The following is a 288358-nucleotide window of genomic DNA, read 5'->3' on the forward strand; positions in this document are numbered from 1 at the left end:
TCATAAAGTACTTTATAAGTCTTTAACATTAAAAATATATCAAAAGTCGTTGCGAGTATAAGTTTATGACAGCGATAAAAGCAAATTATCTCCCAACCCCCGCGGATCCACCTGATCTCTCCGCTGATTTCCGTGGACGAGCATTAACAGTATGGTTGTGTTTGACCGTAAAACGATGACAAAGTTTAGCGCGGGTTATTGCCGGCTGTATGGTCCAAGGCATAAGAGAATCATTCATTTATTTATCTATATTTACTTTCCAAGCAATCCCGTGGACGCTCTCCAAAAAGACGGACACACAGACGAACAAACACATCAAAACTGTCACTAATAATAGACGTAATTAAGATGACGAAATCAAAAAAAAATATACAGGATGAAGTGCAATTTAAGTGTATAAAGGATGTATTTTTGATTCATTAAGTTCTTTGGACATATCATCTGTAATGACTCAATAGAACGTTTAGTGTTGCAAGAAAGTATAAGGCTAGCGATCTCTTGGACGCTTTCAAACGTGACGGACAGACACCATCAAAACTGTCACTAATAAGACAGTAAATGAAAGTTCTCCCTCCGCTAAACACATAGTTAGTCACATGGCGACAGCATCGGGGGCACCAGAATCAATCCGGACATGACCATGTCTCCTCCGTAAAGAGTGGATAAATGAGAAGAAGATGTATGTCAAGAATAGAATCACAAATAGTACAGTAAACTTAGCGTCCGCCGAAGACGTCTAAGACCACGGCAGAGTCCTTATCTGGCATAAGAGCAGTACGGAGAGGTCTGAGTCGGAGCTCCCCTGAAAATTATACAGATTAGACACCTTAAAAAAGGCTAAATGCCCTCTACACCCTGCTGCCTCGAACCCGCGCAATCTGCAAATATCATTCAGGTATATGGCGATTGCCGTATATCCTATATACCACATAGATATCATTGAGAGAGTTCTATGCTTTTCAATAGCCATCTATGAGATAAAATGACGATCACGAGACACTATATTGCCAACTGATTCGCATTGTTTGCTGCATATGCATATATCAGCGGGGCGGCGTGCGGTGCACTTTGTTGCACGACTACCACTGCAGGTGCGGAAGTGGTTAAATATTGGTCCACTTATTACTTTTTTTTTTCTTTATGGTCCCCGCTGTTGGGGACCTCTCGTTCCCCTATCTCGTGTGGGACAGGGACTTTTTATTTCTAGTAATTTATTCATATTTTTTATTATTATCATTCTTTTCTTTCATGTATCATCTTATCTGTCGTACTGTTTCTTTCATTCTACAATTTTCCCAGTCTTTCTCTTTCATTCCATTAGCCATACATCCATCTTCAACCACTACATTCTAGGTTTCCTTACTATTTTATTTTGCAACATTACATTTATTGTTCAAATATTGAATACGTATTTTCTTTGTAATTAATTATAAATTATACTATTTATTGCACTATTTTTGGTACTACTATATTCCTTTTATTTCTATATTTTAGTGTTTGTTTTATTTTTACCTATTGCATTTATTACCACCTTCCTGCAGTAGCTGAGGAAGCATTCTCTCTCCCCTTCGTCTTGCATGATGGCCGAGATATTCCTTTCCTCTATCTTTTTGCCCATCCGGCATTCGGAATCTGCGCGCAGTCTTCCGAACGCCCAGTTCACAGAAGCACGAGGGGTCCTTCTTGAGCTTGAACCTGTGAAGGTACTCAGAGAACCCCCCGTGACCCGTGAAGAGCTGGGCCAAGACCGTATCCGACACTGCGGATCACGCGATAGGCTGAAATGGCGTCCGGGAAAAATATCCTCGTCACTGAAGCCGTCGTTCCTTCCATATACCTCCTGTTCCATTCGTCGAGCGACTCCAGTCTCAGTTGTCGCTTGACGAATGAAACGGGGCATCTCTCATATTCAGGTCTTCTTTTGCTCTTTAGGGCCGCGTCCTTGGCCAACTGATCCGCCCTCTCATTCCCCTCCATCCCCGCGTGCGCTTTCACCCAGTATAGTCTTATATTCTTCCCATTTTCTCTCGCTTTCATAACATTCTCTTTCACTCTTAACGCCAAAGGATGGCCTCTTCTTACTTAGGATGGACTTCCGCAAGGTAACGCCTGTTTCCATTAAACATTAAATATGAAGGATCATAGGAAGAACGATAGATGAACGCGAAAATAAAAATATCACATGAAAAAATTATTAAATAAAAATAAAGTCACTGTCCCACAATAAATAGAACGAGGGATCACCATAGCGGAAGCCATTAAAAAAATTAGATAATAATTTAGTTAAATCAAGAAATGAAATATCATATTGCACCATACACTGCGAAGAAGGTGCACACAGTTGTTATGTCGGTTTGTTTATTGCGGCTTAGTTAGCGGTCACAGCAGTTTACGATCAGTGTAGGTTGATTTTAACTTGCGTTCCTCGTAAAGCGAAGTCGCACGTTCAAATCCTTATACGTAAGCACGTTCTTTAAACGAAAAGATTCACCGAGAGGACAATATTACATGTCTGCACATAAAATAACTAGTCAATTAATAATAAGAAAATAGACTAAAATAGAATAAGAAAAGTGTAGTAATGTATTAAAAAAATCTAACCAAAAAAAAAAAGAAAACTGTGATATAAAAAATAGGATAAGTAATAAATAATGTACCTAGCCACCTAAGATGATGGAAGGAAGGCGATGAAATCAAGAAGGAATGAAAGAACAAAATGAAAGATATTGTGAAGGTAAAAAGGTAAAAATAAAGATAAAATTTTGTAAAACTTATTTGTAAACAAAGACCCTGAACCCAACAAATTAGGGGTACGAGAGGCCTCCAATAGCGGAAGGCCTTAAAACAAAAAAAAATATATGTAACTTGTTTATAATTGTTTCTTAAAGTTTAAAACATTGGTAGCCTTTTAAGACGAATATACAATAGATTATAAATGAACTTTCAAAGTGGTTGTTTAACTGTGGGTTTTAAAACCAGGGAACGTTTGGAACGCAGGAAACTTTATTTTAAATTTAACAATTCATTTATTACATAGCTCAAATTGATACTAGCTTATATCATTTAAACCTAATCTCTATATTATTCTTATATAGAAAACAAATGATAACTTTTAATGATACTATGTCTAAAATATTATTAATTCAAGTAAGTTCACTATTTTAAAATTAAAATCAACAATATTTGATGTGTACATTATAATATAAATATTTTAAATGAGTTAAAAAATCAATTCTCATATTTTGATCAACTGACAACTCTTCAAATAACATTTATTTAATAACTAACTGTGCCTTCGACTTCTACCGCAAGGAATTGGACAAAAAATTACTTAGTTTTTTTTTTTTTCGTTAAGCCATAGTTACTCCTTATTATTTTACCAGCCAGTATAAGTCTCGTCTAAATTGGTCTTGATATTCTCTAAAATAGCAGGACTGATTATTAGTCGGAACAAATAGATAGATAGACAAAAATAAAATATTGTAATTTATCTATATGGATCATATATGTATATTTACATGTATGTAGTAAAAAGTAGTTATTTTAATTTTAAAAACAGACACTCCAATTTAATTATATATATACTTGTGACGTAGAGCTAGGGATTGTTTTTAGATATAATGGATATATTTAAAACAGGATATCGCAGATATAGTACAAATAAAATCTTATTCTGGAACTTTTTCAAAATCCTAAAAAAAATTATTCTTCTTTGTCGTTTGCTGTCAAATTACGTTTCTAATATATATATGTGTAAATAAAATATTAAATTTCGACATACTCAGTATTAATTTATAGTATGACTGAATTTAAACGCTACTCCTAGCGCCATCTGTCTGTAACTCGCGGAACTTTTGCGACGATTGCATCTCACGTGTATATGAGGCAACTATTAATTTTTATGCATCGCATTTTGTACAAGTTACGAATTTGGTATTATGTTACGAATGTATTGCTCACTTAAACTTAATATAATATTATTGCAATATTATACTATGTTAATAAAGTATGAATTAATAATATGCAATGTGATATCTAGATATACACTCCAGTTATTACGAGATGATGTTCATTTTGTTTTCAAAGACGTTTTAAATTGTGCAAATTATATATACCGCTAAACATTTTGAATACATTTGAAATTAGGCAAATAATTAAACTTGTAATATAATACAGAAGGTGAACTAGCAATAGAACGATTTCTCTGAGAAACACCGAAAATATATTTTTACAAAGATTTATCCAACACATTTATTAAAAAAACGATTATTTATTTCTTAAATACTGGTACGATTAAAATGGAATAATTATTACAGCATATAAATAGCAATAAAAAAATTAGGCGCCCAAAAAAAAATTTTAAGACACTTTTTTAATCTATTCTTATATTACATTTACATCGTCATTACAATCTAATAAGAATCAATGAGATTTATATAAATAATGTATTTTATTTTACCGTTGTGTTTTTTATCATTATTTAAAAAAAATAATATTACGTTTCTTTTATAATAAAAATTATTGTTACACGATGGATGTATGAGCCGATGGAAGTTGTGATACAGGCAATATCTTACCTGTCTTATTCGAAATGATGGGAGACAAGTCCTATAGCGCGCTTATTATATGGTCCCTAATACCTTAAGGTTTTGGAGTAAACACACGATCGGCAATCACAGCCTAGGACGTCCGTTTACAAGTTTGACCTTGGTCTGTATTAAAGGACAATAGGCAGGTCAAATGGCACAGATTAGATGGTTGCTAGTGTCTTGAAATGAATATCATGAATCTACAAGAAAGCATGGAACGTTTTCTTAAAAGTTTTATCTTGACCTTGGTCTTTATTAAGGTGGACGGAGGACACTGGATGCAGAGCACTTTCAAATGTTCTTATTAGATTCTCAAACACTCTGTGTTTGGCACTAATCGGTGTAACATAACTCCTGAAAATGCCCCGTGGAGGGGTGAAACACGTTTTGAGTAATTTGGCGGTGGCGTTTGTGTGATTCGCATTGTTTGCCGCATTTATCAGCGGGCTGGTGGGCGGTGCAATTTGTTGCACGACTACCACTGCATGTGCGGAAGTGGCTAAACATTGGTCCTTTTCTTACTTATTAGACAGTGTACCAAAAAAGTACTTCATACTAGAATATTGAAATCTTTTGCACATTTTGTTGTATACACGCGACGGTCTATTTAGAATGAGGTCCATTCTGTATATTGTAGTATAGGGTAGATTTTTACGGCACCAATTTAGGAGCCTCTTTCAACTTTTGTCATGGGTGGTCAGGGTTTTTATTTACAAGGTAATTTATGCATAATTTTAATTAATTTCTATGTAATAATTAACTTCTTTTGTCCTTCTCAATGTCTTTTTTCAATGTCATTGTTTCCTCTAAATTCTTTCACAATTTCTTTCATGCCTTTCCTCACTTTTCTTTCATACATTGCCTCACCTCCTACGCCTTCTTTCTACAGTTCTTCAATTATACATTTATTATTTTTATGATTCCTATAACAATTATTTTTTTTCTTAATTCTTTTGTTGCTTCTTACATCTTTCTCTTTTTTCCTTCTTATTTACTATACGACTTTTTACTATTTAATTTATTGCTTTCGTTGTTTATCCTATTACCTTTTTGCAGAACTTCTAAAAAGTCAAGCGACACTCCTCCTTTACTCGCCAGTTAAGTAATGTTTTACTCCTCTATTCTCTTAATAATATATAAAGTAGATTATAATTAGCGTAAACTGTTCATCATCCTTTCAGCTGTTCTCTGTTTCAGACTGGCCACTAAAACAGATTTCCAATAAGAACGGTTAAAAGTAGCATAAGCAAACATTCAAAAATCTTTATTCCAATTTCAAAATTAAAAATATAATTATTTAAGTACAAATTTACAAGCGGTTTTGAATCGACGATTATTTTAACATTATAGAGTAGAGTCGACCAGAAACTAAACAGTTGTTCTTTTAAATGAAATTTAACAATTTGGATATGTACATTATAATAAAAATCACGTAAATGAGTCAACAGAACAAGTTCCATACAAATCGATCAACTAAAACTCTTTGCTTTAGATTTATTTAATATTAACTGTAAACAGTTATTTTAACAAAATAAATACTTAGTTTATTTTTTTGTTGTTATTTAGTTTAAGAATTCTTATAAAATAAAAGTAACTGAAATCACACCTTATTACATAAGTTACATGCCAGTATAAATCACATCAAAATCGATGCAGTCATATCAGAGATTAGTCGGAACAAAAAGACAAATGTCATGGTATATTTATCGTATATATACACATATGCATGTAGTAAAAAACGGTTATATAAATATTACAAACAGATACACTAATTTTATTTATATGTATAGATTATATTTTAGTTACAGATTTACAATTAAGAAAATCCTCTTTTATCTTTCTATTATAATAAGGCTCACTTTGTATGTGAACATTCTACGGTGGACTTGCAGGTTCGTTGAATCCACTTTAGAACTAAATAGATGCTGTATTAAACCACTGTTTAAAGAACTTATGTTTGACCTTACAACTTAGTTAAATAAAAATGATCAAGGCTAAGCTCTTTCAGCTGTCTACCACCACAAACTCTATTAAACTGTAAAAACTAGCGGGCATAACATATAAAGGTAAGTTTATAATTTGAATATAAAGATTTGCTATGTAAATGTTATGTTACATACCGCTCGACATCTGATTTTATAAGCAATTACATTTTTATCTATTATTATTATTATTATACATTACCTTGTATAATCAAATTATTTTAATAATATTTGATACGATACAATTCTTTCTTATAGTTTCATAATTTTATTAAATCAATCTTATTTTTTTTATCACTCGAGCTCTGTTTTATTACTTACATTAGTACAAAACCAAAATCAAAAATATGTGAAGGCTTTCGACGTTTGCTATTGTCGCAAGTGATGTTAGGAAGTTCCGTTTCGCTGTGCATTCAACCTTCCATATACAGTTCAAACAAAACATATATCTTAGCAAAATATATAATAAAACTTTAGTTCATTATTAATCAGGCAAATGAAAGCTTTTTTAAAATTCGAACTCTGTATTAAAATAAATTATTATTTATTATCTATTTCTGAATAATTTGTAGTCAGATGTTACTGGCCTGTCGCATTATAATAGAAAAAAAAAAATTAACGTAACATATTTTAAATATCACTTTATGACTAAAAATATGCGTGGTTTGAAATTTTTTAGTTCATTCGTCCTTATATGTCAGCTGGTAGACATATAGTATATGTATGTATGTATATATATGTGTACATTACATAATAGCCGAAGCAATTAAATGTTCTAGCTTACCATTCCAACCGTTATTCCACGAAGCATTCGGTATAGACAAATAATAATTTAATTTTATAGTCTCCTTGCCGTACTGTGATGTTGTTGTACTATTATGCAAAGAGGTCGTTCGTTGAGTATTAAACTTGGTACTCTTCAAATGCCTCGCGACCTATGAACTTTATTCCTGTTGGTTCATGTCGCAATACTTGCTAAATCCGCCTGATTTGCGTACATTCTATATGGGGTTAATTCTTTGGTTGGTCAATGCATTTAATAAAGATCGAAATATGATGCGCCATTACTGAACGTATCTAACATGTTTTTGGATTTGAATAAACATTTCTATGCAGTCTACAAACTAGATAGTATATTGTATGTAGGCTTCGTTCTAATTTGTAAATATTTACGCGGTAATCATTGTGTAATTAGATAAGTTGTAAGCTCTTTGCTTGACAAAGTTCACTCATATATCATCACCATTTCAGCCACATGACATAATAAAATAATAAATTAAGCAAACGTATTAAAAATTTATAAAGAAATTAGCAAACTCATTATCAAGCGATGACGTAACCAAAGGAAAAAGAGATTTATTTTTAACTAAACATATTATGCTTTGCCTATATTCAAACTTTTTCTAGACAATTAATATAATATTTTATAGCCTACATTTATGAATTATTATTTGAAATAGCATAAATTTAATAGATTTTAAACATTATGCCTACACGAAGATAAAATTCTTTTATTCATCAATGGAACTTATAACAGAACTCTCATTGATCTTCAACTTATTATTATTTTTAATCTATTTTATATTTATTCTGCTTCGCAAGTTGCTATGGCAATGGAGAAGAAGAAGAAAGAAACTCCACAACAACACATCCTTTAATAGTTTAGCAAAACAGATATATACATATACACTTTATCAGATATAGCCTAATTGAAATAAAAATAATCAGGCGACATCACTGCCAAGGATTCTTGTCATTTGAATATTTCTTTATTGATTAATGTGCCTTTTTTGTTTAAATTTTATAAATAGTAGTCCGATAATGTTGTGCGGACAATTAATATAAATATGATTCTGTTTATTACAAATGAAACAGAGATTTTTGTCGAAACTTCGTTGCCTAGAAAATATACTATGGTTGTCTTTTGTTTTTTTTGTATTTTTTTGTAATTTTTGTAAACGTATGAAATAATATTATGAATATATTATGAGACCACTGTACGTATATTGGCCTCTTTTAACCGCTTTCTCAAGGTGTGATTTACGACCCATAGCTGTAAATTGCTTGGATGGTTCTCTTTTCAAAAAATATATGTTTTCAATATCAGCATCGCTACCCCAAAGCATCAATCCATAGGACATAATGCTGTGTAAATAAATAAAATAAACTATATGTACCAAATTATAGTCGCATTAGTGTTTTTAAAAAACATCTGATGTAAGTTTCACTGATATCACTATCATCATTTTGGTTACAACATATTTCCAATACAAAAAAAAAATCGAAAATTCTTATTAAATTAGACTAACATTGTCAACAACATCTTGATACATCAACAAAACAACAATCAATTGTACCGTCGGTGCGGTATTATTTACTCACAAACTGGCACCATCATGCCTTCGTCAACCGTTTAGTTAAAAAGTCTAAAAATATAGTACCTTTAACTGAGATTGGTTGGATCATCGTTGTTTCACTTCATAACCAAAGATATTTGCGAGTAGATATAATGTCCATGGCAGGTGGTTTGGCGATCGCAGCGTGGTATATACGCAGAGCGCGCTACTGCCGATCCTCTGGAAAAATGTTTCTGAGCAGTAATAATCCTGTATAATTAATTCACAAAATGTGCAATTCACGTAAGATTGTAGGAAATCAAACATGCGACCTACGAGTGCAAGTATCAGTTCTTTACAGCTTTGACATGTGTGAAATATGTATTGTGAAAGTGTGAAATATGTATTTCACTGTATCCCGGAGATGGAACCTGAGACTAAAAATCGCAAGTCTCAATCATCAACCGCTGAGCTACCACAGCTCTAGATTAGTAGGTAGCATTATTAAAAATCATTCCAGATTTTTTATTCACAATGATGTTAGTGTTGATAGCCGTAAGGCTGTTACAGATATATCAGGTCTATGGGCTTACAATTTTTTCGCCCTGCTCCTTAGAAATACTTTTAGCTAATTACACCTCTTAACGCGTCGGTGTAGTTCGTAGCCCTTGGTGTATTATCGTCGTTTCTGCCGTCGCTTGTTGTTTCTTCTTCGAGATTCGGTCATCTCTTCTTGAAGGGTTCTTCGTCTTCGTCGTTGACTACTTTTGAATCTTCTTTCAGTCGGTCCTCACGCTTGGGCATATCGAGACAGTTTTTTAGTGTCTTCCCAGATTAGTATCGAAAATCCTACGGAGATACAATAGTCACTGACTCGGACAAATGATGCCACTCGTATAACGATGATAAAGTTTTTAAAAGCAGAATAGTCAAAACCAAAACCTCTTTAGGTCAGATTTTTTTAGACACAGATTGATTTAGATTCGAACCACAACTATAAAAATGAAAGTAGGCTCAAACATAAATATATAACTATGACATATGAATGTCTAAATATTTAACTCAATCAAAAATTATTTATATTTGAATAAAAACTACTCCTTTATACGGAATATTATGTAAACGGAGTATTTTATATGTAGTCAAAATTCTTATTGGATTCTTAGTATTTCACTCACTGCAAAGCATGCCTCCCCAAAAAATTATCTATAGAAGAGTATATATCTATCTTCACATTAGGCAAGTAGGTTGGTGATCGCAATATGATATTGTAGTATGCAGCGGACGTTACTGCTCATCTTCTAGAAACTTGTTTTTGAACAGTGGTAATCCTATATAATACGTACTTATATATAAAATTAAATAAAAAATGAATACACATTCAAACTGAAGAAGGGTAACTTATAATAGGCGTCAGAGGAATTGGTTACATATGTTATGACAGAAGAATTGGTTACATATAAGTTTTAAAAGGGTAAATAACGTTATGTTAACAAAACAAGTAAAAGCGTTTTTAAAATTCAAACTACATATTAAAATATTTTTTTTTATCTGTCTATGCAGAATTTGTACTAATAGAAGTTACGGGCCTGTCGAATTCTAATAATAAAAAAATAATTATGTAACATGTTTCAAAGTGATCACTTGATACAGGGTGATTGTTTATTAATCGACTGATTTTTATACATGGTGTACACATTGATTGACAGCAAATGAGCTATTCATTCACCCTTTTAAAGGGTTTTACTTCAATAAACAATCATCCTATATGGATTATAATAGAATTAGTATTATTTTACAAAGTACCTTGCATCCCACTATGTGTTATGATGTTTCAAATTAATAAACAAATTTCACAATCGTATTAAAGTAAGTATAAGTAGATATAATTAGCTCGTACAGATGTTATAAGCGATCGCACCGATCACCGGTTAAGTGATGGAGAAACAAACATTCGACGCGCATTTATCGGGCATCCGTAATAAAATCTCGGCGACGGCATTAATTAGCAAGTAAATGGCATGTGTCACGGATCCCCCCCTAGTTGCTGTTGATCTACAAAACCCCCCACTTTAAAAGAGCAGTCAATGCCCCCCTGTAACGGTACAGGCGGGGCCTGTAAAAGACACGCCAATCACGACAGACGCAGCGCGCGCGCACCTCGATCATCTAAACGAATGATCTAGCGTTCGTGTCATTTCGCGGGCACCGGATTGGTCGGAGATAAAATATTTCGCCCGTTCCTCATTTTTCGGCGCAACGCGATCTAGTTTCTTAAGGTGATTTATTTCAATTTAACGCCTTATGTACGCGACTGTATTCATAATGAATTCGAACTTTGACCCACTTACGGTACATTTAAATTTTTAAAAAATCCAACAATAATAAATTTGAATTTTTATGTATGTCGTACGACATCGGGGCCTTGTTAAAATAATAATATAAAATACGAAGTCATCAATAAAGAAGCGAGAGGCACCTGCGAGGGACCCAAACAAATATATTACCGAGGACAAAATAGCGGCGAGCCATACGGTACGTTTTATGGTCGGACAGCGGATAGAGAAAGTAACGGTACATCGGACGCGACCTTCCCACCCGGTGTCCGCATGCCGACTGACAGATGAGCATGGCTTAACCTCTGATAATAAGAGCGAATGAGACAGCAATAGGTGGGGCGCATACGTTCGAGCAGGACGCGAGACGTGTCTTCTTCGGTGATCGTGAGGTGCAAGATGAGTGTACAGTCACACACGGGCCACATCCGAGTGAGCCTCGGGGACGGTTTGAAAAAGGAACCGCGCGATTCGCGTTGCGCGTACGCACGGTCGCGCGCGTTCGGTTTTTGAATTCGCATCGGGTTTTTGCAAAAAAATTCGAAATATTTTCACAATACCAAGACAAGTATAGTATAGTGGTAAAAGTGATTGAATAACAGTGTAACATAGAAACCATGGATAAATGCACGTAAAAGTTTAGTGGAAAACATTTATTTGTTTTGCGAAAAACATATTTTCGAAAAATTTCGCACCGAGCCGCAAGACTGAACTTTTATTAAAGTAAGTACTCTTATCTCTTTTTGTTAAAACTCTTGATCTCATTATACATACCATGCGCAATATTTTTTTTTACAAATTAATAAACCTTTAAAAAAAGTGAATTAAAAACTATAAAAAGAAAAACAAATTTTTTTGCAACATAAACTTGACATTATTAATAATTGTACAGTAAGATACGGTAATAAGTATACGATTTTATATATTAAAAAAAATATGTTAAAGGAATGTCATTTTTTTATTTATTTTATTCGACATATCGATAAAGGTCATAGATATTTATAACTGTCGTTGTCTTATCACTTCACACGATAGAGTGGGTAAGCCAAATAGGTTTTATTTGAAATTTAATAATAAACGAACCTTATCATTTACATTAAGTAATTAGTTATAGATAGGAAGCCTATAAATTTGTACATATAAAAGTTTTAAATCTATTTACAATCACTGCATATAAAGTGACACTTTGAAATATATTTTTTATTGAATACGATATGCCAATAGCTTATATCTAACTTATAACATTAAATAACTTAAACATGAAGTGATTCGAATTTTGAAAACGCCATTTCTCACAATAAAACCTTTTTTATTTATTATATATGAAAACATTCTGTTTTGGTGTGTTATACCATATATATGCTTACCACATATACACATTTACTGCTTTAAAGTTTTTAAATCTATTTAAAAACACCCTGTATAAGTCTGAGCTTTTGTAAAAGTTCTCCCGTAAATATACAATTATTGTTAGAGTTATCAACTTGCGAAAGATGTCACAGACAAATCTATGATTGATTATTAGAACATGTATATTGCAAAGTAAAATGTATTAGTCAGGTATGTTTTATTTTGCGTTGGCGGACTACGAATAACCCTATTGAATATTAATAAAGCTTAAATATAGAAAAATAGATGATTTTATATAAGCTCTAATTCGTTTGCACGTATAAAAATTTTAAATGGCTGGTTGCGTAGCTTTTTTCAGCAATCATACGGTACAATATGATCACTCTGAAATATGTTACATTTTTTTTTATAACAATGCGACAGCCTATTAACACCTGATAGTACAAATTATGCAAGGACAGATAGTAAATAATAATTAACTTTAGCAGACAGAAATGTATACATATATATACATCATTACGCCATTGATTATTTTTTAAATTATTGAGTTTTAGCAAGGTGTATCTTAAATAAAATTGACAGATAATAAGCTATGCATTCAAATCTTTAAGCATTTTAAACCTAATTCTATTCCATATATATATATATATATATAAATATATATATATATATATATATAATATCTATGGTAAATTATGTTGACATGAATCGCGGCATTTTTACGAAAAAATGTTATATATATGAAATTTTAAAAATGGTACCTCATTATTTTTAATTTGAAACTATTTCTATAGTTTCTTAGTGATTTAAATTTAATACATAATATTGGTTGGAATAAAAAATATATCATTAACCTTTTTGGATCATTCGCTGTGAACACTATTGTAAATTAAATTAAACGAAATACTTCAAATATATTTGTTATAGGATTTCAAACGCGTTTTGATCACAAAACAGCCCAAAACAAATTCTTACGAGCGATCAAATTTACAATATACTAATAATAATAGCAGACGAATTAACTTTAAAGTTTTTCGTCACATAGATTTTTATAATGTGTGCTTTTTTAGTAGTTTTTTTTTTAATGAAATTAATAAAGTAATTATAAAATAATTTAGATATATTACAATACGGTGTATTACATTACTGTGCACTTTTGCAGACAAAACAGTTATTATTTTTAAAGCCTTTTGAAGGTATAAAAAGCTTGTATTTATATCTATATTTGTTTAATTTTTCTCAGCCTATATATATTCAAAGATATAGGCTTCCTTCAAAGATATCGATGGTGGATATATCAATTCGCAGTTTTTTATAATAAGAGAACGCCGCTGCCAATTCTCTAGAAACATGTTTGTTATTACAATCTTATATAATTAATGCATAAAGTGTGATTTGTATAAGATTGTCTCTCAAGAATCGAATCCCTAAGATATCAAGTCTCTGTCCTTACTGCCGAGCAACCACCGCTCAGTTTAAATCGATTCTTTTATAATTCATATCAAAAGATTGCTTAAACGCAGGCATGGTATAGTTTTTCAATTGTCAAATTCGAGTACATATTTATTCTATATGTAGTTGTAACAATTATATTTCTATTTGTAGTTACGAATTATTAATGACATTTTACCATTTGTACAAAGAAGTCAAAACAAACTATGAGACTTATGTTATAAATATAATAATATAGTATATACATAATTAAAATTCATTATTATATCTTTATTAAAATCAACTCTAATTTTTTAAAATGATTTTACAACTGTCTCTATTCACGTAGATTTCTACTTTTGAAATTATCCAAAAGTCGTCATTAATAAGTAGAATGCGTTAAGATCACATATTTTACTTCCACGAGGCATTGACCCACCAACTGCCACTTGAAACGAGTAATTTTTCTCGCTACGTCGGTAACGGTTTTTGTGCGACCGAGCTGTCGGGGCAGAAAGGTTCTAGAGTGGCGACCAGCTGATAGACGTGGTGCCAGTACGCCCCGAGTACCACTCCATACACTTTACTACTTACTTTACACTTACACTCTGTGTTTGGCACTAATCGATGTAACATAACTCCTGAAGATGCCCCGTGGAGGGGTGAAACACGTGTTGAGTAATTTGGTGGTGGCGGTTGTGTGATTCGCATTGTTTGCCGCATACGCATTTATCAGCGGGCTGGCGGGCGGTGCATTTCATTGCACGACTACCACTGCATGTGCGGAAGTGGCTAAATATTGGTCCTTTTCTTACTTAGGATGGACTTCCGCGAGGTAACGCCTGATTCCATTAAATATACCACTCCATTGTCATCGTTGCAATGGCCGTCCATCGGTTGAAAAAAAGAAGAAATAAATTTAGCTCAATTATCCTTTGTTTGATTAATAATACATTAAATCAATGGAGTCTCCCGCAGCAAGGAATTTTAGATATATATATCTGATATATATATTTTGAGATAAAATTAACTAGTGAAATATGAATATTAATCCGACTTTTTGGTACATTTTAATATCGTGTCTACACAACGTAATAATTATGATAAGGATTAATACATATATTAATGCCGTGTTTATAAAAACAAAAGCGTATGTAAATATTGTTTTTTTCTGGTCAGTTAAAACTTTTATAGTTGACATAATTTTAGATTCAAATCACCTCTTTACGAAACTGACAAGACGTTATAGCAGGTTATGTAGCACGATCCACAACGATTTGACAAATTATAACAGTTTTTTTTACATTGTACGAAAATAATAAAATATATCGTAAAAACGGTAATTTACGACGCATCTAACGTCCACTGCCTGTTACGTGAAACGTGATAAAACCTTATTAAATATTTTATTATATCTCATACATACCTCTGATTTGCTTCATGTTTAATACTTTATACACTACTGTAACAATTTTATATTACCATTATTAGATTTAAAAAGTTATTGTGCTACACACAAAACCAGTTTCTGTTAGCAGACAGAACAGAAGAGAAGTACATTGCCTCACTGGTATGTAAAGAGGAATGTAGCCAGACCTTTTTGGAGTTCTGAAAAAAGGTAATAGGAAAAACAATGATAAGCAATAAAGAATAAATAAATAAAAAGAGCAAAAATAATGAAAGTAATAAGACATAAGAATATAAGACACTGTTAAGGAAATTAGAGTAAAGAATGAAGTACATTCAGAAAGACAAATGATGAGAAAGGAAGTTAGTTAAAATTATCTAATAGGAGTTGAAGGAAAATGTGGGGCTTCAACAACTCGTAGTTTAAAATGGAGAACAGGTCGCCGCTCATTGATATCTATAATTCTCCTTTAGCACAGGTACATATTAGAAATAATAATATAAAAACTCAAATGTTAACCGTGAATGTTTGAACGTACAGATGAGAGGCAAAAGCTCATGTCACCGGAAGTAACATCCAATAAGCTTACTCACACAATGGAACTTTTTCAAAGCGAATCAATAAATCAATCAATCGAGATGACTATGTCATTGTGTAAGTATGCAAGAGAGGAATATTAGATAGACTTGAGTTTAGAAAGATATCAAAGCCTGAATATAACCTTAAAGCACGTAGTTTTTCTTTAATTTTTTAACCAGATTCGCATTGTTAAGGTTTCTAGATACAAGTGGATACAAATTAGGATCAAAACGAACTTTTTGCTTTTCTTTTGTTCGATTTGCTTTTGTTCATAACGATCGCTATCTTCGGTTATTGTTTTTATATTTTCTTTCTTTGTAAACTACGGAGTTTTTCCGCCTATGGATGCCCACTGTAAGGCATAGGCCTTTCCAAAATATATCTATATGATTTATTATAGTCATCACGTTTGATAGGCAGATTATCGCAGTGCGGTATGCTACGCAAAGGCATCTGCTATATTTATGAGTTGTGACAATCTTATATAATTAATGCACAGTGTGAGATATTGTGTATCGAGAATAAAACCCGTGACCTACAATCGCAAGTCTACAATAGATAACTACAACAATATCGATATTTAAATTTAGTTGTAAGTTTTTGAATTACATGCATGTATATCATACGGTATATTATTCATATAGTACAGATAATACTGACATAGCATACATTTGATGTGTTTGAAACTGTGTATAGTTACATCGAAGGCGGTAAGCACGAAGGACGACTTTATTCGTGCAGGTGTGTAGTCTAATAAGTGAGGTGTAGTGTAAGTTATACAACCTGGACAACCCCGCGATACTGATACATTAGTAACACCGGAAAGTAATGTGTCATTCTTAAGTTAAATTCACACGACTACATTTTAACAAGTTTTTATTTACAATCAACAATATATTCACCTTCATTATCAACTACTTTTTGCCATCTAGTATAGAAATTTTGAATACCGGAGCGATATCAATCGTTTTTTCTGTAAAATATGTCGACAAAAACGACATTACTTTCCATTCCCCCTAATAGATGGAGCGTGTATATGTTCATAATTATTAAAATATATAGCTATAATTGTTAAAAATACAAATAAATATATAATGAAAAACTAGTTAAAATATTGACTATTGCTTTTCAACACTTGTACGAAAATGTATAGTAATTATATACAACATACATAAGTACCAGAAGCAAACGCATTTTAACTACGACTCTACTATAGAGAAATGTATACATTTTTACAATAGGCTTTCATATTATTTTCAAAAGGCTTCTTTTTCATTAGTATAAGTTAATATTATGTAAGCTAGTATAGTTCACCTACAGCTATAAGAGATATCGGAACCAGAAGACTGTGCCATGATAGAGTCATTGTTACATTTAAAAAAAATAAAAAAGGTTTTTACGCAAATAGTTACTACATAGAATACCAGACCCGATTGATAGAGAAAATAGAAGAGTAGAACATCACCTCACTGGTGTGTCACCTGACCTTTTTGAACTTCTGGAAAAACGAAATAAAATTTACACAACATCAAGAACAATAAAAATAATAAAGTATAAGTGATAAAATAGTTGTGATATTAGAAAAGAAAATTAAATGTGATATAGATATTAAAAAGTTAATAAGAATTAAGAATAAATAAATTATTAAACAAATGATAAAAATAATAAACTAAAAATTGTAGAACTCTAGAGGGAAGCAGAAGGAAGTGAGGCGATGTATGGAAGGAATTATAAAAAGGGATGTTGTAAAGGATATTTGAGAAAAATAATGAAAGGCGCTGAGAAGAAAGAACAATGATAAAGTAAATTAACTAAAATCATATGAAAATTGTTATGCAATTAAAAACCCTATCCTCCCATGATAAGAGATGAACGTAAGGCCCCAAAAACGGGACATCAAAATTAAAAAAAAAATGGTTATCGCACGTAAATGACCACAAAGATTGAAGTACACATTAAGAATTATGTGTTCCACTTTATGCTATTTCATTGTTCATTAAATATATGAAGATTTACATTATTTAAAAAAAAATGATATGCCGAGACACCTTCGCTTGTTCATCTGAGGAATTTAGATCTAAATAAGTAAACGGAATTTAACGTCGGAATTTGATTATCATTTGTTAGGTTTACGAAATGCAATTAACAATGAAATGTGAAATATTTCACGGTATTTAACATGAAACATGCAATCGTTTAACTGTCCTAACAAGAAAGAAAATTGCAAACTTTTATTACTACAGCTTATGTTAAAAGACAATTCCAAAACCTGTAAATACGATTTTAAACAACACTCACAAAGAGGTTTCAAATACCGCATAGAAATTACATAATACTGCGGTTCGACTTAAGTGATAGGCTGTAGCGATTTTAAAATATTTATATTTTTTTTAACAGTTCAATATAGTTCAAGACACATGCATTTCTTCTGTATATGAGCACTGTTTATCGTAACGAATGTTTGTGTTCTGTAATAGGCTTTAAGGTTATAAATTGAGGAGCACGCGCCGAAAAACGCAGCAAAGGGCGTCCACCTATATGGTGGAAACGCGTGAATTTGTTACGGTCTTATTGGATATCTTTTTGAAAGTCCAATGTCGAACATTGCAGATCTTACGCCTGTAATCAATACAATGATGATAATTACATACCAAATTCCTCACTAAGCATATATACGTTATTTGCGAATATTGACAATGGTATATAATACACGTACTACAAGTAAAACAAAAATTCAAGAATTTGGAATATTTTTTATAATTTTAAAAGTTAAATTTATTTAAAGAAATCGAAGCAGCGCAAAATATTTTTCTGCTTATATTACTTTTTAACGAAACAAATACTTTTCTCATTACACTGAATAAATTTACTAAACCGGTAATAAAATTTTAACTCATATGAGGTAGTACAGGATTTTTTAAAATTAGAATGTGTTTAATAATTAGATTTACGTTAAAGATACTTTGAAAAAATATGATTATAGTTAATTACATTAAATTAATTATAGGCCCCACCCACTGATTCCTAGTAGGCCTGGTAAGAACCAACCTACATCCGAAGCCTTCGGAGGACCCTAACAAGGTTGTCTGTCTGCATTATTAGTTGACTTTCTAGAATAGTGATTTATAGAAAAGGTTATAATAAGTGTCTATTAATATGGACACACTTTTACGAATTTAAAAAACCAAAATAGAAAATCAAAATTTTTCGTTCTATGTATCAAATATGTCTTCGTGATAAGTTTAAACAAAAATTTTGAAAAAAAATAATTAGCAGTGTTATAAATATTTAGAAATAGCTGCACCTTGTCCAAACAATAACAGCATATAAACCATATTCAAGAAAAATTTGATTAAAAATATATATTCATAACCCGCTTCAGCTTATGAATTGTACGCAACCAAACAGAACAAAGTAGAAAGTCAATGCGTGTAAGGTTTTTACAACGGGGTGCGCCTGCGGTCGACTGCGGAGACAAGTGATGGCGTTTTCACCTCTTCGCTTTTAATTGTCTAACCATTTACCTTTGTAGGTCGACAGCTCCATTTCATCTGACTGTTGCATGACCACTAGGTTTGAATGTATCAACTTGGGGACAAGCCTGCCTCAAGTTAGAATTTATGCTGGAACTGTCTTTTTACTCCTTGTTTTTTATTTCTCACTACTGTGGATAGTGACTCTTTTTGGAACGATTATCGTTTACCATGTTTCCCATCTGTGCTGGTCTTCGTCCATGTGTATTGCTTCGGCAAATATCGAGCTTGGTTTAGACCTGATTAGACCAGCGTACGGAGACCACGGCCTCGTGGTTGTCGTAACATATTCGCGGTGTGAAAAAGTTATTTTTCCCAAAAAAAAGACTGTGAAAATTTTCATTATTACTACAATCTAAACTATTATTCATATAAAATGACACTGTCGAAATTTTTTGAAAATCCAACTACGTAATAAAATTTCTCCTTCACAAGACTTAATATAACTGTTTATTTAATGTCAAAGACACAGATTTTTGTCGTAATCGACAGCAAAAAGAAACTAAAGATGCGTTTACACCTGAATATTTTTACAATAACGAGTAAAATTATTGAAGGAAAATATTATTCTAGATCCGATGAACGATAAAGAGTTGAATAAACATAGTAATAACAGTTTAAATTTTTATTCGCGCATCATATAAAGAAACAGTCACGTGTAAACGCATATGTCTGACAGTTTCTGCGTTTCGAATAGAATAAATATATTTTGAATAAAACTCCTTATAATATATGATTTGAAATAACAGCCGTCGTATTTTTTTATCTACATTTTATCACCGAGTAAATGCATACTACACTACAATACAACTAACCAACGAGTTAAGCTTTATATTTTCTTGTGTTAGTTTCTTTCCTTTGCGTACTATAATACCACACTGCGATTGCCAACTCGCCTGCCAAGCGTGGCGGTTATAATATATCTCCCTCTAGACATATTTGGAGGATGCTTATAGGGGACATTTTTTTATATAGCCCCCGTTATTGTGGGCCTCTCGTGCCCCTAACTTTTTGAGATCAGGGACTTCATAGTTCAATAATTTTTTTTCAGTCTTTTCTTTATTTCAGTCACAATATCTTTCATTCTTTACTTTTGTCCTTCACAATATCTTTCGTTTTGCTCTTTCATACCTTCTTTCTTTCCTCGCCTTTCTTCCATCATCTTCTTACTCTAAGGTGGCTAGGTAAATTTTATTTATTTTTATTCTTATAGGGGACATTTGAGCTGAAACTACTATTACTAGTCTAGTATTAGGTTTGTAATTTTTTTATAAATTAAAGCTTTTTAGAAACTTGAGTCTTAACATAGATATGATATGATATGAAAGTATGAAGATATGAAAGTTTTAGATCTAAATTTTTATCTAAATATTTTAATACTTTCAGATCATTTTATATGTACACTCTAATTATGTTATTATTATTATTAAACTTGTTTGTAATATTGAAAGGTCTAACATTAAGTTTAAGTAGTGACTTATCTAAAGATTCATATAAGTGGAGATTCCGAAGCGTTCAATCTAAACATATTCAATATAAGCACCGTATCGTCGGTCGTTGGGATGTTGCGGAGTTACTTTTGCTTTTAGTGAGAGGTCTGGGGGTCGAGACGCGAGACGAGGTACATTTGATACACAAAAATATTTATCTGAACACAACGGTATACCATGCCGGACTTATCTATTTTGATACTTGAATTGTGGATTAGATATTTCGTTTATGATCCGTTGATGTACATATTGGATTATATATTTAATATATCAGAGATTAACCCTTATAAATGTTTTAAAAATTAAAATAGGATGTAAGTTCAATATATTAGCGCAAACATACTAAATATTTACTCTTAAGGAACGATGGTTGAAGAAGAATCTATATTAATAGTTATTCTTATGTTATTCTCATAAGGTGTATGAAAGATCACTGTAATTAATCAAACTAATTATAAAAGATATAAAAGAAAGGATGGTATAAATAATTATTAAGCTCAAAGTATAAAATCGTTTACACTAATTTGCAATCACCCTGTATAAAACGAACACTGTGAAATATGTTCTACAATATAAACTGTGCACTCACATATAGCATTGAACTAACTTTTATAATCAGTAATCCGAATTTTGAAAACTGCCTTTCTTACATTAATATTATAACATTATTTATTTTTGAATAGGGTCTACCATATCACTACATATACTTATCAGTAAATAAATTATTAATTCACCCCTTTAAATCTTTTACACCTATATGCAGTCACCTTTTATATAAACACCGGAAAAACTACATGGTTAATAACATCTTTTCTGGTTATCTTGTCTGAGAACAGCCTTCGACTTTAGCTTTTATAAATATTTCTAAGTTATGCTCTTTCAAAGTTCTGTCTCTATTAATGACACAGAGCTTTAAATATCAAAGGACAATCAGTATAAATCCGTAAAACTCCCTCAACGATTTCAATGGGGAGATATACCATAATCGCAAAACAGGTAGCGGGTTGGCGATTTTAGTGTGGTATTATAGTACCCAGAGGACGAAGCTGCCCATTTGGAAACTTGTCTGTGAGTTGTGGCAATACCATATAACTAATTTACAAAGTGTGAATTATATATAAGATTGTATCCCGGGAATTGAACACACGACCTGCGATCGAAAGCTTATACCGCTGATCCACCACTGCTCAAGTATTTTATGATTAGAATAAGTAGTAAAAAGAAACTTATTTTCCTAATAAGTCTGTCTTAATTATTTTTTAAAAATACGATTGTAATTCTTAATCCTCTACCAATAGGCTACTATTGATTACTGACTTTTTGTCGAACTATGTAATAATGAAGACAAATAGGTGACATTTTAAAATGACCGAACCATCGATGATTATATTTAAGATAAAAATATGAAAAAATCAAGAAAGACAGCAATGTATGCTTGACGTAAATAATAGTAGCAAATGATATATCGTTAATTATATATTAGTATGCATTTTAATAACATATTTCTGCACTTTTATTGCTTCTACACACGCATGCGGTGGAACTTAAAGTCGTGAAAGGAATTTTTTAAAGGTGTGAACTGTGAATTCGTAACGTAATGTATTTGATTATTCTAAAAAAAAGATTTATTAGTTGAAATCTGAGAACCGATGGTTCTAAATCAAAAAAATAAGAAGAATAGGTCGATAATAAATTGTTTGCTTAACAAAATTTAATGTCTTTATTATATCGAACGATCAGGTTTCCATTAGACGTTTCTTGGTATATTTGACATGAATTAATAAATAAGATAAGGATTTTTTAAATCAAATTAGATAATGACGATCACTATTTTTCCTTTTTTTTTTGCTGTCCAAATAGCCAGTGTTTTCCACCCTTTATTGTGCCAAGTTACGTCCACGTATCTAAGATACATAACTTTTATACTTAAGCAAAAGGTTTAAACTAGTGTTGAGTTTAGGGCAATACGTTGCCTCTCTTAACAATCAAACTGCCTCCCTGTTGAGCGCAGGTCTTACGTTGGGAAAGACTGGTATAGATTGAGATCTCTTTTAAGGTCGTGAAGCTGGAAGGCTTCTGAGGGACCCACGCTCTGGCTACTACGTATGTAGTACTCTTCTACCAGATTCGGAGACCACCGAGTTTAAATTGCTATGGTGAATGCTTCATGAAGTGACAAGCTTTAATGGTCCTTACAAAGGGACCTTGGCCATCTATTGGCCTCTTGTTTAAGATACATAATTTTTATTTTAAAGCAAAATGGTTAAACTAGCGTTGAGTCCATTTTCGAATTGTTTGTCTTTACAATTAAATTTCCTCCCTGTGAATCGTGGATCTCAACTTGGGAAACACTGCTATAGATTGAGACCTCTTTTAAGGTAGTAAAACTCGGAGGCTCCTCTAGGGCTTCACTATTATTCTGGATTGTGAAACCGCTGAGCTTAAATTGCTTCGATGAATGTTCCATGAAGTGACATGCTTTAAGGGCCCCTAAAAATGGACCTCAGCTATCCATTTGGAACGAACTGGGTTACTTTTATTCGTCCATATCCTCACTCCTGAATGGTCTACCTAACTTAATTCCGCCCTAATCCATAGCATTGAAATCATTTACGTTATATACTTCTACGTATATGTTAAATCAATTTTTTACTATATTATTGTGTATAACGTTCATTCATGTGTAAAAAATAACATTGTACCACAATAATAAATAAGGTTTTTATACACGAATACGTATAGAATGGTTTAATAAATGACGTTAATTACCAACCGAAGGCAACGGGTCTCAGTCAGGTTTTAAACAGACCGCGAGCATTATGATGACATAAATAGGCTTCCAAGCAAACACGGGCACGATCCTTTCCTTGTACAGTTTCGTTTAAAACTATTTTACATACGCGTCGTTGATGGATAGACTTTTGTACGGCAATGCATTTTATATAATTTTAATTAAATTTTCAAAATAATAAATGATATTAGTTATAAAGTTGCAAAATATACAGGATGATTCATAATAATTGCATAAATTTTGCAAGGGTATTTGTATATATCATTTAATATATGATTTACCTTATCCAAAAATCAAATTTTTCAAAAATGGAATTACGATATATTAAAATTAATTATTGGTTATAGGTTTTAGACACTATGTAGCCTATTCACTTTAAGTAGAGCAAGCCAATCTGTTAAAATTTTTTGATCACTTTCTTATCTTCTCAGTTTCTGATTGTATCGCGTACAGAAATCCCGAATAAAGCATAGCTAGATCTCGAGGTGAAAATATGTAGGAAAGTGAAACAGACGACTCTTTTTCATGGGTGGCGAAAAATGCCGCTCCATACTCCTAAAGTTCTGTAAAGAAGTGGTGTGGTAGACCATCGCTAGAAAAAAAAAATAAGGACTAGAATAAAAAGTCGGGTAAGACAACAAGAATAAAAAATGTTATAAAATATCAAATCAACTATCGATATAATTTAATAAATAAATAAAAATCAATATTTGGAATAAAATTTTGTGAATTAAAAATTGTTAAAAAAGTAAACAAGAGAAAAAATATGCAGCAGTAAGAACCAAATTTAACAAGGAATGTAAATTAGGGAAATACAGAGATATGCGGAAGAAGATCAAAATGTGATGAATGAGTGAAAAAGACATTGTGAAGAATAAAAGGAGAAAGATATATAAAAAAACAGAGAGAATGAAAAATATGTGAATTGATGTTATCGGATTTTGACATGCCAGTAATTTCTCGGCGTAAAATCTCTAATAATAGAGTCTGGGGTCGTCATAATTATTACGTTAAGATATCAAGGACATTATTCTAATTAAGAATCTTTATTAATGTCCTTCAAATTTAAAAATTAAACTCGATATAATGTCTGTGAAGTTTCTTAACTAAAATAAATACTCATATTTTTACTTTCACATTTTGTTAAAAAAAAATTACAGTTTTTTTAGTAATTTTCTCAAGAAAAAAGGATGATCATTGATAATTCTTTAAATACTTCTTGTTTATTTGAAAGAAATCAAATTATTATGTATATCCCAAAAATATTATTTTATCTCTTGCAAAATAACTACGTTTATATACCTATATATTTACAGCACTTTGGATATTACATACAGAATTTATTTTCAAAGTATATTTCGCTTGTACTATGGGATTCATGTCATTTATATACGTAACAAATAAATTAAGGACTAAAATGATAAAAATCCAGTTAGTGTAAACTCTACTTTATAAAGCCTTGCAATCGGGTCTTGATGAACTCCATTTCGCACATACCCGTTCAATAGCGCCTCTTCTATAAAGGGGAACAGTTTACATATTCTGGACTAGTTCGAGTGAGCATACCGCAAAATCATTAAGCGACGACAGTTATAGCTGGAATAGATGATTAGTTAAGAGAAACTTGGTTAAGTAAAACTAATTTACGCATCCGTATCAGGGCCGTAACTTATGGTAAAAACGATAAATATCACCATTCACGCGTTGATGTCTTTTACTAGTAATTTTATTACACACGTCTGATTTTTAATTTTAAATAGGAAAATTAATTAAATTAATTGCATACCTTTTAAAGTTGAAGTAAAGAGTTTTTAGGTGATAATAAGGCTTGAAAATTATATGGTAAAACTACTGTATTAAGGATATATACGAAGAATTTCACATAAAATAAAATGCGTCGAAATTTTATGTCGACTCTTCTCAAATGTTTTATTTAGAACATTTTAGTTTAGTGTTAAATGATGCAATTATATGGGAGTTCAATTTTCAGGCTTTTATGACCTACATTAGTGGTCACTCTAAATAAAGTAAGAAGTTGATAGTCAACATCATGATTTCAGTCGATGGTTGTCGACGTAGGACTTTCTTTTAGATTTTCATTATTAATGACTAATTTAAGAAGTATATCTACCTCGAAATATCGGAATATGAAAATGCAACTAGAGCAAAGATAGATAGGACAAGAGAAAAATTCCAAGTTTTGGATGGACGCCACAACTTACGCTTTCAGGTTCGGTTTCTACTCCAAAACTTTAAAAATTTAGAGGTTATGTATTGAAAAGAAAATATTGTATAAGGAATAATCGCTTAAGTATATTTAACCTACCTAAACTACTTACCTAAACAAGTGTACTTTTTATCCCACGCTTGAAATATGTGTGACCTTACTACCTTTCATATCGTGACCGTCTTGAAATGTTAATGTTACATATACTCAGATAAAAAACTGTACCTATTTTGCATTAAAATATTCATCATAAAATGTATATATATATATTTATTCATGTTATTTATAACATTCATGCTTATTAAAATTTAATAAAAACATAAATTAACTTTTTTGTATAACACAAGGCGAAGCTTCCCGCAGAGACTGTCTGTTAATCAAGGAAACTTATAAACAGCCTTTGGTAAGTTTTTCCACATAGTTCAATTAATAAACCCAAGAACGGTAACCTTATAAAAAACGTGATAAAAACCGACGTATTTAATTAAACTAAGTTTTTAATAATAACATTGACAAATATCGCTTGATAGTACACATTTAAAGCGTCACAGAAATTTAGGTGACCAAGTGCTGGAAGTAATTATCATCGTTTTAACTTTAGTACGTCCAAAGCTGGACATACTTCGCCCTCTTAGTTTTCCAATTAGATTAGTAGGTATCGGACTGCATGTAGGGTCTACCGATAAAATAGTTCATAGTCACTACTATACAACCTTAAGGCCGCATCAGCTATATGTTTCGTTTGCCCAAACTTATTTTCAGTTATTAAGTAATCTCGTAAATTTATTAAGATGAGCCAGAGAACTGAGCCTTAAGATCGCCAGTCGTTTTGTTTCCTTAGATATAGTCTTTGTGCATTAGGTTTATGTGATTGCAACTGGAGTAAAAAGATTCTAGAAGATGGGCAACAGCGTTCTCTGCGTATATTATCACACTGCGATCGCCAACCTGTCTGCCAAGCGTGGTGATTATGGTATATTTTTGCATCTATAAGCTGAAACGACGTCAACGAGTCTACCAATATTTCAATCAAGAGGACGTATCTAGATATCAGTGCACTGAAGATGGAAATTGGCATATCATTCGATACATGATTTTATGGTGCTCTATAGAATAGAACCTTTGTGATATTTTGGTATAAAAAAGTTCATTTGATTTGTTAAAATATTCAAATATATTTATTTATAATAATCTGCGAAATAAGAAAATAAATTCACAGGAGTCCATTTAGAAATAAAATTACAGATACAATACAAAGGTTTCAAATTCATCTAATTCTGAAAGGAGTCAACTAAAAAATGTATTTTTTATCATTTTCGTAATTATATTAAATAAACAATCTTTGGGTTACGTATGTATAATAAAATTTCACAAACAATTTTAGATAGAGAGATTTCAAACGGACATAAAAAAATATTTATGATAAAAGTATATAATTCTTTTCAAGAATACTATACTAATGTTAGTGTGTGTAATTAAATATTGTTGATGCTTACTTAGGAAGCTAATTATTGTCAAGCAGTCTTTATAAAACAATATTTGTAAAGAGCAACTGTTGAGTTTCTCGCCGGCTTTCAGCAAAACTGCCTTCCGAGCCGATGGCAGTATCCTGTAGGAACAACAATAACGACATTTTAAGTTAGATGACGATTTGATAGTACTTTTAGAAGCCTTTTGAATAAAGAATGTCTTGATTTCGATAGAGTAGTAGTAGCTAGTAATTTATTCCCAAGCTTTATTGCCACTTAAAAAAATCTTAACAAAATAATAGTTTTTTTTACAAATATTTATTTAATAAGCTTTTAAGTTTACTACCTGATATTTCAGATAAATTCACAGTTTTAGCCCATGGACGCCCCCTGCAAGGCTAAGGCCGCCTCAAAGATATCTATAGGGTGATATACCATAATTGCCAGGCTTTGTAGGCGGGTTGGCTGAGAGCACGTTGCAAAACATATTTAATTCACAAATTGTCAATTATATAAAACTGTATTCCGGGAATCAAACTCGCGACCCATGTTCTTATATGGTACTATGTTATATAACCGTGCAGAGTTGAACAAAATATTACTTTATTAATGTATTAAATAAAACACTTAAATATATGTATAACATTATATGTTTATAAAAATATCATAAATTACTATACCACGTGTAATATAATTGAATAGTTCGTCAAAGGAAACACAATTTGAATTATAGAAATAAAATTAGTGTGTCATCTAAGATATATAAATTTTGAAGGAAAAGAATCAGGAAAATAAAGAAATAAAACATGTTGGCAGTTTTTATGCAACCTTATACTGAAGTAGCTTGCGACATTTTTCCGAGAAGGTGATCTAATTTTGCACGTGTTACTACATTGAGTCATACGTTGGTTTATTACCCAACCTATGATTCTAGAGTCATCCTATAAACGTTTCAATATTTATTACAAATTAATCGTTAATTATCGTTAATCTTTGACCAATGTGCGCTGCCGATGATGACACGTGAAACTAAGATGTGGTCACTTACAACGGGCCTCATAAGAAGCTTCAAGGTAACTCAGAGGGAAATGAGGAGGGTATTGCTTGGACTTTAGCTACGAGATCGATATTTATTATAAAAAAAAATAATCTTTGACCAATGTGCGCTGCCGGTGATGACACATGAAACTGTGATGTGGTAACTTACGACGGGCCTCATAAGAAGCCTCAAGGTCACTTAGGGGGAAATGAGGAGGGTTATGCTTGGACTTTTGCTGCTACATCGAATCATAAATGAGGAGATCCGCAAAAGAACCAAGATCACAGATCATAGCTAGAAGAATTACTCATCTCATGCAGCAGTTAATGGGGAACATTGCCTGTAAAACTAATGGCCATTGGCGCCAAAAGTTTCTCGAGTGGCGACCACGAACTGGACAGGCATGCCCCCCACGGTGGACCAATAACATAGCTAAGGCCCCGGGAAGTCGCTGGTTGTGAAGCCTCTGCCTATACCTATAAATAAGTCTAATAAAACATATGTTTTATGATACGTATATTGTCTATAATATGTCAATGTCTCATACACGCAGTTTTATTATTTCCGAGGTGTTTTACTGTGTAATAATTGAAATTCCTCCATGTCATCTATTTTTAATCTCAATAAGCAATCTTGTTCACGATATTTTCATGAATAAAACGGTAATCCCAACGAAACTAGCCGATGAATATCGAATTGTAGTAAGCCAGGTTGAAGAGGCATTAGGGGTCATAGAGAGCGTACAACAGATCGCCGCTGAACCTTTTGGTTTCTGCATGACTATAGACTAAACGTAACGGATAACGTCTTCCAAAGAGAACAGATGACCTTTTGAAGGTTGTATATAGCATATATGCTTATAATAAATAAGGTATAATACACATTACATTATAATACACAAACTAAATATGATATAGAAATAAATAAAAACATCAAACTGACTTAGATCCTAATACCTCAGAAAGAATCAAGAAACATAGATAGACAAAGAAATGAAAAGGATAAATAATCATAGGTCTAGTAAATGGTTCTTAACCATTTTCTTAACAATAAGTAGAGATTTATCACGTCTCATATTCAGTAAATCATTCTACAATCGAACGGCCTGTGTGGTAAAAAATTTGGAGATAAACGAAAAAGAATGCGCCGGCATTTTTAATTTCAGATTCTCTGATGAATATTTTATTTGAAACAATAGGATGTTTATTCGAGGATTTAACAATCGATATATTCGAATGTTACATTCAACATCTTAACGCCGACGTGCTCTAATTCCGTGAGCGGCGCATGCGCATCTCTCGCGTGCTAGCGCTCGCACGGACGCACGCCGTGACGCGCCGTGACACTGACGTGATCCGTCAGGGGTCGACGGATATCGTGACGTATGCACGACCCGGATCATCGCCTGACACGAACGAGTGAGGCACACACTAGCGATACGTTATGTGAATGCGCACCTACTTGCTCAGCACGTAACGATCTATGGGTACAAGTTCGCGGCACTGCCAAAATAGTTCTCGTGTGAAATGTTAAGTGAACTTTTAACTTACGTGCATGCGCATGCGCAACAGATACATACATAGAGTACAGATACATAGATAGAGACGAAAGACAAAAATTAGATGATGAATAGATTTATAGCTTACACACAACAGACACATAGACAAACAGGAGAGAATGTGTATGAGTGATAAAGACAGGTTTAGAAGAACAGATAGAGTTAGAGCAGGAGAATAAATATAGTACACAAGCGGACATATTCACATGTATACATCTATTTGCATCGATTACTCAATTTTAAAGAAATATATTATATTAGGGGGACCGGAAAGTAATGTCGTTTTTGTCGACATATTTTAACAGAAAGACCGAATGATTTTTACCGCTCCGGAATTGAAAATTTGTATACTAGATGGCAAAAGGTTGTTGATAACAAAAGTAAATATGTTATTGATTAGAAATAAAAACTCGTTAAAAATGTAATCGTATGAATTTAACTTAATAAAGCGACATTACTTTTCGGTCCCCCTAAAACTTGACACCTTGTATATATTTTATTATTAAGATAAATTTGTATAGAAATACATATAATACTTACATATTTTATTGTAAATATATACTAAAAATTATCTTATTACAAAATTAAAAATTACTCTACAATGTTATGTTAAATAAATAAAATAGTTAGTGTAGACTATGCCTAACTTGACTTAGTTTTTATTTGACTGAGAGCAATTAAAAATTACTTGTTTTTATAAAAAGACAAGTGATTAAGTTGCGGTCGGGACGCGGTCACTTCATTAAATTTGACTTTGATTCCTTCAAGTGTTTGAAACGAAACGCGTACGATCAAATGGAATTGGTTTATGAAACTAAATGTAATTAATTTGAATTTTTATACGTTGGTTAGAGTTCGTATTTTTAACAAGAATTTTTTACATTTATTGTTAGCTTATTAAGTAATATAGACTATTAAACTAGTTTTAAATATTTTATATTATTTAGTCTTTCTAAATTTAACTACAAGAAGTCCATTTCATATTTCTCTCCTATTTATTTACAATAATCCGGTTGACAACCTTCCAAAGTAATATACGCTAAGCTAGCTGTTCTGTGGTCATAATTACAGAAACATAACTAAGTTAGCCTTTTGGGAATTGTTAAATAAAAGATAGAAAAATTAAAAATGAAAATCCAGACTGAAATTAATTTACGAATTGTTATAATAATATATGACTGAATATACTTTAACGTTATATATTTATATATGTATGCTTTATCTATTCGTCAATCATGGTATCATAAATTCCCGCGAATGACTAAGTAAAACTCAAGTCTTGCATAAGCAACAATTCAACGTACCGTTCCAAGTAAAACACGTACACCGGGAAGGTATATTTTTCCTCAGTTTCACTTCATGCTTTCGTGGCATCCGACCAATGTGCGCGCAAACAAAATAATTCAACACAAAGAGTTTTACTGCACCGCAATTCGCACAAGCCGGGGAAACTTGACAATGCAATAGGTCCAGTCATAAAGTTGTTTCTATACAAACCGCTATGTTACTTTCCACGAAAGCTCGTAAAATAGCAAACCCGGGCGTTCCTCTATGACGACCTATGCCTGTTCGAACAACCCGCCGGAGTGACAAGATTTTTCGCGTGCGTCCATTACACAAGCGAAAGCGTAAGCGGGATATGGTTTTTTCACTAAAACTAAATATATATTCTACTTCTTTATGATTTTTGACTTTCTCCGTGATCGTCTTCTATCTCACTCTATCCTTAGTCGTTGTTTTGTAAGTAATTTTTCTTCTGGTACTTCCGACATCTTCATCTACACATTCTAGACTCCTCAATCTTAAATTTCTTTGAAGATATAATATATAAGGCGACTAATGTAATAACTTGTTTTATTTTTTATTAGATAGCGTAAATAGCTGTGGCGTTGCTAGCATAACTATGGCCAGGTCTTTGAGCGCGTAGAATAGGCAAACATATTATTTTTGATCCGAAAGATGAAACTATATATATATATATATATGTATATAAATATATATACCACTGCATATATATATATATAAATATACAGTGGGAAAGCCTCGTAGAACGCAGGTAGCTACTTGAACTTCGGGGATTCCCAGATTAATATTAATCTAATTGTAAATAAAGGCTTTAAGGCAAGCAAGTTCTAAGTATTCCACTTACAAGATAGGCCGCTTCAAGCCTTTCTTAGCTTGATTAAAAGAAAAGAGTATGCAATACAATGTAAATAATGAAAAAAGATGAATATAAGAACATGTGAAGGACGACAGAAGAGAACGCTTATAGTAAAATGTACTGAAAATTATTTGATACAAAAGTGCCTGTCATAGATTTAAAATAGGAGAGTGAGATAAAAAAAAACCTCTATCATCTTAGTTGTGAAAGTCCTATGACATATGATCGCAGTTATATATATCACTAGCTACAAACCTAAATCAACAAAGTCATTATCAACCAAATTCGTTAAATAACATAAGGAAATTTATCGTCAACTTGTTTATATCCATCTTCGTGAATTAATTCTAGATCTAACCGTGAAGAGAGACCACCACACAACATCAAGTTACAAAATTAATTGACAATCAAAGGTGGTCCATTTACCTAATATATTACGTTCGTAGCCGCAGGCAGTGAACTATTGAAACAACTTAGGAGTAAAAGAAATCTACGAATAAATCATATCTTTGTTTTATTAGAACCATTACGTTGTCATAATTATTCGTTTAAATATTAATAAATTAGTGTTATCAATATAAAACAGCGGTAGCTTTGTTTTACGAATTTCAGGTATCTGGTCATGTCACATTGAAAATTATACAGGTGATTGGAATACATAAACAAAAAAGAAGAAGTATATATCTTTTGCAATTTCTAAGGTTCTTTTTGTTTTATGTCGATAGATGCCCACTGTAATGCATAGACCTCAGCAACTTATCGAAACCTTCACTATGAGGTCCGTCCACCTAGTGGACTACATACCACACTGCGTCTACCGTCGATGACATTCCGAAATTTTTTCAAGAAATTTCGTTACCTATTGTTTATTCTTTTTTATATAGTTGTAATCGAATAACCGTTTGTCTTCCATCTCACCTGTTGGAAAGTGTAAAATGAATGAGTAAATGTGTTCGACTTTTGGGTATGTAAACAAAAATTACAATTCTAAAAAAATTACCAACAGCAAAATTAACATTAATTTATTCTGAGTTTTTTTTAGTTAAAAAGTTTCATCTTTCGGATCAAAAATAATATGTTTGCCTATTCTACGCGCTCAAAGACCTGGCCACACACACACACACACATATATATATATATATATATATATTGATCAAAGTTTCAACTTATTTTTGATCGTGAAAATTATTCGCAATTGCATTGAATAAACGATCACTATGGAGGCAAGACGACGATCTGTAATTTCGTTTAGCTGCTTCTGACTTTGCTGTTTGTTGTTTCCGACTAAATTGTTTTATGTTTCCGACTAAATTGTCCTTTGCATGGCTCATTTAGCGACTGTGGCATTGGTAATTAACATATATTTCATAACAAATAAATATCAAAAATCTTAACACTTTATCTCTCACTACATTGGCTAGTAAAGCAATACCTCTAGACAATAAGTGTAAAACTTTGGATTTTGTACAGATAAAAAATGTATTTAAATAAATAAATAAAATATTTTTGGAACTATATAAAATATTTTTTAACATTTTTTTATTTGAAATCGGAATATTATGTGACCTTAAAAATGTATACATTAATGATAATTTTTTTATGAGAATACTCAAGGTCACTAAGGTAGCAATAGAGAAGGCTATTCTTGGAGGTCAGCGTGCGAGATCTAAACAAAAATTAGGAGATCCACAGAAAAATCTGCTCCACTGAAGTGTCGATGTGTGCGGCAAATCGTATGTTCAACAGATGGCTGTTAGATCTGAAAGAGTTTTTTTGGTAGCCCGGTAGACGCGGCGTGGGTAGATCCCCCACTAGGTAGATCATGGATATAGTACAGCGCATGAATGGTCATCATTGCGATTTTTGGGAAGGCCTATGCCTTCTAGAGGAAAAAAAAGAAGAATTAAATTTTAATTGTAAATAAAAAGGGGAAACCCCCAAAATATAGGTTATCGAATACATATAGCAAAGTCGATAAAAATAATGTGAACATGACACCATACCCTTTATACCCTGTTTATCAACACTGCACGTTAGATTAAAGTTTTATCGTACTTTAGTATGAAACGGGAAAGGAACGGATTTGACCTATTGGTCATACATTTACATTATGGACATACGTTTGGTCTAAGTCATAAGCTTATTTATAAAATATAATTTCATAAATAAAATCAACGGATACCAGTGAACATGAGTCTCCCTTTATAGATTTAAAAAAGAACAGGTTGGAAGATGTCCACTACTGGGCAGCCTATGCCCAGTAGTGGACATCTTTTAGCTGAAAAATATAATTTGTGTTTACTACATCAATTTATTTCTTAATTGTAAAGCCTCACGTACGTCATATAAGTATACAGTTTTACAATAGTTTAGACTTTATATTTAAAAAAAAATTGATACGAATTCGTATTAAATGTGATTGCAGCGAATCGCTTATGACTTAGACAGAAAAACCTACCGCAATTCTGTAGCTAAGCTTGAGCTCTCTTTGTTAAAAACAATTAAGCAACTCTTAATTAGTTTCTGAACTGTTCAGCGAAGACTGAGACTTTAATAGGTTGCAATTGTGGGCATGGGAAATAACAACCGCATCTACATTTAAGACCACACGGATCACTGAAAGCTTCGTTCAGGAAGAGAGAAAATTTTAATACATTTAAACAGTAAATATGTCTTTTTTGTTTAAAATTTTGCACTAAATATTAGAAATAAATAAAACTTTGGTAAATTTCATTATGGCAATCATAGTATCTTGGAGAAAGAGATCACTTCCGGAATCTAAATCGGATGGGCAGCGTTCAGGAAGCTTTGAACGAAGAAGCGAAGGTCTTTGTCAAGTGTGTGCTGCCGATGTTAATTTATGGGTTCAAGACATGGTCACTTACAGTGGGTCTTATACGAAAGCCTTAGGTCACGCATCAAGCAAAGGAGAGATCGACGTCTTACACTTATCGATCCCTGGACTTCAGAACTACTCCAACTTTCTAATCCGATAGGTTCTTTCGGTTACTTTGTTCGTCTACTGATTTTCTCAATCCTGTTTTGATTTTGGAGAGACACTTCGAGAAGCCTTTCCATAAGTTATCGAGCCTTTTAACTATATCCACTCATTTATTTTATTTTTTATTTATTTATTACGACGTCTGACATCTCTATGATATAGCGCATAATACATAATTTTTGCCGCTGCAGATACTCACAATACTACAAGCGCTAACCACACAAAACCGGAGACCACATCACCTGCGACACTTCGCAGGATATCGTGTCATTTGCGATAGAACAAAACTACTGCTCACTACACCACAACACCCGTACTTAGGGCTGCATGCTTCCTAACCGCGAACAGCGTGGGCGAACCGAGTTTGGATCCTGATCCATCCTTGGCTTGCCTGTAGTCCACACTGCTGTCCCCAGCCGCATACACAACATCAACACACACAACTCTACTCGAGTAGAGCGGTTTACTAACGTCATTGTTCAACCGGAATGCGTCTGTCCAGTTTCTGTTTTATTTTTAAGTTCACGGACCCTTCGGCTCCGTGAACTCAGTTCTGATGAAGCTTTTAAAGCCTCCGGGCTAACAGCATCAACTTTAACCAAAACCAATCTTACATAATTTCTTGTATTCCTGACCTAATGAAATTTTCCTGTGTATTTAAATCCTATTGCATTTAATAAATAAAATACGATATTTGGTATATCTAAAGGCATACATAACTGTCATATGACAAGACCGAAGAAGCAAGTCGCAGTATGTGACTTGTCTTAATGGCTGTATTCAATTAGAAATGTCGCTATACGAGTATTTAAATATTCAAGAATTACACTAAGGGTGAGTTGAGACTCCTGTAATTCACTGTCTCACATCTAATGTAAGATCGTATATTTTGCAATTATCCTGTTACTTGTACCTTGTTAAAGTTGTTCATATGTTATTACGTTTAATTATATGTAATTATATGTTAAAATATTGTAACTTACGAATTATTATAATATAAATATTTGAAGATTTTGTCGGTACATATGGCACTAATGGATGCATTTATGTTTAATTATAAAAATCAAAAAACAATGTTATAAATTTTAAAACACAAACAATAGAAAATTATAAATTAAAATGTTTTTAACAATGATTTTAAATTTCAAAATCTAAATAAGCCATATTACTCTACGTAAAGTATTAATCTATTTACCCGAGAATTTAAAATACAAATTCTTAGACAGTACTTTTATAACTTAGATGTGCTTATATGATATCCAACCACTCAAAGTCGTAGTGTTGCCTAAGATTTTTAAATACAAAATCTTGGATCACGGTAGTTTTAACACTTGGATATACTTATATGATACGCTACCAGTCGAATTAGTAGTGTTACGTAAGATTTTGAAAAACAAAATATTGTGCCACAATACTCTTAATACTTGGATATACTTATATGATACCCCTCCACTCAAACTAGTAGCGTTACCCAAGATTTTGAAATACAAAATCCTTGACCACAGCACTTTGAACACTTGGATGTGTTTATATGACACCCAAACACTCAAATTTGTAGTGCAACTCAAGATTTTGAAATACAAAATCTCGTACCATAGTACTGTTAACAATTGGATGTGCTTACATGATACCCTACCAGTCAAATTAGTAATGTTACAAAAGATTTTGAAATATAAAATCTTGAACCACAGCACTTAACAATTGTATGTGCTTATATGATACCCAACCACTCAAATTTGTAGTTACTCAAGATTTTGAAATACAAAAACTTTGACTAACTTTAACCTGGAACTGTACTCTTAACACATTCATGAGAAGCGACTTTCCTTCTAGTCTGCCTAGAAAGGGGCCTACCTATGGGATATATTTCTTTATGATTGTTGAAAAACCTAAATCTGATTTTCATCACCAATTAGAACTTTAACGGTGTTCACTGTTGTACATTAGCCTCTCTATAGATCTCCAATAGAGCACGTAGGAAACAGTTTGCATCTAACGTCTTCCAACAAGGAAACCAGGACTTTAACCAGGTTGTTTGTCCACCATGTGCGTCCTCGCTGCGTTTGTTGGTCTGTGATCTCTGCTTCAAGATCTTATGGACTTGGTGAGCATTTGGTCTGAGAGTTTTGTGGCCTGCCCATTATCTCTTTATGTGACCAATAATCTGGACTATCACGTTTAATTGAATTGATAAAGAAAATGTCACGGTTTCGTCGTTTTTCATTATATCTAAACCAGTTGCCTCTTGTAATCACGTGTGCCATTGCATTAAATACGTTGATAACCTCCGTAGGCGAAGATTGCATAAACCAACTAATTACAATAATACCATACGCCCGTGTACACCGTCCTAATGAAGATTCATCCGACCTCGGTCACTTTATACTTTCTAACTAGTTAAGGGCAAGCACGGTGTGCATTTGTATGTAATTTATTTTATAATATGTGTGTCGTAATATTATCTTAAAATAAATATTTCAACACTGGGTTAATCTGCGAAACAGAAAGAAGAATGTTCAATAAATCATTTTGGTTAATGAAAAGTTGTATAAACTGTCCAGAATTCCTTTTTTTAAATTGCTGATTGTTGCCTATTTTAATACTTTCTAAATAAGATCGAACATTTCGTGTGAAAAGGGGTTCATGTAAAATATGTATTTGTATTGAATGTCGAGAATTTTTCTTAATTTTGCTAAAGCTTTTCTTATATTAAATCATATATCAAGCCATTAAACAATTAAAACTAGTTCTAAATATTTATTTATTAGTTTATGTATTAATGTCGTTGTCCAAATCTCTGCTGATGCTGTGAAACGTTGTTTATATATATAAACACAGATATATATATATATATACATATATACATGTATGTATTTATATGTATATATATATATATATGTATATATATATATATATATATATATAGACTCGTAAACTATTCATATGATAATGTAATAATCTTTAGTTGTGGTAAATGAGCCCTTCAAAGTTTTTAAGTTACTATGACCAATTTTAGTAAGATAGCGTCACTGTCATTTCAATGAATTTCATATATTGCCACTACAGTTCATGGTGATTTGAATTTAAACGAAAACAGAGAACTTATGATGACTAAAACATTTTGAAATTCCTTTCCGTCACACAAAATCAAAATAAAGACGTAAATAAAACCTCAATTAACTTCATACTCTGAGCATGCTTTTATTTTTGCAGCTAGTTTACATACCATATATTTTTAAAACTCGTACCATATACAAAAAAACAAAGTACAGTCGTGTACAAAGTTTTCTAACGATATATTTAAATTTTTCGAAGAATTAATTTAAAATTTAATTAGACAAGTAAGCGCTTACCCTTAAGGGTGTGACAGCTCGTCGTTCGACCTGCGACCCGGTGGTACCGGCTCTACGAATACCTTACGGCCGATCTAAAAATAACACATGTACAGTTTTCAACTAATTGTAAAGATCATACGGTATTACGGAACTTTACTAAGAATTCAAGAATTTTAATGTTATAACGCACGTTGAGAATAAATTGCTTCAATTATTGTATCAAAAATAAATATCCTTTATAGATGTCTTTGAGAGAGGCTTATGCCCTACAGTGGGCAAATATGGGCTGTATCGACGGCAGTTTTTAGTATTATAATTCATTCACCGTAACGTCTTACCTTAATATATATATATTTCGTTTAAATTTAAATCAGCATGAACTGCCACGGCAATATAGGGAATTTCATAGAATGTCAGAGGCGTCATCAGTTAAAAATTGGTCAGTCTAACTTAGAAACTTCGTAGGCTAATGCACCACAACTTTGTTAAAGGTTATGATCAAATGCATAGTTTTGCGGTTCCAGAAAGGACATACAGACAAACATTTATATATGTATGTATATATATATATATATATATATATATATATATATATATATATAGGTATTAGTATATTGCCTGTATAATGTTTCACAGCATCAGCAGACATAAGGACAACGGCGTGAATAAAATAGAGAGAGAAATGTAACATCTGAAGATATACTAGGATATATATATATATATATATATATATATATATATATATATATATATATATATATATATATATATATATATATATATATATATATATATATATATATATATATATATATATATTTGAGGACTAAGACTTGCATGGTCGTAGGTTCGATTCTCGGGATACAATCTTATATAGTTCACAAGTTGTACAATTATTACACAGGATTCTAATTACAAAGAAGGTTCTAGAGGACGGTCAGCATCGTCCTCTGCGTACCATAATACTACTTCGTGATCGCCAAACCGCCTTTCAAGCGTGGCGAAGTGTGAAAAAGATCCCCATAGATATTTTTTGTTGGGGGAATTCTATCTTGCGGTGAGCATTTATGACGTAATTCCTTGTAAAAAAATTCATTCACAGTATAGCGTATATACTGGTCTAAAGTCACACTACCCGTGGAAAATATATATATATATATATTGAATTTTTTCTTCTTCGTTATCTTCCTGCAGCCTTTTCCTTTTTATTTTAAAAAGTAATAATTTTTTTCGAGACGGAATTTTTTTAAAAGCGTAGGAACCATCCCTTGACAATTCCATAGTCGTGTCTCAAAGAATGTAACACCTATTAATATGCAGATTAAACTTCGCGTTGTGAACTAGTTCATTTAAATGTATATTTAAACCTAGTTCCGGCATAAAATGGACCTATTACATTTCCAGTTCTTATAAAACTAAAATTTAACAGCGCAACATAATATAATGGCAAATAAATTACATTTAAATTAGTCTAAAAAAAAAACAAAAATTAATGCCTAAAACACAAATTAACATATTTAGATCGTTATTACTTTTAAATTTCACAGTGAATTGCGAATAATGATTATTAATTTCGTTTTAAACTGTTCGCCCCAATAATCGTTAGTGATTTTATCTTAATATTAAATGTTTTTTATTTATAAAAACATTTTCGAGGCTTAATTGGGTGATGTTATCATTGTTGAAGCCTTAGGATGTTCACTCCTGGATATAGGTTTCCCCGATAGATTTTGAAAAGGAGTTTTTGTTTAATTACTCCCTGTTTGCGGGTCCCTCGTTATTCCCCTTCTTTTTGTGGGACAGGGAACTTACAATACCGATATAAGTATGTTTTCAGTATTTATGTTTTTTATCGTTTCTTTACATTAATCACAATTTATTTTTCACTTTTCTTAAACCCTTTACAATCAATAGAACAGGTTGAAGTAGCTTCTATCCAGCGTTTTCCAACAACCTTGAAAATGACGTCTCCTGTCCGTGGTCTCCCCTCCACTTACACAGCCTTAAGCAGTCCAGCCGCCATCTGCTGTTCATTCAACTTGATTCCTAGTGTAAAGTATGAATTATATAACATTGTAAAAAACTGGCATATACAGAGTGATTTATAACATACGCTGTGTGTGCTATAAACATTTTGCACCTATTACCAACCACCATGTATAAAGAGATCACTCCGAAATATGTAACATTGATTTATTTTTTCTATTGAAATGTGAAAGGTCAATTACGTTCAGCAATACAAAGCCTGCAGGGACATGAAGTAAACAATTATTATTTTTAATATGTACTTTATTATCATTACTTTATTTATTATTATCAAAAGCATTCATTTTTAATTTACAGCATATGGAACAATTAAATCACCCTTTTTATGCTTTTGCTAGTAATAATAATCATCCTGTTTATTACTTATTATAATTAATAATTTATATTTTAACAACATGCAAACCTTCCAAATAAAAATATAAACTGTATTTTTATTGTGTATTTTGACTCTTCTATTAGATTTCTAATAATATATATCTGTAACAAAGTTTTTTTTTTTGTAAAAACATTCCGAAATGTTTTTTCGTCTCCAATAATTAAATAAATCATTTATGGTACAAGATCAACGTACGTACTATATTTTAACAAACGATTTCTGATCTGCCATCAAAGAGATTTAAAACAAATTTGTAAAATTATGTTATTCTAAAAAGTATATTATTACATATTATTATTGTATAAAAGTATATTCTTGAATGAATACTATACTGATGTTAATGCGTCGAATTATATTTTATTTATCACTCAGGAAGCTAAATATTGATAAGCAGTCTTTGTAAAACTATATTTGTAAAGAGCAACTGTTGAGTTTCTCGTTGGCTCTTATAACTGACTTCTGAGCTGGTAGCTTGTTGATTGATAATGCGAAAGGTCTTGCAATAGCCTGTTTAAATAAAAAATGATTTTGACTGCTAAGATAGCACTAAAGATTTCTGTATGTTATCTTTTGATAATATTATTTCGACAAAAAATTTTATTCGAAAAAAGGAAAGCTATGTTATATTTTGCTATAATCTTTTCTCCTACGTGTTAAATGACGCGCGAGATAGTCCAAAATAATCGAGCCGTGAATAACCGTTGAACTATACGAAATAACTCGACCAAGTAAGAACTGTTTTCATTTTGTGCTTTCATACGTTTTAAATCCATAGTTTCGTATGCGGTAGGTATTAAATCATTATTAATGCTTTCGAATTATATCACTCATGCACATTTGAATGAACTTACCTTCTTATATAATAAAATATAAGGTTGATAATCGCTTGAAAATTGCGATGAAATTAGGTCATTCTAGATTCGTACTCGAACAAATCCGATTAAAGGTATACGATTTCGTAATTTGAATTTAAACTTTTGAATCCGCATATCGTATTTGAACGATGACTCGTCATTTTTTACATCGCTCCTATAATCATCGATAAATTTTCGTATATATTTAACTATTTATTATCCATTTATTTATTTATCTATAAAGGATCGTTAAGGGCGGTTAATTGTTAAAAAAACGCATACGAAGTCAGTACAGAACGGACAGTCATGGAGCGCTGGTATATATATATACCTTCTGTGAAAAGGTGATATTGCAGAAGGAGGCTGCAGAGAGAGAGAGAAAGAGCATCTGAGATCCCTATCTGCAGTCGGAGATCTGGACGTTAAAGAGATTATAATGCGCCTTATTCCCACCCCCTTAACATGGCCTTGGCGACGAATTCGGAGTGATCCGCCGCAAGTAAGGAGTTGAGGCATTAGGCCACCGCCGTTGAAACTACGGTAGTGTTCGAAAGAGTTCCTTTAGTTTTAACAAAAGGCGTTTAAGAAGACTCTGGGGCTTTAGCCAATAGGAGTCCGGCATAACCCTTTCGTTGTTCCCTCATCGGGAGTGTATCCCATGCATGATTTCCCCACGAGGATAAAAGAGGAGTAAATTGTGTCTTCAGTAACGCTAGAAGTAGATTTAAATAACCTATAAAGCCATGTTTCAACTTAAATCTAAACTTTCAAAAGAGCCCTGAATCAAGTAGGTCCTGTGACAAATTTTGACAAGTTTTATTTGTAGTATAGAGGTATTTTGAAACCTTAATACATTAGTATATCAGTTCATTACGACCATTTATTCTCTAGGTGAGTCTAGGTGGTCTCTCCTGCATCTAAGACCCTGCGATTGACCTGATCGTGATACACGATTATCTGTTGTCCCTTATTCAGTGCCGAACAGATATAGAGATCGAGCTATATAGGAAGGTAGAGAGTGGTAGCATCGCCTCCCTAGTAGAGGTTACAGGATGCTACCTCAGATTCTTATAATACTGCGAAGAGGTCATAAATAAGTCATAACAACTTAATGTCAAGTAATAGCATCTGAGACAAAGAAATGTTATAATTAAAATATATTACGTAATATAGTGAGAAATGTGGCGACGTATAGAAGGCGATGTATTAACAGAATATAAATAAAAGTTATAGACTAGAAGATATTGTGAAGGAAGGAAGACGAGATAATGCGAGATTATGTGACAGATGGAAGAAGAAGGAGGAAGAACATAATATTATATAAAAACAAAACGGGAAAAAAGAAAGAAAAAGTGAGCAATATATAAGATAACAGATCGGACGGGTGTGTGGTACTACCAAAGCTTATGTACCAGTTTACCACAAGTCAGTTAAAAATATAATAAAGCCTTAATCATTTCATGGTCGTATAAAATCCATATAAAGTTATAGAACACAGGAAACAAAGCGTCGATCTACGAACATAATCTGAGATCGTTAACTATTAGACTACCATAGCATAACTATTCATATGACGTGAATATTAATAGGAAAATTCAAAGTCACTAACGACCTTGTGAATATATTTTTTTGCAATAATTAACATATCTTATCTAATTAAAATATTACTAAAATTCCGCATAGTTTTATATAATACTGGTATTGTTTATGCAAAGAACTCTGAGAGAAGTCGTGTGATATATATATATATATATATATATGATATAATCAGATCGGTGTAAGAACCTTTTTTTATTTTACATGAATAAAATACCTTCCCATATCCTTAGAATGATCTCTTTTATCGCTTTTTCGTGAAATACCTGGAACGGTTTCATACACCTGCGATTTTCCCAGTGATAGCTGGCTATGCAGCCTGGTATGAAGGGCGAGAAATTCTCGTCTTCCGGTTCTAAGAAAAGACTCCTTAACAGGATCCATATGTCCATCATCTACGGCCAAGGATACCTAGAAAACGAGCGCAGGTCTTTCTAAAACGTCTCCGGGAGATGTGGTCTTAGGCTCCAGTATATAATTCCACATAAGCGGGCAAGTGGCAACGGAAAGCCCACATAGTGGGCCACATAAAGAGCCTTAAGGTTGTGAATCAGAAACCACGGAACACTTAGTCTAGATCTTTTAACCTGAAGGTGGAAAATGAGCTAGTTGAGGTTGTAGAAAGGCATTGTAAAAAGGCGGCGCCTTTAGGGAGCAAGTTTTTTTTATTATTTGTTAAAGTGTTAAATATTTATTTCACAATATTACCGTGTCGAGAATCGAACTATTGACCTAAGATGATTATTGATGCGAGCATTACAGCTACCTCTATACATACCGTCATATATATTAATTTTATTTGCAATATAATCACCATTTTTATTGATACTGACATTTTAGAAAGTAGTTCGAAATTATGACCGTGTATATATATACATTTATTTGTAACATCAATTTTAATATAAATTCAAATAAGATACGAAATTATCTATGCTAATCACATTCATTTTCATGGTCAGATAAAACTTTAAAGTCATTGTTTGGGATTCATCGATCGATGTGTTCTGATATGTTTAAAGTAAACATAAATAAAATCGACTATTATATTTCCAGTTTTAATAAAACTATAATAAAACGAAAATTTAAGATAACAAAATCGGTTCTTAAAATCATAAATTTATGTTATATATATATATATATATATATATATATATATATATATATTAACAATTTTTGGAACTTCTTTACAGTTCTATGGTTCTAGTGTTTCGGGTTAAGTAAGATCTAACTTAATCTAAATAGGTGCTCATAATAAACAAGATTAATTAAGTTGAAATTAAGTTTTTAAATAAATTTTATATTATTCTTCATAGATAAGTAAAGACAAAATGTAAGACTGTATATAACCGAATATTTTTATATTAAAAGAGATATATTATGAAATAAATTATTTGAGTCATACCTGCAGATTTATAAGTTTTGTGATGATCCAATATGTGATTTTTAGGAAGCCTCAATTCCGACCCATGGTGCGTACTATCGACATGACTTTCCGAACTCGAATACATTTTTTTGTAAATCGTAATTCCATGTTAATTTTATGGGTATTTACGGTCCAGATATTTATAAGTTCTGAGCATGCTATGCATATTAACTCTCGCCGTCGCGTCACATTGGAGAAACGAATGAATGTTTACGTTTTATATCTGACCTATGACGCCATTACTCTTCATAAAAAAAACCTATCTGGAACATTTATAAACGTGATTTTTCATGGTTCATTAACTATATTACATACGTTGTTGTTTATTTAAAAAAAACACGCAAACAACAAAACACTGATAAAAAAAATATTTCATATAACACTGTAATATTAATTATGTTTTCTATATTATATGTAATAAAATCTTGACCATAATTATGCCAGCTTATATCTAAACAGTTTAAATGAGAACTTTGTCAATAATTCATTTAACAGTCAATATTAAATGAATTACACACAAGATTATATAATTTAATTTATTTTACATTTATTTCGATTTCACTTAAATCGAGATCTATCATTTGATTTATTTTCTTTTTATATTTCATTTTTATGCAATCACTTTCTTACTTCTTGTACAAGCTATGTATAGTTATTTTACGCCACTTGTCAATCTCTACCTTCAAATTTTAATTCAAAATATCTTAATTCAGGCATTTGCATAAGGTTTTTCGCATTATTTTAACATTGTAAATAGTACGCTACCATTTGGAACACTGATCAGTTGATAAAAGACGACCAGAAACTCGAAATTTATCTTTTAATTTTAATTTAACTATTTTGTTGTGTACATTATAATATCAATCATGTAAACGAGTCAAAAAACTAAGTTAAACTACAAACTAACTTTACGCGTTGCAAGCTTACATTGTTTTTTTTTTTAATAACTGCATTAGTTAACTTGTTAAACATTAATTTTACCAAAATGGTATCACATTTGAACCTTTATAAACTTGACAATTATATATTTATCTTTCGATAATTTAAATTTCTTTAGCACATTTTAAATTGTAATACATTAAAGAATTTAAGCGCCACTACTCAAATTATTAAAACATATATTTTAATTTACATAGTATTTTTTTTCGTCATATTTCTGGCGATTCTCATAAACAATAAACAGTCCACACTAAACGCGTCATGCGTCAAGCTTTGTTTAAATTTGAATAATTTAATGTTTAATAAAAAAAAGCTCTTCAAATTGACTTCTGGTTTGTAGTTTATTGTTGTTATAAGTAGCGTAATGTTTAAATAATAGACTCGAAGCAAAGAGAGCACTTATCCCGTTGAATAAATTAACGGGTGGCGTATGGAACGATGTATGAACCGGTTTTATTGTCAAGGGTTACATATAAATATTGCTTTTTACCATTGTCGAATATAATCATTTAAATCAGGAGCATATCCCTTTTTTTTACTCTTTAAGGAAGTTATTGTTAGGGGTAACTACAACATTAATCTACAATCACATTATTTATGAAACTGTAGAATAGATCTAACTAAGAAAAGGACCAATATTTAGCCACTTCCGCACATGCAGTGATAGTCGTGCAATAAAATGCACCGCCCGCCAGCCCGCTGATAAATGCGTATGCGGCAAACAATGCGAATCACACAACCGCCACCGCCAAATTACTCCGGTAATTCGGCGGTGCATTTTTTTGCACGACTATCACTGCATGTGCGGAAGTGGCTAAATATTAGTCCTTTTCTTACTTAGGATGGACTTCCGCGAGGTAACGCCTGATTCCATTAAATAGAATAGATCTAGTTGTAAAATATGTGCGGTTATTTGACTAATATACATTTGTTTCTATTGCAAGCCGCTTCCAAATATTCTAAAAGAGAATCTATATTGATATTGTTCTCAAACTTTAGCAGACAAAATGCAACATTTTTAAGTTAACAATGCCATTTTTGTCTTTTGTTTTGAACGAGTAAAGTGATTATTACGAAATTTTAGTTAAAATTAAAAACTAGATACACATTTCACTCACAGTTCACTTTATTCATTAAAGTTTACTAAACAAGTCAACTGTGTATATCTAGTTTTTATTTAGTAAAGTTAAAAATTACTGTACTCATGCAAAATAAAATATAAATATGTCGCTCGAAAAGACCATCGTGTATTTAAATTAGAATCAAAACATTCTTTATTCGAATAGTTATTAGAAACTCTTTCGAATCGACAATCAAAAAAAATACTGGCTTTTTTATTTCTAAACAAAGCTACCACCGACTCGTATGACAGTTCGGCTGAGAGCCGGCGAGAAATTCAACAGTTGCTCTTTGCAAATATTGTTTTATAAAGAGTGCGCGACAGTAATTAGCTTCCTGAGTGAGCATCAACAACATTTAATTCCACTCATTAACTTCAGTATAGTACTCTTAGATAGAATAACACATATTTCCAATAATATTTTTAATATCAATTTTAAATACATCCAGTTGCAGTAGTATATATATAAATAATAACTTTGAAGCTATTATTCTATTAAGCTTTGGTATTCAAGGATTAACTTAGTCAATAAAGTTACTAATTTACCTTAGTAATGTAGTATTTTTTATTTTAAGTATATTATATTCCTGTGAAATATTATATGCTACTATTAGTGCAAATTTTAATTCTTTTGAGAATAGGAATAAGTTTGACGTAGAAAACTTTATGCGATATTATAAAAATAAAATAAATTTTGACATTTCCTGAGAGTATTCTATAAAATTTTTTAGGCACACCTTCAAAAAACCGTTTTTTTAGTTTAACCGCTACATTTAGTTTTATACTATTATCAATTTTCGTTCAATACGATTATCCAAAAGCGCAGAGATCGCAACCGTATATAATTGTACGTATTATCGTTCTTACGCCATGTCACAGAGTTGGCGGCCGTCAAAATTTCTTTTTAACTCATTGTGACTCGGTGAAGCAATTGATTTGCTTTTGACGTTATTTTGAAACGGTTGTTTATCGATTTCAATAACATAAACATGCACAATATCACCGGTATAGCTCGAAGAATTGCTCATCTGAAGTGGCTATAGGCAAAACGCTCATATAATCGTTGAGGTCGAAAGGTTCTTGAGTGGCGACTACGACCACAACATCCGTTATCAGAGGGCAGCCGCCCACTCCCTAATCGTGAACAACATGGGTGAACCGAGGTTGGATCCGGATCCATCCTTGGGTCATCTGTGGTCCACGCTGCCGTCCCAAGACGCGTATACACAACATCAACACTACACAGCTCTACTCGGATAGAGCGATTTACTACGTGCGAACGTAATCGTACAACTGGATTGCGTCTGTCCAGTTTCTGTTTTATTTTTAAAAGTATTAGCAGTAGAACTTCTTACTTACTATCAAAGAAGGTTACGCTAGGAGAAGAAGCCCTCGCTGCTTTTAAGAGGGTCTGTAACAAAGAACCCACTACACATGCTTTTATGTCGAGATTCCTAACCACTAATACTTTATTACTTTAACTCTATACATTAAAGTTAAGGTTATATTAACATTTATGTAGGTGATATACATAAATATAAAAGTGCTTTAGTAACGGGAAGTGTAAAGTGACTGTAAAATTTTTCGATGCGTTGTTGCCGCACTCCTACGCTTGAACTCAATGATTTCTTGCAAAAATGAACTATCGAACACACGATATATATGATATACAGGTCGATTGGATATGTGTAAGAGATCTAAAGGTTTTAGCTGAAAAAATAGATGTATATTTGTGCCTTTAAAGCGTTTATGTCGACAGCCAATCTCTCTCTCTCTCTCTCTCTCTATATATATATATATATACAAAGCCTAATCTACTTGCAGGAATACCTAAGATTTATAACGTATCTTTTTTTTGATAGACTTTCTAATTTTTAATAGCAGACATGTATATATGTATATATATAAAAGTTTTTTTTATGAAACAAAGAAATTATTTTGAAATATAAAATATAAATTTTGTATGACAAGGATATTATAAATCTTATATATAACTTTACTGGTAGGCAAAGAAGAGTGTCGCCAGATCTTTATAGAGTTCTGCGAGTAGGTAATAGAAGAAGCAAAAAGAAGCAATAAATAAATAAAAAAGAACAAAAATAGTGAAAATAATTATATGCGACATGTATGGTTAGAAATAAATATTAATTATAAGTAAATAAATTGTTAAAAAAATTAATGATAATAATAAACAAAATTTTAGTAGTCTGGACTGAAGGCGAAGCAAGTGAAGCGATATATGACAAGGAATGAAAGATATTGTGATGGAAATAGAAAAAATAATGAACAAGACATTGAACAGGACGAATATGAGTGTGGAAAGTAATTAAAATTATTGTAATTTTTTTATTGTAAATAAAGATTCTACACCTTTGACAGGGGTTTAACAAGAGGCCCCAAAAACGGGACAATATCAAAATATTTTCGTTTTCCGTATAAACAGGTGCTGGGAATCGAACTTCCTACAGATTATATAAAAACACAGTACACCGTATTATAAATATCAATGATTAATAATATAAAAAAGCTAATAACACAACAAGTGTTTGAGATTTGCGAAATAAGACGCGTTTGAATGTATTAGCAAATAAGTGACCGTACCGGATTTTAGAAAGCGAATGTGTTATAAAATGACGAGGTCCATAAAATTAGCGGCCGGTGCCTGCTCTAGTTGTTCGTGTATTTCCCACGTATAAAAATGTTATTACGGTGTATTAGCGTGGTGGGTAGCCAATTTACGACGGACAGATATGTTCCGTTACGTTCTGTTATATTCAACCCTCCTTTATTTTCGATACGAGAAATACAAATTTCACATATATTTATGTACTTTTTTTAAAATGCTGTTACATATATACACATAATATATATGTAAGAGCTTTTAAAAAAAGTATCAGCATTTAGAAATGAAGAGGTCAATAGAAGGACCAAGAGAGCTCAAAGAATTTCTTGTCCGGAGTGGTAGTGGACAGCGCATATTGTTCGTGCAACCAACAACAGATTTTTTTCTTTTTTTTATGCCCCCGTTTTTGGACGTTCTCGTACCTTTACTATCACAGAAGGAAAGGAACTATTTTAAAACCATAATAAATTATTTATATTAATTTTTATTTTCATGACGATCATCCATTTTGGGATCTCATATTCGATTTTCTACGCATCGCCTCACTTCCATCACATTCCTTCCGAAGTACACGTGTTAAATATTTGTCTTATTCTGTTTTATTTTTATTTACAACCAACGACCGTTGGAGCCGGAAGGCTTTTCAGGGGCGACCACGATGCCATAGACACGGCGGGAGTAGGTAGACCAACAGCATAGTTCATATCGCGGGAAATCGTAAGTTACGGACAGTTCAAGACCGATTATCGGTCTTTAGGAGTTTGGAAAGACTTAAATTATATTTTATACTGTTTTATATATAATATAAAAGAATAAATAAGCAGAGCAGAAAAATCGACGATCAATAAGAGTTATGTTAAAAATTGGAACAAATATTAAGTCAATCTTAAACTAGATTTGTACTATATTTTACAATTAATAAAGCCTTTTCTTTACTGTTTCTTCTTGAAAAATATTGTTTGATTCAAGGCAAACGGATATCAACGTAAATATGTCACTAAAATTTCGTTAATATAGAAACAATATAAAAATAAACTTTAAAATATTGAATTATGAATGAAGGCACGATTCAATAAGACCCAAGTGAACACAACCATTTTGGTTCCAATCAGTAATGGCATTATAATAGCGAAAGGCGTGCGATGATGGCCCCTTAATGAGTTTAAAGTGTTTTGGACAGATACCTATAATCATAACTTTATACTTTGTTAATGTGCCCTGTTGCCACGATCGACAGTTACTTGTGCATCTTCCAACGGATTTATTGAAACGCCTTTCAGATGATTGCCTCTCGGGTCGACCTTGTAATAGCTTCGAACGTTCGAACGATATTGTACAAATCTGTTTTCAAATTTTTGTTACTGCATTATTACGTGATATTTTTTCATCTATAAATTATTATAATACAGAATGATTGGTTATAGATATAAAAAGTTTAAAATGATGAATTTATAGCACACCTATTTCTAATCACCTGTATAACGTGATCATTATGAAATATGTTATACTAATATTTTTTTCTATTGGAATCGTTTTAGCCCGTAGATGCCCACTGCAAGGCATTGGCCTTTTCCAAAGACATCTTTTAATGGATATACCATATTCTCCACGATTTGCTAGTGTATTATTATATTACACAGAGGATGCTGTCGTCCATCCTCTTTCATATAACATCATAATCTCGGGAATCAAACCCGCGATCTTCGATCACAATTCTCAGTACTTAACCACTGGGATATCACTGCTCTACTGGAACGCGGTAGAGAAAACAGTTTGAAGCAATACAAAGTCTGCATGTTAAGATATAAACAATCATCCTGTATACGAGGTGATTAGAAATAGGTGTAAAATCTTTAAAGTGATGAATGTTAGGCTTATTTTCTGTCAATAATTGTATGACTCACGCTATCTATAAATTCAATAGTTTCTTATATAATAAATTTTATGAAAATATAAAGACAATGAAAAAATAAATTTATTAAAAATTGTAACTTTTAACAGAACTCTTACTGATCTCAAGTTATTGCATATTAAATCTATTTTATTTTTGACTCTACTCTGCTTTGCAGAGTGTTATAGTTGTAGAGAAGAAGCAGGAAGAACCTTCACAAAAATGTTATTATCATCTATAACACTAACAGCAGGCTGTTCTAAAGAATCAAGAACTTCGAGAAGGTATTTCGGATGTCCGGATCTGTGTATGATATAGGGTAAGCAAAACCCGGTGAGAAATACCGCTTGATTTTATTTAACACAGTATTATTCGTATGAAGATATTTTTAAACCACAACACTGATATACATTAATAAAGACATCGCCATTAATCCTTTATGTTACGTACACCCGTATATATTTGGGAAACGGTGCGACAACTGCGATGTGTATCAATTTTTTTATTTCGACTAACAAAAGCGTCAATGCTATTGTCACCCCAACAGAAGTTTACCAACATTCCACTATACAATGTGACGTGATATTAATTTCGCAAGTAAGGTCTGTGTTCCCTTTTTCATTTGTAAGTGCGTTTTGTGATAAACTCAATGGCCGAGATATCTTTTGTTGGAACTTAAATATATTCTTACCGAGATCGGTCTGACGCAATATAAATACGTCTTATCGTAAATATTATTGCTAAAGTGTTCCTGGTTAGGATATCTTAACTTTTATAATGTCTTTCTCTTATTCACGCCGCATATTAAATAAATTACACACACACACACCCACACACACACACATATATATACACACACACATACATATATATATATATATATATATAAATAGATAGTAGCCGATTCTCATACCTACTGAATACGCATATAAAATTTGGTAAAAATCGGCCGAGCCGTTTCAGAGGAGTTCAAGTTCGAACACCGTGACACGAGAATTTTATATTTTAGATACTCGTATATATATATATATATATATATATATATATAAATAAATATATACGTCGAACCATCGTCCGCCTCAGAGTCGCCGAAGCTAGTGGGAGTTTAGGGCCCCCACCCTAGTACTTTACAAAGCCTATTTTATCTTAAAGGATATTTGAAATTAAAATAAAGGTGGACAATATAAATAGAGATAACCTGAGGTTGATCTTATCTGTCCTTTAGGATATAAATATACATCCTGTGGCTGAAATATTGACGACAATAAAACATGATTAAAAAAATTACTGTTTTAAATTTTACCTAACATAGTCTTTTGATTAGTCGGTAAACATGTAAGCAGTTATAAATTTATAAGTTTATTGTCGATTTAATTTTGATATAATTTATCTATTTTCGTATAAGCCCCGTGAAGATGTAGCGGATTGTAATAAATCAAAACACTATCTCTCATTACAGAATTAAAAATATTAATTTCGAATCTCCAATTACTGCTAATCTATTCGATAATAAACGAAATCATCGCAAGGGATTTAAAATAATTAAGTGCGAGAGAGAGCGGAATAACATCGGTGTAATCAGATGTAATAAAATAACCTATCATAAGGTAATACGATCGTATATTTACCACGACCGTGGTAAGTTTGTGAAATATGAAACGACTATAAACATAAATAAATATAAATTAGTCTCGTTTGAAACTGGCGGTGAATACGGTACCGTTTGAAACGGTGTAGATTGAGTTATAAGTTTCGTGGTTCTCGTGACCAATTCGTTTTTGTTCCACCTCATTGGTTTTCGAAGTGAAATAAATGACAGGGCGTTTCTCATTCATACCGATGATGTTCAAATGACTTCGATATACATATATATATATTAGCTTCAATATTCAATAGCTTGTGAAATTAATCAAAACCTTATTCACTTATATATGTATACATATATATGCATAATTAAATATGTACATATCGAATCATAAATGAGAAATTCGACAGAAGAACCAAGATGTAGCGCAAAGGATTACATGTTTGAAGTTGCAGTGAACCAACACCCGTTTTTTTTCAAGCCCCTGTTTTAGGATGCTCTCGTACCTTCCCAATTATGTAAGGTATTATTTTTAATTATTATTAGTACTTTTACCTTTTCCATACTATGGTTGTCTGTAAGAGATTGCCTTGTGTGATAAGACCGCCTATTATACTTTTTTGTATATTATTGTAAAACTTAGTAAATGTATTTTAACGTGTACAATAAAGAATATTAAATAATAAAATAAAGATAGGTAGAATTTTCAAAACAATAATTATTTATTTACATTACTTATTGTTTCCACAAGTCTCAGTATTCTATCGCAACGCCGAACCAAAATGTCAAATAGAAAAAAAATCAGCAGAAGGTAGAAGGTATTAACAAATATAAAACATATAAAAGCTTCTATCTTTTGTGTAGACTTTTAAATCATTAGTCATTTAAAGAATTTAAACGTCGATTGAACAAAAACAGTTGATGCAAACAAATTGTATCAACCCGCATGAGGAGGTGAAAATCCAAGGATAAATATAGGATCGGTTTTTATAATTAATGACTTAATCTGTTTATACAATTCAAGGCTTCAAGGGATGGTTATAAGAGCGACGTAAGGAAGTAACTGTCTGCAAGATTGATAATAGAACTTACAATCAAAAGCTAGTTTCGTGTGATGCTATCAAAAGAACACGCACATGTTGCATTTTGATTAATGACTTATCTCGTGAACTATCCCCATCGAACAGAGGAAGTAGGACAATTGTCTACTCGACATAAAAAAATATCACATTTGACAAAACTTATAATTCCATCGAATCATATCCTCATAGTCTTATCACAAAGTAATAAGATTTATAATCGATTACACTTAAGTTTCGCGACCGTATTAGATATGTTGATGTAATAAAAAAGTTGACTAATGATTCTGGTTTGGGATCAAATATTCATGCTTTTTTTTTCGGTAGAACGACATGTTTTGTTACACTTAACGCTTTTTAAACTTAGCATCTGTTTAACGACATTCTTTGTTGAACGCAACGCCTTTGTGTTTGCTTACGAATTTTTATTTACATTCCGTTAGATATAGTTAAAGAAACATTTTAGTTAATATACTTTATTGTACACGATAAAATATATATATATATAAGTAAGTGCAAAATAGTAAATAATAAAGTACAATTGGCGGTTTTATCACACGAGGCAATTTCTTCCAGATAACCATAGTATGGAAACAGTTAGTATAAATAACAAAAATATCTATGGATCGATATACCATATTCATAGTTTAAATAATTGAAATTGTCGTATGGTTATATATACATATATAAATCTACATAATTGTTTCAGATCATTGACTCCCACTGCAAGGTATAGGTGTCTCTTAAATATATGTGGGGATATACTATATCGCCACGCTTAGAAGGCGGTTTGATGATCGCAGTTACATAGCAGGGTATACAGAGAAAACTGCCTATCCTCTAAAAATACAAAAAATGTACCCATGATCGCCTATCGTTTCGTTGTCACAGTTCATACTTTAAGGCAATAAATATATTTAAGTAATTCTACTTATGCAGGTGGATCTTTATAAATTTGATGTCGTTACTTCAAGAGCCTCCAACGGCCTGGTTACCACGACTCAGGATTTAATGCGCCCGGTTCCAAGTTCAAATTCGAACACTTATTTATTGTAGCACTCGCATGACCTCAACGGCTAACGAACTGGCAAACGAAATAGCTAAAGGGCAACCAATTGGAAATTATAAATCGATGTTAAAATTAACAGTTTATTTTTTTAATTTATTAACCAATTCAATGTATTACAATTCCGTATATAAAATATATATTATTTAAAATATATAAGTACCAATATCGTCTAAAATGGAATATATGATGAACTAAAAATTAACTATGCTTGCTCATTCTACTATGTTTTTGAAGAAATCTTTTACCTTTGCTTATGGAATGAGCTACCAGAACCAATCAGATGCGCTAAATCGCTCGTAACCTTTAAAAATGGTAAAAGAGCACTTCCTTCGCCTTTAAAATAGAATATTGTGTAGCATCTCTTAATTATTTGTATTTATGTCGTACCTTTCACACGTAAATATTTATAAATATATGTATATATAAAGTTATAAATATATGTATATGTAAGTATTCTTGTATGTATGTATTTGTATGTACGTACCTAAACTGCCCTCTCCTTCATGTCTCTCATCTCCATCCAAAGGTTGTCTGGTAAGATCGCCTCTAGCGATAAGATCGCCTTTTGTACAATATGAATTGTTTCTTTTTTTATTACAAAAAAGTTTTAATAAAATAAATATATGGAATAGGCATATTTTTACGCGAAGATAAGGATTGATTGCGGAAAATAATTTTGTATCAAAAAAAAATCAGGTGCGAAGGTGAGAGTGTTTTTGAATCAAAATTATCTGACTAAAGTATTTTGAGAGATTGTAAATTTTTTTCCATAAACATTCACTGGTTAATATCTTATCTTGTCTCTGTAGGTTGGTTTTTGTAATCAAGTGGTACTGCGTTTGACGTTGGAGTTAGGCACTTGGTGATATCCCAGCAGACTCTTGATGTCACCATCTATCTCGGGGAGAACCTCGGTGATCCGAGATGGTTGCTGCCTCCGTACACCAATAAAAACTGGTGATAATCTTATCCGATGATAATTGTAGAATGCTGTTGTCTACCAAATAAATAAAACATAGTCTAAAATTAAATTGTAAGAAAGGTTAAGATTATATTTTATTATTATTAGAATCGACGTTCCACAGACATTAGCATCCGTAACTTTGTTAAAGTTTTAAGTTTAAAAGTAAGTCTCTTAGTCTATCTTAAATACCCCTAGCAACGTCGGCTATATAGGTCTATATCCAGCCTATGTTCCACGTCTGAAATGATATAGACCAACAAACATTTGACAACAGTTTTTATACATAAACATTTGTTTTATACGTATATTTTTATAAGTTTTCTTACAGATAAATATATTCATCATTACTTAGATGAAACTATGTATCATTTATATGTATAAAATATATTATAATAACATATGAAATACATATAGTTTACACAACATTTACATTACTATCTTATAAAGAAAGACATGTAATTTCGACACCAATTAGCGGTGATTTAAATTTATATAGCAGGTATAAGTTTCTGAAAACATAAAAGAATGTATATCGCATAAATTTTAACAAATTAATATGCAATGAAAATTATTCATTAAATAATTTGTTAATAAAATTTATCGCTGAAAGCGTTCATTTTGTTTTGATATCAATATAAATGTGAGAGTGAATCACGCAGGCGAATAATAGATGTAAATATTTTTTATACACTTTAATTTTTCACCTCTTACATAGTTGACACCAATCGCCCGACCGCCATCTTCCCAGCGAATGCCATAATCCATTCCTACTCTTCATTCATTCATCAATCAATCGCTCATTTCCTTTTCTCTAACGTTCCGTTCCCACATAAATATATATATATTTACTAGGTAGGCGCAGGACCATCGTGACTTTTAGGGGAGACTTAGCATTGCAGTGAGCATATTTTTGTCTGAAAAGAAGTTATTTGAGTTTGTATGCTTGCCATGTATTGTATAAATAGATGTAATATGATATGTCTCAAACTCTGGATCTCATTCTCAAGTTCACAGTCGCTCGGCAAACCATGGAGAAGGAAAAGCTCTAGAATTATCTAGAAGATCGAGTTATGGTTGAGGAGAATCGTGTTGGGCGGCGTATCCACGTCTAGCGGCTTGTGGTTGTCTCCCGACAACCTTACCGCCCTAACAGCCTTTGGTTGCACGAGCGAGAGCCTTGCTTACTGCCACTTTAAACGTGCAATTCTTTACAATTATTAGTTATGTAAATAGTGTACCACAATGCAATTAATTTGTTGTAAATAACACATACGCATTTTATTTATATAGATAATAGATTTAGTAGATAATTTATTACAAATATAGGATAGTAAATGAAAATTAAAATAAATAGATTTACATTTAGCAACATGCAATCTAGATAAATAATAAGGGAGAAATAATTAGGTATCGTATAGATAGAAATGTAATTAAATAAAAAAATTGCGGTATGTATATAGTAGAAATGATAATAAATGTAACCAATATAAAATATCTCTGCCATTTGGCGAAAAAGGTTACAGATGGCTTTTAAAAAAAGTTTGAGTCCAACTTCTAATTAGATCATGTGATGGAATCTAACACTGCCAAGTATTTTCTTCGAAGAGAAAACAGCTATAGAGCATACTTAAATATATTATCGAGTACGTTTTGATAATGTATTTAAAAGGTGGCGTCATAAAGTGAATCCTGACGTTTACCAGAAATAAAGGCGATGAAATAACAAGATCTCTTTTTAAATACAGTAAAGGCGACCCTATTCGTCTAATTAATGATACTATGCGTTGAATTTAATAGCAGTGTTCCGATATTCCGCTGCCTATCTTAGTTCATTGATAACATATATTCCGTCGGTAAAAGGGAGAGTCATTAAAAATCTCCGACTACCCACACCGTCTCACTATAATATCACCATTAATTATCCACATTACACTAATTTAAATTAAGAACGAACGTTCAAGAGCTCATTAACGATTCTAAATTTGAAATTGATCTTGTAATTACGGTATTTGAATAAAAATTTCTGTTCGATCTCATTTACGATATCAAATATATTTTTATTACGTTCACTGGATTTTTCTATCTATATATCATAAATCTATTTATACCAATGAATAAAAAAAACTTTATTTATTTATTTATCTAAACAAATCTTATATAATGTATAATATAAATAGGTATATTTAATAACGAAGGCATTATATCGTTTAGACGGTACAGAGATAAATTAATAAAAGGAAAATGGAATAGCTAAATATCATCAAAGAGAAAGAAGAGAAAATCAAAATGATAAAAATAATACCTTATGTAAATATATTAATGTAAATAATAAAGATAATAATATAAATGTAATATAACACCTATATTTAAATATCTACGTATACTATTAATAATATAATGAATAATAATATCGAATTATGGTGATGAATCCGTCAGCTAGTCAAGCAACAGATTTAGAACCTTCGCTTTTAATGCGCAACGATTCCTGATCATCTTAATATCGAGGGGGAGAGCGTTCTAGGAAGAATAGGTTATGTTGCGAAGGAGTGAGTCAAGTCGGTATTATGGGATGGACATTTAAGTAGATTGCTTGAGCAGTGAAGTGTTTTTTTTGTTTGTACTGGTAGGTGGGAGAAAAGAGTAAAGAAAAAAGTGTAGTTAGTTCATGCAAGGAACAGCGCCTGAAGATAGGTGGTCATTTTAGCTGAGACAGAAGGGTATGTGGTTGAATTTGCGGAAATTGAAAATAGTTCTAAAGCAGTTATTTTCTTATAAGATAATAATTTTTATTTCATCATTTTCTGTACTTAGATATATCCCATAGATTTCCAACAAGACTGACAACGTTAACAAGTACATATGTCCTTGAAGAACCTTGTATTTCGACGTCTTACGTTTTTCTTATCGATCCGTGATCGATATCAAAGAGTGGCCTGCCCAACTTTAACTTGTTCACTCATATGAGATACAAACTAAATAAAATTAATTATTATATAGACCACTAGTACAGATAACCAATATAAAATTTAAATTTTTAAATATTTACAAAATGCAGATAGATTATCGTATATTTAACAGACTGTAAACAATAGTTAACTTAGATATGTATTTGACAATAATCAAAATATCCTAATTAAATCTTAATTGATTCGATTCGTAAATGATGAAATATGTAAGAGTAAAGTGATTACGTATGTCTGTATGTATGTACAAAGAATTATTTAATGAGTTAATATCCTAAATATATTAGTACGGACCACAAAATACACAAAAAGCACAAATGAAACCACAAAACGGATATGAAAACATGTCCCAAATTTAATAAGCGCAATTCCCATACTCTACGAGCGCGTGGAGAATCAAATCATTTATCAACGTTGGCTTCTAGTCTATTGCCACACGCGGTTTCACTTTTATTTCGTGATTTTAGATTTTTTTTCTAACTTCCCTTAAAGATTCATCGCTTCTACTTATCGATGTAATTTTTTTAACAACCCTCTGGCGAATATAACCTTTCTATATTGATAAGTTATATATACCTGCATGAACTAACAGTTAAAACATTATAAGTAATGGTTTGAAGTATTTTCATTTGTTTATAAATTTTCGTACTTTATTTTTAAGATAATGAACCAACGAGTCTGTAAAAATTTGAAGCAGGTGCAACAAAACAGAGGAACCTATATATATATATATATATATATATATATTCTAGCGTATAGAATAAAGAATATTAAAATAAATTAAAAATGTATAGAACAGAATAATAATAAAAACAAAGCTTTATTTCATTCCATATATTACAATTAGTAATCATAAATAATAGTTTCGATAACTTCGTACTAAGCTTGTATGGGTCTCCTCATGATAAAAGCCTCCTCCAAAGCTTTCCACTTTTCTCATCTTTGGCAACTTGAAGCCACCCGTGACCTGCTCTAGCCACGATCTCGTCAGGCTATGTCATTAGGTCTGCCTTTCGCTCTGGTACCTCGTGGCCCCGTGCATTTTATAAACCTTTGTGTCCACTTGTTATCAGCGAACCTCGCCACGAGAGCTTAACTCCACTTTCTTTGTAGGGAATAGGTAAGTGCATCTGTTATACACGTTTTTTTGCATATATGTTTCTTATTTTGTCTTTTAATTTATCCAAGTAGCTTCTCAGGGAAGAATGGAGGAGAAGAATATATTGAATATATAATAGTTAAATTTTTAATAACCGACAATTTAACATGTACACGTGTTTCTATTGAACATAAATGCGCACGCGCATACATACAAAATAACACAAACACATAGAAAAAGCACGGGAATGGATTCCTCTTAGAAAGCCTTACAGAATTATAATACAAATCGTAATACAAAAATAAGTTAACAGGCAGTCACTACTGCATAACATCAAGTTAGAGGAGACCACCTAGTTGTTGCTCGCAAGAATAAGTCCGATATAAAACGTACCGGATTAGATGCTCGTAAAATCTGTCCAGCCTTGTTACAACGATCTTTAATGCACTTGAATAAGATACGGAATTCACCCTATCACACCGTAATGTAACATTTACTTTTTTATATTAAAAATAATATCATAATATTTTTAATGGTCATCATAGACTATTTAAAAAATTATAGCTTTCAGTAGGCATCTGTGAAGACGATGAAAGATATATTATATATCAAGTTATGTTCATTGATTTTTAAAAAGTTCTGTTTATATTTTAACTTGCCTTTGAAACGTTGTCAAAACAATTTTGGTGCTTTTTTATAGTGTCCTCGATATATAAAGCCAGTGATATATCTAAATGAATAAAAATATCTCTAAGCGAAAAATTAGTGAACTAAATAACAAATTATTAACATTTTACAATGAAGGATCTTCTAGTAGAAAAAAAAATTAAAAATTATAATGAAGATTGTTAATATTACATATTCTTTCTTTCACACGTGCCACAGGGTAAATAAACACATGACTCTAGATGTCAAATACTTGACAAGTGTTAAAAGAGTCGTGTTAGAATAAAGTCATTTAGTGTTCGAAATATAAAATCAACATTTGAAAGAAATTGTAATTTATTATTAAGACAATAGATTGAATGAAGTCATCTTCTTTTCAGCCCATACACGCCTCCTGCAAGGCATGGTAGGAATTTAGTAGTATTTAGTACAAACACACGCAAGGAACGCTGTTGCTCATCATTTGGAAACTCGTTTGTGAGCAGTGTCAATTCTATATAATTAATGCAAAAAGTGTAAATTATATTGTATTGTATCCCAAGAAACGAATCTGCGATCTACGATCTCAAGCCCCATTCCCCTATCGCTGGGCTACCACAAATTAAATAAAGAGAGTAGTCGTTCTGAAATGTATTTCACATTTTTTATTGCACTGAGTAACGTACCTTACTAATAAAAATGAACTGGATTTCAATTCAAAACAGAACTGTATTGCCTTCGTATTAGTAACAGATGTAAAACCTATCTAAATGAATATACAGAACGATTAAAATTTAGGTAGGTGTAAAATCATTAAAGTGTTGAATGTATAACTCATTCGAGTAAAAACTTTAAAAGATTTAACTTCTATTTACAATCATACTGTATAAATTAATTACTCTGAAACTATCGGAATACGATAGATCAACAACTTCTTGTAGTGGCAGTCCGCAGAGTGAAACATATATATATATATACACATATATATATATACATACATATATATACACAAATACCACGTGGTGTTATAAGATTGGTGTAAGAACCTTTTTATTTTACGTGAATAAAATACCTTCGCATATCCTTATCATGATCTCTTTTATCGCTTTTTCGTGAAATATCTGACATGAAGCAGAAAACAGTTTAGGGTGCAATAAAAATACATAAATATATACAAACATACCAATACATAACATATAAATAATATACAATACATATATATTTATATATATATATATAAGAGCGTCATAATAATACTATATCATTTGTTCATAACAAACAAGCGCGTGTATAAGTTTTTTTTTCCATTTTATAAGAGAACTAATCAGGTTTTTGTTAAGTCAAGCCGAGTACATATAATTGAATAACACAACGTACCTATTCTAATATACTGTACGTAGATTGTCATGACATTATAAGCATATATTATTACATTTATATTCATAAATATTATAATTGTGTGTAAGATCTGCGATCGAATGACCTTTGTGTATAGATGCGCATTACAACATGCGTTTCTTGACAGATGATTTACGTAAAGGTTGTACCGCGTCGCATTTATATATATAAGTCACTTATTAGGGTCATCGTTGTGCAATAGATTGAATCTCAATTTTTTTATATATAACTATTCATATGTTGGTTTTACTTTTACGTTTAACTATATATATTGATTCATTCTTTGCTGTATACTGTATCTAATATGTTCCTTAACTGCATTAAATCGGTCAATTGTTGAATTCAAGTAGACGGTTGCGTTTGTTATGACGAAAGTCCACAAATGAGTTTTAAAAATGAATTAATTTTTCGGTCCTGTTTTTGGAGCATCGCGTCCAACTCTTATCATGGTTGGACAGGGTCATTATTTACATTATAATTGTAATCCCTTGCCGTGATTTAATGAGTCTGACACGTGATGAAAATTTTGGAACAAACATGAATATGAGGAGCCAAGATCGTGAATAAACCTTCGGACCAAACGTAAAAATCAAGAACCTGAGTTGAAGACCGTGTGATGGATTTGTCTGCTTTAAAGAGTCTGAATAGTGATGAAAACTTTGGCCCAAACCTTAATATGACGAGTCAGGCCCAACGTAAACACCACGAGCTTGGGTCGCAGAACGTTGTGATGAATTTGTCAAAATCCATTATAAATATCGGATGTTTCTGGATAACTGGTACTCTTCATCCGAATCATTTTTTATTAGATCAGAAAAGTACAGTACACAAAAATAGAAAATGTATGGAAGGGTATATTTAAAAGCCTGTTTAAATTTTCACATAATTCAATTAATATTATTACTAATTTTTCGTCCTTCTCAATGTCTTTCATTCTGTCTAATTTCCTTTCACAATATATTTCAATTCTTTCCATACTTTTAACACATGATCTCAATTTCTACGCCTTCCAAAGTTAAACAATTTTAATTTTATTATTTTTATCATTTGTTGCTGTCTGTTTCTACTTGGTTTAATATTCTAATATTATAGTTATTTTCACTTCATTTTCAAATTCACGTCAATAACACTGAATTTGATAGGCTAGTTTATATCTCAACCAGCAATGGAAAAGGCTTTTCAAAAGTTTTATCTTTAAAAGGATTGAACGAATGAAGAGACATAAACGAATGAAAGGAATGGAATGATGACATAAGCCAGTGCATTGGCAAGTTGCAGTGTGTTACATAGATGCAGATACAGATGGTCGCTAAGGCTTTGAGAGGAGAGGAAACTATGGCCCGGCAGGACTTTCACCCGCAAAGTCTTCTAATAACCTTGTTGAAGTCTTTTGAAGAAACTGTATGTAGGCAGACCACTTTAAACCGCTCCAATAAGTTTGACACTGCCTGGGCCCTCCATTCCGAGGCGTCCTTTTGAGGATTTCCCCCCTCCCCCCTTCTAGAAATTTTAATTTAGAAATATAGGCTGTGACTATGTTAGAGGAAAACTTTGTAATAATAAATTTAAAATCTATAGAAGGCCTATGTTCAGCTGTGTAGTGACAAAAGTTTCGGAGCTACAATCATCTCATCATCAATCTACAAACATCTTTTATTATATTACGAGACAAGATAAAAGTCACAGAAGAAGAAAGAATGCATACGGAGGTCTTATCATATAAGGCGATTTATCCGACATAACAATCGTATGTACTTATTAACGAAATAAAAAATACAGCTAGCGGCCATCAATTGAAGGGATAGGCAATCCGATTTATGTAATTGAATTTAAAATAAATATTTCATAGACACACTATAATGTATAAACTATGCATTTAAATATGACGCGTTTTTGAAACGATGTATACTATTTTGAGCAGTGGTTTCCTAGCGGTAGAGGATTAAGATTTGCGATCGTATGCGGGTTTCGACTCTCGGAATACAACCTTTATAATTTACACTTTGTGCATTAATTATATGAGATTACCACTGCGTATAAATAGGCTTTGATAGGATAGGCAGTAGTGTCCTCTGCGTACCAGGATACTGATCGCTTACCCGCCTAACAAGCGATGGATTTATGGTATACCATATAATATTATAGTAATTATAATAATGCAAGGTATAGGTCTCCCCTGAATAAATCTATGGGAGGATATATCCTCCTATAGATTTATTCAGGGGAGGCCTATACCTTGCAGTAAGCACTTATGGACTGAAAAATGAAGTTTTTTTTAGATGGCTTACATATAGAACATAGTTAATAATAGTAGTAACATACAAGTGTTTAATTTTAAATAAATAAAAAAATATCCTAGCGAAACGGTGTGACACGAGGTCGTATTAAAATGTACGAGGGACACTAAAAACATAATTTACATATGCGATATCAGATATTTTGTTATCGGAATGAGAGCAACAGTTTTTTTTTAGTTATGCTGTTTTCTTTTATTGCCAGTTTGAAAAACAGAATCGGTGTAACAAGATGTCGTAAAATAAATTATGTCGATTGTGATTTTCACAAACTTTTTTTTTATCCTTTCACGATAAGATTAAATTTTGTAGCATTAAAAGTAACGCGTTCACGTCTGTGTTATCGGAATCCTAAAAGTCGTTTTAAACGAGTTTAAAGTCATTTAATTTTTCCTATTTTTTTCTGTATCTTTCTCTCGCTATCATCCTGTGACTTGTGCCTGTACCTAACTATGCCCCTCTCATGGATTTCCATCATCAAATCAGTCTTTCACTTTATCTATCTTTATCTAGATTTAAATTATGTCTAGGAATTTCTATATACCGACGGTTACTACTGTACTGACTTCTAATAGATTCAGGCGTTACTTTGAAACTCGAAAGTCCATCCCAGGTAAGAAAAGTACTAATATATAGCTACTTCCGCTATGTAGCAGTAGTCGTGCAATAAAGTGCACCGACCGCCAGCCTGCTGATAAATGCTTAATTGATGAAATGATAAATTTATCAGTTGGGTGGCGGGCGGTGCACTTCATTGCACGACTACTGCTACATAGCGGAAGTAGCTATATATTAGTCCTTTTCTTAATTATTCTTTGATTATGATATACTTTGGAAATGATGTGTGGTTCAATAATTCGATAAAAATCAATGCGCTTACGTTATTTTTATTGTCCCTGTATCGTCTACTAGTGAAATTTTATTATTTGATTTACAATATCTCGTACAATAGGTCATCACTTCTATAGAATAACGTTCAATGTTGGACATTTACCACATACTTAGATTTCTAATAGGTCAGGCTAGAAGCGGCCAATGTCTGTCATTTCTCGACGAAATTAAAGAGGTCATATGAGCTTATAGGATCCTATGCTTCGTAGACGTTATCTGTTTTTTGGGCTATTACCACGGTTACTTGAACTTGCTAATCTACTGAGCTATGCTGATTGGTTCTTTCGTTGAATAATCATACCATTGCTGTTCGATCGACTTCGATACCTTTCGCTGCTTTTAAGCCTTCCAAGGTTTTCGATGTGATGGTTAATATTTTAATTTGAATTTCCTTTGGGTATGTGATGTATTGTAAACGATTTTTTTTTTGTTTTCGAATCAAAGTAAATACTTTAATCCCAGCTTTGAACAAGTTAACCATGATTGAAAGTATCACATTAAACACCTTAAGAATTTAATAGGATAAACGTCAACAAACTTGTTATATATTTTTATTGCAACCTCAAAAACGTAGGCGGTGCGGAATTTGTAGTAGATCTCGAAAGTTTCCACGCGCTCATTAAAAATTAATCATATTACCAAAACAGTAATGATCTGGATCAAAACTGCTTGCCTATTACCAAATAAGTTGGCATCTACTTATGTGCGAATCATTCGAATAAGTTATAAACATTCTTGGCATCTAAAATCGAAACTTAGCTAAAGCCTTATGATGATTACATCTCATTACCAGGAGAAACAACAGATCTATTCTCGAACTACTCTGTAAGACCTGGCTCTCTATCATCTGCTTCGAGAAGATTATTAGCTAATTATACCACATAGGTAGGAGACAAACGAAGAGTCTAGATAAGCTGGTTGTTGTAGAAAAGGTAGAAAAAAGAGACCAAGGGAGCTATCACCAACCCGATAGGCGGAATCTGTGCTGGTGGTGAGCTTCACAGTAACAGAAGCGAGAAAAGCAGGTCAGAAAAACCTATAGAGGCAGAATCGAATCATCTATAAAGAATTTCCAGGAAAAGCAAGACTTTCAGCAATGATAAACGACCAAAAAAAAACTCGGCGGATTGACGTCAAACACGAAAAGTAAACTAGAGAACAGGACAGCACAGTTTCAGTTTATTTTATTAAATACCTTCTCCTTCATGTCTCTCATCTCCATTCAAAGGTTGTCTGGTGGAGATAGCTTCAAGCGATAAGACCGCCCTTTGTACCTATATTCAATTTCTTTATTTTTTTAGTTATTATCTATGATTTACTGTAAAATATAAATGAATAAATATAAAATATACATGATGTTTGATTTTATTAGCACTTTAAAGTTATTACACTCATTTCAAATCACCAGAGCGATAAATTATGTAATCACTGTGATATATGTAGTATTCGAATGCGATATATAAATATCATCTATTAGTTTAGGTCTCCAAAAACAATAATTGTTTTTCATATGTAGTAATCTGATAAAAAAAAGGGTTTTCTTATCATATTTTCATTACGTTAGTATAATATTTCTGAAACTCTTTTTTTTTCGATGGCATAATTCATACATTAATCGATAACACAAGTATAATTAATGTTTTTTATGCTTTCACACCTTACCAAGAACTCTAGATTTTTTATCCGCTTTGGAACGCGGTCTATGTTATATTTATACAAAATTTGTATCTAGAAATCAAACCTGCGACAGTAAAAGACTGTTACTGTTCGTAACCACTAGGCTACGCATGCCCTGTAACATTTTACGCCTGTCTATAAATAGGTGCGAATGTTAACTCGAAATAACTGTCGTCGAACAATTTAAGAGCCCGTGTCTATGTCACAAGCTTCAGCGGAAACATTTCTCGTACGTTTAATATTTTTTTTTTATTATAAGCATTTCAGTAAGTTGTTGTAAATAAAAGTAATCTATAACAAAATTTAAAAAAAAACTTTAATTTACCAAAGATTAAAAAAAAACTATAAAAACGATAATAATTCACATCTCAATACAAACTGTTATTGCTACTTCCTTTATTTTAATTATTTGTGTTACATCCTTGTATGAAACATTCGCTGTAGTCAAATATATGAAACGGAATTTTTTTACTTCGGCTGGCGTATAGATGGCGCTGGTAGTCGATTATCTTCCGCTATGATTAAGCGTCGGTGGTCGCATAAAGGTACTGCTTGGTATCGAGTTTACATAATTAATAATACTCAACATTGATCAGACATGTGATATATTATTTTCATTAGAAAAAATCACTGCTTATAATTCAAAAGTTTGTAAAAATCATTGTGTTTTTTAAATATAAGGATACAGCACGTATTATGTAAAAAAATCACCTAAAAATTATACAATCAGCAATTAAATTATAATTTGTGAATTTAGAGCTGTGCTCTATAAATTCATATATATATATATCGTCAATAATAATTAAAATAATTCTTTGCAATTAAATAATATTTTTCACTAAAATTACACTCAGACGAACACTACAAAGGAACTTTTAGGGCCCCTTACTTTCACCTCACTTATGAATATATTCTCATAAAATATATCCAAGATAATTTGTAACATGCAGGCAAAAATAGCCAAGGTTTGTACCTATAAGAGAAAAAAATACCTACGTTTTAATAAACGTCTTTACTCTCCTTTCAGATAAAATATCGTAATTTTTTTACCTAACTTCTGCTTAGCAAAAGAAATAACATCACTAAATTTCAAGGCTCTTATCATTATTGCTTCTGAGATATCGTGATAAGTCAGTAAATAGATCGAAATCAATTAACACATTGAAAATTAGAAATAGATTATCAATCTATTTCTAATTTAATCTGCCCTCTCTTTCATGTCTCTCTTTTCCATTCAAAGGTTGTATGGTAGAGATCGCCTCGAGCGCCAAGACTGCCTTTTGTACCTTCTAGTTATTATCTATGGTGCACAATGAAGTGTAAATAAATAAATAAAAAGACTTTAAATTTATGAAATCGCTTATGACTTGTACCATACAATACAGTGGGTGGTTACGAGCGATAGAAATAATATCCTGCGTATACGAATCCGCATAGGAATTGAGACGCGCCGAGCTACACAAACCAGGCTTTAAAATAACGCACATTATGCGCTATGCACGACTAATTTTATTTACAAATTCATACAAATATTTCGTAGTGCGTTTAGCTAAATTGCATTCGCAATCGTCTCGTCTCACTGTTAAGGCTTCACAACCATATCGAATGGTTCGTTAACTTGAACGCACGTCATAACACTTTATACTTTACTTACTTACTTAAACGTTTGCAACCTAACGATGTAATTTATTAATCGATTCCCTACTATAATGATTGAAGATATATATATGTAATATCCACTGAATAAAGATTAGACTTTCATTTTCTATTATATATTTCTTATTTTCTGTATTATATTTTTTTTTTCGGTCATTTTTCTTCGTGTCACTGAATCAATGAGAAGCTCTTTATATACCATTCTATCTTCTGATTTTCTATGGGCATTAGCAATAGTGTCAACAATAAATCTATTTACATTATCATAATTAGGTTGTTGATTTGTAAGTATTTCTTGATGTGTATGTATATAACTAACTAATAAATACTTTTAACATATCCGCTATAGATATCCTTGGAACGTCGACAAAAATAAAAAGGAATGTTGGTTATTAGATTCTTAACCTATCAAATTTAATTTTACTATTGTATATTTAACTATTGAAATATGAAAAGGTATTTCAAAGAATTTAATATAAAAAGGTTTTTATTCAAAACAGACACCTGAACGTATAACACACTCCGAAAGTGTCGCCTGTAACGTAGATATACAGGGTGATTGGTAATAGGCTTAAAAGCTATAAAGGGGTGAATATAAATAATGAATAAAACTAATATGAAAATATACACCCCCGAGCTGTATAACAGTGTCCATCATGCGGTGGTAGCAATATCACGTCATACGAACTCGTGCGTGTATTACACGAACGAGATTCGAAATCCCGTCGCAAGATTCATGCAATTGCAAGATTCACCGATGTGTCCAAACAGCAACCGCTGCATAGATACCGGCGTACAACTTAAGTATGGCAAAATAGAGTAGGGATGAGGAAGTGGTCACACGAACTGTAATGTTAAAAACTGGACATTGTTAGGGCGTCGTGAAAAACAAACATTTAATGGAATCAGGCGTTACCTCGCGGAAGTCCATCCTAAGTAAGAAAAGGACCAATATTTAGCCACTTCCGCACATGTAGTGGTAGTCGTGCAATAGAATGCACCGCCCGCCAGTACTCTGTGTTTGGCACTAATCGGTGTAACAGAACTCCTGAAGATGCCCCGTGGAGGGGTGAAACACGTGTTGAGTAATTTGGCGGTGGCGGTTGTGTGATTCGCATTGTTTGCCGCATACGCATTTATCAGCGGGCTGGCGGGCGGTGCATTTTATTGCACGACTACCACTGCATGTGCGGAAGTGGCTAAATATTGGTCCTTTTCTAACTTAAAAACAAACATGACACCACTGACATGCAGAAATGCTAGCAAAAAAAATCGGAAGTATTACATGTAGTTGTCGAAATAAAGGCACAGACGCTAATGTCTGTGGAATGCAGAAAAAAAAACATACAGATGTCACAATAAATATCTACATTATATATAAATACAAAGTTATTTTAAAAAAAGAACATGCTTTCTTTTCTCATTCGATACGGGCACTTATAATTCGGAATTCAAAACCGGAGTGCACTTAAGATAGTCATACCTTTCTCCATAATAGAAACATGCCTACGCCGACGAGGAAAACTATCGAAAAAAATGTCACTGAATTCGAGTGTATTCAATGCAAATATACCTTCACTTTTTAAATACAAACACACTATGAAGTGTTTGTTTAATATGAAACTATTCATTTCATTATATTATACACGAGAAGAAAGCTTGCTAAGGTTGATAAAATAAACTTAACTTTAAAGTATAGATTGTAAAATTTTAAACAATTTTTTTTTATTTTCAAACTATACACAACCGCGTATATTTTAGTTTGAATTGTGATAAATATACCTATAAGTGAATTCATAAACAAAAATCTGTGATAATCTGTAATAAAAAAACCAAACAGTGCAGTGATGTGAAAGGATCAATGGGATAGAATAGTAGAGAAAGATAGATAGAATTGTAGAGTGAGAGAACGAAAAGATAGACAAAATAAGAGAATGGTAATAAAAAATGAAATGTGAAAAAATTAATAAAAGAAGCGTAACATCCCTGTACCCACACAAATAGGGGTGAAAGGATAGGTCCCCAATCCCCAAAAAGTCATGCAATGATAAAAAAATTTAAAAAAAAAATTAGATTATTATCCTATATGTTTTGATAATATTTTTCAGTTGAATAATTTGTTACAGGTTGTGTAATTGGCCTAATAAACTAAACAAAGCTAGAAATTTCAGTATTTTTTTTAAATGCAAACATTTTCGAAATACCGATCGGTAAAAATGATTGGTTTTCCATATAATGCAGTAGGTTGAAACGAGAGTTGCGTTCGATTGGGGCGTCTTTGATAAATTACCCGTAATTGTGTCCGCTTATGGAGCGTTGTGAGAAAAATTGCCGAAACACGCTTAACGTACGTATATCAGTGTCCGGATCTGTTTTATTAATGCGGGGGTGTGCCGGACTTTGTACAACAGTATCCTATAGTACCCGGCAACCCAACATACAGTATCCGGCAATAAATATTGCACATCGACATTTAGAAAGAGACAATCGGTTAATTTCGGCTTCGTAGAGCGTTATCTCTGTCGCACGAAATACAAACAGTCCGGTATCTATTTATATTAATATGCTAGGGCGGTAAGGTTTGGAAATGGACATCTCGGAGCGATAAGCGAAATCTGGGACTTTCACAAGTTAGACAGACGATCTGGTTAAGGTGGTTGGAAGACGCTATATACAGGCCGCTTCCCACGGCAGCTAAGGCCAACAGTGGAGGTCTTATGGCTGGAATAATGATAGTAAAATAATTATATTTAAAATCAATTTATTTAATATTAAAATGTCAATAATGAAATTATTAATAATTGAAAAAATAATTGAATAACATATCATAATCAAAATAGAATTAAAATTATATTAAAATAAATATATCAATGTTTACAAATTAACTTATATGTAAGTAATAGTAAAAATATATAGATAATCATATTATTTGAGTAGGATTAATGAAATAAGTAATATATTTTTTATAAAATTAATAGACATTTTTATTATATAATTCTAGTAGAATAGATGGTTTGAAATACAAAATACGACCACTTTGATTTACAAAAAAAAAAATTACGAGTAAAATAAATGTGTAAATTAATGTTGTATTGCCAGTAATCGAATTTAGAACCATTAAGCTATCCTGGATAAAGCAAATCGGGTTTTTCCAATTTATATGTTAAAAAGATCATAAATCACGGTGAATCTCCAAGAGATACTTATGTCCGCGCAGCCAGGATATTAGAAGTCTAACATCCACAAAAGGAAGCACTGAGCAGTTTCGAAAGGCAATTAAATGCCGCGATATACCAAAGAAAAGGCTTTAACGGTACCGCAGCAGTTTAGCGGAACATCGATATTAAAATCGATTCCCCACCGGCTCGAGTAATCGTGTGTAATATCGAGGTGTCGATGTAACGAGATATGGGTCCGTTACTTGCGAAACGCAGGTGGTCGGGCGTTTGCGATGAATCGATGCACTTTGACAGATTGCACTGTACATTATGTTTCATTATGAAGCACCGGAATGGCCAGCCTTTTGCGATGACGTTGCGGATTTCGGATCTGAATTTGATATCGTTTTCATTCATGCTGCGAACTTCGTTAAATGAGGAATTTTATTTTATTTAACTTTATTGCACGCCACATAAGTTATTCATACTTACATAAAACTTAACATAAGTATTGATATGTAATAAAAGTCTATACAAAGCCTCTTTTTCTTCTTCTTTTCAGCCGATGGATGATCAGTCTTGCGCTGCTCGTTCCACTTAGTAGGAGGCCTACCCGCGTCGTAAAGTCTCTACTTATTTAAAAAAAGTATTTCGATTAAGCCTATTAGTAGAGTGACTAATACGTTTATATACAAATTGTTAACTTAGTCAAGTTAACAATTAGTTTAGTACAATTAGTTAATTGCATGTATAAATAAATGAATTATAAACATAACGTTGAATACCACTTTGTAGTTTTTAAACTTATAATAATTCTAGTATAGAACACTTTAATTATTCTAAATATGTTTAAAAAACATTTTAAAAGTTGAGTTTGTGCCGACGCTTTATTTAATTATAATATTTTTAATTTATAATATCTGATTTAATATACAATACAGGGTGTTTGGTTATAGGCTTAAAAGCGCGACAATAAATAACATTATGATAACTTTGAAATTCGAATGACTTAAAATTAATTATCGATTACTATCCTGCTAACTTTATACTCCAATTTTAAAATACCTATTTCAGTGACATTTTATACAGGTTGATTGGAAATAGGTGTAAAAGTTTTAAATCTTTTTATTAACAAACGAGGTATAATGTCTCTAGTTTAAAGCTTTCATTTCAATCACCCTGTATAAATAAAGATTATATGACTTTACGGGAATGATATGTGTATCTATTACAGATTACATGGAACGTCTAAGAAATTTAATATTGATTTTTAAGCTAACCTTTGTAAAAAGTATGTCAATTTTTATTGTATTTAAGAATATATTAATATTTATAACATGATATATAATTCAAGTACATTGTGGCTTTCGTTTTGGCGAATTGCGATACACGAATTCTGTGTGCGATAAAAACACTTGAGCGATACTCCGCTCGACGGCCAACACAAGTGTATCGGAGAGGCGAATAAATAATAAGCTCAAACGATACAGTGAGATAAGATTTCTCTTATGCGACAAGCGTCACGGAGCACAAGGCTGTGTTTGGCGAGCGTTTCGTGTCGGCGTGTTTGCGGCCGCCACTCCGTTATGATGTGTTTGTTGGCTTTTCACACAGCCTCGCCGCATTGAGCTTTCACAAGCGCGAACCGGCCGTGGCGGTTTTTCGCCTTAGACGAAAATGTATGTTTGATGTTTTTCTTTTCACAAATTTTGTTGTGATGCCTTATTTCTTACTTTTACTACCACCCACATTTTTTTTTAAACACATTTTTATTAAAATTTATTGAAAACAATTAGCTTATAAATTAGTTCTGGGGCACCTTTAGGAGTTATGTCAAACTGATTAGTGCCAAGCACAGAGTTTCTTGAGACTGCAGACTGAGACGCATTGTACCCCTGCATGTGCGGAAGTGGCTAAATATTGGTACTTTTCTTACTTAGGATGGACTTCCGCAAGGTAACGCCTGATTCCATTAAATATATTAGATTGGTGCTAGGCGCTGTTAGCCGTTCTGACTTACTTACAGCTTCTTCGAACTCAGGGCTCGCGGATCCGATATATGCGGGCTTATAAATTTTTAAAATCTGCGTCAAGTGCGTCGCTTGACGTATTGTATTGACTAATTGTTATCTACACAGTTTTTCACGTAGTCGATTTGCTTACTGCGATCAAAAAGTAAAGTTTAATTGTCATTTAAAACTCGCGAGCATTAGGAAGGTAGGTATTATTTTTTCTAGGTTGGTAGGACTGTCTATAACATTATCAAAGCGTCTGTTTATCAGAAGCTTGAATATCATTTGACCCAGCCCAAACCATATCAGAGGATGCTCTGTGTCTCAAAAGCATCAAGTCTCGGTCTGGTCAGTCTGGTCGATGTCATATTGCTTTATTATATTTATTGGTTCTTCGCGACATTTTGCTAAAAACTGTACTCATATACGCAACTAACGTAATCACCTGATTTGGGTCCGTGAGACTTCTGGGTATACAGCAAACTCTAAAGGAGACAAAATTCGAATCGAGTAAGGTCCTGAAGGCTTTACCGGAAAAAGAGTATTTCGATAGTTTCGAGCACTGGAAAAAACATTGGCAAAAGTATGTTTTATCGCATGGAAAATAAATTAAAGGGAATAAAAGTGATTTGGAAAAATAAATAAAGAATTCATACATTTACGATACAATTTAACAATTTATTGAGAGATATTTTAGTTAATTAATATAACAAGCAAGAAGCCTTTTAGAGTCCACTAACTTCAGCAGATTCGCATATTAAAGTATTAGTAGGCAGGCTATTTAGCGCATAGAATAGATAGCTGCTGTAACTTTGAGATTTTGGAGTGGGTACCAAAGACGATCTTTTTAATCGTCGAAACTACTTGTATATAGGTTGATTCTAATTGGTCCTATTGAAAATCTATTAGGAAGTTCTATGTTCAGCAGTAGATATTGTAATGGTGATGATAATTTTTTTCAATTTACATTAATAAAATAAATAAATAACCTTTTCATTGGAACGTGAAATTGATAATAATGCAACGCAACTATTTCCTATATATGAGTATTTATCTCAATAGTGGAAGCTTTAGAAAGCTTGCGTGTTAAATAAGCACAACTTTACACCGTCTGCAATTGAAACGTGCTCATGTATAAGATGCCCGCTGTCGCGACATCTCCGCGTTGACATATTGCGGTCCCCAACCACTATACTTAGATCTCTCTGTCAGCAAATAACAATATTATACACATAAACATAAAGTTGAAATTCTTCTCATCAGAGCTCTACACTTAATGGTGGTAGAATTTAATTTGTACCGCTTTCAGGAAAGATAATGTAACGATTCCCGGCTGCCTTTATTGTTTGACATACAGTTGTGTCTCCAATAAAACATTCAATGGATGCTGTTAATAAATTTATATGAAAACATTAAAGAGTCATTTGTTATATGAATTTTGTAAGACTTTTGCTATTTATTTTCGACTTATGTCAACGTACTTTTATATTTACTTTAATTATATCTTAGTCAGTAACTATGGTCAATTTGTTAATAAAATGTAAACTATATATTTACTATTCCAAATCGATTTCTCTTTTGCTGATGCTTTTTTTAGTCTTGTTTCGGTTTTTATATCCCCAATCGTGGTAAATGTTGTTTCCGAGTTGGTCTTTTTTACTTTACTGAATAGCAAAAAGCCGAACTCAGTAGAACTCAGACGGATACAGTGGTTGTAGAGTCGAGTTTTTGGTGTTTAATTTTGAAAAAAATTGTGCCATTTTGACACTAATCGAGACTTGACACGTTTGAGACATAAAACATCCTTTAAAATGATTTTGACTGAGCCAAATGATATTATAACTTTATACGTGCTTTAAAAAGAAATATATTTATCATTCATAAGCGTCTTCAAAGTTTTTACGTAATTTATTATCAAATTTAATAAGTAAAAAGATTGAATAATACTAGTTTCGGTGATCAAATGTAATATCGTTTACTTTCAATCACACTCGTCTAAACAATTGAAAGGGACAGATGATTGCAGTGGGCGTCAACAATTGTAAATAACGATGCGTTTACAGTATGTATTTTTTTAATTTATATTTTACCTCAATATTTTTATATCTCTTCGGCTAATTGATAATAACGTACAAATCTTTATGTTTCTTTGCTTTCCGGTGTATTTTTAATCTCCTACAGACTTCTAAAGAGTTATATAGACTTCTCTAAACTATAAACAAATGTCTATAGCAATGGAAAAATAATATGACCTCGCATGCGTATAAAAATTTCCAATGCCCCGCGGACATTACAAAGTGCACAACGGCTAAATTAATTGACATATCCAATAATTAATTACAATGATTGGTAAGTGTTTGAAGCTTATAGATAATACTAGCAAATACCAATCCGCATCCCCATTATACTCTAATAGGCACCTGTCATCGCTTCGTCTACAATTCGGCATGCAAACAATATGCAGAGACTTCGCTACTGTTGCGTTCGAAAGCAATTCTTAATGGCGTAATTTGATTCGAAACAGATGATTTGTTTTAATCGTTTCAACCTCGCTATATTTTGCAACTATTATCTATCTATCTATCTCTCTCTCTAATATTTATATATATGACTAAGCAATTCTTGTAAGTACACACGAAAACAGAGAAAGAGATATATTTTGACTTGATACTAACAAATAAAATATTCATTTATTTATTTAAAACATTTCGTAAACGATTTATGTATAAGGGCAAAAGTCGAAAACATTCTTTACCAGATAACCATGCAGGCAGTGCAGAGAAAAATTAATAAAGTTAGGTGAAACAAGTTAATATTGTAAAAGATAGAAAAAAATCGAGGAGGAAAATAATCACTCAGACAAAAAAAATACCCTTAAATAAAATATACTAATAGCTACTAATTACCATAATTATATATAAATGTACCATAGTACATGTATTAAAATATCTACATATTTGATTTAAATAAAAATAATAGATAAAATCCATCTATCGTGATTTTTCTGCCAGCATGTCAAGTAACAGCTTTCGAACGACGATTTTCTCGTACGACGGTTTCAAGTAGTGATGTGGTAAATAATAAATAAAAATATATTATGGATATAGTATTAAAGGGAGGCGCATATCTAGGAGCAACAGACAGTCGAATTTGCAGCGCAAAAGCGCGTTGTCGCAGTTTTCAAGATAAAATAACGCAGCATGTTTTCGCCGTATAGCAGTCGAACGGTTAAACTATTACTTACTTAGCAGGTTTTTAACTATGAAATCAGCCGGATTTCATCTAATATAGAAGTAAGAAGTCTATAGTATATTTATAATTTTAAAATATTAATTTTAGCTGACGAAGAAACCAGAGAATATGTTAAATCGATGTTTCTGTATGAATAAATCGTATACAATAAAGATTGCCATGTTGTTGGCAAAATTGCGATTAAGAAATAGTTTCAGGATCTAACTGGCTACCAGAAAGTCTCCTTTACACTAATCTTAAAATGTTCCTTTTTTTTGTTCCACTCCCTGTTTTGTTGGGAACATGGATTTATTTTCTTTATTAAATTTTTCACTTACTATTTATTATTTTCATATTCTTCTTCCTTCATAATCTCTATCATTCTGTTCTTCATTCCATAATTCAATCTATTTTTCTCTTCGGCTCTGATATCCTTTCATCCATTCTCTATTACTGCAGTTTAGTTTATTTATACAATTTATATATATCACAGCATTTTTAGCTAATTTTGTAGAGTGTTCCTATTGTTGTAAATGTAAATGTTCCTATTATAAACCTAATCTTGAAAAAGTTATAAATTATATTTTACTAATTATCTATGAACTTTATGATTTTACTTTGTTTAAAGCCATGTATATTTATACGAAATATTTAACCACAGAGCTACAAATATTTTAAATTTATTATAAAAAACATCAAATAAATAAAAAGCTTGACTTTAAATTATTAATTTCACTGGCGTTCGTGTTCAATCGGCTGCAGTCGGCCGGGATCGGACGTCCTCGGGCACCCTCGGGCGATTTCACGAAGCCAGATTTTGATTAATGAATTTTCGTATCCGAAAAAATGACGTGTTATCTTCTTCTTTTATATATTTTTTTTTCGCTCACTCGGAAGGCGGTTGAACCCTTTTTTCGGGCAGGGGTAATTAGCGGTGATTGAATACTTTAACATATGTATAATTTTTGAGAACACTTTTTTTTAAAAACATTTGGCCATCATTCCCTTATATAGAGAGAAATGGTTAATTATTTTTGCAGGGTCGACACATAATTTGATAAAAAATTATTATTATAAGACGTCGAATTTTTCTAAGTCCTTTTTAATAATTATAACGACTCAAAGACGGCCATGCGTAGTGGTAACGCAGCGATAGAAGACCGAGACTTGCGATCGAATGTCGCAGGTTCATTTCCCGCGTTACAATCTTATGCCTTGAAAGCAATCAAAATATCTTGATTCTTCCATAGATTACATATTTCAGTATTGCTAAAAAAAGGTTCTGCTTGCAAAATCAAAAATATAATTTCATTGATTATTACAAGTTTCCAATATACCACAGTTTAGAATATCTTGTGTTAGTTACAGTGTAACAATATCCTGAGAGATTGAAATGCTCTTGCGGTTAAAGTGAAAATTGTCTTTTTTTTGTTCCATCTTTCGTCATTACAGTCAATGAACACCTATTTAAAAGCCTAAGCCTCCCCAAAGATATCTAGAGGCGGGATATACCATAATTGCCACGCTTGGCACGCGAGTTGCAGATCTTAGTGTCGTATTATGGTACGCATAGGACACAGTTTTTTCCAAAATTGTTTACAAGCCTTGGCAATCCAAAAAAAAATTAGACAAGAGCCCTTTACAGCTGACCTACAACCGCTGACCTTATAGGTAATTAGGAACAGCTCAACAATGTTAGAAATGTTCAAAACTCAAAAATGTCGACAGGCAAACAAATAGTGTAAATATCGATTCCATTACATCCGTTCTCTTTTACATTACAAATAGAAAAAAAAAATCGAGTTCGATTTTCAAACATCGTTAAATCCAATACGAGAGCAAAATTCTTGAAAAATTTCTATTTACATATGCAAAGAGCCGCCAACGACGTCGCCCTTGCTATTACATATTTCAACCTTATTACCATGTATTAAAGACTGTAATGTAGTGAAGAAAAAAAAATCATAATTATTCATCTAACTGGTGCATATAAATCGGCCATACTGTACGTTGACCCTCTAAATTTGAACGGTCCATTTTTGTTTAGACTTGAAATTCTAATGAGTACTTTGTTTTTACATCATAATTCTACAGTGAAATGTCGATCGTGTGTGACGGCTAGAATCAGTATTTGGAGCGTAGTGTTAAAACCTTATTCATGGATATTACCATGTAAAATGTAACAAAACAACTATTGCATATATAAATTTTGGTGTTCCGTTTTTCTTGTTAACAAAAAAATATCCTTAAAATTATTTCAATACTTAAGAAAAAAATGTTCATGGTGATTAAAGCTTTAGTTTGTATTTATCAGTTATAGTAGGTCCACTGCTAGAATAGGTTTTCCCTACAGATTTCCAATACGACCGGTTAGAAGCAGTTTGCTCATTTCCTTTTCTTTTCAGCCGATGGACGTCTACTGCAAGTCATTGGCCTCGTGGTCGCCACTTGAGATCAATTAATAATTAGAAATATTTAGCTGAAAGTTTAAAAAAGCTTTCATTTGAGTTAAACTTATCATTATGATACCAAAGCTAAAAGTTTAGTAGACTTTACCACCAAAAGCTCAGTTTTCAATACATTGACAGCTTTGAGGAATGATTGTTGAACTTCGATAACTGAATGACGAGATAAAAAAAAACTTTAAGATATTTTTACTACACATAAAATCGAAATGATGTTAATTGATAATAAATAAATGTACGTGTTTTATTAATTAATTAAAAACTGATTACTTTTCTTATTAGATTTCTGCAGGGGCCTCTCGTATCCCTTACTTATTTTTGGGTTAGGTATTTTTATTTGTTTTTAATATTTTTTTCACTTATTATTTTTATTTTATCGCTTTTCTTTCATGCATGTTAAGATCTTTCATTACTTTCCTTACTTTCCTTATTTCGTCTGCTTTACCCTTTTATTCCATTTCTTTCTTTTCCGATGCCTTTCATCCGTCACCTTGTTCCTTAGGTTTTACAATATTTTATATTACATATATTTAGTATAAATTGCCCTTCAGAGTGACATCTCTGCTAAATAGAAACGCGTGGATATAAAAAAAGATATACTTTATTGCCTTTACGTCAAGGAATATTATAAACAAGTGACAGTTTTCACTTAGTACCTCGATGGTAAGTGATAGTGGTTAATCCATTTTTAATATGGTTAGATGCAGATACGGTTTCACCTGGAACTATAAAAGAGAGATCACTTTACCATTCATATCGAACCTTTTCGAAGTGTAAACATAAATATCCAGTCATAGCTTTCGATGTATATAGAGAAACTTTCTATAATCTATATCAGTAACACATGAAAGAATTAATAAAACGCAGGCTGCGAAGGATTTTTAAAATAATAATAGGCTTGTGGAGTTAGCAGGCCACAGCGGGAAATGGCAGGACATCCACCCATAAGATAAATAGACATCCTTGTTAACATCCTATTGGGAAACTAGGTAGAAGGCTTATATTCAACAGTGGGAAACTTACGGATAATGATGATATATAAGACTTCATGTTGTTTTTGATTAATGAATAAAAAATCTACATGAAGGTTGTATTAACAATAACAGATAGAAATATTAGTTTTCATTATGTATTATGTCTATGTAATATTACTAATTAAGAAGTGTTTAAAATATTTACATTCGGACAGTCATGTTTTACGAAATCATGAGCAAGCTCGAAGCTCTCCAGCAAAATTTTAAAATAAATATTGTGTATCTCGTTACAAATTCATGCATACGTAATATGAAAGAAAGTAAATTGTTAAAATAAGAATAACATACGACTTCTCAACGACATCAAAAAGCACCATCCAATCGGAGCTGTCTCCTCAAAAGCTCAAGTGCTTGACAGGGGAAAAAGGAAAGATACGGAAATTAAATAAGTTACAGATACAGTTCTCAATACCGTAACAAGCGTCCTGACGTAAAGCTTTCATTGATTTTGAACAAAAATTTTTAAAGGCTTTTATTCGCTTGTAATACAGTATGTAATTACGATTTGATAGGCCCCAGACTGAAGGCGTGGCAACATTTAGCTGTCAGCACTTTCCCCCCGAAGTGGCGTGAGGTATTCGGGCGTTAAGTTGAATAAGTCCTTCGGCTTGTAATTGTTTTATATTCTCGACTCTTTATTTTTTTGATTTAAAAAAGCTGCAACCTTCAATGAAAATTTTAAGCTTCCAAAAGCTTTTATAGTTAAATGTCATTTTAAATTGCTTCTAGTTATTTAGGGTGTGCTTAATTTTTGTTGTTATTGACTCTTGTACGATGCAAAAACTTGGTGTATTAACCTTTGAGCAAATTGTATTACAAGGTGGACAAAAACAAATTAATGTTTCGGATATGTTTAGTTAACAAATTTTGAAATTGTTCAATCCTCTATTGTATAATTAAATATCAATTTATTGTTTTAAAAGTCAAGGATATTGCACTTAAGGGACTTATTTAACTGACCATTGGTACGGTGCTAATAAATGCTTTGTCTCTAATCATTATTATCAATATTACGAAGGAGGTAATAAGTGTGATTACTACGTTGTTAAGGCATATATAATTTACTACCAAGTATATTTGCTAATATTTTGTCGCTTTATCAAATAACATATAAACAGAATACTATTTCGAACCAATAAAATTAAACTTAAATCGTGCCAATCGTATGATTTTTAAGTAGAGAAAATTTAAATGAGTCGAAAACATAATTTTAAATTTTAAACTGCTATAAAACATGTTTTGATATACAAAACAGTTTCCAATAAATTTCGAGTGATTAATTTTTACTCTTAAAATATTCTGTGTTAATTGTGACCAATTGAAAATATTTGAATAAAGTCAATGATATATGTCGATTAAATTTAACTGATTTTTAAGTATTATGCATTTAATTATCATAAACCGTGCGTTTACGATGGACAATCTGTAAAAAAGCTATATTTTCTTAGTAAATAATTAAAAGTTTATAGACTGTTAATGTCTTCATCAATGAATACCGCTCAATTATAGATAGCAATCGTTAATACAACGCAAAATCGAAATTTAATTGAGAAATTACCATACTCAAAGCTAAGAAATTGGATTTTTTATAAAGTCGATTTAAATTTTAAAAAAGCGACAATTTTATGATAAAAGCTTAACGACTTCTCCAAGTAAATTGGTTTAATTGGGCGACTATTTGAGAGTCGCTGATTGAGACGTCAGAGACTCGCGGTGGAACGTGATGAAGTTGCTTCTTCATAATTTTCTTGAAATATTTCCTGCAGGTTTTGTATATAGCTTCGAATTTCAACCGCATACAGTCAAAATTACATCGAGCTTTTGACCGACAAAGGGATGGAGCGCGTTGATGTCTTTTACTTCGCACATAATATATGACCGTTTAAAGTGAAAATTGTTTAAAATTTCTGTCACCTATATATACCTCATTGTTATAACTGTCACATTTTTCAACTATTAAACAAAATCATGATTGAGCTTTTAGTACATTTATGTGTATATATTTATACGAAATGATTGAACAATTTACGAGGACATCTAATTGGCTACTATTTTAAACCTTTTATTTTACTGGATGCTTTAGGCTATTATTCGAAAATATAAAAATGGACCGAAAATATGTGAATTTAAAAATAAAGAAATATATTAATGCAATTTTTTCATACCGTTCTTTATAATGATACATTTTCCGCGAAGCAAGCCATTAATTGTCTTAACCGTTTTATGCGATACCGCGAAGCACAGTTTAATCCTTTAATGACTTTTTCATATACCTTACGCCAAATATGCCCTTGGTAGCAACCTATCGATTGATCGAACGCACGCCCATTCGAAATTTATTGTTGTTTTCGTACACGAAACTGGGTCGCTCTGAGGCAGGTGATAGTAGGAAATGCCAAGTTAAAAAATGTACATTTTTTAATAAATTTTTATCATCTTTTTGTAATTTTAGCTAGTTAACAATGATGCTCTTGAAAACATAATAATTGTTAAATTGATAGGTACGTATTTAAACGTATCGCTAATTATTTAATTTTTAAATTTCAATTTAATAACATAAACCAGAGCTTTTTAAAATTAATAATATTTATTTTCCACGACTCTCAGAAAATTTAAAATAAATAAGAACAATTATGTGTATTTAAAATGGTTGAGAAGGATTTTCTCGACAATTAATTACTATATAATATATAACATGTCATCATAGAGATATATTTTTGTTTTCTTTATTCTATCTCCGACAAGTACAAACTTATCCAAGTTAATTTGATGTCTTGATTCATTTTTGTATATATATGTATTATAATGCTTTTATTAAAATGTATATAAGTAATATTTATATGTTTGTATGTACACGTCGACTACCCGCTACTTTTGCTTCTAATTCCATACTATGGTTGTCTCTGAGAAATTTCCTTTAGTGATAAGACTGCCAATTGTATTTTTTAAATTATTGTGCATGTACTTCTTATTAAATAAACAAATAAATTATGAAAAATTTAAATGTATGTAATAAATGAAGTATGAACGTCTGAAAACAATGAAAGAAATATGGTAATGCACGAGTATATGTGATACTGATTCCATTTTTAAAATCATTTTTGACGTTGAAATAAAGTTTTAATATAATGATTTTTAATGAGGCGACAGGTATTCAAGGCACCGACGTCTCGGAGCACACACGCAGCGAAATGACCATAGAGAGTCGACCATCACTCCTCGTGTCTTAACGTGAGACAATTCCCCTTGCCATTTTTGACTTGGATCAATTGTGAGTCAGGACATGCAAAACAGGACGTCACTCTGCTCCGTCCAAGTTTAGTAATGGATTCCTTTTACGAACCTCTGTCCCTTTTCATGGTACGCTGTTTCGATTTTGTCGCGGTCTCGTTTTAGATTCCGGTGTGAACGTTTCTGCTGCTTAATAGTCACCTAATTTCTGAAATTTTTTATACAAATAGTATTATACTAGTCATTATACTAAGAAATAATAACAATAAATATATTTATGAATCGATAGTAAGTTATATCGATAGAAAGTCTTATTTATTTACACCATTTATAACTCAAAAACGACTTGATATTTTTTTTGTAATTTTTCTGTAACATTAAAGTGTTTTCAAATCTAACTATGTAAAAAATTATACTCTAATATTTTGTGTTAATTTGAATGTACGAAATCTCATATCACTGTTAGACAGAAAAAGTTCCTTAAATAACTAAATGTTCTATCCTATATCTATTATAATTGAAAATAAAAATGATCTTTTTACATATATATACTGGAAAGTTAGCTGTTATAAATTATTGATATATATTTTATTGCTCTATCTAGAAGGTTGTTAGAAAAAGCAATTTTGATACTTAAATACAATTAAAATCTTGTAAACTCTTTTTTTAAATAATATTTCAGAGGGCGCAAAAGATAATACACTTTCTTAATTTAATAATGTATGAATGTATGGTACATTCATACATTTATAAGATAAGAAATTTTTTCTTGGGCAATAAAGCGAGAAGTAATTTTTGTCTTTTAGCCAAAATTAAAATTAAAATAGCCTTTTTTCAAGAGGCTTGAAAAACTATCTAGCTATCATTTTAAAACTCGAATCATAAATTATAATTATTCCAATAATAGCTACCTATTACTATAGATTAGAAGTCTACTTATCGAAGATACCAGACATAAACAAATGAACTCAATATAGAATAACTATGACCCGAGTAGTTTTAATTTTTATTTCTGATTCTAGTGAAGGCTGTATCACAACATTTCATTAAGTAGCACTTAGTATTGAATAGCACAAATATGACGTGCTTGCGTTCAAGAGAATAACAAATAGGCTTTTATAAGGTTACTACGTTTTACCTACGAACGCTAAATGGATATTCTAATAGATGTTGAAAGGTTGTAAGCGGCTCCATCTAGCGTCTTCCTAACACACCTAAAGGGTGGACGTCTTAAGCTTCGCTTAAACGCAACATTGCCTTTTCTTTCTTCTTTCTTTTCAACTGATGGACGCCCATTGCAAGGCATAAGCGCTGGCTGTATCCTGCGACCACTAGTGACTCGAGAGCTTTTTGGCTGCAAATGCTTTCCTTTACACGAACGGTTACTTTCTTTCATCTACGGACATTTTTATATTTGATTATATCTCGTAGAGAAATCCCAAGCACAGCCTCCTACATACACTGTTTTTTTCAAATACGAAAGATATTTTAATTTTAGCGACGTAAACTTCTTTATCACAATATCGGTTCGAGTTCAAAAAGCTCCGCGCCTTAAATATGGTATCCGAATATTTTAATGTACACCTTATTAGGTACAGATTAGTAAAACCTTATTTATTTATAAGAGAATCATTGTGGCCGCAAAGATGACCACAGATACAATCAACAACGCACAATCTCATGCTATACATCAGAAATTACTTAATTAAACACCGACACCACTCGAAGCGGCGTGATCAGATAAAATTATTGAGATTGCAACCCAAATTTTGGACTTTGATATATCATTCACTCGTATATTCGTTCGGTTATACCTCCAGATGACGGCCGAGATAAGTGCGGAGCAATTTATAAATATGCCTTTGACAAAGTGAATCGATCCACGGATTTTTAAGGGTTCGGAAAAGCGTCAACGGTCTTACAAATGTCGATGACGAATATGTGATATCTTTTTTTTATATTTACATTTAAAACTATACTTTTATTTATTTATTAAATAATATTCTTTTATTTATTATCAGCTGTAGAGGATTAATCTAAGTTGGGCTAGTTGCTCTTAATTCACATTCGGTACATTAAATATCTACGATTACCACTGCTTATAAACAAGTTTACAGAGGATAGCGTTTTTAGGTACCATAATACCGCACTGCGGTCGCCAACCTGCCCGTTAAGCGACTATGTCGTACAAGGTCAAAATCGCCTCACCTCTGCCATTAGACACTCTCCACATGGCATAATCTACCCTCCAAATATCATCCGCATCCCGCGACATTTACAAGGTGTACATAGTTGGGACACTACCCACGCTGCGTATCAAAATTTAAATTAAATTTTATTATAAATTTACACTATACTAACCTTTTCGTTTCAGCCAAAGATATCTATGGGGATATCTCAGTGTTGTATTATGGTACCCAGAGAACGCTGCTACTAATCTTGTGATTAGTAGAAATTATACGTACAAAGTGTGTATATATATATATATATATATGCACAAAGTGTGAATTATATACGATTGTATCTCGGAATCGAACTCGTGAAAAACGATTTGAAGTCTGAGTCCATCACCACGAGGCTGCCATTGCTTTTTTCGATCACAAATATGTAAATTTAGATCAATTCATTAGCAAATTGTATCATCACTTAAAAATACTTTATACTGCAAAAGAATTCAGTTGAAAATTTTAATGGCGAACCGTTAAATAACATAAGTATTATTCGCTAAAAATTTGTACAGTATTAATTAAGATCATGAACGTACGCTTTGTCAAAGTGTCGAGATAAATTTATCGCTTGAATAAAGTAAATGACTATATCGTTAGGAAGATATTTACAAATATTTTTAATCTTAAATAAGAAAAATAAACATTTCTTAATGGTGTATTATGGAATGCCTTCATTTAGGAAAAACACGGAAAGCTGTTAAAGCCGAAAGGTTCTCGAGTGATAATCAAGAGCCGGTAAAGGCAGCGTGGGCACCGGTAAGCCTCCGCTAGGAGGACGGACAACATACTTGACATCGCGGGAACTCGCTAAATGCTGGCACAACAAGACCGCTCATCCTAACGATTTTTGAGGTTTGGTCTATGTCTTGCAGAGGGCGTCCATCGGCTGAAAAAGAAGACACCCCCACAAGGTTGAATGACGACATATTCAAGGTCACACAAAGTGGAGCGAAAGACCGATCATCACGAACCCCTTTATATAACGATAGAGCCTATAGAAGAATATCTAATGGATTCAGGCGTTACCTTGCGGAAGTCGATCCTAAGTAAACAAAATAACAAATATATAGCTACTTCCGCTATGTATCAGTAGTCGTGCAATAAAGTGCACCGCCCGCCAGTCCGCTTATAAATGTAATACGGCAAACAATGCGAATTACACAACTACCACCGTTAAATCACTCAACACGTGTTTCACCCCTCCACGGGGCATCCTCAGGAGTTATGTTACACCGATTAGTTCCAAACACTCACTCGGTGGCGGGCCGTGCACTTTATTGCACGACTACTGCTACATAGCTGAAGTAGCTATATATTAGTCCTTTTCTTACCCTGTAGAAGAAGTAGTAGAAGAAACTTCAGTTGTACTTCTAAGGTTACTAGAAAAATATGTCTGTCATATGGCAGCATTGTATGTATAAACCATCTGCTTAGTTAAACAACCACTGGTGAAAATTGGATTTCCGTGTTAATTCCAAAGGACGTATCGGAGTTTTCCACAACCTTAACTAAGTGGTCTGATCACCTTGCGGCCTTCATTTTGCTTGCCAGTCTGTGGTTTTAACTCCAAAACATTAAGGCTCCAGTGCTCATCAATCCTTCATACTTGCCCACTGCTACTTCGCTGGACTATGTTGCTTTTTTATATCTACAAATATTTTTACTCCTGACACCATCTCGTAAAGAAATCACATAGTCAGACCTCTTCATAGCTCGTTAAGGAACTGTTTTTACCAGAGTCGCTTTAATTCGATAATCAATGTGGGTTTTAAACATGGGATTAAGTTATTGAATGACTATGGCTTAAAACCAAAAGACTCTATAGAAATACTTATTTAACTTTTGATTTAATAGCTCTTGAGAAGGCCGTAGTTTGTTCTAGAATGAAGCCTTCATTTATTCCACTATGGCTAGTTTACCTCTTCATCTTTCTAGTCGTTGGTGATCATTGCAAAGCATAGGTCTCCCACCGTGACTTTATTTATATCATCGGTCTACCTAGTGAGGGTCTCCTCACGCCACGTCTACCAACTCGTGGTCGTCACTCGAGAACTTGAATCGCAGGTCGTGGATTCGATTCCCGAATTACATTCTTATGTAATTCACACTTTGTCTATTAATTACATAGGATTGCCACTGCTCACAAAAAATGTTTCCTGAGGATGGGCATCAGCGTCTTTTTCGTACCAAAACACCAAACTACCATCTCCCACCCGCCTGCCATTATGGTATATACGGTCTACCTAGTGGGGTCCTACCTACGCCGCGACTACGTGCTAGTGGTTACCTCAACAGCCATTAGTTGCAGGAGCACCTCTAATTGATATTAAATATTCTATTTTTAAAATATTTACAACATAGTAGCCGATGGTAATTGAATCAACACGAACTCTCGGTCAAGTTAACGCGTTGAAGTTAAATAAAAAAAATAAACTGTTAAGAAGTAACAGGGTCCAGTCACGCCATCCAGTTAACCCTCTATGCCGAAACGTATTATTATTGAGCATTTATTTAATTTTTTGAAAGGTAAAATATGTGTGGACTTGTTTTTTAACTGGACAAGGGAATCGGTTTAGTAAAATACACATTGTTAGCACGCGAGGTTTGACGTTATAAAATTATTATGAAATGCAATAATATATGATTTAATATGATGATAGTACCGAAAAATATGTATGATGAAGTGAAGATATAAATGATCTACAGTCAATAATTGACATGGACTTCTGTTTCAAATCGTTTTTCTGTACATTTTCTATTAACGTTCTTTTCTGACATCCTTCACAAGTTCTTTTACTATATCTTCTTTAGTTAAACCTTCTTGTATACTCTTTTATTTCATTCACAACCCTTCGAAAGAGGATTGTGGACTACTTTGTACCTATCATATTTGAAATCTAAGAAGGAGGTATTTAATAGTATCAAGTGTTAGCTTGCGGAAGTCCATCTTAAGTAAGAAAAGGACCAATATTTAGCCACTTCCGCACATGCAGTGGCAGTCGTGCAACAAAGTGCATCGCTCGCCAGCCCGCTGATAAATGCGTATGCGGCAAACAATGCGAATCACACAACCGCCACCGCCAAATTACTCAACACGTGTTTCACCCCTCCACAGGGCATCTTCAGGAGTTATGTTACACCGATTAGTGCAAACAAAAAGTGATTGGTACTAATCTAATCTACTACTATTATCTTATTAATACTAATCTATCTAACATAATCTCTGTTTAAGCCACTGCATATGCGGAAGTGGCTAAATATTGGTCCTTTTCTTACTGAGAAGGAGGGTCATGTCCAACAGTGCAATGCTGAAGTAATTATTTGTTATATTGTTACATAGGCCTTTCATGTACTATTAGGAAGTTACTATATTTATACTATCTCTATACTTCTCATAGGAATGTATGTAGAAAACAAAATTTGAATGTTCAAAATTTCTAAATTCAAAATATCTTTATTCGAGTAGACGTTAACATGCGATTTTGAATAGTCAATTATTTTAACAGTAGAAAGAGTAAGCTACCACAGACTATAAACTGATCTGTTGAGAAGAGCCGGCTAGAAACTCAACGGTTGCACTTTTAAATAAAATTTAACAATATTTAATCTGTACATTATAATATCAATCATGTAAATAAATCAACAAGGTTCGATACATTTCGATCGAGCAAAAATCCATGACTGCTATAGTAACATACATTTAAAATTTTTATTTTTAGACGGGAAATCTATGTTGTGGAAATTTATTATATGTTATATTTTTATACTTTATTATACAAGTTTTTTTTTTAATTTATATAAAATTGCTTGTCATAGCATACAGTTATCTGGTAATAGTTATAATTTATCAAGGTTAAATGTTTTGTGTGTGCGCTGCATTTTTAATTCAGTTGACCGTATCCACAACGTAATGACATTCGCTAAGTCATTTTATTTGATTTACGTAACGGAAGCAAACTGACAGACATTTCTCTAAATGTAATCTTTTAAAAAATAAACATCTTTTATTTAGTTGTGGTATGATCGGAATATTTTAACACTGTCACATATTCACGTTGGATTGCGAACGAAATAAATTATCAAAAGAATTTATACAAACTTAATGAACTGCTTTGAATGACGTGCTACTTTTAATATTTGATTACGTGTTATACATTGAGATGATTTAACAAAAATGAAATTTCAACGGTCGTATCATAAAGAATTATTCAAGATATAATTTATTTACAATTCCACTTTTAAATTACTTATTTTTTTGTCGCTTTCTTAAGTAAAATTCACACGACTACATTTTTAACAAGTTTATATTTCTAATCAACAATATAATCACCTACGTTATCAACAACCTTTTGCTATCTAGTATACAGATCTTCAATGGTACAATATTTGGTTTCTCTTTCGATTTTAGTCATTTCTTCGTTGTTTAAAGTAGTGGCCCATCATGTCAATCACCATTTATATTCTTCCCCAAACTTCTCGGTTTTTTAAATGCTATAGAACACGGTGTCGAACGCTTATACCCTCCTCTAGCTGTTTTATCTTCTTCGTTGTGAACAACTTCTTCAGAACTCGCAAGTAAAATAAAGACAATTTTCTTTGATAGACTAATTAATACGTCTCATTTTCCACGAGATTCTTAAACAGAAATACTATTATATATACATATATAGATGTTTATATATAGTATAAATCACACTTATCTTCTAAGTATCTCTGTAAGGCTCTAGGTAGACTGGTAGAGGATGCTAATAAGGCTTTAAATACGCCTTTACACAATGTTTTAACAAAGTATATAATTAAAAGAAGGTATCTCTTGTGTTTCATATTTTACTTGGTAGTTTTGATAGTTTTACTATATAACCTTACCGAAAAGTTACACAAGGAAATAAAAAAAAATGTTACCTCATTATAAATACCATAAATTATTATTTTTATTATTACATTATTATTTTTATTTTTAAATACTATAGTATGAAAAGAACATGTTCTTGTAAAATCACACTTATTATGTTTGGGCTTAAGTTGGTATTTCTGTAGCGAAAATGCTACGTTGCTGAAACGATAGGAGAGAACCTTTTATGTCGGTGGGATAATAATTTTATCGATATTTTACAACAAAAAAAAACTACTTACTTCTTAACATTTTTTATTCTAAGTAGAACTTTTAAATGTTTCTCTATTTGATAAAACAATCACTATATGTATACATATATATACTTAATATGTCCGATTGTGTATTTTTTATTTTAAAAAAATTTAAACGGCCAACAAATAACTGCAGAGGGTAATGGCCTTTGTCCACTATACTTTGAATCATGGTGACATGCGAAAACTTAATGATATACGAAATTTTATATTTCGAAATTCAAATCAGTCTCTTCTTGTTATGGAAAGATCGCATCAATTACAAACAAGAGGACATTCTGATTTTATCTATATTGACATCGGACGTCTTAATGAGAGGTTAAATCATCAAATATATTATTTAAATACAAGACGACTGAGACGTGTACTACTCAGTCCATAGTCCAATGCTGGGCAAGTGGAATACGAAGTCGTAAAGCTTGAAGATGGTGCGGAACAGCATCAAGCACTACGTTATTGAGTCTGTAATTTGGACCCTAATGGGGTTTTACTTAAAAACTTTAACGATAGCTTGTGCCGTTTTAGGTAAATAATTACCCTATAATTAAAAGGTACACAAAGAAAAATATGTATGTGTTTAATTATCTAAGGGTAGTGGGCAGAAGGCCTGGTCTAATTTTGCACCGCAGTTCGGTACTCCCCTGATGGTGGTGGTAGGCAGCTGCACGATCTCCCAGGACTGGTCAGGCGGCAGCAAGTCGAGAGCAGGGAGCGCCGGTAGGTTGCAGTATGTGTCGGTTCCGGTGCACGGTGATATAATTTCAACAGTATAAAACTTGCAGTGTAAAACTTGCAATGTAAAACTTGCAGTCTAAAACTTGTAGTATAAACTTTGCAATGTAAAACTCGAAGCGTAAAACTTGCAGTGTAAAGGTAGCAGTGTAAACCTTGCAGTCTAAAACTCGCAGTCTAAAGGTCGCAGTATAAAACTCGAAGCATTAAACTCGCACCTGTGAATAAATGTCACAGTTATGATATACATATATAAGTATATGTACATTTTGCTCCGCTGACAGTAAACCCGTAGATGGCTTGCGATGAAGGAAGGGCAGAAACCGAAAGCAGTTGATGTGATTGTTTACTGTCAGAACGGAGTTACAAAATGTAAAGCATGTAAAACAAGAATAGGAGAGATAAACAAATAAACAAATTGAAAAGTAATAATGAATACATAATGATGGAACTATGGACACAGACAAAACGTTGAGCTCTAACTTATAGATAAATGCTACTTAATAATGATGTCTTCATAATATTTGTTCAACACTTACCCCTTGGGGTGCGAGACGATGTAAAGGTTGTGGCGTGAACTAAATGATGCCCGGAAAATGAATAGGACCAAGGCGTGAATTTATAACGTAAATTCTTATTGGCCCCGGCGCGTATGAAGACACATAGCTGGTGAACGCAACCGACACAAAGATTGTGCGTCGGTGCGTGAGACGACACCTAGCTAGTGAACGCGACCGAGGCCTGGATCCTTCTCCCGAGCACTGTGTAAACTCTGTGTGCTGGTGCGCGGGCGCATTGGAATTTTTGTTATAAAAACAAAGATCCGTTAAACCAATAGCATGCTCCCACGACCCCACGCCACTTGAGACGTACCGTTACCCGCTAAGGGTTGAACAATTTTTTGCTGTATTGCGATTTATGAGACGTTTCTCGTTATAATATTTTTTTGGTTAAAAGTTTAACTAAGATTTATGGGACGTTAACTTGCAACGTTACATTACCCCGCGCGTCACCGAAGGATTTTGTTTCATTTAAAGGAAATAAAATCCGAACTTATTGATAACAATTTCATTTTTATCCTTTTAAACTCATTCTTTCATACTTCTCGCAAACAAACTAGCAATAGCAATCATTATAAGGATTACTAACGCGACCAAACAATTATGAAGGTTATAGATTCATTCTAATAACCCAAACGAAATATTACGCGGTTAATGGTAATGCTTTAGTTTATGTTGTGTCGCATTATGTTTATTATTTATTCAAACCTATTATTTTTAAATCCTTTATGTGCCATGTTCCAACATTTTTACCGGCCATGTTTTCTAATACATACACTAAGAGAGAATTATTTTTAATTATACATTTTATTTAAAGAATCAAGAATAACGTATGTCTTAACAAGCACGTCTTCTACGCTATCGGAATCGTCCGAAATTTGATTGACTCTATTAGTATAAAACATCCCCAGAAGGAAAAAGAGGACCCAGTGTAGCGATTTGTTTACGTAAGTTGTTAACAATAGCGCCATGTTTAACCTACTTTTATAAATTGGTAAAGAGAGAAAGAAGAAAAAATTAAATGCACCACAATAAGGAAGGTGTTGAACAAGTATTCTACTCAATCTACTCCGTTCTGTTACAAATTCACTAACGAACGTTATGGTTGCTAGTATAAGAATTAAAAAAAATAACACAAAAAAATATGAAAATGATGCGTATAACTGCAACTAATGTGTACGGTCCTATGAAAAAATAGCAGAAGCAAAAAAAGTTACAACATAAGAACAAAATGTATGTTAAACTAAACAAAAACTTTTTTAAATGAAGGATGTACACTTCAGTTGCTGGCAATAGAAAAGGCAAAAATAACGTTTAACAAAATTAATTAAATAAAAAAACAATCACATAACTACACTACAATGCAAAATCAGACCTTTTAATACCACGTTAAGGGCGCCAGTGTGCCGTTATTAGAAAAATATATATATATTTATTTAATTCAAAAAAAGGGTAGATGGCCTGGTCTAATTTTGCACCGCAGTTCGGTACTCCCCTGATGGTGGTGGTAGGCAGCTGCACGATCTCCCAGGACTGGTCAGGCGGCAGCAAGTCGAGAGCAGGGAGCGCCGGTAGGTTGCAGTATGTGTCGGTTCCGGTGCACGGTGATATAATTTCAACAGTATAAAACTTGCAGTGTAAAACTTGCAATGTAAAACTTGCAGTCTAAAACTTGTAGTATAAACTTTGCAATGTAAAACTCGAAGCGTAAAACTTGCAGTGTAAAGGTAGCAGTGTAAACCTTGCAGTCTAAAACTCGCAGTCTAAAGGTCGCAGTATAAAACTCGAAGCATTAAACTCGCACCTGTGAATAAATGTCACAGTTATGATATACATATATAAGTATATGTACATTTTGCTCCGCTGACAGTAAACCCGTAGATGGCTTGCGATGAAGGAAGGGCAGAAACCGAAAGCAGTTGATGTGATTGTTTACTGTCAGAACGGAGTTACAAAATGTAAAGCATGTAAAACAAGAATAGGAGAGATAAACAAATAAACAAATTGAAAAGTAATAATGAATACATAATGATGGAACTATGGACACAGACAAAACGTTGAGCTCTAACTTATAGATAAATGCTACTTAATAATGATGTCTTCATAATATTTGTTCAACACTTACCCCTTGGGGTGCGAGACGATGTAAAGGTTGTGGCGTGAACTAAATGATGCCCGGAAAATGAATAGGACCAAGGCGTGAATTTATAACGTAAATTCTTATTGGCCCCGGCGCGTATGAAGACACATAGCTGGTGAACGCAACCGACACAAAGATTGTGCGTCGGTGCGTGAGACGACACCTAGCTAGTGAACGCGACCGAGGCCTGGATCCTTCTCCCGAGCACTGTGTAAACTCTGTGTGCTGGTGCGCGGGCGCATTGGAATTTTTGTTATAAAAACAAAGATCCGTTAAACCAATAGCATGCTCCCACGACCCCACGCCACTTGAGACGTACCGTTACCCGCTAAGGGTTGAACAATTTTTTGCTGTATTGCGATTTATGAGACGTTTCTCGTTATAATATTTTTTTGGTTAAAAGTTTAACTAAGATTTATGGGACGTTAACTTGCAACGTTACAAGCTACACTAATTAAAGAATAGTAGAGAAAAAACTTTTTATATATACGTGGTAGTCAAGTTACGTACATGACGACTGAGTCGAAACCAGCACGGGTGTGTCGCGGATGGGTTCTGACTGGAATTCCCGATGGCTGCGCGTGCGCAAGCGAAACGCTCGCGCGTACTTCATCGGTTTTACCTTAAAAAACTTACATTAAAAAAGGTTCTCAATTGAAAATAAAGTCCGACTCTTTACAATTGAGTTACTAACAAGTAGTAAAACATTTTAACAATAGATAACTTTGTAAACCAGGGAGGGCAACTATAGCCAAACAATAACCAAAATATATCAAGACCAGCGATCAGTGATAGCGTAGATATATAATTCACACTTTATGCATTAATTATAGGAATGCCAATGCTCACAAATAAGTTTCCAGGGGATGGATAACAGCTCTGCGTACTATAATACTGCGATTGCCAACCCGCATGCCATGTGTGACGAATATGGCATACCTTTCCATAGATATTTTTTTTTTTTGGAGGCCCATGCCATGGTAGCCTGCAGTGGTCTGTATATTAAAAATCAATCCTTCATACTTTTGACCCTTATTACCAAACATCTTATACATATACGTTCAGGAGACATTGGATTAGATATACTTACTAAATAGTAATGTAATGTAACAGTTGAAACGTGAGAAATGTCTTATGATTCAGAGTTATATATGTAATATTTGATATTTGAATAAATATTCAAAGTGAAGCCTCGAGAAGCAGTTCAAGTGTTATGATTGTTGGCGTACGATGTTCCGCAATTGGGTTGTGCGCACTTAAGAATAAAAACGTTACCCACAGAATGCGGAGTCGCGGATGTATAATAAGCTGTCAGAATCGATTCAAGGTTGTATCAGGGTCGTCACAATTAAGGCTTCAAATTCCGCTGTTATGTTACATTAATACATAATACCTATATGCTTTATTGTTGAATTAGTTTTGTTATTTGTTATACTTGATTCACTTTTATTACTACATAATATATTTATACAGGGTGATTGGTTTTACTCGTAGATGTAAAATATATATTTAACAGTGATGCTTCGATATATCTATTTCTCTCCTTTTCATCTGCAACGACTAGTAAGGCTTCACCAATACACAGTTGTTAAAGACCTTCGTCTTCGGCTATGAGAGATGTGAGTTGGATTCGGCAAGTGATCTATATATCGAAGTAACTTGAACTTAGTGTTAACTTTTTTATATTAAAGTAAGAAATATAGTTTATTTACGATTTTTACAAATATTGTCAAGATATTTAAAATTTATTGTGTTTCTCTTAGTTTTATTTTTTCTGAAATAGCTTTGACTAGAGCTATAAATATATATGTACAAGTCCCGGCAATTGATTTGGCACATATACCCTGATGATTGTTAATTGTTTTTTATAATATTAATAAAAGGGTTAAGCGTAATAAAAACACTTTTTGGTGTAAAATGAAAAAGAAATCTTTTTAAATGATCGTAATAAAATTATCATAAAATTTTATGACTTTCAACAGGGTTCGAAAAATGTGACCGGGTCTTGTTTTAGTAAAAAAAAACATTGCCAAAATACTTTAAATAAATAAGATATGAACTTTAAGTAGCCGATCCATCACGTCAACGAAGATAATTCATTAATAACTGACATATTTATCAAAGGGTGCGCGTTTAGCGACATATTCTGTTTTAACTCTTTCATATAATACGGCGATTTAAATATATAGTTGATTTGTATAATAATAAAATGTAAATTCTTTCTTTATTCTTCCAAATCAATTTTATCACCTTCAAAGTAATCCCCGTCTGATAAAACGCCCTTTTACCAACGCTTTTTCCAATCCTCGAAACAATAGGAATAGGTTTTTTACGATATAACCTTCAAGAACTGCTTCGGTTAGATTTATTTCTCCTCGATCAAAAAGGCTTCCTTGCGTTAGACCTTTGAGTTTGTTAAATAATATAATAGCCACAAGTCGCACGGAGCCAATACGGTGTGATTTTGAGGCTTTTTAAAAAATAATAAGCTATTTTCGTATCAATAGAGACTTGACGCGTTTAAGACACAAAATATCTTTCTAAAGACCGCGTCAAAAGGCTATGAATTTCTTTTTCGAAAAATTGAACTATTTTAAGCACCAATCAAAGACATGTGTAACTCGAAGGCAAATAAACATTTTCAGACGCTTGGCAAATGTTTTAGAGGGTTGTACTAACCTAGGAAAAAAATTACCAGCCATCCTAATATCCGAGAGTTTTAAATGACAATATCATCTAATTTTTTGATCACAGACTATCTAACTATTCTTCATAAAACGCATAGAATATTTTTTCTAATAAACTTAATAAAAAAAATTACAGAAATGATATATTCTAAAAATATCATTCAATTTAAGAAAGAGATTGCGAAATAATTATTTAATTAATAACACAAGTTTTAATTAGCCTTAACATAATTTAATTTATTAATTCATTTTTATTAACAACCTCTTTCGATTATTTATAATCTGTGAACATTATAAGAATAATATTGGAAGAACCCATTTCAACAATCAAATCGTACCTCTTTAATGGTTCCTTAACACTTAAAGTTACGAAGGTTTTAAAGGAGCCTGATTTGATAAAAGCTCACTACAAACTCGGACGCTTTTTTGTGATTACCTTTGCAACATGCTTAACACAGACATTTTGTTACAAGTTAAAATACATTTATACTGGTTTTAACTACTTTTTGTTAAAAAAAATGAATAAAACTAAAATAAATCTACATTTAACGAAGCCTTATAGTTTGTCGACAATATTTTGACATGCATACAATTTAATATATATATATTTTAGTTCAATAATAACTTTTAAATATAAAATAGACGTGAATAGATGAATCGAAATGATAAACATATTTACAATATCGACAATGTACGTTTCAATAAACCTGATTCATTAAATTATTCTTGTATGCGCATTACGGAAGATATAATCTTTGTTGAAGGTCGCAAAACATGCCTTACTGCATTATCATCTTAACCTATGCAATTCGATGATTAAACTGAAATAGATGTAATAATAAGCTATGGTAGATATGCGGTGCAGAAGTGTGATTTGCGATCATAAGTCGTGGGTTCGAATCCGGGATATATTATTTAATTCACACTTTATACATTAAGTATAAAGTGTGAATTAGATATAGATTTCATGAAGGAAGCGTCTTCGGCGAAATATAATACAACACTGAGATTACCAACCTGCCAGCTATGAGTTTATTTACACAACCTATTCCAGAGATAAAAAATCACTTCTATATCAATTATTCTGCTTTATTTCAGATGAACCAACAGTGTAAAGTATGCGGCGAGCCAGCGGCCGGGTTTCATTTTGGTGCATTCACATGCGAAGGATGTAAGGTAATTACAAAAATACATATTCATATATCTATTATGATTTCTTTAAACATACCTGACAATCTATCATACGGCAGAGATATATAACCTATTGGTTTATTTTTAAATTCATTTACCACTTAACAGTATATCTACAATTGTAACTTACTTATGATTTGACACAAGCAGTGGAAGTAGCATGGTCGCGGATTTGATTCCCGGGATACAATGTTACATAATTCACTCTTTGTGCATTAATTTTATATCATTGCCACTGCTCACGAACAAAATGCCAAACAATAGATAGCATCGGCCTCTGCGCAACATAATGCGATCGCCAACCCACCCCTAGCTAGGCGATTAAGGTATATCCTGATATAGATGTATTTTGGGGAGGCCTATGCCTTGCATTTTTTGGCTGAAATAAGTAATTAGACCTCAAAAAATATTAAACTTTTTAATTCAATATTATTTTTGACTCTACTCTGCTTCGCAAGGTGTTATAGCTGCTGGAGAAGAATCAGGAAGAAACTCCAAAACAACACATCTTTTAATAAAGTTTAACAATACAGATTTATAAATATACCTAATCAGATATAGCCTAAATGAAATCAAAATAATAAGGCGATATCATTGCCAAAGAGTCTTTCTATCAATTTACCTTCAATATGTGTTTTTTTTTAATTTTGTAAATAATAATAAAAAATTTGTTATTACAAATGAGTTTGAAAATTTTTACTGTCGAAACTTTGATACAGCCAGTTTCTTACGGGTGCATTGTAAATACATTCTGGAAGTCCCCCATTTTTTTAATTATTATAAACTTACAATATATTAACATAAATATATTGCCAGGCCACTGCAAGAATAATTTTTTAGTACACTTATTTATTTAAATCCTCATATATGAGCATTACAAGACTAACTTAAATCAAAACCTGTTAACTTAAATTAAGAAAAATAATGTTACTGTAATTTTTAAAGGCAATGACGTGATAATATTATAGCAAATATAATATGTTAATGACCTTAAAAAAATAATATTTATCGACGCAATAAATTTGATTATATATTATATTGTCATAATTTATAACTTTAATATAATTATATTTTGTGCCTGCCGCACTGGTAATAAATAAAGATTTATCCGATGAATTTAAGAAATTCATAATTTATAATGATAATGATATTTATTTGCCCACAGAATGTCGTTTTTTTGTGTTAAAATTACAGAAAACACACATGTTTGCTCGTGAGTTCAAAAATATAAAATAAAATTTTATTAAAACTGAATGTAAATAAATAATTCTAGTCTATCTTTTCACTTGAGGTTTTAGACCATAGACACTGCAAAACATACGCCTTCCTCAAATATATCTATTGGGGGATATACCATAATCGCCACACTTGGCGATCGCAGTGTGATTTTGTTTCGCAGAAGACGATATTGCATATCCTTTTAAAAATTCTTGATGAGGAGTGGTAATCCCATAGCAATGAACAAAGTATGAATTACTTATGATTGTATCCAGGGAGTCGAATTTGCGACCTACTATCGCAAGTCTCAGTTCCCCACCGCTGGACTACCACTTCCGATTTTTTTATTTAATTGATTACAAAGCCTGTCAATAACGTCACATTTAAAATTTATTCAATAGTTATATATACTTATTGATAAGCTTGTACATCTGTTATAGACGTATACAATATTCTTACGAGGATTATATCAATCTTAAACTTAACGGCTACAACGTTATTACGAATAAAAAACCTTTTTTTATTGACTTAAAAAGCAAAATTATCATTAAAATTGCATTTAAATACACAAACACATTATCAGGTTTATTCAATGAAATATCGAGGAATATATTTATTTATTTATAACTTAAATGAATAGCCTACATCTGTTTATATTGATCGGAGTGTCTATAAAGTAAGTAAGAGATATATATTGTATTTAAAACAGCGCAACAATCTGATATGTTTACTAGTTCCATATTCAGACAATAGAAAAAAGCATTTAAATGATGTAAATATTATTTCAATTTAAAAGGAAAATAATTAAAGAATTATAATGTAAAATAAAAAAAAAATTAATGAAGTAAAAATATGTATATATTATATGAAAATATCTATTTGCCTTTATCATGCCTAAGTTCAAGTTAAGAATATTTTATAGGTTTTAATTAATTAAAAATATATCCTGAAGTTCGTTCAATAAATTGTATCATATTCATTGAATATTGTTTCAAAAGTTTCGCAGTTAAAGACATTGCTAAAAGCATGTGTGAAAATGTAGGTTTAACGCAAAAAATATTCTAAATCCCATTTATCATCGTCGTCATCACCATCACCATTATCTTCATGATATCAACCATAAGACGATCATTGTTGAATACGGATCTGCTTCATAGATCTTCAATAAGACCGTTTGAAAGAAATCGGCTTTTTGTATTTTCCAAAGACCTTAGCAAATACAGTTTTATCTTTATCTTATCAGCTATCTTATATAGGAATCAGGGAAATAAAAAGCTTAAAAGTTTTCATAACTAAAAATTCTACTTAATCCAAAATAATTTGTAATACGAAAGCTTTCTTTAATCTTTGCCAGATAAAAGCTCTAAGAGACCATTCGTTTCGCATTTATTTGCCTCGTCGTGTTTTATGACTACAAATTGTTCGCAACGACTGACGCCTTGAACTATTTGGCATGTGCCACCGCGTCCTATCTTTGCGCCAACATAGTGCCAAGTGCGCAAAGACGCTAAATGTGACGATTTATAGAAACCATTCAAAACTCAACGGACGGACAACTGAATGGCCGCATGTAAACGGAAAGTCACGTCTCGTACGAAATGAATCATGTTGATTGGTGGAACAGGTCTGATATTTAGATGAGTTTAAAGCTCCCATGAATAAATAGAGATCTTAAAATACGAACATTTTTTACGATATTTCTAGTGCATTCGAAATGAAACATTTTCGAATTCTATCTCAAGTATTTAATGGAATCAGGCGTTACTCCGCGGAAGTCCACTCTAAGTAAGAAAAGGACCAATATTTAGCCACTTCCGCACATACAGTGGTAATAGTGCTAACACTCGAGTGTTTGGCACTAATCGGTGTAACATAGCTCCTGAAGATGCCCCGTGGAGGGGTGAAACACGTGTTGAGTGATTTGGTGGTGGCGGTTGTGTGATTCGCATTGTTTGCCGCATGCGCATTTATCAGCGAGCTGCATGTGCGGAAGTGGCTAAATATTGGTCCTTTTCTTACTTAATTCTATCTCAAGTTCAGTCTTGTGTAGAATACTGTAGCAATCTGTGGAATGAAGTACCAGCTTGAAACTTTGGACTCCATAGAATAGAGCCAAGAGGCACATTGGTAACAATACTTTGGTATGCACTAAGATTCACAGTTTGGAGCATCGGAGCATCGAAAAGTTCTCAGTTTATCGCTATTTCAGACTACATTTTGGAGAGTGTGCAACGGAATTACACCATACAATTTTTCTTCCTTCTGAAAACAAGACGCAAGGATTCACATTCCTACACGGTTAAAATTCCTACCACCCACACTAAGCGTTTTACTAATACTCTTAATAGTGTGAACCGCTAAGAAGTCTAAAAACCTACCGGCGTTATTGCTTCCAGACAATTATAAGGAGTCTTAAAGACAAGAGTGAATGGATTTATTCTGGGCAAGCATGTACTACTTTAGCCTTGTCATCGCTTAAGATTAGACAAGACAGGTCAAATTCTTCGTTTCTTGCATTTCTTCGTTTCTTACAATTCTTCGTCGCTTGCATTTGCTAAGTTAGATTTCGAGGTACCCTAAAAACTTATTAATTATGGTAATGACAAAAAGTCCAGTTAAAATTGGATGTATTTATAATTTTAAGTAAATAGTTTGACACGAAGAGCTATCTCTCTCTCTCTCTCTCTTCCTCTCTCTCTCTCTGTGTGTGTGTGTTTTTAATGTCATATTTATTGCCAGATACATAAAAAATTGTTAATTTTTTGGACCCCATTGAGGCAGAATGTGTTCTCGCTATCTTACTGTGTGTCACCTATTGGATATAGATTTTCAATATGTCCTTTTGAAAGCACCTTGCTTGCAGCTTCTTCAAACAATCTAACAAGGTTGACGGAAACGACATTACTTTCCGATCCTCCTAATAAATTAATTTATATATATATATATATATATATATATATATATATATATATATATATATATGAATGACATCAAATACCATTGGAATTTGTATATAGAACAGTAAATAGTGGACGCGACAGGTAGCTCAGCAAATTATTATCAAATTTATAATTATTAATATTGGTCACATGTAACGTTACTTGATTGATGACATGAATCCCTGTGTAACGTTGCTATTACGTGTCGTCATAGAAATTTATCTGCTATTCATATATTTATATTGATTTATTAACACTTAACATATCAACACCTACTAGATACCCATTTCTATCATTGCGGGAACGTAACGACCCGATTTCATATTTCCTGTTTGTATGTATGAAATATTTAATATTTCTTATAATTTTAAAAATAGTATTTTGACCATTTCTATTAAAACACAAAATATATAATTTTTATTCCATTGCTCAAAATTGGTTATATGACCCACATGATATGTTTAATGTTAAAAGACATCGTCGTCGTTATCAATATTTGTTGTAAGGCTTTACCTATTGCACAAAAGCCTCTTAGATCCAATAAGTCTGGTGGAAACAGCTTCCATCAAACATTTTCTTTATTTTTGCTACATACTTATCTGCATTTGTCCATCAACTCTGTATGTATTTTAAATTAGTTACATATTCATCGAGATGAGATCATACTATGTATTTAAATAATTAATTGGATGAATTAATGATTTGCTATAAGAATACGGATGAAATCATAATTTAATTGGGTTCTTATATTTGTATAATGAATTTATAAAACATGTATATTCATAATATAAACCGTTAATTTTTAATCATTTTTAATTAAATTATAAACTGATTAATACATTCAGGAGGTTATATATATATATCTTCCACTAGGGGGACCTATAATTAAGGATGAGGAAAGTTTCTGGATACGGGCAGTGTAAGTCGTAATCTTTAGCTAATTTGAATGTTATCAAGGGGTCTATTTATTATTTCTGGAATCCTTCATATGTAACAATTCAACAAATTACAGTATATAAACACACACACACATATCAATGTATAAATATGTATGTATATGTAATTGTTTAAGTGTATAAATAAATAATCATAAATTGGATAAAGATTTTTTTAAATATCATATCATTACGTTAATTATATTATATTATTACCGAAATCGTTCATTTTTGTTATTTATATTGACCTATTAAAAAAATTTACATCTTTAAATCACCGTGATAAATAAAAAAGTGTTTGTACTTTATGTTTATTATATATAATAAATAACATAATCTACACTAATCATTGTATAAATAAAAAAAATTAAACATACGATCTACGCAACAAAATAAAAAAACCGATTGCTATGAGAGGCAAGAGCAATCGCTATCGTCAATAAAAGAACGCGACCGGTAATAAGTCGAAGGAGAGACCGGGTAGCGAATTGTCTTCGCCGCAAGCAATTTGCTACCCCGAATCAATTTGCCAGGTTTTTGTCGCGCGATAATGGCGGCCGATTCAATTTTCTGTCGAGTGCGTCGAACGCGCCTCTCTCGGCTCAGTTGTTTTGCTATAACGGACCCCGAGAACTGGAAGCATCGGACTCGGGCCTGATTTATACACTTACCCACCTCACACTGTCAATACCACGTATACTCATTCACAACTCGCATTAGTAATAATTATAATTTTTATTTTATTATCTGTATTTACATACACACACACATATATATATATATATATATATATATATATATATATATATATATATATATATATATATATATATAAATAGCTGACTCTATCATATTTATCATCGTGCTGAAAGAAGTCCTTGCAGAGACTTCCCCCAAAGCCTTTTACTGCCCGTATCCATGGACCTCCCGCAACATAACCTTTGGTTCTAGAAGCATCAGCCTACTTCCTTACCTATATTAAAGTCGAAACGAAATATATTAAAAAAAAAACTAAATTAGTATATCTGTTATTCTGCCTAAGTTTCATACCTATAAAATAAAATATTTAAATGCATTTTTTTATGAGCGCCCTCTTATGCCCCCTTCCAGATTTAATTTTATAAAATTAGTTCTTAGCTGTTCTCCACTAAGCATAATAAATATTTTTACTAAATTTCAAATATCTGCGATTAATGGTATTGGAGATATCGTGATGAATCAACACTTGCAAATCTCTTATACGTTATATATATATATATATATATATATATATATATATATATATATATATATATATATATATATATATATATATATATATATATGTAGTATGTATATATATATATATTTATATACGTGTATATATATATATATATATATATTTATACATACTCTAGTCTAGTGTGTAGAGCGTTACATAAAATGTGGTTGGTAAAGGTCGCTTACCATGTATTCTCATGCTTGTAATAAAAAGCACACATTCACATGCATATAATAAAAAGCGAATATTCTAATACAACAAACAGAAAGCTCAACTGTATTTATTTATATAGATACGTTTTTGTAATGACATAAGGTTCTACAAGAAGAGACTAATCGGTTCATTATTTATGACCTTGTGTCGGTCATAAATTGAACAGCGATAAACAAAACAGTTTCACCAATTACAAATACGTTAAAACTGGAGGGAATGTCGTTGCAATGTAAAATAATAAATATTTTTTATCAACCTATTTATTTAAATTTTACTTAGAATCGTCTTACAGATTAGCACACAAATATATTCCGCATTATTATTACAAAGTAATCAAACGTTTAAGGTACCAGATATATCTAGATAAACATAGATACAACAGATAGATACAACAATGCCTATTGTATCTATTGTATCTATGGTATAGTACGTGTATCTAAACGTAGTAAAAGACCGATGTCCGCTGGAGCCTAAAACTTCTCTAGTGACGACCACAAGCCGATAGAAGGTGCATGAATTGCCCCCTCACTAGGTGAAACGACGACATAGTTAAAGTGGCAAGAAGTTCCTTTATGTGGGCAGCGCAGGTCCAGATATCATGGCTATTTTTGAGAGAGGCCTTATAAGGGTGCCCATAGGCTAAAAAAGGACAAAAGATTGTTCTTTATAAGTCACCTAGATACAACTAGATAAATCTATTTATCTCTTATAATATTATGCTTAAAAATAACTCTGTAACTTAAGTTGATGACACTATACATATTGTCTCTATTCTCCAGTATGGTTTAAGTATTTTAACAATAGAGATAAGTTATATTATATAAGGCGTATACGAATCACAGACTAAAAAGCGCAGCGGAGAACGTTTGATAGGTGGACATATGAGCTTCGTTAAGGTTTTTGGTATATATATATAATTGAGTAAAAATTGAAATAATATTGTTTATATATATAAATTTTAGCTGTTTTTACCCATAACAAAATTGTTTATAATAAAAGGCTGCTGTGACTCGCAGCTGGGAGAAGAAAGATCCGTAATAATTAAAAACTCCTCTCTCAACTTTTTACGCACAGTAAAAAACCCTTCTTCTTGTATGTATGTATGTGTAAACTGCTCTCTCCTTCATGTGTTGTACATATGTATGTGTATATAGTAATGTGTGTATTTGTATATATGTTCATATGTATATATATTTTTTTAATGGTATGTTTGTATATATGCATGTATTTGTATGTGTGTACACCCTAAACTGCCCTCTACTTCATGTGTCTCACCTTCATCTATGTAAGTGTTCTTGTATATATATATATATATATGTATATATATATATATATATATATATAAATATATATATATATGTGTATATAGTAATGTGTATATTTGTATGTATGTTTATATATATTAGTATTGGTATGTTTGTATATATGTATGTACTGTCGTCGCCTTCATGTCTCTCATCTCCATCCAAAGGTTGTCTAGTAGATATCGTCTCGAGTAATAAGACCGTCTCTTGTACTGTATGAATTGTTTATTTTTTTCGCCTCTATTATTGTGTATGGTATCAAAAGCATGTTAATTAATATATAAATAAATAAAACCTGATGTTACAAATTAGAATTAATAACAAAAATCATTGGACGCTAGTCGCTTTTAATAGGTCTTTTTTATGTTTATGGTCTATTTTGTTTGGAACAGGGACTTTATTTACAAATATTTTTTTCAGGGTTTTATCTTTATTCTACACTCACTTTCATTCTTCTCAATTTCTTTTATTCTTACCTTTTATCCTTAACAATATCTTGCAATTTTTTTTTGTTCTTTCATTCCTTCTTGCTTTTATCGCCTTCCTTTCCTCATCTTTTTTACTCTTAGGTGGCTAGGTATAATTTTATTTCTAATCTTTATTTTATTCTTACATTTTCTATCATAATCTTTTCATATCACAGGTTTGTCTAGATTAGATTTTTTAATACATTAGAGTCTTGTCTTACATTCTATTATTATTTAATAAGTTCTTTTACATGTGCATATTATTCATTTTGATTCAAGTTTTCCTACTTGGTTTTGTTATTTTTTATTGCATTACTTACCACCCTGTGAGCAAACGACAGAAATGATGGGCGAAGGTTGTCGTCGCCCATCATTAAGGCGATGCTTTCCGTATCTATTTTCATTTTAGTCAACGTTTCCAGGGCACTGCGCATCACCCAAATCCGTTCATCAGCATTCATCTTTACATCAACCACTTATAAAGGCTTATTTACATTTCATCTCGTTGCATTTCGTTTCACGATTTATGACACAAATCCACAGAACGTTGATTAGATGTTTAACATAATTAAGAATTTATTCAAATGAATCTAAAACAAACATAGCCGAGAAACAAATCGTGGGCGGTAAATAAATTGTACAAAACCACCTTTATTACAGTGATTTAAGAGCTACGTTCACTCCTACATCATTATAGAACGTGATTTGCAATTTAATGTGTTCCATTTTAATTTTTATGTTATAACTACAAATTTCGAATGTTTAGGGAAGAAATATTTAATGAATGTATCGAAGATGTTTAAATGGACCACCCAAACTTATTATTTATTGATTTTACTTTATATTTATATGTACTACTATGAACTAAAATTAAAACTTTCGGGCATTACAAAGGCAGGTAAAGTTTTATTCTGTAAAATTTGAAATATCACTTACATCAGCTTAAATCATTTTAAAGGATGTTTTATATCAACAACGCGTCAAGCCTCGATTGGTGCCAAGATTACTCCAAATTTTGAAAAAAAAAAAAGATTCAATAACTCTACTCATATCGTTCCGCAAGCACTGTATTTTCCTGATTTGGCTCCGTGCGACTTATGGCTATTCAATGCTAAAGGCCAGTGCAGGGACCCCGTTTTGACACGATTTAGGAGGTAAAAACTGAATCGAAAAAGGTCTTGAAGCCTATTCCTTAACCCTTAATAGCCTAGAGTTTCAATTTTGATACCAATCTTTTAAACCAAATGTTCACATTACTATTAGTTTTTTTTAAAGGTTGGCTGTACGTATTTTACTGTTGTATAATATTCTTTCCAACGAAATTAAAAAAAAATCTATTTTTCCCTTCATCTAGACCCTCAAGAAAACACAGTAATATTAAAACGAATCACTTTCGTTAATCAGACTACTTAGGGTTAAAAAGACAATTCCGACTGTTTTCAGGACTGGAAAAGTTATTAGTTTTATTAGTCCTTTAAAGATAATAAGTTAACTTGTTAAACAGCTAGATCATTTTAATTAAGGAATCAATGAACTCCAAAATAATAAAAAACTTAATTGAAATATAGTAAGAAAAACCTTTTTTAAATATGCAACATTCCATACTAAAACTAAATATCGTTTACAACCTGACCCTGTACTGCCAGATATTACTAGCCTTTTGCATTAAAATAAAAAAATACTGTAACGTATTACAGAGTCATCACTGTATACAGGCTGATTGTAAATAGATTTAAAAGCTTGAAAGTTTTTAAACATATCACACTGTATATTTCATAGTGATCGCTTTGTTCAATTTCGTAATATTATTATAAATACATTTTATTAAGGCATATTTATATATATATATTTTTATAAATTAATTTAATTATTTGATTGTAAATAAGTTATTATTTATGACGAACAAATATTTGTGTGATTTGGCGGTATAAATAACAACGCATTGATGTCTTCTAGAGTGAGAGGTTTAGCACTTGAATTTCCGGAACCTTAATTAATTTTTATATATTATTATGTGTATAGGAACATTTAAAGTGATAACTTATGTAAGTTATAGAAAGAATAAAAGAATAATCCAATTTAATAGAATCTAGAAACATATTAAACTATCCTATAGCGCATAACTCAACTTACGAGGATCCCAAACACGCCCTGAGACTTTTTTCCGAACTGTGTTATATTTATATTGTAAGGATAACAACCTCATCATTATATTGATAGTAGCAAAGACATCACTATTACAACATCACTAAGCCTAATTTTTCTATATATAAACTAACATTTGATCACCAAATGTGTTAGTAAAGGTTTTTTTTAATTTATCAAAGTTTGTGTTGGATGTAAATAACATAACAGAACCTTTCACTAGCGCCTTCGAGCCTCAATGCAAAAGGTTTAAACGCTGACACTCGAAATCGTATGCCTTTTTTACGTTTGTCAATCACATTGCAAAAGCGTATACTATCAATTAACCTTAGAACCCGAGTTATTGCCATCTCACGCAATTGGCTACCGCTCTTTACCTGGCATGTCGTTTCGATATACTCATATTACAAAGTGTCGGAATTGTGACGTAATACGTTTATTTTTATTACCATGTTAGAACTTAGATTTGTAATCGACAATTAGGTACTACATAAATATCAGTGTGTTCTGTTTATAGATATTCACTAGTTTTACACATTGTGTAATAGCTGACAAAATGGCTTATAGACATTTTCTACCAGTAAACCTATGGTGAACAGAGTCAGTACGCAGGTGTGTGAATGTGATAAAAAAATTATTTAATTACGTAATATATAATGAAATGAACAGCATTCAGGAAACGAAATATTTCTTCGTCCAGAATACCGAAATATTTGAAGACAAACATCTTTCACCAATGTGTATTCCCGGTGATGACATACGGATCCGAGACGTGGTCATTTACGAGGGATCTATTGTTACTCAATGATCAATGGAGTGGGCAATGCCCGGAGTTTTGCTGCGAGATCGAATAAGAAATGAAAAGAACCACGGAGGAACCAATATCACCGATGTAGCTCTAAAAATTGCTCATCTGAAGTAGCAGTGGGTCTTGAAGCCGATGGTCGTTGGGGCCGAAAGGCAAGTGGTGACCATGAGTCGATAGACGCAGCGTGGGTAAGCCGCCCACTAAGTGCATCGACGACATATGGTCGCGAAATGTCGCAGAATACAGGCAGAGCAGGACCGCTCATCTTCGCGATCTTTGAAATAGGCTTTTATCTTGCAGTGGGCGTCTATAAGTTTAAAAGATAGATAGATACATAGATATACCATATCGTATTCTATGAATAAATTATTTTACGAATGATAATTAAAAAAAACATATTAATTTTCACAAAAGGAACTTGTGTCATATTTTTTTTATTTGTAGTCACCATACACCTATATCCTAAAACGGTAAAGACATGCTATCTACCTCATTTATAATTTTTTTTTCTTTCTGAATCTCCAATTTTTACATCTAATTACTAAAGTCTAAGATCTTATCGTAGTTTTTTACGAATCCTAATTATTATATCATAATTATGTCTTTATACGTATTAGTCTAATAGATAGCATTTAACTTGATGGTATAGCTTGTTAGTTTTTTTTTGTTACACTTATAAAAAATAATTTACTTCTTATTGATTTAAGCTGCATTATATACAAAATTAACATTAGCTTTATATCTTATTTACTAATTTCTTATCTGTTTGTTATACTATTTCTAATTTTCCCATTTATATTACACAAACTCAATTAGCGCTGCCTGATGATTTGGCAACTACCGTCGCCATTGTTCCGACAGGAAACCTAGAGCTACCGTTACTGTCCAAAACATCTTTCATCACCAGGGCTGTGAACGGGAGAAGGGTGAAAATAGTCTATCATCGAAGATGATCTCCAGCAAGCCGCTAAAGTCTAACCTAAAAATATATCTGTAGTAATGCTTTAGAAATTTATTTCATATGTAAAGAGATTGTTCGTAAAGAAAACAAATTTAATCTCTTCTTAGCGATAGATAATAATAAATAAATAAAAAAATAAACAATTAATATATTTACAACCATACAGTAACATAACAGTTAATATAGTATTTATTTTCGGCCCTTGTTTTTAAGGACATCTCGTTCTTTCCCAAACATGGCATATTATTATTGTCATGCTAGTCTTTTATCCTTTTTAATTTCTTCTATTTACTTCTATTTTCTTTTCTACCTTTTCTTACCTTTTCTTTCATACGTAGCCTTACTTCCATTGCCTTGTCTGAAGTATTCTACATTTACATGTTCTTTAACTTTCGTTTGTCTATTTTTATTTTATACGTGTATATTAATGTTGTTTTTCCTTCTTATATTTTATGTCACAGTTATTATCATTTCACGGCTTTTTTTCTTTTATCAGCGTTTTTAAACAGTGGTACGTATTTATGGGCAAAGGTCCGTCAAGTGCATGAAATTTAAACGAAGCCAAATTTAAAGAGCAAATGCATTGGTCGATGTTGTAATAATAATAGGGTATCGTGAAAGTGTAACATGACATTAAAAATTTTACACCCACAAGCGAAAGGTATCTGCATAAAAATGTGCTTAAGTAATTTCGGTGCGTATCGCGTTCTCTTCTTTTCTTTTCTTTTTTGAAATCGAAAATGTATCAGAAAGAAAGAAAAAAAAGATATTACGTAAGAATAATGAAATTAAAGATCCGAAGCGCGAATGTATTGGATATTATAATGAAGTTTAATATGCGTACGCGGCATGAATAATTTATACGCAGAGCTTTTGGACTCTGTGATCTGGCATCGGTTTATTTTGAAATGTTCCGTTAAGCGTATACGAAATTTTTTTTTGAATAAAATGGGAGGGGCAGCGATCTTTTTGTTACCTCGCACTTTAAGCTGTTCGTCAGCTTTTACAAGTTTCGTTGGAGCTTTTAAAATGTTTAATTTCTTTATAAAGCTACAATTTTGTATCAAAATTATGCGTAATTTGTAAAATAGACTTAAAAATACCTATAAAATTTACACATACATTTAATACATAAAGATCTCTTTTCATTGGTAAATATAGTTAAGACATGGTCCGTGTAAACTTTCGCAAAATTCACCAACGAAGCTTTTATTATATAACATGTAAGAAGGCTTTTATTGTCAATTCTTATTTAATTCTGGAAAGTTGTATGCTTTTTCTTGCCTATATATGTTAAGGCAAAAATATTTGTACTAAAATAAAATTTATTTGAATTTAAACGTGAATTTTATTTTATGATAGTAACTATATTAAGTAGCGGTAGTCTCTTACTCGGGAGCGTACGTCACGGGTTCGATTCTCGTGCTATATAGGATTTAAACTACTCACAAACAAGTTTCTAGAGGATGGGTAACTGCTTTCTCTGCGTACTATAATACCACACTGCGATCGCCAACCCGCCTGCCAAGCGTGGCGATTATGACATATCCCACCATAGATATCTTTGAGGGAGGCCCACGCCCTGCAGTGGGCTTCTATGAGCTGAAACTATCACGACCACGATTAAGTAAATAATAAGTAACTTTCATCGTCATTACGTTTCAATTTCCAAATTTTAACCAAATTCTTAACTAAGACATATTGCAAAGTGATTGACAAGTTCTAACTTGTTGATCTCGTGTAAGGCAAAGCGGTAATTATGTATTCGTATAACTTCGAAGTATTAAAAAGTTTCAAAATTTTAAGTGAAGTTTGCGAATAACATATTTTTTTTAAATCATTTTTGGAAATTTTTCGATATTCTCGAAATTTCCTTAACACTAGAAAGGCTGAACTAGTATTAACCTATATTGCCTTAAAGCAGTCAAAGTAATTACTGTGTGAAAGAAATACTTGCGAAAGCCTTTCTATATCCTTAGACTGAAAATAAATTGTTAAAATTGGACAATTTCATTATTACTATCTTACACTAGATATCCCGTCGCATTCCAATAGACAGAAAAATATCAATAAAACATATATGTAACAAATAAATAAATAATTTTATCTATAAATACTAACCGGTGTGATAATTTTCAGCGCATCAACTTTAAAACGCGCGATGTTCAGAGCGAGCTGTCAATCGTGTGAACTTCATAGCGCACTGTCAAATGCAAATAATTCAAGTTGAATTTTATTTTCCTGAATTAACTTTTACCAAAGATGTAACCCTCTATAAAATATTGATAAACTCATAAAGCATAGATGGGCATAAATGTTAATGGCTCTTGCATTTTTACAGACAGAAAATACGGGATTATTTGTTATATATATTTCCCGTGTCATTTATTTCTACGAGCTACAACTGTGTGTATTACATTGTATAGTTATATATTAGAGAACATAAAATACTACGAAATATACATACAATTATAACTTTGGTCAACATTGAACAAAGTCACACATAAGTTGCAATTTTATTTATTTATTCTAATTACTCTGACTGTCAACCCAATGTCGTGAAGATATAATGCGATGTCTTCGTTGATTCTTATTAAATAATCAGCTGTACCCCGCCCGCTTGCGTGACTCGCATGGATTTCTTTGGGTGACATTTTAATATTACATTATAATAATTTTTCTACAGTAAAAGAAGCCTTAGTTACTCACTTACATCAGCTACCTGCCAATATAAGTCTCGTCAAAATCGATTCAACCGTTTCAGAGATTTTGCGGTACAAACAGACAGACGAAAATTTGAAAAATTGTGCAATAAAATTTTAGCATATATATGTTTATATGCACGTAGTAAAAAGCGGTTTGTAATACAAACAGACACTCCAATTTTATTTATTTGTATTATATATATAAATTTCAATTAATTTGTGCAGTGGCAATAGCTAACACCATCTATCGTCGCCAAAGTAACAACATTTCGAAATTTATTTCGAATTTTTCGTTCAAAATTGCTTGTTCCGCTGGTAGATTTATTAATTTTTTATAAAAAAATACATATATAACAGTAAGTAAGCCAGTCCAACTGAATTATTAAAGACAGTCGCCGGAGAAAGTTTTTAAATAGATTATGTCATATGTACAAAATTCGCTGCGTCAAATAATGTCGTTTGTGTTGTGAGGGCACAACGGTTCCAAATTCAAACATCGTTAACGGACTCAACACTTTCTTTTCCTTTGTGCCATCCAGCCAGTGGACAAGGCGACTCGTTTCGATAATCGAATCGATATTGAATCGAGAGATGATTAAATCGATTACGAATTATAGCTGTAACGGTAGTGATTTGTGATTTTCGAACGCTGATTAGATCTATTGTTAGGTTTTTGGGTGCTCAAATAGAGTGCTCATTAAAAATGATCCCTCGAAACACGTTGCCAATGTGTTGGGTTCAATCGATTGTCATTGTACGATCCGATTATTTGGTGGGCGTTTGAAAGGAAACGAAAGTAGGATGTTAGGATCTCAGTGCAATAGCATCGGAGAGTAGACTGTGAACATCACTTAAATTTATTGTGAATTTACATTATGTTTATCACTTGTTGATGGAATTGAATACAAGTACATTCATTCCATTTTTAATAAATCTGTTTTTACTATTCTCTCCTTTGACAGTGAGTTGCTATTCAAATCTTTGAATACTGGATTACTGTTACTGCAAATATAAAGAACCTCTTTGGTTACGCTGAATTGTAAAATTAAAAAAAATAACGTGAATTTCTCTAAAATAATTATACACGTATTTAAAAAATATATCGTATTATATAGCTAAAATATGACATCTTCGCATATGCGCTGAAAGGAATATGATGTAATATACCTGTAAAAAAAATTAATTGTCTAGTGCAGTGTTACCTTTCCAAATCTTTATGATCCATGCTTCGCCATAGCGTTTCTAAAATTCATATGGGGAGTGTACCCTTTCTAAAATTCATGTACTCCCCCCCCCCCCTCTCTAAATAATAAACGTAATTTTTGATATTAAAAAATTAAATTATTGACTTAACAAACTAAATGATAGGTTTCACAAATTATTTACTATGGGATTGTTAGCTAAATTGCTAAATTTATAAACATATTTTAATTAAGACTTTTCTATATTTATTTATATATTTCTACCTGTGATTTGCGATCGTAGGTCGCGTGATCGATTTACGGATTCAATCTTATAATTCACACTTTGTGCATTAATTATATAGGATAGCAAATTCACAAGTTTCCAGAGGATTGACAGCAACATCCTTTGCATACTATAATACCACATTGCAATCGCCAACCTGTCAGCTAGGCGTGGCGATTATCGTATATCCCCCATAAATATCTTTAGAGGAAGCTTGTTGCAGTTGACATGTATTGGCTTAAAATAAGAAGTAGATTTCTATGTAGTATACATCTATTATTGTTTACTATCTGTTCCTACAGATTGTACTGTATGACGTAATTGGCATGTCGCATTCGAATAGAGTGTTAACCTGATTACTTTATACAGGTTGATTTTTAATAGGTGCAAAAGATTCATACCTTTAAAACTTTAACATCTATAGCCAATTACCTTTTATTATTACTTATTTCTTACACGTGTGTAAGTAATATAGATTGATATATCTGTTGTTGTAAAAACGATGTTATGTAACGCGATTTCAGTGTAAGAATGAAGGCCTGTAGTTATTGGCATGTTAGATCCCAAAAGAATTTTTTTTAACATATTTAAAAATAATCATATCAAGACAAGTGTTAAAGTTTTTGGTGGACTAAATAGATATACATTTATAAATCCCTCTGTATATATATTCTAACACGTCTAACATCAAGTTATTGTATAACAATAGACAATTTTTTTCTTTTTGTGTTAAACTAAATTGTTTTTTTTTTTTGATAACGAATATCTGCTGGCTTCATCACGTAGTGTAAGCTATTATGAAAGCCTCTCACAAATTGTTCTTAATTCTCAACCTTTGGCATGTTTATCACCTGTTCTCAGAAAATGAATGGGTAGGCAGGGAACGGCAGAGCGATTGTATCAAATTGAGTGCAATCAATTGCATTCGAAATTCGGCCCACCGAGTTGTCATTATCATCTGGTACGTGTTTCCCGAAATTTTGGCAAATAAATACCTTCGTAATCTTGTATTTGGGAGCATTTTTTTTGGTCTTTATAACTCGCATTAATTCAATTTAGTTGTTTTACTATTAACAGCTCATTAAAGATAATTAAAGCTTAATTTTCTGATATTAGCTATCGTTGATTAATTATATTTCTTAGATTAATTAATTCTTTTGATATGTGTAATTAAAATTAATTAATCAAAGAATGTAATTAAATTACGTTTCCTAATATTACAGAAAATTAATAGAATATTTTGAATTAATTCAATCATTAATTAACATAAAGGATAGTAGAATTGTATTTAAATATTAAGCGGTATTTATTTGTAAACATGACGTATTCACAGAAGAATTTTCAGTTAACATTTATATACATTATTATTAAAATATTAAGAGAGCCTTATTCGATAGGTAATAGAATCAGATTGAGCTCCCATATCCAAGAGTTGAACGGATTCTTCTAGGCAAGTCTCGTAGATCTCGTTGTCACTTAAAATGATATATACATATATATATATATATATATATATATATATATATATGATAGTCACAATGTGTGTGCAGTGTTATATCTTTAATAAGCAAAAGTCCATCTAAAAGTCGATTGTTTATAAGTGTTTGTCAGAAAATAGTTTTAAATTGTTTACGCTTTTTTCTATTAGACCTGTATATCGTGATCTCACTGAAGAACGCTACATTTTTTTTGAAACGCAACGGGCCAATAACTTCTGGTAGCGCCAAGCCTGCATGACAGTTAGTAAACAAAAAACAATTTTAGTTTACCGAATTTATAATTTCTTATTGGTTGTCTATAACATATCGAAGAGGGACAAGAAAAAATACGCAAAAAAATATTCCTCGATTTATTTCTACGACAGATTTGAATCAATTTTAAGTATTTTAGATTTTGGTAGAATTTAATTCAAGTGGATGGTGGACTATCGACTCGCAGAAGTCCACTATAAATTCCGACGCCTGCGCCGCAAACACTTGCGCCACAACCAGCGCTCGCGTGTCAGTTGAATTTTAATATGTCCCGTGCCTTACTCGACTTTAAATTATTTCACCTTGAAAATCACGATTTCTTTATATATGATAATACACACATTGACACAATTAGGGAAACACAAAACGAAGGTAGATTTTTTGCAAAAGGTTTTGTAAATAAATTGCTCCATTCATTGGCGATGATTTTATTTTTATGCACGATAACCCGCGGCTTCATACTGCTCACATAGCAATAGGTACGTAAAAAGTGTCATCTACGTTACGTAAGATCCAATTGTCGATACAACCGAGTAGTCCTTGCTTCGTTCTACATACACCCCGCTCACTACACGTTACACCTACACGAGTGTAGTTCTCCGCGTGTGTATGTCTTCGTTGTAACTGGGGTACGATCGCCAATGTAAAATTTTTTAGTCCGTGGTCAGAGGACCACGATCGAAATTGACCTCGTGGAAACCTCTATTTCGATGAAGCTGCACAAAGCCTAGATCGAAAGAAAAGGACCAATATTTAGCCACTTCTGCACATGCAGTGGTAGACGTGCAATTAAATGCACCGCCCGCCAGCCCGCTGATAAATGCGTATGTGGCAAACAATGCGAATCACACAACCGCCACCACCAAATTACTGGCTGGCGGGCGGTGCATTTCATTGCACGATTACCACTGCATGTGCGGAAGTGGCTTGGTCCTTTTCTTACTTAGGATGGACTTCCGCGAGGTAACGCCTGATTCCATTAAATAAGCCTAGATCGGCTAGCAATATAACATGCGCGACCGACTGAACCATATATATGCTCCTCCTTGATCATGGTTACTCTCCAGCTACTGAAATTGCTGGAAAATCAATCATTTAGTATCAGAACAACATGCACTATTTAAACCAAACAGTTAATTGAAGCAAAGTTACTACACACAGCATCCAACAAGATTCTTATCAAAAACAATTAGAATACTCGATAACAGGAAATTCTCACAAGAACCATAAAACCTGTCACCGCACTTGACAAATGTGATATTTTTATAGTATGTTATATCTTAAGAGGATACTTACACGTTAATAAAAACTAGATCTAAAGATTTAAGATAACTTTTAAAAAGAAATCTAATTTTGTTTTGTGTTACCATAATTGTGCGGGAATGTGTAGGTTGGGGTTTTTTTTTTATGTTTATCATAGTGTTTTACAATCACAACACTATACACCTACTCGAGTATAGTCCTTCTCCTTGCAAAGGTCTTCTTTGTAACTGGGTACGATCGCCTAGCGTAAATTTTTAAGCTCGCAGACTTTTTTCTTTCCGCGGATTCCATACAGTTGATGCACAAACTTAAAATAGCTAACATCAATTACTTCAACATAAACAACAGCAGCATACATTTGTGGAAATTTATTCGAGAGAATCTTTTTATATTTTATTAAGAAAAATATAAGATATTAAATCGGGAATAGGAAAATCCGTAGACTAATGAAAGTGTGGTCACTTGAATATTAAGGTGATCACCGATCGATGGACACGGGGTAGGATGTCCAACTTCAAGGTGGACAGACCTTGTTAAGATTATTAAAGAATAATACTGGACCGCCTTCAATTGTTCCTATTGGAAATATACGAGTGAAGCCTGTTTCATTGTATGACATATTGCTGAAACGTTGTGATTCAATTACATATTGATTATGTAGTACAATAAAAATTAATTCAATAGATAGATACCTCAAGGTCACTAAGTGAGCAACGGAGAAGGCTAAGCTCAAAGTTTCGCTGCGAGATCGAATTAGAAATACAGAAATCCAGAAGAACCAAAATCACCGACGTAGCTCGAAGAACTGCTCATATGAATCGGCAGCGGGCGGGGCATATCACTCGTGCAACCAATGGCCGTTAAGGATAAAAGGTTGTCAAGTGACGACCACGAGAAGGTAGACGCGACGTGGGTAGACACGCTAGGTAGACCGACGACATAGGTCACGTGAAGTAGCTCGATGCGGGAAACGCAAGACCGTTCCTGACGGCGATATTAGAAGTTTAAACTGACACATATCAAATCAAATTTAAATTAGTATTAAAATCATCTTAGAATCTATTTATCGATACTTGAAAACAAGCGTGCAGGTTTATTACGAACTGGATCAAAAATTATATATATGTAAGAAAAGGACCAATATTTAGCCACTTCCGCACATGCAGTGGTAGTCATGCAATAAAATGCACCGCCCGCCAGCCCGCTGATAAATGCGTATGCAGCAAACAATGCGAATCACACAACCGCCACCGCCAAATCATTCAACACGTGTTTCACCCCTCCACGGGGCATCTTCAGGAGTTATGTTACACCGATTAGTGCCAAACACAGAGTCTCTGTGGTGTCTTGGTACTTTTCTTGCTTAGGATGGACTTCCGCGAGGTAACGCCTGATTCCATTAAATATTATATATATGTGTCTATAACAACTGTGGATTTTGATTCAAGTGAAGAATTTCTTTTTTAACGACCATTATTTTGTTATTATACACCAAGAGATGAAAGATTCACTAATAAATACCGGTGGTAATTGAAAAATTTGCTTAATCAGAATTTAAAAAATCGTGTCAAAAAACTATTAAAAGAGAGTTAGGTGTAGTTACTGTATCAGGGTAAGTGCATTTAAAGTTTGTACACCTGTTTCCAATCATTCTATATTAAACGGTTTCATTTAGTTCGACCCGTACGGAATTTATTTGTTTATTTATTTGGGTCAAAATTAGAAATTGAAATTTAAGCACCTTCCCGTTTTCAAATTGATTTAAAATTTGGTACACACGTTTAATTTAGATGACAATACAATATAATAAAATCAATAACATTATAAATCTAAGATGGCCGCCGATACAAAATGGCGGATTACATATTTTTCATTAACCCCCTCAATATGGGTATCAAATGAAAGGGCTACACTAGTAAAACACGATGATTATGTCAAAATTTAAAAATCAAGATGGACGCCGTTCCAATATGGCGGACTAGGTAAAAATTTTTCGACAACCACTAAAATATGGGTATCAAAAAATCGTTTAACTTAAAAGTTTTTTAAATGTATTTATTTATTCTTGGTACGTATTGTTATGAAGTCTTTGCCACACCGCGCGAAATGTCTTGAGATATAAATAAACCGTGCACTGACGTGCCAATACGATATTTACTCTAGCAAGCGGCCCGGTGTACTCTTCAATATATGCCTGGGAACTTACTTCGACTCCGCAACGAAATGGATGTCATTGTACACGCAAACGGAATGCAACACACATACCATTGTTGATTACGTCTTTGTTTAACTTTGAACATTACAGTGGAATGTTTTTAAGGCAACTATAACAAATAGAATAAAGATTGAAACAACCGGCGTCATTGTTTCCAGACAAATATAACTAAGGAGTCTTCTAGACAAGAGTAAATAGGTTTTTTCTAGGCAAGGATGTACCATCGTAGACTTTGTCATCGCTTAACATCAGACGAGACAGAGATCAAAGGCTTCGCCAATAGAAGTAAAAATAAAACCTACTTCTACGTTAGTACCTAAAAAAATTGCATGAAATTTATAGGCTTTTATTCAAAACGAAAATTTATATTAAATCAATTCCTATTTACAAAACTGTAAAAAGCATAAAAACTAGTTTGCGTACAGGCATATTTTTTTAAATTTAAATATCCAAACTATATTTTAATAAAATGTAAAACTGATTATGTATATTTAAATAGTATAAAACAAAAAAACATCTTTCGCAAAATTCCTTTTTAGATTTAATAACTTTTGAACTCTTTAGATATACATTATGCTTTATAAGTCTATAAGGCTTTACAAGAGTGGAATATATAGATAAATTGCAGTCAATATATACAGAAATAATAAATAACGTAATAATAATTCAGTAAAAAAGTTGAGCAATGGTATCCTGGCGGTATACGACTGAGACTTGCGATTGTAGGTCGCCAGTTCGATTCCCGATATATACTCTTGTATATTTCACACTTTGTGCATTAATTATATAGGATTGCCACAGATTACAGACAAATTTCCAAAAGATAGATAGCAGCGTCCTCTGCGTAACATAATACCACACTGCGATCACCAATCCAACTACCTAGCGTGGCAAATATTGTATATCCCCCATTCCATTCCATTGCTAATTTAATTTAGAAATAAAATCTTTAAAGTTCTTTATTTACAAATAACCAATCATCCTATTTAAATCAATATAAAAATAGAGTAAGAAAAGGACCAATATTTAGCCACTTCCGCACATGCAGTGGTACTCATGCAACAAAGTGCACCGCCCGCCAGCCCGCTGATAAATGCGTATGCGGCAAACAATGCAAATTACACAACCACCACCGTTAAAACACTCATCACGTGTTTCACCCCTCCACGGGGCATCTTCAGGAGTTATGTTACACCGATTATGATGAACCAATGGACTTCCGCAAGGTAACGCCTGATTCCATTAAATAAAAACAGAGTAAAAAAAACCTTTTTAAATTAGTGTTTAAATTAGAAAATTTATTCAATATTTACTTGATATGAAACACTAAATAAAAATTAGCGAACTTCGCAAGACATATAAAAACATCACAACAAAAAAACCTATCAAGTATTTCTGACAATAACGTCTAAGTAAATTGCAAATATAAAATTGATAAAAGCCTCCCACTTAATTAGAACGTAAGAGCATAGAATTAAATCACTTTAATAAACTAATACTATGACACGGATGATTATCTCGGTCGCGTGATGATGGTCGCGTTTCGAGCCAGCTAGAAGCAACGCGGTCGGACGCGCGTGCGCATACATTTCACGCTCTATCGGCCGTGACAAAGTTTACATTGACGCTAATGTATGAATAAGCTTCGGCGAATTAATTTATAATACATTGCTACTTTATCTATAACAATTTGAATAAGAAATCATTTTATTAACTTTTTCTTTCATTTTTCAATTAAAAAATTATAAGAACAAATCATTTATTAACTATACATAGCTTACACTATTACGATACTCTATTGGAAAAACAATGTTTATCGAATTATAATTAAAATACACTTTGTATGAATTTACAATAAAATGGTTTATAATTACATCATGTCTTTAAGACAAAAAATCATAATGATTAGAGACTTAACATTTTTAAGCTTTTGAAAAAACGGTAACTCAAAAACTAGAGTCACTATTATCTCTACGATGGCAGGAAAAGTAGAGCCACTACTATCTCTAAGATGGCAGGAAAAGTAGAGTCAATGCTATCTCTAAGATAGCACAAAAACTAGAGTCACTATTATCTCTAAGATGGCAGGTAAACTAGAGTCACTATTATCTCTACGACGGCACAAAAACTAGAGTCACTATTATTTCTAAGATGGCAGGTAAACTAAAGTCACTGTTATCTCTAAGATAGCACAAAAACTAGAGTCACTATTATCTCTAAGATGGCAGGTAAACTAGAGTCACTATTATCTCTAAGATGGCAGGAAAACTAAAGTCACTATTATCTCTAAGATGGCACAAGAACTAGAGTCACTATTATCTCTGCGATGGCAGGAAAACTAAAGTCACTATTATCTCTAATAAGGCACAAAAACTACAGTCACTATTATACTTTAAGAAGGCACAAAAACTAGAGTCAATAATTATTGTTATTCACAAGCGTATTGTAATAATAAATCAGATATATCTTAAATTTATATGTAATATTTATACTAAATCAATTCCGTAGTTCATAAACGCAATACTGAAGATACATTATAAAACACCCAATTAAAATTAAACGAATACAAGAGAAAAAAAAAAAACTTTTTGCTTAATTGGCAACTAATGGTATGTGAAATCATAACTCTGAATAACGAATATGAGTGATGCGAAAAAAAAAAACAAATTACTCAACACCGGCTTCATAACAAACGCGCACACATCAATCAACGATCTCGTACTAAATAAATCATCTATTCCATGTTTATTTTGACTTTCGATTTCAATTCCTTGAGGCCAATTTAAAAATGTAAAATAACAATTTTGTTTGCACGAATGCCAAATTGATTTGTTATTTAAAAATTTCAAGGACTTTTGTACATCGTTGAGTCTAATAAACTTTTGACGTGTTTAAATATCAAAAGAGCAGCATTCGGAAAACTACGAATCATCATTTCATCAACTATTGGAGTCGGTGATGAACTACGGCAAATGCCTCCCAATCATTGGCAAGCTGGTGCTTAACCAACCATAAAGATTTACACGTGATTTCTCGACGAGATAGATCTAGAAATGAGGTGGTCCGTGGAAGAACAAGTCACCAAAATAACCTAGCTGATTAGCATGTTGAAGTTCTAGAGCTCAGACCACATAGTGTGCAGATCAGATATCCCCTTGGGCTTTAAAAATCTGGAGCAATGACCACGTCTCGGCAAATGTTGCTCAGGATGTCACTTAGAAGAACGATAGACGAATCAATAGCTTTGTATTCAAATTAGATGCAATTTTTATTGACTAATTATTCTGTATTTAGTGTAGCTAACTCTATTTTAACATAAATAAGGTAGTAGTTGTTTCAAAGCCTTAAATATCTGAGTAATTTAGCATCAGCAATAAAAGTATATCTCAGGACCAAGTGAAAAAGTCACACACATTGCCTATACCTGTTGATTAAGTATATGAGAAGTTCCTAAAAATGTGAAAAATAATCAAAAGACTTTCATCAAAGGGTAAATAAATGGTTCGATATTTTTTTTTCCAATTAGCATGGTTTTATGCAAAGCCAATTAATGCTAGCTGAGGTCAACCGAGCCTACTTTTCTACTAATTTGTCTCAGGTACAGTAGCAGCTCGGATTTTTCTTTTACTTCCTCTTTCCTATCTTAATCTATGGCAAGGACTTGGCCCACAAAATGTTTTTTTTTCAGTCTTTTATTCTTCGTTTTTCTACTCCATTCCTCACAATATCTTTTACTGTATAACTTATTATTTATATTCTGTTTACACATCGCCTTCTATCATCACAAGTTTTATTTTTTTATTATTTATTATTACATTTGTCTCAAGCTGTTAAAAATAGTTTTCTTATTACTATACCACAGCTATTTATTTCTATTACTTGAACATAGGTAAGTGATAATTATTATATCATAGTTAATTGCACGATCTCACAGTATTGTAAGAATCTTTGGCAACATCTTGAATCCCTAGGGTTTATCTTGCCGGTTGGCTGTTACACCTTGTATACCTTTTACCCATATCTGTACTCCTATAGACTTATTAGAATACGAATATAAATAAAATAAACATTTAAATAATAAGAAAAACTATATGCTCTCTCTCTCTCTCTATATATATATATATATATAAATATATACAGCAAAAAATTTGCCCACAAAGGATTTACTAAATTTAAGTAGCCTAGATACAGCAAGCATGTCTTTATTTAAATTGCTATTTGTGTGTATATATATACACATATATATACATATAGACACACACTACAAACTAAAATAGTTTTTCATTAGATTCATCGATGACAACCCACATAAATTCTCCATAAAAATACCATCAACAGGTCATCACGACTTTAAAGCGCCGAATTGTCACTAGATTACAAGAGAAAAAAAAAAACGAGATATTGTATATTGAATATTGCTTCACGCGGGTGGTCCACATTATGTTGAACACTGCCGCATTTGTCTAAACCTCGTTTACATATCCAGCACTCAAGTATAAATTGTCATTACAGAAATCATTCGATACATTTTTATCTATGTATTCGCTTCGTGGAATCGATTCGTTGATATCGATTCACGGTTGGGCGTCTCGATGTTTGGAAAACTATTTATTTAATGCGCGATGAGTTTTTTTTATTTTTACGTACGTGTCGATTTTGTGGTGTTTTATCTGTGATTTTATTGTATCGTATCTAGAATAGCGGTCGATAATGTCTTAGTTTAATGACTCGGTATTTCAATAATAAGTTACATCAAAACATATCTTCACATGTTGCCTTGTTATAAATTATTATTGTTTTAGTAATTATCATGTGTACAATTGGCATTCAGATACCATATTATATATTTTTTAGTAATTGTATTTTAAAAAATCATTTACTACTTCAATGCTATTCCATATATAAATTAATTATCTTAGTTAAAATAACTCATTATATAATATATTCACTTTTAATACTATGCTTTAAATCTATAACAAAATCATCAATTTGAAAAAAAATGTTTATTACATATATTATTTCATGAGATAGAAAAATAAACTCAACGGTGTACATTATAGGCTTATTACAAATTGAAGAGTGTTTTAAACAGACTTATTTTGAAGTTAAAATATCATTAAAGAGGCTTGATTATTGTTTTCACAAATAAAAGGCATAATAAAATTATTAAATGTATTTAAGGCTTTATTTTAGATTGAAATATACCTTTATAGTTGAGCGCTATTTAGTTCTATCTACCGAATTGGACTCTCCAGGTATTCAGCTATACATTTCATCACTACAAATGATTTAGTTGATTAATAATGAAAGATATCACTAAAGTTATATATTAAGTTATTGAAATTAACTTGTGCTTATTAATTTTAACATAACAATATTACGGCACAGTCCTAAATATTTATGACAAAATTAGCTTTTATAATACATGTCTCGAAAAGAAGGATTGATTTGATATGTTACGTCTAGAATAAATATAAGAAATTCTAGAAGATCCACTAACAGTATAATAGAATTTAGATTGTGTATCAAGTGTATATTTAAAGAAATTTAGGAGATTTTTCAACGTTTTGAATAAAGAATATATATCGCATCAATGAACTGTGTAATGATCAACTTACACTAATATTCAAGTCTTTGATCCCTGTTTAGCAATGTTTTTATTCTTACTTGTTTTTTCATTGTTTCACTATAAATCATTATATGTTCTCAGTTAGATAGTTATAAGGTAACAACTGTAACTAATTTTACATTTCTAAGCTTCTAAGTTTGTACTTTCTTACGGCCTTTTGTTACTGTCTATCTCCAATAAAGTAAATAAATAAAAAGAGTGATTGTTTATAGGTGTAAATGTTTCAACATTCAAACCTTTGAAGCTTTTACAACTATAATATTTTATAATTACGCATTTCGTTCATATCTTACGTGTATGGAAGGAATGTATGTTTATAAATGTGTTGTCATAAAAAGTATGATGTGTTTCCTATTTAGGAATGAAGTCCTGTTGGAAGGATGAGTAAAAAATACACAGAGGTAGCAAAGGCGAGTCATCACTATTAGACCAGATGGTACCCGTGATCGAGTTACAAAGTAAAATCCGATTACAGACCTCTGAGGTACAAATCGAATAATAAGTACGTCGACCCATTAATCTACTTGTACTTACATAATTCAATCGCTGCTAGAATAACAAACAACACATTGTCCACCTCACCGTGCTGTGCCGTCATGTACTTTAATTATTTGCCACTATTTACTGCAATTGAATTTGAACAATATGCTTCTTGAAATACAATTCAAAATTCATTGGTTAGGTTTAAAAATACGGTGCTTGTGTTTTGATAGGGCTGCCAAATTATATTAGTGATGCAGATAGTAAAACATTTCGTTATCTAATCGTTATGTCGACACACACACACATACAGACACGCACGCACACACACACGAACGCACGCACGCACACGCACACACGCACGCAAGCTCGCACGCACGCATGCACACAAACACACATATGTATATAAATAGAGGTTTAAAAATACATTAACATATCAAAGGGCCTGACGGTGGTATCCCGTATGTCGGACTTGATCTAGGCGTCAATACCGGCTAAAAACAATCCTTTTTCTTCGGTATCCCTGGTCCCCATGGCATGGCTGCCAGGTGTTCACTGCCATCACACAACACGTGTTTCACCCCTACACGGGGCATCTACAGGAGTTATGTTACACCGATTAGTGCCAAACACAGAGTCCTTGATCTGCTATCGCCACTTGGACAACAGTGTAAGCCAGTTTAAAAATAGTACACATATTTTTAATTCGACTAAATTGAAAGTGTACAATGCTACGAGTGATTAATACAAACAGAGGGCATCACTAAACTGCGGCGTTTATACGGATTTGCGTCTTGAATTTGCAATGCTGAACGCACGCGTAAACAGTTTAGTCATTCTTGATACGAATTCAGTTATACAGGCAACGAATATCGTTCGAGGTGTCGATAGTACATCCAGCGAATAAGAAATAGATGTTCGATAAACGAAAATTTCGTTTTCCTTTGACCTTTATCATTAAATATTTCAATAATTCCACGATGCATGGTTCGTTACATCTGTACAAAATAAATGAGAGACAACGTTCAAAGTTCATTAAATTTTAAATTGATAAGACGTGCGTAATATATTACGTAATATATTTATTAATATTCAGGTGATTGAATGTAGGTGTGAAAGCCTTAAATGGGTGAAGAAAAAAAAACATCTACAAACAAAAACATTTAAATTAAACAATATTTAAAAAACTGTAAAAGAGCAAAAAATATTAAACGAATATTCTTTTATTTATAACGGTTTAGTTTTTTTTCAATTTGAATATCGAAATTATAATTTCTTTTAATATAACTGTTAATGTAATTAGATAATTACTAGTATGGCTCGTATTTGGTGTGTGTCCTTACACCTGTCTCTGTACCATAGCTAAATAAATGACAACTTGTTTATTGCCTTTGGTGTGAGTCAAGTACAGGATGTTTCTTTGTTGTGGGATATTCTCACCAAAGTAAGGACTCCTACTCAGGTAGTACATCACCTTCTTGGACGAATATATGCCCTTGTAAACCTCTTTGTGGTAATAAGCCACGTGTATCAAAATACTTTGGGCGCGCAACAACCTCACTAAGAAATAATCTAGGCGGTCATATCTCATTGGGCCAATCATCTATCCTGCTTAACGTATTTTATTAATCTTCGATATCAAATGAACGGAATTGAAATATTTAACGACTTTAATCATATAACCTGCGTTTACGATCGAAATTCTATTTCATTTATATTCAAGTGTTTAAGTTGCGTAAATCTATGGTAATCGTCTTCATCGGCTTATTCCGTTTCAATTTTACTTCATTGCTATGATTGACGCATGTTCGCGCCAATAAATACCGAATGAAGGCGTTAGAGAAGAAACAATAGATCGCATGGTGCGAATAATAATAAGGATGTATGATTACAAATCGATACTCGATGCGATATCGATACGTCTCGTTTGTAAGAGAAAAAAATATAAAATCGATTAAAATGCTCATCGTCGCCACTTCTTATTCCTAGTGTTAAATCTTAAATTAAAAGTATATTATTACATAGTGTGTGGAACTTGGTTTGTTAACAAATTCACATTGTTATAATTTTTTTTAAAACAAGCAACTGTTGAGCTTCCAACTTTTTGTTAAAATAATTAAAGAGGTTACCTCTTTTGTGCCATACTCTTCCTTAACCTCTCTAAAATTCTTACAACCCCTATGTAACATAAGTAATTTTTTTATCAAATCGAAATGGTTAAACTCGTTTCGATTACATTCCATTGTCCCCCTTGATAATCATTTTGTGACCTCGTGGGACGTGGGCCCTATGTTGGGAAACATTGCTTTTGACTAGAGGTAATCGTAAAAAAGAAGAGTCTGTAGTTCTCTTAGAAATTTATGACATCTTTTACTTATAAACCTTCATACATGACTCTTATTTCTATCAAGTTTAGAAAGGGGGAAGAAACTATCTTCTTACAAAGTAAGCAACGTATTTAAAATAAATTAAGTAGACAAAATATTAAATTAAAAATAAAATCAATACCATTCAATCATTTCAAAAAGATAGATTTCTTACTTGTACCGTAACATAGTCTAAATTGCAATTCACAGTAATATTGCAGAGACGACAACAGCAAGTGTATACAAGGGCCATAATAGTTTGTCAACTGTAACATTACATTGAACATTTTGACACATGTCTATTTAGATAAGCGCAAGGATTCTTGATCCTTGTTTGTTCGCTTCGTTTAACAGCACGAAAGGCGCTTACAAATTACAGTCAATAGGCACGCGCGTTTGCAGGGCTGCCACATCAAATAAAATCAATTAAATAAATTAGTTTTACTAGAAAGTAACTTAATAAATAAAACTGTTTTTTTTTACGGTAAAACTAGCAGTAACTTAATAGCAGTTTCTTTTTCATCTTGTTCTTCTTTCCAACCGACGGACGCCCACTGGAAGGCATATATCTCCCCTCAGGTCACCACGATGACCGACAGTTCGTTTTCCATATCCAGAAACTTCCCACGATCTTAATTATATCCGGTCTACCTAGTAGGGGTCTACCCAGATCGAGTCTACCGGCTTGTGGTCTCCTCTCGAAAACCTTGCGATCGTAGGTCACGGGTTCGATCATCAGCATCTTCTGCGTACCATTGTACCAAACTGCGATCGCCTACCCGCCTGCCAGCGATTATGATATAGCCTTCCATAGATATCTATGGGGGAGCTACATCCCTCGCAGAGGGCGTGTACGGACTAATTATGTTGAAAATAAATTCAGCTATAACACTACGGGTTTTCTTTAAAAATTTTCATTAGGATCGAGTGAAAATCGCATGCATTTAGTGTTATCCGATGACTTGAACAGTCCTAATATTCCTAGTAGGTTGACAGTCAGTCTTGTTAAATCCTGCGCTATACTTAACCGTGGTCCGTATTCTTGAGCCCAGAAACCTAGGGTTCCAATATCTGTTCTGTGTATATATATGGTCTTCGCACTATCTCTTTAACTTTCCAATCAGTTTGGTTTTATCGGTAATTTTCGTTCTTTGATCTCCTAGAAAAATTCCAAAGCCATATTTATGGCTCTTTTAGCGACTGTGAGAGAAAGAGTTTCATCGCCGTCATGTCAGTTCAGGAGTATGTATTTTAAAATACTTGAATAACAAATTCTTTTGAGTAAATGAAACTTAACAATGTAGAATAGTTCATGATTACTTTTAAAATAGTTTATCAGATTTTAGTTTTGGCACAGCCCTATTTATAGTACTTACAAAGTTTATACCATTATTTGTAAGGCCGATAGATTTTATAACGTTTCCCCCGACGCGACAGGCGCCCGATGGATTCCAACCAGCTCTACCCTCTATTGACTCGTCGTCATTTATTATAATCTCAGATTGATATCAAACATTTACCCTCGCCGCATACAATTGAAGGATATATGGCCAGCAAGCGCCTTTCAAATCCACCGACTTCATATATTCACCTATTGGAAACCGCTATTGTATTATAATTTAATCCTCATGGGGAATTCACAAACAGTCGTATGTATTACTCTCATAGCCCAGATGCTAAATACATCTGAACATAAGACTAAATTTAAAATTTCTTCAATTTCATTACGAAAACTTATCTTGTACGAATGTAATCAAATTTCTAGTCAGATTATCTTCTATGATTGTTAATTATTCTTTAATTAATACTAAAATTAAGTATTTAAACCATAATTAATATTTAGTATAGTTAAACGTCACCCAGAAAGCATATATGCTCAGAGTTTCACTGGAAATTCGAATCAGAAATGAATAATCATCGGCCGTTGGAGTTAAAAGTTTTTTAAGCGTAGACCAACGGCAGGTAGACGCAGCATGAGTAGGCCCCGTACCAGGTAGCTACTAATAACTACCTGGTAGCTAGGTGATCCGATGACAAAAATCGGGGGAAATCACTAAATGCGTGCAACGCATTTATTGCAGCGAATATTGGGGAGCTTAGGGCCTTTCTGTGGGCATATAAAGGTTTATATGATGAGTAAATAACTAAAGCCTAAACAAAGGTAAGAGAAGCTTATTTTTATTTATGTAGAAAATCCTTTAAAACTTTGTATCCAAAGAGCAATAGAGATAGATATGCTCGTATATTCATTGCGAGATCGAATCAGAAATGAATAATCATCGGCCGTTGGGGTTAAAAGTTTCTCAAGCGGAGACCAACGGCAGGTAGACGCAACGTGACTAGGCCCCCTACCAGGTAGCTACTAATAACTTCCTGGTAACTAGGTGACCTGATGGCATAAATCGAGGAATGTCTCTGGATGCGGGCAGCAAAATCAATGCGACTATTTTTGGAGGAGTTCTTTGCTTTTTGTTGTTGTTGTTGATTTTTAGTTGCATTTATCGATTTATGTGACGATATATTTTGCCATGCGTCTGTTTCTCAAAAGTTGAAATATCATTAGAAAATCAAACGGGTCAAGTCTAGATTGATGCCAAAATCGCATGGAAAAAGGGTCAAAAAATCTACTCGTATCGTAACCACCGTATTAACCTGATTTGACTACGCGCAACTTCAAGCTATTTAATAAACTCAAAAGTTCAATGCGGGGACGTCATTTTAATACGATTGATGAGACGAAAACCGAATCCAAAAAGGTCTTGAAGGCTACACCGGAAAAAGACTATTCCGACTGAATTGGAAAAAGCTATGGCAAAGGTGGATTTTATAGTACGGGCATTACTTGGAAGGGAATGAAATTGATTTGGAATAATTAATAAAAAACTTACATTTTATAAGCCTCAAACCTGAAAAATATGTGAATGCAGATATAAATACACTAACAGAAGACATAACAAAGTTCATCAATGATAAAAATTGAAATGTTACGAAAAATACTACACAGTGTAGCTTTCAACACAACTAGGTTTCGGAGAATATTTTTGTATTTAATTTAAAGTGTAATGATGTATTGTGAGCTGGTTCAAGCTACAACTGTATATAGCAGCCTTTAGACGCCTACTGGAAGGCATAAACCTCCTTCAAAGATCGTCACGATGCCTTGCACAGCCGGAATCCAACGACTTTCAGCGACCCTAATTACATCGTCGATATATCGACTAATGGTCGTCACTCCATATAATAACTATTTTAAATATAAGGTGTTTACAAAAGTGTGTATATACTACAAAAATCAATTTACATCGTATATGTCTAATAAAACTTGAAAATATATAGAACAGTTGAACTGTACACTGTAAAAATTTAAATCTTTTACCCGCTTATAAATTTTCTATTCACCGGCAACAAAGCATAGATTTATGTAGCGTTTAAATAGAAATTATAGCATTGGGTTCATCTTAGCGAGGTGAGAAAAAAAAGGTCAGGTCGAGTCGTAAATATCGGCGTAATCTCGAATTATATTCAAACCATTGGACACGACATTAACACTTCGAAACTATCATTTGAATGTTCTTGATTTTGAATGAAACTTAGACGTTTTTAAAAGAATTATTTATACATCATCTAAAGTTACTTCGTTAGAATTAGTTTGTACTTTATACCACATCATCATCATAGCAGCCTTAGCTAATCTACAGCTGGATATAGACTTCCAATACCTTTTTAAATTGCATTGTCACTGCTGCCTAAACGGTTTTTGCAAATTCTTAGATCTAGATTTTAAATAAAACTTAGAGATTTCTACAAGAATTGTTTATACATCATCTAAAGTTACTTCGCTAGCATTAGTTTGTTCTTTATAACACATCATCATCATAGCAGCCTTAGCTAATCTACAGCTGGATATAGACTTCCAATACTTTTTTAAACCGCATTGTCACTGCTGCCTAAACGGTTTTTGTAAATTCTTAGATTTAGATTTTAAATAAAACTTAGAGATTTCTACAAGAATTGTTTATACATCATCAAAAGTTACTTTATTAGCATTAGCTTGTTCTTTATAACACATAATCATCACATCAACCGTAGCTATTCCACAGCTTTTAGACCCGACAGTCATTGCTGCCCAAATGGCTTTTGCAGTTTCCATAGGTTTGAGGTGGCAGAACTTAGAGTGCTCCTAGCCTATGTCTTCTTTTAAAGCAGCGAACCTCAAAGCCTCCTGGAGGATCCTAGGCTCGGGGCGTTACATATAACTATTTTACCAGACTGAGAGGCTGTTCCATAGAGTCTTAAAAGTTCACACGAGAGGATGTCGGCTTAAACTGTCACACGTTGATTATGTCCGCTACGCTTTCTGACACAAGGGCATCCAAGCGGTCCTAACTTTGGCTAAACCAGCTGCTATGGCCTAGCTAATATCACTAGTACTACTCGTACTCGGAAAGCATTTAACACTAGGTGAAGAAGTGGCGGAAGAAACTGCAGTAATACTTCTATCTAGTTTGTTCATAATTTGTCGTCCCTTGATTTCTGACGAGACCGATTGGTTATCGAATAACGAACAGGACTACTTAGAAGCATCTACATCCAGCGCTTTCTGATGACCACAACTATGTGACCTTATCTTATTGGTGGACGTACTAAGTTGTGCAAATCTATAGTCACCACTTCATAACCAGGCTCCAGCAACCACGTATTTCACGCTATGTTGTCTGTCCAGTCTTATAAATTAATTTACTATTCCCACAAAGTTACTCTTAATATTTCTCATAAATATACACTAAGAAAAAAAGGGAAATTATTAGCTTCCGACTTCATGGCTTATCATATACTATTTTAAACTTAACGTTTACTTATATTTTATCCATATCTTCAACGTCTTCAATTGCTGAAAATAAAAATTGAACTAATACTTACTTACTGCCAGCCATATTAATTGTCAAATAGCTGGGATGGTTGTTGGTGATGGAAAGGTTTTGTTGCAGGATGTTGTTAAGCGCAAGAAAGCCTTGTAACAATAAATGTGGTGAGGGATGGCAGGCAATGCATGAATGTAATTAACTATAGTGTAAGGCATGAGTTATTGCTGTGAGAATTTTAAACATATGAAGTATGAAAGAGGGAAGAAAGAGAAAAACTGTAAAGGATGAGAAAAGGTCTCTTGTCCCAAAAATAAAATGGGAAAGGATAAATGAAAAAAAAACAGCAGGAATATCGGTAAGGAATATAAGGCGATGAGATGCGCGAAAGGTAATAAAATATGACGAATAAAAGAAATTGTAAAGGATACAAGTAAAGTGAAAAAGTTTGACCAATAATTTCTGGAGGTACAAAAGCAGCAGATAGTAAAAAATATTTATTTTAATATATAGAATGCTAATTTTTGTTTTTTTTTTTTTACTATATTATGATAAAGTTATTTGTAATTTCTGATAAGTTTTACTTTTGGACAATTGACAGGAAATGAGCCATACATTGATATATTTTAGACATTTTATCAATTATTCTGTATATTTGACGGGGTGATGTTTCATTATAGAAATAATTTTATGTAAGTTTATAGCATTTATTTATAGCTCTGTGATATTTAAAGGCTATAAAATATAGCCAATCAGAAGTAAAAACGAAAATTAGTTACGACATTTAAACGACAAACAACTTGACGCGTTTCAAATGTGCCAAATTAAAATACACTCTTGTTATACATTTAACCGAATTAAAATTAAATAAATGACACAAATAAATTAACATTAATTAATTTATTTAATCTATCCTTATAGCACAATTTGCATCCACAAGCAAACGAGAATATACAGATGTGTTTGCAATAAATAAAATGTTCAATATTAATTGCTAACAAGATAAAAAACAGGTTTCAACAAAAATCAGCGATAATATATCATTTAAATTAAAATGTAAGTCCGTCTGTCTCGGAGCGTATACCTCGACTTTGTTTCTTTATTTTATCACAATTTTTATCATTCAATCACACGGCGAAATCGAGACACGGTAGCGGAGTTGCTTGATTTATTTTCAACACGATTGTCAAATCTAAATTGTCCTTATTCAAGGTCGATACGGTTTTTTTTCTCTTTAAGATGAACAAATTGGATACGTCAAAGAACTTTTGATATTAATTATTGATCGAAGTCATATAAAAATATAAAAAATATTATTTTTTTATCAAAAATCAATATTATTTGCTTATAAAAAACCCAATAGAAGTGAGTCATATAAGACCATAAACGCCCAATGTTTCACATACACCTTTCTCGAAATATATCTATGATGATATATATCATAATTGCCACGCAGCCAGATTTGAGGTAAACTTTGAAGATTGTACACTTTCTATAAAGCCTTTATGAACATAAAAAGGCCGAAAATAAAGGGCTTAATTTCTTTTACTTCTATCGCGTTGTAAGAGGAATGATCTAAAACTGTGCTAGTCGTTTCAGTTTATAGACACCCACTGCAAGTCATAAACCTTCACTCTAATATATCAATGGGGAGATATACCATAATCGCCACACTTTGCAGGCAGGTTGGCGATCGCAGTGTGGTATTATATATATATATATATATACAATCCAGACGGTACAATCTATATATATATATATATTTATAAATGTTAATTAAGTTACTCCCTCGTGGGGCGTGGGCTCCACGTTGAGTAACACTGCTTTAAAATATTACCCAACCTGGGTTTTAAATTTTAAATCTAGACTGAATTGGACACTTATATGGTCATCATTCTCTACTTAGGCTACTATATTTTAATAACCATCAAATCATCCAAATGCCTTAGGCCTTTCTATGCGGATGGATTTACAATTTATCTGGTAGCAAGCTGCCTGTATCAACCATTTCCCGACATGAATACCAAGGTCATATGTTCAACATTCGTGGTCTTCACACCAGCTGCCATTTATTGTCTGCCCACTGCCACTTTATATTGCCAATCCGCTGTGTCAGTATTAGTACTTTGTTTGTCTATAGATCTCCTAATTCCTGGTACTATCCTATATAGGAATGCCAAGCATGGCCAACTTTATGGCTCTTTGAACGAGAGCAAAATTGCCAATAAGGCAAGAGATGTCACACCTTTAATATAGCTGGTTAATCCAGCAATTTTTTTTTCTCGTACCCCCTATCTAGTTTGGGACAGAGACTTGATTAACACATAATTTTTTTAGAGTTTTATCTTTATTCGACACTCCTTTTCCTTTTATCCTTCACAATATCTTGCAATTTTTGTTCTTTCATTCCTTCTTGCTTTCATCGCCTTCCTTTTCTCATCTTTTTACTCTTAGGTGGCTAGGTACATTTTTATTTTTCAATCTTTATCTTTATTTTTTGATATCACAGATTTGTTTGGAAGCCAGCAATTTGCATTAACATCACTGTAATGAAATAGATCAAAATCGTATAAATATTTCAGATATCCAATAGAAACTATAACAAAGTGAAAGTAAACGTCTATGAGAATGAAAATATGCGCATTCACTTCCATTTGACAAGAGCAAATGGAACAAATATTACGTAATTGTATGACATCTCTCATACACGCCTATCAACGCATACATTTGATTCGCTTTTGAAATGAAGCGAAAGCTATTTTCAATAGCTATGTCAACCTGTCATAAGCTATCGACGCTATATTTTTTTCGCTGCCTATTATTCGCGACGTCAATCTTTGTTAAAAAAATCATACATTTATTTTATAGTCGATAGAAATTGACGTAGGAATTGATACGAAATTGGGACATGAGAAGTCTCCTAAGCAAGTAACCCACAATGGTCTTAAAATATAAAAAGGCAAAGCGTTTGACCTCTGTATCGCCTTATGTCTACGATGAGGTCTACCATGCCACACGCTTGTCTAGAAGAAACCTTTTCACTCTCGACTTGAAATCTCCTATGTTATATTTGACTGGTATCAATGAGGCCTAATATAGCGTAATATTAAAAGGATTTCAACCGTATACGGAGGTTGGGAATCCGTGCATCTTGTTGTCGTATTGGTTAAAATTTAACTATAGATTTACTGTCGCAATAATGTATACAATACTGCACCCAATGAAACTGAGCTTCGTTAAGCTGAAGTAACCTTTAATTTAAAACCATTTCAGGTAAAGACGCAAGCCCAAATCATCTCTCCATGGTCTTTTCTTTTAGTTAAAAAAGGCACATGTGGCCACCTCCTGAGTCGATGCACAGTTTGAATTATTTCTCGCTAAACTTCTATACAAAATTTTACAATATATCACTCTAATGGTTATTAAACAATAATTCTCTATATATCTAGATTATAAATTTTAAAGTAAAGTGAAATTTGAAAAGTCAAATGATGCATTTGTGAAAATTAAAGCAAATTCACATTATAACATTACTTTTGCACCATCTGTTAGATTACGCTTATATAACCTAATAGTTCGGCATTTTCTTGATCATTTTAGCTGTAAGATGTCCACTGTTGGACATTAAACCTTCCTTATCGATATCTGAAAAGATCGATTGGAAGCCACCACCATCCAGCGTCTTCCAACAACCGTTTAGGTTCCTGGTTTCCAAGCCAGAATTTTATTACTATACTAGCTTTCTAATCTGTTTTAATGGTAAAGTAACGGATCCTGCCGAGGATCTTATTAAACACCCTGGTCTACAAGGACTTAGTACCTTCAATGAGGTAGCCCAGCGGTAGAGGACTTTGCAATTGTAGGTCGCGGGTTCGATACCCAAGATACAACTTGTAATTCACACTTTGTGCATTAATTATACATTTTTCTGAGGATAGAAAGCAGCGTCCACTTGTACCATAATACCACACTGCGATCGGCAACCTGCCTGTCAAGAGTCATGATAATAGTGTATCCCCCCATAGATATCTTAGGGGGAAGCATATAACATGCAGTGACCTTCAGTGACCCTATGAATTTATTAACGACGTTAAAAATATTCGTCCAAAAAAATTATTATACCCAAAAATACTTTTATGTTTAGATTTACAGATTTAATAAAAATAATGATGTAATTTTATGGCACGCCTTATGATGTATATTACATTAAAATTAAAATTAACTTAGGTTATAAATTTAATTTCTAAGTTGTTTATTAAACTAACCAATGCTATCATAAAGTGAGCATACAGGCGCGAGGGAAAACAGCCTTTAAAAAAAAAACACCGACCGGCCCTTACAACAAGTAAGCATTGAAGATTACCAGCACTCAGAAAACTCGAACCTCATTAGTTAACTAAATAAACGTATAGTTATGCTAACAATTTACCTTACATACCCCATGTTTGCACCTCGGCGGACCACTCAAACAAACCGTTATACTATTAAAAGAAGAAGCTTTTTCTAAACGCATTATGTTTGTCTCGGAACTGTATCGACGAGGTGAATGACCCAATTCATTTGATATTTATATAGTTTTATATTCGTATTAATTACCTCTTAATTGTTTGATAAAATATCACGATAAAATTCTTAACTAAATACACTAGTATTATAATTTTTTTTAATTCAAATTTCTCTAAAATTAATCAGGTCATCTTCTATATTAACAAATTCAATCTATTGTTATTTTAATCGATATATCGTCGACGTGTTATCGGATTAGAAATCAAATATGATTAGTTGTGTTATGAAATCATATAAACCTTAATAACAAACGAACAAATTTATTTCGTCTTAAGTTTCCATAGATGTTAGTTAACGTATTAGAATTTATAATTCACACAAACATATAATATAGTCGTATATACTACATTCAACAATAAAATGAAACTAGGACTCATTTAACAAAGAGTCACATAAAAAACAATTATCATCATTAATATTTCTATAATTTAAGCAAATCATCATTTCAATCATAAATGGTCCACTACTGGGCATACATACTCATAAATTTCCAATAAGAAAGTTGTAAGCGAAATACAATTAATTTTGATTTAATGTTTAATATACGTTAATGTCATATTAAACTTGTGAACTGTAATGGTTATTCCAATATACACGAAACTACCAAATTATTACTAAACATGTGTTATAATTGTGGAGATGAAGCAGGAATAAACTTCACAACAATACATCTCTTAATAAAGTTTAACACAGATTTATACAAATACACTTTATCACATAAATAGTCTAAATGATCAAAAAAATGCGACATCATTGCCAAGTATTATTGTCATTTAAATATTCAATTTTTGAATAACATGCCTTATCCGTCAATTAACTTTTAATATGCATTAAGAATTTTATAAATGGTAGTTCAATAATGATTTGCAGAATTTTATTAAAAAATCTGATTTCGTTTATTATAAATGAACTAAAGTATTGCAGTCAAAACTTTTGTACAGTTAGTTTGTCACGGTGCCTTGTAAATTCACTGTGGACGTTACTTTTTAATTTATAATTATTTTAAACGTACAAAATATTATTATAAATCTATTGTGAAGCCAAAGTAAGAAAATTGACCTTTTTAAACCGCTTTATCGAGGATATATGCAGCCTAAAACCGTAAATAGTTCAAGTTTTGCGGCTTTTTAAAATTAGAAATGTAGTTACAGAAAAAAGAATAAAATATTCGGGATACTGCGGTCTTACGACCGCTCTGTCGTTTCCTTGTAGCTCAAATTCAAACAACGTTGGTAAATTTCCACTCTTAAATTTTACAATAGTTCACGCTATATAGAAAGACGATTCTGCAAGATTAGTTGTCCAGAGTAAATTAGTTTTAAATCAATAAGACCTCTATCATATCATATATCTAATTATATATGGATATATATCTATCATATGGACGTATTATATGAGGTTCACCACGGAGCAGTTTCTGAATATTGCGTGAGAACTAGAGAAGATAAGTTGATGGTAGATTGTGGGTTTGTGATCTAGACTTTATCTCTTTTACTGTACCATTAACATACAAGACTAGAATAATAACTTCGATATTGTGAATAAATTTTTCTCTTGTAAAATTTAAAAACTTTATTCATTTGTTTAACATAAACAATACCTGCAATAATACTTGAATAGTAACTGACAAAAAAATTTAAAAATATCCAATATTGATTTTTCAACACTATGTTAAACTTGACTGCTTATTGCGTCACAGTTTCCGCGAATCGTTTCGATTTTTACTGCCTTGAATAGCACACGTGGTCGAAACATCTCAAAGACATTTATCGAACGAAAAACCAAGGTGATCGTCGCCTAAAGCTCCGACCTTTTCGCCACCGATCATTATGTAATAATTCAACGTCCGGTTCAAATTAAAATTTCTCTCTCTTGTCTTATGAGATGATTTAACTGTGCAATATTTTAAGTTAAAAGAGGAGTTGAGGAAGAGAGGAGATATATATTCGTTATCATATTTAAGCAGTGGTAGCCCAGGGCTAAACTTTGAGACTTACTAAAAGTCGCGGATACGATTCCAGGAATAAAAACATATATCACACTATGTGTATAAGTTATATAGGATTACAATTGCTCAGAAACAAGTTTCATAAGAATATTTTTTATATATATAGTTGTAATGGAATAGGCGTATGTCTTCCATCTCACCTGATGGAAAGTGTAGATGAAGACGAAGGTGGTACACGCCCATTCAAAATAAACCTGTTCACTGTACTCTTAAAGGCAACAATAAGAAGAATTATCAACAACGACCTCTGCGTATTACTCTGTGATCGCTAATACACCTGGCAAGCGTGGTGATTATGATATATACCCCCATAGATAGCAGAACTTTAAATCTTGTAGTGTACATCCACGGGCTAAAAAAACAAGACAGTTGATTTTAATTTTCGCCTCTTATACAGGGGGTTGATATTTTCAGACTGTTATACTAACATTAGTTTAAAATATATTTTTCTACTTCTTCTAGTGCTTTTACAATCATTTATTTAGCCGTGAAACCTCCACTAGTGGACATAGGTCTATATATGTAACTATATACAATCTTTATGCGTAAAAGTTATCAAGTTCAGTTCAAAATAAAATCACCCGTGTATAAGAAAAAAAAATGTAATCAAACTGAAGCATAGATAGGCAATAGATATTTTTTTTTGATTAATTACTTAATCAAAAGTTATGGATGTAGATAATTAAATAAATTCGCGTAAGCAATCATCTTTCTACCTGTACCAATTACGTATTACCATATTAATGAAATCTGAATCAATAATTAAATTTTTTATTCTCTAATTAGGTAAAAGTCGGCGGTACATCAAAAGAAATGATCTTACCTAGAAAGGGGAACGATTGAACCGCGATACATAAAACCAGCTATTATAGCATTAATGATCAACCACTAATTGTGTTATTTATACTCTAATACCGGACCACTAAGGAGATTATTACAACAAATCTACTGCTTCATTCGTTAAAGTTTTTATGGATCATCGATAACCATACTGTACGCAATGACCTGGTATTTAAAAGGGCTCCATCTCTATCTCTGCCTTCTAAATGATTAATAGAAACATCATCTGATACATTTCCGCAAATATTTAATTAAAAATGTCATCTAAAATAACAATCTGCTAAACCCGATACACTATCTAGCATCGCATTTATTTAATTATGTTTTTATAAACATTTTTACATTTCAAATGTTTATATATATTTTGTATTTATACCTAATTATTAACGTAATTATATATATAACCAAAAACATTTATTCTTATGATTTAATATATATAAGCAAAACAAAATTATACAAATATTTGTTGAAAATTAATAAAATTGATCTACTATTAATAAATTTTGATTCAATAAGTAACTCTACATTAAGTATAATAACAGATAAAATACAATTAAAGTGATTATATAGGTTTAAAATTAATTTATGTTGATTGTAAACCAATAAGGATGTTTTTTGAATTACGAAAGATAAATATATTATATATGTAATATAATAAATAGATAATAAAATAAAGATAAGTCCTAAATAAGTAAATAAATCGTAAAATCGAAAGTGATGTAAGATATAGATGATATCACACACTAAGTATCGTTCTGAGTGTTATCAGAATCATTACTCTTATAACGCTGTAAATAATATAACTAACCAAATCGTCGATCGGCACAGCTTCCCATGACCTCAGGGCTGCATTTCGCTGTGCTCTATACAATCTCACTTCCTAGTTCAAACTAAAATCAATCCTATTTCTATATTATTACAACTTAGAATAGTTCCAGCAAACATTGTTTCCATTCAAAAGCGATGTCTTGTCCACACATGCGCAATAACACCTTAGTATCTTTGTGAGTGTAGGTGATAGTATTGGACAGTCTATCCGATGTTCACCAATTTGAATTTTGTGTATTTGCTTCAAGATTTAATTCGATTTGTTTAGATGTATGTGTGTGAGAATAGTGATGAAATTTACATGTGTGTTGTCCAGTGTACTGTAAGGTCGAGTCGACAGGTGACGTGTTGCGATGCTCATGCGCAGGTGAGCGCGTGTGTGTAAAATGTCAGAGTTTACCTCCTTAGATTGAAGATACAATGGGTGTATATATTTTTTTTTAATATTAAATCTAACTACAATTTTAATTAGGGTTCATTAATAATATTTGACGGGTATAGCTTATTGTTTTTGCGGTTACTAGAGTAGAGTTATTGGTTGGCATTTTTTGTTACTTTCTACGTTTGTGTTTTTATAGATTCACTATTATGTTATCAATATAAGGAAAATAAAATTAAAAATTCAATTAACGTTCGTGATCATTTTTTTTTAATAGGATTTCCACTGTTGGACATAGGTGTCTTTATCTCGTGTTAATAAAAAACTTTATCTGTAAGAGAATAAAATTAAAAAAAAATCTAGTATATTCATCCAAATAGATTATTTATTATATATTATTTTATAGCTTCTGCATCTTCTACTTCTTTTTCTTTTCAGCAGATAGAAGTTCACTGCAAGGCATTGAGCTCTCCCTAAAATCGCTAAAATGACCAGTTCCGCGCTGCTCGAACAAACCGTTGATAGTGATGATCTTTACGGAATACCTATGCCTCGCAGAGGATGCCTTTCCTCTGAAAAGAAGTATTAAGAATTTATATATATTATATCTTTTAGTCTGTACCGCTTAGTAATTAGGTACATAATACATAATTTACATATAGTAATACATAGTATTATTTTTCTATCACGACATTTCACATACCTGCCTATTTGTTACGGTAGCCTGGAGTTGACTGGTAAATAATGTCTATAAAGTAATAAGTCTGTCACTATATAAAGTGTAAACAGTGTTAATAAAACCAAAATGAATAATAAGAGACATACTTTCATGTACAATTCATCAAGATATTTCTAGAATTATAAAGGTTAGAGGCTTGAAATTTGGCACAAATATTTTTTTTGGTCGATGTAACAACAGCTAAGAACAAATTTTATAGAGTTTAGGCAGTAAAGCCAAATTTAAAGAAATACAATGAACTTTACTAAATTAGCTTAACTTTTCTTAACAGACGTGTCTATTATTTTAAATTAAATAAAATTTATGAATAAATATTAATTAATCCACCAATCAGTGTTGATGCAGACTAAAGAATGTATAAATTAGTGTCAATAAAAAAAAAAACTACATTTAAATTGATCAAAGACCGCACCCTATATTTGACAGCGGGCACAAGATGTTCGCTACAGGTGAAACTATCGATGTGTGGGTGAGGTCACCGCGTTGTGTACACGTGTGTGAGTTACGGTACGTCCACACTGACAGCGGGGGAGTATCGTCGGATTAACGACTGAAATGAGGCATATTTCGACGGAGATTACGCTATCTCATCGTTATTTAGTCGTTTACCGACTTCCTTTGCGCTGTTTATTGAACTGATTTCTCTATTTTTAATGGCGTGACTAATGCAAGTTATAAATAGACTTGTTCTGAAGATTGCGGTTTAAAATGCATGCTCTATTACATATAATAATAAATCTTGAGAATTAATAGATCTACTAGTAAATTGAGAATATTATACAAATATCTACAAAAAAAAAACAGTTCGAAGTTCAAACTGATTGTTGTTTCTTTTAAATTGGTCTCTTCTTGACTTTAACAAGAGGTCGCTGTTAATGTTTCTACACGAATAATCATATGTATAATAAATAAATGATTCAGAACAGAAACTTTGTGTCAATTACATAAAATCATTCCAATCATAAACGGTGAAGAAAAATATGAAAGACTTCAAATGTTGTGATCGAAAATCAGATATAACATGTGACAATCACCCATTCGCACTAGGCTTTTATAAGTGGCCGCGATCATCGTCGTCATTATCATTTCAACCGTAAGTTGTCCACAGCTGGGCACAAGCTTCCCAGTTAGAAGTGACCTGCTTTCTAGCGTCTTACAGGGACCTTAACATGGTTGTCTGTCCGTCTAGTGGGTCCGTCAAAAATTCCTAAGACCCCAGCGGTATAGTTATGAACTATGTTTAACTGTTTTAGATTCTAGAAATTTGTTTTTTATTTTTTTACAGCCTTCTTGACTTTTGCATCTATTTAAATAAAGATAATAAACATGACATAGATTGCTTATGCTTCCGAGTCATCTTCTCCAAGATCACGCTTATTACAATTTCTATGTTAGTGACTATTCATAAATAATTTATATAAATAAATAAAAATGTGGTCTCTGTTTGTAATATTAAAATTACCGCTTGCTACACGTATATGAATATGCTATGGTACATATATCAAAACTACAATTTAATTTATGTCTGACTATCTATCTATTTGTTCCAGCTAATCTCTTATTGGCTAGACCAGTTTTGTCGTACGAATAACATAGGATATTTTTATCCTTAAATTTTTTTTGTTAAATTTCACCCGGAACCGCGGGCAAAGTTTGTGAGTGAATATAAAAAAACTGAGCTAAAACGGTACATTTATAAAAAAGGTATGTATATGTGATATATTATCACAAAATATACGTACATACCCGGACAGGTACTTAGAAGTTTTAGAAAGAAACAGTTTAGTCTATCACAGCGTTCAATGGAAGATCACAACGCGTATCCATCGTTTTTAATGACAGGCCACTGTAATTATAGGTTCGACGACACCGGTACACTTTGTAATTGCACTATACGAGGTTATTAATGAAAGATTGTAATTTAACTTAATATCTTACTAATAGAGCCGTCTAGGAGATGAGAGATGATCGACATGGGAATCTTTTACTTTTGAATATGGTTCGGGATAATTAATTCAAACTTTTTTTTCTTCATAAATTTCTTCTATACCAAATGATACACTAGAATCTTTTATATTTATCTATTATATACACACTAGCCATCAACTGATTTTATACTGGCAACATTTATTCACCTATCGACGGTGTAAAATAAAAAAAATCTTGCTAAAATTTGATTTATTCAAATTAACTAAATTTTATATTTCGAACACTGAAAAAAAATTCAATATATACCATTACTTTACACGAAATTTTTATATTTTATTTTCTACATTACAACCTTCATCTTGATTAAATAATTTAATTTAAAAAAATATCCGAAAAATTGTTGTTAATATGGTTGTTAAATTGTAATGTATATTTAAACTCTTTTATTATAATTTATATGGAAAGACGATATCGTACAAGTGCGTCGAAATACTAGAAACAGTCTGTTGAACTTATGGAAATACATGGAAAAGGCTTATGTATAAAATATCAGACGCCATTGAAACGATATCGGATCGCATTCTCAAAGACATCGCTAAAAATCATTTAATTACATATCATAAAAAGAGAAACAATTAACATTTCAGACAATTACCAAGACGGCCGCAACGAGAGGCTATGTGTAAGCGACCCAAATTTAGTCCGGCTTCGAGTCATTCGTCATAGATTTATCTATCGGATCGCTAAGTATTCCTATAATTACCGAAGGTAGCTGCTACCGTAACATTTGGGAGAGCCTTCGGCGTTATTTCAATTTTTTTTTGTGGTCAATAGCTGTGGCTTATCTGGTTTTACGATGAAGGTACGTAATGAGGTGTCAATGTTCATTATATTAATATAACACTTCGAAAGGCCGGTTAGAAAGTGCGGTATGTTTTTTTATTACGAGGAAAAAAATCTTCGTTTAATATCTACGTGTTAGAAATTTGCACCGGATAAATAGTTTTACGAGGCTCTCTCGAGCTTTGTAACTTAAAATGAAAAATGAAAAAGAATATCATATGAAGGATATATATAACTCGAGGAGTAGAAGGATTCATCACTATTGATAATTCGTCACAATCTTATCGCAATAAAAATTACATAGGCGGATTGGGTAGTAATTAACAACGAGTTATATATATATATATATATATATATATATATATATATATATAAAGGTTTCGGGGGTGGGGACGAAATCTTCCGAACGTTCAAGATGCCCCGCGTCTGGGGGTAGAATATGGGTATGTGGAATTCCTACCCACAAAACCCCCCCGGTATCTCCCGATCAGAGATCGCCAGGCGGTCTTCCCTCGCGCCGTGCTATTCTAGATAGCCCGACCCGGAGTATGCGTGTATGGTTCACGCTACCCGAAACCCTTGTGGTGCTATCACGATGGTTCGAGACCAAGTTGAACCATCGTCCGCCTCAGAGTCGTCGAAATTGGTGGGAGTTTAGGGCCTCCACCCTAAATTCCCACGACTTCGAAGGCCCCGTTTATGAAAACACCATTCACCGGAGGGCCGTCGCGAGGCGCGTCACTGCGCTGACGGCGTCGTGTGTCCTCTGCCGTTCCCATTCGGCCGCCCTTTTCTGGACCATGACGGTCCCTCAGAAAGAGGCCACGGCCCTCCACGCCAATAGATATATATACATATATACATTATAACCAAACTTGAAAGAAAACGGCTAGTTAAAAACAGTTAAATAACGAGAATAAATTTCAAATCAACGAACCTCGATATGATAAGCGCAACTAATGAACTATGAGAAGTTAATGTGTGAGAAAAAAAATATAGTTACCGATTGTAAATTGGAAATTTTGTATAGCTGCCGGATCGTGTACTAACACGCCGTAACAGTGTAACATACGTCTATTGGCTTCTGCGCTAACAGCTTAAGCCGTTTCGGCTGCCTGTAATCCCCTGTGATGATGTCCAATTATCGATAAGATACGCTCGAATTTCAATTGATTGACTGACAAGCCGAAAAATCATAATAAATGTTTCATATTTCATTTGCGACGGAAACAATCAGCTATGTAAAAATAACAGACACGAGTCATAAGAGGTAGCGATTTTGAACAAATTTTATAATTCACGTAGTGAGAGATTTTATTTTATTTAGATATTACGTAGGAATTTCACAACAAAAATTCTGTCGTCGTATAAGACGTAGTAATAAATGCCCAGTATGACATTAGCCTCCTTAATAGATATCTATGAGGGATGTACCATAATCGCCACGTTTGGCGGGCGGGTTGTCGAACGCAAATTGGTATTTTGGTACGCAGAGGACGGTGCTGCCCATCTTTTAGAAGCTTTTTTGTAAGCATAGCCAATTCTATATAACTATTGCACAAAGTAAAATTATTTAAGATTGTATTCCCGGAATTGAACCCGTGACCAATGATTGCAAGTCTCAGATTTTTTTCGCTACGCTACCACTGCTCTAAACTATCTCGATAATACTCGCAAAAAATAAAACAAAGTAAAAGTAGACATCTTATTAAATTACTTGGGGTATTGTGATTAAAATCAATGGTTTTAAAAGTAAAAAGAAATTTACAATTCTTCTTCCATAATACCGACAGTACATATGTTCGAGTCTAGTGCGAAAATCAATAGAATTTAAATATTTTAAACTAGAATATTTTGATATATATAGAAGTGAAGTGAAATTTCATTTAACAAAATCAATGTAACCGTCATTTTCAGAAAAAGGCAATTTTAATAAAAACGCTAAATCTTGTGACTTACGTTCTAAATTAAAACTAAACAATTCTTCACATGTGATTGATACTGTATATGAAATGTGTTACGAAGTCCTTACATATTTCATTAATAAATCGATTTTTATTATTTTTCTCCAGGATAAAATAAATAAAACCTTTATTATTAAAACGAATTTTTAAATTAAAAGTCGTTCGTACATTATAAATTTATGTATTTATAACATTTATTGCCTATAAATTTTATAATTAAATTGGACTACATATAATAAAATAAAGAAAAAAGATATATAATTAGTTTGAATAGAAACCTAATGTAAAAGACATTAGGTCTCTATTCAAATAATATTGGCTAGTTTAATGTTGGATCCGTTGAATCAATATCATGCTATTAAATAAAAATTAACGATTTTCTAAAACTCTCTCTAAAATCTATAAAATCAATGCTTTTAGAAATAATAAATAACATAGTGAAAATATAATACGAAAAACATATTTAAAATTCGAATGACTGCAAGTTTTTTTTTTTTTCATTTACTATCTGTCATTGCAGATTTTTTACTGCCAGAAGTAATTGTCTTGTCGCATTTCATTTTTAAAAAAAAATAATGTGACATATTTCGGTAAACACTGGATGATTTGAAATAGATATAAAAACCTTTTAGTTTTTTGCAGATAAATGAACAATATATTTACTCCGTGGAACTTTAACACGTTTAATCAACATGTATATCATATAACAGAACTAAATATATATCATAAAAGTCTAAGCATACATTTTAATAATAGGTAAACTTAGATTTTGTCAAAAAACGCCTATGTATTATTGTCCAATGTATTGTTTATGTTTTGCATTCGTCGAAAGCTTTTCCTTCAGCACAATTATAGGTTATACACAAATATAAAAACTTGTACAGCATAAAAATTGCGTTAAATAAATAAATCTGATCGCAATTCCTGCTTTTGGGGTTAGATTTTTCTCTACCTGTACAATTCTTATAACAACTGAGGATAGCTGATCTGATACATTTTTGACCAATTTGATTGTAAATAGACGTTGTAACGTTATTGATTTTCAGGGCTGTTACACGACTGTTTTTTATAGAACGAAAGGAACCTTATTATCCGTAGAATTTATAGTAAATTTCCATTTTAAGAAGGCATTAAATTATATAATAATAAAAACCTTTATTAAGTATAAAAGTAACCAACGAATATGAAGATAATTACAAATGTATAAAAATTGAAGATAATTTTTATACATGTTGTGTCAGCTCTAAGTATATTTTAAAAAGGTTATATATTTTTTCAATTTTAAGTTTTAATTAATATTCGTCTCACGTCTTCGAATTGCTGTCCATGTTTCTGATGCTCTTGATCCTTTGGACATGAAGTAGTATTCGCCTTAATTAAGTTATCGAGTACCTCTTGCATCGTAGAGCAGAGCCTTAATATTATTATGAAGAGAGACGCGGATTTCATCCGACTAAATGACAGGATATATACGACCTCTCAGACATTTGCCCTGAAATTCACAAATCACTAACTGTTCCTGGTTTTGACTATTTTTTCTGGCTATATGGTCGAAAAATATTCACTCGACACAGTGTGATAAGAAAGCTTATCTTTTATATATAACCTTAATTATTATGACTCTATAAACTATAAACTATATTCAATTGGTAATAATTTTTTAATATCGTAGCAGTTTTTACATTTTGTTTTAAAATATTATTTTTAGTTCACTCTGCGAAATATACTGCGACATTAGTAAAATATTTTGTTAATCTGTATGCTTTGTTGTAACTTCGATGTTATAAATATTTTTTTCAAAATTATTAATATTGACAACTGAAAAACAAATAACTCATCGTAAACTGCGTCGCATACGCACAATGACGTAATCATTTATAAGACGGTGACACGTTAAAATACTTCGCATCACATAAAGTACAGTTAAGTTCAAAATCTACTAAGCGCGGTGCGGTCAAGGCGTCAACGACCGATGAATCTCACCAAAACGGTCTAGCGTGCCCCGACCGAAGTCTCTCCATTACCACATGATAAGAAACTATAAATTTTTCACCGCACCTTACGCTGAGGGCACTAAATTTCGACAATCTATAAAAAAAAAGTACGATGCGACACCGCTTGTGTCCGATGACCTGACCATAAAAAATGGCCACCATAAGGCCCGCTTACGAAACTTACGTTATTATATAAGATATAAGCTTATAGCGAGTGCATTAATAAATATTTTTTTTTATTCAAACGCCCACTTTACGGCTTACATTTACACAAAATTAACAATTTCAAAGCATCATAACACTCAGGATATATCTTCGAATTCAAATCAGGAATAGTAAGTTATATATACGAACGAAAGTATCTAAAACATTCTAGCAGATTCTCAAGTTGAAGCTACATTATACAGGCCATCTAGAATAGATGACCGCTGAAGCCTTATTCTGAATTGGAGACCTTGAACCTGTAAGTGCAGGAAGGTCCATCCATTAGTTAGACAGGCAACCGTGTTAAATCTATACTCGTTTCAGGCATATAATCGATCTTATTGGAATTTGAAATAATATTAGAAAGCTCATATTTAACAGTGGATATATTAAAGTTGAAATGAAGGTGGTGATTTATAATTTTCAGAAAAAAGGTTTTTATTTAGAGGATTTTATTATATATACCTTAGCTATGGCAGACCCTAAAATCAGAGCGTGTTGGATGCCTTATTTAGGATAGTTGGTCCTTGGATCTATCATGTAATTTGTCGTTGATGTCCAACTTGTGCTTTCCGTTCGTATGTTATCAATATATACATGTGTATGTATGTGTGTATATGTACATATATGTATATTATATGTATTCGAAAAAAAATATTGTGAGAAACTTTTGACCTGTATCCTGTGACTTGTACCAAAATTCATTTGGTATTTTATCGACCCGTGCCCGACACAGATAAAGCGTAAATAAATATAAAAGCAAGAGGCATGAAGGAGCTGAATTAATTAACAGAATTTTGACGTTGGCCGCAAAGGGGACATTTCACTGACACACGACAAATTCTTTTAATGTCTATGGATGGATTTATGCGAAATGTACGCAGTGTTCTACAACATATCTTTAAATGTTAAAAAAGTAACAATTTTTTTTTTATTTTCATTTCATTAAGGAAATAGGTGGACCCATGATTTTCTCAAAATTTCGTATCAGTTTTTCACAATGAGGTTGTCAAAGCGAGGGGATAATTCGTAGCATAAATTTCTCTCCTTTTTACATACAATTTCACTAAGGAAAAATTTGGACCATAATTTCCCTTATATTTCATATTAGATTTTCACGATGGTATTGACAGAGAGAGGGGGGATGCTTTGCAACATTAAGTTCTCTGTAAGAAAAGGATCAATATTTAGCCACTTCCGCACATACAGTGGTAGTCGTGCAACAAATGCACCAAATAAACAACCGCCACCCTGCCGCACTAATCGGTGTAACATAGCTCCTGAAGATGCCCCGTGGAGGGGTGGTTAAATATTAAGTTCTCTATTTTTATTTAAAATACAATTATAATTAAATACAAATTTTATAATTCTAAAATATTTTATAGTATTAATAAATAGAACGAACTGTTAAATCAAATGGCGGTAAATGTTCTATTCTATATCAGATTTAATATATTGAATACAAAGGAGCACAAACATACGTGTCAATAAAATATTAATATATACATAAATGATGTCATAACAGTGTTTCATTATAAATACAGCATACACTAATTCAACTCTGCTAAAATTTCATTTTGATTTATCAAAGGTCACGGTGTGCGGAATATATTAATTGATCAATCATCACTGTTGCATAACGTCGACCCCGCCCACGCGACTTCATTGTCAAATCGGCTGGTCGCGGCTTGCATTCGTGAGTTTTACGACCATTTATATTGTTCGACATATCATAAAACTTTGGGTTCCCGACATGGCGGGTCTCGTGTCAAAAATTCATATTTTACTATATCACCAAACTTTAAGCTTTTCATGCTGTTTTATAGTAAACAATTAATAAAATATACTGCAATTATGAACACTAAATATCATCACAACCATCATCAGCGATAAGAAGTCCACTCCTAGATATTCAACTCCCCCACGGATTTCCAATATGGGTGGACATTATACACTTTTCTTGCTACTAACCGCGCTGTGTGCCATTTCACCTGTCTCCCGTTGCCTCAATTTGCCAAACCGCTGAAGCCATATCAATTACTTATTTACATATATGCGAATCTCATTGCTTAATCCACTATGTATTACTTTTTTATATATTGCAACGTTTGCATTGTAAATTCTTGTCATTATTAGAAATATATAATTGTTTAGTAGACATATATAAGTCATGTTTATAATTACAAATGTCGACGCACAGACAGCGCGAGGAAGAAAGAGTTGTCGCTTGAAGCTAAGACATATGCCTTGTTTTTTGAGGACCTCTCACACATCCCTTGTCGTGGGTACACAAGGATTGTTTCTGACAATAATTAATCTTTTCACAGACTATTATATTCATGTCTTTCTTCCATCTCAATATCATCTTATCATTCTATTTTTATACACCTATTTGTCGGCTTTCCTACTTCTTGAAAGTTATAGCTTAGGTTACTTCAGGATCAAAGTAGGTACGTACTTAGTCTGCATGTTTCTTAGATCACATCGTCGTTTACTATCAGGCGAAGTTGTTGTTAAGCATGGTCAAGTAAGTTTTAATCTGTAAAAAAATTAAAAACAATTGTTTTAATATATTTCGTTGTTTGTAAGAGAAAATATAAATGTAGTTTTAATTGTTTTACGTACAATTTTTCATAAAAATATCCTAGTTTCTTGTAGAAGAAATGTTAAAAAATAACGCTGATAGTTGAAACGGTAACCAGGTTTTTTTGGTTACTAATAAATAAAGATATTTCGTTTTTATTCTTATAAATATATGCTAAAGATAAAAAATAATCTTTTCATTCATAAAACAAATAATATTCGACATAGGCAGTCGCGGAAAAAGTTCAAAAAAGCTCAAAAGTTTATTGCTTTTTTATCAACGGAATAAACACGAAGGTGGTGTAAAACGCAGTTTAACGACTCATTAACTTGAAGAATTGTCATAAATTGTTTATTTTGCATTTTATGGTCGTGTTTACACGACTCTTGGGAAAAAATGTCCACTTTATGATTTAACACGTTGACTGCCAATGGCGAGATAACTCGTCGATTGCATCGAGTTATCTCGTCCTGTGTTTACTTTGCATTTTTGTGCAGCTTTGATTATAATCTAAATATATCTACAGAAGGCTTTTGAGAAAAGAACAAAAAATCAATGCTGGCTTGCACAAACAGAAAATTTATTACGAACGTAAAACATAATCATAATTTTTAAATCTTGATAATAACTAAACACTATAATAAGAAATTTTAATAATATAATGTTATTAAATCAAATTATCAAAATAGATCAGATTTCTGAAAATTTGCCGTGGCAGTCAACGTGTTTAGACGGTAAATGAACGTTTGCAATGAAAAACACAGTGCTAATATGGCAGCTATGAATTAAATTTTTTCAAACGTAGCTCGCAATAAACTTAATGTTAAGTGAAAACATGCTTTAACTTAATTCGAGCTAGCATATTGTTTTAATTAACCTTATACAGCAATAAGTTACATCTAAGTTAACAAAAAATCTTAGTATCCTTTATATGCTTGTTGATTTTGTGACGTTAATGAACTAGTTTTATCAACAGACCATATTGAAAAACTTTTATGTTAGCGTCGAACACAATGTACAATAAAAATAGTTAATAAATCTGCAAGTAAATTTCATCTAACAATTTAGACGTACATCTCATAGACAGACAAATACGTAATCTTAAAGTTAGTACTTGCTTTAAATTAAAAGGCATTTTTAATATGGAACAATTACTTAAACTTAGTTTTCAGTAAAGGGAGTGTAAGGTTGAAGGCTTTTTTGTTTCCAGTGTAGATTATGCAATAACGAACTGTTAAATCAATACCTTAAAAATATTTATTATTACAAATTTATTTCATACATTTGTATTTATACAATTAATTGCAGATATCGTAATGTTGTATATCCTATATTTATAACTTTAAAAATTAGATACTGATTCTTACTTCATTTCTTTTGAAATAAAGAAAATTTTAGAAAAACACTCTAGAAATGTAATAAGGCTGTAAATAGGACATGTAACTTCTTCTCTCTCCATCGCGTTGTAGGAAGAGGGGTTTAATATGGTGCTTGTCTTCTCAGCCTATATAAGCCCACTGCAGGGCCTTCCAAAACATATATATAGAGGGATATATCAGAATTATCACAGTTTGTAGGCGGGTTCACAATCGCAGTGTGGTATTATGGTACGCAGAGGACTTTTTTCTTTTTTTGACTTTATTCTTTTTAATTATTTGAGACTGTATCCCCGGAATCGAACCCACGTCCTCTGCACAAGTGACGGTGCTCGCGGCTGAAAGTATAGCAGGTTTAGAAAGGCCTTCTTGCAATGCTTTCAATTTCACTAACTGAACTTATCTCTCTATCTAACCTAATTTTAGATGATCCTTGTTGTATAAGAAACCTGGGAGACCATTTCTGGGTTATAAAGCTTTTGGTTTATGCTACTTCCTCCATAGCATACGAATTTCATATAGTGTAGAAATACCTAAGTTTATCAAAACTTAGAATGATTTTACACAAACATTTAGATGTGTGGAGTTTGTTTCTGCTTTTAATCCACAACTATTACACATTTCGAAGCAGAGTAGAGTAAAAAATAAAATAGATAAATAAAAGCAAACAGATAATTAATTCACATTGAATAAGAGATCTGTTAATGTTGAATATACAAATTTTATCTTAATAAAATGTTTTTTTATATCACTACAGATAATAAAATATTACGCAAAGAAAAAAAAACCGCTGCAAATTAGATCTGTGTCGTTGAGTCTTTCTTGCCTTTAACATAACGAATACATTAAAAAACCGGAAGTGGTTTTAAAATATCTCGTACGATCTGACCTATTTGCACACGCAATAGGCACTTCTCTCACGTATAACACATAAATCTTTAAGTATACTCTCATGGTATACGTCATCATATGACGTCATCAAAGTATCTTTGGATACAAGGAAAAAAGACATAAAATTCTTTTCCAGTTTATGTTTCCAAACTGGAAAAGAATGTATGAATTATAGTTTTTTTTTTCTAGTATAAATCGTGACGTCATTCATAAATATTACCTTATAACACGGCAACGCCTTTATTCGGAATTAAAATATAAATTAAATCATAGAATATTTTTGAAATTAGATAAAATTGGTATTAGATATGAAGATTGTTAAACGTATGTTCAAGGTAAATTAAACCTTGTTTACTTTTAAAATAAGCTCATGTACTGCCTGAACTATAAAGCCTGAGTTATCATGCAGTAATTTGTATAATATAATCTTATCTAAAAAATCCGATAAAATATATGTGCAGCCTTCTTTTAAAGTGACAATCGCCATTGTCATTCTAGTCGTAAAGCGACTATTCCTGCTACGCTTCGCAGAACCTTAATGTCCACACAGGTCATTTTTTCTAGAGGCTATGTGACTTGCCAATAGCCTTTCTAACCTCCCAATCCGTCAAGCTGTCATTTACGTTCATTCGTCTATAAAGCTCCTCATCCATGATTCAGTCTTGAAGACAAATACCAGGCCTGCGGACCTCATCCAACTAATAAGTCCAACAGTGGACATATTACGGCTAAAATGATGATGGTAATTGTAATGAGTTTAACAAATATAATCCGTTAATTGTTTTTATTTATTGTGTATGTTTACGTAAATATAACAAGAGATTAAATTAAACAATGTTTTTAAAAAACTTGTGTGTCAGAAATTCCAAGGCGTTTACACAACCCCGTGACCTTGCGACCCCGTGACCCCGTGACCCGTGTCTACGGTCGACCGAGTGATCTATGCAAATCGGTGTACGTGTAGTTTTTTCTGTACTTTCGCGTCGTATCATCGTTCTTTTGATCTTGACACAATTAAGACGAAAATACGGTAATAAATAGGAGATATAAATTCATAATTTCTTTTTATGTTTTACATAGTAGGTAACAAAAATATACCCAGAAATATAAGCCTAAAGGAGGCATACAAATTTAAAATGGAACAACTTATTATACCAATAGAAGCGTTGCTAGAATTCTTCTACTTCTTCTCCCAACGGCATCACTTTCGGACATAGTAGTAGTGTTCCAACCAATAGCAACCAAGTAGAGTTTCAGCCCTCTCGTACATAGCATTCCGACAAAAGGAAACCTTTGTGTCGGAATGCAAAGCTGGTATTTTCGTCTAGTGACAACCTAAACTGAGATCTCCTAATGGAGGCCTTCAATCCTAGTCACTCTATAGAGCGTCCGTCGAAGTGATTTAAGGGATCGAAAGCCTTCAAATCAGGTGAAATAGTGGTATGTTGCAGCCCATGCCGATGCTCCCTCGGAAGGCTTCGTGCTTCGCTACTTAAAAGAGGTTTTAGGTTAGTCACTCTATGGAGCGTCCGGTCAGGTTATTAAAGGCTCCAAAGCTTTAGATGCTCCCCCAGAAGCCTAAGTGTTACCATAACGTTCCATAGTCCTATATAAATGTATATATATAAAAGGCAATAGGAACCAAAAAAAAAATAAGTAAATCATGTATAATATGTATTATAATTTAAATTTTAATATTATAAACAATGTCTTGTCTTAAAATCATAATTTTATTTCAAAAATTAAACTCTGTGAATATATATAAAACCTCTTTACCGGAATAATTTATCTGATTTTTTAAAATCGATTCATTTACATTCGTAAACAATCTATGTTTATAATTGAATCGAATCACCGCTAATTGAAGGCCACGATTCAATATTTATTATACATTTTAATCGAAATCTAATCAGTTACATTATTCGCCGAATAATTGAGATATCCGAACGTAAAATGAATGAAGTTAGTTTTGAATTTGGAACTGCGAATTAATTACAGATAAAAAAAGAACATACAAAAGTTAACGAGGTAGATAATTATTTTTTAATTTATCTGCCGACGTTTGCTTTTTGTTTATTTTAATGTTCAACATGATTGGCTGCTTCGGCATTCGTTTAATGCAGTTAACATTGATCTTTGGTTCACAATCGTCATAAATATATCTTTACGTAATCATTTTATTACATTTTTCTTGATATATCGACACTTGAAGTTCATTAAAAGCCTCTGTTACTTACTTTTTAGTGAAGATATATTGTATCATTATTAATATGCTGCAATAAGAATTTAACTGTTTTAGAATTCGCTACAAAAAATTATTAATTTTAGTAGATATTCATTACTTTGTGTTTCTAATAAGACCAATAGGTAGCGGGCTGCATCTAGCGGTCTCCGACAACCAAGGTTGTCGCCTGTCTTGCGGGTTGAAGTCTTATACTGAGCTTACCTCTTGAACCTTAAGGTTTATAAAGTAATCTGTTCTACGCTTTATATCATTATGTATATTTAGCAAGCTAAGATTTGAATTGTAATTTTTAACATTTTTTGCATATTTAAATACTTTTCGATCCCCACTGAGCATTTCGCTAGGAATATAGATGAGAGAAGATATTGCGACGAACGAAAGGTACTGAAAAAATTACTTAATCCGAAATTTTAAAATCCTTGTCCCACACAAAGCGAGTTTTACTAGAGACACCCAAAAAGGGAGGATCTTAATAAACATTTCGCTTATACTTTTATAGTATGAACAGCCAAGGAGTGGAACAACCTACCGGCGCCATTGTTTCCAACCAAGTATATCTGAGAAGTCTTCAAGACAAGAGTGAATACGTTTCTTAGTAAGAAAAGGACCAATATTTAGCCACGAATATGCAGTGGTAGTCGTGCAACAAAGTGCACTGCCCGCCAGCCCGCTGATAAATGCGTATGCGGCAAACAATGCGAATTACACAACTGCCAACGTTAATTCACTCAACACGTGTTTCACCCCTCCACGGGGAATCTTCAGGAGTTATGTTACACCGATTAGTGCCAAACACATAGACTGTAGAATGGACTCTTAGAATGGACTTTCGCAAGATAACGCCTGATCCCATTAAATATTTAAATACTTTCAAATCTTCTCCAGCTTATATATAATCGACCAAATATAAACAAGTAGTTTGACGAAATTATTTAAACGCTTGCGGCTAATATCAGAAAAATATTTGACTTGCTAGTAATATATAAGAGTAGTGTTAGATAAAATAAAATATATTTAATTCATAGTGATTATTGTGTATAAACGATGATTAAACCTTTGGCATCGAGTTGAATAAAAATGATTCTCACATTATTTAATGATCGTATGATGCCAAGTGCTTTGCAAGTAGTGTATCTCATGCCAAGTTGAAAGGAATAAATCACGTGTGAGTAGAAAACTAAAATACAATTCTGTTTTGTTTCCGGGTAAAGAGTTTGAATAACTCCTTCGGTTTTGAACATATTTTAATTATATTATAATCCGTGGACATATATACGATATTAATTGGATTGTAAAGTAATATCGTTTCTGTGCATGTCGATATTTGATTGTCATTTGGTAGCACATTACTACTTGGAAGATGTCGTATATTAGATGGCAAAATGTTGTTGATAACCAAAGTGAATATATTGTTGATTAAAAACAAAAACTTGTTAAAATATAGTAGTGTGATTTAACTTTAATATACTTTATTAAACAAAAAAATAAATAAATAGAGTAATAATAATATTGTAAGAAAGAGCATTTTTAAAATTCGAGTTACTACATGTAAAAATAAATTACAGTTATCTGTTCCTTCTAGACATTGCACTACTTCCAGTCAGCCTGTATAAAGTGTATACCTATATATAACCTGTATACTCTTAAATAGGTTACTTATATTTTCCTACTGGAATGCAATAGGCCAATAACTTATACAATACTTAATTTTCTTGTTAAAGTCGTCAGAAAACCCTGAATGCAGAGCGCTTGTTACTGATCTTATTGTAAATATATGAAGTAGATATATATCAAGCTATGAATATTCTACAGCTGAAATAGACATCACGAAGAACTTTTTAGGTGCTTTAACAAAAGTTATACAAATATTACTCGGATTTGTCAAATAGCTTACAAGTTTTGAACATAACAACACCATTGACTTTTCATTTTATATGTATAAATAAATTAAAAACAAACTTTTGTGATTTGTACACGTTTTTTATCAATAAAATAGCTCATTGATCGATTTATAATCGTTATAAATTTTAATGAATAATTATAAACATCGCCTTACAATCAATACAGTTTTCTAAAATATTCCAATTTAAATGAATATATCGATATCCTAAATTGTCATGTCTAGACATGACATTTTAATTAAGAGTTGTTATTTATTAATTATACATTTATTACTCCATTAATATTTATTTATACATCCAAAATAACGAGCAGCGATTAAAATGATATGTCAGTTGATTACTACATTTAATTCGACATTAATAAATATGTTTGCAATTTAAAAATGTATTTAATGAAATACTTTCATTTTTTTATCTGTGACTGCAGAGTATTTCATTTATAATCTGTATTTACGTTTTCTTTTCCCTTGGTTCTTCGGACGAACAATAAAAACTTTAACATTTTATATATTTATCGCGTAAATAAATTTGATTTATTATAAATAATCTATTTAACACAATACAAATCATATTAGAAGGACGGTAAGGTAGACAAAGATAAAAAACAATTTAAACGACTAATTATAAGATATAAATAAATAGATAAATTCAGTGAAATAATAGCTATGGAAAAAATTTTAGAAATCAATCCAATTTAACATCTATTTATCATGAAATAATATTATATGAATCTAACGAAATTATTTCATGGTTATAATAATTCAATCTTATTAGTAAACAGAGGAAAAGTAAATTTGCGTAGCTTAAAATAATCTAGACAAATATTTTAACTTAACTGATATATCCTACACTATATCTTATCAGCACTATAACTTGTTATAGACACTAAAAGTAACTTGGTACGGTCACTTCTCAGAGCTATCACCTAAGCGATCTAAGCGCTAGGTAGCGTTTTAATTCAGTAAAGTAATTAAATTTAGTGTTCTTTATTGTATACGCAAGAATACATTTAAATAGTTTCATAATAATAAACAAAAAAGTACAATAGGCGGTCTTATTATATGAGGCAATCTCTACCAGAAAACTTTAGCATGGAAACAGAGGAAATATAAATAATGGTTTGTTAATGTGTACAAAACATACATACATATTTACATAGTGTCTATACTTAAAGTATAATACATATTATAAATATAGCACTAATAATAAATAAAAACATTAAACTGACTTGAATCGCACTTACCTCAGAATAAATAAAGAAACAGAGAAAGAAAGAGAAATGAATTAAAAGATAGATAATCATAGGTCTAGTAAATAGTTGTCAATGATTTACCTAACCAAAAGTAAGTAACAGTACAAGTTTTTGTTTCAATTGCCTCCATTATCGAGCGCCTTTTGTTCCCCCCTCTCGTCTTTGGTACAGGGATTATATTTTGCAATATTTTTCCCTTGTTACTATTGTAGTTTTATTCTCCTCTCTCATCTTTCACAATTTCTATTGCTACATCCCCTTTCATCACATTATCTTTTGTTCTCCTTCTTTCATTCCCAATACTTACACGCATCGCCTTTCTTCCTTCATCACATTCCTTGATATCATTTAGTTTACAATTTCAAATTCCTAGTTGTAGTTTTTTTTTTTTTAATTTTACACTTTTTCTTTTAACAGTCCAAGTAAGAACCTCTTAGGTACTCCCAGAACTTAGTTTATGTATAGATATTTAAACTCGGCGATCTCAGATCTGCTACAAAAATTGATTTACAAAAATCAAACCCCAAAAATGAAATTGCCAAAGAAAAAATAAAACATGTAGGATTCTTGGCCGATAGGTCGACTAGGTAATAACAACACGAAGTCCAAGGTAGAAATGTGTGTATTCATTAGAGTTTTCGCTTATTTATACCTATGTAAATGAAAAAATTAATTTCTGTGAAATTCCCCATTTCGATGCGCCACTGATGATGACGTTATGTTGTTCCTACAAACATGTCAATGTATTTATACGAAATGAAATATATCATACGACATTTTCAAGTGAATCGTAGAGATATAACTTGGAATGTCAATTTGCGACTGCCAAAGCCTTTAACTTGTTAGAGTCCTAACTGGGCATACAATTATATGGATAGTTAAGATAAATATTAAAAAGTTCTAATCTTTTACATCGGGTCGACCGCCTTTTGTATGCTACCCGCGTTATTCCAGCTCTTAGATCGTACCAGACAAGGTGATATCGACTCGGTCGTTACGTTTATTGCATTCGTGGTCATTTAAAAATGTCTATGCAAATTTGTGTAACTTTATATGTCATCTGATGAAGCGACTGCATTTGATAATGATGCTTATTCAACATTATATAAATAAGTAAATAGTGATTTGGTAGTCCAGATATATATATATAATATACGTAAAATGAAAGAAAATTTGTTGTGAGCTTTAAATTGGAGGAAGAATAAAAAGCTCAAATCGATTCAAGTATCTATCATGTGATATTTTTCCTTTTTACTTTAGTTAAATTAAATAAATAAATTGCAAAATATGTGACGCGTTTAAAAATGTCAACTGGTAGAAATGAGGTTGGCTGACGAGATTAAGCAATTCTGCTCGTTAATACTACCGTCGCGGCTTGACCCGTTGAACTGTGCGTAATTCTAACTGGACACGGACTTTTTAATTTGTTCGTATATCACCATGTTATTATGTTGTTGCATTAAAATGTCTTCATTACGCAATATTGTCAATCTAAACATCCTCTAGTAGAAAGTTTAGAAGACCTGAAGGATCGAGTGTAAGTACCCCAACATTGAATTACGGAAACTAACTTGAATGCGGTTCAATTAGCTGATAAAAAAGCTGGATGTTTTCAAAACAACCGACTTTTTACACCGGCACAGTTGCTTACTATGAATCAAATACTTGTCTGATCTTGTGAAATACTGCTGCCATCTTTTGGCTCGGCTAAATATCAGCTAGAAGCTCTTGACTCGATAGAACTTCGATTAATACATGATAATGTAGTATTTAATGGAATCAGGCGTTACATTGCGGAAGTCCATCCCAAGCAAGAAAGGACCCAAGACTCTGTGTTTGGCACTAATCGGTGTAACATAACTCCTGAAGATACCCCGTGGAGGGGTGAAACACGTGTTGAGTAATTTGGCGGTGGCGGTTGTGTGTATCGCATTGTTTGCCGCATACGCATTTATCAGCGAGCTGGCGGGCGGTGCATTTGTTGCACGACTACCAGTGCACGTGCGGAAGTGGCTAAATATTGGTCCTTTTCTTGCTGATAATGTAGTCTAAGAAATTTCTTAACCTGGAACACTGTCAGCAAGAGACGAACAAGTCTGTCAATTTTCTACAGGATCTCATTTCTTTCTCATACGTCGAGAAATACGACCTCATCCCACAATCCCTATTTCTCTACAGAACGAGTAAGAAGTCTGCCCACTACCACGCCTACACGATGGAGTTCCCTTGGAGGCATCCTGAGCGTCGATTGTATGTTTCTGATCTGCAAAGCCCTAGTATGGAACAATCTATCAACTATTTAATATCCTGAGGAATGTCAACCAGGTTTCTTCAGGGTCTGAGTCAATAGTTGCTTACTTAGTCCGCATTCTTCATCTTCGACTACACTATCATCTGCTACCAGGTCAGTTGATAGTCAAGGACTGGTATATTATAATTTTTTTGATAATCATCAAAATAATTTTGTTATACATCAAAAAATGTTGTCGAATAATTTGACAATAAAAATAATTATTGTGGCATTATTTCGAGATTAGTGAGTTCCCAAAAAATATTTGATTATAATATAATATAATTTATTCAAATAATTCTATCACTAATGATGATAATTAGCGATCGCAGCTTGCATAATGAATAATAAACAAAAGATGATGTCAATATTATTTGCATTCTAGACTGGCACCATCATTTGGAATACTCTTTTATATTTTTAGATCACTGTCATAGACAGTTAACATAATTACTAATATGTATATTTTTCAATTTATTACATTTTTTACATTTGTACGGAAAGCTTGAATATACATGTCCAGTATAAATGACACACCTCGTGTAAATAATACAACCTTTACATATATGCAATGAAAAATCATACATCTTAATACAAACACTGCATATACCTCCACCAATACCACTTATAAGAGTAAATAGTACAAGACTACACATACCTACATGCCCATAAGTATATATTTTTTCTTAGTAATTTGTACTGGACTATAAAAAGGACATTAAATTACAATAGAAAAAATATTTTTTTTCGTAATGATTACTTTTTACAGGGTAATTGGAAATATATGACCTCTTTAAAACTTTCGCATGTCTTACCAATAATACTGTATAAAATGAATTTAACAAGACATCTACTATACTAAGAAAGTGTATAAATGTTATGAATAACACAAATCCGTTCAAACCATGAAACAGCTTGTGGTCATATATTATTTATCGAGACGAAAGTTTACGGATACAATTGATATGGAAGAAAAGGTATTTTATGTCACCATAGGTCGTGAGAATCGAACCTTCGCCCACGCGTGGATATCTCACGAAACATTTATCACTAATACGGACTATAGTAGCCGATATGTTGAACAATAACACCAAATTTATTCATTTTGATATTTCAACAATAAGTGACGGAATAGAAATCGAGAAGCGTCTACTATGGTGGTCAGATGAAAAATTCAACCATTTAGAGTTACAATACATAGAAGAAAGAAAGAAAGAAAGAAAGAAAAATATACAGTAAGCACATGAAGCCACAATATCAAGCAATGGGTTGGTAACATCGCCTTGGATATCTCATATGTAGCAGTGAGATAAATTCAAAGCTTAACAGATAAGGTCGTCTAAATATCTAGCCAGAATAAAACTCAAATGAATATAATAATGCAACAGATAAAAAAGAAAGTTTCCACTTTCATTGGATTTTGGATTCAAAGGAAAGATTGTATCGATGGAGAAAAAGAATGAAAATGTACAAAACATATTGTGATGGTAGGCAGACGAAAAGACCAGAAGAAAATGTGATAGGAGAATTAAACAAAAATGACTGAATAGTTTATTACATTGAAAAATAAAGTCCCTGTCCTTCTAAACGTAGAAATAAATGAGAGGTCAACAATAACAGAGGTCAATAAAAGATCTCTAGCAATGAACGAAACGCCCAGAATAAAAACATTAATTTGTAAACTTAATTCAATAAAAATTAAACCTCTGTTTACCTTTTGCCTTGGTTAAAATATAACGATATAAAGATACCGACATCATTCGAGATTTTATTTTTCTGTTCATTTATAGTAAGGTTTAACGAAAAAAGAAATACAATGCCCATTACATATTGCATTTGAAATGTCGATAAATTAATTAAACGGAAAAATTCTAATCCACATTATTATCTGTAACTAGAAGTATGTTAGTTACAAATATGTTAGATCATCTAAATGTTAAGAAACTAATAAATAAGAAAATCTATATTAAATGGTTCTATTAACAATATATACAAGAACATATGTACGTCTGTAGTAATATGTTATAGTTTTAATTTTGAAAAAAAAAATATCAACGTTATTGATATACGTACGAATATAAAAATAAATGCATACAATTCCTGCAAGATCAGTTAGTACAAAGATATATAAACTTCATATACATAATTTCAAATTGATCAAATGAAGATAGATTACTAATGGAACTCGATTTAAATTGTTCGAATCATTACAGTACTATTATTTCGCAACCACAAATCAACTAACATTGAATTGCCTTTATTTATTCATTTAATACGTACGGTATTGAAGTAAGACATTTAGATATAGTAACTTGAGATGGGCAGGCAATAAAGAAATGTTAGCATCATCATAAAATATATATCCAGAGACAATTATCGCTGTAATACATGTAATAACGAAACTGAATCAAGTCACGTACGGTACGCAACCAGGGCCTGCGCAGCTCAATTAGAGGGTCATATCTGTTACGCGCCATCCGCGCCCATAAGGAAGACAAGCTTATCTGAAATTTCTAATCTAGTGACTCATGTATGCGTTCGCGAAATTACACGCAATCCTACTATACCGCAAACAAATTTGACGAGTCACTCTTACTAAGAAATAGGACATACAATACCGAACTTAAATCTGAATACCGATATTTGAAATATCGGTATACCGATATTTAAACCGATATTATTAATAAAAAAATTACTAGTTATATATTTACTTAACATAGTTGTTATATTGACTTATTAATAAATAATATATGAAATCCAATAAATATTGTTCTGAAATGAGAGAGATAGATACAAAAAAACGTGCAATTAAAAAACTACATAATAAATTCTGTGTTACATTTTACATATAATAGACTCGTATGGCATTATATAAAGAGGCAAAAATTATAATCAAATTGAAAGTATTACATACATAAAAACCGGTATTTTTTCATAGATACGGTTTTAATACCGGACAAAAATCGTTAGTGACTCCGATATTCCGGATCCCGGAATCCAAGTATTGTAAGCTCTAGTAGGAATGTAGAAATTTTAAACTTCTTCGAAAACTCAATTCTTAATGAATTTGAGCGTATATACATATACGTGTATATATAATATATTTATATATGTAGTGAAGTACTACAAGAGATCTTAATACTTCCTCTATACCAATTTTTAAAGTTTTCAATAGTGTTTCGTTGGTCAATATATGTGGAACTTTCTTTGCTGACTCATTTACATCGTTGATATTATAATGTACATAAAATTATTAAATTTGAATTAAAAATTGCTTACTATTTATAATGTTAAAATAATTGAGTGCCTTTGTACTTAGCTGTCAAAAATTTTCAAATCGTATTTAGTTAATATATCGGTAAATGCTGAGAATCCAAATAGAAAATTTATAACAACAAAAAATCAAGTTCGTTGTCAAAATTTTCTCTTTAAAATCAACATACAGGATCTGGGAGTATTATATGGTGAAAAATTAATACAGATATTGCTATGTATAAATATATTATATTTAAATGTATCGACTATTTGAATGTACATTTGATACACTGTTTTATTATAATTTTTTGTATAAACTAACATAATTAACAAACTGAATACAATAAAGTAATCCATAAAAGGTACATATGGCATGGAATCAAGTGGGTGTTGAAAACGTATTAGTACAGTTACATTGACGTCTATATTTGTAATACGATCCGTCAAATTAGCGTATCTCAGTGTGAGAGATAACCTTTCTATGTTATTGTGTTAAGTTGTTTGCATAGAAATTCAAGCCTACGCAATATGCTTATGTAAATCATTTGCCGTTTCTCTAACCGGTATGATTTCTCACGATCTTTTGTTATACGAAAAAAAAAATAAACATTTTGTTTTTACTTTTTAAATTACACACAATGTGACATTAATTGAATGTCTGTACTTACAAAAATTTATTACTATATTTAATTTTGTATATCTTGATATGTAAATTAGGTCTACACAATTGTAATGGTTAAAAATAAAAAGGTTCTCGTGTGTAACAATACTAGGTTTACCGACAACAAATTTAAAGTCGTGGTAAGTCGATGCAATATTGCCAGTCGTGACAACTTATAAAAGAAGATAAAGAGTAATGCGTGTTAATTATTCTAGTATACCTTCTATACTTTTTTAAGTAATAAAACGTTTATATTTAATGGAATCAGGCGTTACCTTGCGGAAGTCCATCCTAAGTAAGAAAAGGACCAATAATTAGTCACTTTCATGCAGTGGTAGCCGTGCAACAAAGTACATCGCCCGCCAGCCCGCTGATAAATGCGTATGCGGCAAACAATGCGAATTACACAACCGCCACCGTCAAATCACTCAACACGTGTTTCGCCCCTCCACGGGACATCTTCAGGAGTCATGTTACACCGATTAGTACCAAACACAGAGTCACTACTACTGTGCAATTTGTTGCACGACTACCACTGCATGTGCGGAAGTGGCTAAATATTGGTCCTTTTCTTACTTAATAAAACGTTTATTAAAATAGTTAATCATCTAGTAACTTCTCCGTTTTAAAAATGCATTCAATATTTTTCTTTACATCGTTCATGCTACCGATGGTCGCTCGGATCGAAAAGTTCTCAAGTGGCGCTCATAATCCGAAAGACGTGACTTGGATTGGTCTTCTAAGTAGACCGACGACATAGTAAGAGTCGCGAGTAGTTACTGGATACAGGCAATATTAGATCAGTTATCGGCTGAAAAAGAAGAAAGAAGAATTATATAAAGCTTAAACATTAATTCAGAATGATTTTCACAACCATAAGTAAACGCACACTAGATTGAACAGGGATTAGGAGATCCGTAGACAAACGAAAGAAACCAACATAGCACAGCCGGGTTGATAAGTTGAAATGGTAGTTAGCATCGAAACCAAATAACGGTACATTAAAGTTATGAAATGGCAGCAACAGAACGGCAAGTGTAGCGTAGAGCGTCAATCCACAATGTCAACAGATGACTTCTTTAAAGTCATCGAAAGGCGCAAGTTCTGAATAACAGAAACCTATTAAAATTCATTGATATAAATCTATTATCACTTTCAAGTTTAACTAGATAAATACAAAATTTCATATATCACTAGCTGATTCCACAAACGTTGTTTTGCCATGTATGGTTATTTCTAGGAAACATTTTTTTTAGTTCGTTGGGTTGATCGTAGAGGGCTGAAAATTTAGAGTTGTATGTGTTTTTGTATGCCGTATCACAAACAATAAAAACAATAAAAATTGTCTAAAAGAAAATTATGGGTGGACCACCGTTAACATTTAGGGGGATGAAAAATAGATGTTGTCCGATTCTCCACCCTGGCCGATAGGCGCGCTAAGATTCACGAAAATCGGTCGAACCGTTTCGGAGGATTTTAATCGCGCACACCGTGACACGCGAATTTTATATATCAGCCTGTAAGCTATTAAAAACTTCGTGCTACGAATCTTTTTAAAAATATCATTATTATTTTAATTATTTATTCTATATCTTTTCGCTCATATAACTATAATAATCTTCTTATTTATTTCTGCCGATAGACATCTATTGCAAGGCTCCCTCAAAGATCGCTGCGAGGACCAGTCCGATGCTACTCGCTTACAGCGACTTCCGGCGACTTTATCTTGTTAGTCCATCTAGTGGAAGGCTTTACCACCCCGCGAGAACCTTTCTGCCCAAACCACCACCGCTCGCACGAGCGATGAAAAGAAAAAAAAATCATTCCAAAAAAGGAGAAGTTAACTAGAAGATTATCTAGTTATTTACTGTACCCACTAAAGTATCCTTTCTGCTATTTCTACCTTTTGTACCATCGTCACATATATACCCATATATTTAATATATAAATATATTTTTGTTTAGAAATATTTATCTGTTTAAACGTATATTTAAGAAAGACGTTACTCGATACATAGTACTAAATTATTGTAAATCTTTAAATTTAAATACGATTTCTTAAATTTTAAATTGAATAAGAACATCGCAAAGCAAAAGTTAGTAACGAAGTTTATAAATAAATTTTCTAATTTATATTGTATCGATTTACAGATTACATTAGATTAAAGAAACATGCATATTTAAAATCTACTTTGCGTAAGACAAAAAAGGTTCGTTCAAATGCAATAAGCAATAAAAAATATTGTCATAATCCCAAATAATGTGACAGAGCGTAATTTAACGTCGAAAGTACAGCGACCGCTGGATCCGGTGAAACTGTAACACAATCACATATTTTAAGGCTTTTGTACGAATTTAATTGGCTAAGAAAAGAGCCGAGGCCGCTCACAGCGGGGTAACATGCAAATTTATTTTTAAAAAAAATTATCGGAACACTCCCATATCTTATGTCAAAGAAGCAACAGGACGCGACTACGTTTCTGCAATATCAAGTGTGAGATACGACCTTATTCGCGATGACCCAGATTTCGATACGTACCCAACGCTCTTTATAATGACTTTATGAAAAATGTAGTTTTTAATTCCCAGTACAGAGACGGACCAAATTGAATGCGCCTATATGAGGCTTTCCTTAACTGTAACGTTTATAAATTGCCGCATCTTATGTTCCTCGGACGGGAGCCCGTCGATATTTTACGCTGAATTAATTTAACCGAATAAAAGAAATCGGTAGAGTCATCATTTCCCTAAAACGTATCGTCGTTTATTAATTTGCATTTTATTAAAAGATGTTTTTTTTTCTCTTTCTTGTTGCAGTCTTTTTTCGGCCGTACATACAACAACCTATCGTCGATATCCGAATGCAAGAATAATGGAGAATGCGTGATCAACAAGAAGAACAGGACCGCGTGCAAGGCGTGTCGATTAAGAAAATGTCTTCTGGTGGGCATGTCGAAATCAGGATCGAGATACGGAAGAAGATCCAACTGGTTCAAGATACACTGCCTACTACAAGAACAACAACAGCAACATATGCAGCATATGCAGACGAGTAAATCACCGCCCAATTTCAATCCAAACATTAACCCATCGTTTTTACCAACAAATTTACTACCAGCGGCAGCTTTAGCAGAATACTACAAAAGTTCCGAAAAGAACCCTTTCAGTGATGATGTAACAAGACAAAGCGTATCACCTTCAGACTCCGGAGCATCATCAGCTGATCCAGAGGATGATAACAGCTCAAGGAGTACAAGCGGTCTTAGTATCTTCCGGCCAGCATCATCACCCTGTAGTGAAAAAGACGTTCGGTTGCAAGCACTTAGGAATCAAAGTAAAGATATTAGGAGAAAAAAACCAACGACGTTGCCAATTTCACCTTTCACTACATCACCGGCGACACCGAGTTACCCTCCCAGAGGTAGTTCTTTTTTACCCTTACCTACTGCAATGCAGAACATTAGATCTATACCACCAGGGATTACATGGCAAACTCGAAATGGTGGTGACCTGCTTCTACACTCACCAGCTGTTGCAGGTGTCGCTATAGAACAAGATCAACCAATAGATCTATCTATAAAATCGACAGCTGTTCTATTTAGAAGTCCTAAAAGAGATGAAATCAGCGACTCAGAACCAGAATTAAGTATTGATTTAAGTGAAGATAATACAAAAGATATAATGAAGAATCCGCTTGATTTATCTCTTGTACCGAAACGAACTGAAGAAGTTCCAATGACTGGATGAGATATTAGTAAACATTTTGTATAATTCTTAATGCATCGCTATGTTTTCTTATTTATATGTAAAAATTTTTAACGAAACGTATTCCTACTTAGGTAAACATAAAAATTTACTATCTAATACTCTGCCATACAGTATTTGAGTAATGATTTTTCTCTTCTAGTTTACCTGATCTTGCTACCATTAAACGTACGTTATTTTTATATTAAAACTAAGCTTCGTTCACTATGAATTCTGATAACGATTTAGGTTTAAATTTATTTTTTTTATTTACAATTGTTTTAATGTCGTCAAAATTGTCAACCAGTGTCCTGTCCACATGTAGAAACAATTCGATTAAAAATAAATGATAATATTAGGGAAGAGTTAGAATAATTGTAGGTTTATTAGATGTGTCATGTGTAGCGTGCCAGTGCCAAAAGTGCCAGTAGGATGCCAGTGTTATTTTTATTACCATAGTAATTTTATATTTTATGGGATTAAAGGCCAGTCAATTGCGAAGCTCAAAATTTTAAATGTACAAATAAATTTAAGACAAATTATTATTGATATAAGAATATCTGATCTAACAGAGAATTTATCTAAGTATTTATTTTAGTGTTTAGGCCAGTCTGCCGAGTCATTTTATTAATGAGTAGGAAACTTCTAGAATAATTTTTTTTTAATTTTCAATTCGATTCTAACTAGTAATTTTTTGTTTGCAATTACGCATGTTATAAATATCGTTATTTGTTTAATTTGTTGGAGATTTTGATACTTTTATACATTCCCTAAATGATGCGTCAATTTTAGATTTTATTATTATCTTTTTTTTGATATTTGATAACTTTGTATTTATTTGTATAGCCGTTGATTGAAAACAACTCTCTCGTCAGTTTAAAAATAAGAATAAATTCTTCTCTGATGTTATTTAATGTTGTTTAGTTACCAAAAAAATGGTGAAAATGTGGAAAAACTGTTAAACGGTGTAATCTAATAACGAGAATTTTGTATTAGGAGATAAAACTGTGACATTGAGAGAGATTTTTCTAGAAATATTTGACAGTTATTCGTCTCTCTCTTTTTAACTACGACTCGAATACAATGTACATTAGTAAAATATATAAAACCTTTCTAAGTTCTCTGCCGATGAATTTAAAAATAAATAATATGTAAATTAAGTTACATTCCTAAGCTACAAGTTACTTTAATTATTGGTTGTTATTGTTTTCAGTGTGATATCGATATTATAATGTGTTTATATTTTTAACATTTATAAAATAAATCTTAATATATTTCATGGAGAAATAAACGTGAGTGCCTTTATATTTTGTGTTGTTTTTTTTTAATTTCCAACCTTATGCATTAGGTCGAGGGTATAAATTTGTCTTAAGTTTAAAGAGTTGTATTAGAACCTCTTTGGTTCCGTATTATTTATAATTTTTTTTTCGACACTATTGATTAGTTTAAATTTCGAAATGAAAGAAAATCGTTTAAATGGTACAAAGCTGTCTGTCAAAAACAACACGAATTTATTATTGTAAAAAATTTTGTAGCTTTACTATCGAAATATTAAAAATTAATATTTAATAAACTTCCTTAGGCATAGAGAAAAGAGGCATAAATAAAATAAAGTTGTATTAGTTACACCTTTTATAATTCAAAAACGGCTGTACCAATTTTTATAGTTTAGATCTTTTTTCGTTCTAAGTATGATAATAAATATTACAATATGAAACTAATTAATTAAAAAACTTACACATTAGAATAGAGCAATGGTATCGCTAGAGAACTGAGACTTACCACAGCTCAGAAAGAAATTTTCAGAGGGATGCGCCCTACAAACTTATTTTTACGTGATAATTATAAAATCCGAAATCATTTATTGACTGCCAGATATTATGATGGTCAAAAGGCGAAAAATAATTAAAATTATACTCAATAACTTAGTGAAATCAAAGTTCCTGTCCCAACAATGATAAGGTAACGAAAAACCTTAAAAAACGAGAGCCATGAAAAATATGAAATAAGTAAAATTACAGTTTAGCGAAACGAACTTCACAGGCTGAGACAGTTATAAAAAATCACATAGTTTTATTCAGTGTACAAATGATATAACAATAATAGTAACAAGAATTCTCGTGATATTAGTGTACCTTATTAATTTATTATTATAAAACTTAATTTTAAATAATGTAACACAAAAAGGCTATGATAGTCGATGGGCCCAGCGACGATACGTCGTCATTAAAAACAACCTACTAGCCGGAATCATGACTATGGAATCCTTACACGTGTCTCTTAGCAGATCGATGTGACAAAAACAGCAACCGCTGCACAGGTACCGTAAACCCTGAGGGAGCACGAACCGAAATAATAAAAACATATTGTTAGGACGTCCTGAAAAACAAACAAGACACCAATGATTTTAGAACCTAAGATTTAAGTTATGAAATAGTTTAATAAACTTAATAAACCCTGAGACATGTAGAAATGCAAGCAAAAAATAATTAGTAAATATTAAATACCACTGTAAAAAAAGTTTAATTAACTCCGCGGTAAAAGAATATATATGTGTTAACCCGTCAACTGCCTATGAATATATCTACCCGCAATACTCTGACACCTTCGGGTTAGATTTTCCCGAAACGAAGTATGGTACATTATATCGCATTGCCCTAAAAATACAGATTAAAATCACTTACTCTAGATATATTACAGACCACAGGATCATAAATTAAAAAAAAAAAAAAAAACATTTAAAAAAAATCGTTTTTGTCACTGTCAAGTGCCATGTTGCACCCATCCCGACCAACGAAAGGTTAAGTCTATAACAAAAAAAAGAAAAATGTAAAAGAAGAGTAAAGTAAAGAGGTAAGCATTGAATTAATTTAAGTAGAGTTTTATGTAACTCTATCTACATCAATTCTTAATAAATAAAATATATTTCGAAGAGAGATGCGCGTCATATTTATAACTTTAAAGATTCCTTGTGAAATGTTTTTAATGAAACTAGTACTACATTCTAACTAATACTTAAAATCTAGTGACAGACACATGATATATACAAGAAACAAAAATGAACTTTTCAAGCCTTTATTTCGTATTCAAAAATTTAACAAATGCTTGAAGTGTCTCGAGTGAACGCAAATTTACTTCCAAATTTAAAACAATTATGTTCTTAATTTTAAATCTATATTATGAAGTAAATATTAAATAATCCTAATGATTCAAAAGTTTTTAGTTAATCAAAATATGTGGAACTTTGTCGAGTCATTTAAAATAGTTGATATTATAATTAACACATCAAACATTAAATTTCATTTAAAAACAGGTGCTGCATCTTGTTGTGCGCGCTATGTGGCGTGTTGTATTCTGGTAGCTATGTGGCATGCTCTTTGCTAATTCAACTTTCCTATTCGCTGGGTAAATATCTGTTATGGTAATCAGCATATCACACCGAAAGTATAAAGATCTTGGAACCTTAGTCTTATTTCTAAAAGAGAATATTATCCCATAAGTGGAGTTAAACTAAAAAGTCATAATGGAGAGAAATGTTAATTGAAAATTAGAAATTGTAAAACAGTTAAAAATTGCTAGAATAGTGGCGAAGGATGGGAGGCGATACATGTATGTTATGTAAGTCCAAGCCGTGACAGTAAGAGATAATTTGAAGAATGAGAGAAGATAGAATAGAAGAAATTGTGATGGATGAAAAAATAGAAAATGTTAATTAAACAAATAATGACAAAAAAATTTTGGGAGGAAAATATCCCTGTCATAGAATAAAATAGTTGGTATAAGAGGTCCAACCAACTGCATCATTACAAAAAAACTTTTTCATGGAATACCCTTTGGTTGCGGTGGCATCGAAGGCATTATGCCCGAATCCTACCGGAAAAATCTCCAGGGTATTCTTGGACGACTGTTAAAACTAGAGGAACGCTTAATTAGTTTGAACAACGGTTGTCTTGTGCCTTGTTTGGGAACAGCTGGAACACTCCACCCAATAAAGACGCAATAAGCTAACGCGTCAATGTCGAACCAGTCTAAGCATGCAGAAGAAAATCTAGATTAGATGATATCATACTGCATTGGTTATTCAAAACTCGACTCATATCGTTCCACAATTACCGTAGTCGCCTGATTTGGCTCCGTGTGACTTCTGTCTATTCAGCAAACTCAAAAAGCCTATACGGGGACAACGAAACGATTAAGGAGATAAAAACTTATTCGAAGTTCTTGAAGGACGAACTGGAAAAAGACTATTCCAACTGTTTTGAAGACCGGAAAAAGCGTGAACAAAAGTAAGTCATATCAGAAGGTGATGAGATCGATTTGGGAGAATAAATATACACTTTATACAAATTTACTTTATATTATTATTAAATGATTATATACGATTGTGTCCAAGGAATTAAACCTGCGATATACGATCACAAGTTTCAGTTCAAGAGAAATTTAAAAGAATCTTTGTGATTTTAAATATTCACATAATACCTCTTTTGTTTAAGACAATAACCAAATATATAATTCCTCTTAATAATTAACATAAAAAGTGATATCAAAATTTTCTCAGAAATATCTTCAGCGCGATGCCATTCTCGAGTTGTTTTCGTGTTAAATAATTTTCACCAAACGGTGAGACCATGTCGGGCGTTACATTTTAAAGGTTAATCAAGTTGTTATAATTATGACATATAGCGAAGCAACAATTTTGACTTACTACATAACCAGAGCAGTCGAAATATAATGCACTCATTTGTAAACTGGTATAAACACATCCTTATACGGCATGGGCACAATAAAACCTTAACCGAATTAATTGATATTATTAAGTCTGTCCGTATACACGCGACACCTATTATTTTTCGTTCCGTCAAATGAAAAATCAGCCTTAAGTTTTATTAGATAAGAAAGTTTTACAACACCCGAGGCGCAGAGTGAATTGCTTTGTAGAGATTTTTGTCACTCAATTCAAGCGAAGTCATGCCGCAGTGCGTGGTAACAAATCATCATTTTTTCGAAACGCCCGGCAGTCAGTCACTCCCCGATATAGCCGGGCTGTTTACGCGGGCGAAAAGAAATGTTGCTCGTTAGCGCGGATAATGGGAGCTTTGCATTATTGACCGATGTACGATCGAGTGGAAAAGTGTTTATTTATTTATTTAACAAACTAATGGTAATATTAAGAATTTTAACAAACATGATATTAGCAGTTCTCTGATAAGATTATCCACTTTTTAATTATTCAATTAAAAATTTTCGAATATTATTGCGACATCGTCTTCGCGTTAAAAAAATTAAAACACTATTTTTAATCTATTTAACTGTCAAAAAAATGTTTATTTGGCATAGAAACTAGTGTACCGTTGAATAAAAAAACATTTAAAGCAATAATTTTTTTTCATGTTTGCTAAAATACGTAATTTTTTTTTCTATGAGTTCCGATATTATTTTCAGATTAAACGGTAGAAGACTGACAGTTCATAAGTCGCGGGTTCAATTCCCATGATACAACCTTATAATTCACACTTTATACATTAATTATATTACCATTGCACACAGAGAAGTTTCCAGAGAACTAGCAGGAGTATCCTCTGTATACTATAATACCACACTGTGACCGCCAGCCCGCCTGCCAAGCATGAGTATGGTATATCCCCCACAGATATCTTTGTACAAGGCCTATGCCCTGTAGTGGGTATCTATGGCGATCATTTTAGAATAGATTTTTCATATAATTTTCATTTAAACTTTTCCGCACGATTACCCCACCAAAAGGGTCCAGTTTTCGGGTTCGATTTTAACGAGGAAATATATCGCCCTAATTGAGATTACACCTCTTGCAGTTGGAGTCCAAAAAATCATGTCGTTATGGCCAAAGATGGTGTTGATTTATTAAGACGTCCGTTGAATAGACAGCTCCGAAGTGGAGCATCCGGGAAGACGAATGAGCGGTTGTCGTGTTCCGTACGCGCGTGAGTACCACAGATTAAGAATGTAAGCGACAAAATGCTGACATTTGATTTATTTATTATAAAACTTACATTTATATCGGTACCATTAAGTTATATCACAGATTATATTTGATCATACGCACAAATAATTTGCATCATCAGTGAATATTCTAATATATGGATAATTCAATATAAAATAAATTACTGTTAGATATTATGCTGTCTTGTAAACTTCAATTGCGAAAATAATTAATTTCAGAGAAGATATATAAACTTAAACATTGCCGTGGACTAGTGTAAAGACAGCCTTAATTACACTTAATTACTAAGCCAATGACACTAATGAGAAGAAACCAAATAACTGCGCTCTAGTATGTTAGTAGCCTAAGTTAATTACTTATACCTTTTCGATTCTTAATTATTTCCAAGTTTCTATTCATTTTGTAGTCATATATGTTTAACCAGTCTATTTATTTTGAAATAATAATTTTTTGTATGTATAAACAAGAATTTTGTCAACAATGTCTAAAATTTGAATTTAGAATGTTATATCATAATTTGTAATTTCATGACAAAGACAGAGATAAAATATAAAAGATAATTAACTTATTATCTATATTATATATGACTCTACTCTTCTTCGCAACGTGTTATCATTGTGGGGAAGAAGCAGAAAGAAATTCCTCTTGAAAAATTTAATAACAAATACAGTAAGATACACTTAAGTTAGTGGGATATAGGTTGGAATTTCCTATATATTATCCTACATAGTTGGAAGACCTCCATCTAGGATTTTCCGATGTATCCTTAACGATGTCAATTGCCCAACGCTGCACACGCTGATCCGTGGTCTCCACTCGACAATCTTAATGTCCCTGCAGCAATCTATGTAGTGGGCTACTATTTACACTAACTGTAGCTAGAATCTCTATTATAGTGTGGGATTCTTCCTAGAATAGGTTACAACGCGGAGTCCAAAGTAGAAGTGTGTTTATTTATTCGAGCTTTCCCCTTATTTATATCGACGTAAATGAAGAATTTTATTTCGGTGTAATTCCCCTTTTCGATACGTAGCTGTCGACGACGTTATGTTTCTGCCTTAATAAAGATGTTATTAAAGAAAAATATTTCTGTAGAATTCCCCTTTTCGATCATTGGCTATCTATGACGTTATGTTGCTGCCTTGGTAAAGATGTAAGTAAAGAAAAATATTTCAGTAGAATTCCCCTTTTCGATCATTGGCTATCTATGACGTTACGTTGCTGCCTTGATAAAGATGTAAGTAAAGAAAAATATTTCTGTAGAATTCCCCTTTTCGATGTTTCGCTGACGATGACCTAATGTTGCTCATACAACAGTTAAAAATAAGAAGTATAAGAAAGTTCAGAATAAAAGTCTAAATCTACGAAAATGTGAGCCAGGTAAGAAAAATCAGAATAAGTTTATTTCAAAAGGGTAAAATTTGTTATGGAAATTCGACATCAACAACACTGACAATGTAAATATATCTATAATCACGTTGTATATTTGTTAAAAAATTACACAAATAATTTTATAGGATTATTCCTAGGGCCGGTTGATCTTGGATGTATTAAATACACTAGATCTGAAGTAGAAGTGTGTATATACATCAATCTTAGCCCTAATTTATACCGATTTAATACAATAAAAACAATGTTCAACCAATAAATCATAGTGTGCTCTCTTTCGTCCGATGTGTATAAAGGATTATATTTCTACGGAATTCCCCTTTTCGATGCGCCACTGACAATGATGTAATGTATCTCTCACAATTTTAATGAATCATTAAAACTTCACGAAACTATATAATGTCGGCATTATCGTAAAATCAATCTTCATGTAAACATTTGGGGTACAAATAATAGCATTTCTCTTCGTTATTGTATACAAAAGAAGTCCGCAACTGTACAAAAATCTCTCCACAGATTTGCGATATGACCGTTCAAAATATACCTTGGTTTAGTGATATCCAAGACCTTAAAAATATTGACCCTTCCGATGAATTTAATATATAATGTTTGCCAATATGTAGCACCTATGTTCAACTTACAAATTCTGTTTTGATCTTAGAATGGATCTTAGAAATAGTTGGAATTCATACAATATCAGAGACTGATATTTCGACTTGAAACAACAACTTTTTTTTTCATTTTTATCGTATTTCTTGACAAAATTACAAAATTTATGACTGCGCTAATTCCGCATAAATTTTGATTTATTCATAAGCGACATCGACCCAATGACTTTATGTTTAATTTGGCAGCTTTACTAATGCACAATTTGTGACGAAATGTATTATATATGCAAATTATATGGATTTAATCAAATATTTTATTTTATATACGTGCATGCAATATATACAAACAGAATAGCGGTGGACGAGTGATGGGATTGTGATCCAAATTCACGGGTTCGATTCTTGGAACGACGTATTATTTATCATCCGAAAGGAATACCAGTAATTATTTAAATCATTTACATTTATTAGTAACACATACTAAAATTTAAATATTATGTTCTAATAAAACTGTAAAACTCGTAAAAGAGAGTAGCGACATCTATTAATTGACATAAAATTATGATCATTATAGAAATGTAAGCGCAACTAAGTTCTCGCTGTTTTTATTACCGCATTCGATCCCCGGGGTACAATCATATATAATTTACACTTTGTGCATTAATTACATAGGATTTACACTATTAGAATTTTTCAAAGATGGGCAGCAGCGACTTTTATAATACAACACTGCGATCGCCAAATCGCCTGCCAAGCGTAGCTATATTGATATATCCCTTTATATATATATATTCTATACGTTGCATTAGGTGTCCAAGGTGACCACGGACCAGCAAGCATTGTTCAGGACATCCCTAAGAGATAGTAATGAACTTGTTAGAATAGTCAGAAAAAGAGAGAAATTGTGTAAGATGGGAGAGAGAGAGAGAAAGAGGGTAAAAATTGGAAAGTTTGTTAAAAAAATATTGTAAAAAAGATCCTTGTCCCAAAAATAACATAGGGGGAAAAGAGACTCCCGTAAAAAGGAGGCATAAAAAGGTAGTTTAAAGACACTAGATGCAAGCCACTATCATCCAATCCTGTTGGGATATTTATGTTCAATAGTGGATTCAAATTATGATGACGTAATTATTAGTGGGATCGAAAAGTAATGTCGCTTTTTAAGTTAAATTCACACGACTACATTTTTAACAAGTTTTTATTTCTAATGAACAATATATTCACTTTCGTTATCAACAACCTTTTGCCATCTAGTATACAAACTTTCAATGCGGGAGCGGTAACAAATCAATTGGTTTTTCTTTAAAATATGTCGACAGAAACGACATTACTTTTCGGTCCACTATACATAGAAATTCATAAACGTAACAATGTTTTTATTAAATAATTATGACAAATATATTTATCATTAATTAAAAGGGATATACATTAACTTGTTTACAACTAACAGATTGCTATTAAAATAGATTTCTATATTTCACATTTGACCTTCCCTATCTAAAAGGTCACTAAGCGCGATCATCCGGAAACAAGATTGCAGTAACCACTTTCGAGTCATTAAAACGGCTGGGAGCGCCAATATAATCTTTCTGTCAGTTATGTTATAGAGTATTATAAATATAATTATATTTGGCATATGCCTTATTATAATTTTAAAAATGTATTTAACTGTAATTTAATTAATCGTGTATTTGAATTAATCTAGTGTTAGTATCAGGTCGGGTCCGGAGAAGAACCAAGATCATCGAAACAGCTTGAAGAATTGCTCATCTGAAATGGCAGTACGCTTGTGCAATCGATGGTCATGGGACCGAAAGATTCTGGAGTGTTGACCACGACCCGGTAGACGTTGCGTGGGTAAGCCCCCGACCAGGTAGACCTGCGACATAATTAAGGAAGTCGCTAGATGCAAGCAGAAATAGTCTGCTCATCATAGAGATCATAGCACCTTATGCTTCACAGGGAACATCCATCGGCTAAAAAATAAGAAGGAGACGTAAGTCGATATCTATATTGTTACAATTATAAATCAATTAAACCATGAGAAATTTGGTGCCATCGACTGAGAGAAGAAGATAAGATATCGGTAAATATATTGAAACTTCTTTGCGTATATGTGATTCTAGCCGGCATATTGCACATATATGTCCGGTTTCAAGTTACAATTTAGTTTGTTTGGGATACTCGATTGCAATAAAAACTAATGGTGTCCGATTTGGGTGACGCCAATCTTGTCCAGTTCAATCTTTCCAAAATACAGGCGTGTCTTTTCTCCGAGAAAAAGAGTAGCTTCGATTTAACACCCACTTTTGAAGGTATATCCTTACAGAATACTAACCATCTAGTGCTTGTAGATATTACCATCACCTCTATCCTCAACCATGGCTAACAAATTGAGTCCATGGCATCAGCGGGGTCCAAGAAATCATCAAATCTTTCAAAAGTTCGACGGTACTTCAACACTGAATAGCTGCTTAATTTTTACACTGCCCAAGTTCGATCCTGCATGGAGTACTGCAGTCACCTCATGGACGGTGCAGCAAAATATCATCTGGAAGCTTTGAACTCAGTTGACGGAAGATCCCGTAGGTTATTTACAACGAAAAGCTCTCAAATAGCAGACTACACACCCTTGAGCATCGTTATCGAGTTACCAGCTTATCGGTTTTTTATAGGACACTTTGGAGAGTGCTCGAAGGTTTTTTCGAACTGATTGAGCCATCTTCATTCTTTTATCGGTCTACTAGGTGCAGGCAAAAGTTTCTTCCATACGTTGTTGACATACCCAAAGGTCGAACTAAACAATTTGACAGATTGTTTTTGGTGAGAGTTGCCAAGATTTGAAACGACCTGCCTGGGTCTATTTTTCCTAATAAATTGAACTCCGAAGCCTTTAAGAGTAGAGTGGACAGGTTTCTTTTGGATGGGCGTGTACCACCTTTATCTTAATCTACACTGTTCATCAGGTGAGATGGAAGACAAACGCCTATTCCATTACAACTATATAAAAAAAATAAATGTAATGTCTTGATTTATGAAATAAATGAATAAATAAACTTAAAAATGAATAAAGTTAAAAATAGTCAATATCGTTGTTATGAGCGAATAGTTTCACAACACCTTCAATAAGTCAGGAGGATATTATAAAAACTTATTTAATGTCCGTTAACATCGAAAAGAGTACCGAAATAAAAATAACGAGTCGGAAAGACAATTTTTTACTCACCGCGGAGGCAATTCCGAATTCGAATTTTTAATATTTTCGTCCAAAATAATTACTGGTTTGTCACAGTGGGCAGTAAACGTCAAATAAAATGCGTGAAAGACAACTCAGAAGATTTCGATTTGGCGCTTTATTGTGCGTAATGTTGTGCTCTTTGATTGGTTTAAAATTTTAACGATGTTTTTTTTTATTTAATCGATTTTAAACATCCCTATTCCGTGAAGGTATTGAGTCATTTTTTTAAAGAAACTATTATATTTTTGACAAAAGTCACTTGTGATAAATCCTGTTTGTATTTAATATCATAATTTTCTTTTTTTCCAGCTGTAAGACATTTATTGTTGTGCATAGGACTGCCACATAGATTTTCAAAAGCACTGTTTAGTTTATATCTAAATAATTTGCGCATTACAAAAGTTCTCTCCGCAACAAGTTAATATTAATTTTAATACACATTAGATTAAAGTATGGTACCAATATATACTCACGTTTCAGAAACATGGGTCTCTCGCTCTGAGAAACATTGGTAAAGTCATAATCGCTCAACGCACCATGGAGAAAGCTTTACTCGGTATTTCAATAAGAGGTCAAATCAGAATTGTGGGAATCCGAAGACCAAGGAAAGTATTTTTTTTTAATTATAGCCTTATTTTTGACATTTTTTTTTCTTTTCCTCTTTGGTACATCTTAAGCTCTTTTATTATTCTTCTATTTAACTTCATCTAAATTTCCGAGCTTTCTTTTTTTAAGGCCCCCGCTATTGGGAGCCTCTCGTACCCCTATTTTGTTTGGGACAGAGAATTTATTTACGAATAATTTTCCTTTTTTTTCCCGAGCTTTCTCAGTTTGTTTCTTATTTTATAATTACATTAATTTCTTTTATAACCATAAGGTTATTATATAAAATAGTTAATAGTTATTATAAAATAGCTCTTTTCGGAAGAAGGCTTAGAGGAAAAACTAAGTTGGAGTTAAGTATGTCACAAAAAATTGCCGCTAGTGACTTAAGGTTCTAGAGCGTAGGTCATGAACTTGCAAGTGTAGCGTTGTTAAAGTTGTCAGTAGACGCTGATTGCAGACCGTAAGGAACACTTATGTTTAGCAATGGAAATCCTTTTGCTAAAATGATGAAGATACATCAGACTGTTTGTTTGTCTGTTAATGCCATATTTAATAATAAAATAAATATTTAATATAAATAGAGACAGTCAAAAGGTTACTAGATTTCAACCCGAATTCGAAGAATGCAATAAAACATAGACTTATAAATTTTTAATATATCAAAGCGCCACAGATTCGCTAATAAAGTATATTAGCAAGCAAATCGCTTTCTTAAATAATCTTGTAGTTTTATTATGACTTGACCTTTTTTTGATCGCCATTATTGACTCGATTTTATGAACAAATATTTCATTAATTTTGGATACATATACATATATGTTGAATCGATAAGTCTACATAACACGTTATTTTTAAAAACAAATCTATAATATATTAATTTATTTTGACGCTCTGTCGTCTTTTATACGAAAAGTGACACAGACAGTGTTAAGAATACGAAAAAAATAAACTAAGGTATAAACTTAAATGAGAAAGTCGCCACGCTTGGAAGGCTGTCTTCTCTTGTTTCATATGTATTGACTTAGTTACATTATATGTATTAATTATAGTATCCTTAAAATATATATCTAATTCAAGTTTAATCATGCGTAAAGCCGATAACACTGTCATTCATCAATACAGCCTTTATTTAATTACGAATAAGGTTCGTAATTTAAGTCCATAGATGCCCGCTACATAACCTACCCCACTTCCAGAGATATCTATAGAGAGATATACCGTTATCGCCATGCCTGGCAGGCGGGTGAGCGATCACAGTGTTCTGATATGGTACGGAGAGGACGCTGATATCAATGCTGCGACAATCCTAGTGAAGTAGGAGTGAGTAAAGTCGGTATTATAGGAAGACCATGTAGGTAGCATTCTTTTATTTCTTGATGATTCTTCCTCATATTTTTCGTTCGAGCAGAGCACGCTTTTCCTGTCTTCTTTATGTGGTCGTTACTCTATTGTAAATCTGAATTAAATGAATAATACTATCATATGTGTGTATATATATATATATATATATATATATATATATATATATATCATATATATATATATATATATAGTTAGCTGTGAAGGACCTCAGAATTAATAAAGAGACCCTTGATAATACTCATACAAGCTAAAGATTGCCTCGATGTCCGGGCTTACACTGTCAACATCTAGCGACTCTCCTCATCCTTGATTGTGTCGTTGGTCTACCTAGCGGAGACCACCCATGTTGCATCTACCGCCTCGTGGTAATTGTTCACCTTCTGGCCCCAACCGTCGTTGACTTTACTATCAAAATGTCTCACTTAGCATATCTTCTAACTATGACATTTCTTCATGATTGATGGCCTCGAGCCTTTTTATAAAGCCCATTGTAAGCGACCAGATCTCGTGTTCATATACCATCAATGGCATCATACACCGATCAAAGACCTTCGTATATATATATATATATGTTGTTTTAGACGAGAAGATGTTTCGGAGCTTTCCGAACGCAGATGGCTGATCTGTAATTGACTGTGGAATTTGATTGTACATACGTATACCTTGTGCCATAAGCGATCTATTTAATTTTCGAAGACGAAAACTAGGTGTATATAGCTTATTTTTATTATTAATACAAGGATTCACACCATGTCTACCACTTTTAAATAATTTAGATTGTTTTTGAGGACAAACAAAACATTATGTAAGAATACTGTCTTCGCCCACACTGCACTTTATTGGATTAAAAATATTGATTCAATATCTGTGTCGTTGTCCCAGTGTAATATGCCATAAGGCATTATCCAAAATAACAAAAAAATAATGCGGATGCATTCGGATGTATCCTTGGCTTGCCTTTGGTTAACACTACCTACCCAAGCCGCATACACAACACCAACACTACACAGCTCTACTCGGGTAGAACGGTTTACTACGTGCAAACGTCATCGTACAACTGAAATGCGTCTATCCAGCTTCTGTTTTATTTTTAAGTTCATGGACCCTTCCACTCCGTGAACTCAGTCCCGAAGAAACTGTAGAAGCCCCTGGGCTAACAGCATCAATTTCAACCGAAACCAACCAAGCAAAATAAACGAATCTAGTCTAGATACCTAAAGGTGTTTGATTTCCTTTCTTTTTTGAAGATTAATTTTGTTATCATTTTTTGCCCTATCTTCAACTTTATTACTTCTATTTCTATATCTTAAAAACATAAGAAGAAAAGAAAGTAAAACAGAAAACTAATTATGATCATACTCACTTCTGTTTGAGGATCCATAGAGAAGCAAAAGTATCTGATATTCCAGCGGTTTGGCAAATTGAAATAGTAGTTGAAAGGCCTCGTAACTAACAGAATAGATGGTGCTTGGGACCTGATATTCTGGACATTAGCTTCCCATTGATCCTATTGGATATCTATGGGATAGGCATATGTCTAGCTGTGGATGTCTTCTATGTATAGTTTAATTTTCATTTCTTTAAGTATTTCTTAAGTTTAATTTTCTTCTCTAATAACCATCCAAAGGTTTTCTAGTAGAGATTACTTTTAGCGACCAAACCTATTATACTTGTATATAAATTGTTTCTATTTTGTTTCGTTATTATCTATGTTAATTTGTTACATTTCATTTTTGATTATTTTTTAAAAGTGTTTTGGTGTATAATAAAGTGTAAATAAATAAACAACACTTCAATTTATTTTATTTTCTAGATCCTTCCTTTAATTGTATGTATATATTCGAAGAATATTACAAAATGGCGCCACTTAAAAAAAGAACATTTTCCGCGAGATGTTGTAAAAGAATTTAAAAACGTCTAGAATTTTATATCCGTGTATTTTATTAATCTAATATAATAAAGAGTATACAGCGGGTGCGAGAATGAAATAAAAATTCTATAATTATACAGGCTGTTCAAATTATCGTACATAATTTCGTCGTAAATTTATAAGTGCGTCATACTTTATCGAGTAGGCTCCAGGGGGTCGTTTTAATCTGTTTCCAATTCGATTCAAAGATCAATAATAAAATTTATATCGACAGATCGCCGAACTGTGTCGAACTAAAAAAAAAATTATAATTCCGTAAATCGGTGATCCAATAGCACATTATTGTCATATTATCGAAAGGTCATTATTGTAATTAAGATATTTTAAGAATCATAAAGTCGTATGTCAATTGGCAATTATGGTTTTTAAGCGACACACTGTCGTGATTTTGTTTCGAGTTTTAATAGTATAGGTAATATAAATCGTTTCATTACATCGCACATTATAGTGAAATATACGGCCGTTGGATGTGATAAATATATTATTTTCGAACCTTGATTTAGAGAACATCTAATGAATTGAATTATAAACGCACGAAGTGAATTCACACTGTGAATTTTTCTATTTTGAATCAACCTGGGCGATGTCCCGTCGACTTTATTGTACCAATTACTTTGTTTTGTATCGGAATGCGGTTTATTCCGTTTTAAGGTATTTCGTAACACATTGTTAATCAGTTTTATCAATCATTTATGCATGGGTTTATATTTAAATTTTTAATAATGCTACTCGGAGCTAAGTTGACTTTAACGGATATAAAATTTAAACATGTAAAACGATATATTTATATATATATATATATATATATATATATATATATATATATATATATATATATATATATATATATATATAAATATCATTTTGAATTTGTCGATATATATATATATATATATATGTGTGTGTGTGTGTGTGTGCGTGTATGCGTGTGTGTGTGTGCGTGATCACGAGGTGTACGATAGCTTGCCTAGAAGTAACCTATTCACTCTTATCTTGAAGACTCCTAAGTTGTAATTGACTGTCAGCCTATAAGCAATTAGTTCTGCTGGATACATGTCTACTCCAGATGTTCACGGAGCAGCGAGGATTAAGAAATAAGATATAAGAAATTGAGTAGAATGAAAGGAGAATGATGAAAATATTAAAATATTAGAAAATAATATTCACACCGAGTCCTTGCCCCGTTGGAGAACATAATAGAAGAAAGGTTCATTTCAATAAAGATATCTTCAATTTAAATTTGTCGATACATATGCTGTATTAGGGCTGTATAGATCAGAAACACTTGGCGCGCCTCCGAGAAAATTCTACAGTGTAAGGCCGATAGTGGATTTCTACTAGTTCTAGAGGTTTATTATAATGTAAACAAATTACTTTGATAGGTCAATCAAAATTTTTGATCGCACTATAGGAGTCATAAATATTTTACGTTTAAAGTTTTTTAAACCTCGCATGTGCCGTTTGTAAAGCATCGAACACAATAATGGATATCAGCATTGTACGATCAGATCTTGCATAAATAAAACAGAAGATAATCTTGTAATTTGTCACTGATTTATATGAGACATACATTTTCATACAATTCATTGTAATGATTCACTTGTAAAATATTTTTCTTTGTCGTCGTTTCAGTTCGTATATGCCCCATTCAAGATATGGGCCTCGTTTGTTACCGTGATCGACATAGACATAAAGGGTATGCTGGAATTTGTTGAGGAGTTGAGTTGATTTCAGTAAGGGTAACTTCGACGCATATCCATCTCTTCACGGGGGGTTCTCTGAATACCTTCATAGGTTCAAGCTCAAGGAGAACCCCTCGTGCTACTGCGAACCAGGCGTGGACCAGACCGTGGTCCACCTTGTAGCCAAGTGTCCCACATTCGGTGAACTCCATCTCGACTCCGAATGCCGGTTAGGCATTAAAGTTAGCAAGGTGTCAATAGCCTCGCAATCGAGAAGGAACAGACGCGACTTGAATTCCTTAGGCTGTGCAAAAAGATCATACACAGACACGCAGACAATAAAGAGAAACAAAAACTAATAATGTGAAAACTGTAAAATTAATGTAATTATAGAAATAAGTACATAAATTCCAAAAAAATTGTCAAATAAAATTAAATAAGTAAATATTGTAAACCTGAGGAACGAGGTGATGGAAAGCACCGCAAAAGAGGGAGATAGAATGAAAGGGAAAGATAGATGAAATGTGGAAAGCAAGTATAGGAATACAGGAACATAACATGCATGGAAGAAGAGAATGGATATAAAAGATAAGTGAAAAAAATATTAAAAAATAAGAAAAAGAAGTCCCTAACCACACCAACCACCACCACACCAAGTTAGAGGTAGGGATTAAAATAAAACCCCGACGCACGCTTCCCTTTTGAAAGAGGAGGAAAGCAGCCAGAATTACTTGCGGTTTTGTTGCAGGGTGATAGGTGACGTTTCCAGGTAAAACCAAACAGTGTAATAGGAAGTGTAGGGGATGGGAGGCGATACGTGATACATTCATACATTTGGGTAAATTCTGTATGTTGAATGTATACTGAATGATAGAAATTGTGGAAGATAAGAGAAGGATGATGAAATTAGAAGGGTATGCGTTTCTGTCCCGAAAATAACATAGAGAAAGAGTGTTTAAAAAAATAACTCCGACGCAAAAAGAGCACGGTGTTTGGATACGGAAACCAGTCCGTATAGACAAGACAAGAGAACACGCATATAGCGACATCTTATGCCTTGACTATATCACTCGATATCGCCAATAGAGAACCTTTCGGCCCATAAAGTTGAATGAACGATGTGCCATGCCTACTAACAAATTACACTAGCAATTATTTTTAACTAATTGTAGCAATTCATCATTATGATATTTAAAATGAAGGCCCGATACTAAACATTTTTAACAATTAAAGTTCAACTTAATCTGTCACTACTATTTTTGGGTTACATATGCCGACATTAAGTTTGTTAAAAAAATAACTTAATTTTTTTTAAACATTAGTCAAAAAAAATTTATAAGAAACAAGCGCATATTTAACATTCAAATTCTCTCAATAATCGATATTCCGTTAATAATTTATACTTCGCTCTATCTAGACTGTAGTAGTAATATATTAATTTATTGCCTCATATTGAATACAATCATTATTCAACAAAACGCCCACAAAACGAAACACGAATCAGAATAACACTTCCTTCACTATTCTTAAGATTAGTCGGACCAGTTTTTGGATTCATCGCTTTAACATTTGGCAATTTAAAAAAAAATACTTTTATAAGTCTATGGTGTGGAAAATTTACATCTGTTCTAAAATATCAAATTTAATATTCGATTAAAAATATCGGTTCAATTGTAATATTACGAAAGCCTACTGCTTCCTATACGACAAAGAAATTAGGATATTAAAAGATGAAGAAGTCAGATGTAAGACTTTGAAATATGACATTGGAGATGTATGTTATCGATATAATAGATTAAACACACTCTATAAATCAAGCAAAACCTTTGGAAAATCAATCACACCTGTTTTATCTACTTTGGCCACATTTTACAAACAGACGACATTATTTATTTATTTAGATATACAAGCAGTAAGCATAAGTGAAAAGTACGTTAAAAGTTATCAATAAATCATTGTTGTTACTGTCTTCCTTTATAGGTGACACAACGGTATTAATTTACTATATACAACATTGCAGAAAGATTAAACCACATCAAATAAAAAAAATAAGAGAAAAGTCACAGCACGTAAGAGGAAACATCTATAAAGGTAAGGTAAGAAGACTGAAGTATTCCGGAGAGACAAATTTAATAATAAAAGTGTTAATAAGGAGCATGAATAAATAATTAGAAGTGATAATAAAAATACGAAAGCTAGAATATTTGGGCCACGTGATAAGAAAATCAAAATACGAGCTACTGCATTTTATCGTACAGTAATTATTTTGATCCTGGTTGAAAAACTTACACCAGTGATTTGAAAAGAGCGCTCGTTCGATCTTCAGAACAATGACGTCTAAGATTAAAATTGCTCTAACGGTCGTCGATCTTCGTAAGAAGAAGGCTATTTAAAAAGAAAAAGAATAAAGGTATTCTTCAAAACAACTCTACAAATATTCTGAGAAGGTTTTGGCCCATACGGAAGGTTTCTTTTTTTTGTGTGGCCACATTTACAGTTTCTTTAATGCACTAGTAGAGCAATTCATTTCCAAGTTTAATTATCACTTAAACACACATACACATCCTTTATCGATTCAGCCTTTAGACGCCCACTGCAAGATATAAGCCTTTTCCAAAGATACCTATGGGCTGAAAATCGCAGTGTGGTACTATAATACGCAGAGCATGCTGCGATTATTCACTAGAAACTTGTTGTTCAGCACTAGCAATCCTTAAACATTAATGCACAAATTGTCTATGACGGTATCCAGAGAATTGAACCCGTGATCTACGATCGCAAATCTTAGTCCGTCACCACTGAGCTACCACAGCTCCACTTGTAGATTTATTATGTGTTAATTACGAAGTACAGGAGTATATTGTGATACTGTACACAATTGTCTACAAGAGGGTCTAATTTTTTAAAGCCTACAGTATTATTTAACAAACTATTCTTTATTTATAGTAATGACCATACATTGCTATATAGAGACAAATGGTAAGAGAATGAAAGAGATTGTGAAGAACGGAAGAGGAGAGTGGTAAGAAAACACTAATTTAAAAATGTTTAAATAATAAAGACTCTTTCCTCAATATGATGCGGATACGAGAAGCCTCAAAAAGGGACCAAAATTAAAAAAAATATATGTATATTTGATTCAAAAACAAATTTAATTTTACAAACTATTCTTTATTTATAGTAATAACCATACATTGCTATGTAGAGACAAATGGTAAGAGAATGAAAGAGATTGTGAAGAACGGAAGAGGAGAGTGGTAAGAAAACACTAACTTAAAAATATTTAAATAATAAAGGCTCTTTCCTCAATATGATGCGGATACGAGAAGCCTCAAAAAAGGGACCAAAATTAAAAAAAATATATGTATATTTGATTCAAAAACAAATTTAATTTTACAAACTATTCTTTATTTATAGTAATAACCATACATTGCTATGTAGAGACAAATGGTAAGAGAATGAAAGAGATTGTGAAGAACGGAAGAGGAGAGTGGTAAGAAAACACTAACTTAAAAATATTTAAATAATAAAGGCTCTTTCCTCAATATGATGCGGATACGAGAAGCCTCAAAAAAGGGACCAAAATTAAAAAAAATATATGTATATTTGATTCAAAAACAAATTTAATTTTACAAACTATTCTTTATTTATAGTAATAACCATACATTGCTATGTAGAGACAAATGGTAAGAGAATGAAAGAGATTGTGAAGAACGGAAGAGGAGAGTGGTAAGAAAACACTAACTTAAAAATGTTTAAATAATAAAGACTCTTTCCTCAATATGATGCGGATACGAGAAGCCTCAAAAAGGGACCAAAATTAAAAAAAATATATGTATATTTGATTCAAAAACAAATTTAATTTTACAAACTATTCTTTATTTATAGTAATAACCATACATTGCTATGTAGAGACAAATGGTAAGAGAATGAAAGAGATTGTGAAGAACGGAAGAGGAGAGTGGTAAGAAAACACTAACTTAAAAATATTTAAATAATAAAGGCTCTTTCCTCAATATGATGCGGATACGAGAAGCCTCAAAAAGGGACCAAAATTAAAAAAAATATATGTATATTTGATTCAAAAACAAATTTAATTTTACAAACTATTCTTTATTTATAGTAATAACCATACATTGCTATGTAGAGACAAATGGTAAGAGAATGAAAGAGATTGTGAAGAACGGAAGAGGAGAGTGGTAAGAAAACACTAACTTAAAAATATTTAAATAATAAAGGCTCTTTCCTCAATATGATGCGGATACGAGAAGCCTCAAAAAAGGGATCAAAAATTTAAAAAAATATGTATATTTGAGTCAAAAACAAATTTAATTTTAAGTACAAATTGAAACGATTGGAAATAAAGATTTAAAATATAAATGTGTTTCACAAAGGCAGTGTTCCCGGCCAGTTATTTAACAAAGCTAGGAGATCTCGAACGCGCCGATAGGCCCGGGTCGCGCTATCGCGATTCGAGCGCCACCTAGCGGAAGGCACTTATCGGGCTGAGATTTATTCGGCACACGCATCGCTCGGCCACTGCTAATTTTGGTATTGCCCGTGTTTAATGGCATCAGGATGTTTATTTTATCGCAGCTAAGCCTTTTACGAAGATTCCGCACTATTTGTAACCTGTTTGTTTAAGGACCCGAAGGCTTTGTGTTTTCTATTTGTATCATCAATCGATCTAAGAAGTGTTTGTTTGGTTTTAGAAAGAAATCATTTATTTCTTTCTGTTCCGATGAACATTTTTATGCTAAAAATTATTTGATCATTACATATATGCTCTTAATTTTAAGATTTAAAACTAAGAAACGGACGGTCTAAGATATTTTGTTGAACTTTGTTATATATGCGCACACGCATATCCATGAAGGATCTCTTAACTAGTGCCAAACACAGTAATCGGTGTAACATAACTCCTGAAGATGCCCACTAATTAGTCTAACATAACTCCTAAAGATGCCCCGTGGAGGAGTGAAACACGTGTTGAGTGATTTGACGGTGGCAGTTGTGTAATTCGCATTGTTTGCCGCATACGCATTTATCAGCGGGCTGGCGGGTGGTGCACTTTGTTGCACGACTACCAATGCATGTGCGGAAGTGGCTAAATATTGGTCCTTTTCTTACTTAGGATGGACTTCCGCAAGGTAACGCCTGATTCCATTAAAGATCTGGTAACTTTTAAAGACAAAATTTAAGGGTTCTGTAGGTTATTATAACTAGTTTAAAGTAATAGAGATTCAAGTTACTGGCTTGACTGGTACATATCAGCGAGTAAATGATCTTCCACCTGGTATTTTACTATACTATCTACTTTAAGGAAGTAGATGAACTGAACTTTTAAGTTTGTCGAAGTAACGTGATTTTCAGAGGACGTTGTGGTCAAAATAACTTAAGACTCATTAGTAACATTTTGTGGTTTACCTGATCTTGATAATATGACAATAGGTAATCTAAGTAGCTCGAGGAAATGCTTGTCTGAAATGGCAATGGGTGCGTCCAACCTATGGCCATTGCGATCGAAGGCTTCTCCAATGGCGACCACGTCATAGGTGGTCATGGTGGCGGTCTTGGTCCTGGTCTTGGTCTTGGCGGCTATCCCTTGCAATGAGCGTCTATCAGCTGAATAGAAGAAGACGATGAAGCCTTTTGGTGTCGGTATGAATGTCATTATATTTATGTAACATTAAATAAATCAAACTATTTTTACTACGAAACAGTACATTTTTATCACACGATATTACTGTAAATAATTATGTTTAAATAAAAATATTAAAAAATAAATAAACTACGAATAATCGATTTAATAACAAATATGAAAGTTCAATAAATTAAATCGTATGTTGTTAGATGTAAACACCAATACAAATATCATTTAAAAAAGAATTTTATTTATCAATTCTATTAACATTTTTATATCATTAATTAAATTAAAATGTTGTCATGATCTTTAATTAAAATAGAAAACAAAAATGAACGTATTAATAGTAACCTGATTTATATTAATACTAGAAAACTTGATATTGTTTCGTATAACGAAATTCAATTAATATATATACAACATATACGATGAAATTTATAATAAATTGATCTCCATTCTCCAAATCGCTATGATTATTATATCGATATGATTAAACAAAATAATTAATATGATAATCAGACGAATTAAAATGCAGAAGTATCAAAACCCAAATCCGTAAGTCGGCCAAATAAAAGCTATAATTATAATTCCACAACAAATTACATATTGCAAGAAAGCGATGTTCTGTTTTCAATTAATAACGGTTACTGTTAAAATAACGTTATAGCATAGCATAACAGTTAACCTCGTGCTAAAAAAATAGCATGTTACATATTTTCTAAGTTTTAGTAACTTTTTTTTGGGTTTCTGACCTAGGTTAGGTTAGGTTAGGTTTGCCCAGACCTCCCTAAACTCCCACTAGCTTCGGCGACTCTGAGGCGGACTATGGTTCGACGTGGTCTCGAACCATCGTGATAGCACCACAAGGGTTTCGCGGGTAGCGTATACACGCATACCCCGGGACGGGTTATTGAAAATAGCACGGCGCGAGGAAAGACCGCGTAGCGATCCCTGACCGGGAGATACTGCGGTCCCTCGTATAGCGCAGAGGGCGATCACCGGGGGAGGTTTTAGTGGGTAGGAATCCCACATACCCCTGTCCTCTCCCCAGATGCGGGGCATCTTGAACTTACGAAAGATTCCCCCCACCCCCGAAACAAAAAAAAAGGCTTGCCTAGACCTGTCTAGACCTTCCATCATAAATTTTCGAAAGGTATAGCTAGAAGTGACGGACATCAATGCAACTTCCATCTATCTTTACAAGGTCACCAGTGTACCTTGTGGATGGATTTCCTTTTCTTTCATGGCCATAGGGACCTCTTGTTCCTCCTATCGTATTTAGGTCAGAGACTTTATTTAGCAATAACCTTTTCATTTTTACTATTCTATTTTACTTCTCCTCTATCATCCTTCACAATTTCTATTGCTACGTCTTTCTTTCATCACATATTCGTTTGTTCTCTTGTCTTCACTCAAAATCCTCATCGCATCACCTCTCCTCCTTCACCACATTCCTTTTGGTCATCGAGTTTTAAGATCCGGCCGTTTAATCTGTCTGCTAGACTATTTAAGTTACTTTAGTTCATCTATGGATCTTCTCATTCCTGATACTATTTCTCCTTCTTCTTCTTTCCAGACGAAAGACGCACTGCAAAGCCTAAGACTCTCTCTTATATCAACATAATTGTTGTCTTGCGCTCCTCCCATAAATCAGCTATGATGGTTCACCCAGTGGAAGCCTACCAATGCCGTAACTACCGACTCCTATACGATCTCCTAGAAGACACCAATTAAAAAATTCTTGAAGACTTTAAAAACTATCGCTTTTAAATCAAAATATTTGTATTGATTTGGAGTTGAGAAAATAATTTGAATGAAAAAGATTTTTCACTTTTTATTTGCAATTAACTTTGCCTTCGTCGTCGATTTGATGCCCACTGCAAGGCATATATCTCCCCCAAAGATATGTATGGATGTATACTCCATAATGGCTACGCTCTGCAGGCAGGTTGGCGATCCCAGTGTGGTATTATGGTACGCAAAGGACGCTGCTGCCCATCCTCTGGAACTTTTGTCCCTGTATTCTGGTTGTTCTTTCGGTTGTTAGCCTTGTGGGGCTTTTACAACTTCGTTGGTTTCCGGTTTTCAAATTTTTCTAAATTTTTCTACTTCGATGGTGGTGCTGGAATCGTCGTCAGTGTCTTGTTGTGTTGTGTTGTTCTTCTTGCTTCTGCCTCCTAGCAGTTGCTATTCGGTGCGCCCCCTTGCTTAGGCGTGTCTTGTCACCTTGTGCGTGACCTTCTTGGTGGGCCCCCCTTGGTCTTTTTTGGGGGGCGTCTTCGTCCGGCATTGCGTGACGTGGTCTTAGAACTTTTGTGAGCAGTGGTATTCCTATATAAATAATAAACGAAGTGTATGTTAAAATAAATTACATATTGGGAATCAAACCCACGACCTGCGATCTCAAGTCTCAGTCATCTACCGCTGTGTTACCACAGCTCGATTATACTACATTTATTATGGATTATTAAAATTCCATTGCTGTAAAAAAATTATGAGTACTATTTTATAAGTGTAGGATTAAATGGTAAAAAACATATTTAGATGCCTCATAATGTTTGTTAAAAAAATAGTAAAGATTGAAGAAGTTCAATACTAATATTTATAACGAATTAAAAATGGCGGTCAGCTGTTGATGCTTGAATGAAACTAGCTCTTCAAATGAAACCCGTTTGAAATCGCGGAAGTGGGAACCATGGCACGTGGATTAATTGTACATGGTCTAGATCAGTGAACCGAAGATGTAAAGGACTTTATAAAAAGAACCAGCTGATCCCGCAAACGTTGTTTTGCAAAAAAAAATTAAAGTTTTTAATTAACAAATGTAAGATAAGGGTTGATCGTAGAGGGGTGAAAATTTAAGTTTGTATGTATTTTTGTATTCTGTATCATAATAAAATAAAAACCAAAAAAATTGTCTAAAAAATTAAAAATAAAATTTAGGGATGGACCACCCTTATCACTTAGGGGTATGGAAAATAGATAGTAGCCGATTTTCAGATATACTGAATACGCATGTAAAATTTGGTAAAAATCGGTCAAGCCGTTTCGGAGGAGTTCAAGTTCGAAAAACGTGACACGAGAATTTTATATATTAGATAATATTCCATTAACAAACCGTTATAAATAATCAAAATAGACTTTTATATAGGAAATTTTTATAATGGACAGTCTGTATATGGTGGCTCATAAGTAATGTTATAATGTGAATGTGCTTTAATTTTTACAAATGATGTAAAATATCACAGTACTTTAATATATATAATATAGGTATATACAGAATTATTTACAAATAATCAAAAAAGTATTACGATATATTTAAATATATTATAGATATTTATAAAAATTAAGGAATGTTCACATTATGACATTACTTTTACACTGCAATGGATGTAGATGTAAAAGCTCCAAAACGACAAACGTACAACTCATTGTATAGCAAAAATCTTTAAACCTTTTATACCTACTTATTTCCAATTACCCTGAGTTATTATATTTGATGTATTCATTACCCTAAAATATATGACAGGTCACACAAAGTGTGAATCATATATAAGCCTGTTTTCCGGATATCGATCTGCTCAATAACATAGTTTTTTTTTTCTATATAATGTTTCTTTTGAACTCTTACATTTCTGACCAAAATGGGAGAACCAAGTAACATAAAGATATTCGACCAATCATCTATAATATTGCATGCTGGAATACGTTTTCTACTCTCTTTCTGAGTGAAGAAGGATTATAACTCTTTTCTCATATATAATGTTTCTCCCAGAAACCAAAAAGAAGTGATACCTCTATCAATCCTTGTCTGCCATGACGAAAAATATGTCCACACAGACTTTATATATTTACTCTTCTGTGTTATCTTCTCTAATGTTACTTCTCTATCGTTTATTAACACAACTGATAGAACCAAGAACAGAAAGGCATTTGATGTACATCCACAAGATAGCGTAGATATTTTGTTTTCTTCTTTACAAAGTTCACGTTCAACTGTATTAACAAAGTATATCAAGGAGAATAAATAGATAAGCCAAAGTCTTTGTGTCATTGACTCTGTGTTTGGCACTAATCGTTGTAACATTACTCCTAAAGATGCCCCGTGGAGGGGTGAAACACGTGTTGAGTGATTTGACGGTGGCAGTTGTGTAGTTCGCATTGCTTGCCGCATGCGCATTTGTCAGCGGGCTGGCGGGCGGTGCACTTTGTTGCACGACTACCACTGCATGTGTGGAAGTGGCTAAATATTGGTCCTTTTCTTACATAGGATGGACTTCCGCAAGGAAACGCCTGATTCTATTAAATATAAAAAAGAAAATAAAGTTGTACTATTGTACTTACCGGTTTGCTTAGGAATACGCCTGTATGATAGACTAGTGTCATTATTTCCGTTCCTTTAACAATACTGTCTATTACTGCGATCAAAAAGTAAAGTGAAATTGTCATTTAAAAATCCCGGACATTATTAAGGTAAACTAATTTTTTCCTACATTCGTAAAACTTTCTATAATATTTGCCAAGCGTCTGTATGTAAAAAGTTGGAAAGTCATTTCGCTCAACCTAAACCGTTTTGAAAGATGTTTTGTGTCCTAAACGTGTTATCCATTAATGTCAAAATATATATTTTTTTTTCTAGAATGCATCAAAAACTCGTCTCATATCATCCGTAACTACCGTATTTGCTTGATTTGTTTCCATGTATCTTCTGGCTACTCAGCAAATCTAGAAAGGTCCATGCAGAGCATGATTAACACGTTTGAGAAGATAAAAACCTAAATGAAGAAGTTCTTGAATGCTGTACCAGAAAAAGATTAATCCGGCGGTTTTGAAGACTGAAAAAAGCGTTGGAAAAATTGCGTTTTATCGAACAGAGATTACTCTGGAAGTGATAAATTGATTTGGAAGAACAAATTTAGATTCTATATACAAATTCAATTTACTTTTCGATCACAGTATCATATAATTTATTTTTTATTACAACAGTTTATTTATTATTTATTTACTTTTTAGGAGATAGACAGTAAATGGCAGTAAGAAAGTACAAACTAAGAAGCTTAGAAATATAAAATTAGTTACAGTTGTTACCTTATAACTATCACACTGAAAACATATAATGATTTATAGTCAAACAATGAAAAAAAAACCAATAAAAACATTACTGTACAGGGATCAAAAATTATGGTTTATATTGTAAATATTACCGAAGTATCGATAGTGTAAACCAGGTAATAACATCCGATGACCTCTCAGGCGCTGTTGTGTCGAGATTCTAAGTGAGTGACAGCCTTTGACGTGGTCCCTCACGGTGTACTTAATCCAAGTCACTCTTAAACTGAGTGATCAACGATCATTTCCTAGAATAGGTTTCCCCAGGAGCCCCCGAGTTTTGTCCTGTGAACCGTTTCACCTGGAACTAGAAGGTTTTTTAAATGCCTCATTGTCTCTGAGAAAATAAACAAAAGTAGGTATAAACAACATCGTAGGTTCGTTGTTTAATCTATGACCATTCGTATGATTACTAGTCAAAGCTCAATAAAGGCACCTAATTACAACACTGTCGTCAAGTTACGTCTTCATTACTTCTCGCTGACTGATGACTGCGCTTTCAAGTTCCGCTTCAAAACAAATTACATGGGACGCCTTCACCCGTGCGCCGAGAATGGTCCGTCACTTTCGTGTGCATTGTGTTTCTGCATTCACGTAACCATGTTATGTTATTCTATGACTTTTCCTCAATCTATTATCTGCTTCTGCAACATTAGATCCTTTGTCGTGTAACTTTTATATCTCGATTTATGATTAACTACTTGGTGTGTTAATTATTCAAAATTTAATTGTATCATCATTGTATAATGTTAAACAATTTTACACTAAAAGAATTGTAGTCGTGTGTATTGAATATTAGATTATACATTGACGTTTGTAACGAGATAATCGGCTAATTTCGGCTTCGTAGAGCGTTATCTTTGTCGCACGAAATACAATGACTATAAAACATCACATAGGTGATAGTCACGGTGGTAGTATACACATATATATATATATATATACTACCACCTTTTTGCCTTTTTATAAAACCCATTTTAAGCGAACAGATCTCTTATTCATATACCATTACTGGCATCATAAACTGATCAACGACCTTCGTATTTATATATATATTTATGTGTGTGTGTGTGTGTATATATATATATATATATATATATATATATATATATATATACATCATCACTTTTATCACGTCATGTCCTCTGCTAGACTTAGTCCTTCTTCACACATATCCATTAGGACTGGTTTGTAATGGTCTGCATATATGTAATGAAATATCCTTTGTTACAGAAACGTAGTCTTACATCTCGTCTCCAAAGACAGAGCTATAAATTAGATTTTCCTACGAAATCAATCAGGAGTAATAATATTAGGACATAGCTTAAAGGGTTCGTCGTCTGAAGTGGCAGTGACCTTGTTAACCCTTAATAACCTAGAGTTTCAATTTTGATACCAATCTTTTAAACCGAATGTTCACATTACTATTAGTTTTTTTATAGGTTGGCTGTAAGAATTTCACTGTTGTATAATATTCTTTCCAACGAAATTTAAAAAAAAATCTTTTTTTCCCTTCATCTAGACCCTCAAGCAAACACAGTAATATTAAATAAAAATCACTTTCGTAAATCAGGCTATTAAGGGTTAACTATACTATCTACTTTTAAATATTGGTTTAAAGGAAGTAGATGAACTAAATTCTTGAGTTTGTCGAAGTAATAAGGTTGTCTAAGGACGTTGTGGTTATAATAACTTAAAACTCATTAGTAACGTGTTATGGATTGCCTAATCTTGATCCTAATTGGTCGACTATAAACTTGATCGACACGACAATAGATCACCGACGTAGCTCAAAGAATTTCCTATTTGAAGTAGTAGTAATCCCACTAGATGGATAGATGACATAGTTAAAAATTAAGTTACTAAATGGAAAGATGTTAATCTATAGAATAAAGTTAGAATTGAAAGGTTCTCGAGTGGCAACCACGAGATGGTAGGTAAGCCTTCCCACTAAGTGAAGCCTTGGGAAGTGGTTGGATCGTGCCCATCTCTGGGAGAGCCTAATGCCTTGCAGTGAGCGTCCATCGACTCAAAAAAAGAACAGACGTAGACAACTGAATGCACAATAGAGCATATAAAGTAAATGACTTGTTTAGGAACTGTGTGATAAATGGTATTTCATACAACACTTTTACATTTTACCTCAATTTTCTCACATTGCAGAAATCTCTTAATACGTGACATGTGTACTAATATAATTTATTTCACACTCTCATACATCCGGTACACTCAGGTACAGTCAGAGTGAAAAACAATATAACTTATGTGTAGTGTTGTGAATTTAAATGAATCTAGAGTCATCTTTCAACTTTGTTGAGAAAGTTCAATTCATTTTACATGAAACACTAAACATAATAATTGTTAAGGTGGTATTAAAATAGGTAGGAGTAAATATATACAGCGAGTGAATGATCATTAGCTACTCTAAACGACTGAAAGATTTATGTCATCAAAAAGGTTGGTGATAGATGAACAAGGATGGTCTTCTTCAGAGAAGCATCTTTACCAAGATAAAGAAAAACGAACCAATATTATAGTTGAAGACTAATTTCAGATAAAGACAGTGAATCAGTGTAAGAAATAAGGTTTCTTCTATTAAGCAAGGTTCAAAAAATATTAACATTAAGTATAAATGGTATGTACTTAAAAAATATAAATGACTCAATGCCCTCGTGTTTTCGGTAAAATATTTATCACAGCCAGTAATTTCCTGTTACAAACCATCGACATTCATGTCAGTCTGAGTAAGAATTTCTCATAATCAGGTGTACATTAACCTCGTATTTTACTCATATTAATATTATTGATTGTACACATGACATTTCACATATATTATACGAAATCATTAAGATTTATAAGGGAAAATATAATTTTTAACATGTATATATATTTCTTTAAAACGTAGTAATGATGCAACAATTTGTTGAGATATTTTACGCGTTTAGTGTTCAAGAACATGTTTTTATATCTCAGGAGTCATACTCTAATGTTTGTACGAATTATATTCTATAAATTGACACGAGTACTTTTTGTCAAAACTGCATACTTCAGCTAGGAGAGCTACAAGCGTGACTTGCTTCTAGAAGAAGCTACTCTCTTTTACAATTACTATAACGCATTAGTTGAGTAAATCATTTCAAATTTTCATTATTACTTATAATATCTTTCACACTATAAAAGTATTTATTTATTATTTTTTTTAAATCAATTACAGTCAAGATTTGTAAATCCGAGACTTCTTTTTAAAAAAATTCCAAGAATTTATTACTTATTCTTTTGTTTAACTTGTGTAAGGGTCGATTTGGGGACTCTGTCTTGACGACTTCACCGAAGCCTAACCCAGAACTGAAGCTCTGAACATCCTATGTCCCTCACGTTCTTAACTTGAGTTTCTTGGAAGACAAGTCGGATATTTACATGTTTTTTCAGACAGCTTATTTGGCATAGTAAAGTCCAGGAAGTAGATAAAAATTCTTGCCTAGTTTGCACATTATACTGTAATAAGCGGCTGTTTTTAAACGGTTTTATTTAGTTCGACCCGTAAGGAATTTATTTGTTTATTTATATAGGTCAAAATTAGAAATTGAAATTTAAGCACCTTCCCGTTGTCAGATTGATCTGAAATTTGGTACACACATTTAATTTAGATGACAATACAACATAATTAAATCAATAACATTATAAATCTAAGAAGGCCGCCGATACAAAATGGCGGAATACATATTTTTCCTTAACCCCCTCAATATGGGTATCAAATGAAAGGGCTACACTAGTAAAACGCGATGATTATGTCAAAATTTAAAATTCAAGATGGACGCCGTTCCAATATGGCGGACTAGGTACATATTTTTACACAACCACCACAATATGGGTCAAAAATCAAAAAACCGTTTAACTTAAAAGGTTTTTAAATGTATTTATTTATTATAACTCTAATGTTAAACTAATGTTTCGTGAAGCCTAGATAAAGGTTGTTATTTCTGCCTTTACACGCTCACTGCAAGGCGTAGGCTTTCCCTTGAGGTATCTATGGCGATATAACATAAACACTGCACTTGGCTAGCGCGTTGGCGATCGCATGCGGTATTATGGTACCGCAGAGGATGCTACTATGCATATTTTTGAAACTTGTTTGTGAGCAGTGGTAATTATATATAATTAAAAAGTTTTAATTATGTAACATTACATGTATGGAAACGAACCCGTGACGGGAGCTTATCACTATAACATTGTTACAAAATATAAATAGTTAATTTACTAAATAGGATATTTATACACGTTTTAAATGTATAAAATTCCTAAATTTATTCTAAATAAAAAATCACAGAAAACAATACATCTATCATATTATTCGTAATAAACATATAATTGGCAAAATAAAGATTTATATCGGCACCATTATAATGCTATTGCACTAGAATTTTTAGGTGATTTCGCGATGTTAAAAAGTTCACAATGGGAATTTAAATTCTGTATTCGGGTGACCCGCCTTACACTTATCTCCTTTGTCATTTTTTTCTTTTGCAAATCAAGCGAAATTGATGACCCACAGACATCAGATAGCACTAACAAGCGGTAGCAGATCGAAACGTGCGATACCTCTGATCACTACTCAAGGATATGAACGACAGTACGACCAAACTGTACAACCTGGGTGCGGGCAAGCCTAAGTAAACTGTTCTAAAAAATAAATACTTTTATAAAACCTACCGCATACCTTGTTAACGTAAAAAATAAAATACATTTCAGAGTGATCACTTTATTTAATGACATAAATATTAATAAATAAAAATATCTCTCTAATAACACATATTTTTAAAATTAGAATTTAAGATTGATGATAGGTCCTGCGCAGCCTTTATTAAAATATCTATATCTATTGCGCTTTTTACAGTGAATTACTTTTTACAGTGAATTAATTGCGAATTTTCACCTGGAAACGTAATTTAATAAGGCTTTATTGTGTTCTAACATGTCTTTATTCTTTATTATAAGTAATCTTAGGAATTATCTTGCAAATGCTCGGCATGAGATGTTACTTAAAATATTTTAACGGAAGTGCTCTTTAAATTTACTTGACGTAAGGATCCTGTATGAAATTTGACAAAGGATCGAAGTCTAACTAAAGCTAGAGTGTATGATATTGCTACAGAATGTGAGAAAATATGAAGTAAAAAACGGACCAATATTTAGCTACTTCCGCATATGCAGTGGTAGTCGTGCAACAAAGTGCACCGCCTGTAATATGTAACATAACTCCTGAAGATGCCCCGTGGAGGGGTGAAACACGTTTTGAGTGATTTGACGATGGCAGTTGTGAGATTCGCATTGTTTGCCGCATACGCATTTATCAGCAGGCTGGCGGGCGGTGCACTTTGTTGCGCGACTACCACTGTATGTGCGGAAGTGGCTAAATATTGGTCCTTTTCTTACTTAGGTTGGACTTCCGCAAGGTAACGGCTGATTCCATTAAATAGAAAATTTGAAGAACGGAAGAGGGAAAGGAAGGAGAGTTTAGAAGAAATAAATAAGAGTGAAAAATCAATAAAATACCCCTGTTCTAAAAACTCCCTGTTCTAAAAAAATATAGGGGAATGAGAGACCCCAAAAAACGGAACATAAAAGATAGATTCTAGGTGGGAGATTTGGACATGACTGCCAGTCGAAACTAGCTTACAATTTTATTTCGAGGGCACCTGACAAGGTTTTATATGTATTTTTATGAGAGCTTATGCAGTAAGAGATGTCTATAGCACTAATTTATGATAGCACGTGGTGGGGGATTGAAGGAACAGAGCGTCCGATACTCCCCCTCCCCGTGACGCTGTGGTCATACCTAAGGCACGGCACAGCGGTTTCGGTAGTAACATAGGTAACACAGTCGTGTTGAGTTAAAATAAGAAAAAAATTGTTTGTATTTATAATTACAGTTTGCGTTGACTTGAAAGTATCGTCATGTACAGCGTGCACCAGTTTCGGGTTCCGGAATCTCGTGCAAATTGTCTTAAATGCGGACAACGAAATTCGTTATAAATAATAAAAAAAAAACAAATCATCCGGCAATTAGCTGATTAATTGTTTAATTAATTGTACACTCGGCGTCTGCATTGCGTCCGTTCGGAGCTGGTTTTTTTTTTAGAGTGACGGACCGAGACTGATTTCGGCTCCATCGTCTTTTTTGCGACGAGTCCGGAACGATAGCGGTAGATAATTTGTAGCAAATCGAGACGAAATGCGGCAATAATTAGCCGCAATTATGTAATTCAACTTTTTTTATTTCGGAATCTTTAATACTTTAGTACGGCGACGTTTTGAAAGCAGCCAGTACGATTAAAGAGACCGATGCCCTACGCCCTATTACGAAAATATATATAACCTTTTTTTTATGTGCATCCATTTTTAAAACCTATCACATGTAGTTCGTAACTTCTATGTTTTCTTATTAATGTCTTATTGCATGAACTAATAAAGGGTTGAAATAAAAAAATTGTGAAAATAGGACTATGTGATTATCAATGAGATGTCGTCGTAGCTGCCTATAGACAACTACTGCTGTTCAAAACAAAGCTAAAGATAGACATAGAGAGCATCGTCGTTATGATAGGCGACGTCAACCTTCGCCCATCATTCCTATCTTGCGCTCATAGGGTGGCGAGTGACACGGTTGAAAGAAATAAAACTGTATAGAATAAGGTACTTAATAAAGTCTGCACAAAATAAATTGTTATCTATTAATAAGAAAATGAAACAGAAATGTGTAATAAAGAATTTAGAAAGTAAAATAAATGTGTAAATAAAGATAAAATAAATGTAAGATAGAATGAAAGAATAAAAAAAATATATACCTAGCCACCTTAGAGTAAGATGATGGAAGAAAGGTAAGGAAAGAAAGGAGGTATAAAAGAGCAAAACGAAAGATATTGTGAAGGACAAAAGTAAAGAATGAAAGATATTGTGACGCGTGAAAGAGAGTGATAAATAAAGAAAAGACTGAAAAAAATTTATTAAACAATAAAGTCCCTGATCCCAAAAGTTAGGAGTACGAGAGGAAAAAGAAAAAAAAACTGCTGTTGTTCATGGATCTCTCCCATAGATATCTTAAGATTTTAAAACTTGTTTGTGAGCAGTGGCAATCCTATATAATTAATATGTATAGTGTGCATACCTACCTTACTTACGAGATATATTATAATAAAATGAAAAACACTCATTATAAAGCGCATAAAACAATTTAATAGGGCAAAATTAATATTCGTCGATAAAGATAGGTATATCGTCTCCATAAAAATATGTTTATCATCTAGAAGCACTGACAACTCTCTCTTCGTTATTTATGTTTAAAGATAATCACTCGCACAAGTCTCTTCTTTCATCTACTTGTAACAGTGCATTTTTTTAACCGCTTGTGGTGTTAACAAACAACTATTTATATAAGGCGTTATGGATAGTCTTTTATGCAAAGCGTGCGTGGAAGAGGACGAAACTGCTGCTGATGTACTACTTCTATGTATGGGAGTACCATACAGGGATACCCATCTTGGATTACCGAAGTGCTGCCCAAAAAACACTGGCAATATCAAGGGTCTGATGGGATTTCTCTAGAAGTTGGGTTGGGGACGAAAAATGTCACAGTGCCGCTTGGTTAAGGAAACCAGACCGCTGAAACAAGACATGAAAAGACAAGACGAGTATCTCTGTGTTTGGCACTAATCGGTGTAACATAACTCCTGAAGATGCCCCGTGGATGGGTGAAACACGTGTTGAGTGATTTGGCGATGGCGGTTGTGTGATTCGCATTGTTTGCCGCATACGCATTTATCAGCGGGCTGGCGGGCGGTGCACGTTGTTGCACGACTACCACTGCATGTGCGGAAGTGGCTAAATATTAGTCCTTTTCTTACTTAGGATGGACTTCCGCGAGGTAACGCTTGATTCCATTAAATAAGACGAGTCTCATTATTTAGAAAATTCGTAAAAGCATTAACAAATTTTTTGCGTTTTAATTATTTTAAAATTAAATTTAAAACTTAAAAACCACATGATCCTATATGCTGTAAAGGTTTAACCGGACAACTATTGGATCTGGATCCAATAGTTGTCCGGAACAAATCACGTCTTGTGATTACTCTGTTCGTTGTTCTGCATTTTAGACATGTTATTTCTATTTCATCTTTATTTTTAAACAGTATGGAGTAAATAAATAAATAAAACTCTTTACTGTGCATCATACAAAAATATTACTTGGTTTCTTCTTGTCTTCTTTTCAGTCTGTAGAACCTAATTCCAAGATATAGGCCTCCAAAATACACTGCCTGCAATCAGAAACTTCCGGCGACCTTAACTATATGTCGTCGGGTAATCTAGTGTGAGGCCTAGGGCTGACAATACCGGGATTCCGGAATCCCGATTATCGGATCCTTTTTTGTCCGATATTAAAAACCGGTATTTATGTAAAAATACCGGTATTTTGATATACTGTACCCTATGTATATAATACATGCAAAACTAAAATTATTAATATTATTTCATTAATACTTTCTATTTTTAAAATTTAATTATATTTTTTCTTCTTAAATTATATAATGCGATAAGAGTTTATTATATGTAAAATGTTATACAGAATTTAATGTGTACTATTTATAATAAAATGTTTTTTTTGTATCTATCTACTCCTACTCTCTATGAAATAAAATAAATAATATCTACTCATTTCAGAACAGTGTTTATTGGATTTCATAAATTATTTGTTAAAAATTACAATACAACAACAGAGGTAAGTAAAAAGTAGTAAATTTTTAATTAATATTACCAGTTTTAATACGGGTATTTAAAATTTCAAATATCAAATATCGGTGTTAATATTTTAGTTCGGTATTGTAAGACCTAGTGAGGCCTATCCACGCTGCGTGTACCGAATCATGGTCAACACCAGAGAACCTTTCGGCTCCACCCGCAATCGGTTGCACGAGTGATATGCCTACTGCCACTTGAGATAATCAATTCTTCGAGTGTCGATGCCCTTGGTTTTTCTGCAGACCTCTTCATTTCTAATTCGTTCTCGCAGCGAAACTCCGACCATCTATCTCTCTTTCTCTCTCTTTAAACGGTACTGCTACAGTTTATTGGCGTTTTGCTTTACAATGGAAAATATTAATTGTATAATGTAAATGTAACTTATGTATTTAATAGAATCAGGCGTTACCTTGCGGAAGTCCATTCTAAGAAAGAAAAGGACCAATATTTAGCCACTTCCGCACATGCAGTGGTAGTCGTGCAACAAAGTGCACCGCCCGCCAGCCCGCTGACAAATGCGCATGCGGCAAACAATGCGAACTACACAACTGCCACCGTTAAACCACTCAACACGTGTTTCACCCTTCCACGGGGCATCTTCAGGAGTTATGTTACACCGATTAGTTGCTAACTCAGAGTGGCTATATATTGGTCCTTTTCTTACTTATGTAACTTATGTCATAGCGATCTTTTTACACAAGGTGTTTGGATATTGGTGTTGTGACAATTAATCTAAAATCCGCAAGCCTCATACTGTATTATAATTATGTTATTTATTATTTCTGAAAACATTGAAATTTGGATTTGGTGCACCATATATTGACGGCAAAAGAGCTATAAATTCGTCAATTTAAAGCATTTACATCGATAATGAATCATCCTATAGATACACGGTGTCAAGAATTGAATCCTGTTTAGTATTAATTGCATCTTACCTCCCCATTTACCGAATGCGGGTAAATTGTTTTATTGCGTCGTTAATATAAATGTAGTCGAGGTACCGATGAGAGAAATCGGCTATGCGATTCGAATTATGGCGACTGACAACGTTACATCGCATTCTTATAACCAAATATCGATTTTACGCGGCTACCAATGGTGCATGAATTTCCGAAAGCTTTTGATAATATCGCACGGATCGAGTTCATAAATCGTTTTATCGATAAAGAGATGATAAGAGAACAAGTTTTTTTTATCTTTATACGTTAGTGATATGACGATATCTTTATATTAAATAAATGATGAATTACATCATCATTATTTCAGCATGTTTATTTTTTTTCGACACCATTTATTTAATACAGTCCACGATAGTTATTCTTTTTTTGAATTTTATCTTCTTATTATTCTTTTTTCCAGTTGATGCAGGCCTCCCTGAAAAGTCGTTGCCCGCTTTCAGTAACTTCCTCCTCAACCTCAACTGTCGTGAGTCCCACTAGTGGGACGCCTCGACAGCCATCCGTTGCTCGTGTGCCCAGCCTACTCACATTTCAGACGAGCAATTCCTCGAACTACATCAATTATTTTGGTTCTTCTGTGTATCTTCTCATTTCTAATTTGATCTCACAACGAAACGAGCATAGCCTTTTCCATCGCTCTCTGGTTGACCCTGAGTCTTCCTATGAGACCCGTCGTAAGTGACCACATCTAGGATCCATGTGTCATCACCGATTTATATATAAACATATTTTTAATGCAACATTTTTATGAATCACAAAAAAAATATTTATCCAATTTTGCTTTCGAGTGATTTACATTCTCCATCTTTCGGCGAAGTTAACAATGTCCATCTTGTGAGACATCATAAGGGCTTCAGGTCCGTGGTCTCCAGTCTAGAACCTTAAGGCTCTAGTGGCCTTCTGTTCTGCGCATTATGTGACCTGATCAATGATATTTCAACTTAGCAATCCACTGGGCTATGTAGTTTGTCAACGGTTAAATGTTATCTAACTCACTAACACGCAAATTTATCAGCACACAGAAAGAAATCCTACTGATCACAGCCTAACCAGATTGAATTCCAACAGGACTGGCTGATGACGGCCTGAATCTAGCGTATTCTGACCATTTACACACGCACACGCACACGCAGACGCACACGCACACACTCGCGCACACGCACACGCACACGCACGCGCACACACATACACACATAAATATATATACATATGTATGCAACAAATCCGAAATTTCAATAGTCTGCTAATAACTTTGTATTGTATAAAAATCAATTTTATGTAGAGTAATAACGAATTAATTCCATTTCCCAAAGACATGCTATAACTTTAGAACGAACACTTTTAATTGTAGTCCATTAATTTTTTTATATATCGATATTTCAAAAAGTAAATCAAAATAATTGTGATATAATTATCAGTGCATCTTGCATTTTTAAAGTCGATAAATAAAATTCAAATGCAGTCGCTGAGTATCTGTGGCACCAATCGTGAAAATCTATGATTTTACAACACCAATTTTACTTTGTTTTTTACGTCGTTAAAAAATTATTAAATATTTGTAATTATAAATAACTATGTCTTATTTTAAATAGCTTTACAAAAAAAATATATCTTAATTGTTGTACCGCTTAATTTTCATTTCATTTATTGTGTTTAGAAATAATTATTCATAGAATATATATATATATATATAGACTTACAGTCCAAATGAAATTTCAAAATTAGAATATTATTGTAATTAAATAAAAACCGTTACGAGTAACGGATTTTAGTGTATTTTATAACATCCTTCACTGGAAATCAGATCGAGATGCATCTCGCTCGATGCATGAGACCAAGATGAAATACCTTGTCACCATTACAGTATGGAATGCAACTTTAAAATCACTTTAATTTTCTTAAATCGTTATTTAAAAGAACCTTAGAAGGGAACGAACTGCTTTATGGCCGGAGCTTTATCAGTTAAATGATTTGATACATTTAGTGTACTAGTAGATTTAACAAGAGCGCTTATTTAAAAAAAATAATCAGATGAAACAGAAAAAATCCTGCAATTTAAAATTTTTGAGGATTATATAATGGAATAATGAAATATAAAATAAAGATCATTAACTTAATAGGAATTTTTTGTAGAACCTTATTTTTACAATTACATTTATTTACGAAATGATTATTTGCTCACATTTTTGCATGTTAGTGTTTACTAAGTCTTCTTATATTATATACAAACTATTTGTTAACTTAAATTGTTTAAAACTAAGTTAAAGTCAACTAATTTTTTTTTGCATTTAACAATGTCCAACTTTTAAAATCAAAGTCCATGTAAACATTTTGTGATCTATGGTCCATATTGCCATCTTCGATTTGCTAGCAATATCACGAGTTGGTGTGACGTGATATTGCTACCACCGCATGATGAACACTGTTATACAGTATTTAATGGAAACAGGCGTTACCTTGCGGAAGTCCATCCTAAGTAAGAAAAGGTCCAATATTTAGCCACTTCCGCACATGCAGTGTTAGTCGTGCAACAAAGTGCACCGCCCGCCAGCCCGTTGATAAATGCGTATGCGGTAAACAATGCGAATCACACAACCGCCACCGCCAAATTACATTGTTATACCACCAAAGGGTATCTGTTTTTCGACAAACAACGAAGTCCACCTCGCTTTTTAGCTAGACTGTAGCTACCGTACCGTAGCTAGAGAGAAAATATTTATCGGCTTGAATGTGATTTATGTACATAGTGTTTCTCCATTTCGTGATATTCTTCCCAGAGTAAAGACGCCTACTCAGGAAGTTCACCACCTCATTTGACGGTCGATAGGACTTAGAACTTCCTACAATAAGGTGAAGAAACGTACTTGTTAAGTTCGTCGAAAGACACCGGATTTCAACCTGTCCTATAGGAATTTCGTGAGGAAGGCATATGCCCAGCAGTGGACATATTATTGATGCTATTGATGATATTAAAGCTGAAACGTGGCTCGGAGTCGAATGGCTTAACCCGACTCGAACATCGATAGACAAATGCTAATACGTCATGTGACACTTAAATCAATGTGTACGAAGTTGCACGATGAGAGAAATTGCGTCAAACTTGTGATCTAAACTACCTTTGAATCTTGAAGCATATACACAGGGTATGCAGTTTAGCTTTTCGATGAAGATTAAAGTGAAGTAGCGTAAAGTACCTTGGAGAAGGTAGAACAGCTAAGGAATGTCAAATAGGGTCTAAACGTCGTACAACAATCGCTATTGTTACGATTGCTCTACCAAAAGAATCGTAATAAGGAGAACTAATAATATTACTTATTAGCTACCTAAATGACTGAACACGTGAAATGACTTGTATTCGTTCAGACAAGAACGATATTTACGAGAAAAGAGATAAAACCAATATGATGAAACCTAGTACCAAATTGACTTCTTCTGTTCTGTTCTTGCGATCTCTAGGAGGACTGACAACATATTTAAAGTCGCTGAATGCAGGTAGCGCAAAACCGCTCAACGTAGTGATCTAAAGGGCAGGCTTATGCCTTGCATAGAGCCTCCATTGGCTGAAAACAAGAAGATGAATCACAACAATAAAACAGAATATTATTGCGTAATTTAAAAACAGAAACTTATTATACAAATACAGTTATTAAACGGTTTTATTTAGTTCGACCCGTACGGAATTTGTTTATTTGGGTAAAAATTAGAAATTTAAATTTAAGCACCTTCCCGTTGTCAGATTGATCTGAAATTTGGTACACACATTTAATTTAGGTGACAATACAATATAATAAAATCAATAACACTATAAATCTAAGATGGCCGCCGATACAAAATGGCGGATTACATATTTTTCCTTAACCACCTCAATATAGGTATCAAATGAAAGGGCTACACTAGTAAAACACGATGATTATGTCAAAATTTAAAATTCAAGATAGACGCCGTTCCAATATGGCGGACTAGGTACATATTTTTCCACAACCACCACAATATGGGTATCAAATAAAACCGTTTAAAGAACCGTTTAACTTAAAAGTTTTTTAAATCTATTTATAAGCGTTCACTTAATGGCAAGTGTATGTAACATTTTATGTCAAAATTTCAAACTTATAAAGTTCCAAAGTACCTTTCAGTAGTTATCTGTCTGACATAAATGAATAATGAATACACGTATCTGTATTTAAATGTACAAGAGATAATACAATTAAAATTTATCCATTCATGTGTTAAGTTACCTATCAATACCTTTAGAGCCTACCCGATTGTTTTAAAACCGTCCATCCATTATTATACGTGTCTACCCAACGTTCGTATCAGGACAGGTGCTATAAAACTTTACGAGGATCGAACCCGGTGCCCGCGGCGTCCGGTGTCCTTAAAAAAACTGGAGCATGCGCATACGGTGCGCTCATGAAAATTAATAAGTATTTCGTCAGAAGCCCGTCAGTCGGCGCGCGGGGCTTTTTTCGAATTTTTGTCCCCAATTTGTCCGGATATAATTGAATTCATGGATAACGTTCGCCGTTTTGTGCCACGATAAGACTGCGATGTGAAAACACTTATATTGTTTTACTAATTTAATTATCGAATCGAATTCAAAATATCTTTTATTTATATTTTTAATCTTTCATAATTTAGGATTATTATTGAAATATGCAGAACTACAAAAGAAAGAAAATGAGTAAAAAATATGCAATCTATTTAATCTAATTTTAGAAAACTATTTTATTCCCTGTCAATGGTTATTATTTATATTTTTAATCTTCCAAGATTTAGGATTATTATTGAACTACGCGGAACTACAAAAGAAAGAAAATTAGAAAAAATATGCAATCTATTTAATCTAATTTTAGAAAACTATTTTAATTTCCTATCAATAATTATTATTAACCAATCGAAATTCAATGTAAAAAAGAGTTTAATGTATATCAAAGAAGTTACCTCATTTACTCTTTTTTATTTATTAGAAAGTACGTAAAAGATTAAACAGTTATATATAGATACAATAAGCGGTCGTATCGCTTAGAGAAGATCACTGCCAGATAAACTTTGGATGAAAATGAGAGACATGAAGGAAATGGCGGATTCATATTTTTCTTTTCAGCCCTTGGATGCCCACAGCAAGGCATAGGGCTTCCTTAAGGATCGCGACGATGACTGGACTGCCTGCATCTAGTAACTTCCTGCAACCTCAACTATGTCGTAGTCCACATACCGTCTCGTGGTCGCCAGAGAACCTTTCGGCCCCACAGCCTTCGGTTACACAAGAGATGTGCCTTACTTACTGACACTTCAAGGCGGTTTTGGAAGTACATATTAAAAAAAAAAATGAAAATACATACAAATATATACACCTTGACATACATACATTGAAAGATTGGAAAATAAAAATGTACCTAGCCACCTAAGAGTAAAAAGATAAGGAAAGGAAGGCGATGAAAATAAGAAGGTATGAAAGAATAAAAATTGCAAGATATTGTGAAGGATAAAAGGAAAGAATAAAAGAAATTGAGAAGTACGAAAGTGAGTGTCGAATAAAGATAAAACTCTGAAAAAATTATGTTTAAATCAAGTCCCTGTCACAAACTAGATAGGGGGTATGAGAGGCTCCCAATAGCGGGGGCCAAAAAAAACATACATACATTACATATATATATTTTAAATTGAAAAGTTATGACAAAAGTATTAATCAGTGATAATGATTAGTCTAAAAAAACTGACAGAGTTTTAACGTGTCTTTTGCTTCTGTTAATTCATACCAAACCCGACAACTACAACAGTGAAATATTTCTCCATTCGCCACAAGTACGCCATTGATCTGAGCTTTTCATTTGAATCATGTAAAAAAGAAATCTAGATTTAATGTTAGTATATAAGTCTTAATCATCTATCGCTGAACTAACACTAAATAGAAAGACTGGATCTTGGATCTTTTATTTATAAAAATAACTTATTTCGTATTAAAATTACAAGTGGCGAATATTATGTTCACTAATCTCGAGGCCGCCTTGTAATTAGAGTACAGAGTATTCGAATTTTAAATCAATATTTTTTTAATTTAATTTGTATTATTTTTCTTTTTAAATTCATACTGAATACGTGTATATATCAAGAAATCAAAGCATGATTCGGGTTCAAACACACATTATAAATATATTTTAATTCCTGGGACATATTATCATTTTAATTTTTTACGCAACAGAACCTTTATTTTATTTTAAGTTGACGAAATTAATTAATTTTTTGGACTTTATTCACGCTCTAAATTATGACAAACATACAAGTACAAAATATGTTAATAATAAATTTGTCAGTTCTACTACTCATGTTTCTGACGGTTTCAAAGTGGATAAAAAAGAGGATTAATCGACCTATTAACCACACATTAAAATAAAAAGAACCCTGATTTAGAAGTCATAAACGAATTATACTTATAATTACTAATAATTACCTAATCGAAAACAATGACCTCGGCAGTGATTAAAGTACAATTAAGTTTACGACCTGAAATTTATTCGTTTATTTATTTATTTAATTGATATTTTTTATTTATTCGCCCTAATTACAATATTTGTGAATGCGAATTTAACACATATTAAAAGTAATATTAAAATAAATTTTACAATAGCATTCAAGTGTTTTTTGTTGTTAGAAATATGTAGAGCTTGTTTTCTTTTACGTATTTACATAGTTAATAATGTAAACAATAAATATTGTTAAATTAAATTTAAAAGTGGAAGTGAAATGTTGAGTTTTTTAGCCGACTTTTCTCAATAGATCAGTATTTCGAGTAGGTGGTAGCTTAGTTAGTAAATGTCTACTCGAATAAAGATATTTTGAATTTAAAATATAATAATTAGTTAATATAAGTAATAAATAGTTATTAAATACTTCAGGTACGTGTCATTAGAGAGGTTTTTTATAAAAATTAAAATTTTAAGAAATTAGATACGCTCCGTAAAATTCCAATCTCTCGCCAACGGTTACGAATAAAAATGTAAGTCGAACATATTTTTCACAAAAATTAAGTTAAAAAAAAAAAACACGAAAACCGGAGACGCGTCGGCCCATCTCCACCAAATATGGCCGCCGAACGGGCGGTCGGTATAAATGATACGAAATTGTTTCCGCGAGCAGAGGGGACCGCGCAAAAAGCACGTGTCGCGACAATAAATCATTCGCTACTGGCGGGTTCAGTTTACTCGATTAAACGCACTATTCGATTGCCGATGCGACGGTTGCCCGCGAACGTATGCAGTACGAAGATATAACAACACGTGTACTGCTAGATGTGCCATTAAAACAAATTTATCTTTAATATATTGCAAATTACAGGAAAAAAGATTACGATGGTATGGCCACATTCAACGAAAACCAGATGACATGTAAAAACTGCCTTAAACCTCCCAGAATTCCCAAAAGGGAGAGGGCGTCCAAAAGCTACGTGGTGGTCTAATATCAGAAAGGAACTGGAAACCCTTCAACTTGATGCAGGGATAACCCAGGATAGAGTGGCCTGGCGCAAATTGATAAGGAGACCCGACCCCAAATAAAGGGAAAAGGGAAGGAAGAAGAAGAAAAAGATTAAACATACGGAATAATTTATTCACAATTTTGTTATTTATCCGTTATACTTGTTGAATATTAACATTGATATATGTTTTCATATCATGAACAACATATGCGCATAGCCCAGCAAAGTGTGTGGGCAAGTTATATTGCAGCGTGGGACTTCCAACCCACAAGTTGGACCGTCGACTTATTGGAAGCCAATCGGGTTAGCATATATTCGGTAGACTTCCCGTGGTAATTTCTTAGCGAAAATATACTCCTTAATTTTATGTATATTTATTTATATATATAGAGCTTGTCAAGCAACAAATATGGAACTTTCGCTTTTAATGCGCTGTGATTCCTAATTATCCTAATTTCGAAGGGTGCGAGTGCCAGAAAGGAATAAATTATAATGAAGTAGGAGTGAGTAAAGTCGGTATTATAGGAAGACCATGTAGGTAGGTAGCATTCTTTTACTTCTTGATGATTCTTCCTTATATTTTTCATTCGAGCAGAGCACGCATTTTCTGTGTTTTTTCTGTGGTCCTTATTCCATTGTATATCTGAATTAATACTACTACTACTAAAATATACTATAGTTTTGGCTTCAATATTTTTATACCTGACATATCTAGAAGATAGTTATCAATGTACCCGCGAACGCCTATAGAGAGTTGTAAAGAAGAATGTCGTTCGGCGCTTTTTGTTTAAAGCCTTTTTGAAACTTCTTTTTGCTTGAATAATATATTTGTGTTACATTGAAAGGTTGTGAGTTGCTTCCTTATTTATTGATGTTCGTTATAACTGTAAAACGAAATTATGGTTATTAATAAAGACCAGCGGCATTATTAGTAGTGCAGATTTTTTTTTTTGTGTCCAACCGGCAAATATTCAGGACTGTAATGAAATTTTTAAAATGAGAACTAGTTCCATAATTTTTTGTTTCTAATTTATCTGTGTATAAATACATTAAAATTTTTTTAAGTTAAACGGTTTTTTGATATCCATATTGTGGGGTTGTGGGAAAATATGTACCTAGTCCGCCATATTGGAACGGCGTCCATCTTGAATTTTAAATTTTGACATAATCATCGTGTTTTACTAGTGTAGCCCTTTCATTTGATACCCATATTGAGGGGGTTAAGGAAAAATACGTAATCCGCCATTTTGTATAGGTAGCCATCTTAGATTTATAATGTTATTGATTTTATTATATTGTATTGTCATCTAAATTAAATGTGTACCAAATTTCAAATCAATCTGACAACGGGAAGGTGCTTAAATTTCAATTCCGTACGGGTCGAACTAAATAAAACCGTTTAAAAATAGATTATTATTTCGTAATTTAAAATACAGAAATAATTTATTCAAATATAATTATCAGCGTTCACTTAGCGGTCAGTGTATTTATTATTTCATGTCATAAATTTGTAAAATAAATTTCAGTTCTATAAAACCTTTTTATTCTCGACCACGTGTCATATATTATTATTAAAAAGGTTAACTTATTACGAATTATCACAGTTTCCAGTTTTTTTTATCTACTAATTACCCACAGAACAACAAATATCACCAACGTAGCTCGAAGAATTGCTTATCTGGACTGGCAGTGGGTGGAGTACATCGCTCGTGCATAAGATGGCAGTTGGGACCGAAAGGTTCTCTAGTAGCGACGAACGACGACATAGTAAAAGGTCGCGGGAAATAGATACTAGATACAGGCAGCGCAGTGATATTTAAGAGAGGCCTATACAGCACAATGGGCGTCCTTCTGCTATAAAGAAGTGGAAGAAGGAAACAATTTTATGCTTTTTTTTAATAAAAGCATTTCTAAACTATTAGCATCAAAATCATGCGCTGAACAACATCTTGTAACAAATTTTGATGCGTTCATGTTTTTAAAGGATGAACACAGATTTTACAACTTTTTCCAAGAAAACTCTATGAAGGTATCTTCTTCTTTTTTCTTCTTTTCTGTCGTTGGATGTCCACTACAAGGCATATGCCTTCAATAAAAATTGCCACGATGACCACAGAGCAAAGTATTCGTAAATATTTTACTATGAATTATTTTCTTATGTAAGAAGAAATATCTTTCATGTCTAAGATTTGATCACCCGATCACCGGAGGCTTATTAGGCCTCCAACTAAGTGGAGCCACCTTTTCGCAGGAAGTCATTGTATGCTGGCAGCGGTAGACCGATCATCATCGCTAATTTTGGGAGAGGCATATACCTTATTGTGGTCGTGTTTTATATTTTAAAAAGTATAGAAAGGAGTGTTAAAGCAATTATGTTATTTAGTAAGAAAAGGACTCACAGAGTCACTCTGTGTTTGGCACTAATCGGTGTAACATAACTCCTGAAGATGCCCCGTGGAGGGGTAAAGCACTTGTTAAGTGATTTGACGGTGGCAGTTGTGTAATTCGCATTGTTTGCCGCATACGCATTTATCAGCGGGCTGGTGGGCGGTGCACTTTGTTGCACGACTACCACTGCATGTGCGGAAGTGGCTAAATATTGGTCCTTTTCTTACTTAAGATGGACTTCCGCAAGATAACGCCTGATTCCATTAAATATTTGAGTGCAATTCGGTTAAAGTTAATTTATTACATGCTCTACTAAACTCGGTTTAATATGTAGAAATTAACTTCCCACCAGTGGGCGTATATCGGCTGATATGATGATGGTAGATTTCTTTATGGGTAGATGCCCAAATTGGCAAAAAATATAATCAGATTGACTTACTCCCCAGTAATGGCTTCGTTGATTTTAAATCTACGAGGTTTGCCAACGCATCTTGATCTAAGAATAGATTACAATAAACTCAAAAGTTTGGATCAAGTGTCTTTCTCGCTTTTGTTCCCGTAGGCTCGCTAGATTTCTATCGCCATACAAACAAAATAAACATCTCGTAATAAATACATATGTGTACAAAATATTTTGTGTAATAACGGACTGCCATCGGAAAGTATCAAATTCATATACTTATAATATTAGGCTATATACAATGTCACTCTCATTCCTAGACATACCACTCATATACGATTTTATAACAAACCGAACGATACGGTAAATTGATCTCTTAGTGAATTAGTTAAACATATGCTCTGACGAAAGGCATATTACTGTATTTAATAGTATCTTCATGATTTAAAGGTAAATTAAAAATGTTAGTTAATATTTTCATAAAAAAATTTACTAGCCTTTCCAAGTTTCTATTTAGTTCTTGTATAACGCTATACAAACTAACTTAAACTTAATTTCAAGCTGAATATGATAAGTTAATGTAAAAATCTAGTTTATTATAAAGCTTTTTTAACAATGAATTTTTACAAGTTATGCTAAGTAAATGTATTTCATCCGAAAGTGTCACAAAGGCTCTTTAAAAAGTAACTTAACTGTTTCTTATACTTTAAAACGAATCAAGGCATCAAGTTAAAGTTTTATTACTTTAAACACAATGAGGAATAAAGGAATTCTTCGGTGTGACAGTCCCGAATATCGGGTTGTGTGTGTGCGTTAAGAATTTTTTACTTGAATTTGCCTTTATAGTAACCGTGGTGTTGGTAATGAAAAAAGGTTGTATCATCTCTATGATATTATATTATTTAACTTGTCTGGACGTGTATGCCATTGCCATACATGTACTGATAGCAAAAACTATATATTTACTCCGTTATAGATTTAAAAAGTAATCAATATCGTTGTCTTCTTTCTCTTTTAAGCCAATGGACATCTATTGCAAGGCACAAATCTGCCCCAGAGATCGCTACTATCCAGCCCTGCAATCTGAGTGATCCTGAATAATACGTGAAAAATAATATTCCAGGTTCAAATACACGAATTCTCTAACTGTCTTATCGAATAAAAGGGTTCACTGTATTTCAATAGGTCAAGAGATATAATTATGGACTTGAGAATGTAGTCTCGTCTTTCTTTATTAAGAGCAAAAGAATACAAGGCTGTTGTAAAAATTATTTATGATGTCAGTTATTTAAATTGACAACAATTAAGAAATATCTTATGCGAATTATCATTTTTTCGTTTATTAATTATTGTATTATCTTACAAAATTTATTTCGATTGCAATCTTTGTTGTTTTGTACTATTTATACTTCATTATCTTTGTGGTAAACCTATTTAGGATACATAAGCAGAAATTAAAACTACATTATTGTTAGATGTATTAAATAAATTGCGTAATTATGTTCTATATTTAAAATATGTCTACAAACTTTATGCTTCAATAATTCGAAACATAATACACGATTGAATAAAAAAAATCAATGCTCCATTTGCAATTTAAAAAGGTGTAATTAAAATTGAAATAAAACCTGCACAGCTTTATTCGGCTGTCGAATTACCTCTGTCATCACAGCCTCTTACCACGAACAATGGAGATCACCTAGAAACGTATACCATAACGCACGGACCGGTATTTTAAATTGTTCTTAATCGATACGGGATGCGCAAAAAAAACCTGAATCCACAATGACGGCGGCGTATCATGCCTATATGGTGTCAACCCAAAAAGTACAGGTAATAAATAACAAACAAGCTCGCATGCGGATGCGAGAACGTCGCGTCGCCTGAACTGTAACTGGAAATAAATAAATAAATAAATAAAAAATCGAATTTGTAATTAACCTGGGCAACGGTGCAACGGAAGAATTGCTGCTTCATACCGGGGATGTTTCGTCGGACTGCGCGTGGAAAATTCGCGACATTGTACAGTGGAATTGAGCCATAAATATGCTAAATTTAATTTTATCCCAAAAATCGACTTTAGAATTTGCATTCGATTCCAATCGGAATGTTTTTATTTTTTTATTTCAGGTCTTTCGAGTATTTTGATACTTCTTATACGAGTATATATCAATGCTCTGATACAGGAGACGATGGGATCGCGGGCAACATTCTTTTGGAGATCAGTGTTTGTATTTTTAAAATCGATATCACGTTTTGTTTATTTACGACCTTCGCGCCACGGTATCGATTTCCGTTAAAGTTCGGACACATTTTTTTGTTTTGCTACTTTTGATATGAAATGTGTGTTTTATACATTTATATATAAAGTACAGATGGCAAAATACAACCAAAGAACAATATAAAATTATCAATATTTTTTTGTTATTTTTACGATAAATAAATAATAAATGAGCAGTGTTTACCCAACGATAGAGGGGTGAGATTTGCGATCATAGGTCGCGGGTTCAATTCCCGAGATACATGGTTATGTAATTCAAACTTTAAGCATTATATAGGATTGCTACTGTACATAAACAAGTTTCGCCAATTCGCCTGGTGGTTATGGTATATTCCTCCAGACATCTTCGGTGGAGGTCTATGACCTGAAACCACGACAACTAGGATACTTCCTAATGAAACCATGAATACTAAACGCGACACGAGAGAAACACCACATATTATTATACATTTTATTAGGTTCAACAATGTTTTTTTTTAATATTTTTACATACATGTGTGTATATATATATACATATATGAATTTTGTTTAAAGATATATAGACTTCTATACTATCTTCAATGGATTCCTGAATTGCAAGTAGATGTATTGATTTTACGTACCATGATTGTAGTATGTGTGTTATATGTGTGTGTGTTTGTATGTGTTATATACTCGTATATACGTGTGCGTGTGCGTATGCGTGTGTATTTGTGTGTGCGTTTGTGTGTCTGTGTGTGTGGCTTGAAATGGTTGAATTTATAGCTCATTTGAAAAAAAATTATAAAACTTACACCTATACCTGATTACTCTTAAAGTGATCGCTCTGAAACATGTAATAAATTTTTATTTCAAAAGCACTACATAAAAAATATTTTAATTTTTTTGAATATTGTTCTGAATTGACAGCCGATAAAAATACGTTCACCTAACAAAAACGTTGTCTATATGTTTATATTGAAATAATTATATATTACCATTGCGAAAAACTCATAATTCAGACACACTGCAATAATTTAAAAATAGAATAACTTTCGTATTAAATAAATGGTGACAGTTAAAAAAAAATACATAGCAATTGAAGGCGCGAAAGATCTCAATCTAGACATCAATTAAACTCGCTAGGCGCCTAAGCGTCGTGACTTGAGGCGATGTCTAACAGTAGCACGAACTCGTGGGAAACCACCGCCGCTACTGTGACGGACGGACAACGCGGCTATATATGTTAATACCGTATTCATTGCCGTTATTAAATATCTAAACGCAATAATAATACACACAGGTAACGCAATATATAACGTACATGTATTCACATATTGTTAACTGTGACATCGCGGGTGCATATGTAAATACCATGTCCATTGACGTTATTATATATCTAAACGCAATAATAATACACATAGGTAACGCAATATATAACGTACACGTATTCACATATTGTTTAACTGTAGCATCCCGGTTGTATATGTAAATATCATGTTCATTGCCGTTATTATATATCTAAAAGCATAAATAATACACATATATAACGCAATATATAACGTACATGTATTCACATATTGTTTAACTGTAACATCGCGGTTGTGTATATAAATATCATGTTCATTGCTGTTATTGTATAGCTAAAAGCATAAATAATACACATAGATAACGCAATATATAACGTAAATGTATTCACATATTGTTAACTGTATCGCGGTTGTGTATGTATATATCATGTTCATTGCCGTTATTGTATAGCTAAAATCAATAATAATACACATATATAACGTACATGTATTCAAATATTGTTACCTGTAACATCGCGGTTGTGTGTGTAAATTTTATGTTCATTGACGTTATTGTATAGCTACAAGCAATAATAATACACACAGGTAACGCGATATATAACGTATATGTATTCACACATTGTTAACTGTAACATCGCGGTTGTGTATGTAAATATCATGTTCATTGCCGTTATTAAATATCTAAACGCCATAATAATACACATTGGTCACGCAATATATAAGGTACATGAAATTATTTTCATACTTTTTATACTACAACAATGCAGATCTATATGTAAATTTTACGTTCATTGCAGTTATTATATATCTAAAATCAATATTAATACACGTATACACCGCAATGGTTAATGTACATTATAGTTAGCTATAATCAGTACAATATATAAGAATGTTTATTTAAGTTCTTTTATGTATTTCTTTCTCTAATTTCTCTTTTTTTATTTACACCGAAAAATAAACAATTGGTAGCATCTTCGGAATTAAGTTTGTAGTTATAGTTTTTATATTAAATCTACACAAATAAATGAAATTTGTCTGTTTGTAATATAAAAATAATCGCTTTTTACTACATGCATTTATATGACTATATATACGATACGTATACCAATTTTTTTTATTTTTGTCTATCTGTCTGTCTGTTTGTCCAGGCTAATCTGAAATGGCTGGACCGATTTTGACGAGACTTATACTGTACTGTACTTATACTTCTTTTAGTTAAGAAATATTAAACGAAGAAATGCTATTTTTTTTTAAATTAAATTTCACAAGGACAAAATAACGGGCATAGCTAGTGTATAAATAAACTAAAATAATTATTGTGTTCTTACATAGACTTCTGTTAGATATTTGTAAAGTAAAAGATATTGTAGAACATGTTATGTTTTATAACTTAACATATATGGTGTCGTTAGGGGTTTAAAAAAGCAAACCTTTTACCCACATTATATTGTCATTCTGTCATTGGACTTAATCCTGCGTTAAGTTAGCTTAACTGTGGTTTAACTGCGTCACAGTTACGTGCACATTTTAAAAGGCATTACAACATTGTGTAGGTTTATTTGTTAAATTCATTCAATGAAAGCTTATAACATTAAAATAACTGTTTTTTAAATAGAGCAATATTTAAAAATAAGTTTAAAACATATATATATATATATAAAAGTGTATCTAACCGCACGGTTTTAAAAATAGTTAATACAGTGATATCTAGAATGTCCTTTTAAGTAACTATGTGTAAGTTTAATGAGAATATATTCTTTGACCCAATAATATAAAATACGTTGTTGTAGATTTGATATAAGTTACAAATTCTTGTAAAGTTCAAGTTGAAGTTTATAAAATTATTGACACTGAATATTTTATCTTTAAGTTGGTATTGTGTTATATTCATCTCATTTAATTTATCTATTGTAGAAACTGCTGAAAATATGCTTGTAAAATAAATAAATAAATATAAAAATATCGTCATTTCAAACCATAAACGCTCACTGCAAGGCATGAGTCTTCCCCAAAGACATTTATGAGGGGATATACTGTAGTCTGCAACTTGAAGATGGCACTTTGTAGTAGTGATGAGGAAGAGGTCGCGTGAACCATAATGTTAAAACATGGATATTGTTAGGGCATTGTGAAATACAAACAAGACAGTACTGATTAAGGAACATAGGATTTATGTTAGGAAACAGTTTGAGACTTAGTAAACAAACTTAGACAAAAAATATTAAATGGGTTATGATGAATATGCAAAAACAAAGTCTACAGGAAAAGACAGTAAATAAAAGTTTATTTTATCATGCAGAAATACGAAATTAACATCGATTTTTCATAATATACGAGTACTACCAATATAATATATTAATGAAATATTTCTGAAATGAGTGTGTATATATATATATATATATTTACACATACATAAATAAAAAATAGAGTTCTTTGAGCAGTGGTAGTCCAGCGGGAGCCAATGACAATTGTGATCATAGGTCGCGGGTTCAATTCCCGAAATACAATATAATATAATTCACACTTTGTGCATTAATTACATAGGATTGCCACTGCTCACAAATAAGTTTCCAGAGGATGCCAGCATTGTCCTCTCCGTACCATAATATCTACCCGCCTGCCAAGGGTGACGATCATGGTATATCTCCACATAGATATCTTAGAGAGAAGCCAATGCTTGCAGTGGGCGTCTATGGGCAGATATGGCAACGAACAAGAACTTAATTGTACTGTCAAATAAAAGTATACCTACTGTGTTATTTAAGGAGCGAAGGAGAAGTAAAAAGGTGATGTGTATAAGAAACGTAAGCCAGAGGAATATGAGATATTGTGAAAAATAGAGGAATGTACCACAGAGATTGTGACGAAAAAAATTATTAATGAATTTTAAAAATCTTTTCTCCTCTAAAATATTAGTAAAAATTTAAACGACGTCATTGGTATAGCAATTGATTTTAAAGCTTTATTAATAAGAAATCAAAGTGAAATATTTATATGATTATTATACAAGTGTTTGTTTAATTAAATTTTTAATTTATTACATTATAACTCAGAGGCATTACATTGAAGTGTATTGTATTATCATACATGATAATGAAATATACATTTTCATCTTCAGTGTCGCATTTTCAATGTATTAATGCGCCTCTTGTTTTACTTAACATCGAAGGTTAAGTTATGTGCAGTTTGTTTTACTGTAAAATAAATAAACATTAAAACAATGTTGTAAAATTGCCACCCAATTAAGATGCGAAAACGTTGGAAAGAAATCCAATTATATAAATGTTAAGCATTATAACAGTGAGGAAATTGAAACAGGCGGTAGCTAATCTTGGGCTGGTTATTTAAATTGGACATTCCCCACTAAGTATGCGCATGCAATGAAGATGCGAGAAGATTCTATCGCTTCATTCGCACGATTTATGACAGTCCGTGACGGTCTATGGTACAATTATTATTAGGGTCATCGGTAGGTTAACAGAATGCAGAAATTATGGTAATATTCACTTGGATTTCATCACCTCATTATAAACTTAAGGCTCTGATGATCTCAGATAGCGGTACCATGGATTTATGTTTGGTAATGAGGTGCTGCGTTCGGTTGCATGTTGACTTAGTGGATCGACTGGTTAAATGCCGTTTCATAATTCAAACCCGACTTCGCCTATTTAAAGTTAAAATACTGTCATAAAATTACACATTTTTTTTATAATTTCACTGGTTTTAAAACATAACCATTCTTATTGATTTATATATTAAAAACAATGATACGAAAATTTTTATTTGCCACTCCTACATATGTATTATTTCTAAAATCGCATTAAATTCTTTATTTAAATATGTAATTTAAATAATTTAGTATCGGTAAATGTTATAAACAGTAAATAATTATAAATATAGACCTAAAAGTAAAAAGTTGATTTAATTATAAATTCATACATGACTTTAAAAGGTATCCTTAATAGAGTAATTATTCTTCTTAAAATATATATATATATATATATATATATATGTGCACGGTACGCAATATATATATTTATATGTATATAATATATACATGTATATATATATATATATATATATATATATATTTATATATATATATACTGCGTACCATAATACCACACTGCGATCACCAAATCGCCTGCCAAGAGTGGTCATTATGATATACTCCCCCGTAGATATTTTTGGGGGAGGCCTGTGCCGTGCAAAGTTAGTGAGATAATATATATGACTTCCCCTAAAACGACATTATTCATCTTAAAATACAAAGGTACCCTGAGATTTGAGAAGATCTCACGACGAACACAATCGGGTTTCTTGTGATCACTTTTAAAAATTCCAATAATAGTAACAACAATAACGCCCATCTGTGACCTATTTAACTTCAAGTTTCCAAAATTCCATTAATGAATATGAGGTTCTAGAGGAAATTCAATAAAAACATAGCTTAGTTATAGCTATGGTGTACGCCTGTAACTGTCAGATATATTTAAACATATATTATGTTTTATAAAAATTATTTTATATATAGAGATATAAATCACACGTTTTTCCGTAAACCCGTGTAAATGTGCAATAAAATTTACAAACATGTCAAAGATTTCGCGCCAAAAACATCATGACATTTAACGACAACGTCAAAATACAATAAAACCAACTACGTTGTCACGGTTCGTGTAAAATCGTCAAAATGTCGACTTGATTCGACTGTACGATGGGGTACAGATTAAAAATGATATACAATTTAAAAAAAAGCGTGGACAATGAAAAACAAAATGGCATCGGAGGATGACAGGAGTGGTCGGTGGCGGTGTTAAAAGTCAACTGACAATGTTAAAGTCGTTAAAATATTATTCTCGAAGACTTTACGACGGAAGACTTTATAAAGATAAGATTATAAGCAACATTTAAGTTTCGACTAATCGTTTACGATGTACATAATTGTTTAACTTTGTACGTTTAATTATGTAAAGTTATGGTTTTATAATTTATATGTCGCAGTAATGACTCACGTAAATCATTCAATTAACTTCTCGTAGTATAAAAACTTAATTTATAACTTTTATTTTATCTTGTAAACATAACTTTTTAATGGTACATTAATACATTTTTATTGAGACATTATCTTACATTTTAAATCATTTATACAGGGTGATTTATGTCAGAGATTTAAACAGGTGAATACATAGTTTATTTACTAACAATATTGTATTGTATACTCTATCTAAAAATAATGGTTACAGAAATAATTATTAATAACATAATAAAAGAGACTGTGTTTGGCACTAATCGGTGTAACATAACTGCTGAAGATGCCCCGTGGAGGGGTGAAACACGTGTTGAGTGATTTGACGGTGGCAGTTGTGTAATTCGCATTGTTTGCCGCATACGCATGTATCAGCGGGCTGCCGGGCGGTGCACTTTGTTGCACGACTACCACTGCATGTGCGGAAGTGGCTAAATATTGGTCCTTTTCTTACTTAGGGTGGACTTCCGCTAGGTATCGCCTGATCCATTAAATACATAATAAAATATAATTATAAAGTCGTTAAAATCAGTCCTTGTAGACTTTCTACAGACGCAAATTATTGGACTGGCGCATTCCAATATGAAAAAAATAGATGTAAAACCTTACAGATTTTTACAGTAAAATATGTTATAAATTCACCTCTTTTTATGTAATCCATAGATATAAGCGTCAATGCCTATGTTTTTACAATTATTTAATATTAATTTTTTTTGCTCGCGTTTCTATATGTCACAGTGTTTTCTAAGTTTATTAAACCGTTTATACCTGATATTGAAGGTCTATCGGAACTTCCAGAATATATAAGCCTATCGCATAGCATTAAAAAACATTTTACACAGTAACTAAAAGTAGCTACTGTGTATAAAGATACAGCGTGATTGGAAATAGGTGTAAAAGCTTTAAAAACTTGCCGATAAGTGAGTTATACAATTACTATCTTAAACATTTAACACTGATAATCTATCACCTGTTTAACGGAATTAAGAGTGATTTGGTGGTGGCGGTTGTGTGATTCGCATTGTTTGCCGCATACGTATTTATCAGCGGGCTGGCGGGCGGTGCACTTTGTTGCACGACTACCACTGCATGTGCGGAAGTGGCTAAATATTGGTCCTTTTCTTAATCTATCACCTGCGTTAAATGCTTGTGTGTTGTGAAATACTAGAAATGGATAGAAAACTAAAATTAAATTGACCTTTTCTATGATAACATCTTGCAATTTAAAATACACGGCTACAAGAGCTCGAAACCTAATCCACCATAGAACTCCATCCGAAACTATCCGAAATAAACAAACTGCGAAAACTCATCAAGACATCATTGCATCTTACACAACTGCCAACCTGGCACGGATACTGCAAGCAACACCTGCACCACTTTAGACCTCCATAGTACAGACTTTTCGGCATTTACTCAGACACTGCCTCCGATTCGAATCCAAAAGACGTAACCACGTGACCTTATGTGAAAACCTTAATTTATCTCGGTTCAACTTACTAGACCTCCTTAGGAAAAAATCTACGGCAGAATCTTTTGATGAGTTGGCCCGGCACATTATCTTAAACCTAAAGACATTTAACCGTCTGTATTGGTCCTTTTCTTATTTGGGACCGTGTTTCAATGTGAGTCATCACCGGTAACACACTTATCATTGCGTTTACAGATATCTCTATACGGTAATGAAGAAAAAAATGTAGTATTCGGGTGGGATGGCGACAGTGAGGTGATGAATGAAAGGAACGAGATTTTTTTTAATAATAAAATGTTAAGAAGGAAAATAATGTCAACGCAAATAATTTCATGAGAAAATTTGTAAAATTAGTCCCTGTGTATTCATAAAAGAAGTATAGACCTCCTCAAAAGATCGCCATGATGACCGGTCTTTCCCTTCCCGTTCATTGGAGAATCTCCCCACACCGCGTCTACAGGCACGTGGTGTCTATCATAGCCGAAATTTATAGCCGCGTCGGCATATAATTTCCTCAAGCACATCGCCACCAGGAAACGGCTGAAGCTGTTGTTTACATTGATTTATTCGACGAAACGTCAATTCGATATGCAATTTTAGTGGTGTTATTACGAAATGTCAACAATGAGAAATACTGTGGAATAAAAATGTGAAAAATGCAAAAATGTTTACGATCCTATAAGGAAAAAAGAACATTGCGTGTTTACTATGACAATTCTTTTTAATGTTCGCTCGATACGTCTCCGTTTTTACGATGTTAAAAATGTTATGAATGGATCTGGGGTGATTTTATTTAAATTAAAGTTAATATTTACTACATAACTATATAGATTTTTTTATATCTTTTAACTTACATCAATAATTCACATGGTACTATATATATATATATATATATATATATATATATATATAGTACCAGTATATATATATATATATATATATATATATACGTGTGTTACATTGATAGCTCATGACATCTCGTAGTTAAGATAAGCTATTCGAGATAGAAGAGTTTGGAAAACTTGGATTCATGTCAAGAAGCACGTTCCCTGTCGAAATTGTTAAAAATCCAAATTATGAAGATAGGTAATTTAGTATAAGATAGGTAATTTTTTTAACATGTGTGTGTATATATATATATATATATATATATAAACAAAGTGTATAAGTGTTACTTTACTAATGTAAAATACAAAGGCGTGAATGTATTGTACAGGAATAATAAATAATGATGCCATAATTGATTATTGTTTACTATCTAGTTATAAAAGCAGACAGCTTATTATAAAATAATGCGCACACTAGGCAAAGATTTATGTCTATTTTCTAGACTTTATTTTATCCAATAAACTGTCTGCAAAACTATGTAAACATCTGAGGTCCTTCCCAAGATATTCAAGAACGTGAGGAACATATGATGGTCATAGCGTAAGTTCTGGATTAGGCACTGGAGGAATCGTTGCTCACCAGAGCACTAGCTCAGACTCATAGAGTTCCTAGATCGACTCTTAGATAAGTTAAACAATAGACTAAGAAATATTCTTGTATAACTTTAAAATAAAAAAGACGCAAAGATGCAACTTGACCATCTGTTCCTGCAAACTTTTTGCTGTCAGAAATTATTGACCTAACGCATTCCAAAATTAATAAAAATTGATGTAAAACCTCACTGCTTTTTTGTGCAAAAATGAACTATAAATTCACCCCTTTTTCTATATTCCAAAGACAGCATCCGTGCCTTTGTTTTTACAATTATTTAATATTTCTTAATTATTAACTGCTCGCGTTTTTGCATGTGTTTATTAAGTCTTATAAACTATTTACTAAGTTAAACTTAGATTCTTAAATCATTGGTGCCTTATTCAAGACGCCGTAACAATGTCCAGTTTTTCAAATTATGTTTCGTGTGACTACTTCCTCTTCCGTACACTATATTGCCCTTCTTAAGTTGTACGCCAATATCTGTACGGCGGTCGCCATATTCGCAACATCAGTGAATCTTGCAATCGCATCTTGAGTCTTGTCCATGTGTAATACACGCACTTTTATGATCGCCAACCAGCTGCTAAGCGTGTTATCGTATATTCGCCCATAAATATATCTTTGAGGGAGATCTATGCCTTGCACAGAGTGTCTATTAGCTGAAGGCAATATATATATATATATATATTTAAAACTCAAAATCACAGGTATACACAAATCTCTGCAACTCTAAACCAGTATTTTTTCTAATAAGACTTTATTATTATTGCACATTATTACAACTAAGATTTCCAGTAAAATGCAGTCGCCTTCTTAAATTTATATTTATTTTACTTTTTTACTCCGCTGGCTCAGTGACCCAAAGTGGGTCTTGGGCTCCGAAGCGAGAGACTTCCACTTTCCTCTATCTTGCGCCATCGTCTGCCATTGGTTGACATTCAATTCGCTCAAGTCTGCCTCACCGCGATCGATCCAGCGATATCTGGGTCTACCCACTGGTCTTCGACCCCTTGGTTTTTCTAGGTACGCTACCTTCACGCTCCGATCCGATCCCATTTGCTCCAAGTGACCAAGCCAGCGGATTCGTTGAGCTTTATATTCGCCAATGATATTTGGCTGTGCTACTAAAGTCTCAATTTCGGCATTCTTTCGGAGCCTCCAAGATCCGCTTTGATTTCTCGCTGGTCCCAAGATCTTCCGCATGATTTTGCTTTCCGTCACTAGCAGTTTTTGTTCTTCTTTCAAAGTTAGCGTCCAAACTTTACAGCCATACATCAATATAATTATTATATAATAATTATTTTATGAAATAATAATTATTTTAACTATTTATAATTTATTCTTCTGAAATCTTAGTTGTATAGACGCCGGTTCTATCAGTCTATAAAGCTTCTAGCAACTGAATAAAGTTTTACTCGTAATTTTTACTTATTTAAAGCGCTTTACCTAACAACCGATACAAATTATCAAAACCTAAAAAAACAAGTCATAAAGCAACAACAATTACTATGAACAAGCTCACAATCATTAACTTAAGAGGAAATTTGGAATTTTTACACATGATTGATAGCATTTTGATTTCGACTGCACCAGAACCATTAAAATGCAATCGAGAAGCCGTCACGGTTCGTAACACGAATTTGGACTGATTTCGTAAGCTGGTACCGCCGAAGGATGCGGCAATAAAATTATAAACGCCCCAACAAGTTCAAATTCGATGCATAAACATGAAGGTTGGGCCAAATCGTTATGTCATTATCCTCTGTAATTCTCGCTTTGGAACACCAAGGTCAAGTGCTGTTACTTTTAAGTATACCTTGCGGATGTGACGGTGGTAACTTACTAATCCTAGACATTGTACTTACAAGAAAGCTAAAGGTCACTCAAAGAACAATAAAGAGATTTATGTTCGGATATTTAATGGAATCAGGCGTTACCTTGCGGAAGTCCATCCTACGTAAGAAAAGGACCAATATTTAGCCATGCAGTGGTAGTCGTGCAACAAAGTGTCAAACAACAGAGTCTCTGTATTTGGCACTAAGTGATGTAACATAACTCCTGAAGATGCCCCGTGGAGGGGTGAAACACGTGTTGAGTGATTTAACGTTGGCAGTTGGGTAATTCGCATTGTTTGCCGCATGCGCATTTATCAGCGGGTTGGCGGGCGGTGCACTTTGTTGCACGACTACCACTACATGTGCGGAAGTGGCTAAATATTGGTCCTTTTCTTATTTATGCTCGGAATTACGCTTTCAGATCAAATAAAGAGATCGGCAGAATAATCAAGGTTACAGACACGGAGAATTGCTTGTCGGATGTGATGTTGGGCGGGGCAAATTTCTCGTGCAACCGATATGCTGTTGGGGCTGAGAGGTTTTCTACTAGCGACCACAAGGTGGTAGACATGGATAACATAGCGGTCCTCGTGACGATCTTGGATGTGGCCTATGAATTCATTTGACGCCTAACGTCTGAAAAGAAAAAAATATACCATGAGATTTAATTATTATCAGATCTATGAATGAGGCTCATGTCTACCAGTGAAGCCATCGCTGAAGTAATCGCTGATAATGATAATAATGGTGATGAAATACACTTTGAAGAAGACCGAGAAAAGAATTGAATATCACCATTACCCTGTGAAATTTTCTTAGAGCCGTACCGAGCGTTTCGATTCAACGTTTCTTATCAGCAAAACTCGAGCATATCTGTCAGCTTCATTATTTCCCGAAAATTATAACTGACACATCTTCTGTGCGAATAAGTAACTGCTAAGTTTGGCGGTTACTCTTCGACCAAATCGCATTCCACTAAGTGAAATGATCGTCAAAGAGACGAAAAAATCGTTATTACTGAAGAACAACTTTAAAAGTACGAGCGCTTTCAGATTTTTTTGTATTAAGTTCTTATTTGGTCTGCGAAAATTTGACCAAGTTCCTTAATTTCTTAATAAGCAGAAATGTTTGCCGATTCGACTTCGCCGGAATGCCCGCATCCTTTTCTCTTCTCCATTTTGTTAAACCCGCTTACTGCCTCTTAGTTTAAATCTAGATTTCTTTTCTTACATGACTCACATGATAAGTTTCTTAGATCATCGAAGTATATATGTATGAGTGTTTAATGTATGTGTTTATATCTAAACTACCTTCTCCTTCATGTCTTTCATCTCCATCCAAAGGTTGTCTTGGTAGAGAACGCCTCGAGCTGTAGGTACTCTTGTATATCTATATAAATTGTTTCATTTTTTAGTTGTTATCTATGGTGTACAATAAAGTGTAAATAAATAGAAAAGCGACATTGTAACCTTGATATTTATTAGTGCAAAAGAAGACATTAAAAATAAATATATTTAAAAAACTTTTAAGTTAAACGGTTTTTTGATACCCATATTGTGGTGGTTGTGGAAAAATATATACCTGGTCCGCCATATTGGAACGGCGTCCATCTTGAATTTTAAATTTTGACATAATTATCGTGTTTTACTAGTGTAGCCGTTTCATTTGATACCCATATTGAGTGGATTAAGGAAAAATATGTAATCCGCCATTTCGTATCGGCGGCCATCTTAGATTTATAATGTTATTGATTTTATTATATTGTGTTGTCATCTAAATTAAATGTGTGTACCAAATTTGAGATCGATTTTACAACGGGAAGGTGCTTAAATTTCAATTTCTAATTTTGACCCAAATAAATAAACAAATAAATTCCGTACGGGTCGAACTAAATAAAACCGTTTAAGAATTAAAAAAATGAATCGATCTTCTCCTTAAACGTTGTTTTGTGTGCCCACAGCGATAATTAGTTTTGTGCGTGCCCTTCCTTCAGTTACGCATAATCGGCCACTTAACAATGTTTCTTATGGTTGTCTTTGACAGGAATCGTAATGCGAGGCAACTTGTAAACTTAAATAAATGTATTGATCGTTACTGCGCTCTCGACAAGATGGCCCTATCAAGGTTCATCTCGGGTACGGATTACTTTCGTATTTGTTAATCATATTGGCAATCATTTCTTTGTCGAAATAATTTATACACTTGTACAAGGAAAATATTAATATTAAGCGTCGGTTGTACAGGATGATTATATATAGATGTAAAACCTTTAAATGGGTTCTTATATGGTACACTAAACAACGTAATGATAATAAATTAAGAATCTTTTTTCGAAATTCGAGTACTATATATTAAAATAAATTATTATCTTCTAATTTTTTAATTGACAACCACTATTGGGGACCTCACGTACTACCTCTCTTGTACGATTTTTCATTTTTTTTTACTTCTATACACTTCCATCATTCTTCGAATGATCTATCTTACTCCTCTTTCATTCTACAATTTTCTATCATTCTTTTTTCACTTCGTTACTCAAATATCAAAGATCCGGGTTATATTTTTAACTTAATTTATATTTACCTGACATTGTTTTAGGTTTTAATTAATTTTTTTTGCCTACTAAATACCCATAGATGAACCAATATCACCGATGTAGTTCGAAGAATTGCTGTAGGAAGTGGCAGGGGGCAGGGTACATCGCTCGTGTAAAAGATGGCAGTTGGGGCCGAAAGGTTCTCAAGTGGCGACCAGCCGGGAGACGCGGCGTGGGTAGACTTCCCACTAAGTGGAACGACCACATAGTTAAGTTCACGGTAAGTCACCGAATGCAAGGAGCGAAGGACGGGTCATAGTGGTAATCTCTTTGTTTTTAATTTATATAATTATATTATTATTCACTGTGTCCCTGCAGAGCAACTGTTGACTTTATGACCGCAGTCTTCTCAACAGATAAGCGTTCTGAATCTGTGGTAGCTTACTACTTATAACGTTAAAATACGCGGAAGTTCTTCCCGGACGCCGTCGCGGCCTTCCGCGCGTAGCATAGGTGGACGCAGTCTTGGTCTAGCTCTTCACGGGGAACAGGGGGTTCTCTGAGTACCTTCACCGGTCCAAGCTCAGGGAGGAACCCTCGAGCTTCTGCGAACCGGGCGCGACCAGACCGCGATCCACCTGGTAGCAGAAAGTCCCGTATTTGGAGGGCTCTGATATGAGACCGCATGCCGGCTAGGCCAAAAGATAGAGAAGGCTGCACTTGTCTCCATTATAATGGAAAAGGATGAGAGAGAGTGCGTCCTGAAATTCATTAGGAAAAGTTGCACAATACGTAATAGACAAGAACAAAACATAGCTTCGTAAAACATTGTAAAGTTATTAAAATAGATTCATTGATATTAAAATTAAAAATGTAAAATAAACCAAATAAAACTGTGATACTGTAATAGAAATAGATAACAGAAGTGTGTTGATATGTGTGTGTGATTTTGAAACTTGAACTACAATAACCTATTGGTTTATTGCATTTTAGTAACAAAATAATGTTTAATATTATTTACTTACATTTCTGCACAAAAAGAAAGTAATTCCGAATAATTGCTTGTAAATCCAACACTGTTTCTATATAGAGTGGAAATGACATCGTACGGTATCTTATATGGATAGCAACCAATTTCTATTCAATCATCTGCAGCCTTGTGTCTATGCTAAACGAATAGATCTTCTTTCTTTCTATCTCTGTTTACATTTCGATCTATTTCAAATAGTGCTTTAAATGATTCTTCCCATTAAAATGATACAGTCTTGCCATCTTAAGGTGCACTTATTTGAAGTCCAGACCTGCTTGTGTTTTTTTCGTCCACGGATGTGTTTTCCTAGTTTTTCCCTACACAGTAGTGAACAGTTTAATATCATTCCTGTCTCTATTGCTTAACAGATCAAATCTTTATAAATTAACGTCTGGATCATGTGTTATTCCGTGCGTGTTACATACAGATCATGACGCCTAAAATGGTGAACGATTTCTCTCTATTTGGTTAGACTGATTTATTGGTTTCTTTAAAATGGTGTTGAATAGATCTTATATTTGAATATTTTATCTGTAAGTTTATTCTGCTATGTACCGTTTGTTGGGCAATTTCTTCCTCACTAATTTTAATTTAATAAAAAATTATATTAGCAGTAACGTGTTTATTTTAATTTATTGTATTTATTATCTGTCTTTCACTATTTTTCATGTATGGTTTTAATCTGATATTATAGTAATTTTAATCATATTAGTAATGCTGTCCTCGCGTTTTTTTTTAGGAACATCACTGGAACTATTTACATATATATGGAGAAAAGAGTGTCAGTTTCTGTGAAAACTTTAATATGAATAACAAATTAAAATTCAAAAATTGTTTTGTTATGTAAGATCATAACAATTATTTATAATCTGTGTATATGTCTGCACAAAATTAAGTTTACTTTAGTTCGAAACGCGCCGATCACTGAGAACTAACAAAAAACTCAGTGGAGTTTATCATTTTTTAATGATTGAATAAAAATTTCAAACCATTAACATAGAGAAATTCATATCCAAACACTGTCGAGAAAATAGTCTGAAATAGAATAATATGCCTTGCAGAGCCTATGCTTAATAAATCTCTTAAGTTTTCTAAGTGATAAATTTATCGCAAGTAAGAAAAGGACCAATATTTAGCCACTTCCGCACATGCAGTCGTGCAATGAAATGCACCGCCCGCCAGCCCGCTGATAAATGCGCATGCGGCAAACAATGCGAATCACACAACCGCCACCACCAAATCACACAACACGTGTTTCACCCCTCCACGGGGCATCTTCAGGAGCTATGTTACACCTTATTAGTGCCAAACACAGAGTCTCTCTCTGATGGACTTCCGCGAAGTAACGCCTGATTCCATTAAATACATAAATTTATCGCGTCATTTGGTAGATTATTATAAAATCGTATACATTGACCTACGAATGAATGAAATACTTTATGGAACCTAGCAGGCACAGCAAGTTTATTATTGTTCTTAAAATTAAACTGATGGAATTAACTATTTTTCTTAAATTTAATACGATTTTTGTGTACATAAATTAGATTGTCGTAAATATATTGTGAGTGTAAAATGAGGATGTTAAAGTCTTTGAATGTGATCTTAGTGACTCCCGCGGTTCCATGATATAGATAGCTCGAATATCTCGTGTCTGGTATAGTTCGTTTCTAACATAAGTTGTATTAAAAAGTAATCCATTTAAAACACCACAAAATGATCCGGTTGCAAGTGAAACATACAAGTATATACATTCACTTCAAACACTTTTTCTAGAGCAGTTAATAAGCTATCCTTATAGGATCGTACAGTGTGCATTGGAACCATACAGTGGTATGACCATAAAATCAAATGCGTTTGTAACTTGCGACTCTATGCAGTTTTTATTTATCTTAAAATCGGTACAAACTATTTCTTCAATTACAAAGTCATTCCGTTTTCCATAGAAGTTGAATAGTTATAGTTGTAAAGGCTATAAATGGGTGAATATATCTCATTTACTGTCAATTATTGTATGTCTTACTCGACCGACAAATCAATGTTTTCACAAATAAGATATAACAAAAAGAATACGGTAGAAAATCGTTTTTTTGTTTAGTTATTCTTTTTAGACGATGTATTCTCAACAAGCAAATGCATCCCCCAACAAATAGCCACGACAATCGATTCTTCGCATCCAGTTACTTCCAGTGACCATAGTTATGTCGACGGTGTAGTGGATAGTCTACCGGTTCGTTCATGAAGAAGAGAGATGCGTTGATTCGTTATCCTAAATAAGAAAAGTAAACGGATTTAGGAATCTGTGAAGTAAGACGAAAGTAATTGTGATAGATTCAAGAACAAGGCGAAAATAAAAACTTGTCTTTAAAAAAAATATTGACAGATGGTAAAAGTCTCTATCCCTTATACGAAAACTTTAAACCAAAAATTTAGCCATAATTTATATTTAGTAAGAAAAGGACCAATATTTAGCCACTTCCACACATGCAATGTTAGTCGTGCAACAAAGTGCACCGCCCGCCAGCCCGCTGACAATTGTGTATGCGGGAAACAATGGAAATTTGAATTTTTTTTTTTAATTTTGAATAATCACGCGATGTAGGCGATCACGCTGATACGTATAATGTTTAGTATATTTGTCAAGTTACTTATTCGTATTTTTATAAAGAGTAGTCATTTTTTTCATTTGATAGACAACCACTGCAAGGTATAGACCTTCCTTAAAATATCGCGATGATGAACGGTATTTCACTGCTCACATCTAGTGATATCCCAGCAAAAAGTATTTATTAAAAGTGTATTTTTTTAAAGTCATTGGAATATATTGAATGATTCCAAGCTCGGCAGTAATATATCATATGACTGAAACAATGATAACTATACTTTTAAAATAGTTTTATTTCATCAGTGAATTTCTAGAAGGAAAATTTAATAATTGACAATACATCATTCTACTGCAGATATAACTTTTAGGTAGCTGTTAACTAAATAATGACGTCATAAAGCTCAGCAGTGGGCAGAGCAAGTACAGTCATCACCAAATCAACTTAAATTAAAACATAAGTTTGTTCAAAAGCGTTCAACAAATAAAAGAAAGAAATCTGACAGTACATCGATGCTAATTATTTACATAGGATACCAAACAGCAGTTGTCAAACGCTGATGGTGTTACGAACAAGACATTTAAGAATCAATACTCGACCGATCCTACGCAAGTCAAACAGAATTAATGCAGGCTAATGGTCTGAACAAATACAACAGTCACATCACATCGCTGCTACTTAAGAAGTTCTCGGATCACTCGTTAAAAGCAAAAGCAAATATCGCGTTGGAAAGAATTTAATTTATCTTGTCCCGTATCAACCTAGTCGTGTTTTTTTCTCCCACGGACCACACACGACGCGTGTCGATTAGCCACTGATGATACAAACACCGACAGCTCATTCTCTGTAATTACGTCGTGTAAATATGAAATATGTGTCGTTTGAAAATGACCGAACTAAACGCTCACATATCGATACATCAATTATAATATTTTCCTTGTTAATCATTTCCTATTATAGCCACGTTACTTGAAATTATATATATAACAGTTTCAACTAAAGTTTTAAATGATGAAAAACAAATAAACTGTTATATACACGATACAAAAACTAACAAATTCCCAGATGCTTTCACAGCTATTTGAGATTTTATTGTAATTATATTGTTAAATTTCATTTATATGAGTAACTGTTGACATACAGGCACTTCTTCGGTGTTGTGTGTTAAAATTCAAACAACGATTTAAAAGCACATGTTAATACTCACTTGAATAAAGGTATTTTGAATTTGAATTCTTCATTTACAACGTATCAAGGTGCTTTTTTTCTCTCTTCTTCATTACTTTTAAGCGGACAATGATATTAGTAACTAGGTTTTATAACCCAATTTCTAACTCGCTCTATATTTCGTTACGACATTACGCATAACATCATCCAAGCGTTCCTTTTTCATCACGATCGTTCCGAAACGAAATAAATTCGGCTTTCACCGGGGATACCTTTTTCGTTTTGCGTAAAACGATTCCGAGCTTAAATTTTTAAAAGTCGAGTGGAAAAAAAATCGTTCAAATTTATGCGCGCCATCAGCCATGTTTCACAATGCGCGGGCGCAGGCCCGAAAACGTGCGCTTTAAAATAAAAACATCAGTTAAATAACTTACGGTCGTGTATTGGATATTTATTGTAAAACCTGCGACCGTTTTATGAACGGTATAGTTGTTACAATAAAAATAACAGTAAAAAGTCCACTTAAAACACCTAAAGCGCGTAAAACATTCAAATCGCTTTGTAAATATACTTTTATTGTTTCGAAAGTAACATTTCAATTAATTAAACAAACCATTACTGCTTTCGAGTAAACATATTGCATGTTTTTGAATTGATACAGATTACATTAAACCGTGGGTACAGGCTATATGCAAGCCACTTTCAACAAGACCTATAAATGTAAGTCTAAGGAGAGCGTATGTCCAGTAGTGGGCATCGTGGAATGAAGACGTTTACCTTATTCTTTTAACATAACAGAAATAGACATTAAATGTATATATATGAAGACTAGTTGTCCCAAATAACTTTTTTATAGTTGGTTGGACTTTTTTTCTGTGGGTAACCGTGCACGGGATGCCCCTCTTCTCCGGGAGCAACGAAAGCCTTATCATACTACCATAGTTTCAACGGAGGAGGCCTAAACTCCTTAGAATATAGCTGCGATCTCCCACCAGTTATCATATACATATGTTTATGAAGTTTGTTGGTCTATTTTAATTAAAAAAGTAATAAATAATAGAGATCATTTAATTTATTGATTTAATACCTAAATAATGAACAACTATCACTAAAAAAAGGTTGTATATTTAATACACCGTAGGAGTGCTGATGTGATTAAATAAAGATATATAATCTGGCAAATTGATAGAAATTAAATAAAAATACGTGTTACTTACGATTTGTGTGGTACGAAATATCTAACATTTTTTTAACAGGTCTTTATTTATGATTATGAAATGAAATAAATTTTTTTAATATTTCTATTTAAATTCAACAGGACAATAAACTTTTGACAATACGCAATTTCAGAGAGTAAGAATATATTTATGTATTAATATATAAATTTATTACTTTTTTCCCTTGTGACGTCATAAATTGAGAACGATTTTGCCGATATCAGTAATCTTGTTTTTATAAGGAAAAAATGAAAATATAGAATTATATAGAAACTTGATAATTTTCAGAAAACTAATACCGTTGAACTCGGTTTGTTGCAATGTTCATTTCAAACTTCGTGCGAATGACTGACAGGTGCATCGTTCAATATATATTTAATTTAATGTCATCACTCTGAAATATATAACACTAATTCTTTTTTTGAATTTGAATACAACAGCTCTATATTTAAAAGATAGCTTATCTTGACGAGCCATCTGGTTGATAATATAAAAGAAAAAGAAGTCCAAACGTAAGGATAGATATTTCAATCGCCGCAGTCGTCGTTTAAGCCCACAGATGCCTACTACTGGACATGGACCTCTCCTGAAGATATCTATGATAGATATACCATAATCATCACGCTTAACAGGCGAATTGGCGATCGCAATGTAATATGGTACGCAGAGGGCGCTGCTGTTCATCCTCTGGAAACTTGTGAGAAATGGCAATCATATATAATTAACACGTTCACTGCGGGCCCAATTTTGAAGAACTTTCAGCTGGTGCGGCTGAGGTCGAATCAGCCTCAAGCTGAACTTCCTAGTAGTGCGGTTGAGGCCTTTTCTACCTCATGTTTCAATCATGTTTTTTACAATATTGAGTCAATGCTTCGCAGACATAAAGAAAGCTATATTTGTCTTTGTCATACCTCATATGGTTGAGTGTAAACAGCCGCCGCACTAGAGAGAAAACACGAGTTTTACGCGGCGCACCAGTGCAAAGTCTACCATGAGGCTGAATCGGCCTCAAGCCGCAGTGAACGTGTTAAAAGTGTGAAATATAAATTAGTAATCTGGGAATCGAACTAGTGACCTAGGATCGCAAGTCTCGATCCTCTACCGCTGGTCTACCACTGATCTCAATTATTTTCATCGCATTAACCATAAAGCTATATAAAGATAGTCTAGATAAGTTTCTTAGCCATAAAACAATTTAAATTATTTATTCCGCTTATTATTGATAGTACATCTTCTATATTTAACCTCGTTAAAGACAGGAAGTTATTATAAATCATCCTTTATACGATCGTGAACAATTCTACTGCAAGTACAGAGGTAAGTTTCTTATTATAAAAATAGTAAATAATACACCTAAAGTAACATTGTCAGTTCATTATTCATTTCTTATATATTAAATTCTATGATGAACTCAAAAGTTCTTTGCGTAAAGATATTTATAAAGAATAGAAATCAAATAAAAAAAAGCTAATTAAACGACTTTTAAGATTACTTTTTTTTCTTCTGTTCAGGCTATAGAAGCCCGTAGCTAGGCAAAGATTTCCACAAAAGACCGCCACGATGACAACTTTATCTTCGGCGTATCTAGTGGATAGAAGCCACTCAAAAACCTTTGGACCCTAACAGTAATCATACGGTTGATGTTTCACGCCCACTGCCATTTGAGACGTGGAATTCTAAAGGCTATGTGATTGACCTTTCTTCAACGAATCTCCTCATTTCTTACAATACTCCTATATACAAATGTATCCTTAGTTTATATGTAACGAACCTTCTTTATCTACTTGGGTTTAAGTAACTACAAACAGAGAAAAAAATTATGTAATTTCCATTTATTAGAACATGGAAGATTTGATTTAGGTTTAAATCACTGGCAACTTAATCTACAAAAACTGTTAACGCCATTAAGTCAGTGCCCAAGAAAAAAAAAACTAAAAATACTTTGACATTCTGGCTGTAAATAGACGCACATGTAAACGGTATTTTGTTAGAGATTTACTTGTTTAATTTTCCAAAACTAGAACAATATACAAAATCACACGCAAAGATTTACAACCAAAGTATATACTTGTCAGCGGATTTAAATGCACACAAAAACGGGTTAACCGGGAGCCACGTACTCGACCCGGGCGGGGACATCAGCCGACAGGGTTAAGGTTGTGATTACATTGATGAGAGGAGCGGAATTTATTTGATTAAATTAACACTACATAGAGTAATTTGTTATAAGTATAACAGTATTAAAGGTGTGAATATATATCTCGTTTGTCAACAGAAAGATTTTTAACACACCTATTTACCTAATAACCCTGCATAATATCTGATATCTGTTTTGAATATGAAATATGTATTTTTATATTGGAATCCGGGCAGTAGTAGTCCAAAGATAGAGGACTTGCGATCGTAGGTCGCGGGTTCAATTCCTCGGAAACAGTCTTTGTGTATTAATTATATAGGATTACAAGTTTCCAGAGGATGGGCAGTAACGTCCTCTGCATACCACACTATCACCAACCTCCCTGCCAAGAGTGGTGATTATTGTATATCCCCTTATTGATATCTTTGGGTGCAAATTATTGAAACACGACATATCATTAACGTCTATCAATACAAACCCTGCAGGGACAGGTAACAAACAATAATTAATGTTATTTTGAATTTTTAAAACGATTTTTATTATTTCCGAAACCAGTGACTTTTAGAAAGGTTGTACTGTATATATAGCACAAGAATTCATCTGTGTTTATGTTTATATTATCACAGTTGACATTAAATTTTAAAAAAAATGTGTATTTTAAATTGAAGGTAAGCATTATGTAAGAAAGTATGTTATTAATAGCAATAAGTATAAGTGAAAGAAACCTTTGTTTTGCGTGGGAAAAGGAATGACAATAGGCAATAGGAGTCATTATTTATTAATATTCATCCTTCCATAATATATTGGAGCAAGTAATTTTTACTTTATTTACAAATCATTAAATTTTCCTTTTGAAGTTAATTAATTTATTGTTGAGTAAGTTGAGTAAATAGATGTATGTTGCCAGTGATGACATATGGATCACCATAAAGCGGTCACCTAGAAAACAATGGAGAGGGCTATGCTCGGAAGAAGAAATAAATAAAATATTTAAAGTTCACTATGTACTCAGCCTTATCACGCGATCACGTACAATTCAGGTGCGTTACAAATCATATGTAAGACAGCGTTCACCGCGCTCGGCTCGCGAGTAGCGGACTGGTTGCAGGTTACTTTGATTTAGTCGGTGAGTTCGTTCTGAGTTTCCGCGCTTTGAGAAAACTAGAAACGGTATCTATGGGAATCGTTCGACCTATCCCCTCAGATGTTTCGTTTGAAACACGTGCGCCTTTATTGGGGTGTATATATATTGTGGTGGGGTGTATATACTCTGTGTTTGGCACTAATCGGTGTAACATAACACCTGAAGATGCCCCGTGGAGGGGTGAAACACGTGTTGAGTAATTTGGTGGTGGCGGTTGTGTGATTTGCATTGTTTGCCGCATACGTATTTATCAGCGGGCTGGCGGGCGGTGCATTTCATTGCACGACTACCACTGCATGTGCGGAAGTGGCTAAATATTGGTCCTTTTCTTACTATATATTTACCAACGTAACATCGAACAACGCCAATAGATGGCTCTGGTTGATTGTTGTACTATATCTTTTGGTACGGGTAGTCAGACCGGCAAGTGTAAAAATTGTAAGTGATACTAGTTGGATGCATCCGACTAAGTCTAGGTTTTACAGTCAGTCCAAGATTAGATCACCTCAAGGGGTCACCTTGATTTTCTTAGACTCTATATGGAGTCTACCTAAACGATTTAAGCTCTCGGCGACGATCCAATTTGGTGAAGCCATAGTACGTAGCTGTCTAAGATGTGACACATATGCATCAACACATAAGTGCATCGCATCGCTACCTTAAAAGAGGTTTTATGCTGATCACCTTCTGCATCCTGTCCTCTCAAAACCACGGATTCTAGAAAATCGCTTGGGCAGCAGTGTAGTCACCCAGAAACACCCTTATGATAAAAGTTTGACTATTTTTATGATTTAGCGTTCTCATTACGTCTACTGCTTTAGTAAGAAAAGGACCGATATTTAGCAACTTCCGCACATGCATTGGCAGTCGTGCAACAAAGTTCACCGCCCGCCATTCCGCTGATAAATGCGTATGCGGCAAACAATGCGAATTACACAACTGCCACCGTTAACTCATTCAACATGTATTTCACCCCTCCACGGGACATCTTCAGGAGTTATGTTACACCGGACCTTTTCTTACTTAGGATGGACTTCCGCAAGGTAACGCCTGCTTCTATTAAATACTGCTTTAGTCTCCAAAGATTTCAAGACCGACTCAAAGCGGTCTAAATCCAGCCTCTTCCGAAGACTTTATCCAGGTCGCCTATCCACCATGTAATTACGACTGGAATAGGCTGCTCCACCTTAATGTTTTTCATAACCAGACTGCGACATTTATATTTCTACTAGCTGATCCCGCAAACGTTGTTTTGCAAAAAAAATTAAAGTTTTTAATTAACAAATGTAAGATAAGGGTTGATCGTAGAGGGGTGAAAATTTTGGTTTGTATGTATTTTTGTATGTTGTATCATAATAAAATAAAAACCAAAAAAATTGTCTAAATAATTAAAAATAAAATTAAGGGGTGGACCACCCTTATCACTTAGGGGTATGGAAAATAGATAGTAACCGATTCTCAGACATACTGAATACGCATGTAAAATTTGGTAAAAATCGGTCAAGCCGTTTCGGAGGAGTTCAAGTTCGAACACCGTGACACGAGAATTTTATATATTAGATTTCCGAAACACTGTTTTATATATATGTAATATAAATAATAAAGCTATATATCCATCCATTATTAACATATCATCTAGTTTTTATATTCACTCTTAAAATTTTCGTATAAACTTGTTTTAAAATAATTGACAATTATAACTTAGGAGTCTTTAAGACAAGGTTGAATAGGTCTTTTAGGTAATCGCTTAAAATCAGAGATAGAGTTCAAAGGCATCGCCTATAAAGGATAAAAAGAAATTAAAGTTCCTATTTGTAATATAAAAAAGTGAAACATTTTTGCACTTACAATTCTCAGAGTTCTTCTGACGTCATAATGACGCAGTTAATTAATTAAAAACAAAAACAAATTCTTCTCATTGATAACTAATTGCATTTAAACGCTGTAACGCAGGCTTTATATGGGCGACAAAACAATTGAGATTCAAGCTAGAGCAAGGCATGAAGGGACCTCTAGACATCTACTTAATTAATGACCCTAGCAATCGACTGTGCTAGCGAATCAAAATGGAAGCAAAAAGAGGAGCACATACATTTTTATACTCGCACATCCACTTGAAAATATAATTTAGGAGAAACTTTTAAATAGATTAAATAGATTAAAACTGTTTCTCGAAATCGTCTTTTAAAAAAATATATATACCATACTGAGAAAATGTATTTCCTTAAGCGAGTCCATAATGAGGTATTGACATCCATTTACGTCGATTAATTGACAGTTAATAGATCTAGTTAAAATTCTCCATAGATATAATAATCTAAGGCCAAAGAAATAAGAGATATAATTAAAAGTAGGATCGCGAGTACCGCTTTGAGCCAATTGCCACTGTCATGCAATGGACCTATAGATTGTCAGACACACACAAACACACACACATGTGTGTATATATATATATATATATATATATATATATATATATACGCGACTGAGGTGTAAAATTGCGTAAATGTTGAAAAACTAATTAATGTAGAGTAGATATAATTACCCGAAAGAAACTAGGAAATCCACAGAAAAACAATTCATCCATATTGCTCAAAGAATTTTACGTCTAAATTAGTAATGACCGGAGCACATCGCTAGTGAAATAAGGCCTAAAGTTTCTGAACTAAAAGCCTGTAGACGCAGCGTGGCAGTTTCCCTCTAGTTAGATCGACGAGATGTCATCGTGGGGTCATGGTTGCCACTCGAAAAACCTTTCGTTCCCAATAGCAATAAGTTGTAAAAGCGATTTGCCTCACCAACTGCCACTTGAGACAAGTTATTCTTTGACCTAATTATAACCTACTAATTATTTTATCAACAGCAGAAATTAATTCTTTCAATATTATAACATAGCCATTTGTATTTTTAATATAGAAAGATATCTCTTTCATTCATTATATTATATTTTCTATTTCTGTGATGTCCTGTGTAGTATGACAAATACCCTGTGTTATCTTTGGTTAACCATTTATGAGTCGTAAATATATCATATGATTCATCTAAAGGACTACAAGCCATAAGAGTAGTCATTTTAATTAGATATAATACTGTGATGGAAAAGTAAGGTAAATTTGTTAAGAAAATGAAAATTCTTTATTTATTCTTCTATTATATAACACACTTTTTCGAACGCTTCTTGAAGTCCTCAAAACAGTTCGAATAGTCTTTTTCCGGTACAGCCTTCACGACCTTCTTCGATTCGATTCTATCTCCTCAGTTGTGTTAAAATGGCGTCCACTCATTAAATTTTTAAATTTACTGAACAGCCAGAAGTCACGAAATAAGCTAAATCAGTAATACATTGGTTGCTGAACGATATAAGTCTAGCTGTTGCCGGGTTTTTATACAATAAATTGAGCTATTTTGACACCAGTGGAGACTTGACGCGTTTCAAACACAAAACACTGTTCGAAATGGTTTGAGCTGAGCTTAATTATATTCCAACTTTTGACAAAAAACACTTGGCAAATGTTACAGATAGTCCTAATGCACAAAAGTTTTAAATGACAATTAAAACTTACTTTTTGATCACAGTAATTAAAAGTAATTTCATCATTAAAACATCAAAATATACTGTTACAATTACACAATATACTGTTACAAAATAAATTCAAATATACAATCAAATCAATATATACAACGCAAATTGAAATAAATACAGGATTTAAAATGAAAAAAAAATATCTTAACTTTATTTAAAAACCTTTAAAATATATAATGGATATATCAATTTCTTTTGAATAAATCATTTGATCATATGACAAAAACAAATGAAGATCGCGGTGTGTTGTAATACGTACGAAAATAGACAGTAAATTGTGATGATAATAAATTTATTATAGCTGAAAAATACATCAAGGTAAAAACCTAATAAGTGTGACGTCATGCTGCGTTTCCTTCGCCTATGGCGAACACTTTAGCAAGAAACGTTAAAGCAATGTTGACTTCATTAAATCCACTCAATGGGTGGTCAACTAAGTAATGAGATATACAACAGCCGAGCCAAGGCGACGGCGGCAAATGGGAGACAAATTAAACTCTAGCTTAGTAAAAAGAAGCAGAACGGTTTAAAATATCGTTTAGATTCTGCGAACAATTAAGTAAGAAAAAGACCAATATTTAGCCACTTCCGCACATGCAGTGGTAATCGTGCAATAAAGTGCACCGCCCACCAGCCCGCTGATAATGCGTATGCGGCAAACAATGCGAATCACACACCCGCCACCGCCAAATTACTCAACACGTGTTTCACCTCTTCACGGGACATCTTCAGGAGTTATGTTACACCGATTAGTTCCTAACACTAGAGTGCTAGCACTATTACCACTGCATGTGCGGAAGTGGCTAAATATTGGTCCTTTTCTTACTTAGGATGGACTTCCGCGAGGTAACGCCTGATTCCATTAAATATTTGCGAACAATGTTTCATTATTTTTTATTTAAAAATAGAACCTACTATGGCTTAGACCTTCTCGAAGAACAGCCTGCAATCCATCTTCCCCTGTTAGCATCTAGTGACTTCCAGTTCTAGACTTTAATCGAAACTATATCGTCACCCATCTAATGTGTAGCCTAAATAAAAAATAACTTATATTAATATTCGCTGAGCGAATGTTCGTTCGTTCGCGAGCGGCTAAATGATCCTTATCATACATTCAGTGCACGGAGTGATCTTTATGTCATCCGTTCTGTGACAGTCGCTAGCGCTTTGCAAAGTTGCTTTATACGATTCAAGTGGAAATAGTTTTATAAGTGATTTGCTAAATGTAATTAATAAAAAGCATTAAATAAAGTTTTCATTTTTCACTCGAGCAGAGGTAGAACGATCGTAGGTAACGGGTTTGATTTTCGGGATACAATCTTAAATAATTCATAATTTTTGATTTAATTATTAATAATTGCCACTTATCACAAGTTTTCATATGATGCAGCAGCGTTCGTCACGTCAAGCGTGGTGATCATAGTATATCTCTCATATATACGACTGAAAAGTGACAAGAGAGAGGAATATATCTTTAAAATAACTGAAGTGGGTATCAAAATTTGTCTCTATTCTGCTTTGTAAGGTGTTATAGTTGTGCAGAAGAAGCAGGAAGTAACAACACACGTTTTAAAAAAGTTTAACACAGATATAGCCTAAATTAAATCAAAATAATCAGGCGACATCACTGCCAAGGTTTTTTGTCATTTAAATATTCGTTTATTGAATAATAAGCCTTTTTTGTTATTTTAATACGCGTATTGAATTTAGTTAATGGTAGTCCAATACTAATTTGCGATATTTTATTAGAAAATCATATTCCGTTTATAACAAATGAATTAGATACTTTTTGCAGTCGAAACTTTGGTACTGTTAGTTTTCCATGGTGTCTTCTAAATGCACTATTGACGATAAAATATTATCATAAATATATTGGTGAGGCCACTGTAAGAATTTTGAACTTTTTGAATTGAACTTTTTGATTCGCGGCCCTAAGCCGTTAAAAGCTCGGATGGCTCTCTTTCGTGTAAGGCATTCTACTGTAGAGGTTATACTTGGAGGTGTGTTAAAAAAAGTCCAATAACAATAAATATCGTATTGTTTATACCATTACCGGCGCGTAGAATGTTGAAAGTTTCTCATTTCAGTTCACTATTCCAGTTCTAGGAGCCATCGCGCCGACTATGGCTTGCCATTTTCATTTGGACGTAAATAATTCAATAAAAAAAAAACATTTCCCGATCGTCCACTTGTCTTGAACTATCCCGTGGAGAATAATTCAATTTTTTCGTCGCGAAAAATTGTAAATTTAAATGGAAACTCATTAAGTATTTTGCTTCATCAAAATGCGCATATTCGAACGGCTCGTGCTTTTTTTGAAAGCTCACCCGTTGAAGGCGCATCCTTGGTATTAAAGACGAATTTAGTCAAATTGGGCGTTGCGATGAGGCATAACTCTCTGTTCAGTATTCCACTGACATATGTGCGACAATTTCATCAAACGGGGTCAGCAGAGTTTTTTTTTTTTTAAATCGACAATAATTAATACCTTTTCACTTCCTCCGCTTCACGTGATATATTATTACAATTAATAATTTATAAAGTGTGTTATTACTCGGTGTGGTGTCGAGATGACGGACCACCGTGAAGCTATAGCTTTATCGGCTACGCCGTTGCAATGTTAAGCTAAAATTATTTAAACTGTACGCGGCGATGATACTTTTTTACTTTGCCCGTCTCGGAGATAAGAGTTACGACTTTAATATTCACAACTTGAATATAAATCTGCGATTACCTTCACGATCGGTACAATACACACGTGATATCTCATCGGATGTTATGTGAGCACTGACGGTAAACAGTATACATTGTGTCCCATAAATCAACGTCAAGAAAATCTGATATTTTTTTCTTAAAAATTTTTGTTTTAAATTGAATATTCTTATAATTTTAAGTGGTCATGATTTAGCTAAAAATCTAATTCGTTTAGAAATCAGGCCGTCGGAGCAGTATGTAAACGGAACGCAAGTATTTTGAACACCAATTACGGGACCTTATTTACATTTTTACAATTTTTTTACGATTTCAAACCATACGACTGTTATGTATACATTTTAACTTTTAAATTTCTGTTAGTTTCTTTTGTATTTGTTATATAAAGTACTTGTAGTAAGTACATTGTACTTGTAAAAATAATATTTAACTCGTATTTATTGGGAAAGTATTTAAAATTATTATTTCTCAAGAGCACAAAGAATAGTTCCGAAACAAAGTGTGTTTTTGATGATGTGACCTACCCTTCCCGCGTCTAACGGCTTGTGGTCAGGAATATTTCAACAACAAGCAAATATTCGAGTTATGTCGGTTACCTTGGTTACCTTGGTTACCTGGTAGATTCCTAATTCGATCTTAAAATTATTTCGTACAATTATATCATATATTCAAATCGTAATCAATTCGATTGGTCAATGTTTTACAATAAACAAAATCGATTTCCACCATTGAATTCGTTCGCTAATCAACAGAGCATTGAACCCGAATCAATTAAAACGCAAAACCCCGCGCCGGGCTGCCATCATTCGTCATCGTAACTTATGTTCTGCATTCGGTTCTCATAAAAAGGAACAATGCGATTACTTTTAACGGTTGCATACAGGGATGGCCCGCATTATCGATAAAAAAATCGATTTTTTTTCGTTTTCCCTTACTTAATTTCTTCCAGTATCTCAAGTGACAAAACTATGAGAATCTAAGCATAAGTAACATCATTAGTTAAATCATTATGGACTGGACTATATATATTAATATATATGTATACAGGGTCACATATATATTTATTTGTGACCCTGATCTATCTCTAGGAGCCTGATCTAACCTTTTTCAGTGATTTGATGGAGATTTTAAACAGCATCTGATTCTCTCTCTCTTTTTCTGTTTCTACAGCCTTCTTTAACACTACTCTGTATTATTTTTGTCTACGTTCAAATAAAAATCATCGTTTTCATAGACCCATAGACTCATAATAAGACTCGTTGAAAGCAGCTTGCATTTAGCGATTTCGCCATTCCATAGCGTCCACTACAAAACTTTAAGACAACAGCGTCTGTCTGGTAATCTGTTGTATGTTACGTTTATTTCTATTTCAATCCGTCAACCCGTTCCCGATTTGATCTTGAAAATTATTATCAAAAAATCAAAATTTTTAACCACTTTATCCATTAATAAACAAGTAACTTAATATATTTAACAAAAATTAAAATAAATTTAAAAATATCGATAGTAATTTGGTTTACCGTATGTAATAAAGTACAACACTAAAAAATCAGTATAAATTTTTACACGAATATACATTTAATATTAATTAATCAAAGCATATTCGTGTATTGAAATAACTTTATTTTAAAATATACTTTTGTTAATATTTTATAATCTATTTTATTATGTATTAGCAAATTATGAAAACGATTTAGAATTGATATTTAGTGAACTTTAGAAATACTTAATATGTACATATCTCTTGAATTAAAACTTCAACATTTCCGTGGTTCTCACGGAAAAATGTCAATTAGAGATTTTCAATTTGGTTTTTATTAATTTGTAATAATCATAGAAGTAGACTAGATGCACCGACGGCATATTAAAGGTCAAGTTCAAGAAGAAAAAACAATAAGGTACTATTCTAGTTATACAGGATAATTAAGTATATAGGCGTGATATCTTTAAAGTGGCGAATGTTCATTTGTCAGCAAAATACTCTGGTCTAGATTTGTCGATATCATACTGTGTAGGTTCGTCGTGACATTTTACCCAACAAGTCCACTTGTACCGTTTCGCAACCACTGTACTCATCTGATTTGGTTTCGTACGACTTATGTCTACTCAACAAACTCAGACCAATGTAAGGACGCAGTTTTGATACGATTGAAGAGATAAAACTAAACCAGAGCTCTTGGAGGCTATACCGGAGAAAAGACTATTCCGACTGAATCTAGGACTCAAAAAAGTGTTCGCAAAAGTGATTTTATTGGTCGGGCATTACTTTGAATGTGATGAATTTTATTTAGAAGAAAGAATAAAGAATTTACATTTTAATAGAGAAATTAACCTTACTTTATGATCACCATATTATGTACACGATATCCTGAATAAAACTTTTACACTACAATAAGCTAATATTGATAAATTTTTACGCACGTACTGAACAGTGGAAACCAACCGATATAGGATTGAGAGTCGGTGCGATCGAACAATCTTATAATTCACACTTTGTTCATTAATTACACAAAATTGCCAATGCTCACAGACAAATTCCTAGATGATAAGCAGCTACATCCTCTGCGTACTGTATACCTGACTGATCGCAAACCCACCTACAAGGAACATGTTTCCCCAAATATATCAAAGGGGTATATACGATTATCACCACGCTTGGCAGACGGGTTAACCATCTGAATCTCTGGAAGCGGACGATCACAAGTTTTAGTTCTGTACAACTGGACTACCACTTTTCAATCGTTTTATATAAGGCAACGATATTTTAAATATTATTATCTCTTCGATGTTCTATTTCCAGAGGATGGGCAGCTGCGTTCTCTGTGTACCATAATACAATACTGCGATCACCTGGTATATCCTCTGCAGATATCATTGGTAGATGCCTTGCGGTGAAGGTCTTGCGGTGGAGGTCCTGGGCTGAAACGACAACTAGCAAATGCCACACAAATAACTAAAAAGAGAATTAAATAAAAATTCAAATCCACTGATAATTCATGAAGCTTTAATTTCAAAAGCACACATCGCATTCTTAAATATGAGCTTTCTCTTACGTTTTTGGTAGCAACCATTTGCGTATCATGTTTAAGCAACCTTTGTATTGTATGCAAAAATACGTTGATACGTAGACATTGTACGAAGTACTTATTCATGTCTACAGACACGAATGAACGTAAGTAGGGATTGATCTAGATATTAATATTACTTCTTATTCAATCAAATATTTATTTAGATTGTCTTTGATTGTAAATTTGAATTATATCATGTAAATATATACAAAGTTGAAGTGTACAGTGAACATGTTACAAAGCACGGAACAGATTGCCACTGGAGAGGTAAGGTTTTGGAGTGAAGCCCAGAAGTGGGGAAGACATTGGATGTATACCAACCTACCAATCCTATTCTAATCTGTGGAGAAGGCCTGTGTTCACTAATGGGCATGCTCCGGTGGGAACGAAGGAATGAATGGTCTGTGATAGTATTAAATGTATAAGACAATTTATCTCCACTATATAGGTAGATGCTTTAAATAAACAATAATGCGTTGTTTTGAAAACATAAAAACGACATTTAAAATTTATTATTCAAATTGTCGTTTCCTTTTAAAAGTTTATTCTGCAATATTTTACATTATCACTTTAACATCTCAAATACCAACTGCTTTACCGACCGGCGACCACAATGGACGCCATTATAATACCATTGTTAGCAGCGCCATCTATGAAGTGTCAATTTAAACAGTCACTGTTTTACCGACATTAAATAAGCGCGGCGCAATACAAAATAGATTTATTAAAGAAACTAGTATCTATACAAGTGTATTCGTAAAATTATTATAGTTTGAATTTTATTCATAGACCAGCTGTGCCCGCGAAATTATCCGCATGGAATACAAGAAAAATAATATTTAGTTTTAAAACACCAAACGTCCTACAATATTTTTTTTCTTTAAAAATTTCGATTAAAGCCTGCGTTAGAATACCATAATTATTTTAGTTTATTTATATGTTAACTGTGCCCGCGACTACATACGCGTGTAATTTAGCAAAAAAAAATAGTTTTTTTTTTTGTTTAATAAATTTACTGAAATAAAAGTATACTAAGTTACTCCTTATATCAGGTACCTGCTAGTATAAGTCCAACCATAATCGGTCCAGTCATTTGAGAGATTAGACGGAAAAAACTGACAGATAAAAATCAAATAGTGCTTTAGCGTGCGTAATGTATATATATTTATGTTCATGGAGTAAAAAGTTAGTTAGTTTTAATGTTACAAACAAATACTATATTTTTTTTGTCCGAGCCATTTCTTCGAAACTTTTAATTTTTTTTAAAAAAAGGTATAAAAATGTACCAACATTTTCAAAAATACTATTTATTCATATCATATGAATAAAAGTACAAGATATTTCTTTCAAATTAATGAATTAAAAAATAAAAATATTTATTTAACTTTTCCTTACTACTCCTACTTTTTAACTTATTCTTCTTTTCAGCCGATAGACGCAACCCAGCGACTTCCAGCGGCTTCAACTATATCGTCGCTCCACCAGTGGGGGCCTATTCACCCTGCGTCCACCAGCTAGTCGTCACCACTCAAGAAACTTTCGACCCCAACAGCTATCAGTTGCACGAGCGATGCGGAAATCTTGGTTCTTTTGCGGATCTCCAGTCAGTTGATCTACTCATTCGAGTTCGAGCCTTCTCCATTGCTCTCTGAGTGACCTTGAACTTCCTCATGAGGCCCTTCATATAACCACGTCTCGGATCCACATATCATCACCGGCAACACACATTAATCTAAGACCTCTTCTGAAGTCTTCAAACATTGCGGTATTTTGGATATGACCCATTCGAGTTGGATTCGACCAATTGTTTCAAGTTTATATATTTTAGATATATTTATCAGAAGAAAAATTGAACGTAAAAAAAACCCTCACGTGACTTGCAGCTGGGAGAAGAAAGATCCATATCAAATACTACATATGTCTTTCACTCTAATTTGATATGGATTTTTTTTCTTTTTCTCTTTCATTTTAGACCTGTAATCAATTACTCGGTATATTAGTGTGACAGATGTTTAAAACGAAATTCTCAATTATTTTAAGTTAAACACGTTAATTGAAATCAGTCAATACACGAACAGCTTCACGTGGAGTGATCATCGGAACACTTTCTCAAGCCCTTATTCGGGTTAAGCAAACACTTTGACGACGCAGCCGTTAGCTGTTTCACTTTCAAATACAATATTTGTCGTGAGCTGGTCGAGAGAAGTCTGTATTGTAATGTAAACATACGTGAGATGTGATGCAAATAAATTTTTATAGAACATTTTCGTGTAATATATTCTCTTGAGTTTACGCTTCGATTTCTTAACCAGGGCTTATTAACATGGGTGTTATGTGATAATACGTCTAGTTACTGTCATCACACTCGTCAAAAAATTACATTAATAAGTACGCGATGTCTAATCAACATATTTTGCCGCCTTAGCATTCAATAGATTTTTAATAATCGTAAATAAGCACACATATATTTAATGGAATCAGGCGTTACCTTGCGGAAGTCCATCGTAAGTAAGAAATGGACAAATATTTAGCCACTTCCGCACATGCAGTGGTAGTCGTGCAACAAAGTGCATCGCCCGCCAGCCCGCTGATAAATGCGTATGCCATAGTGCCAAACACAGAGTCGTAAATCATAGACACTCTGTGTTTGGCACTAATCGGTGTAACATAACTCCTGAAGATGCCCCGTGGAGGGGTGAAACACGTGTTGAGTGGTTTAACGGTGACGGTTGTGTAATTCGCATTGTTTGCCGCATACGCATTTATCGGCATCTGGCGAGCGATGCATTTGTTGCACGACTACCATGTGCGGAAGTGGCTAAATATTGGTCCTTTTCTTACTAAGAACACATATATCGTTCACAACTAAAATTTCTGCCTATGTGACAGCCGTAGATAGCGCACATTTCTTCTTTTAAGCCAATGAACGCGTACTGAAAGGCATAAGGCTTTCACAATGATTAGTCCTGCGCTGCCAGCATTCAGCTACATCCTGAAACCTAAACTGTATCGTCGGTCAACTTACGAAGCAGTTTATAAAATTTTAGTTAACTAAAACTCGAAATCAAAATGATATATGCAATAAGTATAAATTAAATGAAAAAATTTTGAGATCAAAAATAATCAATATAATGTCTACTACTAACTTTACACCACTAATAGAGTTCAAATGATTGAATCGAGGATAAACAATTGTTAATTATTCGTACCACTTGTGAACAAAAGGAACGCAGCAAAAATTCCAAAACCGCAACATTATTTAAAGAACAAGTGGCCGACACTTTGTCGCTAGAGACCGGCAGAATGCAAGTCGCCGATCGAAGCAGATAAATCCGTGTACGTAAGGCGGCTGGGAATTTACTAAAACAAAGAACAAGCCTAAGTGGTAGACCTATATTGGAACAAAGCCCATTTATTATCATGTTAATGGGAACAGCTAATTAACGAGGTGCGTGGAAATAGCGAGACCGCCCTGATCTCTCCCGGATAGCCTATTAGGTCTGGACGAGCGAAGATCGCGCTCTAGGCACAATACACTTGCTGCGGGTAATTTTAAAAAAGGAATATTATTTAACTTAAAATATATCATCGATCTCAAAAGACAATCTTTTTTATAATAACTATAGTGTTGGAGTAACATTACGTCATCGAAAAGGGGAATCCTACCGAAATATAATTCTTTATTTAAATCCATATTACAGCAGGAACGTTACGTCATTGTCAGCGGCTCATCGAAAAGGGGAATCTTACAGAAATATAACTCTACATTTACATCGGTATTACAGCAGCAACATTACGTCATCGTCAACGGCTCATCGAAAAGGGGAATCCCACAGAAATATAATTCTTCATTTACATCGCCATAAATACAGGCGAGGTTCGAATGAATATACTCACTTCTACTGCGGACTTCGTGTTGTTACTACCTCAGGAGGTGTTAGAATAAATCTCACAATAGTAATATAATTTATTACACATATTTTACTATAAGGTAATTTTTTATCAATGTTTTCCGAAATTATTTAGGTCAAGTAACCCTTTTTACAAAATCAGCCGATACTTTAAGATCGCATATTCTCACTACATTAATATTATCGTCGTTTTAACTGTAAGACGTCCATCGCTGCACATAAGCCTTCGTCAAAGAAAACCAAGTTTTTTGTGATTCCATTTTTTGAGGACTTCATTCTTCCCCCATCTTGGATTTACAATATCTACTTAATTATCTATTAGCATGCATTATTAATTGCTCACTCTTCTTTTGTCTATTTTAATAACTCTCGCTTATTCTTATTTTTTCCTCCTTAATAACTCTCACTCATTCTTATTTCTCTCCTTCTTATTATCTTTCATTTCTATTCAATCCTTTACCTTTCATACCTCACTTATTCCCTTCATTATTCCCCCTAGAATGCTGCTTTACATTTTCCAATTTATTTCACTTTTACTCATTTGAAATTTTGTTACATTGTAATTATTTATTTTACTTATATCATTTTTACTTATGTGTATATCAGAATATTAAGTCACTTAATTTACTTATCACATTGTATTACCTTTTTTCTTTCTCTACCATTACAGCATTCTGTAACCTTTTATTACTAATCCAGGTTGGTGAAATTGACGGGTTGGAAGCGGTCTACATCTATTGTCTACAACCTTAACAAGGTCCGTCTGTCCGCCTTGAGCGTGGACATCTTACGCTGGGCCTGCCAGTTCACGGTATCCACTATAGAACCTTCTTTATGCCCCCCTACCACCACTGACATTTCAACTTGCTAGACCGCCTGGTTATAAACATAGGTTGCATCACATTGCTAAATCGATCTCGTAGAGAAATCTTCAGTATCTCTCTAAATATCGATGACATTAAATCACCCAGATCTTTTCTTAACTCACGAAAGCTAACTTAGATCAGCTTTACCAAAATATCTAACCCCGATACAATTGTACCTCAAAACTCATACTCATCAGCTATATTATAAATAATATTAAATGAAATATATATGATATTAGATCACTGGATACTCGTTCGATTTATGGTGCTAGGTTTTGGTTTTAGGTAAATAAAAAATTTAATTATATTGTATGTTTGAGTTTAAAAAAAAACAGTATTTTATGATTAAAAAAGGACAGAAAAAAATTAATCAACCAGCCCACACTTTATTTTACATTTTGTCTTACGTATGATGCTAAAAAAATGACATAATATAACGAGTACATATTTAGAGTAAGCAGGATATAAAATATACTAAATATCCTAATATCAACATACAAACAAGTTATATGTTATCTATTCCGAATTACAACCACAAGGTCGTTTCAGGTGTAGCAAAAAAGCTTTTCAATTAGATCAATATATATTTCTTATTATTAAATAAAATACTAAGAAATAGCAATATAATCAACTAAAATCAAAATAGTTATTTTGTGCGTGTGTACAATAACCTTGATAATGTCTTTTGACCACCGATCAGTAGATGAGAAGGTGCTTAACCCGTAATTTATTCAGGAAACTTTCATGAATTAACAATAGAGATATTTGTAACTTGACGTCTACTGTAAGGTATAGGCCTCCCCCAAAGATATCTATGAGGAGATATACCAAGATAGCCACGCTTGGCAGGCGGGTTGGGGATCGCAGTGTGATATTCCATCCTCTGATAACTTGTGAGCAGTGGCAATCTATATCCTGATAATCGAACCGGCGTCCTTCGATTTTAATATCAGTCCTCTACCGCTAGTCTATAATAGATATTTAATATATTAGCCATAAACTGCCCTCTCCTTTATATCTTTCATTTCAAACCAAAAGATCGCACCGAGCTATAAAAACACATGTTGTATCATCTCTGAATATATATTTTTATTTTGGTGTACAATAAAAGGAAATAAATATCTCACTTTTCTTTGTTTATGTCATTCTTTCACGTGTAAACTTTATAATAACGACGTTATTTTTTTTTTAATTGCAATACTTTAAGGCATATCTTCAATGCACCTCGGATGCCTACAAGGCAGACGACACACAACATGGTATTTTAAAGCACACACTACGATCGTATCTCATGTTATTTATTCATACTATTATCTAAATCTGTCCTCCTTACGGGCGCGATAGAATAACCACGGTAACTCGAATTAATTGTTTATTTAAACTAATTCGGAATGTATTTAATGAAGCGATTAACAATATTAATGATATTGAGCAGGTATAGTTTGATTAGAAAATCAAAGTAATACTAAGGTTTGTAGATGAAGTTACAGATAAGTTTTTATACGACGTAATGAGATATTATAGGTGTTTGTGTACACTTTAAGATGCAGTTAACAAAACAATTTTACTAATGGTTATGACTGTGATTTTTTTTTAAAACTTATTATTACGTTATATTTATTTTTTGTTATATTGTACTACATCTCCAAAGCCCTGTTCAAGTTTGTTTTTGTGTTTATATATATATATATATATATATATATATATATATATATATATATATATATATATATATATATATATATATATATATATATATAATACGTTTACAGCCACATTAGAGATAATAAAATAGCTATTATTGTATAAAAATATAAATTACAATAAATAGTCAAAAGTAGATAAAATCAAAAACTGTGATAATATAGCAAACTTAAGTCTAGAAACGAAGATGAGAGAAGGAAGGTGAGACATGGGAAATGATTTGAACGTGAAGAAAGATAGAGATTGTGAAGGACAGTAGGAAATTATAATATAATAGATTGTAAAAGATGAGAGAAGAAAGTGAAATAAAAGTATAAAATGAAAATAAATATTTACCCGGGTTATAATGTCCCTGCATTACTCATATCGGGAGGTAACGACAGGTCCTTAATAAGGAAGGCTATTAAAAAGAAACCAGATTACTGTAGTAAGGTATTACAAAATTGTCCAGCACATTGGCAAGTTGACCGACCACAAGGTGGATAGATAATCTTAAAAAGGTCGTTGGAAGACGCTGGATGCAAGCCTGAACTAGAGATCTAAAGAAGCAAGTCATCAATACATTTCTGAAAATTTCCTGTAAAATTTCAAAAGGGCCTTTTCGAAGTGGTTAGCATTTAGCTTCTTTCGAAGACTACACGCTTGTCAGTCCACACTGTATAAAAATATCGTATAGACGAAAACAATTATAGCATTATTTCAGGTAAAAGATGTCCACTAGTGGACATTCTTCCTCTATAGATCTACAATATTATTGATTTGATACGGCTAGCCTTCAGCATCATTCGACGACTGACAAGCTTATCTGTGAAACTTTAGGAAAAAAAAAAAAACTTTAGTCCTAGGCTGCGCATGTCGGCCTGTGTTTTCACTTGCTTCATTTAAGGCTTTAGCATTAATAAAATTATACTAGACTCGTATGATTAAACAATCACGAAGATTGGACAAGTGTCGAGCAAAAAGGTAAAACAATTTCAATTAAAAAAAAAACTTAACGTGATTTTAACACAAACGCAATTAGAAGTGAACTAACCTTAGTTTAAGCCTGCAAGGGTGATTTACAACATAGCCTTTAGGTATTTAAGCTTGATTACCAAAATGGCCGGCCCGTCTTTATTGCATCCATAATTTTTTCGTATCGTTTCGAGATCGGCCTTTTTAAAATGACAATAATTGCTCCCACTGTCGACGCGTACGATTTTAGATCTTATCTTCTTTGTGTTACTATTACAAAAGGTACGTTTTAAGTAGACGTTACTTAATTTTTTAAAATTCCAAATAATATAAAGATAACTAGCTGTTCCTGCAAACGTTGTTTTGCAAAAAAAATAGGGTTTTAATTAACAAAAAAAATAAGGATTGATCGTAGAGGGGTGAAAATTTAAGGTTGTATGTATTTTTGTATACTGTATCATAATAAAATAAAAACCAAAAAAATTGTCTAAAAATAAAAAAAAATAATTTAGGGGTGGACCACCCTTATCACTTAGGGATATGAAAAATAGATAGTAGCCGATTCTCAGATCTACTGAATACGCATATAAAATTTGGTAAAAATCGGTCAAGCCGTTTAGGAGGAGTTCAAGTTCGAACACCGTGACACGAGAATTTTATATAAAGATAATTTATTTTTCTTAGCTGCCAGTTCGAAACGTTCTAAAATGCTAAAAAATGTGCATTAGTAGCCCTGTGAACTAAAACTAAAACTTTCGATCATAGATCACTAGTTCAATTCCTGAGATACAATCTTATGTAATTCACACTTTGCGCATTAATTATATAGGATCGGCACTGTTCAGAAATAAGTTTCGTTAATGGATTATTGTTGCCCAAACGATATTTGCAGATTACGCAGGTGGTGGTAGGTCACAGAGTGCGTATAGCCCAAGACTTCTTATAAAGCAGTGAACTTCGAAGGCTCTCCCAGGAGCTTAAACTTGAGCATATACAGGATTGGAAAGCCATCGAACTCTTAGATCGCTTCGCTGAAGGCTAAATATCTTTGGTGGAGTGCTGCCTTGCTGTGAAAGTCTGTGCTGAAGAGAATAAACTCTATAAAACTGATCATAAATCATAATCAGATTAAGATCAATACTGGATTGAAGTCTTCTGTATATATATATATATATGTTTCGTTCGTTTTTTGTTTTTAAGACACTTAACTGTTCCAAAATCGAATCTTAATACACTTGTAACGATGTTTTTATGTCAATAATATATCTCAGCCAATCCGTGATGGCTAATATTGCACTAAGCCAATAATTTATACGAATAATGTATACGTTGTATCCAGATAACTTATTTATAGCTTCTATATAGCCTTCAATATAATCTAAAAACATTTTTTTCGCGACTTCTGTTTGTATACCACATAAAAGGTTTTTTTTAGATTTTAAAAACTTTTTTACTTTTTAATTATGAGTTGAGGGAGCATTGAAGAGAACTATGGTCGGAGTTTCGCTGCGAAATCGAATCAGAAATCAAAAGTATTTAATGGAATCAGGGGTTACCTGGCGGAAGTCCATCCTAAGTAAGAAAAAGACCAATATTTTGCCACTTCTGCACATATAGTCGTGAGTCGTAGTAGAGTCAAACTCTGTGTTTGGCACTAATCGGTGTAACATAACTCCTGAAGATGCCCCGTGGAGGGATGAAACACATGTTGAGTGATTTGACGGTGGCAGTTGCGTAGTTCGCATTGTTTGCCGCATACGCATTTATCAACGGGCTGGCGAGCGGTGCACTTTGTTGTACGACTACCACTGCATGTGCGGGAGTGGCTAAATATTGATCTTTTTCTTACTTAGAAATCAAAAGATCCGCAGAAGAACCAAGATCGATAGTAGCTCGAAGAATAGCACGTATGAAATGGCAGTGGACGAATCATATCGCTCAAGCAACATTTGGCCGTTGGAATCGTAAGTTTCTCGAGTGGCGATTTGACATCTGTCTGTACTGATTTTAAGCGATGAAGAGGTATACAAGGTAATATGCTTGCATAAAAGAAATCTATTCACTATTGTCTTGAATATTCTGCCTAATGTAAGGTATAGGATTCCTCCAAAGATCGCCACTTTGACCAGTCTTGCACTGTTCGCATTCATTGACTTTAAGTCCACTTACCAAAGCCGCGTCTACGGTCTCATGGTCACTGCCACTTGAGAGGTTATGGCCACTTGAGAAATTTTTGGGGCGCATAAATCGTCGCCTGCTCTAAAGAAGTTCCAAATGAGAATTCTTCGAATGAAGTCGTTTACTTTGATTCTTCTCCGGATCTCTTAATATTCATTGCGTTAGGAGATCTGAAAGACCCCTAGATCTCTGTTTTAAGCGACAAAATCGTGTTACACTATGGAGCAGAAGCCATGTTTTAAGTTCCTTGTATATGATTGAATTTGATTCAGCGGCATAGTAAAATAATGCTTCTATATATGTATAATAAAGAGAGTGTTCATTTTTGATTGAATCACGCAACGAAACTTCGAGAATAACCAATACCATTGCTGTCTAAATAACGGTACAAATATAAAAACAAACAAATAATAAATCTAATCTGTTTTGTTCACAATTCATATAGCCTTAACCGGTTCGCTTATGCGAACCAAGTTATCTTGGTTACACTTTAACATTCAAAGTTACGTGCTCAAATAAAGTGTTAACATTAAGATAAAGCCTTTAAGGTCACCGTGTGTTGCCGTGTTTAACATCGCCCTTTTTGTTTTGCTCGAAAAATCTGAATTGCAAATACTGCTTCGTTCTATCTGTATTAACTATCTTATATCGTACGAATCGCTTTTATACTAATGGTGTGTACTATTTTTTTTATTTCATTACTTTTAACATAAATGTTTTTAAATATTGCATCACATATACCATTTTTATATAGTTTCACTGTTAACTAAATTATTTTTACTAATTTATCTAGTTTAACAATAATTATCTTTGTATCAATAAAGAAATGTTTATATTTAACTTACTAGTTTTTGTTATTTATTTTTAATTTAAACTCTTCGGATATATCATTTAGTAGGGCGGCTATAATATAGGCTAATCCGCCTTATGTAATAATTATATACCTTTATTAGCAGTGAATAATATACTTTGCGCGTATTTTGTGGGCAATTTGCTTTTATATCTCACTATTGTAATGTTTCATCAGAGATGACACGTGAACTCTACTTTAGATGGATAAAATGTATTTTGAAAGATAATAATTTTAAACAGAGTAGTTGGAAACGTGATTTTTTAATTTTAATGTAATATTTATATTTAGGTATGAATTAAACGTAAAACAAACAATACATTTAAAAAATATGTATATAATCATAAAAGATGATTAATTATACGTGTAAAAACTTTATCGAGGTAAATATATCACATTTTCTAGCAATTAATATATGGTATAAGCCGTTCATCATAATAAGAGCAGAGAAATCGTTTTAAAAATTAAAAATACAACATATTAGCCAGAAGTTTCTGGCCTATTGCATTCAAACAAAAAAATAATAATTGCAACATATTTCAGAAATAGCACACTTATTTGTAGTAGTCAGTAATAATACACTTATTATTCGGTATATAATGAATGAACCTAATTATATATATATGTATAAATTAGGTTCATTGTTACGCCATAAAATTGTCTTTATTTAACCAATTTCATAAGCTACCTTCTACAAATTTGTTGTGAAGTTTCTTTCTGTATCTCTCCACAAAAACAACAACTTGCGAAGCAGAGTAGAATATAAATAAAATAGATTAAAAGCAAAAGTTGACAATCAATTAGAGTTCTGTTAAAAGTTCCAATGTTGAATAAACGAATTTCATCAATATCTTTTTAAAAATAAAACAGAGGTGTTAAAAAAGGTTGATTATATCACCAATATTTAAAAAGTCACGCTTTAAGCTAATTATTTTAAAAATAAACAAAAACCTATTTACTTTTCTCCATACAATGTATTGTAGATAAAAAATAAGAATCGTTATATGAACAAGTAAAAATATCTTCATAAACTGTGGTGTTTAAGCCGTTAAAAAGTCGACTATTTCATTATAAAAAACTGACGCATATCAACTTTCGTCGAAAGTTACACCATCGTCGAAATCGGCCAAAGGAACCGCTCCCTCAATTGATTTATTGACCCGCGCTCACACGGTATTGAGGTCCCTCGATATATCTTAAGATATCGTCGAACATCTTCTAAGAACAAGTGGTTTATATTCTATATTTGGTAAATCAACCGTTATTTGCTTAAAACGAATGTAGTTACGATTTAACCTTTGCTTAATTTAACTTGAATGCTTAGTGTATTGATGTTATTGGCAAATGTATTCAAAGTTTAAACTACACCATCATTAACTTATTTTTCCTATTGTATAAAATAGCATATGAAGCACTTAAAATACGCTATGTACATAGATATAACATAACTAATATAATAAGAAAATAAAATTATATTTTTCGTTTAAAAAACGAGTGAATAGTATGAGGCCTTATGGCCTCACTCAAAGATATCTATTGGGGTATATAACATAATCGCCACGCTTAGCAGGCAGTTTGGCGATCGCAGTGTGGTATTATGGTACGCAAATAACGCTGCTACCCATCATCTGTAAACTTGTTTGTGAGCAGTGGTAATCTTTTATAATTAATGCATAAAGTGTGAATTATATAAGATATTATCTCGTAAATCGAACCCGAGACTTGTACCGCTGAGCTACAACCGCTCAGTGCAGAGGTATGTCCGTGTAATGACAAATCAAAACCTACCTGTCGTGTAAAACATAATTTTATATTTAATTCAACCTGTTTAAAAGTATTGGCGATTTAAACTTTAACAATGTACACTTTGATAAATGTATCACTAATTTTTATCTAATATATAAAATTATCGTGTCACGGTGTTCGAACTTGAACTCCTCTGAAACGGCTTGACTGATTTTTACAAAATTTAATATGCGTATTCAGTAGGTCTGAGAATCGGCTACTATCTATTTTCCATACCCCTAAGTGATAAGGGTGGTCTACCCCTAAATTATATTTTTAATTTTTTAGACAATTTTTTTGGTTTTTATTTTATTATGATACAGCATACAAGAATACATACAACCATAAATTTTCACCCCTCTACGATCAACCCTTATCTTACATTTGTTAATTAAAAACTTTAATTTTTTTGGCAAAACAACGTTTGCGGGATCAGCTAGTAATTCTGTTTGTTTCTGTACGTGAGTATATAACTTTAATTTTACATCAAGTTTATTTGTTTTAATAATAGAATCACATCTTAAATGTGTTTTAAACGGAATGATACAACATAATTTATATATTACAAGCTGTCGCGATTAAGTATTTAAAATATGTTAACACGTTCACTGCGGCTTGAGTTCGATTCAGCCTCATGGTAGACTTTGCACTGGTGCGGCGCGTAAAACTCGTGTTTTCTCTCTAGTGCGGCGGCTGTTTACACTCAACCGTATGAGGTATGACAAAGACAAATATAGCTTTCTTTATGTCTGCGAAGCATTGACTAAATATTGTAAAAAAATATTGATGAACATGAGGCAGAAAAGGCCTCAACCGCACTACTAGGAAGTTCAGCTTGAGGCTGATTCGACCTCAGCCGCACCAGCTGAAAGTTCTTCAAAATTGGGCCCGCAGTGAACGTGTTAAATGAAACAAAAATAAATGAAACAAATAAATTCAGACACATGTCTGACGATACGAAAGATTTTTTTCACGTTTAAGTTGATGCTGTCCATATATGGTATGCCGAAGATGCCCCTACGCACAACCATCGGTATGCTTTCGAAAGTACTAATTTAGGTCCGAGAGCGTTCGCCACAGAACAGCTCTCTGTACTATATTTTTAAGCTGTCAGGTGACTTCTGACTTTATCATTATTTTCCTACTGATATTATGTAACCAATTGCATATAACTTGAGAATTACGTTGCGGATTTTTAAAAGATATATTACAAAAGAGAACTTTGTAAATCTAATGTAAAAGTTTTATCTAATATATAAAATTCTCGAGTCACGGTGTTCGACCTTGAACTCCTCTGAAACGGCTTGACCGATTTTTACCAAATTTTATATGCGTATTTAGTAGGTCTGAGAATCGGCTACTATCTATTTTCCATACCCCTAAGTGATAAGGGTTGTTCACCCTTAAAAATTATTTTTATTTTTTTGACGAAATTTTTTGTTTTTATTTTTTTATGATACAACATACAAAAATACATACAACCCTAAATTTTCACCCTTCTACGATCAACCCTTATTTTTAAAGTGAAAATTAAAAATATTTTTTTTGCAAAACAACGTTTGCGGGATCAGCTAGTATTAATTATATATATCTTTCATCGCGACTAAAACACACTAGATGAAAACTAAAGTTTTTTTATATATTTCAATAATCTAATACGTGACTCTTTTTAATGTATATATAACTAATGTCACTACAAACATATATTTGTGTTCTTTTTATCTTCTTTTTATGTTACTGGACTCCCACTGTAAGGTATATACCTACCTCAAAAATCGCCACCTTGACCAATCTTTCGCTACCCATATACGACTTCCTCGATCCTAGCTATGAGGTCAGTTTACTTAGAGACTCGAGAACCTTTCGGCACCAGCTGCCATCTTTTGCATAAGCGATGTACCCCGCCAACTGCCATTTCAGACGTGCAATTTTTTTAATGACATCAATGATCTTAGTTTTAGTTCTTTTTGCCTCTTTATTGTTCTTTGCGTTGCTATAACCATGCTTTCTTATGAGACCCGTTGACAGTAATCACGTCTTGGATCCCTATGTCCTTACCCATGTAAATTATATATGTCATATAGATATTATATATAATATAAATTCATAAAAAAAACATTCATTTTATATTAAGATATATAAATGAAACGTTTTAATGTTTTTAGTTAAAATTTTATTGCAATTTTTTTCCAAGTTGCTTGAGGTTCACAGATAAATAATCAGATTTTGTTCACAGATATTTCTTTACACAATGAACTCTTAAAACCAAACATCCAGTTATAAAGTTTGCTTATTATCATACGTAAATTGGTAGTGGAAAATTAAGTCCCATCGGGACTCATCTCACGTGAGTAGTTTTTGAAGGAAAACCTATTAAATTTTATGTATGTTTTCCTTACTCGACTTGCTCCAATTTTTTTTGCGTGCCTCGGTATCTTTTATTCTTGAAGACGATGTCGTACTTCTAGATGTGACATCGAAAAACTAAACATGATTCGATAAGAAAATTACTTTCTTCCTTTCAATTCACTTAAATAAAACTGAATTCAAATATATAATTATCATATTAAGATAATTTATACGTATTGATATGACACGAAAAAGTTAAAGCAACAATAGGAAAAATAATAAAAAAAAAATGCAGAGAGAAATTTAAAAAACATCACCCTCTTTGCATACTTAAGCGGTGGTAGCACAGCGATAGAGGACTAAATATTGCGATCCTAGGTCGTGGGTTCAATTCCCGGGATAAAATAATTCAGATTTTATGCAATTAATATTTAGGATTGCCACTGCTCACAAACAAGTTTCCGGAAGATGGACAGTACTATAATATCAAACGGCGGTAATTATGGTATATTCCCCTTTTCATCTTTCAGGGAGGCTTATGCCTTGCAGTGCGCGTCTATGAGCTGAAACGATGATTTTTCCATACAAGCCACAGAGTATATAAAACACTGTTCGTTGCTGTCGATTATTTAACTTCAATCAAAAAAAAGAACATCAAAAACCATAGACACGACAATGAAATTATAATCAAATACTATATATATATATATATAAGTACATAGATAAACTGTATATATTGGTAAGGGATAGTAGAGTACCCTTTATATTAATATATATATATATATATATATATATATATATATATATAAGTATATTAACATAAAAGAGAGCTATGCATGCCATTTATAACTTATGAGATAGAGATTCTATGAGAGATGTTTTTAAATATATAAGTCAAAGAACATAACGTGTTACCGGGGCTCATCCGGGATATCAGCGTACTTTATGTTGTCCAACCGCCACATCCAGTTGTAAAGTGTCAATGGTCAACATGGGCGGTTCAAGTCACCGCCGAAATCTTGATCCTCGTAAAATTTTATGTGTCTTGGACAAAGAGAATTTTGTTAATTAACCGTTTCGCCTGCCGAGCGGTGCACCCTCTTGTGTGATAGATAACTTTTTTTTTTATTCACTTATCATTGACTCGAATCTTAATTTCTTTGCGCAATGTGGAAGGTTACATATTTTTTTAAGACAATCCAAATGCTTCTCTCAGCTGTGGATTTTGCGCTTTGCATGTGTGTATGCATGATGTGTTTTTGTTTTAGTAATTGGGGTAATGAACCCGTGTGCAACAATGTAATAAAATGGAATAATACTCCTTACAGCTCTTACATATTTATTTTAATGCCCCCTTTTTTCTCTAGTGGCAGAGTTCTTTTACAATTTTCAATTATTTTTTTCAGTTTCTATTTTTCATTTCAGCACTCTTTTTTAATGTTATCATGATCTCTTAAATCTTCTTCCTACACACTTCATTCTCATCCATATTTATCTTTACATCGTCTCTTATCCATCCTTCTGCTTCCTGATATCACAGATAGAAGGCTAATATCACAGTTTTATAGCTACATTTATTTATTAATTTATCATTACTAACTAATTTTTACAATATATGTATCTTGGGGTAAGTCCAGTCTGGCCAAGCAGATCTTGATCTTCCTAAATACTAATGAGAAACAAGACTGAATAAAACCCAATATATATATATAATGATGCTTATCACTTTATTTATATCTATTTCTTTCTAGGTTTTTTTTAATACTCTCCTTAATTACCACCCTGAAAAATCTAAGGAAGGTTGGTACTTTTTATTCATCGCCTATTATAGTTGTAATACTTTTCTTGTCTAATTTACTCCCTATCTCCATCTTACATATCATCCTGGGTCTTCCGTATTTGGTGCAGCCGGCGATGAGGTCCACCACGGTCTATCTCCAGGTCACAGATTCACGAGTTACTCTCCTGGAGGAACCCCCATACCTAGTGAACATCTCAACCAGATGTTCATCAGCGTATAGATTACTATCAGTCCCGACAAATATTATACTGCCAGATGTTTTTTTTTCCTCTAGCATTCCAATAGCATTTACATCATCATTCTAGCAATGTGATATCCAATGTCGGACATAGATCTTTCCCTTGCTTTTCAGGAGTAACTAGATTCGAAGCCGAACAAAAGTAATCTGTAAGCCCAGCGAATTGAGCTAGCAGTAGGTAGGTGGCATAACACACAGAATATATCGCTCCTGGGACCTTAAGCTTTTGAAACGGACACCATGGATAGACAGACGAAACGCAGTACGATCACATGCAAGATCATGACCTCTCACGTCACTTGATGGAGATCGCTTACAATCATTGTATATCTTTATCTGTGTATGCGTTAACAGAATTGTATTTGGACATCAATTGTTATTATTTTAACAATTGTAATACTGACCCCCTGTACAACAATCCAAAAAATTAGACAGAAATAGTATCACCTTATTTCTGAAATCTAGGAGAGAGATCTATGTCCAGCCGTGGACCTCTTGCGGATGAAATGAAGATAAAACAATACCTTAAGATTTAATATAACGTAGTCCTTATTTTACTTTTAACTGCATATAATATTTACTTCTAGAGTCATACACGTGGACACGTATTTTATTATGTTTACTTTATTTTTTAAGTTTATAGTTGGTGTTGTCGTTTTATTAATGTTGTAATGTGTATTAAGGCATCGTATTAGTCAATAATATGTTAATGTAGTTTTGTATTAAAATACAAATCTTTTTTAATCCACTCAAACTTTTAAGGTCTGTATAAATTTCTGTATTGATATTATAATGTTGCTATATTTTGTTAGTTCATAGGGTTAAATGTTTGCGCGAACTCGACTTGCTAATCTTAAAGTAACTCTCAAACTGTATTCCCGCATGCTACTTGAATCAAAGCCTTATTAGTTAAATGTATTAATCAATGAATTTATATTATATTTACAATGTAGTGTAAATAAAACTTGTTTACCTAGTGAGCAAGAAATGTTAAAAAAAATGATAGACGATATTGAAGGCCATTTGATTATATAAAAAGAAAGCATAAGAGTAGTGATAGTCCAACGGTAACTGAGACTTGAATTAGTGGGTAACAGATTCGATTATCGGAATGCAATGTTATATAATCCATACTTTGTGCATTAATTATATAAGTTTTACACTACTTAAAAACAAATTTCCACAGGATTGATAGCAGCATCCTCTGCGTACCATAATACCACATTGCGATCGCCAATCCGCCTGGCGATTGTGGTATATCCTCCCCTCCCAAAATCTTTGGGTGAGGTCTACGGGCTGAAACAACAAAGACTAAGATATATTCTGATGAAACCATGTATTCACAACACGACACGACAGGAACACGTCATCTTATTTTACACATTATACAGTTTTATAAAATATACGTGTATGTATTTATATATGTATATATACACACACACACACACATATATATATATATATATATATATATATATATATATATATATATATATTACAATACTGCTAATGATAACCACTATTTGCCACTGTTTAAAAGTTTCCTGAGGATTAGGAGCGTATGCGTACCATAATACCACACTGCGAATCCGTCTGCCAAGCGTGGCACTTATGGTAATTATCCTTCCATAGATATCTTTGGGGGAGACCTACGTCTTGGCAGTGAGCGATTGAGGGTTTGAAACGATGGTAAAATAATAAATAAATAAACAAACTGCTAGACCTTCACTTGTACCGGAACAGCTAGTAAAACTATATCTTAAACATTTAAAGACTCATATTCATTAATTGGGTGGGCATATTATAAGTTCAGTTTTATCTTAATTAAGTATGGAATGAGTAATGCTGACTTTTTTTTAAATTCATTAAGAGATTTCTTTCATTGCTCTCCCTCTCATTAATTAGGTTTATGATGCCATACCAGGGAGTGCGTACAATTAATACAATATTTACGAGCGGATCTTATCGTGATAGTATGCCTTGCAATTGTTCAGAACATTGAAAAGAGATGGATAGTGTATCTTGGTATGTGAAAGACGGAAACAGATAACATATTTTTTGATATTTTGAGCTGAAACTCACTGATAAATTCAAATGAGTTTTGTCGAGAATTTTCTGTTGAGAGTGAGAAACAGAATATCGCCTTGATAGTGACTGAAGAAAAGTGTCGCTAAAACTTTTAGAAGTTTGTTTTAACAATATGATTCCAAGTAATTATTAATAGACTTCTATTTCATCATTATTGAAAGCCTTTAAAGATAAGTTCATGTTAGTTTACTTTGATTGACCCACAGAAGAGATATCGGAATCGGAAGACTGCACCATGATGGAGTAAAGAGAAGTGTAGCCCAACCCTTTTGGAGTTTTGCAAAAAGGTAATAGGAAAAATAATAAGATAAAAGATAAGGAATAATGTAAATAATAAGCAAGAGTGATGAAATAGCTGTGATATTAGAAATGTAAATTAAGTCAAATTAGATAGTAAGAACATAAATAGAAATTTAGAATAAACAAATTGTTGTTAAAATGATAAAAATAATAAAGGTAAAAAATGTTGAGCTCTGGACGGAAGGTGAAGGAAGCGAGGTGAGTACAGTTCTTAATAATAATAAAACAAACATAGCGGTCCATTTCGAAATTTAGTATTTAGTACTAATAATAATAATGACAAAATACCGCTACATTTCGATATATTTCGTAGTTAATAGTACTGATAATGATAATGATAAAATAGCGCTACATTTCGAAATATTCTAAAGTTAGTAGTACTTATAATGATAATAATAAAATAGCGCTACAATTCGAAATATTCTATAGTTGGTAGTATTAATAATAATAATGATAAAATAGCGCTACATTTTGAAATATTTTGTAGGTAATAGTATTGATAATAGGAGTGACAAAATAGCGCTATATTACGAAATATTTTTAGGTAATAGTACTAATAATGTTAAAGACGATAAAGCGCTCCATTTCAAAATGTTATATAATTAGCAGTACTGATAATAATAAAATACCGCTACATTTCGAAATATTTTGTAGTTAATAGTAGTGATAATAATAATGATAAAATACCACTACATTGCGAAATATTTTTTAGTTAATACTTCTGATAATGATAATAATAAAATAGCGCTACAATTCCAAATACTCTATAGTTGGTAGTACTGATAATAATAATGATAAAATAACGCTGCATTTCGAAATATTCCACAGTAAGTGGTACTGATAATGATAATTATAAAATGGCGCTACATATCGAAATATTCTACAGTTAGTTGTACCGATAATGATAAAATAGCGCTACATTTAGAAATATCATATAGTTAGTTGTACTGATAACAATGATAATACAATAGCACTCTATTCCGAAAATATTGTACTATTGATAACAATAATATTCAAAATATCAACAGTTAATCTCGTTGAGCACAAAAATCTCACGTTGAACTCTAAACTTCGCGTCGAAACAGGATGTTTGCTAATAGGTGTGTCATTTACAATACTGTAACATCGACAGGAGTGGTAAAGGTTATCTGTACGCTTGGATGAGCCTACTTTCACCCAGTCTTTTTACGGCAAACTTTCATTTTCATTTGCGTCATCCATATTTGAACCTTATTATACACGTTTTAGAAGTTACAACATCTGAATTATGTTGCGGTCGAATCGTTTTATGATATACTCGACAAGATGATTATTTATGAATGCTTAAAAGACAAACGTTGTTTTTATATCTCTCACGTAAGACGAAATGGAATTTTGTGTTTTAATTTTTATAATTTTAATAACAATAGAAATCACAATATAGTGATATGAATTGTGAAACATTTGTGAAATCGATACGATTGAATTTGTACACGTATTTTATTTTGATTCTACAAAATAAAATAATGGTTTTAATGAACGTACTTCATAAGATTACATTACATGAAAGATGCAGCGATATAGTGGGGTCAAAAGCCTTCGTCATATTTACGAATACGTACAATTTTATTTATTATTCTATTTATAAATATGTATTATGTCATGTTTAATATAAATAAATATGTGAATTAAATATAAAATTATTTTAAGTTTTTATTTCTACTTCATAAAGGCACTTTACTTGTCACTTTTGGTTTTCTTGACGTTTAATCATCAAGTTGATGTAATGTCACTGAAAATATAGAGTTTAAAGATTTTTACGCCGCTAAGAATAAAATAGACTTGTGTTCGAAACCGTTGTCTTCATAATTTGGCAATTCCACATTTATGTTATATACATATGTATGTATATCAAATTAAAAGACAAAATAAAGAACACAGCCGCAAAAAAAACGTGTATAACAGATGCATTTACCTATTTCCTCCAAAGAAAGTGGAGCTGGGCAGGTCACGTGGCGAGGTTCGCTGATAACTGGTAGACAGGACCACGAGGTACCAGAGCGAGAGGCAGACCTATTTCCGGATGGGCTGACGAGATCGTGGCTACAGCAGGTCACGGGTTGCTCTAAGTTGCCAAAGATAGAGAAAAATGGAAAACTTTTGAAGAGGCTTTTACCCTGAGGGGTAACAAGTTATATATAGATGTATATATACATTATCATCGATATATAATATATATTCAATCGTCTTCCCACGCATACAACAATAACGTGCGTGCGGCGTGTGCTTGTGTGTGCCTGTATGTGAGTGTATGTGTGTGCGTGTGTGTGTGTTTGCGTCTGTACGCGTTTGTGCGCATGCGCGTGCGTGTATGGTTGTGTGAGGGTGGGGGGGAGACGACTAAAAAGAGCGTCCCAAAAATAAAAAAAGCTACTTACCATTCAGCATCATTACATATATATAGTCATAATTGTGAATAAATTAATCTGATCCTGATCACGGTTTATGATTAAACTATGAAAGGGCGTTTCCCGCCAATTTTCTCTATGTTTAACTCGTTTAGTTTAGCTAACTGTACATCTGAAACATTCCGACCTGACTCACCCATTTGACCTTCGCAGATGCTATCGAACAGTCGGTACTTCGGATTAGGAACATTTGAACTCTAATAGGCTATGTTTTCACGGGTGTTTATGGTGTCTGTTGTAGTGTATGCGATTTGGTTGTATAGTTTTATTTCTTGACTAGTACCATGAGAGATATGTTCTATCGTCAAATAAAATATTATTACTTTGTCCTTCTCACAAATCTGATATATATATATATATATATATATATATGTACATCAGATTTGTATATATATATATATATATATATATATATAATATATATGGCTATGGGAAACCCTCGTACCTCTATCTATTGTGGGACAGGTACGTTGTTTTTATTGAATAATTTTTTGATGCAATATTATTAATTTCGCGATCTTCTATCATTCCTTTATATTCTTTTTGCAATTCTTCTTTCTTTCCATTTCATATCCATTTTTCTTTTATATGATATCATTCTTTCTTCTCCTCATACCTTAACTATTACTTTTTTTTATTCTATATCACATTTCGATCTATTCAAGGTATGAAAATTTATATGTATTATTTTATTTATTTATTTATTTAATTGCCTATTTTTACACTCACCACTCTAGGTTGGACGATAGAAAATTCCTAAAAATAATTATTCTACTATTAAAAAAAGTAAAAGTGTATATTAAACAAATGATTATTAACTATACTGAAAAAATTTGTATAATTGATAGTCTGTACCTAATCACTATATTTGAAAACTGGGCAAGTGCTTCAAATATTTTTATAACGTCTGTACTTGTTTGATACTTCAATAAGGTATTTTATATAACTGGATATTAATGTTTGAAAGCAATTGGTTTGTCGTGTCAAATCAAAATGAAATATATAGGAGTGTAAATGAAAACTAGTATGAAATTAAATTGTACTCATAGTGTATAAGCTCATTTAGTATAATAACATACTACAATAAAATAAATTACATACAGTATTCGACAAGAAGTCGACAACAGAAGTCGACAAGACAAGAAGTTTTCTTTTTTTTAATTTGTTTATTTTTTTGTTAATATTGCGATGGGCCAGTATCTAGATAAATAATTTATTTCAATAAGTTAGTTCTTCGCTTAAAGTCACCTAACTAAATCTAGAGACTCTTATATCGATTTCACGCCTCGGTCTGAAGGAAACGCGTCCAAACAGAAACTGTGCTATTAATCTTCAAGTCTCGTTAAGGCAAGATCCACTTCGCGTAACTAAGGAGATCTATAAATAACGTATGCTCAGTACCCCGCGGATTTGTCTGAGTAATACTCAAATTAATATTATTTCGAGTAATACAGTGATACATACAAAATTCTGCCACAATCAAATTCAAATTCAAAAATTCTGTTATCAACATTGGACTTATCAATTTTCCTATTGACGTCGAAATGAATACCTCGTTTATTAGCTGATCACAAAGCCCGATCTTGTTCTTCCAGCATCGAGCGATTTAAACCCTATGTATATAAATTTATTATAAATTAATTTGAACTTGAATAGGTGAAACAAATCCTGCGGAACAATTTCCAAGGTGTACTATATTTAATTAAGTCATTTTACACTTAGCAAACTAACATTCTCTGATATTTTTAACCCTTAATAGCGTGATATACGAAAGTGATTTTTTTTTAATATTACTGTGTTTGCTTGAGGGTCTAGATAAGAGGAAAAATCGATTTTTTTTTTAATTTCGTTGAAAAGAATATTATACAACAGTAAAATTCGTACAGCCAACCTATAAAAAAACTAATAGTAATGTGAACAATTAGTTTAAAAGATTGGTATCAAAATTGAAACTCTAGGCTATTAAGGGTTAAATCTAGGAATAGGAGATTTTCGAACATTATCAGGGGTAAATTTGTAAAACCAAATGCATGATCATGGATAGATTTTCTCAATGTATTAGATTATTCTTCTTGTAGTTCTTCTTTTCAGCTGATGGACACCCACTGCAAGGCTTAGGCATCTTCTTTAGATCGACATGATGACTTTGTCGTCGGTCTACCTAATGGGAAGCCTACCCACAATGTGTCTACCTGCTCTTGTTCACAACTCAAGAACCTTTCAACCTCAACAGCCAACTGCATGAGCAAAGTGCCACGCCCACTGTTACTACAGACGGGCAATTCTTTAAGCTACGTCGGTGATCTTGGTTCTTCTGTACCAGGAGATGTATTGGAGTATCAGTTATATTTGTTTTCTTACTCGTTCTTGTCCACGTTGACCACCAACTCGCCTGATAGGTGCCGACTATATGATTGACGATCATTCTGACATAAAAAACCTGAGTTATAATTCTCGGTGAGTAAAGTAGCCGGTAGAAGGTTGTATATCCAGGCTGTTCGGATCAGAAACGCTTGGTACACTTTCAAGGAAACTCCACAGTGTAAGTGGAATTAATGGAAAGACAGTGTTACTAACTTCCTACTTATCCTATAGAGAAACAGGTACAGTGGAATAAGGACTTGAAGTTTATCAGTGCTTTCCCTAAATATGAATCCCGTTAAAAATAGGAAAACTAGTTATTTGCCGGCGGTTTTCAAGGCAGGGCAATTTCTTAGAAACTAATTTATTATCACCTATAAGTCCAACACACATATATATGTATATAAATATATATATGTGTATATATATATATTCATCTCTATATATATGTGTCTATATAAAATTATATATATATATATATATACATATTCATTCAAGAGCTTCGAGCTGGTATGTAGCCGAGCCATCATACAGAGTATCAATTTGTTTTCTGGTATTTATTATATGTATATCACACAATATAGGATAATAGTAATTAAGATGACTCTACTAGATACTAAAGTATTAATAAAAATAAATTTACAAACCAACAGACATAAAAAACACTATTCACTGTATAGATACCACCTTGCGCTTTTCGTATTAAGCGATGTAAAGTGTCGATTCAATTCGAATTAGTAGCACGGATTGTTAATGCCAAGTGTGATTTAGCGTCGCACTGTACGGGGTGTTCCGGCTATCGAAGGCTTTATTAATTGTTTTGCTCGTAAACAACACATCAGATGCCGTATATCAAATACGCTCGGAGATATTTTATTTTTTCCCGATGTTTCGATTAAAAGAGTTTGTAAATTCAAGTACAACTATTTTAAGTAAGGTTTCTATATAACTAAACTATTCTAGATAGCGGCCCGCGGGTCGCATGCGGCCCTCGAGGCAAGAAAATTTTAAATATTTTTTTTTAAATGCTAGAATCAAGGCTTTAAAGATAATATAAGTGTCTAATTAGTTGTAAATCGCTTTATTGCGAACATAAATTACGTTTATAACATGGCTTGAACCTTGAATATATACTCTATTTTTTTCATGGCCCACTGTTTTTGAAACTGCGGCCCTCCGACCAAAAAAGGTTGCTCACCCCTGCTTTAGACGTCCAACTCTTCGAGCTACGTCCGTTGGCGTGGTTTTTTCTGTCTGTTCTCTTGGTGTTTTAGGGAAATTTAAATCTCACTTCCAGGTGTCCTCGTTTTGAGATGCTCGCGAAGTAGAGTAGAAGTACTTCGCTTATAAAAGTTATTTCTTTATGAGGTCTAAATTTGCATGGACCTTAAGAAATACCGACCGTAAAAATTTGCATCGGAGGCCTCCGAATGCGAGGCAGTTGGTCACCAGGTGCACCATGTTCTGATCATCTAGCTTCCAGAAGCTATTGAGGAGATTAGTGGCAATCAGGTGCAGGGTAGTGGACTCTTGCGACCATATAACCAGAAACGGAAAACCTGGAACTAGCAGTGAAAATAAAAGTTGAGTGAGGGTCAAACATTTTCCACTGGACACTTGATGCAAAGCTGCATGCATATGCAGTGCTTCTTAATGACAAAGATAGAAACAGGAGGCGTAGCATAATAAGACGAAGATTGCGCTATATATACAGAAGTTCACCATCCTTGACAATTGTTAATTTTTTAGTTATATTAAAAATCTAATAATTAGATTATCGTCGTCATCAATCCAGTCATATGATGCCCAGTGCTGGACATACGCCTATATATCAGAGTGACCGGAAAGTAATGTCGCTAACTTAAGTTAAATTCACACTACTAAATTTTTGATCTTCGTTATCAACAACCTTTTGCCATCTTGTACACAAAATGAAATCGGAGTGGTAAAAATCAATCTGTTTTTTCTGTGAAGTATGTCGACAAGTATGTGGATGTTCGACATAGTTAATTAGAAAATACAACTATAAAACCACAATTTGAAATCAATTTCTATAAATATTGATAACCATTACGATTATAATTTTAACTGCCCTCATGTTTAATTATTGATGAACAAGGGCATTACTTAAAATTCTTAGCCACTTAATTTAATTATGCGAGTAATTTGTCTTGTATTGACAATATATTTAAATTAATGTTGTTAAGGCTACTGATGATTTCGATGGTTTATAAATATATTTATATATGCTTATTTTTAATCTGCATTCCAAAGCATTTTTTCCTGATAATAAATAGGTAATTACAAATGATTTTTCTTTTAATCTCTACCTATATATATTTTTATATATCCAAATTGAGCTTGTAAAAATTGTTAGTTATTATAAAACTTTCATACCCTAGAATCATTACAAGTAATTTCAATGGGACTTTTGCCTATAATAATCAGCATATCAATTCCGTTGAACCCACTGGTATAGTGTATCCAATGTAGAATTTCACCGCAAAGAAACTAAAAATGGAAAAAATATGAAAAAACTAAACATTTAAATTAAATATTTTTATTTTTATTATTCCGTCTTAATTATACAATATGATCATTAACTTCTTTAAAACTGCACCTGTTAGTAGATCTTACGTTAAATTATATGCAATAAACTTGTCACTGTGAACGTAACGTTCTAATCAGAAACGTTTTTGAATGAGCTATCACCGTTATCATTACAGTAAAACGCCCACTGCTGCACATAGACTCACGTAGATTTCAACCATGACCAGTTTGTTTGTTCACCTCCTGGGTGGACGTCCTTACGTTGCGCTTACTCATCTGTGGTCAGCACTAAAGAACCTTAAGGTTCTAGCAGACTTGTATACTGTGCTCTATATGGCTGTATTATAAGATGTAGATAAAAGAGAGAGTTCTTCCTTCTTTTATCTTTCTCTTCTTTATCTCTTTTGCAATAATGAAAATAAATAGGACTTATGAAAGACCAGCACGCCACAACTTGTTCAAGGTCTTGAATGGGATTATTCGCACACATACATAAAGCATAGTGTATCCATCATTTAAATACTTTTAAAAATATTCCTGTTGTTATTATATGCAAAGGATCTTTGCGGATGGGCGACTATATTCCTGTGGCGGTATGATTTTAATCTTCAATAGACGATGTCCAGTGCAAATGTACGCAGTGTCCCATTGGGCAAAGATCGCTATGCCGGTGTCCATTGGAAGATACGGCGGGCGTACAAAGCTGTGATAGGTTTATGTATGAGTAAACGGAACAGCATTTAAAGGAATTGTCGGGATGTTATCGCCTCAAGATTCATCTGTTCGCTAGAAGACGACCTCTCGGTGTGGACGCTTTTGGTAAAGGTTATCTAGAATAAAGTCAATAACGCTCGGCATCTCCGACTCTACGAGTTGTTGATTCTATACACCTTATTAAAGCTTTTGCATAATATATTTTTTATTTAAAAACAATTACATTTATTATAAAATATACAACACACACACATACACACACACACACGCACACGCGTACACACGCACACACGCACGCGCGCGCACACACACGCGTACGCACACACACACACACACACACATAAGTAGTAATCAGTCGATATACGTATGATTATATAGCGGTAAGAACAAAGACTAGCAATCGCAGGTCCAGGGTTCGATTCTCGGAATATCTAATAAACAAAATTCTTATTTTTATTTTTTTATGATACAGCATACAAAGATACTAAAATCCTAAATTTTCACCCCTCAACGCTTATTTTTATTTGTTAATAACATATATGGCCGAACAACGTTTGCGGGATCAGCTATTAAACTTATAATTGACACTTCGCATTAATTATATAGGATTGCCACTCACAAAAAAGGCAGATGGATTTACGATTGCATAAATGTAAAATTTATGCAATCGTAAATCCATCTGCCGAGCGTGATACAATAATATATCCTCCATATATATATCTTTGAGAAATACCTATCTATGCCCTGCAGTGGGTGTCTATGAGCTGAAACTATAACGATCATACTTCTGAATAAAAAAATCATCAACTCATGTATAGGTTTATGTATTAAAATATTTTACAATAAATATATAATTATAAGTATGTTTTTAATATGGTCAGTCTTCGGGGTCCCTTCGTACTTTCCCTATCCAACTCAGGGACTATTTTAGTAAAATGTTTTCTATTTCACAGATTTTATTATTTGCGGTCTGATCATAATTCCTTCTTAATGAAAATAAAAATCTTTCATTTCTTTCACCCATTCACTTGCATCGCCTTCCTACAAGATTACTGAAGATTTACATTCTGTATTGTTTCGCTATATTTCTATTTCTCTTTTTGCTTTATTCGTTCATATCATTACTCGTGACAGCACTGCTTCACTTTTGGAAGTAGAAGAGAACCGGCACACTTAGTTGCGGTTTTGTTACAAGGCAATAGTGAAGTAAGTAAGCAAATGATGTAATACCGTAAAAAACGTGTAAAGAGAAAAGTAAAAATTATTTGTAATATTGAAAAGATTTTTTTTATATGTAATAAGAAAGTCAGTTAATAAAGTTATTGTATAAAATATAACAAAAGAGGTAAATTTAGGGAAACGTATATAAAAAAGTCAATTGGAAATGTAAATAAATAAAAATTCAAGAAATGTTGCGAAGGATGGGAAGCGATGCGTGAATGTAATGTAAATGAATGCTTTGAAAATGAAAGAAAATATAAACAATGAAAGAGGGAAGATAGAGAGAAATTGTGAAAGATGAAAGAGAGAGAAAGCTGAAAATAGGAAGTACGTTCCTGTCCCAAAAATAGAATGGAGAAAAGAGAGGCCCGAAAACTACGCATAGCAAGCAATTGTATTTGAAAAATCAAGTTATTCATTCAAAATCATAATCCATTCAAGATAAATAAAATTAAAACATCGCAAATTACACACATTTCCACATGTTTGCAAGAGAATTTACTAAAAAAAAAAATTATCCTCAATTTGATGTTTGCAATAACTATAAAATGTGATGTTACGAATCGACCGAAACGCGGTGTGAACAGTCTGTAACAATAACGGGAGCGTTGTACAAATAAATTTAACCATAAAAGTTGTAAATCGATACATTACCGTGAAACAGGTGGCTGTAAGCCGTAAAATCTTTTTTTCCTTTTTTATACACCACTCATTTAACTCGTGTGTGTGACTTTATAAGTATCTTTAATTGTTATTTTAATGATACTTCCTTAAATTTGATAATTTACGTAGTAATAAATAATAATTTTACCAGGTATAATTTTGCTTTTTTGGATATTGCACATTGTTAAACGGTTTTATTTAGTTCGACCCGTACGGAATTTATTCGTTTATTTATTTGGGTCAAAATTAGAAATTGAAATTTAAGCACCTTCCCGTTGTCAGATTGATCTGAAATTTGGTACACATATTTAATTTAGATGACAGTACAATGTAATGAAACCAATAACATTATAAATCTAAGATGGCCGCCGATACAAAATGGCGGATTACATATTTTTCCTTTACCACCTCAATATGGTATCAAATGAAAGGGCTACACTGGTAAAACACGATGATTATGTCAAAATTTAAAATTCAAGATGGACGCCGTTCCAATATGGCGGACTAGGTACATATTTTTCCACAACCACCACAATATGGGTATCAAAAAACCGTTTAACTTAAAAGTTTTTTAAATGTTTTTATTTTTCTATTTGGATCATATTCATCATTTCAGAAGTAAGGTGTCCACTGCTGCACCTTCGAATTAAAATAAAGGTACCAAAGGCCTTTTGATTTTAGAACTCATAAGTATTTTTTGTAGTCCGTTTTACAAATTGCCTAAATTAAATATATTGCTTCCCAAGCTTTGCTATTGCTTAAAATCTTTAACTAGTTTTAGTTAATTTTTTTTAATTTATTAAACAGGATTCCAGAACCTATATAGATGTGTACTGAATGGGACAATTGTTCCTTTTCGTACTTTGCCTTCTATACATCACCGCGCTTTGGGAGGTCTTTGGAACGTGTGGCGACTCTCCCTGTTCTTCACTAGCGAAACGATGATCACTTCTTCGATCCTTTGCTGCAACCGAAACTGGCAATCTGCTCGTTCCGCGCCAAATATAGAACAGTTGGTGACGTGTTCCAAGGTCTTGTCAAAACCTGGATCACAGAAACGAAAGACTCCTTATGCTTAAACCTAAAATTCTAACGCAAGAAAACGTGTCAAATATGTATTTTTATCAAACATATTCTTAATATTAATGATCAATTCTTTAATTAAATGTCATCGGTCGTGAAGTCATTTCGAATCGATGCGAATGTCGAACATGATTTCGATTTATCCGAATGCAATTAAAACCGTAAGATAATGTAAATTGCATACATTTAAATATCATTTTATTATACTTACATTTACGAAATTATGTTTCACACTGTAATGAGATCATTAATATGTTTATGTATCGTAATTGGCTTGTCATGGCTTGTATGAATCGAAGGCCAATGCGATATTATCGGATATTATATCGATTTATATTTTGGGAATTCGTCGCGACTACCGTAAAATATATTAATGAAATGATATCAATTTTATTACATGGTTGTCATGTTAAAGATTTTAGATTATGTTTTGGACTTATATGGTAAGCATGCAAATGATCACCGGAACCATGAACCGGCAACTCTATGCTCTGATTCGATCAGGCAATACCACAAGTACTCTTCTTCCCCTTCTTTATCTGCCGATAGGCGCCCACATATACTCTTCTTCCTCTACTTTATCAGCCGATGGGCGCCCACGTGTACTCTTCTTCCTCTACTTTATCAGCAGATGGGCGCCCACGTGTACTCTTCTTCCTCTATTTTATCGGCCGATGGGCGCCCACGTGTACTCTTCTTCCTCTACTTTATCAGCCGATGGGCGCCCACGTGTACTCCTCTTCGTCTACTTTATCAGCCGATGGGCACCCACACGTACTCTCCTTCCTCTACTTTATCAGCCGATCGGCGCCCACATGTTCTCTTCTTCCTCTACTTTATCAGCCGATCGGCGCCCACATGTTCTCTTCTTCCTCTACTTTATCAGCCGATGGGCGCCCACTGCGAGGTATAGGCTTCCCCCAAAGATGGCCACGATGGACGATCCTGCCTTGCCTGTATCCAGCGACTTTCCGGGACTTTAACTATGTTGTCAGTATACATTGAGGATCCTACCCATGCCGTGTCTACCGCCTCGTTGTCGTCATTCAAGAACCTTTATGCCCATTCTGCCATCGGATGCACGAGAGATATGAACCGCCCATTTCCACTTCAGAGGAGTAATTATTCAAAATACATGGGTGATCTTGGCTCTTCTGCGGATTTCCTTATCTCTGATTCGATCAACGAAACTTCGAGCATAACCGTCTGCGTTGCTCTCTGGGTAACCTTGATACTTCTGCACACTTCACTGAGTGTTAATTAAATAAAGGTTGAAGTTTCATGCTAAAAGAAAACTAAGATCAGCATGTCACACATGTTACACTGTAATTTCAGAAAATTTTGTCATTTTAATGAACAGTCCTATTTTTGTTACCTTTAACAATACAGTAACGGCACGAGGGATTCTCCGAGTACCTTCAGCGGTTCAAGCTCAGGGAGAAACTCTCGTGCTTCTGTGAACCGGGTGTGGACCAGACCGTGATCCATCTGGGTGCTTACTTTCCCGCATTCGGTTGAACCCGAATCAAGACCGAATGCCGAGTAGGTACAAAGATTGAGGAGGCGAGAATTGCCTCTATTATAGCAGACGAGGAACGCAGAACATCTTTCCTCAGTTTCTGCAGGAGAATTGTAGAAAATATCATAGAAATAAATAAAACTTAGGTTAAAACTAAAATGAAAAATGTAATAGAGCAAATGTTAAAGAGCTGAAAAAGAGAAAGAAACTGTACAAAAAGAAAAAGAGAACTGAAAAAATGTTTGCTCCAACAAAACCCTGTTCCCGACAAAATAGGGGGTGGAACGAGAAGTCCCCAGTAACGATGGCCATTAAAAAAAACACTACAGTAGTCGAAGCAATACACACCGCCAAATACCGACTAAAATGGCGTAACATAGCGGGTGAAAAACTTCAAAAAGGTACGGTCCTCAGTAAGAAGGAGGAAGGAGTAGGGAGGAGGAATCCTTTTACCAACCGTTTATTTATATCTAGTTTTTTTTCTTTCACTAATGCTATTTAAACAATAATTATCCGAATTATTTCAGAAGGACAAAAAACATTTTTCCTATTACACTAGATATATATTATAGACGGATTGTTGTACAGTATCTAATTATGATTAGGTTTGAATTTTCATCTACTCTACTGCTATAGAACATGAATTTTTCTACATATGATTATTGACAGCCACCACTGTTTGTGATCACTATCCCAAAAAATTAACTGCAATACAACTTACCAATCTTCGCATTGTTAATCATATAATAAGTCCGAGAAATGATCTAACAATGTGATAAATTTATCTTAAATGTAGGCATAAATCTATAAAATGATCGTGTTAATTGTAAATCAATTATCAAGATTATTCGGTTCGTAAGTATAGCGAATTGAAAACAATATATTTTAAATCCAAAACAGCTGTAGCAGCTAAACAACAGAACAATACAGACACATATTAGCTACTTAAACTATATTAATCGTAGCTTCCCTCATTAGAATGGATTGAACAGAATAACAAATCTTTGTACCAGTACTATCTCCGGCCATTCAGGGTGTCCACACTAAAGGAAACCAAGAGGACAATGTTGATTAAACGAATAGCTAAGTAAGGAGTCTGTTCAATAATTGCTAGCCCCATTTAGACATTGCATAAACTTCTGAATAGACAATTTGTCGGTGGACCCTTTATAATCTCCTTTAAAAGAGTCGACATTTCCAAAGGTCCGTTTGGATCGCTCTGATACCTCGTTAGTTATCTTGGCTTGCCGCTAAATAATTGTAGCAGAATTGTCTTCGGCGACTGTTTGATCTGAATTAAACATAATGCACGCTGCATGTAAAGCTCATCTTCCAATACAGTTTGTACAAACAAACATATAATTTGCTAATTCGATATCAATCTTAGTAAAAAGAGATAGAATTCAAATTCGATTGGACAGCAAATTAAACTGATTCGTATTTGATAATTAAATTTAATCCTTAGATGTTTAACAATAGAGTTTTATGTTCAATGAAAGGTAGACGAATGCGGAGTTTTTAATGTACGCAGTAAGCACGGAAGCGGGAGCAATTTAGCTGTCCATAGTCTTTATTTACTGGCATTGAGTGATATATTCACAGACAAATGTGATAGTTTAAACAGTAATTCTGTTGTGTTTGAATTATTTATTGTCGGTCTCCGCATTCGCTGCCGCGTCGGGACACTTGTTTCTTGTTTTAGTCACTTCGTTAAGGTTTATAACGGTGCATTTGATTGAACAAAGGTTATAGGATGTTCCATCTTCTGTTTGACCTGTAGTGAATATTTCTAGGCGTTATTTATTTATTTAACAAAACACTTCTCTATCCAGAGGCTTTCTCTACCAGCTAACCGTTTAAACGATGCAAAGAAAAATCAATATATGTAGAATAAAAGACGAAAAATAAAATAAATAAATAAAATCAAATTGAAAGTTAAAATAATCATATTTTTTTTTGTAAATATAATAAACAATAAATTTCAATTATCGTGATGATTCCGTCAGCTTGTCAAGCAACAGCTTTTGAACCTAGGCTTTAAATACTCAAAGATTTCTGATCCTGATATCGAGGGGGGGGCGCGTTCCAGAGAAGAATAGATTGTATTACGAAGGAGTGAGTAAAGTCGGTACTATGGGGGACATCTAAGTAGACGATTTGCGTTTTGACTGCGAGCTGGAATTGAGTTGGTAGGCAGGTAAAGTGGGAGAAAAGAGTAAAGAGAAAAGTGTAGTTAATGTACGGAAAGAACGGCGCTACATTTTTTTAATTAGTACTTATTTTCCACATTGATTTTTGATTCTTCCAGCAATCTGAGAAGATTACACTTGATTGGCCTGCTTGCTGGCACTTGATATACATACGTATTTTCATGATAGTGAGAATGAGTCAATAGAAGAAAACCAGAAGAGTCTAACTTGATTGAAATTAGAATCAATTTGATCTCCCCTAATAGCATTCTTCGCCTTAAAGATACAAAGATTCTAAACAACCCTCTGTCTAAGAGAAGTCTACAACATTCGAAGAAGGAATTTTTGAAACAGTGCGTCCTTACTACACTAGTTAGTGCAATTCTTTCTCAAGTTTTATTATTACAAAAAAATCTTTCACACTGTAATCATTTATTGATTTTGATTTCAGGATATTTTAGAAAAATTGCGTAGTATTTTATTGTAATAACGAATGTAGTTACCCAAGAAAGTGTTATTATTTTTGCGAAGCTTAGGAAGGGTAGTTAAAATTAGTGGAATAAGCTTATTATTAAATTCTTAACTAACCTTATGCACTCTACCAGTTTCAGTTGCAGCGGTCAAGGAAATGAACATCGCATCACTTATGAACAACGAGGAGAGTCGCAAGACCTTTGTAGAGTACTACAGAAGGGTCATGGAAGAGACCATTAGAAGAAACAAGTGTATAAGACTAGTCAAAATAAACACTTACATTTGTGATAAATATAAAGAAAATACAAAATAAAATGTAAATTATAAAGGAATATAAATTTAAGAATAAAGTAAAATAGAACAAAATGTTAACCTGTAGTATTCTGAATGGAAGGCGTCTAAAATGAGGTGATGAATGAAAGGATTAGGTAAAAAATTAAAGAAATTAAATGATTCATAAATAATAAAATATGAATGAATAAATGACGTCAAGAAACAAAAAGATGGAAATGCAATTGATAAAATCTGTAGAAAAGTATTGTCAAAATAGTCCATTTGTACACTATACAAAGAAGTACTAAAAAAATCTTATGTAGTTTCTTATATAATTTTTTTAATATTAGAATAAATTTTTTGCACGCTTTTACTAAGTTATGTTATTTAATCAAGTTATATCCTATTGTGTATTTTTATTTTACATTATTGGAGATAACCAGTAACAAAAGGCAGTAAGAAATTGCTAACTTAGATATATAAAATTAGTTACAATTGTTACCTTATAACTATCTCACTAAGAACATTTAATGAATTAAAGTCAAACAATAATAAAACAAAACAAAAACATTACCAAACAGTGATCAATATCTAGCGCGTTCTGCAGAATAGACCGTAATAATTATTTACATAAAATATATTTAAAAAAATAAGTTAAAATATAATAATTTCATAACATTATTAGATATGATTTTACATTCAGTTCAAATTATCATATTAGAAACGCTCGCTGCGTTTGGGAAGCTCCGAAACATCTTACCATAAACACTTTAATGTGAGGAGACGAAAGTCTTTGGTCAGAAAAATAACAACCTAAAATTCTAATATATAAAATTCTCGTGTCACGGTGTTCGAACTTGAACTCCTCCTAAACGGCTTGACCGACTTTTACCAAATTTTATTTGCGTATTCAGTAGATCTGAGAATCGGCTACTATCTATTTTTCATACCCCTAAGTGATAATGGTGGTCCACCCCTAAATTATTATTTTTATTTTTTAGACAATTTTTTTGATTTTTATTGTATTATGATACAGCATATAAAAATACATGCAACCTTAAATTTTCACCCCTCTACGATCAACCCTTATTTTTTTTGTTAATTAAAACCCTTTTTTTTTTGCAAAACAACGTTTGCGGGAACAGCTAGTAAATAAATAAAAATGTAATCCACGTACCTAGTACGAACTGCACCGTTCAATATATCGTCATAAATTTTATTAATGACTTCAATTAAAGGAATGGTTAAAAAATCGATCCTAAAATATCAGTACGTGATTTGGATCCTGTAATATATGATTCTATTGCGTGCGTTTTCCATATTTATAACTTGAAACATATATTATTATTAGAAAAAAGATATCTTACATATAAGACGCACTTGCGTATCCCGTTTCAACAATGTTTTGAACGCACCTGTCAGATTACTATGATAGAGTGTTTTAAAGTTTAAATGTTAATTTTGTTTAACACAAAACGCTTTCTACATTTCACAAGAGATAATATCAATGACGCATTTATATATTTATGTGTAACTTAAAAATATGTATTTTAAAATTAATGACAATATCATATTATAATTAATTATGATTGTTTCTTAATAAATTGTGTTCAAATATTT

At 32.8% G+C, this 288358-nt stretch overlaps 1 protein-coding gene across 1 annotated transcript; it reads left to right on the forward strand.

Moving 5' to 3' along the window:
* The first annotated feature begins 11677 nt into the window (after positions 1–11677).
* LOC137919414 (protein embryonic gonad-like) lies at positions 11678–170113 on the forward strand. Its single transcript, XM_068762485.1, has 3 exons — positions 11678–11966; positions 98525–98602; positions 169172–170113. Exons 2-3 carry the CDS (start codon positions 98525–98527, stop codon positions 170099–170101), a joined length of 1008 nt encoding a protein of 335 aa, XP_068618586.1. The 5' UTR covers positions 11678–11966; the 3' UTR covers positions 170102–170113.
* The last annotated feature ends 118245 nt before the right edge of the window (positions 170114–288358 follow it).

The sequence above is a fragment of the Battus philenor genome, unplaced genomic scaffold (genome assembly GCF_028537555.1).
Source record: "Battus philenor isolate CCGP_79_NKW_IND1 unplaced genomic scaffold, ilBatPhil1.0.hap1 SCAF_16, whole genome shotgun sequence".
Classification (NCBI taxonomy): domain Eukaryota; kingdom Metazoa; phylum Arthropoda; class Insecta; order Lepidoptera; family Papilionidae; genus Battus; species Battus philenor.

What these genes read in the sequence shown, in the direction of transcription:
- LOC137919414 (XM_068762485.1), top strand. Translation starts at nt 98,525, where the DNA reads ATGAACCAACAGTGTAAAGTATGCGGCGAGCCAGCGGCCGGGTTTCAT. An exon ending in TCACATGCGAAGGATGTAAG is followed by an intron (nt 98,603 to 169,171) that starts GTAATTACAAAA and finishes TTCTTGTTGCAG; the next exon opens with TCTTTTTTCGGCCGTACATA.